The 288,358-nt window shown below is 43.1% G+C and overlaps 1 protein-coding gene across 1 annotated transcript; it reads right to left on the bottom strand.

Annotated features, from left to right (window-relative positions):
- Positions 1-68,736: 68,736 nt before the first annotated feature.
- Positions 68,737-209,174, bottom strand: LOC122555464 (fibroblast growth factor 10). Its single transcript, XM_043701493.2, has 4 exons — positions 209,130-209,174; positions 195,202-196,382; positions 79,475-79,578; positions 68,737-75,085 (listed from the first exon to the last, which is right to left on the bottom strand). The coding sequence occupies exons 2-4, from the start codon at positions 195,488-195,490 to the stop codon at positions 74,867-74,869; spliced, it is 612 nt and encodes a 203-aa protein (XP_043557428.1). The 5' UTR covers positions 195,491-196,382; positions 209,130-209,174; the 3' UTR covers positions 68,737-74,866.
- Positions 209,175-288,358: the final 79,184 nt, after the last annotated feature.

The following is a 288,358-nucleotide window of genomic DNA, read 5'->3' as shown; positions in this document are numbered from 1 at the left end:
AGACCCAGACAAAGACTGTGAGGAGATAAGAGCTGAAGGCAGCCAGTGGTATTTATCATCTATTAATGAATTAACTTGGTATTTAGTATTGGAACCGTGAAATTATCATCAATTGTTACAAGAACCTCTTTGGTTTAGTAATGCTCTTTAGGGAAGGGAATCGCCCATTCACACCTGGTGTGGCCGACAGTAACTCCAGACCCATGTTAATGTGGTTGACTCTTACTATTCCTTTGAAATGATTTAGCAAACCACCCAGTTCAAGGGACGGCAGCAAATGTTGGAATTGAGAATTGTGAAAGAATAAAGAAAAGTAATATGTTGTTCTCCAATTGCTTGGATTGTACAGCTCCAATAGCACTCAAGATTTTTTGACACAATTCTGAACAATGCAGCCAGCATGATTGACTACCTTTCTATTAACTTGGGCATTTACTACCTCCACCACTGGTGAACATTGTGTGCAAGATACACTGCAGAACTTACCAAAGCTCCTTTGATATACTTTCCAAATCCATGATCTTGAACACTTAGAAGGACCAGGGTAGATGATTCATGGTGACTCCATCACCTGCAAATCCCCTTCCAAACAGCACATATCCTGACTTGGAAATGTACTGCTGTTCCTCCACTGCCACTTGGTCAAAATCCTGGAACGTCCTTCCTAACAGTAGTGGGGGCTGCATCTATACCACATGGACTGCAGCAGTTCAAGAAGGCGGATCACCACTACTTTTTGTAGAGTAATTGAAGATGGACAATTAATGCCAGCCCAGCTAGTGGTTTTCATATCCCATGAAAGAATTTTGAAAAACTCTCTGTGACCACATCAAGAGAAAGGATAAAGCGATGCATTTGAAATCCGTCAATGCAGATGGTCTGCTATGAAAATGGTTGTAAGATCTTCAATATAAAACATAACCATGTATTAAGTGAAACTTATGCCGTTTAAGAGGTTTTTTTCAATGTAGCATTATTAATCTTTGTGCTTTCACTTTGTAATAAACAGAAGGCGAATGACTGGAGCCTGTTGATTTGTAACTTTTTTGTTTTTTAAGTTTTATTAGTGGCAGTGCAAATGGCTTTGTGGTAACTGGCGTGGTAAGCAACCATTCTCTATGCTGAAGATTTACTTGGCATGATACTTTCTGTAATTTCATTTTACAGGTAAGCCTTTTGTCTTGTAATTGTGCATCGGTTTATGTCTAGCCTGTGGTTATGTTACTAGCACTATGTTCCTGGTAACAATGAGTCATGTTTATTGCTGCTGTTGTCACTCATTTGTCTCACACACTAGATTATGTTTAAATTTGAAACACTACACATGATACGCAAAAGTTTAATTTGTATCCAGACAAGCAGCAAAATTTGGCACAAACATATCGTAATTGAAAACAGCAACAAACTGCCTGTGAAAGAACAAGGCAGAAACTTGGGATGATTTTTTTTCCCTTCCTGGAGGTGGCGAGAGAGGAGTAAGAAGTGGAAGCAATCAGGTGAGCTTACGCTCAAGTGAAACTTGCTCCCTTCTTGTCACATGTACAATTAAGTACTGGGCACGATGATCATTGTTCTGTTGCATTTGGACACAGTGTACTTCTGTATCTGAGGAACCATGAGTTGTAATGAACACCGTGAACATCCCCAATTCTAACTGCGTGTTGGAGGGAAACTTATTAATGAAGATGATTGTGTCTAGAACATTACCCTGAAGAACCCTGCAGAGATATCCTAGGAAAACTCTATGACTGACCTCCCACATCTACAATAATTTTCCTTTGTGTGTGATATGACAAATGAAGTGTTTTCCCCTAATTCCCATTGGCTCCAGTTTTGCTAGGGCTCCTTGATGCCACACAGTTAAATGCATTCTTGATGTCAAAGACAGTCACATTTATCTCACTTCTGGAATTCAGCTCTTTTGCTCATGATTAGACCGATGGTATAATGAGGTCAGGAGTCAAGTGGCCTTTGATGGAAACCAAACTGGATTTGTCCTGCCTTTTGTACACAGGAGATGCCTGGGCAATTTTCATCTTGACAATTCCAGTGTTGTCAGTATACTGAAACAGCTGGGCTAGGGTCTCAGCTAATGCTGGGTCACAAGTCTTCAATACTAAAACAGGAATGTTGCCATGGCCCATAATCTTTGCAGGTTCCAGCATTAGCGATTTTTGAGAAGTTGTATGTAAGTTAGCTTGCTGAGCTTGAAGGTTCGTTTTCAGATGTTTCATCACCATACTAGATAACATCATCAGTGAGAGTCACTGGTGAAGCGCTGGTGGTATGTCTCACCTCTCTATTTATAGGTCTTGGTTTCAAGGGAAGGTAGATAGGGTCTAAATTGATGTATTTATTGATGGAGTTCTGGTTAGAATGCCACGCCTCTAAGAATTCTCGTGTGTGTCTTTGTTTCGCCTGTCCAAGGATGTGTGTGTTGTCCCAGTCAAAGTGGCGTCCTTCTTTGTCTTTGTATAGAAACTTGTGATAGTGGGTCGTGCCTTCTGATGGCCAATTGGTGTTCATGTATCCTGGTGGCAAGCTTCCTGCTAGTTTGACAGATGTAATGTTTTTTACAGTTCTTGCATGGTATCTTGTAAATGACTCTAGTTTTGCTGGTGTTATCGATTAGATCCTTTAGGTTCATTAGTCGCTGTTTAAGTGTGTTTGTAGGTTGTGGGCTACCATGATGCCGAGGGGTCTGAGTAGTCTGGAAGTCATTTCTGATGTGTCTTTGATGTAAGGTAATGTGGCTATAGTTTTTGGTTGCATTGTGTCTGGTTATTTGGGTTTGTTTCTGAGGAATCGGCGGATTGTGTTTATCGAGTCCCTGTTTTTCTTGAAAACGTTATATAGATATTTTTCTTATGCTGTTTATAGTTCTCGGGTACTGCAGTGTGATGTAACTCATTGAAATAATGTTTTGATGCAGCTCCCTTTGTGGGTGCTGGGATGATTGCTTCTGAAGTGAAGAAAGTTGAGCATTAAGTGTGTTTCCTTCCTTTTCTCGGCCGATTGCAGGTGTAATAGCTTGTCTTGTGGTCTGCTGTGTTTCTTCTGAAAGACTGGTATTTTTTAAAGTGGATTCAAATGCTGCAAGGAAATTCTTTTTACTCGTGTCTTTGTAATTGTAGTTTAACCCTCTGACTAACACTGCTTTTTCTGTATTGGTGGGTGGACGGTCTGAAAGATTTTTTTATCCAAGCATGTGTTGTGTGAAATGTATTTTTGTGTGAGTTTATGTAACTTACCTTGAATGCTGAGTTTTTTTTTCTTTCTCTGTGTTTGCTGTTGTTTAAAGCTGATGGTTCGTTCTAATGCATTTGTCCATTCAAGGTCCGTCATGGTAATGAACAAAGATTTCCGGCGCAAAATCTCCTGATTGTATTTATGGAGTCGGTTGTGAGCATCATTTATAATTTCTTAAGCATTCTGTTTTTTCTTGGCTAGTGAGGTGTTGAGGGGCATTTGTGTTTTAGGTATTTAGGAAGTACTTGATTCCTGAGGCATTCGTGCAAGAAGAAAAGTTGTTTGTGGGTGGCGAAGGTCTCACCTGTGTCCATCAGCAAACACATTGATTTAGACCCTATCTACCTTCCCTTGAAAAAATGAACCGGCAATGACATCACCCACCTTAGGAAACCAAGACCTATAAATAGAGAGGTGGGACATACCACCAGCGCTTCACCAGAGACTCTCAGTGATGATGTTATTTAGTATGGTGACAAAACATTTGAAAAGAAACCTTCAAGCTCAGCGAGCTAACTTACATACTTAGGCTCCAGTATCTTCAACTGTCTTTAATATCGCATGGAGTAAATTTAATTGGTTGAGAATGAGCATCTGTGCTGTTGGGGACCTCAAAAGGAGGCTGAGAAGAATCAATGATTAGTCACTTCAGGCTAAAGATGGATGCAAATACTTCATCCTTGACTTATAGAGTCATAGAGATGTACAGCATGGAAACAGACCCTTCAGTCCAACCCGTCCATGCCGACCAGATATCCCAACCCAATCTAGTCTCACCTGCCAGCACCCAACCCATATCCCTCCAAACCCTTCCTATTCATATACCCATCCAAATGCCTCTTAAATGTTGCAATTGTGCCAGCCTCCACCACATCCTCTGGCAGCTCATTCCATACACATATTATAAATGATGCTCACAACCGACTCCATAAATACAATCAGGAGATTTTGCGCCGGAAATCTTTGTTCATTACCATGACGGACCACCCTCTGCGTGAAAATTCTTCATGTGTTCTGGATCCCCTCACCACTGAGGATTGAATTCATGTGGATGCTCCATTTCCTGTCAGTTGTTTCATTGTCCACCACTGTTCATGACTGGACATGGAAGGATTGAGGAGCTTAGACCTAATTTGTTAGTGCTGGGATCACTGAGTCCTGTCTATTACATGCTTCTTCCACTGTTTGCAATGCATGTTGCCTTGTGTTATAATCTAACCAAACTGAAACCTCAGTCTTCAGTATATTTGGTGCTATTCCAGGGCATGCCTCCCTGCAAGCTTGAAGGATTTGGTTTTCATATTTATTCTGCTCTTTATGCTCTTTAAAAAAAGTCTGTATAAAAATCTATATTACAGCCTAGTACTTTCTCTGAATTTTTAAAAACTTATTGTTGTTTCTGCCTTCTTGTTTCTTTCCTTGTTGCTGTTTTGAAATTCACAGGCTTATGCCTGGTAGGTGGCTTCATGCCAAAAAGGAGAGTAATAATGTCATATACACATGTTCTTGTTTTGCCTGTTTTCCAAGCAATGAGATGGTATCAGTATCTGATGCCTGGACACAAGTAAGACCTTTTTGATATAGAAAATAGTTTTCTCAATGCTGTACCTATATTTTGCTCCAGGATCATGTTCTTAAATTGAAGCTGAGCTTCATCATGTTTTAAACTGCTGCTTTTTAAAATCAGGTCAGCAGTGGTCTCCTTTGTTCTAGTGAAGGGAGCAAGAATATTCTCAAATCTTTCTGTACAGATTGTACCACTTTATGCTTGTTTGTTAACTTTAGCACTAAATTCTGGTAAATGACGAAGAATACATGACGAAAAGAACTATTCATAATTGCCACCAGTGCTATCATTGTTTCAACTATCAGTACTAACTCGCTTCCATGAACTAGCTGTACTGAATTATCTGTCAGTGGCCATGAAATTAATGTGCTTTCTAGGGTCAAAAATCACTGCCTGTATGATCTGGTCTAAGGGCTGCTCTCTCTGTTAGCTCACATAACATCACTCCAATTATGAGGATAATTGAAGAAGCTGGGATTGCTCTCCTTGGAGAGAGGAGGCTGAGAGGAAACTTGATAGAGGTTTACAAAATCACGAGCAGACTGGATAGCATAGAAAGTGAGAAACCGTTCCTATTCATTAAAGAATAAAGAATGAAAGGGCATGGATTTAAAGTGAAGTGCAAGGGTGATGTTAAAAAAAAAAATTCCCACAGTGAGTCGTTATGTTATGGAATGCACTGGCTGGAAATGTAGTGGAGGCAGGTTTAACAGAGACAGTAAAGAGAGCTTTGGGCAAAAATTTGTGTCAAAATAGTGTGCAGGAAAATGGGGAAAAGACAGGAGATTGACACTAGATTGGTACTCTCCTACTGTCAGTGCTGGCATAGTGGGCCAAAGGCCTTCTTCTGCACCCTAACTATTCTGTGTTTCTGTGGCATACCATAAAGATCAGGATCTAGTTGAAACCATGCCTTGAAAGACTACTAAAAACACTAACTACTTACAGTGCTATAATATCAGACTTATGCATAATCTGTATTCTATGTGTGTACTGATGTTACTGTTAGTTTAGATACTGTTAGATTGACTGATGATTACACTACAATAATTTTTACAGATTGCGAATGATGACAGGCACAGTGGATATCTTTAATGGAATGTCTTATGTGGAGGTGAACTGGTTTTGGGCACAACACAACATTCATCATAGTTTCCCAGTTATGAGACTAGTCACATTTTTTGCAGGCTGAGGAGGCAGATAATCAGAGAGAGGGCAAGTTGGAGGCCCTTAAGTGGCTATTAGTTGACAACTTAAGGGCTTGAATTGCTGGCAAAACCTGATAAGTGGCAGCTATACCACTGTTCCTTCATAGTTGCTTGGTCAAAACCATGAAAGTCCCTTCTTAGAAGAACTATATGTGTCCCTACACTGTAAGGATGACAACAGTTCAAGAAGGCAACTCACCACCATCTTTCTCCGAGAAATTTAGGGATGGGATACTAATGCTGGCCCCAGCAGGCACTGCACGCATTCTCCCCAAAAACTGTAAAAAACATATTGGGAATGACATCTTGAAGCTTAATCCTTTGTTGACAATGTAGAAAGACTTCAAGTCTTTGTGTATTGAGGCAGTAGATCATGTTGCAACAATTATATTTCCATAATTCGGTACATTTACCCAATATGCTTTAATCATCTAACTAGGTTTATTTTTATGGGTTTTTCAGACAACTACCATTGTTGAAGCAGAAGGGGCAACACATCCAGACATGGTCCATCAGCTATTTAAACCTTTTCTAGCCATGATATGGAGGTCAGCAGCCTGCATGGTAAAGCTGTCCTTGTCCCAGAGAGCTGTGGGGCAAAGTCCTTGCATATATTTAAGGCTGAGACAGATAAATCTTTGATCATTAGGGAAAATGCAGGAAAGTGGACGTGAGGAATGTCAGATAGCCTTAATCTTTTTGAATAATGGGACAGGTTTGAGGGGCAGAATGGCCCACTCCTGTTCCTATTTCTTAAGGTCTTAGGCAGTGGAATAGGAGAGTATTCTTTTGGTGATTCCAGTAACAAGTGAGAGGAAAATGCTAGTGGGAAGGGTGGTACATGAAATAGCTCCTAGAGCATGCTTACACACCCAGTCAGAGATTGTGGAGAATTGTCCCATCGACTTGAAGAGGGTCTGGAAATGAGGCATCAGCAGTCTTCCGGAATCTACATGTCATTTCACTGATGATAAAGCTGGATGTAGCTATATGTGGTGACCCCTCTCTCAGGGATGCTCAGATAGGCCATTCAGATGTTTGACCATATCCACCTACTTGGGCCAGCTGAATGTTAAAATGAACAGTGTCTTAAATCAGACATGGTTATCCCAGAATCTGGTCCCCCCAGTTGCCACTCTACTTACAAATGTAAATACAGCAGTAACTAAATTAAATTCAGCCTTGAGATGAAATAAATTGTTGAATCAAATGGTCCTTTAAAAAGTATTATTAAAATAATGGATCTAGATTACCTACATGATTATTTTCAAAATAACAACCATGATATTTAATATTTGAAAAGTGCACAAATGGTATTTTTCAGCATTTGAGCAAGTCTTTATGATGGTGAAGCAGTTATAATTGGTACTTCATTATTGAATAACTACTGTGCAATGGGTACAAGTAATAACCAACAGATGTGGAGGCAGTTGTTCAAAACCAAAGAGCTAGAATGAAGCAATGTTGTAGATCAAAACATCTTTTGTTGTCAATGTTGTTTTGTTCCTCTGACTTGTTTTGTTGGATGTTTATTTAATACAATGTGTGGAGGAGGGAGGGTGCAAGTCTTTCGTACTTTTTCTTTGGATTTTAAGAAGAAGTTGAAACTAAGTCTTTGAAGTAATTAGTCTTCTAGACATAAGTTTATTTGGTAAGACAGCAATCAAAATATCTAGGCTGGGATTTTCCCTTTTTTTTTTGACTAAGTGCCTGGGTGAGTGTAGTAGGTAGAAACTAACATATTGGCCATCACCAGTGAGATAACCAGTGAGTATGAAATGTGCGAGTTTCTAGCCTGGCCAGGTACCTTAACACTGGCATGTCAGATCATCAGAAGCTGCCAACTAATCAGAGGCTGCCATTCACCTGTGGCTTCACCTGATGAAGGAGCAGCGCTCCGAAAGCTTGCAATTTCAAATAAACGTTTTGGACTATAACCTGGTGGTTTGTGACTTCTGACTTAATCAGAGGCTCTCTTTGCTTGAGTCCTAAGGATTCTTGGTCATGGTCTATTTCGATGGGGATCCTGTTGTAATCTCTTCTTCTTGCAGGGTGGATGTGGAGGGACAGGGTATCAAGAATTTCTGAGGTAAGCCAATCCTCTTTCCCACCATGTTTGTCTCCTACTGCATCTAGATCGAGGCAATTGAATGCTGCCTACCTCCCTCTGCAGATCAGCAGGCAAGTCAGCGATGTGCTCCCTTAGGTTAAACAGCACGGCCAGTATGATGTGGTCAATTACTTCTATGTGTGTTATCTGAAGCAATTTATATCACAAAGCTCAGATTCTTGTTGAGACAGATGTCTTGAAGTTTATTAACAACACTCATGGTGGCTCAGTGATTAGCACTTCTGCCTCACAGTGCCAGGGACCTGGGTTCAAGTCTAGCCTCGGGCGACTGTCTGTGTGGAGTTTGCACATTCTCCCCGTGTCTGTGTGGGTTTCCTTCGGTTAGTCCGGTTTCCTCCCACTCTACTTACAAATGTAAATACAGCAGTAACTAAATTAAATTTCATGGCTCCTTGAAAGTGGAGCTGCAGGTAAATAGGATAGTGAAGAAGATGTTTGTATGCTTACATTTGTTGGTCAGTGCATTGAGTATAGGAGTTGGGAAGTCATGTTGTGGCTGTACAGGAAATTGGTTAGGCCACTTTTGGAATGCTGTGTACAATTCTGGTTTCCCTCCTATAGGAAGGATGTTGTGAAACTTGAAAGGGTTCAGAAAAGACTTTTGAGCTATAGGGAGAGGCTGAATAAACTGGGGCTATTTTTCCTGGAACTTTGGACACTGAGGGGTGATGTTATAGGGGTTTATAAAATCTCTATAAATAGGGTAAATAGCCAAGCTCTTTTTCTTAGGGTGTGGGAGTCCAGAATTCAGGGCATAGGTTTTGGGTGAAAGCAGAAAGATTTAAAATGGACCTGAGGGGCAACTTCTTCACACAGAGGGTGGTGAGTGTATGAAATGAGTTGCCAGAGGAATTGGTGGAAGCTGGTACAATTACAACATTTAAAAGGGGATGGGGATATGAACAGGAAGTGATTAGAGGGATATGGGCCAAATGCTGGCAAATGGGACTAGATTAATTTAGGGTAACTGGTTGGCATGGACAAGTTGGACTGAAGAGTTTGTTTCTGTGCTGTACATCTCTATGACTCTGTGACTCGAAGTGCCAACATACTCAGAGGTAAGGCATGGCACAGCACGACATAGCAAGGCCAGACAAGGGAAGGATGCAATGGGCTTGCCGGTAGATGCTCAGTGAGTGAGCAGCCTTGAGATGGTGCTTGGTCCAAGCTTTGAGATCGGAGCCAAAGGGTCCTGTGTGCAAAGGGTCCTTTCAGCAGCCTTACAATTCTGCTGGCTGGGGTGTGCTGTAATATAGCCCTATACTTCCTAAACATCGCACACGTGGATTGGAGTGGAGCCATGAGGATCAAGATAGGTTGTTAAACATAATATCCTTTGACCGGGGTGTATGCTACGATAGATCATGCCCTAAGATACTGTTTGGTGCTCAGCAACACTGACACTGTTCAAAGCCAGGGGTGAGCTGAAGTCACCAGGTAGCCACTCTTGTGCATTTTGTAGGAAACTGAATATTAATGGGGTGAATTGAGGCATTAATAAGGCATTTAACAGGCCATGACCCTGCTAATTGACAATGCACTGCTGCCTACTGACGAACTCACTCTACTACTCAGTGAATATACAAAGATGTAGTGAAATGCTCCTGAAGTCGAGGTAGGTCTCAGAGGACGTTTTGTGTGAGCCCACGTTAAATCTCACCATAGCCCCGCCAATCAGGCCTACAGGATTCTGCACAATGGTATATTTTGGGTAAGTGTCAGTCTCATTAAAATTGCTTTGAGTATTTCTCTGTGACACTTGGTATGTTTGCTTTTGCTATGGTACCAAACATCACAGTAAACTGCCTACTCTGTAGAGGCACCCCTCTTGTCTGATGTTAACTGGATTCTGGCGCACACTGTAACCAGAAGAATCTGCCACTGCTGTGATAGTCTGGCATAGACCAGCATCCCTGGCACTACCGCCATCTTTAGAAGGCATCTGGCAAACACTGCCAATCAGCGCCGCTACACGGGTAGTCCATTGTCTCAGTGGTTAGCACAGCTGCCTCACAGCTCCAGGGAATCGGGTTCGATTCCAGCTTCGGGCAACTGTCTGTGTGGATTTGCACATTCTCCCCGTGTCTGTGTGGGTTGTCTCCGGGTGATCGGGTTTCCTGCCACAATCCAAAGATATGCAGGTTAGGTGAAATGGCCATGCTAAACTGCCCATAGTGTTCAAGGATGTTTAGGTTAGGCGCATTAGTCAGGGCTAAAATATAGGATAATAGGGTAAGGGAATGGGTCTGGGTAGGTTGCTCTTTAGAGGGTCGGTGTGGACTTGTCGGGCTGAAGGGCCTGTTTCCACACTGTGGGGATTCCATGATTCTATGAAGAATCAGAGCTGTCCTACACGGTTAATGATATTTGCCTGGGATGTGGCAAGATAGAGTGAAGTTAGTGCCCTACTTTGTGGACAGGGAACTGGAGGTCCTGATGTTGCAGAGCAAGGAAGTCCTGGACTCCTAGGAGTGACGGTGGATACCATGCCAACAAACCCTGCCAACCATGCCCAATATTGTCACCCGGTTGTTGAGTCCTCATCTTCGGTCAATCACCTCTCTGTAGAGCCAGGGAAAGAGTCACCAACTGCTCTCTGCTGTCTCACACTCACTCCATCTCTGCACCTACCAGTGCTCTACCCTTCTCACTATTACATACAACATCTTCCCTCAATCACTCTCACCCCCTCCAGCTCCCTCTCCTAATCCTGCATGGTCTCTGTTCTACCTACTCACTGACTATCATGCCAAGAAATGTCAGTGTCCAGACTCCTCATTCCCACTGGTCGAATAGGAAGCTGGATATTAATGAGGTGTATTTTGCAGCTCATGCAGCTAACAAAAGCAATATCCCCATCAATAGGCATCTTACTGCTCCCGAGTACTTGTTTCACTCAGAATTCTGATTGAAAATGTGGCAAGTTTCCCCTGACATCAAGAAAGGTCTTGCCTGACTTCTCATGCGATTTTTCCAGGTTTCTCGCCATAACCCATTTTGTTCAGGGTCGCATCAAATTATACAGCACAATACCTTCCGTATCTAAGCTGGCAGCCTCTGTGATGAGTGATTGATTAAACATATGACACAGTATATAAGGGCTTAGCTGGCTGGAGAATTGGTTTGTGATGTCGAATAAATAATAAAGTAAGCTTTGCACGGTCATCCAGAGAGTGACACAATCCGAGTCAATGTATAGATTAGATTACTTACAGTGTGGAAACAGGCCCTTTGGCCCAACAAGTCCACAGCGACCCGCCAAAGCACACCCCACCTACATTTACCCCTTCACCTAACACTACAGGCAATTTAGCATGGCCAATTCACCTAATCTGTACATTTTTGGATTGTGGGAGAAAACCAGAGCATCCAGAGGAAACCCATGGGGAGAATGTGCAAACTCCAAACCGAGAGTCGCCTGAGGCAGGAATTGAACCTGGGTCTACTGGCATTGTGAGGCAGCAGTGCTAACTGCTGTGCCACTGTGCCGCCCAAATAGTTTAGCAAATTTGGATGCAGTGTGAAAATTTAGTGCAGAGGGGAAGAAGTAATTATTGCTTCCTTTTCTGGGCTCATACTTTGTAAGGTTTGATAAATTAAAGCCCAGGAACAAGGATTCATTGCCACAAATAGCTGTAGAGACCAGGTCATTGAGTATATTTAATTCAGATAAATAGGTTCTTGAGTATCAAAGGGATCAAGGGTTATGGGGAAAAAGTGTGAGAATGGGGTGGAGAAACTTATCAGCCATGATTGATTGGGAGAGCAGACTCGATGGGCTGAATGGCCTAATTTCTGCTCCTATGTCAAATGGTCTTATGGCCTTAAGGAGGTGGGGGGGAATGGAGTGTATGGATCGGTGGAGACGGAGCCCAGAAAGACAGACAAAGATAATTAGGCAGACAATGCGGTGACTAATAAAAAGGAATGCAGAAAAGCTAATAATGGGGATAATGAGTAGGTGAAAATGGGTTAGCTGTGCTGAAAGCAGTCCATTTCATGACAGGGTTTCAGTGTGGGCTTGGGTAAAGGCCATGGGAAGAGGTGTTTAGGCCCTACAATTATTGAACTCTATATTTAATCCAACACCTGCAGGATTGTCAAGCAGAAAATGAGATCCCATTCTTCCAACTTGAGCTAAGATTTGCTGGAGCATTGCAGTAGGCTTGAGACAGAGATGTTAGCCAGGAAACCCGATGGTGTATTGAAGTGATAGGCCACAGGAAGCTCAGGGTATTTTTTGTGACCAGGACGTAAGTCTTCTGCGAAGTGTTTACCCAGCCTGCATTTCATTTCCCCAATGTAGAGGAAAATACACCTAGTAGGTTAGTTTGCGTGAAGTGCAGGTATATTGTTGATTCACCTGGAAGGTGCAACTGGAGCCTTTGATTGTGAGGAATGGGAAGGTAAACAGGCAAGTGTTACACCTTCTGCGATTGCATGGGAAGGTGCCTTTGGCATATGGAGAAGTATTGGGAGTGGAGGAGATGTGGACCACTGTGTCCCAGTGGGAATGGTCTCTGCAGAAGGCTCAGGTGGGGGGTAAATATGTGTCTGATAGTGGCAGCCTGTTGGAGGTGACAGAAATAATGGCTAATGATTCTGCCAACAGCCAGCCCATTTTCACCTAATTATGGTGGCTATTCTCAGTTTTTTTCCTTCCCCAGCTTTCCATCAGCCATCCCTTTGTTCCTCTCACTCTGGCTCTGTCTTTACCTATCTGCTCACTCTTTACCCCCACAACCCCTGTCATCAACACAAATACCATGTTTTTCTATCTTGTATCAGTTCTGAAGAAGGTTCACTGTACTCTGTTATGGACCAGACCCGGCTCCCTCAAAATATTTTAAGGTAGACTGGACTCTAGCATGTATTTTAAAGGTAGATGTGAAGTGATGTGCTCCAGAAATGAAATGACTGGTCAAACTACCCGATTGGTCAAACTAAACAAAACATAATTTATTTAACCATTATAGTTAAAATAGAAACAAAAGAAAGAAGAATCTAGAATAACTTAACTATTGGAGTTAAAAATCACACAACACCATGTTATAGTCCAACAGGTTTAATTGGAAGTACTAGTTTTTGGAGTGCTGCTCCTTCATCAATTGGTTGAAGGGGCAGTGCTCCGAAAGCTAGTGCTTCCAATTAAACCTGTTGGACTATAACATGGTGCTGTGTGATTTTTAACTTTGTACACCCCAGTCCAACACCAGCATTTTCAAATCTTAACTATTGGAAAACTTAACCAAATAATAGATACTGCACCTATTACTAATTAATTGTTCCAATATAGTAACATCCCACAAACACACCCCTTGGCAAAAAGAAAAATTCAAATACAGTTTCAGAACATGCAGTTCTCCAGTCCAGGAGGAAACAACATCAAGAGAGATTTCAGAGAAAGTAGCCATAGGAATCATTCTCTGAAGCTCCGACCCTTCTGTGACCCCAAACAGCCCCTGAATGTTACAGCTAAAAAAAACCCTACAAAACCTGGTCTGTGAGAGCTGGCCACTCCCCTTCCATTGTTCCAATTGTTTTAAAAAGACCTAAAGGCCTCTTAAATTGTTTACTTACGTTATTTCAGTAGCCAGTTCAGCACCTCTGCCTTTACAGTGTCTCTTCAAAAAAATCCAGGACAAAATAGTCTTTTTAAAGTGATCGCATGATCACAACTCAAAACTGTAACTCTGTTTTCTCTCCAAAGGTCCAGCCAGATGATAAGAGTTTCACCAGCACTTTATGTTTTTATTTCAGATCTTCAGCATCCACAGTTCTTTGTTTAGTTTTGTTGTTTTTGTTGTTTGGTGTTTTACAGAAATGCCGTGCAGCTAAACCAATCTGGACAACAAATCCCGCACAAATTGCCACATGATTCTCAAACTTCACATATTTCTTCTCTGAGGAAAAGGGCAAGACCAAAGTGGTGGGAATTTATTGTTGGTGCACTGGAGATGCTGTCACACCATACCACCACAAACTTTCTTAAACAACTCTCCTCAATAACTTTTAATGAGAAGCAGAACCAATTTATGAGTTATATTTATGAACAATTCTGACCACTGAAATTGCTTTGGAAAGTCTTATTCTGGGATGATTATGCTCAATAACTTTTAACAAACTGCAACCACATTAAAAAAAAGTACTTTTGAACTATTCTCTTAAAGTAAAGGAACTTGAAATGGTGGATTACAAAAAAAAGACTTTTGATAGCAAACACCTCCCTCTCAATTGGAAGCATTTTATTCAATTGAGGAACCCATATAATGTGTTCATCCCCACTATCTTCATCCTGGCACTTATCTTTGACCAGAAACTCAAGTGGGCATGCTACATAGACACAGTGGCGACAAGAGCAGCTCAGAGGTTACAATACTGCGGTGAGTAACTTACCTCCTGACTCTCCAGGGCCCGTCCACCATCTTCAAGGCACAAGTCAGGAGTGTGATGGAATACTGCCCACTTGCCTGGATGGGTGAAACTCCAACAACACTCAAGACGCTTGACACCATCCAGGACAAAGCAGCCCACTTGATTGCCACTACGTCCACAAGCATCCAATGTCTCCACCATCAATGCTCAGTAGCAGCAGTATGTACTCGCTACAAGATGCACTGCAGAAATTCACCAAAACTCCTAAGACTGCACCTTCCAAAATCATGACTATTACATTCTAGAAAGACAAGGGTAGCAGATACACGTGAACACTACCTTCCCAGCCACTCATCATCCTGTACATGAAACTATGTCACCATTCCTTCCATGTTGCAGGGCCAAAATCCTGGAACTCCTCCCTTAGTAGCATTGTGGGTGTGTCTATACCAAGTGGACTGAAGTGGTTTCTTCTCAAAAGCAAGTAGGGATGGGTAATAAACACTGGCCCAGCCTGTGATGCCCATGTCCCGATGATGAATTCTTAAAAAACCCCATGCTCACTCCCTTTCCACTTTGGGCTGGCACACAGGCTGCAGCCGGGCAGATTCCATCTATAGGTTTCATAGTTTTCATTGCATCACAAGTGGCAGCATAGTGTTGAATCTTGCAGCATTTACATTGTGGAACATAAGGCGATGTGAGTGTCATAGAGTCATACAGATGTACAGCATGGAAACAGGCCCTTCGGTCCACCTTGCCCATGCTGACTAGATATCCCAACCCAATCTAGTCCCATCTGCCAGCACCCGGCCCATATCCCTCCAAACCCTTCCTATTCATTTTAATGTTGCAATTGTACCAGCCTCCACCACTTCCTCTGGCAGCTCATTCCATACACATACCACCCTGTGTATGAGAAAGTTGCCCCTTAGGTCTCTTTTATATCTTTCCCCTCTCACCCTAAACCTATGCCCTCTAGTTCTGGACTCCTCAACCCCAGGGAAAAGACTTTGCCTATTTACCCTCTCCATGTCCCTCATAATTTTGTAAACCTCTATAAGGTCACCCCTCAGCCTCAGATGCTCCAGGGAAGACAGCCCCAGCCTGTTCAGCCTCTCCCTGTAGCTCAAATCCTCCAACCCTGGCAATGTCTTTGTAAATCTTTTCTGAAGCCTTTCAAGTTTCACAACATCTTTCTGATAGGAAGAAGACTAGAATTGCATGCAATATTCTAACAGTGGCCTAACCAATGTCCTGTACAGCCACAACATGACCTCCCAACTCCTGTACTCAATACTCTGACCAATTAAAGAAAGCATACCAAGTGCCTTCTTCACTATCCTATCTACCTGCGACTCCACTTTCAAGGAGCTATGAACCTGCACTCCAAGGTCTCTTTGTTCAGCAACACTCCCTAGGACATTACCATTAAGCGTATAAGTCCTGCTAAGATTTGCTTTCCCAAAATGCAGCACCTCACACTTATCTGAATTAAACTCCATCTGTCATTTCTCGGCCCATTGGCCCATCTGATCAAGATTCCATTGTAATCTGAGGTAACGTTCTTCACTGTCCAATACACCTCCAATTTTGGTGTCATCTGCAAATTTACTAACTGTACTTCTTATGCTCACATCCAAATCATTTATGTAAATGACAAAAAGTAGGGGGCCAGCACCGATCCTTGTTGCACTCCACTGGTCACAGGCCTTCAGTCTGAAAAATAACCCTCCACAACCACCCTCTGTCTTCTAACTTTGAGCCAGTTCTGTATCCAAATGGCTAGTTCTCCCTGTATTCCATGAGATCTAACCTTGCTAATCAGTCTCCCATGGGGAACCTTATTGAATGCCTTACTGAAGTCCATATAGATTACATCTACCACTCTGCCCTCATCAATCCTCTTTGTTACTTTCTCAAAAACCTCAATCAAGTTTGTGAGACATAATTTCCCACACACAAAGCCATGTTGACTATCCCTAATCAGTCCTTGCCTTTCCAAATACATGCAGGATTCCCTCCAACAACTTGCCCACCACTGATGTCAGGCTCACTGGTCTATAGTTCCCTGGCTTGACCTTACCACATTTCTTAAACAGTGGCACCACGTTTGCCAACCTCCAGTCTTCTGGCACCTCACCTGTGACTATCGATGATGCAAATATCTCAGCAAGAGGCCCAGCAATCACTTCTCTAGCTCCCCACAGAGTTCTCGGGTACACCGGATCAGGTCCTGCGTTTCAAGATATCCAGCTGTACCCGTCTCAGATCGATCTCCTTCCTCACTATCTCCCTGGGTCCCACCCCCCCACCTTACTAGTTTAAATCCTCCCAAGCAGTTCTCGCAAATCTCCCTGCCAGTGTATTAGTCCCCTTCCAATTTAGGTGCAATCCATCCTTCTTGTACAGGTCACTTCTACCCCAAAAGAGATTCCAATGATCCAAAAATGTGAATCCTTCTCCCATACACCAGCTCCTCAGCCATGCATTCATCTGCTCTATCCTCCTATTCCTGCCCTCACTAGCTCGTAGCACTGGGAGTAATCCAATATTACTACATGAATGACTCATAAGTTATGTGAAGACCTTGAGCGAGACACTGTTAGCACCATACTGAGTGACATGTCTTTGAAATGTTAGAAATTCCTGTAAGTTTTAACATATTGTCCTGATTGTTTTCGAGATTTTCTACTCACTCCAATAACTTAGGTTGACAACAACGTTAAGTGTGACATTACTCACTAGCCCCTGAAGAAGGAGCATGTCTCTGAAAGCTTGTGTTCAAATAAACCTGTTGGATTATAACCTGGTGTCATGTGATTTTTTTACCACTACTCACAGCAACCAAAGTGGTCAGTGGAACCTTTACCTCCAGCAATACTGAGTGAGTTAATGTTTAGTAACACAGATGGCAGCTTGATCTCACCCCCATCTTCCTGCTGCTCAGTTCCAAATTGGAGGTGGAATACGTAGAGACTACAGCATCTCCCAGCAGAGAGCTAGCAAAATTAGAGGAGTCAGTGGATGGTTCCTCGCACAGTGAATTTAGAAAAAAGTATCTTAGTAGGCAATACAGCCCTTATCAGACCAGACCCAGTAAGTGAAACCAAACCAGGTGAGGCAAAGAAAGCAACAAAGACAGAAAATGCTGGAGAAACTCAGCAGGCCTGTCAGCAACCGTGGAGAGAGAGCAGAATTAATGTTTCATGTCCCCCGGGGTTCCCCTTGTCCTCACCGACCACCCCAACAGTCTCCGCATCAAATGTATTATCCTTAAACACTTCCGCCAACTCCAACTGGAACCCACCACCAAGAACATCTTCCCCTCCCCACCCCTCTCCACCTTCTGCAAGGATCATTCCCTTTGCCAATCCTTGGTTCGCGCCATGTTCCCCACCAAGACCTCCGAACCCCCAGGTACCTTCCCCTACAACTGGAAAAAATTCAAAAACAGCACACCACCCCCTTCACCTTCATCCAGGGCCCCAAACAGTCCTTTCAGGTGAGACTGAGATTCACCTGCATCTCCTTCAACCTAGTTTACTGAATCCAGTGCTCCCAATGTGGTCTTCTGAAGGGTCACTGGACTGGGAAGACCAAACATAAACTTAGGGAATGGTTCACTGAGCGTCTCAGCCAGGCCCGCTGAGCCATCATCACTTCCCAGTCACCGCCCATTTCAATTCCCCCAACGACTCCCTTTCTGACATGACCGTCCTTGGCCTCCTCCATTGCCGCAGTGAATCAGACCACAAATTGGAGCAACAACATCTCATCTTTTGCCTGGGCAGCCTACAGCCTAGAGGATCCAACACTGAGTTCTCCAATTTCAAGTAACCTCCCTTCCCATTACCCGACTCCCTTTCCAGCCCCTCCCTCTCCCTTCCATTCCTCTCATCGACCCTTCCTTCCAGCTCCCAACCAAATTCATTCCTTCCATTGAGCAACCAGGCCGTAACCTCTAACTGTGTTCATCTATCCCCAACTTAACACCCTTCCCCTGCTCCCCCCCACCTTTATCTGCAGTTCCATGCACACCCACCCCCAGTCCTGAAGAAGGGTTACACCTGAAACGTTGACTTCTCCACCTCCTGATGCTACCTGGCTTGCTGTGTTCTTCCAACCTCCTGCTTTTCTCCAATTGATTCTCCAGGCCTTCCTATACCCATTCCTTTGTCTGTCCAACTTTTGTTTCTCTCTCTGGGCTCTGTTTTCATCTATTCCCACTAACCCCCCTTTCTCTATCCCTTCAGCAAATATATCAACCGTTCCCTCACTATAATCAGTTATGAAGAAGGGTCACTGGACCAGAACCATGAACGCTGCTTTCTCTTCGCAAATGTTGCCAGACTTTTTCCAGCAATTCCTGTTTTTCTTTCTGATTTCCAGCATCCACAGTTCTTTTATTTTAAGACGAAGAAAAAGATGAACATAAATGGGAAAAACTAACTTTTCACAAAATTCCTGAAAAGAAAGGTAAAAAAAGTTATCAAAATGTAGAAACCAACATGTACAGTATATATTGGCCCTGTAGGGGAGACTGCCCTTTGTTCCCACAGAAAGTGAGCCTGGGGAATTAACAATGGAAGGATGGCAGATGAATTGAAAAGGTATTTTGCATTAGAGATGCAAACGCATTCTCCAGTACAAGTAACATCCTAAAAATAACTGTAAATCAGGAATTGGAAGGGTTGGGAGAACTCAAGAAAATTAGACCAGGGAAGTGGCATTGAACAAAATGTTGGAGCTGTGTGTTGACCAGGCCCATGTGCTGATCAATTTCATCAATAGCATTCATCATGGTGAGAGACAGTTGTAATGCTTTTAATATTCCAAAATTCCCTAGATTTTGGAAAGGTTCCCTTCGATTGAAACATAGCAAATGTAACTTCTGCATTCAAAGAGGGAGGGAGACTGAAAGCAGAATAACAGGATTACCTCAACTATAGCTGTTTCGGCTGACTTTTCATGTGATTTAATAAGAGGACAACATTTGCATTGCAAAATAGTTTTGACCACAAGTCCATCAGGCAGTGGTCAGGATTATAATAATGAAGGGCTTTTGCTCGAAACGTCGATTTTACTGCTCCTCAGATGCTGCCTGAACTGCTGTGCTCTTCCAGCACCAATAATCCAGAATTATAATGTTTTCAACTCTGTGTGGGAAAAGGAGATGGTGGATCCTGGCTGGTTGTTTCCTGTCAAATTCATTTGGCAGAAAGCGTCCATTGTCAGAACATTCCAACAAGTACCAAGGGTGAGTTTGGTTAGTGCCTGTCAGATCCTTTACATACACCCAGTCTCTGTGTGCTAACGCACGCTGCCATTGAAGAGATGCTGCTGGAGAAGAGACTGTCACTTCTGGAATGTGCCTTTGCAAACAACTTCTGGAGAGAGAGATGCAATGGTTCCGGTCGAAATTCATCCCAAGCAACTCCTCAGGCTGCACACAGAGTCAAATACCGGTGTGCCTGGAGGATTACCAATTCAGTGAAAGATGCTGTTTGGTCTGTGCAAAACCTGTTGGTCTTCCAGTGTATAGTGTTGATCTTGACTGCTTGCTGCAGACTGGCACATTCCAATGTCCAGCACGCACTAAAGCTTGGGGCAGCTGTTGCCAAGGTGCAGTGGGGAAAGACCACAATCAGGGGTTTTTCTGTCAAAGTATAAGAAGGGTCTGTTCAGTTATTAGACCCTCTCAGAGCCTCAAAATGAACATCAATAGTTTCCTTGTAAGTAGGAACTATCTTTGTTATTTTGCAACTGTAGAGAAATTCTGAGAAGTGTCAAAATTCCAAATGTTTTACTTGTTTTTTTCTGTCTGCAAAAACTGTTCAGAACTGATTCCAAACCTTTGCATGTACTAATAGGTGAATTTTTTTTAATGAATAAAGGAACGTATACTTCTGAGATAAACACAGGAAAACAAAATTTGAATGCATTCCAAAAGGAGGATAGGTTTCAGGCTCTGTTCAGACTGAAGCACTAAGATTCTGATCGGGACTCAACTAAATCTCAAGTTTGGACCCTGGAGCAAGACTTGCAACAGCTTTAATGGAGTGAGCCCTAAAGCATTTCTTTCTGTAACCAATATTTGGTCCAAATCTCCCATACCACCAGCAGCACTTGGAAAAGGGACACTTCATACAGCTCAAAAAGAGGAATTGGGATTCTACTGAAAAAAAACACATTTACAAATTCCATCAAAAACAAAGCAAATAGACCCCCGGAAACTTATGTATTTTTACAGCATTGATCTACTTCTTAATGAAATCACTGAGATCGATCTGAGACTGGTATACTTGAGAACAAAAGCGAGTCAAGCAGTCAAGATAGGACTGATAAATTAAACTGCATTTATTTCAATGCAAGGGGCCGAACAGGGAAGGCAGATGAACTCAGGGCATGGTTAGGAACATGGGAATGGGATCACAGCAATTACAGAAACATGGCTCAGGGATGGACAGGACTTGCAGCTTAATGTTCCAAGATACAAATGCTACAGGAAGGATAGAAAGAGAGACAAGAGAGGAAGGGGATTGGTGTTTTTATAGCATTACAGCTGTACTGAGGGAGGATATTCCCGGAAATACATCCAGGGAAGTTATTTGGGTGGAACTGAGAAATAAGAAAGGGATGATCACCTTATTGGGATTGTATTATAGACCCCCCAATAGTCAGAGGGAAATTGAGAAACAAACTTGTAAGGAGATCTCAGCTATCTGTAAGAATAATAGGGTAGTTAGGGTAGGGGATTTTAACTTTCCAGACATAGACTAGGACTGCCATAGTGTTAAGGGTTTAGATGGAGAGGTATTTGTTAAGTGTGTACAAGATCATTTTCTGATTCAGTATGTGGATGTACCTACTAGAGAAGGTGCAAAACTTGACCTACTCTTGGGAAATAAGGCAGGGCAGGTGACTGAGGTGTCAGTGGGGAAGCACTTTGGGGCCAGCAATCATAATTCTATTATATTCAAAATAATGATGGAAAAGGATAGACCAGATCTAAAAGTTGAAGTTCTAAATTGGATAAAGGTCAATTTTGATGGTATTAGGCAAGAACTTTCGAAAACTGATTGGAGGCAGATGTTCACAGGTAAAGGGACGGCTGGAAAATGGGAAGCCTTCAGAAATGAGATAATGAGAGTCCAGAGAAAGTATATTCCTGTCAGGCTGAAAGGAACGGCTGGTAGGTATAGGGAATGCTGAATGACTAAAGAAATTGAGGGTTTGGTTAAGAAAAATAAGGAAGCATATGTCAGGTATGGACAGGATAGATTGAGGAATTAGGAGTATACTTAAGAGGGAAATCAGGAGGGCAAAACGGGGACATGCGATAGCTTTGGAAAATAGAATTAAGGAGAATCCAAAGGGATTTTACAAATATATTAAGGACAAAAGGGTAACTAGTGTGATTATAGGGTCCCTCAAAGATTAGCAAGGTGGCCTTTGTGTGGAGCCACAGAAAATGGGGAGATACTAAACAAGTACTTTGCATCAGTATTTACTGTGGAAAAGGATACGGAAGATATAGACTGTAAGGAAATAGATGGTGACATCTTGAAAAATGTCCACATCATAGAGGAGGAAGTGCTGGATGTCTTGAAATGGTTAAAAGTGGATAAATCCCCAAGATCTGATCAGGTATACCCAAGAACTCTGTGGGAAGCTAGAAAAGTGATTGCTGGGCCTCTTGCTGAGATATTTGTATCATCGATAATCACAGGTGAGGTGCCGGAAGACTGGAGGTTGGCAAACGTGGTGCCACTGTTTAAGAAGGGCGGTAAAGATAAGCCAGGGAACTATAGACCGGTGAGCCTGACCTTGGTGGTGGGCAAGTTGTTGGAGGGAATCCTGAGGGACAGAATGTACTTGGAAAGGCAAGGATTGATTCGGGCTAGTCAACATGGCTTTGTGTGTGGGAATTCATGTCTCACAAACTTGATTGAGTTTTTTGAAGAAGTAACAAAGAAGATTGATGAAGGCAGAGCAGTAGATGTGATCTATATAGACTTCAGTAAGGCGTCCGACAGGGTTCTCCATGAGAGACTGATTAGCAAGGTTGGATCTCCTGGAATACAGGGAGAACTAGCCATTTGGATACAGAACTGGCTCAAAGTTAGAAGACAGAGGGTGGTGGTGGAGGGTTGTTTTTCAGACTGGAGGCCTGTGACCAGTGGAGTGCCACAAGGATCGGTGCTGGGCCCTCTACTTTTTTGTCATTTACATAAATGATTTGGATGTGAGCATAAGAGGTACAGTTAGTAAGTTTGCAGATGACACCAAAATTGGAGGTGTAGTGGACAGCGAAGAGGGTTACCTTAGGTTACAACAGGACCGTGACCAGATGGGCCAATGGGCTGAGAAGTGGCAGATGGAGTTTAATTCAGATAAATGCGAGGTGCTGCATTTTCGGAAAGGAAATCTTAGCAGGACTTATACACTTAATGGTAAGGTCCGAAGGAATGTTGCTGAACAAAGAGACCTTGGAGTGCAGGTTCATAGCTCCTTGAAAGTAGAATCGCAGGTAGACAGGATAGTGAAGAAAGCGTTTGGTATGCTTTCCGTTATTGGTCAGAGTATTGAGTACAGGAGTTGGGAGGTCATGTTGCGGCTGTACAGGACATTGGTTAGGCCACTATTGGAATATTACGTGCAGTTCTGTTCTCCTTCCTATTGGAAAGATGTGTGAAACTTGAAAGGGTTCAGAAAAGATTTACAAGGATGTTGCCAGTGTTGGAGGATTTGAGCTATAGGGAGAGGCTGAACAGGTTGGGGCTGTTTTCCCTGGAGCGTCGGAGGCTGAGGGGTGACCTTATAGAGGTTTACAAAATTATGAGGGACATGGATAGAGTAAATAGGCAAAGTCTTTTCCCTGGGGTCGGGGAGTCCAGAACTAGAGGGCATAGGTTTTAGGGTGAGAGGGGAAAGATATAAAAGAGACCTAAGGGGCAACTTTTTCACGCAGAGAGTGGTACGTGTATGGAATGAGCTGCCAGAGAATGTGGTGGAGGCTTGTACTATTACAACATTTAAAAGGCATCTGGATGGGTATATGAATAGGAAGGGTTTAGAGGGATATGGGGCAGGTGCTGGCAGGTGAGACTAGATTGGGTTGGGATATCTGTTCGGCATCGACTGGTTGGACCAAAGGGTCTGTTTCCATGCTGTACATCTCTATGACTCTATGACTCTAATTTTGTAAATATTGTATGATGGTTGACTATTAGCCTCCATTTTCTGGAATTTAAAAAGCAAAACATGATCATAAGTTGTGTAACAATATTATTGTTGCACTTCTAATGTTTAGGTAGAGTGACAAGTTCTAAAAAGAAATCTGTAAATTTGCAGCATCGTGGCAGGTTTTCTGTCTAATTTTTCACATGGCTGTACATTCCAACACAACACAAAGTTTTTATTTGCAGACATTGGTTTCTAATCCATTTTATGAAAGAAAATGGCACTGGAACATGTAGAGAATTTGAAGTATTTGATTGTTGTTACACTACAAATAGTCCATGCAAGAAATGACTGAAACCGTGCAAAGGTTTTCTGGAATCTTCTTTTTCAAAACTTGACGGGCCACAAATTGCAAAGAGATGCCCCATCTTGGTCAACCACTGGCAGAAGGTTTTTGCAACCCTGTATTAAAAATTTTATTTAAAATTGCAATCAGGTATAAATCTCTGTTTTCGACCTTTCAGTTGAAGGCAACAGTCTTTAGAATCTGGTTTGAGAATAAATAAGAGTTCAGGAGTGTGGCACTGGAAAAGCGCAGCAGGTCAGGCAGCATCTGAAGAACAGGAGACTTGGTGTTTCATTCTTAAGCCCAGAATAAATAAACCTGAAATCCGAGCATCTGTGAAGAGAAACCAAAGTTAATGTTCTGGGTCCGGTGACCCTTCCTCAGAACTGAGTAACGATATCTTGGGCATCATTTGAGATATTTTCCCTCAACTTCGATTATACTGCCAGCAGTGGCTGGCTATTCTCACATATGAACAATGATCCACTCTAGCCACATAAAACAGATAGAGATGTGAAATATTCTCAGCTTCAGAAACTGGCCACTTTATCAAAGATAACATGGTTACCCATAACGAATAACTATTTTATATCTTAAAAATATGGCCACATAAAACAGGTAGACATGTCACATATTCTCAGCTTCAGAAACTGACTGCTTTATCAAAGACAAAACTTCCAATCAAGATCTACAAAACAACAGCTCCCAGGCAGCTGCAGGCTCCTGTATCCAGTTGGAGAGGGGGTTGGTGGGGTCGGGGGGATTGGGGGGTGATGGTGGGAGAGTTGTGTGGAGCCTGCAGCTGCCTGATTTTGGGATGGGAGGTGTTGTTTTGTGGATCTTGATTGGGAGTTTTGTCGGACTAGTGTTGTGGAGGGGAGGGTGGGGGTTGGGTAGGAGGGGGAAATTGTGAATCGGTGGTTGGTTGGTTATTCTCTGTTGTGCTTTGAGAAATGGGGTTGTTGATTTTTACTTTGTATAGTTCTTGACGATTCAAATTTTTTACAGATTACTACAAGGCATAAATCTTTTCTGTGTTGCTGGTTTTAAATTAGGCAGGAGGGTTTACCCCATGTCGTAACAGTTGGAGCTCAAGCAGCCAAGAACTATGTAAAGTGGGGATTAGCGACTTTGTTTTTTGGAGTATAGCAGAGAATGATTGACTGGCCACTATTTGCAGTTTCTTTCTCTGGCCTATCTTTTGCCTTCCTTCTGTAGTGCTAGTCCGATGGAACTTCCAATTGAGATTTGCGGGACAGTTCTTCTTGTCTCGGAACCGGGCGGCTGTGGGGTCTTGTCTTTGGGTCTTCCTGTGTCTTCTTTTCTCCTTGTTGGGAATTTCTGTGTCATGGGTTGTTGGTTGAAAAGGGAGGGATGTTTTTCGGGCGGCCTGTTGCATGCTGGGATTTGGCGGTTCTCCTCTCAGCTGTTCAGTTTTCCCCCAAGTCTTGTACTCCAGAGCATCGGATTGTGTCATTGGCTTTTGAGATTGTCGATGTGCTTGGTTTGAGCTGGATTGGAGTTTGATATTTTTCAGGGTATAGTTGGACTGATTGCCCGAGTTTGACCAGCGGCGGGCTGGTCAGGTTGTCTGACTGAGTGTTACATTGTTGCCTTGTTGAGAGCACTTGGTGCTGTGTCTGGTGATTCTGCTGCTTTTGACTCTCTTAGAGGTACACCCACATTTTCATAACAGAGAGGGACCAGCAGAAGCTCATTGTACACATTGGAACCAATGCCAAAGGAAGGAAAAAGGATGAGAATCTGAAGGGAGAGTGTAGAAAGTCAGGCAGGAATTTAAAAAGGAGGTTCTTGGGGGTAGTAATGTCTGGATTACTCCCGGTGCCAAGAGCTAGTGAGGGTAGGAATAGGAGGATAGAACAGATGAATGCATGGCTGAGGAGCTGGTGCATGGGAGAAGGGTTCATATTTTGGGATCATTGGAATCCCTTCTGGGGTAGAAGTGACCTGTACAAGAAGGACGGATTGCACCTAAATTGGAAGGGGACTAATTTACTGGCAGGAAGGTTTGCTATAGCTGTTCAGGAGAATTTAAACTAGTAAGCAGTGGGGGCGGGGACACCCAGGGAAATAGAGAGGAAAGATATCAATCTGAGACTGGTACAGTTGGGAAAGGGAGCAAGTCAAACAGTCAGGGCAGGCAGGAACAAAGCAGAGAACAAGGTAAGACTGATGAATTAAAGAGCATTTGTTTCGATGCAAGAGGCCTAACAGGGAAGGCAGATGAACTCAGGGCATGGTTAGGAACTGGGACTGGGATATCACAGCAATTACAGAAACATGGCTCAGAGATGGGCAGGACTGGCAGCTTATGTGGATGTACCGACTAGAGAAGGTGTAAATCTTGACCTACTCTTGGGAAATAAGGCAGGGCAGGTGACTGAGGTGTCAGTGAGGGAGCACTTTGGGACCAATGACCATAATTCTATTTGTTTTAAAATAGTGATGGAAAAGGATAGACCAGATCTAAAAATTGAAGTTCTAAATTGGAGGAAGGCCAATTTTGACGGTATTAGACAAGAACTTTCAAAAGCTGATTGGAGGCAGATGTTCACAGGTAAAGGGATGGCTGGAAAATGGGGAGCCTTCAGAAATGAGATAACGAGAATCCAGAGAAAGTATATTCCTGTTAGGGTGAAAGGGAAGGCTGGTAGGGATAGGGAATGCTAGATGACTAAAGAAATTGAGGGTTTGGTTAAGAGAAAGAAGGAAGCATATGTCAGAGATAGACAGGAGAGATTGAGATAATCCTTAGAGCATAAAGTCAGCAGGAATATTCTTAAGAGGGAGGTCAGGAGGACACAAAGGGGATATGAAATAGCTTTGCCAAATAGAGTTAAGGAGAATCCAAAGGGCTTTTATAAATGCATTAAGGACAAAAGGATAACTGGGGAGAGAATGGAACCCTTCAAAGATCAGCAAGTCAGCCTGCATGTGGAGCCGCAGAAAATGGCCAGGTATTAAACAAATACTTTGCATCAGTGTTTACCGTGGGGAAGAACATGGAAGATATAGAATGTGGGGAAATAGGTGGTGACATCTTGAAAAATGTCCATTTTACAGGGAAGGAGCTTCTGGATGTCTTGAAATGCATATAAGTGGATAAATCCCCAGGACCTGATCAGGTGTATCCTAAAACTCTATGGGAAGCTAGAGAAGTGATTGCTGGGCTTCTTGCTGAGATATTTGTATCATCAATAGTCACAGTGAGGTACTGGAAGACTGGAGGTTGGCAAACGTGGTGCCACTGTTTAAGAAAGGTGGTAAGACAAAGCCAATGAACTACAGACCAGTGAGCCTGACATCAGTGGGCAGTGGTGGGGGGGGGGTGCAAATTGTTGGAGGGAATTTCCTGAGGGACAGGATGTACATGTATTTGAAAAGGCAAGGACTGACTAGGGATAGTCAACATGGCTTTGTGCGTGGGAAATCATGTCTCACAAATATGATTGAGTTTTTTGAGTAACAAAGAGGATTGAGAGCAGAGAGGTGGACATGATCTATATGGACTTCAGTAAGGCGTTCGATAAGGTTCCTCATGGGAGACTGGCTAGCAAGGTTAGATCTCATGGAATACAGGAAAAACTAGCCATTTGGATACAGAACTGGCTCAAAGGTAGAAGACAGAGGGTGGTGGTGGAACGTTGTTTTTCAGACTGGAGGCCTGTGACCAGTGGAGTGCCACAAGGATTGGTGCTGGGTCCACTACTTTTCATCATTTATATAAATGATTTGGATGTGAGCATAAGAGGTCCAGTTAGTAAGTTTGCAGATGGCACCAAAATTGGAAGTGTGTGTGGATAGCGAAGAGGGTTACCTCAGCTTACAACAGGATCTTGATCAGATGGACCAATGGGCTGAGAAGTCGCAGATGGAGTTTAATTTAGATAAATGTGAGGTGCTGCATTTTGGGAAAGCAAATCTTAGCAGGATTTATACACTTAACGGTAAGGTCCGAGGGAGTGTTGCTGAAAAAAGAGACCTTCGAGTGCAGGTTCATTGTTCCTTGAAAGTAGAGTCGCAGCTAGATAGGATAATGAAGAAGGTATTATTGGTCAGAGCATTGAGAAGAGAAGTTGAGAGGTCATGTTGCAGCTGTACAGGACATTGGTTCGGCCACTGTTGGAATATTGCGTGCAATTCTGGTCTCCTTCCTATTGGAAAGATGTTGTGAAACATGAAAGGGTTCAGAAAAGATTTCCAAGGATGTTGCCAAGGATGGAGGATTTGAACTATAGGGAAAGGCTGCATAGGCTGGGGCCGTTTTACCTGGAGTGTTGGAGGTTGAGGAGTGACCTTATAGAGGTTTATAAAATCATATATAGAGGCTTATAAGAACACAAGGTCTTTTCCCTGGGTTGGAGGAGTCCAGAACTCTAGGACATTGGTTCAGGGTGAGAGGGGAATGCCTGCCAGAGGAAGTGGTGGAGGCTGGTACAAATACAGCATTTAAAAGGCATTTGGATGGGTATGTGAATAGGAAGGGTTTGGAGGGATATGGGCCAAGTACTAACAAATGGGACTAGATTAGGTTAGGATATGTTGTTGGCATGGAGGCGTTGGGCTGAAGGGTCTGTTTCTGTGCTGTACATCTCTATGACTCTACAACAACAGGGTTACCCACAATCAATAACTATTTTATATCTTAAAAATAAAAACTTTTTAAAAATTGCTTGTAGTGCATGTTTATTAAAAATCATAAAATTTGACTCCAGTTAAATGTTATGGCATTACGCATGAGTAATATTATTTTTAATGAGGTCTATGTCCCCTTGTTTAAATGTCATGTTGTGAAATGGAACATGATGCTCCCCACTCTGATCCAAATGACATAAATGGCTTAATTCCCCAAAAACGGGACAAACCAACTGACAGTTGAGATCTGTTAACTGAATGCAGTGAAGCCTACATTCCCACTTGGAGCAGTATGAATGATACCTTCAGTAATTTTCCACAAAATAACATGCTTATTGGGATTTCCCTTCTTGCTAACAGTATAAAAATGGGATTGTATTACATCCTGTGAGATCTTGATTTTTTTGCACCTTTGCAATAAGGAACACTGAGTTGGAAGCTGTTGGGATGCTTGATAATAATTTAGAATAATGATTCCAGGAAATAGAACTATGCAATCAAGGTGCAGTAGATTCCAAGTCTACAGATGCATAGAAGTGAATTATTTTCATGATTTGCTTCTCTTTCAAATATTTTCATTATCACAGCGATTGTAACCAAAGAACAAAAAACAAGATAACGCAGGAACCAGCCCTTCAGCTTTCCAAGACTGTGGGATATCTTTCGAAACTAAAAACCTTCTGCCTCTACATGATCTGTCTCACTCTGTTCAATGTCAAGGCATCTCTTAAAAGTTGCTATTCTATCTTCCTCCACCATTTTCTCTGGCAGCATGTTCCAGACTCTCACCACCCTTCTCGTTTAAACCTTATATCCTATGTCCCCGAGTAATTGACATTCCTACCCTTGGAAAAAAGACTCTGACTCTCCAGTCTATCCACGCCCACATAGTTTTGCAAACTGCCAACAACGTGCCCCTCAGCCTCTGATGTTCAGGAGAAAAGAACAAGCACATTTGTCTAATCTCTTGTCAAAGCTAACATCCTCCTAACCAGGCAACATCCTGGTAAACCATTTCTATACTCACCAAAGCTTCCATGAGCTCCCGGTAGTGAGGTGACTAGAACTGTTCACAATATTCCAAATGTGACTGAACTGAAGTTCTGTACAGTTGCAATGTGATTGATCAATTTTTACACTCTGTGCCTCAACCAATGAGGGCAAGTGTTCTTGACCACCATATACACTTGTGTTGCCACTTTCAGGGAAATGTAGACCAGTATGCCTAGATCCCTCTGTAAGGGTTCTGCCATTTGCTGTAGACTTCCCTCCTGCAATAGTCCTTCAAAAATGCAGCACCTTGCATTTGTCTGGATGAAATTCCATCTGCCTTTCTCTGCCCAAGTCTCTCGCTGAATTATACTCTGCTGTATCCTGTGGCAATTCTCCTTACATACCGCAACACCCCCAATCTATGTGTTATCTGGAAGATTACTAATCAGGTCACCTACATTCTCCAAATTATTTATATATATTACAAATACATCCAGATATCTGGTCAGATGGCAGTGGAGTGGAACGGAACACTCCAGTTGGTGCTCATCTGCTTTGCCATGTTTATTTTCTTTCTCCTTTGCCTCCCTTCACTTGGACATTGACACCCAGACACGGCTTCCGCTCCATGACACTAAACTGGGAACGTCAATATTCAGCAGCCTAGTGTGGAACATGGTGGCAGAGTCCAGTAGCCTAGTGTGGAACATGACGGCAGTGACCAGCAGCCTCGTGTGGAACATGATGCAGTGACCAGCAGCCTAGTGTGGAACATGGTGGCAGAGTCCAGCACCCTCGTGTGGAACATGACGCAGTGACCAGCAGCCTAGTGTGGAACATGACGGCAGAGACCAGCAGACTAGTGTGGAACGTGACGGCAGAGACCAGCAGCCTCATGTGGAACATGATGGCAGTGACCAGCAGCCTCGTGTGGATCATCATGGCAGTGACCAGCAGCCTCATGTGGAACATGATGCAGTGACCAGCAGACTAGTGTGGAAACGATGCAGTGACCAGCAGACTAGTGTGGAACATAACGCAGTGACCAGCAGCCTCGTGTGGAACATGATGCAGCTACCAGCAGCCTAGTGTGGAACATGACGCAGTGACGAGCAGCCTAGCGTGGAACATGACAGCAGTGACCAGCAGCCTCATGTGGAACATCATGACAGTGACAAGCAGCCTAGTGCGGAACATGACACAGTGACCAGCAGACTAGATGGAAAACGATGCAGTGACCAGCAGATAGTGTGGAACATGGCAGCAGAGACCAGCAGCCTAGTGTGGAACATGATGCAGTGACCAGCAGACTAGTGTGGAACATAACGCAGTGACCAGCAGCCTAGTGTGGAACATGACGCAGTGACCAGCGGCATAGTGTGGAAAATGACGCGGTGACCAGCAGACTAGTGTGGAACATGGCAGCAGAGACCAGCAGCCTCATGTGGAACATGACGGCAGAGACCAGCAGCCTCATGTGGAACATGACGGCAGAGACCAGCAGCCTAGTGTGGAACATGATGCAGTAACCAGCAGCCTCGTGTGGAACATAACGCAGTGACCAGCAGCCTCGTGTGGAACATGACGGCAGAGACCAGCAGCCTCGTTTGGCACATGATGTAGTGACCAGCAGCCTAGCGTGCTACATGATGCAGTGACCAGCAGCCTATTTGTGGAGAATGATGCAGTGACCAGCAGCCTATTTGTGGAGCATGACAGCAGTGACCAGCAGCCTGGTGTGGAACATAACGCAGTGACCAGCAGCCTAGTGTGAAACATGACGCAGTGACCAGCAAGCCTAGTGAGGAACATGATGCAGTGACCAGCAGCCTAGAGTGGAACATGACGGCAGTGACCAGCAGCCCAGTGGGGAACATGACGGCAGTGACCAGCATCTCATGTGGAACATGATGCAGTGACCAGCAGCCTAGTGTGGAACATGACGGCAGTGACCAGCAGCCCAGTGGGGAACATGACGGCAGTGACCAGCATCTCATGTGGAACATGATGCAGTGACCAGCAGCCTAGTGTGGAACATGAGGACAGTGACCAGCAGCCTAGTGTGGAACATGACGGCAGTGACCAGCAGCCTAGTGTGGAACATAACGCAGTGACCAGCAGACGAGAGTGGAACATGATGCAGCTACCAGCAGCCTAGTGTGGAACATGACGAAGTGACCAGCAGCCTAGTATGGAAAACGATGCAGTGACCAGCAGGCTAGTGTGGAACATGGTGGCAGAGACCAGCAGGCTAGTGTGGAACATGATGCAGCTACCAGCAGCCTCGTGTGGAACATGACGCAGTGACCAGCAGCCTAGTGTGGAACATGACGACAGAGACCAGCAGCCTAGTGTGGAACATGATGAAGTGACCAGCAGCCTCATGTGGAACATGGTGGCAGAGTCCAGCAGCCTCGTGTGGAACATGGTGGCAGTGTCCAGCAGCCTAGTGTGGAACATGACGCAGGGACCAGCAGCCTAGTGTGGAACACGAAGGCATAGGCCAGCAGACTAGTGTGGAACATGATGAAGTGACCAGCAGCCTCATGTGGAACATGACGGCAGAGACCAGCAGCCTAGTGTGGAACATGACGCAGTGACCAGCAGCCTAGAGTGGAACATGATGCAGCTACCAGCAGCCTAGTGTGGAACATGACGCAGTGACCAGCAGCCTAGCGTGGAACATGACAGCAGTGACCAGCAGCCTCGTGTAGAACATCATGGCAGTGACCAGCAGCCTAGTGCGGAACATGACGCAGTGACCAGCGGCCTATTGCGGAACATGATGCAGTGACCAGCAGACTAGTGTGCAACATGGCAGCAGAGACCAGCAGCCTGGTGTGGAACATGATGCAGTGACCAGCAGACTAGTGTGGAAATCGATGCAGTGACCAGCAGACTAGTGTGGAACATGGCAGCAGAGACCAGCAACGTAACATGGAACATGATGCAGTGACCAGCAGCCTCGTGTGGAACATAACGCAGTGACCAGCAGCCTCATGTGGAACATGATGGCAGAGACCAGCAGCCTCGTTTGGAACATGATGCAGTGACCAGCAGCCTAGCATGGAACATGATGCAGTGACCAGCAGCGTAGCATGGAACATGATGCAGTGACCAGCAGCCTATTTGTGGAGAATGATATAGTGACCAGCAGCCTATTTGTGGACCATGACAGCAGTGACCAGCAGCCTGGTGTGGAACATAACGCAGAGACCAGCAGCCTAGTGTGGAGCATGACGGCAGTGACCAGCAGCCTAGTGTGGAGCATGACGCAGTGACCAGCAGCCTCGTGTGGAACATGACAGCGGTGACCAGCAGCCTCGTGTGGGACATGACGACAGTGACCAGCAGCCTCGTTTGGAACATGATGCAGTGACCAGCAGCCTAGCATGGAACATGATGCAGTGACCAGCAGCGTAGCATGGAACATGATGCAGTGACCAGCAGCCTATTTGTGGAGAATGATACAGTGACCAGCAGCCTATTTGTGGACCATGACAGCAGTGACCAGCAGCCTGGTGTGGAACATAACGCAGAGACCAGCAGCCTAGTGTGGAGCATGACGGCAGTGACCAGCAGCCTAGTGTGGAGCATGACGCAGTGACCAGCAGCCTCGTGTGGAACATGACAGCGGTGACCAGCAGCCTCGTGTGGGACATGACGACAGTGACCAGCAGCTTCGTGTGGAACATGACGCAGTGACCAGCAGCCTAGTGTGGGACATGACGGCAGTGACCAGCAGCCTCGTGTGGAACATGATGCAGTGACCAGCAGTCTAGTGTGGAACATGACGCAGTGACCAGCAGCCCAGTGTGGAACATGACGGCAGTGACCAGCAGCCTCATGTGGTACATGATGGCAGTGACCAGCAGCCTCGTGTGGAACATGGCGCAGTGACCAGCAGCCTAGTGTGGAACATGACAGCAGTGACCAACAGCCTCGTGTGGATCATGACGGCAGTGACCAACAGCCTAGTGTGGAACATGACGCAGGGACTAGCAGCCTAGTGTGGAACATGATGGCAGTGACCAGCAGCCTAGTGTGGAACATAACGCAGTGACCAGCAGCCTCGTGTGGAACATGACGCAGGGACTAGCAGCCTAGTGTGGAACATGATGGCAGTGACCAGCAGCCTAGTGTGGAACATAACGCAGTGACCAGCAGCCTCGTGTGGAACATGACGGAAGTGACCAGCAGCCTCGTGTGGAACATGACGGCAGTGACCAGCAGCCCAATGTGGGACATGACGCAGTGAACGACAGCCCAGTGTGGGACATGACGCAGTGACCGACAGCCCAATCTAGAACATGATGGCAGTGACCAGCAGCCTAGTGTGGAACACAACGGCAGTGACCAGCAGCCTAGTGTGGAGCATAATGCAGTGACCAGCAGCCTAGTGTGGAACATAACGCAGTGACCAGCAGCCCAGTGTGGAACATGACGGCAGTGACCAGCAGCCTCGTGTGGAGCATGACGGCAGTGACCAGCAGCCTCGTGTGGAACATGACGGCAGTGACCAACAGCCTCGTGTGGAACATGACGGCAGTGACCAGCAGCCTCGTGTGGAACATGACGGCAGTGACCAACAGCCTCGTGTGGAACATGACGGCAGTGACCAGCAGCCCAATGTGGGACATGACGGCAGTGACCAACAGCCTCGTGTGGAACATGATGGCAGTGACCAGCAGCCTAGTGTGGAACATGACGGCAGTGACCAGCAGCCTCGTGTGGAGCATGACGCAGTGACCAGCAGCCTCGTGTGGAACATGACGGCAGTGACCAGCAGCCTAGTGTGGAACATGACGGCAGTGACCAGCAGCCTCGTGTGGAGCATGACGCAGTGACCAGCAGCCTCGTGTGGAACATGACGACAGTGACCAACAGCCTCGTGTGGAACATGATGGCAGTGACCAGCAGCCTAGTGTGGAACATGACGGCAGTGACCAGCAGCCTCGTGTGGAGCATGACGCAGTGACCAGCAGCCTCGTGTGGAACATGACGGCAGTGACCAACAGCCTCGTGTGGAACATGATGGCAGTGACCAGCAGCCTAGTGTGGAACATGACAGCAGTGACCAGCAGCCTCGTGTGGAACATGACGCCAGTGACCAGCAGCCTAGTGTGGAACATGACGGCAGTGACCAGCAGCCTAGTGTGGAACATGACGGCAGTGACCAACAGCCTCGTGTGGAACATGACGGCAGTGACCAGCAGCCTCGTGTGGAACATGACGGCAGTGACCAGCAGCCTAGCGTGGAGAATAACGGCAGTGACCAACAAGGTAAAAACAATGACTGCAGATGCTGGAAACCAGATTCTGGATTAGTGGTGCTGGAAGAGCACAGCAGTTCAGGCAGCATCCGAGGAGCTTCGATATCGACGTTTCGGGCAAAAGGCCTTCATCAGGAATAAAGGCAGTGAGCCTGAAGCGTGGAGAGATAAGCTAGAGGAGGGTGGGGATGGGGAGAGAGTAGCATAGAGTACAATGGGTGAGTGGGGGAGAGGATGAAGGTGATAGGTCAGGGAGGAGAGGGTGGAGTGGATAGGTGGAAAAGAAGATAGGCAGGTAGGACAAGTCCGGACACGTCATGGGGACAATGCTGAGCTGGAAGGTTGAAACTAGGATGAGGTGGGGGAAGGGGAAATGAGGAAACTGTTGAAGTCCACATTGATGCCCTGGGGTTGAAGTGTTCCGAGGCGGAAGATGAGGCGTTCTTCCTCCAGGCGTCTGACGGTGAGGGAACGGCGGTGAAGGAAGTCCAGGACCTCCATGTCCTCGGCAGAGTGGGAGGGGGAGTTGAAATATTGGGCCACGGGGCGGTTTGGTTGATTGGTGCGGGTGTCTCGGAGATGTTCCCTAAAGCGCTCTGCTAGGAGGCGTCCAGTCTCCCCAATGTAGAGGAGACCGCATCAGGAGCAACGGATACAATAAATGATATTAGTGGATGTGCAAGTAAAACTTTAATGGATGTGGAAGGCTCCTTTAGGGCCTTGGATGGAGGTGAGGGAGGAGGTGTGGGCACAGGTTTTACTGTTCCTGCGGTGGCAGGGGAAAGTGCCAGGATGTGAGGGTGGGTCGTAGGGGGGCGTGGACCTGACCAGGTAGTCACGGAGGGAACGGTCTTTGCGGAAGGCGGAGAGGGGTGGGGAGGGAAATATATCCCTGGTGGTGGGGTCTGTTTGGAGGTGGCGGAAATGTCGGTGGATGATTTGGTTTATGCGAAGGTTGGTAGGGTGGAAGGTGAGCACCAGGGGCGTTCTGTCCTTGTTACGGTTGGAGGGGTGGGGTCTGAGGGCGGAGGTGCGGGATGTGGAGGAGATGCGTTGGAGGGCAAATTTAACCATGTGGGAAGGGAAATTGCGGTCTCTAAAGAAGGAGGCCATCTGGTGTGTTCTGTGGTGGAACTGGTCCTCCTGGGAGCAGATCCGGCGGAGGCGAAAGAATTGGGAATACGGGATGGCATTTTTGCAAGAGGTAGGGTGGGAAGAGGTGTAATTCAGGTAGCTGTGGGAGTCGGTGGGTTTGTAAAAAATGTCAGTGTCAAGTTGGTCATCATTAATGGAGATGGAGAGGTCCAGGAAGGGGAGGGAGGTGTCAGAGATGGTCCAGGTAAATTTAAGGTCAGGGTGGAATGTGTTGGTGAAGTTGATGAATTGCTCAACCTCCTCGCGGGAGCACGAGGTGGCGCCAATGCAGTCATCAATGTAGCGGAGGAGGAGGTGGGGAGTGGTGCCGGTGTAATTACGGAAGATCAACTGCTCTACGTAGCCAACAAAGAGACAGGCATAGCTGGGGCCCATACGTGTGCCCATGGCTACCCCTTTGGTCTGGAGGAAGTGGGAGGATTCAAAGGAGAAATTGTTAAGGGTGAGGACCAGTTCGGCCAAACGAATGAGAGTGTCGGTGGAAGGGTACTGTTGGGGACGTTTGGAGAGGAAAAAACGGAGGGCTTGGAGGCCCTGGTCATGGTGGATGGAGTGACCAACGGCCTAGTGTGGAACATGATGGCAGTGACCAACAGCCTAGCGTGGAACATGATGGCAGTGACCAGCAGTCTCGTGTGGAACATGACGGCAGGGACCAGCAGCCTGGAGTGGAGCATGACAGTAGTGACCAGTAGCCTAGTGTGGAGCATGACGCAGTGACCAGCAGCCTGGAGTGGACCATGACGGCAGTGGCCAGCAGCCTAGTGTGGAGCATGACGGCTGTGACCAGTAGCCTAGTGTGGAGCATGACGCAGTGACCAGCAGCCTCGTGTGGAACATGACAGCGGTGACCAGCAGCCTAGAGTGGAGCATGACGCAGTGACCAGCAGCCTCGTGTGGAGCATGATGCAGTGACCAGCAGCCTCGTGTGGAACATGACAGCGGTGACCAGCAGCCTCATGTGGAGCATGACGACAGTGACCAGCAGCCTAGTGTGGAGCATGACGCAGTGACCAGCAGCCTCGTGTGGAGCATGACGGTAGTGACCAGCAGCCTCGTGTGGAACATGTTGGCAGTGACCAGCAGCCTAGTGTGGAGCATGACGCAGTGACCAGCAGCCTCGTGTGGAGCATGACGGTAGTGACTAACAGCCTAGTATGGAACATGGTGGCAGAGTCCAGCAGACTAGTGTGGAGCATGACGACAGTGACCAGCAGTCTAGTATGGAGCATGACGCAGTGACCAGCAGCCTCGTGTGGAGCATGACGGTAGTGACTAACAGCCTAGTATGGAACATGGTGGCAGAGTCCAGCAGACTAGTGTGGAGCATGACGACAGTGACCAGCAGTCTAGTATGGAGCATGACGCAGTGACCAGCAGCCTCGTGTGGAGCATGATGACAGTGACCAGCAGCCTAGTGTGGAACATGATGGCAGTGACCAGCAGCCTTGTGTGGAACATGATGCAGTGACCAGCAGACTAGTGTGGAACATGATGGCAGTGACCAGCAGCCTAGTGTGGAGCATGACAGCAGTGACCAGCAGACTAGTGTGGAACATGACGCAGTGAATCGCAACCCAGTGTGGAACGTGATGGCAGTGACCAGCAGCCTAGTATGGAACATGACGCAGTGACCAGCAGCCTAGAGTGGAACATGATGCAGTAACCAGCAGCCTTGTGTGGAACATGATGCAGTGACCAGCAGCCTCATGTGGAACATGATGGCAGGGACCAGCAGACTAGTGTGGAACATGATGGCAGTGACCAGCACTCTAGTGTGGAGCATGACAACAGTGACCAGCAGCCTAATGTGGAATAGGACAGCGGTGCCCAGCAGCCTAGTGTGGGACATGTTGGCAGTGGCCGGCAGCCTCGTGTGGAACATGACACAGTGACCAGCAGCCTAGTGTGGAACATGATACAGTGGCCAGCAACTCATGTGGAACATGATGGCAGTGACCAGCAGCCCAGTTTGCAGCATGACGCAGTGACCAGCAACTCGTGTGGAGCATGACGCAGTGACCAGCAGCCAAGTGTGGAACATGACACAGTGACTAGCGGCCTCGTGTGGAGCATGACGCATTCACCAGCAACTCGTGTGTACCATGACGCAGTGACCAGCAGCCTAGTGTGGAACATGAAGACAGTGACCAGCAGCCTCGTGTGGAGCATGATGCAGTGACCATCAGCCAACTGTGGAACATGACGGCAGTGACCAGCAGCCTCATGTGGAGCATGATGGCAGTGACCAGCAGCCGAGAGTGGAGCATGACGGCAGTGATCAGTAGTCTAGTGTGGTGCATGACGCAGTGACCAGCAGCCTAGTGTGGAACATGATGGCAGTGACCAGCAGCCTCGTGTGGAACATGACAGCGGTGACCAGCAGCCTCATGTGGAGCATGACGACAGTGACCAGCAGCCTAGTGTGGAGCATGACGCAGTGACCAGCAGCCTCGTGTGGAGCATGACGGTAGTGACCAGCAGCCTCGTGTGGAACATGTTGGCAGTGACCAGCAGCCTAGTGTGGAGCATGACGCAGTGACCAGCAGCCTCGTGTGGAGCATGACGGTAGTGACTAACAGCCTAGTATGGAACATGGTGGCAGAGTCCAGCAGACTAGTGTGGAGCATGACGACAGTGACCAGCAGTCTAGTATGGAGCATGACGCAGTGACCAGCAGCCTCGTGTGGAGCATGATGACAGTGACCAGCAGCCTAGTGTGGAACATGATGGCAGTGACCAGCAGCCTTGTGTGGAACATGATGCAGTGACCAGCAGACTAGTGTGGAACATGATGGCAGTGACCAGCAGCCTAGTGTGGAGCATGACAGCAGTGACCAGCAGACTAGTGTGGAACATGACGCAGTGAATCGCAACCCAGTGTGGAACGTGATGGCAGTGACCAGCAGCCTAGTATGGAACATGACGCAGTGACCAGCAGCCTAGAGTGGAACATGATGCAGTAACCAGCAGCCTTGTGTGGAACATGATGCAGTGACCAGCAGCCTCATGTGGAACATGATGGCAGGGACCAGCAGACTAGTGTGGAACATGATGGCAGTGACCAGCACTCTAGTGTGGAGCATGACAACAGTGACCAGCAGCCTAATGTGGAATAGGACAGCGGTGCCCAGCAGCCTAGTGTGGGACATGTTGGCAGTGGCCGGCAGCCTCGTGTGGAACATGATGGCAGTGACCAGCAGCCCAGTTTGCAGCATGACGCAGTGACCAGCAACTCATGTGGAGCATGACGCAGTGACCAGCAGCCAAGTGTGGAACATGACACAGTGACTAGCGGCCTCGTGTGGAGCATGACGCATTCACCAGCAACTCGTGTGTACCATGACGCAGTGACCAGCAGCCTAGTGTGGAACATGAAGACAGTGACCAGCAGCCTCGTGTGGAGCATGACGCAGTGACCATCAGCCAACTGTGGAACATGACGGCAGTGACCAGCAGCCTCATGTGGAGCATGATGGCAGTGACCAGCAGCCGAGAGTGGAGCATGACGGCAGTGATCAGTAGTCTAGTGTGGTGCATGACGCAGTGACCAGCAGCCTAGTGTGGAACATGATGGCAGTGACCAGCAGCCTGGAGTGGAGCATGACGGCAGTGACCAGCAGCCTCATGTGGAGCATGACGCAGTGACCCGCAGCCCAGTGTGAAACATTACGGCAGTGACCAACAGCCCAGTGTGGAACATGACGCAGTGACCAGCAGCCCAGTGTGGAACATGACAGCAATGACCAGCAGCCTAGTGTGGAACATGACGCAGTGACCAGCAGCCCAGTGTGGAACATGACGCAGTGACCAGCAGCCTCATGTGGAGCATGATGGCAGTGGCCAGCAGCCTCGAGTGGAACATGACGCAGTGACCAGCACACTAGTGTGGAACATGATGGCAGGGACCAGCAGACTAGTGTGGAACATGATGGCAGTGACCAGCAGACTAGTGTGGAGCATGACAGCAGTGACCAGCAGCCTAATGTGGAATAGGACAGTGGTGACCAGCAGACTAGTGTGGGACATGGTGGCAGTCACCAGCAACCTGGTGCAGTATATGATGGCAGTGACCAGCAGACTAGTGTGGAACTTGATGCAGTGACCAGCAGCCTAGTGGGGAACATGACGGCAGTGACCAGCAGCCTTGTGTGGAACATGATGCAGTAACCAGCTGCCTGGTGCAGAATATGATGGCAGTGACCAGCAGCCTAGTGGGAACATGATGGCAGTGACCAGCAGCCTAGTGTGGAGCATGATGACAGTGACCAGCAGCCTAGTGAGGAGCATGACGCAGTGACTAGCAACTCGTGTGGAGCATGACGGTAGTGACCAGCAGCCTAGTGTGGAGCAGGATGCAGTGACCAGCAGCCTCATGTGGAACATGATTACAGGGACCAGCACACTAGTGTGGAGCATGACAGCAGTGACCAGCAGCCTCGTGTGGAACATGACAGCGGCAGTCAGCAGCGTAGCGTGGAGCATGACAGCGGTGACCAGCAGCCTAATGTGGAGCATGACGCAGTGACCAGCAGCCTCATGTGGAGCATGATGGCAGTGGCCAGCAGCCTCGAGTGGAACATGACGCAGTGACCAGCAGCCTAGTGTGGAACTTGACACAGTGACCAGCAGCCTCGTGTGTAACATGACGCAGTGAGTAGCAGCCTCGTGTGGAGCATGACGCAGTGACAAGCAGCCAAGTGTGGAGCATGACGCAGTGACCAGCAGCCAAGTGTGGAACATGATGGCAGTGACCAGCAGCCTAGAATGGAGCATGACGGCAGTGACCAGCAGCCCAGTGTGGAGCATGGCGCAGTGACCAGCAGCCTCGTGTGGAACATGACGGCAGTGACCAGCAACTCGTGTGGAGCATGACGCAGTGACCAGCAACTCATGTGGAGCATGACGCAGTTACCAGCAGCCAAGTGTGGAACATGATGCAGTGACCAGCAGCCTAGTGTGGAACATGACAGCAGTGACCAGCAGCCTCGTGTGGAACATGATGCAGTAACCAGCAGCCTGGTGTGGAACATGATGGTAGTGACCAGCAGCCTAGAGTGGAGCATGACAACAGTGATCAGCAACTCGTGTGGAAAATGATGTCAGTGACCAGCAGCCTGGAGTGGTGCATGATGCAGTGACCAGCCACTCGTGTGGATATGACACAGTGGTCAACAGCCTCATGTGAAAATGATGGCAGTGGCCAGCAGCCTAGAGTGGAGCATGACGGCAGTGACCAGCAGCCTAGAGTGGAACATGACGCAGTGCCCAGCAGCCTCGTGTGGAACATTACGCAGTGACCAGCAGCCTAGAGTGGAGCATGACGGCAGTGACCAGCAGCATAGAGTGGAACATGACGGCAGTGACCAGCAGCATAGAGTGGAGCATGACGGCAGTGAAAAGCAGCCCAGTGTGGAACATGATGCAGTGACCAGCAGCCCAGAGGGAAACATGACGGCAGTGCCCAGCAGCCTCGTGTGGAACATGACGAAGTGACTAGCAACCCAGTGTGGAACATGATGGCAGTGACCAGCAGCCTAGTGTGGAGCATGACGACAGTGACCAGCAGCCTCGTGTGGAACATGAGGCAGTGATTAGCAACCCAGTGTGGAACGTGATGGCAGTGACCAGCAGCCTAGTGTGGAACATGACGCAGTGACCAGCAGCCTAGAGTGGAACATGACGCAGTGCCCAGCAGCCTCGTGTGGAACATTACGCAGTGACCAGCAGCCTAGAGTGGAATATGATGGCAGTAACCAGCAGCCTTGTGAGGAACATGATTGCAGTGACCAGCAGACTAGTGTGGAACATGATGGCAGTGACCAGCAGCCAAGTGTGGAGCATGACGACAGTGACCAGCAGCCTCGTGTGGAACATGACGCAGTGACTAGCAACCCAGTGTGGAACGTGATGGCAGTGACCAGCAGCCTAGTGTGGAACATGACGCAGTGACCAGCAGCCTAGAGTGGAACATGATGCAGCTTTGTGTGGAACATAATGCAGTGACCAGCAGCCTCATGTGGAACATGATGGCAGGGACCAGCAGGCTAGTGTGGAACATGATTGCAGTGATCAGCACACTAGTGTGGAGCATGACAGCAGTGACCAGCAGCCTAATGTGGAATAGGACAGTGGTGACCAGCAGCCTAGTGTGCAACATGATGGCAGTGACTAGCAACCCAGTGTGGAACATGACAATGGTCACGAGCAGACTAGTGTGGGACATGATGGTAGTGACCAGCAGCCTCGTGTGGAACATGTTGCAGTGACCAGCAGCCTAGTGTGGGACATGGTGGCAGTCACCAGCAGCCTGGTGCAGTATATGATGGCAGTGACCAGCAGACTAGTGTGGAACTTGATGCAGTGACCAGCAGCCTAGTGGGGAACATGACGGCAGTGACCAGCAGCCTTGTGTGGAACATGATGCAGTAACCAGCAGCCTGGTGCAGAATATGATGGCAGTAACCAGCAGCCTAGTGTGGAACATGATGGCAGTGGCCAGCAGCCTAGTGTGGAGCATGACGACAGTAACCAGCAGCCTAGTGAGGAGCATGACGCACAGACCAGCAGCCTCGTGTGGAGCATGACGGTAGTGACCAGCAGCCTAGTGTGGAGCATGACGCAGTGGCCAACAGCCTCGAGTGGAACATGACGCAGTGACCAGCAGCCTAGTGTGGAACATGACACAGTGACCAGGAGACTAGTGTGGAACATGATACAGTGACCAGGAGCCTCGTGTGGAGCATGACGCAGTGACCAGCAGCCAAGTGTGGAACGTGATGGCAGTGACCAGCAGCCTCGTGTGGAACATGACGCAGTGACCAGCAACTCGTGTGGAGCATGACGCAGTGACCAGCAGCCAAGTGTGGAAAGTGATGGCAGTGACCAGCAGCCTAGAATGGAGCATGACGGCAGTGACCAGCAGCCTAGTGTGGAGCATGGCGCAGTGACCAGCAGCTCGTGTGGAGCATGACGCAGTGACCAGCAGCCAAGTGTGGAACATGATGGAAGTGACCAGCAGCCTCGTGTGGAGCATGACGCAGTGACCAGAAGCCTTGTGTGGAACATGACGGCAGTGACCAGCAGCCTAGTGTGGAACATGACGCAGTGACCAACAGCCTAGTGTGGAGCATGACGCAGTGACCAGCAGCCTCGTTTGGAACATGACGGCAATGACCAGCAGCCTGGAGTGGAGCATGACAGCAGTGACCAGCAGCCTAGTGTGGAACATGACAGCGGTGACCAGCAGCCTAGTGTGGAGCATGATGGCAGTGACCAGCAGACTAGTGTGGAACATGATGGCAGTGACCAGCAAACTATTGTGGAACATGATGGCAGTGACCAGCAGCCCAGTGTGGAACATGACAGTGGTGACCAGCAGACTAGCGTGGGACATGATGGTAGTGACCAGCACACTAGTGTGGAGCATGACAGCAGTGACCAGCAGCCTTGTGTGGAACATGATGGCAGTGACTAGCAACCCAGTGTGGAACATGACAGTGGTGACCAGCAGACTGGTGTGGGACATGATGGTAGTGATCAGCAGCCTCGTGTGGAATTTGATGCAGTGACCAGCAGCCTAGTGTGGGACATGATACAGTGACCAGGAGCCTCGTGTGGAGCATGACGCAGTGACCAGCAGCCTCGTGTGGTACATGATGCAGTGACCAGCAGCCTAGTGTGGAACATGACACAGTGACCAGCAGCCTCGTGTGTAACATGACGCAGTGAGCAGCAGCCTCGTGTGGAGCATGACGCAGTGACCAGCAGCCAAGTGTGGAACATGACGCAGTGACCAGCAACTCGTGTGGAGCATGACGCAGTGACCAGCAGACTAGTGTGGAACATGATACAGTGACCAGGAGCCTCGTGTGGAGCATGACGCAGTGACCAGCAGCCTAGAGTGCAGCATGACACAGTGACCAGCAGCCTCGTGTGGAACATCACGGCAGTGACCAGCAACTCGTGTGGAGTATGACGCAGTGACCAGCAACCCGTGTGGAGCATGACGCAGTTACCAGCAGCCAAGTGTGGAACATGATGGCAGTGACCAGCAGCCTAGTGTGGAACAAGACGCAGTGACCAGAAGCCTCGTATGGAGCATGACGGCAGTTACCAGCTGCCTAGTGTGGAACATGGCGCAGTGACCAACAGCCTGATGTGGAACATGACGGAGTGACCAGCAGCTTAGTGTGGAGCATGACGCAGTACCAGCAGCCTCGTTTGGAACATGATGGCAGTGACCAGCAGCCTGGAGCGGAGCATGACAGCAGTGACCAGCAGCCTAGTGTGGAACATGACAGCGGTGACCAGCAGCCTAGTGTGGAGCATGATGGCAGTGACCAGCAGACTCGTGTGGAACATGATGGCAGTGACCAGCAAACTATTGTGGAACATGATGGCAGTGACCAGCAGCCCAGTGTGGAACATGACAGTTCCACACTGTCAAAACAGTGTGGAACATGACAGTGGTGACCAGCAGACTGGTGTGGGACATGATGGTAGTGACCAGCAGCCTCGTGTGGAATTTGATGCAGTGACCAGCAGCCTAGTGTGGGACATGGTGGCAGTCACCAGCAGCCTGGTGCAGTATATGATGGCAGTGACCAGCAGACTAGTGTGGAACATGATACAGTGACCAGGAGCCTCGTGTGGAGCATGACGCAGTGACCAGCAGCCTAGTGGGGAACATGACGGCAGTGACCAGCAGCCTCGTGTGGAACATGATGCAGTAACCAGCAGCCTGGTGCAGAATATGATGGCAGTGACCAGAAGTCTAGTGTGGTACATGATGTAGTGACCAGCAGCCTAGTGTGGAACATGATGGCAGTGACCAGCAGCCTGGTGCAGAATATGATGGCAGTGACCAGCAGACTATTGTGGAACATGATGCAGTGACCAGCAGCTGATCGGACCATGACGGCAGTAACCAGCAGCCTAGTATAGAACATGATGGCAGTGACCAGTAGCCTCGTGTGGAACATGATGGCAGTGACCAGCAGCCTAGTGTGGAACATGACGCAGTGACCAGCAGCCTAGAGTGGAACATGATGCAGTGACCAGCAGCCTAGAGTGGAAAATGATGCAGTAACCTGCAGCCTCATATGGAACATGATGTCAGGGACCAGCAGACTAGTGTGGAACATGATGGCAGTGACCAGCAGACTAGTGTGGAGCATGACAGTAGTGACCAGCAGCCTAATGTGGAATAGGACAGTGGTGACCAGCAGCCTAGTGTGGAACATGATGGCAGTGACTAGCAACCCAGTGTGGAACATGACAATGGTGACCAGCAGACTAGTGTGGGACATGATGATAGTGAACAGCAGCCTCGTGTGGATCATGTTGCAGTGACCAGCAGCCTAGTGTGGGACATGCTGGCTGTCACCAGCAACCTGGTGCAGTATATGATGGCAGTGACCAGCAGACTAGTGTGGAACTTGATGCAGTGACCAGCAGCCTAGTGGGGAACGTGACGGCAATGACCAGCAGCCTAGTGTGGAACATGACACAGTGACCAGCAGCCTCGTGTGTAACATGGCGCAGTGAGCAGCAGCCTCGTGTGGAGCATGACGCAGTGACCAGCAGCCAAGTGTGGAACATGACGCAGTGACCAGCAGCCAAGTGTGGAACATGACGCAGTGACCAGCAGCCAAGTGTGGAACATGATGGCAGTGACCAGCAGCCAAGTGTGAAACATGACGCAGTGACCAGCAGCCTCGTGTGGAGCATGACGCAGTTACCAGCAGCCAAGTGTGGAACATGATGGCAGTGACCAGCAGCCTAGTGTGGAACAAGACGCAGTGACCAGAAGCCTCGTATGGAGCATGACGGCAGTTACCAGCTGCCTAGTGTGGAACATGGCGCAGTGACCAACAGCCTGATGTGGAACATGACGGAGTGACCAGCAGCTTAGTGTGGAGCATGACGCAGTGACCAGCAGCCTCGTATGGAACATGATGGCAGTGCCCAGCAGCCTGGAGCGGAGCATGACAGCAGTGACCAGCAGCCGAGTGTGGAACATGACAGCGGTGACCAGCAGCCTAGTGTGGAGCATGATGGCAGTGACCAGCAGACTAGTGTGGAACATGATGGCAGTGACCAGCAAACTATTGTGGAACATGATGGCAGTGACCAGCAGCCCAGTGTGGAACATGACAGTGGTGACCAGCAGACTAGCGTGGGACATGATGGTAGTAACCAGCACACTAGTGTGGAGCATGACAGCAGTGACCAGCAGCCTCGTGTGGAACATGATGGCAGTGACTAGCAACCCAGTGTGGAACATGACAGTGGTGACCAGCAGACTGGTGTGGGACATGATGGTAGTGATCAGCAGCCTCGTGTGGAATTTGATGCAGTGACCAGCAGCCTAGTGTGGGACATGGTGGCAGTCACCAGCAGCCTGGTGCAGTATATGATGGCAGTGACCAGCAGACTAGTGTGAAACATGATACAGTGACCAGGAGCCTCGTATGGAGCATGACGCAGTGACCAGCAGCCAAGTGTGGAACATGACGCAGTGACCAGCAGCCAAGTGTGGAACATGACGCAGTGACCAGCAGCCTCGTGTGGAGCATGACGCAGTGACCAGCAGCCTGGTGCAGAATATGATGGCAGTGACCAGAAGTCTAGTGTGGTACATGATGTAGTGACCAGCAGCCTAGTGTGGAACATGATGGCAGTGACCAGCAGCCTGGTGCAGAATATGATGGCAGTGACCAGCAGACTATTGTGGAACATGATGCAGTGACCAGCAGCTGATCGGACCATGACGGCAGTAACCAGCAGCCTAGTATAGAACATGATGGCAGTGACCAGTAGCCTCGTGTGGAACATGATGGCAGTGACCAGCAGCCTAGTGTGGAACATGACGCAGTGACCAGCAGCCTAGAGTGGAACATGATGCAGTGACCAGCAGCCTAGAGTGGAAAATGATGCAGTAACCTGCAGCCTCATATGGAACATGATGTCAGGGACCAGCAGACTAGTGTGGAACATGATGGCAGTGACCAGCAGACTAGTGTGGAGCATGACAGTAGTGACCAGCAGCCTAATGTGGAATAGGACAGTGGTGACCAGCAGCTTAGTGTGGAACATGATGCAGTGACCAGCAGCCTAGAGTGGAAAATGATGCAGTAACCTGCAGCCTCATATGGAACATGATGTCAGGGACCAGCAGACTAGTGTGGAACATGATGGCAGTGACCAGCAGACTAGTGTGGAGCAGGACAGTAGTGACCAGCAGCCTAATGTGGAATAGGACAGTGGTGACCAGCAGCCTAGTGTGGAACATGATGGCAGTGACTAGCAACCCAGTGTGGAACATGACAATGGTGACCAGCAGACTAGTGAGGAGCATGACGCAGTGACCAGCAGCCTCGTGTGGAGCATGACGGTAGTGACCAGCAGCCTAGTGTGGAGCATGACGCAGTGACGAGCAGCCTCGTGTGGAACATGATGTAGTGACCAGCAGCCTCACGTGGAACATGATGACAGGGACCAGCACACTAGTGTGGAGCATGACAGCAGTGACCAGCAGCCTCGTGTGGAACATGACAGCGGCAGCCAGCAGCGTAGCGTAGAGCATGACAGCGGTGACCAGCAGCCTAGAATGAAGCATGACGGCAATGACCAGCAGCCTAATGTGGAGCATGACGCAGTGACCAGCAGCCTCATGTGGAGCATAACGGCAGTGGCCAGCAGCCTCGAGTGGAACATGATGCAGTGACCAGCAACTCGTGTGGAGCATGACGCAGTTACCAGCAGCCAAGTGTGGAACATGACGACAGTGAACAGCAGCCTGGAGCGGAGCATGATAGCAGTGACCAGCAGCCTAGTGTGGAATAGGACAGCGGTGACCAGCAGCCTAGTGTGGAACATGATGCAGTAACCAGCAACCTGGTGCAGAATATGATGGCAGTGACCAACAGCCTAGTGTGGAACAAGATGGCAGTGACCAGCAGCCTAGTGTGGAGCATGACGCAGTGACCAGCAGCCTAGTGTGGAATAGGACAGCGGTGACCAGCAGCCTAGTGTGGAACATGATGGCCCTGACTAGCAACCCAGTGTGAAACATGACAATGGTGACCAGCAGACCAGTGTGGGACATGATGGTAGTGACCAGCAGCCTAGTGTGGGTCATGATGGCAGTCACCAGCAACCTGGTGCAGTATATGATGGCAGTGACCAGCAGACTAGTGTGGAACTTGATGCAGTGACCAGCAGCCTAGTGGGGAACATGACGGCAGTGACCAGCAGCCTTGTGTGGAACATGATGCAGTAACCAGCAACCTGGTGCAGAATATGATGGCAGTGACCAACAGCCTAGTGTGGAACAAGATGGCAGTGACCAGCAGCCTAGTGTGGAGCATGACGCAGTGACGAGCAGCCTCGTGTGGAACATGGTGGCAGTGACCAGCAGTCTAGTGTGGAACATGATGCAGTGACCAGCAGCCTCATGTGGAACATGATGACAGTGACCAGCACACTAGTGTGGAGCATGACAGCAGTGACCAGCAGCCTCGTGTGGAACATGACAGCAGCAGCCAGCAGCGTAGCGTAGAGCATGACAGCGGTGACCAGCAGCCTAGAATGAAGCATGACGGCAATGACCAGCAGCCTAATGTGGAGCATGACGCAGTGACCAGCAGCCTCATGTGGAGCATGATGGCAGTGGCCAGCAGCCTCGAGTGGAACATGACGCAGTGACCAGCAGCCTCGTGTGTAACATGACGCAGTGAGCAGCAGCCTCGTGTGGAGCATGACGCAGTGGCCAGCAGCCTAGTGTGTAACATGACGCAGTGACCAGCAGCCTCGTGTGGAGCATGACGCAGTGACCAGCAGCCAAGTGTGGAACATGACGCAGTGACCAGCAGCCAAGTGTGGAACATGACGCAGTGACCAGCAGCCTCATGTGGAGCATGACGCAGTGACCAGCAGCCTCGTGTGGAACATGATGCAGTAACCAGCAGCCTGGTGCAGAATATGATGGCAGTGACCAGAAGTCTAGTGTGGTACATGATGTAGTGACCAGCAGCCTAGTGTGGAACATGATGGCAGTGACCAGCAGCCTGGTGCAGAATATGATGGCAGTGACCAGCAGACTATTGTGGAACATGATGCAGTGACCAGCAGCTGATCGGACCATGACGGCAGTAACCAGCAGCCTAGTATAGAACATGATGGCAGTGACCAGTAGCCTCGTGTGGAACAGGATGGCAGTGACCAGCAGCCTAGTGTGGAACATGACGCAGTGACCAGCAGCCTAGAGTGGAACATGATGCAGTGACCAGCAGCCTAGAGTGGAAAATGATGCAGTAACCTGCCGCCTCATATGGAACATGATGTCAGGGACCAGCAGACTAGTGTGGAACATGATGGCAGTGACCAGCAGACTAGTGTGGAGCATGACAGTAGTGACCAGCAGCCTAATGTGGAATAGGACAGTGGTGACCAGCAGCCTAGTGTGGAACATGATGGCAGTGACTAGCAACCCAGTGTGGAACATGACAATGGTGACCAGCAGACTAGTGTGGGACATGATGATAGTGACCAGCAGCCGCGTGTGGATCATGTTGCAGTGACCAGCAGCCTAGTGTGGGACATGGTGGCTGTCACCAGCAACCTGGTGCAGTATATGATGGCAGTGACCAGCAGACTAGTGTGGAACTTGATGCAGTGACCAGCAGCCTAGTGGGGAACATGACGGCAGTGACGAGCAGCCTTGTATGGAACATGATGCAGTAACCAGCAGCCTTGTGCAGAATATGATGGCAGTGACCAGCAGCCTAGTGTGGAACATAATGTCAGTGACCAGCAGCCAATGTGGAGCATGACGACAGTGACCAGCAGCCTAGTGAGGAGCATGACGCAGTGACCAGCAGCCTCGTGTGGAGCATGACGGTAGTGACCAGCAGCCTAGTGTGGAGCATGACGCAGTGACGAGCAGCCTCGTGTGGAACATGATGCAGTGACCAGCAGCCTCACGTGGAACATGATGACAGGGACCAGCACACTAGTGTGGAGCATGACAGCAGTGACCAGCAGCCTCGTGTGGAACATGACAGCGGCAGCCAGCAGCGTAGCGTGGAGCATGACAGCGGTGACCAGCAGCCTAGAATGAAGCATGACGGCAATGACCAGCAGCCTAATGTGGAGCATGACGCAGTGACCAGCAGCCTCATGTGGAACATAATGGCAGTGGCCAGCAGCCTCGAGTGGAACATGACGCAGTGACCAGCAACTCGTGTGGAGCATGACGCAGTTACCAGCAGCCAAGTGTGGAACATGACGGCAGTGACCAGCAGCCTGGAGCGGAGCATGACAGCAGTGACCAGCAGCCTAGTGTGGAATAGGACAGCGGTGACCAGCAGCCTAGTGTGGAACATGATGGCCCTGACTAGCAACCCAGTGTGAAACATGACAATGGTGACCAGCAGACCAGTGTGGGACATGATGGTAGTGACCAGCAGCCTAGTGTGGGTCATGATGGCAGTCACCAGAAACCTGGTGCAGTATATGATGGCAGTGACCAGCAGACTAGTGTGGAACTTGATGCAGTGACCAGCAGCCTAGTGGGGAACATGACGGCAGTGACCAGCAGCCTTGTGTGGAACATGATGCAGTAACCAGCAACCTGGTGCAGAATATGATGGCAGTGACCAACAGCCTAGTGTGGAACAAGATGGCAGTGACCAGCAGCCTAGTGTGGAGCATGACGCAGTGACGAGCAGCCTCATGTGGAACATGGTGGCAGTGACCAGCAGTCTAGTGTGGAACATGATGCAGTGACCAGCAGCCTCATGTGGAACATGATGACAGTGACCAGCACACTAGTGTGGAGCATGACAGCAGTGACCAGCAGCCTCGTGTGGAACATGACAGCAGCAGCCAGCAGCGTAGCGTAGAGCATGACAGCGGTGACCAGCAGCCTAGAATGAAGCATGACGGCAATGACCAGCAGCCTAATATGGAGCATGACGCAGTGACCAGCAGCCTCATGTGGAGCATGATGGCAGTGGCCAGCAGCCTCGAGTGGAACATGACGCAGTGACCAGCAGCCTAGTGTGGAACATGACACAGTGACCAGCAGCCTCGTGTGTAACATGACGCAGTGAGCAGCAGCCTCGTGTGGAGCATGACGCAGTGACCAGCAGCCAAGTGTGGAACATGACGCAGTGACCAGCAGCCAAGTGTGGAACATAACGCAGTGACCAGCAGCCTCGTGTGGAGCATGACGCAGTGACCAGCAGCCTCGTGTGGAACATGATGCAGTAACCAGCAGCCTGGTGCAGAATATGATGGCTGTGACCAGAAGTCTAGTGTGGTACATGATGTAGTGACCAGCAGCCTAGTGTGGAACATGATTGCAGTGACCAGCAGCCTGGTGCAGAATATGATGGCAGTGACCAGCAGACTAGTGTGGAGCATGACAGTAGTGACCAGCAGCCTAATGTGGAATAGGACAGTGGTGACCAGCAGCCTAGTGTGGAACATGATGGCAGTGACTAGCAACCCAGTGTGGAACATGACAATGGTGACCAGCAGACTAGTGTGGGTCATGATGATAGTGAACAGCAGCCTCGTGTGGATCATGTTGCAGTGACCAGCAGCCTAGTGTGGGACATGGTGGCTGTCACCAGCAACCTGGTGCAGTATATGATGGCAGTGACCAGCAGACTAGTGTGGAACTTGATGCAGTGACCAGCAGCCTTGTATGGAACATGATGCAGTAACCAGCAGCCTTGTGCAGAATATGATGGCAGTGACCAGCAGCCTAGCGTGGAACATAATGTCAGTGACCAGCAGCCAATGTGGAGCATGACGACAGTGACCAGCAGCCTAGTGAGGAGCATGACGCCGTGACCAGCAGCCTCGTGTGGAGCATGACGGTAGTGACCAGCAGCCTAGTGTGGAGCATGACGCAGTGACGAGCAGCCTCGTGTAGAACATGATGCAGTGACCAGCAGCCTCACGTGGAACATGATGACAGGGACCAGCACACTAGTGTGGAGCATGACAGCAGTGACCAGCAGCCTCGTGTGGAACATGACAGCGGCAGCCAGCAGCGTAGCGTGGAGCATGACAGCGGTGACCAGCAGCCTAGAATGAAGCATGACGGCAATGACCAGCAGCCTAATGTGGAGCATCACGCAGTGACCAGCAGCCTCATGTGGAGCATGACGGCAGTGGCCAGCAGCCTCGAGTGGAACATGACGCAGTGACCAGCAACTCGTGTGGAACATGACGCAGTTACCAGCAGCCAAGTGTGGAACATGACGGCAGTGACCAGCAGTCTGGAGCGGAGCATGACAGCAGTGACCAGCAGCCTAGTGTGGAATAGGACAGCGGTGACCAGCAGCCTAGTGTGGAACATGATGGCCCTGACTAGCAACCCAGTGTGAAACTTGACAATGGTGACCAGCAGACCAGTGTGGGACATGATGGTAGTGACCAGCAGCCTAGTGTGGGTCATGATGGCAGTCACCAGCAACCTGGTGCAGTATATGATGCCAGTGACCAGCAGACTAGTGTGGAACTTGATGCAGTGACCAGCAGCCTAGTGGGGAACATGACGGCAGTGACCAGCAGCCTAGTGTGGAGCATGACTCAGTGGCCAACAGCCTCGAGTGGAACATGACGCAGTGACCAGCAGCCTAGTGTGGAACATGACACAGTGACCAGGAGACTAGTGTGGAACATGATACAGTGACCAGGAGCCTCATGTGGAGCATGACGCAGTGACCAGCAGCCAAGTGTGGAACGTGATGGCAGTGACAAGCAGCCTCGTGTGGAACATGACGCAGTGACCAGCAACTCGTGTGGAGCATGACGCAGTGACCAGCAGCCAAGTGTGGAACGTGATGGCAGTGACCAGCAGCCTAGAATGGAGCATGACGGCAGTGACCAGCAGCCTAGTGTGGAGCATGGCGCAGTGACCAGCAGCTCGTGTGGAGCATGATGCAGTGACCAGCAGCCAAGTGTGGAACATGATGGAAGTGACCAGCAGCCTCGTGTGGAGCATGACGCAGTGACCAGAAGCCTCGTGTGGTACATGACGGCAGTGACCAGCAGCCTAGTGTGGAACATGACGCAGTGACCAACAGCCTAGTGTGGAGCATGACGCAGTGACCAGCAGCCTCGTTTGGAACATGACGGCAATGACCAGCAGACTGGAGTGGAGCATGACAGCAGTGACCAGCAGCCTAGTGTGGAACATGACAGCGGTGACCAGCAGCCTAGTGTGGAGCATGATGGCAGTGACCAGCAGACTAGTGTGGAACATGATGGCAGTGACCAGCAAACTATTGTGGAACATGATGGCAGTGACCAGCAGCCCAGTGTGGAACATGACAGTGGTGACCAGCAGACTAGCGTGGGACATGATGGTAGTGACCAGCACACTAGTGTGGAGCATGACAGCAGTGACCAGCAGCCTTGTGTGGAACATGATGGCAGTGACTAGCAACCCAGTGTGGAACATGACAGTGGTGACCAGCAGACTGGTGTGGGACATGATGGTAGTGATCAGCAGCCTCGTGTGGAATTTGATGCAGTGACCAGCAGCCTATGTGGGACATGATACAGTGACCAGGAGCCTCGTGTGGAGCATGACGCAGTGACCAGGAACCCAGAGTGCAGCATGACACAGTGACCAGCAGCCTCGTGTGGTACATGATGCAGTGACCAGCAGCCTAGTGGGGAACATGACGGCAGTGACCGGCAGCCTCGTGTGGAACATGATGCAGTAACCAGCAGCCTGGTGCAGAATATGATGGCAGTGACCAGAAGTCTAGTGTGGTACATGATGTAGTGACCAGCAGCCTAGTGTGGAACATGATGGCAGTGACCAGCAGCCTGGTGCAGAATATGATGGCAGTGACCAGCAGACTATTGTGGAACATGATGCAGTGACCAGCAGCTGATCGGACCATGACGGCAGTAACCAGCAGCCTAGTATAGAACATGATGGCAGTGACCAGTAGCCTCGTGTGGAACATGATGGCAGTGACCAGCAGCCTAGTGTGGAACATGACGCAGTGACCAGCAGCCTAGAGTGGAACATGATGCAGTGACCAGCAGCCTAGAGTGGAAAATGATGCAGTAACCTGCAGCCTCATATGGAACATGATGTCAGGGACCAGCAGACTAGTGTGGAACATGATGGCAGTGACCAGCAGACTAGTGTGGAGCATGACAGTAGTGACCAGCAGCCTAATGTGGAATAGGACAGTGGTGACCAGCAGCCTAGTGTGGAACATGATGGCAGTGACTAGCAACCCAGTGTGGAACATGACAATGGTGACCAGCAGACTAGTGTGGGACATGATGATAATGAACAGCAGCCTCGTGTGGATCATGTTGCAGTGACCAGCAGCCTAGTGTGGGACATGGTGGCTGTCACCAGCAACCTGGTGCAGTATATGATGGCAGTGACCAGCAGACTAGTGTGGAACTTGATGCAGTGACCAGCAGCCTAGTGGGGAACATGACGGCAGTGACCAGCAGCCTTGTATGGAACATGATGCAGTAACCAGCAGCCTTGTGCAGAATATGATGGCAGTGACCAGCAGCCTAGTGTGGAACATAATGTCAGTGACCAGCAGCCAATGTGGAGCATGACGACAGTGACCAGCAGCCTAGTGAGGAGCATGACGCCGTGACCAGCAGCCTCGAGTGGAGCATGACGGTAGTGACCAGCAGCCTAGTGTGGAGCATGACGCAGTGACGAGCAGCCTCGTGTGGAACATGATGCAGTGACCAGCAGCCTCACGTGGAACATGATGACAGGGACCAGCACACTAGTGTGGAGCATGACAGCAGTGACCAGCAGCCTCGTGTGGAACATGACAGCAGCAGCCAGCAGCGTAGCGTGGAGCATGACAGCGGTGACCAGCAGCCTAGAATGAAGCATGACGGCAATGACCAGCAGCCTAATGTGGAACATGACGCAGTGGCCAGCAGCCTCATGTGGAGCATGACGGCAGTGGCCAGCAGCCTCGAGTGGAACATGACGCAGTGACCAGCAACTCGTGTGGAGCATGACGCAGTTACCAGCAGCCAAGTGTGGAACATGACGGCAGTGACCAGCAGCCTGGAGCGGAGCATGACAGCAGTGACCAGCAGCCTAGTGTGGAATAGGACAGCGGTGACCAGCAGCCTAGTGTGGAACATGATGGCCCTGACTAGCAACCCAGTGTGAAACATGACAATGGTGACCAGCAGACCAGTGTGGGACATGATGGCAGTCACCAGCAACCTGGTGCAGTATATGATGGCAGTGACCAGCAGACTAGTGTGGAACTTGATGCAGTGACCAGCAGCCTAGTGGGGAACATGACGGCAGTGACCAACAGCCTCGTGTGGAACATGATGCAGTAACCAGCAGCCTGGTGCAGAATATGATGGCAGTGACCAGCAGCCTAGTGTGGAACATGATGGTAGTGACCAGCAGCCTAGAGTGGAGCATGACAACAGTGATCAGCAACTCGTGTGGAAAATGATGTCAGTGACCAGCAGCCTGGAGTGGTGCATGATGCAGTGACCAGCCACTCGTGTGGATATGACACAGTGGTCAACAGCCTCATGTGAAAATGATGGCAGTGGCCAGCAGCCTAGAGTGGAGCATGACGGCAGTGACCAGCAGCCTAGAGTGGAACATGACGCAGTGCCCAGCAGCCTCGTGTGGAACATTACGCAGTGACCAGCAGCCTAGAGTGGAATATGATGGCAGTAACCAGCAGCCTTGTGAGGAACATGATTGCAGTGACCAGCAGCCTAGTGTGCAACATGATGGCAGTGACTAGCAACCCAGTGTGGAACATGACAATGGTCACGAGCAGACTAGTGTGGGACATGATGGTAGTGACCAGCAGCCTCGTGTGGAACATGTTGCAGTGACCAGCAGCCTAGTGTGGGACATGGTGGCAGTCACCAGCAGCCTGGTGCAGTATATGATGGCAGTGACCAGCAGACTAGTGTGGAACTTGATGCAGTGACCAGCAGCCTAGTGGGGAACATGACGGCAGTGACCAGCAGCCTTGTGTGGAACATGATGCAGTAACCAGCAGCCTGGTGCAGAATATGATGGCAGTAACCAGCAGCCTAGTGTGGAACATGATGGCAGTGGCCAGCAGCCTAGTGTGGAGCATGACGACAGTAACCAGCAGCCTAGTGAGGAGCATGACGCACAGACCAGCAGCCTCGTGTGGAGCATGACGGTAATGACCAGCAGCCTAGTGTGGAGCATGACGCAGTGGCCAACAGCCTCGAGTGGAACATGACGCAGTGACCAGCAGCCTAGTGTGGAACATGACACAGTGACCAGGAGACTAGTGTGGAACATGATACAGTGACCAGGAGCCTCGTGTGGAGCATGACGCAGTGACCAGCAGCCAAGTGTGGAACGTGATGGCAGTGACCAGCAGCCTCGTGTGGAACATGACGCAGTGACCAGCAACTCGTGTGGAGCATGACGCAGTGACCAGCAGCCAAGTGTGGAACGTGATGGCAGTGACCAGCAGCCTAGAATGGAGCATGACGGCAGTGACCAGCAGCCTAGTGTGGAGCATGGCGCAGTGACCAGCAGCTCGTGTGAAGCATGACGCAGTGACCAGCAGCCAAGTGTGGAACATGATGGAAGTGACCAGCAGCCTCGTGTGGAGCATGACGCAGTGACCAGAAGCCTCGTGTGGAACATGACGGCAGTGACCAGCAGCCTCGTGTGGAACATGATGCAGTAACCAGCAGCCTGGTGCAGAATATGATGGCAGTGACCAGAAGTCTAGTGTGGTACATGATGTAGTGACCAGCAGCCTAGTGTGGAACATGATGGCAGTGACCAGCAGCCTGGTGCAGAATATGATGGCAGTGACCAGCAGACTATTGTGGAACATGATGCAGTGACCAGCAGCTGATCGGACCATGACGGCAGTAACCAGCAGCCTAGTCTAGAACATGATGGCAGTGACCAGTAGCCTCGTGTGGAACATGATGGCAGTGACCAGCAGCCTAGTGTGGAACATGACGCAGTGACCAGCAGCCTAGAGTGGAACATGATGCAGTGACCAGCAGCCTAGAGTGGAAAATGATGCAGTAACCTGCAGCCTCATATGGAACATGATGTCAGGGACCAGCAGACTAGTGTGGAACATGATGGCAGTGACCAGCAGACTAGTGTGGAGCATGACAGTAGTGACCAGCAGCCTAATGTGGAATAGGACAGTGGTGACCAGCAGCCTAGTGTGGAACATGATGGCAGTGACTAGCAACCCAGTGTGGAACATGACAATGGTGACCAGCAGACTAGTGTGGGACATGATGATAGTGAACAGCAGCCACGTGTGGATCATGTTGCAGTGACCAGCAGCCTAGTGTGGGACATGGTGGCTGTCACCAGCAACCTGGTGCAGTATATGATGGCAGTGACCAGCAGACTAGTGTGGAACTTGATGCAGTGACCAGCAGCCTAGTGGGGAACATGACGGCAGTGACCAGCAGCCTTGTATGGAACATGATGGCAGTGACCAGCAGCCTAGTGTGGAACATAATGTCAGTGACCAGCAGCCAATGTGGAGCATGACGACAGTGACCAGCAGCCTAGTGAGGAGCATGACGCAGTGACCAGCAGCCTCGTGTGGAGCATGACGGTAGTGACCAGCAGCCTCGTGTGGAGCATGACGCAGTGACGAGCAGCCTCGTGTGGAACATGATGCAGTGACCAGCAGCCTCACGTGGAACATGATGACAGGGACCAGCACACTAGTGTGGAGCATGACAGCAGTGACCAGCAGCCTCGTGTGGAACATGACAGCGGCAGCCAGCAGCGTAGCGTGGAGCATGACAGCGGTGACCAGCAGCCTAGAATGAAGCATGACAGCAATGACCAGCAGCCTAATGTGGAGCATGACGCAGTGACCAGCAGCCTCATGTGGAGCATAACGGCAGTGGCCAGCAGCCTCGAGTGGAACATGACGCAGTGACCAGCAACTCGTGTGGAGCATGACGCAGTTACCAGCAGCCAAGTGTGGAACATGACGGCAGTGACCAGCAGCCTGGAGCGGAGCATGACAGCAGTGACCAGCAGCCTAGTGTGGAATAGGACAGCGGTGACCAGCAGCCTAGTGTGGAACATGATGGCCCTGACTAGCAACCCAGTGTGAAACATGACAATGGTGACCAGCAGACCAGTGTGGGACATGATGGTAGTGACCAGCAGCCTAGTGTGGGTCATGATGGCAGTCACCAGCAACCTGGTGCAGTATATGATGGCAGTGACCAGCAGACTAGTGTGGAACTTGATGCAGTGACCAGCAGCCTAGTGGGGAACATGACGGCAGTGACCAGCAGCCTCGTGTGGAACATAATGCAGTAACCAGCAGCCTGGTGCCGAATATGATGGCAGTGGCCAACAGCCTAGTGTGGAACAAGATGGCAGTGACCAGCAGCCGAGTGAGGAGCATGACGCAGTGACGAGCAGCCTCGTGTGGAACATGGTGGCAGTGACCAGCAGTCTAGTGTGGAACATGATGCAGTGACCAGCAGCCTCATGTGGAACATGATGACAGTGACCAGCACACTAGTGTGGAGCATGACAGCAGTGACCAGCAGCCTCGTGTGGAACATGACAGCAGCAGCCAGCAGCGTAGCGTAGAGCATGACAGCGGTGACCAGCAGCCTAATGTGGAGCATGACGCAGTGACCAGCAGCCTCATGTGGAGCATGATGGCAGTGGCCAGCAGCCTCGAGTGGAACATGACGCAGTGACCAGCAGCCTAGTGTGGAACATGACACAGTGACCAGCAGCCTCGTGTGTAACATGACGCAGTGAGCAGCAGCCTCGTGTGGAGCATGACGCAGTAACCAGCAGCCAAGTGTGGAACATGACGCAGTGACCAGCAGCCAAGTGTGGAACATGACGCAGTGACCAGCAGCCTCGTGTGGAGCATGACGCAGTGACCAGAAGCCTCGTGTGGAACATGATGGCAGTGACCAGCAGCCAAGTGTGAAACATGACGCAGTGACCAGCAGCCTCGTGTGGAGCATGACGCAGTGACCAGAAGCCTCGTGTGGAACATGATGGCAGTGTCCAGTAGCCTAGAATGGAGCATGACGGCAGTGACCAGCAGCCTAGTGTGGAGCATGGCACAGTGACCAGCAGCCTCGTGTGGAACATGACGGCAGTGACCAGCTGCCTAGTGTGGAACATGGCGCAGTGACCAACAACCTGATGTGGAACATGACGGAGTGACCAGCAGCTTAGTGTGGAGCATGACGCAGTACCAGCAGCCTCGTTTGGAACATGATGGCAGTGACTAGCAAACTATTGCGGAACATGATGGCAGTGACCAGCAGCCCAGTGTGGAACATGACAGTGGTGACCAGCAGACTAGCGTGGGACATGATAGTAGTGACCAGCACACTAGTGTGGAGCATGACAGCAGTGACCAGCAGCTTAGTGTGGAACATGATGGCAGTGACTAGCAACCCAGTGTGGAACATGACAGTGGTGACCAGCAGACTGGTGTGGGACATGATGGTAGTGATCAGCAGCCTCGTGTGGAATTTGATGCAGTGACCAGCAGCCTATGTGGGACATGGTGGCAGTCACCAGCAGCCTGGTGCAGTATATGATGGCAGTGACCAGCAGACTAGTGTGGAACAGGATATAGTGATCAGCAGCCTAGAGTGGAGCATGACGCAGTGACCAGCAGCCTAGAGTGCAGCATGACACAGTGACCAGCAGCCTCGTGCGGTACATGATGCAGTGACCAGCAGCCTAGTGGGGAACATGACGGCAGTGACCAGCAGCCTTGTGTGGAACATGATGCAGTGACCAGCAGCCTAGTGTGGAACATGACACAGTGACCAGCAGCCTCGTGTGTAACATGACGCAGTGAGCAGCAGCCTCGTGTGGAGCATGACGCAGTGACCAGCAGCCAAGTGTGGAACATGACGCAGTGACCAGCAACTCGTGTGGAGCATGACGCAGTGACCAGCAGCCTAGAGTGCAGCATGACACAGTGACCAGCAGCCTCGTGCGGTACATGATGCAGTGACCAGCAACCTAGTGGGGAACATGACGGCAGTGACCAGCTGCCTCGTGTGGAGCATGACGCAGTGACCAGAAGCCTCGTGTGGAACATGACGGCAGTGACCAGCAGCCTCGTGTGGAACATGATGCAGTAACCAGCAGCCTGGTGCAGAATATGATGGCAGTGACCAGAAGTCTAGTGTGGTACATGATGTAGTGACCAGCAGCCTAGTGTGGAACATGATGGCAGTGACCAGCAGCCTGGTGCAGAATATGATGGCAGTGACCAGCAGACTATTGTGGAACATGATGCAGTGACCAGCAGCTGATCGGACCATGACGGCAGTAACCAGCAGCCTAGTATAGAACATGATGGCAGTGACCAGTAGCCTCGTGTGGAACATGATGGCAGTGACCAGCAGCCTAGAGTGGAACCTGACGCAGGAGATTCCTGATGAAGGGCTCTGCCTCGAAACGGTGATGTTCCTGCCCATCGGATGCTGCCTGATCTGCAGACCTCACCGTCTCCCAGGACATTTCATGGCCCCTTCTAATTTCTTATTTGAGTTCTTTCCGACACTCTTTGTATTCTTCAAGGGCTGTTTTTGTCTTCAGTTTTCTGAATCTTTCATAGGCCTCCTGCTTGACAAAGCTCTCAATTTCTCTTGTCATCCAGGCTTCCCAAATCTTACCATCCTTAATCCTTCATTTCACAGGCTGGTCCTCAACTCTAATCAACAGGCCTTTAAAAGATTCTAACCTGCCGCATGTGGACTTACCCACAAACAGCCATCCCGAATGTATATTCTCCAATTCCTACCTAATATTGTGGCCATGATTTGGAGATGCCGGTGTTGGACTGGGGTGTACAAAGTTAAAAATCACACAACACCAGGTTATAGTCCAACAGGTTTAATTGTGACAATCACCTGATGAAGGATCGTCGCTCCGAAAGCTAGTGTGCTTCCAATTAAACCTGTTGGACTAAAACCTGGTGTTGTGTGATTTTTAACTTAATATTGTGGCAGTTAGCCTGCCCTACTTTAGTACTTTCACACGAGGATTACTCTTATCCTTATCCATAAGCAACTTAAAACTTACAGAATTATTGTCCCTGTTCTCAAGATGGTCCCCCACTGGAAAGTCCAACTCCTCGTCGGGCTCATTCCTCGCCAGGTCCAGTATGGTTCCTTCCTTGGTTGGACGATTTCCATATTGTTTCAACAAACTTTTCAAACTGCCCCACTTCACCCATCCCCCACACTTACCAAACTCCTGCTCCCATCCTGCACCTCCAAGCCCCTGATACCAAGAGAGTCCCATTCAATATAGGGCAATGCCATGGGTGACACTGCGGCTCAGTGCTTAGCATTGCAGACTCACAATGCCAGGAATCTGGGTTCAATTCCAGCTTGGGTTACTATCTGTGTGGAATTTGCTTGCTTTTCCCATGTCTGTGGATTGCTGCTGGGTGCTCTGGTTTCCTCCCATGGTCAAAAGAGCACAGAAAACTGGCTCATAAGGTTGGATCAGCTGGAATCTGGGGGAGTTAGCTAATTAGATGCAAAATTGGCTTGAAGGTAGGAGACAGAAGGTTGTGGTAGTGGATGTTTTCTTTGGACTAGAGGCCTTTGACCAGTGGTGCGCCCCAAGGATCGGTGCTGGGACCACTGCATTTCATCATTAATATAAATGGTTAGGATGTGGATATAGGAGATATGGTTAGTAAATTTACAGGTGACACCAAAATAAGTGGTGAAGTGGACAGCGAAGAAGGTTACCTCAGATTACAACTAGACCTTGATCAGATGGGCCAGTGGGCTGAGGTGTGGCAGATGGATCTTGATTTAGATAAATGTGAGCTGCTGCATTTTGGTAAAGCAAATCGGAGTAAGACTTATACAGTTAATGGTAGGACCTTGGGCAATGTTACCAAATAAAGAGACCTGGGGTGCAAATACCTAGTTCCTTTAAAGTGGAGTCATAGTATACGGGGTGGTAAAGAAGGCGTTTAGCGCAGTTACCTTCTTTGGAGTACTATAGGAGTTGGGACATTATGTTGCAGTTGTAGAAGGGATTGGTGGATTCATTCCTCCCACTGATCAACCTTCTATCTGGCTTTGCCTATCCCCACTTTGCCATCCTGCCCCTACACCCCTTTTATCTGCAGCTGCCCCAACACCCACCTCCAGTCCTGAAGAAGGGTCACACTCGAAACGTCTAGTATTGTGTCTTGCAGTTGGTGGGCAGGCTTTGGGGAGTCAGAAAGTGAGCTACTCAATTCAGTATGTCTATCCTCTGACCTGCATTTATAGCCATTGTATTTATATAGAGTCATAGGTTAGTTGTGAAATTCACTGTTTCTTAATTTTCCCAGACGCACTCCGATGTCCAGCAATACATGAATTCAAAAACGTATGGTTAGTTCATTTGAATTTCTAGACAATGGTATCACTCAGTGTATTGATAGTGGTGGATTCAGTAATGGTAATGCCATTGATTGTCTCTTATTGGAGATGGGGTTTGCTTGGTATTTTTGTGGTGCAAATGTTAATTGCCATGTTAGCCCAAGCCTGAATATTGTCCAGAGTTTGCTGCATTTGTATATGGACTACTTCAGTATTTGAGGAATCGTGAATGGTACTGAAAACAGTACACTACCGGAGGAATTCCAGGAAATATGTCCTGGAGCTGAGATGACTGACTTCCTACAACCACAACCATCTTCCTTTGTGTCAGGTATGACTTCAGCCAGTGGAGAGTTCCTTTTTTCCCTGATTCTCAATTCATGCCCAAAATATTTCAGGAAGTCATGGGTGACCTGATTGTGACCGAGGTGAAGTTTTCAGTTTATTACAGCCATCACAGGGATTAGAATGATACCACCAGACCCAGACCCCAGTGATCAGGGCACTGCAATGAGTGCACCCATGACGGGATAAGGGATTAGTCTTCTGTTCGTCATCAGGGACTCACCCAGTGGGACAACAGGATTTACTCCATTTTAATTCATTCATGGGTATCAAGTACAAGGACATCTGAAACGCATCGAGGAGAGGCTTTTTAGAACTGAAGGAGGAAGTCACCCTGTTAGACAATGCAGCAGACTGCCGACAGCGATGATCAGATTCATTGTGCTATTTTTAAAGATATTTTGTCTTGCAGCTCCATTTAATTGATGGAGCCTGTGAAGTGGTCCAAGAAAACCTGAACATCTCCCATGCAGTGATGAAACAACAGGCACATGAACATCCCAAGCCTCGGAAACCTTTCAGCCAGGAGACCACATGCTAGTGCTCTTCCCCAGATTAGATGAATGCTTAAGAGTTCAGTTAAATCATCTGTTTGGAGTCAAGAAGCTCAAGAAAGTAAGTTATCTCACTGAGACCCCAAATTTGGAAAAAAAGCAGAAAGACTGTGTCTTGTCAACCTGATAAACCAACAGTACCCCTGAGAAACGGACAAACAGATCAGTCTGTCCTGCCACTGAACTAGAGGACAAGTTGGCATTGGCGATAAATTAGAATGAGTCATGGGTAAGGTTCACATTTAACTTGTTCCTTTTGGGCTAATCAATGCAGAAATACTCACAACTATAGACTATTTATACATTCACCTAGATGCAGAATAGCAAATGGTCTTGACAAGTCCACTCAATATGTTTAAAGGGAGTTTAGGCAGAGACAAATCAGGCTGTGCAGGAAGTGAATGTGTGAGGCTGTTCCCACAATGCAACATACCTATTGGCTAGGTCCAGAAAAGCTGACCCCAGGTTTGTAAGGAGATTAACTACATGCTGGAGCACTAAATAATAGAGGCAGAAGCATCCCAGTTGTGCTTCTGCCTGAGCCATATGCCTGTACAAGGCTCCAAACTGACAACTGAAATAAAGATGTGGCTTCACAATTGCATAACCATTTCAATGAATAACAGAATATATGGCTTGGACTACGGTATTCAGAGTTGAAAATGTGTTGCTGGAAAAGCGCAGCAGGTAAGGCAGCATCCAGGGAAGAGGAGAATCGACGTTTCGGGCATAAGCCCTTCTTCTGCCCGAAACATCGATTCTCCTGTTCCCTGGATGCTGCCTGACCTGCTGCGCTTTTCCAGCAACACATTTTCAGCTCTGATCTCCAGCATCTGCAGACCTCACTTTCTCCTATGGTATTCAGTACAGTAAATAGCTTTAAAGGTAAAAACTTAATGTAAAAATTATTAGAATAGGAAGCATATTATCAGATTAATTCAAGACACTACAACTTAAGCAGCAGACTTATTGGCTGTTAGTATTCATTTATTTAAGACTACTTACAGTGGCCAGAGCCAACCCCTATCTGACACCCAGGCCACCAAGATAGATTCACTCAAGGAATACTCGAAGCTATCCTGCCTGCACATGTGAAGGATTTCTCTGCCTTTGTAATTCCAGGTGGGTGATACCAATGCCAAGTCAAGCAATTTCAACTCCAAAATGCTCCAGTCACCTTTCAAAGGTTGATGACCCAAGTAGTGACGAGTTTATCTCATTACATAGTGTACCTCGATGACCTCCTAGTACACAGCAATACCTGAGAAATACATTTTGAGAAATCAAAAGCCTTCGTTCAGAAAAGAAGTCAGCTGATCTAATGTTCCATTTCTCAAAGAATGAATTCGTTGTAGTCTAAGTGACTCTTCTAAGACTCTTCTAAGTGACTCTGCAAAGCTATAAGCAGAACATGGTACCCCCACCCAAACCCACCGCTTCCACAACAAAACAGGAAATAAAATATGATTGCAAGCAGCCTGCCAGGAACTTAAAGAGACCAGGTTAAAACTGAAAAGATGATATTGATTGAGACCAAGTGAATGATAGCGAGTTTTAAAAAGATTTGTAGCTCAGGTTAAGGTTCTGAACGTAGGTTTGCTCGTTGAGCTGGAAGGTTTGTTTTCAGACGTTCCATCACCATACTAGATAACATCTTCAGATGAAGCATGGTGGTATGGCCCGCTTTCTATTAATGCATTTGGGTTCACAGTCACCAAGATAGAAGAGGATGAAATATTGGTCTCCTTTGATGTAATATCCCTGTTTACTTCAATCAACATTAACCTGGCCAAGGAAACACTGATTACACTATTAGAAGACCCAAAGACACATACACCAAACACCACCAACTTCATCATCAAAGACAACATCGTCAAGCTAGTGGACCTATGCCTTACCACTCACTTTACCTTCAATAACAAAACCAATGGAACACCCATGCGATCTCCGATATCAGGGTTCTTACAGAGGCAATAATGCAGAAACTCGAGCAATCAGCTCTGCCAACCATCCAACCCAAACTTTGGTTCCGCTACATGGATGACACCTTTGTAATCACTAAATGAAACAAATTAAAGGAAACCTTCAAGACCATCAATAATACCCTAACTGGCATAACATTCACTAAAGAGGAGGAAAACAACAACAAATTGCCATTCCTAGATGTCGCAGTAGAGTGAACAGCCAATGGGGATCTTCAAACCAGCGTCTACAGGAAAACAACACATATGGATCATATATCGAATTACAGAAGCAATCATCCCAAAATCCACAAACGAAGCTGCATTAGAACATTATTCCAATGAGCCACCACACACTGCAGCACAAACGAACTGTGAAGAGCAGAGGAAAATCACCGATACAGTGTATTCAAAATGAATGGGTACCCAATGAACACAGTCCGCCGATTTCTCAGCAACAAACCCAAACGAGCAGACAAAACATGTCCAGAAACCGTAGCCACTCTCCCCTACATCAAAGACATCTCGGAAATGACTGCCAGACTACTCAGACTTCTTGGCATCATGGTAGCCCACAAACCCACCAACACACTATAACAGCAGCTAATGAACTTGAAAGACCCTATACAGATAACAAGCAAAACTGATGTCATTTACAAAATACCGTGCAAGAGCTGTAACAAACGCTACATTTGACAAACAGGCAGAAAACTAGCCACCAGGATACATGAACATCAACTAGCCACAAAAAGACATGACCCATTCTCACTAGTATCCTTACACACAGATGAGATAGGACACCACTTCGACTGGGAGAACACATCCATCCTGAGACAAGCCAAACATAGACATACATGAGAATTCCTGGAAGCATGGCATTCCAACCGAACCCTATCAACAAACATATTGACTTGAATCCCATGTAACACTCCCTGAGAAATAGAACAGAAAATAACATCACCAGGAGAAATGACATTACCACAGGAAATTACATCACCAACCCAAGGAAACCCAAACACATAAATAGAAAGCGGGCTATACCACCAGTACTTCATCTGGAGGCTCACTGAAGACATTACCTAGTATGGTGACGACATGTCTGAAAATGAACCTTACAGCTCAGTGAGCAAACCTACATCCAGAGCCAAGTGAATGAATGTGAGCCTGAATACTTGTCTTTTGTCCTGTGGTGAATGTGTCATGACAATAGATCAGAACCCCAAAGTACTTATGAACATGTTGTACTTTTAATTTTAATGTGTTTTCATTTTAAAAGTGAACTACTACAGCCAGGAAATGATAGCAGACCTAAATTCAGTGACAGTGGGATATTACACTTCTAATGAATCAGGGATACTTTAATCAGAAGGACCAAAAAGGAAAAGATAATTAAAGGCTGACTGCTCATCACCCCCTCTTGCCAGGAACCCATCTCCTGAAGATTATTTTAACTCTTCCAGAAATGCACAAGAAACAGGGATAAAAACTAACTCCACTCCCTGGTCATGACATCCTAATGTGAGAAAGCCCTTCCTGATGAAGGGCTTTTGCCTGAAACGTCGATTTTTCTGCTCCTCGGATGCTGCCTGACCTGCTGTGCTTTTCCAGCACCATTCTAATCTTGACTCTTTTTTTTTAAACTTGTCTCTCTTTTATTGACTAACTTCTTATTTCTAATCTGAAAGTGTGATGTGTTTTTATTTATTATGTTTAGCAACTAATCATCTCACTCATTTGTTGTCTTAAGAAAGTGGTTGAATTAAAACATAAAATCATTTGGTTTGGGAGAAAGAGATCCTTTTCACAATCCATCTCATTGTGACTAATCCAGGGGCTGGGTGAATAAAGTGGAGCCAGTCAAAACGTCTCTACCTGAGCGCTTAATGATTTGGGAAATCTCATCTGGAAGTGTAACAAACTGGGAAACATCACCTGGGCACTGGTCATCACAAAAGTAAAGTACTTCTTTGTTAAAATCATCCCCTGGGTAAATACTAATTTATTAAAAAATTTAGAGATCATCATTTGAGGCATTTCAGCTGCAACCTGGAAAGGTGAAATGAATAACAACTTGTAGATTTGATAGCTAAAAATGATTACTTTATTCTGTGGATAGCATTCTGTTATAGAGTCATAGAGATGTACAGCATGGAAACAGACCCTTCGGTCCAACTCGTCCATGCTGACCAGATATCCCAACCCAAACTAGTCCCACCTGCCAGCAGCTGGCCCATATCCCTCCAAATCCTTCCTATTCATATACCCATCCAAATGCCTCTTAAATGTTGCAATTTACCAACCTCCACCACTTCCTCTGGCAACTCATTCCATACATGTACCAACCTCTGTGTGAAAAGGTTGCCTCTTAGGTCTCTTTTATATCTTTCCCCTCTCACCCTAAAACCTATGCCCTCTAGTTCTGGACTCCCCAACCCCATGAAAAAGAATTTGTCTATTTATCCTATCCATGCTCCTCATAATTTTGTAAACACGGTGGCACAGTGGTTAGCACTGCTGCCTCACAGCGCCAGAGATCCGGGTTCAATTCCCGCCTCAGGCGACTGACTGTGTGGAGTTTGCACATTCTCCCCGTGTCTGCGTGGGTTTCCTCCGGGTGCTCCGGTTTCCTCCCACACTCCAAAAATGTGCAGGTTAGGTGAATTGGCCATGCTAAATTGCCTGTAGTGTTAGGTGCAGGGGTAAATGTAGGGGAATGGGTCTGGGTGGGTGCGCTTTGGCGGGTCGGTGTGGACTTGTTGGGCCGAAGGGCCTGTTTCCACACTGTAAGTAATCTAATCTAATCTAATCTAATCTAATCTATAAGGTCACCTTTCAACCTCCGACGCTCCAGGGAAAACAGCCCCAGCCTGTTCAGCCTCTCCCTATAGCTCAAATCCTCCAACCCTGGCAACATCCTTGTAAATCTTTTCTGAACCCTTTCAAGTTTCACAACATCTTTCCAATAAGAAAGAGACCAGAATTGCACGTAATATTCCAACAGTGGCCTCAGACAAAGTAACAGCTTCAAAATCTTCCCATAGGGCTCCATTAGACATCAGTGTATAAATTAATTGAGGGGAACCCAGGTCTGATTATGGTTGTGTTTGCTGTCACATAAAATGTACATTTTCCTGGTACCACCACAATTATGTTGAACATAAGTTGCATGCCAACAACTTCCTAGTCATGTAATCTGGCAATAGCTGTGAATGCAGCACCAATTGACTAGCCTCTGTTATAAAATCTTCAATAGTACAAATTTCAACAAGGAAACCAGTGACAGGAATGCTCAGCATATAATATTGTCTTTATTTTCATTATTTTATCAAAAAACAAAATAACTCCATGACTATTAAAACTGATTTCAGCCTTTCATCTGACTAAATAATTAAATAAATAAATAATGCTCCACTGTAGCCAATTGTTTATGGTAACCTTCTGCCTACGATTAGCTTAAAGGATTCTACTGCAATAATGAAAAGGCATGATGACAATTAAAGGGGAAGAAAGATAGAAATGAATCTTAAAAGTATATAGTAGAAGTGTTGTGATCTGGTAGTGTGGTGGTTTAGACTCTCCCTCTGTGCTGGAGTGGTTGCTGGCTCAGTTTCCAATTGTGGTTAACACACAAATCTGTGAGCCACATGTATCGCGTGTTTTCAGAATTCTTAGAAAGACCACTAGATACCTTATGCTTACTCACGAGCTGCCTTTCCCCCTTTTCTTTTAAATGCAGTTCTAGAAGACATTCATACCTCAACTGTGTCTTCATTTGCCAAAAAAAGCAGTGTATGCCAGCAAATATTTTACATTTGTCAACTGGAATGCAACATAGTCTGCTTCCTTAACATTATACCATTACATTGCCATCAGAAATGAAAACGTGTCACTCTTTAAATGGTAATAAACACATTAGAAAATGTAAAAACTTAATATCAAAATGTTTGGCTTCTGAACTGAAGTTTGATGTAGTTCATTCATAGTAGCTCTTCCATCTTGGAGGATAATCTTTTTTTTAATGAATGTTATAACTGCACTATTGCGAACATTTAAAGATAGTTATTAAGAAGAAGCTGTTCTATTATTTGTCTTCAACAAAATAAAATCACATAATTCTGAATGTGCTTTTCTCCAAGTAGAGTCCAATAGGTTCTGCTATTGAAAATATGGTCATAAATGTTGAGTGTCAGAACAATCCAGATACAACATATACAAAACCAATCCAGGCTCGCTTAAAGAAAAAACATTATATTAAAAATTGTGGGTAGCATGATGGCACAGTGGTTAGCACTGCTGCCTCACAGCGCCAGAGACCCGGATTCAATTCCCGCCTCAGGCGACTGACTGTGTGAAGTTTGCACATTCTCCCTGCGTCTGCATGGGTTTCCTCTAGGTGTCCTGGTTTCCTCCCACAGTCCAAAAATGTGCAGGTTAGGTGAATTGGTCATGCTAAATTGCCCGTAGTGTTAGATGTACGGGAATGGGTCTGGGTTGGTGGTGGGTCAGTGTGGACTTGTTGGCCAAAGGGCCTGTATCCACACTGTAAAGTAATCTAATCTGAGTATAATGGTTTATTATGGGTTTATCTGGGAACCATTCACTCAATCATCACAAGGAAGCCTGAATTCCCAATTCTTTTGGGTCTATTTTCATTGCAAAAATTCAAAACTATCATTTCCAAAAGCTGTCCACTTTCTAATAACAAAATATAAATGGCTGCTGTATTAATCTGAACAGAAATATCTTCACCTACACAACCAAATTCATTCTGGTGGAGCATTTAGTAAGAAATCACTTACTAGATAGAGAAGACCTTAGATTAGCTTCTTTTTAACAGCTTGTTTAAATATATGGTTACAACCAATAAAAATCACCATGACTCAATAATGGAAAGGCGATTATGTGGTTTTGAAGGGTGCCTTTATTTTCCAGCGGCCTAATACCCTACCAAGGTTTTATTTTGTAATTTTTGTCTGAGATTTTGCAAGGAATTTCCACAATAAGAAGTAAAACAATATTTCTATGTGAAAGATACATTTATCTGATAATGCTTCTGGCAAGGAGGTTTGCCACAGGGACTGTATATTAGGAATTCAACCCACAGTGCCCTGTTTTCCCCTTCTCTGAAATGAATAGGTGGACAATTTGGAGAAATAATTGCCCAAATTCCCAAAATGTGGTTCAAACTAGATGCTGGGCAATCGATGTTGTAAAAATGACATTTGATTTGAGCTAATCCCAAGAATTCTTTCATTTGGCTCCTCCAAAAAGGAATTCCATCGCAACACACAAAATGGGAATGCCAGACGTCAGAGGCATGGTGACACTGTGGTTAGTACTGCTACCTCACAACACTGGGGTCCCGGGTTCAATTCCACCCTCAGGTGACTGTGTGGAGTTTGTACATTCTCCCTGTGACTGCATAGGCTTTCTCCGGGTGCTCTGATTTTCTCCCACAGTCCAAAGACGTGCAGGTTAGGTGGATTGGCCATGCTAAATTGCCCATAGTGTCCAGGGATATGTCAGATTGGTGGGTTAGGCATGGGAAATGCAGATTTATAGGGTAGGGAGGTGGGTTTGGGTGAAATGCTCTTTGGAGGATCAGTGTGGACTTGATGGACCAAATGGCCTGCTTCTACACTGTAAGGATTCTATGATTATGTTATTCTTAATATTTAATAGGATATTATTGTAAGAAAATTAGTAAAATAAAGGTTGCATGAGAAAGCATTGGTGAGTAACATAAACAAAAACCTAGAATACTTTCTTTGTAAATATACGGAGCAAGAGAATGACTGGGAAAGAACAGGGCCCATCAAAGACCATAGAGGTAACAGAAGATGTGGGCAAGGTCATCAATGAATCCTTTATGTTGGTCTTCACAATGGAAATGGACAACATATATATCGACAAGAGGTTGGAGAAATGTGAAATATCATAAGAAATTAACAAAGAGAGAGAGGGGAGTTACTGGCAGGTGTACAGCAATTTTAAAAGTGGATAAATCTGAGGGCCCAGATGCGATGTATGAGATGTTGATGGAGACAAGGGAGGAGATATAATGTGCCCTGGCAGTAATTTCTAAATCTTCTCTGGCCATAGGTGTGGTGCTAGAGGACTGGAGAACTACTAACATTGCCCCATTATTTAAAAAAAAAGGGAAGTAAGGATAGACAGAAAACTTCAGGCTAGTCAATCCAATTGCAATGGTGGGAAAATGTTTATAAAGAATTCTCGGAGATAAAATAGCTTTGCTATTGGAAAGAAAGAGTTTATTCAGGGATAGTCAGCATGGATTTGTTCAGGGAGGGTTGTGTTTAACAAATTTGCTTGAATGTTTTGAGGAGCTAGCCATGACTGTTGATGAAAGTGATGTATTCGATGTGGTCTCCATGGAATTTGGCAACATTTTAACAAAGTCCCTTCTGGCAGACTGGTCAGGAAACCAAGAGATATGGGATCCAAAGCAGAGTAGAACATTGGATTGGCTAAGAGGCAGGAAGCAGAGGGTGATGGTAGAGAGATGCTTCCTTGACTGGATGCAAGTTTACAGTGGGGTCCTGCAGGGATTGATGTTGGGCCCCTTGATGGTTGCCATGTAAATTAATTATTTGGATATGAATGAATGGTATATAATGAAGAAGCATGCAAATGACCAAAATAATTGTGAGAAGGATAGACATAAATAAACTATAAGAAGTTATCAATGAACTGGCCAGATGGGCAGAGTAGGGACAAATGGAATTCAATCCAGAAATATGTAACATAATGCACTTCAGGAGTGCGAACAAAACAAAGTTTCACTCTGAATGGTGGAATCCTGGATAGTACTGAAGACCAGAGAGATAGTGGGAAGCATATCATAGATCACTGAGGATGGCAGGATAGATAGATAACGTAGTTAAGAAAGCTTCTGGAATACTTGCCCTTATTAGCTAAGGGGAGAATATAAGTACAGTGGAGTTATGTTGGAATGTTATGAGATGGTGGTTCTACCACAACTGGTCTATTGCATTCAGTTCCGATGGTCACATTATGGGAAGGATGTGATTTCACCAGGGAGAGGGCAGAGGAGAATTACCAGAATGCTGCCTGGTCTGGAGGATCTGAGCTATGAGGAAAGGTTGGGTTGTTTCCTTGGAAAAGGAATGATTGAGCAAGCACCACATCATAGAATCCCCTCAATGCAGAAAGAGGCTATTTGGGTCCCTTGGTCCAAGGGTACCCGGAGCTATGTGACAGCACTGCTAATGAGTCACTGTGCCACCTCTAACAGGTGTATGGAATAATGAGGGGCATTGATAGGCTGATTGAAAGGAATGTTTTCTCCATTAGTAGAGGCATGAATATCCAGGAGGCATAGACTTAAGCTAAAAGGTAGAAAACTAAGAGTAGAGTTGAGGGGATTGTTATTATTCAGAGGATGGGGTGTGGCTAGAACTTCCTGCCTGAAAGGGTGGTTGAGTCAAAAACTCTCATTACGTTTGAACAGTATTTAGTATTTGGCAGTATTCATTTGAGTTTCATAGCTCCCAGGATAATGGGCCAAAATCTGGGAAATGCAATTTGTGTAGTCAGACCTTTGTTGACTGGTGCAGACACAATGGGCTGAATGCCCTCCTTTTGTTTATGAGCTCTCCTAAGGACCTAGTCAGCCAGTGCACGAGTGTGATTTGATAGTGAGGCAAGACAAGCGAAGGGGTGTCCATGTTTAACTACCTCATATATCCTGAATTAGGATATCTTAGCTGGAAACAATAAAGGTTATCAAAGTGGCTTGTACATTCCTGGAATGCAGAGGACAAAATTTGATCAGTTTTGTCAATGGCAATCCAGTGATACAATCAGAAAATATGTGAGTGCATTTGTTGGTCAAAAGCAAATCATATTTGGCTGCGACGATTACTGCATATTGAATAACCCAAGAACCAAGGATCCAGACTCAGATATAAACAAGTTACTCAGGGAATGTGTTGAAGCATTGTTAGTTCCTGAAGAATCATATCCTTTGAGTAATCTGCAAGGGAAAGGAGAAAACTAGGAAGAAAATAAAAACAGTTCTTGTTTGGAAGGTGAAAAATTGGGGAACAATTCTGATCAAGTTTTAATTCTTTGAACAGAAATACAAAATCTAGCTAAGATATATTGTCTTATGTTTAAGAGACAATCAACTTTATTAAAGAAACCAGGAAGGTGATCAAATGATTGTTTTCCACTATGCAATATAGAAAACATATTTTGTTGAGCTATTCAAGAAAAAAAACAGATTAACATCTGACACACTGGCTAGAATTGCCTGGGAAGACACAAATTAAATAATCATGGGGCACCAGCAACAAAAGGGTTAAATTCTAGAAAAGATCTACTGTCTGTCAAAAACTCTCCTTTGTACCAAAAATACTATTCCCGAACAACAAAAATAAACAAACCACTTTACAATTATAAAGTATGAAGGGAATGCAGCATCAATATTCATCTTAATAGAAATATCTTTAAAAGTATTTAGAACAAAATACATTTTGATGACTACTTGTACTTTTCTACTCACTCTGCCAAAGAGGCTTAATGCAACTTACATACTGTGTGTTACAATGAAAAAGGGATGTATACTGCTGCTACTTTTCACTTGCTCTACCAAAATGAATCTATTTTTCAGCAAAATGGTTGGGGCCATTTTCAGAAAGTTAAAAGGTTGTGCTGTAATATTATTACTATTTTAATGACAAACATAAGCATTTATTTTTGAGATAATTTTCAATTAAGAATCAATACCAAGCTAACTTTAACAATAATTTACTTTGTGGAGTCTTGCTGGTTCTGTAATATAAGCATGCTTTAAAAATTATATTTAGAATTAATCATTTGAAGAGCAACTAAAGACTCATTTTGTTAGAGCAGCTTTACATTTCGTGCATTTATATATACTTTTCAAGCCTGTCTATTGTTGTGAAGTGTAGTTATAGAAAATACTTGCTTCGTGTCTGACCCAAAGTGCTTCCAGATAAACGTTTGTGTGTTTAACCACTCGTTTGATAATCAGGCTTGAATGAACAAAAGGTCTTTGATATGGGTTAGTACTCCATAAATAACATCTTCTCACAAAGATCATACAACATTGTACAACTGCATTGCCTCTTGTGCTTAAGGATACATCACAAGATATTTTGCCATTGCCCGCTATGTTCTCTCTAATTGCTTCAATCTTTACTGGCACCAGAACTCCTTATGCCAGTAACAATGATTTGATTATCAAAGGTTTGTTCGAAGTTTTACAAGTCGATGTCTGTGAGTTTACTGCATGAGCGCTGATAATGTTCATCATTAAGACTTCCACATTTTAATAGAGTGTTGCCATGCTTGAAATGAAACGCCGTGTTGAATTAATACCAGCACTCATTACTGCGAAAGTGTTGTCTTCGCTGATTCTAGTCTGATATTAGAGAGATATCCTGCCTCACCACTATTGGTAGAAAATGGGCTGAAGGATGTTTCCGTCTTGTTTTGTGCCCTCTCCGTGGAGACCCTTTTCCATTTAAAGCCACAAACATTTGTCGTTCATTGTGCTTCCACTTCATGGAAGCGTAGGTATTGTAACCATTCTCTTCTATTCTTTCTTTAAGTTTGCAGTCATTATTAAAATCTTTCTGCAAAACAAAATTAAAACAATGTTGCAAATATTAAACTTCCAGAGTTTCACATTCATCCTTAATTAGCTGCCAATTGCAATCACCAAAATTTTCAGCTGCTGTGAAAATTAATAAATGTCTTTATTGCGAATTGAATGATTACATGTCAGCACGTTCATGACATTTCTCTGATTAAAAGAACATTAACTACTTATTTGCTCAAGCACAAGCAGTCCTCTACTGCTACTGTGGGTCAGAAATTCATGAGCAATGTCGAAGGTAGGCAATGGGCTATGGACCCAGAGTTTGACAGAATTCTGAAGTTGGTATGAATGTGTGGTCAGTTAGGAGATGTGACATGCGCTGTCTGACCAATTAGGTATCTGTGATGGGCTTTTATGCAGCTCATGCCTCTTTATAATGATGCTTCTGAAGCCAGTGGCTGCCACCCTCAGTATTGGCACTCTACCACTCATGCCTTCAACAATGGTGTATGGTGTAACTAACCCTGCCACTGGCTGCTCACCCTGACCTTCATACTATCCAATCCTTATCTATTTAACTCATTGACTCACCATCTGCTGTGCGATGCTATTGCACCTCTTACTATGAATCCTGCTTTGACAGGCTTCATTACACTCCATTGTCCATGTGTCTAGACTGTGTCAGTATTATACTTGTTGCAGGTTTGTCAGTTCAGTTGTTAATCACTGTGTTTTGTGGAGGTGAGGTATTCTATCGTAGACCAGGGTTGGGGTGAAACTATTGGAAGCCAGAATGTCTTGTTTGAATTTCTCCTGTTCCCCCTCTGACTATCCATATTCAGGTGGTCTTCTCAAGCTCTTTCAAAATTTGAGTTATGAATGTATTGAAATCAAGATTTAGGGCTCCATATCCTACCCTATCACATGCATACCTGGGATTCCAACTGAATATCTCAGCTCACTCCATTCTTAAAACTTCAGGCTTAATACTAAGTAAGCATTACGAATTTATTTCACTTCACCCTCCCATTCCACAGTCTCCTGTGATGAAATTAAGCCTATTAAGTAAGTGATAAACATTTAGTGATAGACATTGCTGAGTGAATGTCTTTAGATTTTAGATTAGATTACAGCGTGGAAACAGGCCCTTCGGCCCAACAAGTCCACACCAACCCGCCGAAGCGCAACCCACCCATACCCCTACATTTACCCCTTACCTAACACTACAGGCAATTTAGCATGGCCAATTCACCTGACCTGCACATCTTTGGTGCTGTGGGAGGAAACCGGAGCACCCGGAGGAAACCCACGCAGACACGGGGAGAACGTGCAAACTCCACACAGTCAGTTGCCTGAGGCGGGAATTGAACCCGGGTCTCAGGTGCTGTGAGGCAGCAGTGCTAACCACTGTGCCACCGTGCTGCCCACCGTGCCATCTTGGTACAATGTAACATTTAAATGGCTCATAAAGCTATTTTTGACCTTAGATTGTCTTGACAATTTTGAGGAGGCTTTTTCAAAAATGTGCATTGAAAGCTTTCATTTATCCTGATTCCCTAAATTTGCTTGCTTAAGACAATAAATTTAATAATTTATTCATAAATTAAGATATATGACTAAATGAAAACAAAGTAAAATAAAATTCAATTTGTGTTAGAGATTGTGCTTCATGTTATTTTTATTCAATTTGGCCCTGTGAATAAATTATTTTCAGATTGCTTATTCATTGCTGAAAGTTATCTTTGTAACTCTGTTCCCCAGAGAGAGTTATTCATGTGCAATAGAGTGTAACTGTTCTCAACATACAGCAATATCATTTTATGAGGACAGGAATCAGAGAAACTGTCATGGGCAGAACATTCCAGCCAACTCACATCAATCATTGAACAACAGGGAGTTCCTGGATGGTGAAAACAAATCTGTTGCATGTTTTACAGATTTGCAAGCAATAATTAGAATACATATACTACTATTTGTTACCATGTCATGACTATCCCATGAACCTGTTGAATTGCATTTTGCTGGAACAGATTTTAATTTTTGCATTAATTGTAGTCTGATCTTATTTAAAAATACCTGCATATTCATCATATATTTAAATAATTTATTATGACAAACATTACCCATGGATTTTATGGAAGGATTTTGCATTTTGGGTATTGGATCCAGAGTTTGGCAGCAAGTCCTTTTGCTTGGATCTCCATCCCATCTATCCCATCAAGCTCATTGCCTCAGAACTGAATACACAGACTCTGATTTCACACTCCCCCTTTGAAATATTTTCAGGTTCAATTCCATTTCCTCTTGCAGTCTACCCGAGAATCATCTGCACCCATACATCCTTACCAGCTTTCTTCACTCCTGTAGTGATGATTGCTGATTTCATGACTCCTCTTCTCCACTATTTAAGACTTTCATTTCAATTTCTAGGCTATAAAATGGACTTTGTTACACACGAAGTCACATTTCTGAGGACCAAAGTCATGTGATTCAAAGACTGAATTATATCCAATCACAATTTGGGTAGAACCACTATCCAGATGTCCCTGGCAGCATCCTATAACAGGCATTAGATCCCTAATGTCCATCACCCAGGGGTCTAACATCCTTGCATGCTCTGCTCACATAAACAGGTGATGATGATGAATTGGTCAGGGCCTGCCCTGCTCAGGTTTCTTCATTTTCTGCCAACTGAAGGCAAACTTTAAGAGAATAATCTAATCAGAAAACTCTCATGGAGCCAAAAGGTGACTGGAAGGCTCCTTTGACTCGATTGTCGTTGTGATGATCTTCCCCCATTTTGTTACCTGTTCTAACTTCTCTTCTAAATAAAATGGAAGCTGACAGTGAAGGCAAAAAGTCTTGATGCCTCTCACAGAAAATGATAACGAGTCCAATTTTGGGTGTACCTGAGCTTCTTGGTTGGTTTTCAAGCTGTTTATACACTCCCAATATTTCAGTTTGTATATGTTTCCAAAACCATTCCTTAGATTTCTCCAAATTTCTACCTTTATTGTTTTTAATCAGTTCCTTGCCTTCAAAAATATTCCAAGAAGTTCCTTTACATCAGTAACTTTAAGTAAATTCTAAAGTAAAAAGCAGAAAATGCTGCAAACACTCAGCATGAGGCGGCATCTTTGGAAACAGAAGCAGCTTAAGTGTTTCCGTTTGATGATCTTCATTGATGTAAAAGGACATCGCTGTTTTCACAGCTGCTGTCAGAGTTACCGAACATTTCCAATATTTATTGATTTTACTCCAGATTTTCAGCATTCTCAACATTTTCCCTTTAGTTTGTGTGCACTTGTGAATTTAATTGAAGTTTCTTTTGAGCAAACAGTGCAAACAGAGCAAAAGATATTTTGAATATACCTACCACACGCAATAGTTTAAGGCCAACTTTGGGTAGTAGCATATCTGTGATCCTTGTTTTAATTATTTTTAACCAACCTGTTCAGACATCTCTGGAGCACATTGAACTTGAACCTGGAACTTCTGGCTGAGAGGCAGGGATGCTTCCACTGTGCCACAAAAGACCCCTATGATCCTTGTTCTATACTGAATTAGCTGCATGGCATTTCAAGTGCCATAATTAGCCTTAGTCCCTTTAGATGAGATGGAAGGGTGAATCAGCTGGGGTTTGTGTACTTCATTGTGGAATTGAATGAAAGCATATGAACTTTAGGTCAGCATGGTGGCTCAGGGATTAGCACTGCTATCTCACAGCGCTAGGGACCCGGGTTTGAGTCCCGCCTTGGGTGACTGTCTATGTGGAGTTTGCATGTTCTCCCCGTGGGTTTCCTCTGGGTGTTCTGGGTTCCTCCCACAATCCAAAGATGTGCAGCTTAGGTGAATTGGCCATGCTAAATGGCCCATAATGTTAGCTGCGTTAGTCAGGGGTAAATATAGGGTAGAGGAGTGGGTCTGGGTGAGTTACTCTTCGGAGGGTTGGTGTGGACTTGTTGGGCTGAAAGGGCTTGTTTCCACACTGTAGCAAATGGAATCTAAAAAAAATGAACACTGTCTCTATTGAAAAGCCTTATAGGAAAAATGTGTCTTGAGACGAGTATGATTTACCAGGTGGGGCCAAACAGTATTTGTGGATTTGTACCCTGATGTAAGATGGTATCTTAAGAATAGCTGAGGAGATGAATTGAACGAGAAGAAAAGTACCACAGAATTCGTAAGAGGAATAAAGTTAATGCAGTAATTCCTGAATAATTAGTTCAGTTAAATCTAATCTAATCAACTCAAGCAACACAGCAGTAATCTGACAGTTGATATGTTCTGTGACTTAAGCTTTGGCCTATTAGTAACTAATTCAATTGCTGACCACATTATAATCTGCAGATAATTAAGCCATAAATCATTATAATCTCTTTTTAACGACACTATAATTGAAATGCTTTTAAAGAGTACTTACTGAGCCATAGATCTTTCCTCTCTTGTTCATGGCCAAATAATAATTGCTGTTAATTGCTTTAATAGCCACAACGCCAACTTCCACAGACGTAATTTTCAGTATACCTGGAACAAAACAAAATAATATTATTACTTTCAAGACCACAGCAAGAGTATTTCAGAGAATATAGATTAATTGACACCAATTGCAAGTAGAAAATTATTTAAATAGATGCTGTAAAAAATGTCATTTCTGAAACTGCACATGCATTATTGAGGAAAGAATAGTAATTCAGAGTGCTATGGAAATGAAGTTTGGGTAACATTACTGTTCCACAGTAAACTCAATTTCTTACAGTTACACTTAAGTTCCTCACAATATATTATGAACATCTCTGTCTCACTGTCAGAGTATAGTAAAAGGGAATGGTGTAGAAGAGGGTGTCACAATCGCAGTGATTGGCCTGCAACAATGAATCAACAATGAACAAATGTTTTGTTACATTTGATTTGAGTTGTGTTTTAACAGATATTAAAGCCCCATCATTGAGTATGAAGGGAGGAAAAAGACTGAGGGATCTATACACATAGAAAATGGAGCAGAAGTAGACCACCCACCCCCTCAAGATTGCTTCACTATTCAATAAGATCATGGTCAATCCTTTTGAATGTTACACTCTCACCCACATCTGATAACTTTTGATTCACTTGGAAACAAGAATCTATTTACCTCTGTCTTAAAAATGTGACTGCTTTGAGATATTTTGCTGTCAACCTACTACCCAGTTTTTCTTCAGAATCAGAATGATGTTGGGATTAAAGTTGCAATGAGAAACCAATGAGATCTCACTGAATGATGAAGCAGACGGGATGGGCTGAATGGCCTACTTCAGATCCTAGGTTGCATGGTCTTCTAGTCAACAATTTGCCTCTTAACAGATGAAGCAGGGCTTCTGCTGGAAATATGTGGATTAAAAAGTTAAAGAGATCACCATTGGAAATTCAGAAAAGCTAGAAATTCAGGTTTGGAGAGGCTGGGTGAGAATGACACCTCTTACTGTGACTCCATTGAAGACATCCAGACTAATGCTTAACTTTCTACTGTACCCTATCCTCATCATTCCTGCCTCATCCCGTCAAAGACACTCTGCCACTTGGAAACCATGGTGAAGTAGTTGAATTTCCGATGGTCATGTCCCCTTCCCACTGCCAATCTGTGCATTGCCGACATGTTATGTTATGATCTTATACTCCACAACCACCTGATGAAGGAGCGGCGCTCCAAAAGCTACAGCTTCCAAATAAACCTGTTGCACTATAACTCGGTGTTGTGTGATTTTTAACTTTGTACGCCCCAGTCCAACACCAGCACCTCCAAATCTTGCCGACATGAGCAGCCTGTCAGTTCTATGCAAATGAGACTCATCTGTACAAATGTTTGGTGACATCAGCAGTAGCCAATCCATAATGAGAGTCATCATCAAAAGTCAAGCAACTGTTATGCAAAGTAGTTCATAAATGGAAAATCATGAATAATCATTTTAACTGATCACGTTTTTAAAAAATCTAACGGGGAACTGAAGTGAAACTGTTCAAATAGTGACACAGATATGGAGTGACTTCATGAATATGTGAACCAAGAGATAGCTGAAGCAAGCAAAAGACACAATGGTATGTGTTTGTACAGAATTATGAGACCATCTTGACCATTGAACTCCTGTGAACAAACTGTATTTAGCATTTACAAACAAATGTCTGTGGTTCCATTATGTCTGGATTGATATCCATACGTCTTGGAGAGTCTAATCTCAAAATGGCTTCAGAGGATAAAACCCATTCATCAATCATGTTATGCTTATAAACCCAAAATATTTTCTTTTGAGACATCTTTATGTATTAATGTTCTATCCATGAACCCAAGATGTGATATTGACTGAAAGTTTAAGATTGGTGGCCAATTATTTCCACGGCTATAATGTTTACACTGTAAGAGGAAATATTTGGGGACAGATTAAGATTTGCTAGGTTAAGGCAGGGATGATCTTCATAGGTGAGAACATACTTCCATGGTAATTGTTTGGTGAGGGTTGTTCAACTGTTGTTGAGAATAAAAAGGAACAAAATTTATTAATGTTGATTAAAATTGAAGTTATCATTGGTATAATAGTCAAGTAAAATGTACTGAGTAATGATCTTTGATCAACTTACCCCAGCAGGAAGGATCCAGGCCAGACTCTGGAATTACAGTATTAGAAGAGAGATGCGGTTTTTACTTCCCGAGGAAAGTGCTCCAATCCCATAAACCACTGACAATATCAGCTGAATATAAAAGAACCCCCACCATTTCTTCAGTCCAACATTGATTCCCTGTGCATCAGGACAATGTCACTCTAGCATCTTACACTTTAACGAGAATTCCCATCCACCTTAGTAGAATTAATGCAATTTCAGTAACTGAGACTGCCCAATCAAGTAGAACTCAACGTTAAAATTTGATGTTCTAATGTCAGAGCTGTGTAGCAAAACAAAGATCATGCAGCATATGGATGTATGAAAATATGATGTATTCTTTAAGTTTGTATTGATTATTACTGTCACGAACATCAACACTGATAGGCATAATTTATCAATACCCTTCGTAAGGTTTCACTTTTTAATAAATTTCATAACTGTTCAGCAAAGTTTCACATCAAATTGAATGATATAATAGCAATGTTTAAGAAGCATTTACACGGACATCTGAACAAGCAGAGAACAGCGGGATATGGACCATGTGCAAACAGATGGGGTTAGGATAGAATGGTCAGCACAGACATAGGCCCTTCAGCCCACGCTGTTGTGCCCAGCATTTATCTTAATCTAAGATCAGCCTAACCTACACACCCCTCAATTTACTGCCATCTATGTGCTTGTCCAGCAGTCACTTAAATATCCCTAATGTCTCTGACTCTACCATTGACTTTACACAGAGGGTGGTAGGTGCATGGAACACGTTGCCAGCAAAGGTAGTAGAGGCAGGCATGGTAGATTCATTTAAGATGCGTCTGGACAGATGCATGAGTAAGTGGAGAGCAGAGGGATACAGATGCTTTGGAACTGGGCGAAAGGTTTAGACAGTAGATTTGGATTGGCTCAAAGGGCCTGTTCCTGGGCTGTAAATTTTCTTTGTTCTTTGTTCTTTCTTCTGCTCTGACATCTCCCCGATACCTTTCTCCAATCACCATAAAATTATGACCCCTCGTGACAGTCATTTCTGCCTGGGGAAATGTCTCTATGTACTCTATCCATGCCTCTCATTACCTTGCACACCATAATCAAGCCACCTCTCTTCCATCTTCTCTCCTGTGTGAAAAACCCTAGCTCACTCAACCTCTCTTTATAAGACATGCCCTCCAATCCAGGCAGCATCCTGGTAAATCCACTTTGCACCCTCTCTAAAGCACCTACATCTTTCCAATAATGTGGTGATCAGAACTGGATACAATATTCCAAGTGTGGTTTAACCAGGGTTTTATAGAGCTGCAACCTCAGGGCTCTTCAACTCAGTCCCCCTGTTAACAAAAGCCAAAACACCATACACCTTCTTAACAATCCTATCAACTTGGGGAGCAACTTTGAGGGATCTATTTTCATGGACCTGCTGTTCCTTCACACTGCCAAGAATCCTGTCTTTAACCCTGCATTGAATGCATTCATATCCAAATTCAAATTCGACCTTCCACAATGAAACACTTTGCATTTATCCAGGTTGAACTCTATCTGCTACTTCTCAGCCCAGCTCTGCATCCTTGTCTTGTTGTAGCTTGCAGCACCCCTCAACACTATCTACAACACCTCTGACCTTGGTGTCATCAGCAAACTTACTAATCCACCCTTCCACTTCTTCATCCAAGTCATTTATAAAATCTACAAAGTGCAAAGACCAAGAATAGATCCCTGTGGGACACCAATGGTCACTGACCTCCAGAAAGAATACTTTCCATCACTACTCGCTGCCTTCTTTCAGTCAGCCAATTCTATATCCAGCCAGCCAAATTTCTCTGTATCCCATACCTCCTAACTTTCTGAATGAGCCTACAGTGGGGAACCTTATCGAATGCCTTCCTGATATCCGTATACACCACATCCACTGCTCGACCTTCGTCAACTTGTCTCAAGTTGATATTTACAAATCCTATCTCTCAGAATCCTTTCCAGTACCTTGCGTACCACAGATGTAAGACTGACTGGTCTGTTATTCCCAGAGATTTCCCTATTCCCTTCTTGAACAGAGGAACAACATTCGCCTCCTTCCAATCAGCCGGTACTACTCCCGTGGAAAGTGAGGATGCAAAGATCATCTCCAGAGGCTCAGCAATCTCATTCCTCGCTTCCCAGAGTAACCTTGGATATATCTGGTCTGGCGCTGGGGATTTATCTATCTTGATGTTTCCCAGAATTTCCAGCACATCTACCTTCTTAATATCAATCTGTTCAAGCCTATTAACCTGGTCCATCGTGTTCTCACTATCAATAAGGTCCCTTTCTCTAGTGAACGCTGAAGCAAAAAACAACTTTAGGGCCTCCCCTATCTCTTCAGTCTCCAGACACAAGTTCCCTCCACTATCTCAGATCAGCCCTACCCTCTGTCTGATCATTCTCTTATTCCTCATGGAAGTGTAGAAAGCATTTGGGCTTTCCCTCATCCTTCCCGCCAAGATTTCTTTGTGCCCCCTCCTAGCTTTCCTCAGTCCATTTTTCAATTCTTTCCTAACTACCCTGTAATCATCTAAAGCTGGGCCAGATCTTTGCTTCCTCAACCTTAAGTAAGATCCTTCTTCCTTTTGATGAGAAGTCCTCTTCTCTTGTCATCCATGGCTCCTTCATCTTACCATTCCTTGCCTGTCTCAGTGGGACAAGTTGTCTAACACTCGCACAAGTGCTCCTTAAACAGCCTCCACATTTCTGTTGTGCATTTCCCTTGGAAAAAATGTTCCCAATTTATATACCACATCACCTTTCTAATAGCAGTGTAATTTCCCCTCTCCAATTAAATACCTTTCCGTACTGTCTGTTCCTATCCCTCTCTATGGCCATGGGAAAGGTGACACAGTTGTGGTCACTGCCAGCGAAATGCTCTCCCACTGAGAGATCTGATACCTGGCCTGACTAGATGCCTAGCACCAAATCCAATATGGCCTCCTCCCTTGTTGGCCTTACCACATATTGAGTCAGGAATCCTTCCTGGACACACTTGACAAAATCAGCTCCATCCAGACCATCTGCTACAAAGGAAGTTCCAATTAATATTGGCGAAGTTGAAGTCATTCACATCAACAAGCCTGCTACATCTGCACCTTTCCAAGATCTGCTGTCCAATCTGTGCTGCTAATGGAAGGTCTACAGAAAATACCCAATAAAGTGACTGCTCCTTTCCTGTTAATGACTTCCCCCCATACTGACTCAGTAGACAAACTCTCCTCAACAACCTCCATTTCTGCACCTGTGATGCACTCTCTAATTAATAATGTTACTCCCCCTCCTCTTTTACACCCCTCCCTGTTCTTTTTAAAATATCTAAACTCTGCAACATCCAGCAACCATTCCTGTCCCTGTGAAATCCATGTCTCTGTTATGGCCACAACATCTTAGTTCCAAATACTGATCCATGCTCTAAGTTCATTACTCTTATTCCCGACACTTCTTGCATTGAAACAGACACACATTAGCCCATCCCTTTGCCCTATCAACTATGTATCCTTCCTGATAGACTCTCTGCATTCTATTTCTGTCCGTTCAACAACCACCCTCTCCTTTGATCTTTAGATCTGGTTTTCATCCCCTTGCCAAACTAGTTTAAACCCTCTGAAGTGCTCCAGCAAATCTCCCGCTCAGAATGTTGGTCCAGTTTAAGTGCAACCCTTCCATCATGTACAGGTCTCACCTTCCCCAGAAGATACCCCAATGATCAACATAAGGCCGCCCTCCTGCACCAGCCCTGTAGCCACATGCTTAGCTTCACTCACTCCCTGTTCCTCACCTTATTAGCACGTGGCACTGGTAGTAATCCTGAGATTACTACTCTGTTTATCCTGCATTTTAGCTTCCAAGATAACTCCCTGAGATCACTTTTTAGATCCTCCTCCCTTTTCCTACTATGTCATTGGTGCCAGTGTGCACCACGGCTTCTGGCTGCTCACTCTACCCCTTCAGAATCTTGTAGACTCAATCACAGATACCCTGGACCCTGGCACCAGGGAGGCAAAATACCTTCTGGGAGTCCCCTTCGAGACCACAGAATCTGCTGTCCTTTCCTCTAACTACAGTATTGAGTCTCCTACCTCTGGCTGTTTTCTAATCACCCACCTTCCCTTTTGATCCACAGAGCCAGGATCAGTGCCAGAGAGCTGGCCACTACAGCTTTCCCCTGGTAGGTAACCCCCCCCCCCCCCCCCCCCCCCCCCCCCACCACCACCACCTCCCAAACAGTGTCCAAAATGGTATACTTATTGAGGGAAATGGCCACACAGGGGATTCCTGCATTGCCTGTTCCCTTTTTGCCCCCGACCGTAACACATCTACCTTTTTCCTGTACCTGAGATGAGAGTACCTCCCTGTAACTCCTCTCTATTACCCCATCCACCTCCCGAACGTTCTGAAGTTCATCCAGCGCCAGCTCCAGTTGCCTAATGCAGTTTCTGAGGAGCTGGAGTTGGGAGCACTTTCTGCAGATGAAGTCAGTGGGGACACATGATGGGCCGAAGGGCTTGTTCCTTTGCTGTACTTTTCTGTGTTGTATACAGGCAACCATCAATTACAACATTACAGTGTGCAACAGAAGGTTATGTTGAATCTGATAATCAAGCATTTTGATCAAATTTTAAGCCAATATGGTAAGGCATATTTAGTGCATAATTAACTAATTATTAACTAGTAGCAATAAAGGAGTTAAATGTTTATTGCCCACAGCCTTCGTCATTTAAGGTTATACTATAGTGGCTGGATTAGTGGTGCTGGAAGAGCACAGCAGTTCAGGCAGCATCCAAGGAGCTTCGAAATTGACGTTTCGGGCAAAAGCCCTTCATCAGGAATAAAGGCAGTGAGCCTGAAGCGTGGAGAGATAAGCTAGAGGAGGGTGGGGGTGGGGAGAAAGTAGCATAGAGTACAATGGGTGAGTGGTGGAGGGGATGAAGGTGATAGGTCAGGGAGGAGAGGGTTGAGTGGATAGGTGGAAAAGGAGATAGGCAGGTAGAACAAGTCCGGACAAGTCATGGGGACAGTGCTGAGCTGGAAGTTTGGAACTAGGGTGAGGTGGGGGAAGGGGAAATGAGGAAACTGTTGAAGTCCACATTGATGCCCTGGGGTTGAAGTGTTCCGAGGCGGAAGATGAGGCGTTCTTCCTCCAGGCGTCTGGTGGTGAGGGAGTTGCGGTGAAGGAGGCCCAGGACCTCCATATAGCGTACTGAGGCTATGAGATTTTGGACTGTTTCATTAACAGGCAGACCTGACCACTACAACTTTCCCCTGGTACATCGCTCAGCTTCCCCCCCCCAACAGGATCCAAAACGGCATACTTATTATTGAGGGGAACGGCCACAGGGGATCCCTGCACTTCCTGTTGCCTTTTGAGGTTGTGCTATAGAGTACTGAGATTATGAGATTTTGGGCTGTTCCATTAACAGGCAGATCTGAGTTACTTGTTTATTGTTGGAGTATTGTTGCTTTTCTTCTGAATCATTGTGACAAGATATGGGTAAGGCAAGGACAGAGAGGCAGACTATTGCAGCCCTCCTGTGATTCAGTTGCATGGCCTCAAGATTGGTATGTACACTTCCTGCTCACACTGCTGCGCTACTGAGTAAACAAGGACCTAGGTGACTGCTGTCCGCAGGGTGTGAACATCTGCTGCCCAGCTGGTCCCAGCTAAATTGTGGATTAAATTGATTAAATTGAGTCTGGTCTTTATCTTGGCTTGAGTTTTCTTCAGATGTTGACGGTTTGATAAACTACAATCCAGAACCACTCCAAGGTAATTTGGAAAATTGCGTGTTCAGTTGTGTAGTAGGGAGCACACAAGGAGTTCTTTGCTTGTTGGGAGTTCAAATGCAATGCAGAGACAAGTGTTTTCTAAAGATTTGGACAAAGCTGCCACGGTTTATATTTGACCAAAAGTCTTCTGAAAGCATATGTTCTGCTAGGGGAAAAGTTCTCGCTTAGATGGCTATCACAAGGTCATCTGCGCAATCTAAATTTCTTTGACTGAGTCGGCGAGATGAATATGAACAAAATGATAGTGCCAAGTCTGAACCACGCAAGGGAGGAAGATATCAGTCTTCACCTTTTTTTTTCTGCTAAGCACAACAGCTTGAGTACTGACATTATCCAAGCGATCAAATGGCCATCGATGGCAATCAGGAGAGAAGCACTCACTCCTTTTTGCTACGAATATTGTAGTTAATGGGCTCCTAGTTTCTAATGGCCAGGCTGTTAGTGTTATACAGCGGGACCCTGTGGAATCCCCAGTTATACAGACTCCTTGGGACTGCCCTGGTAATTAAAAATAATGCTGGGCAATTCTCCTTTGCTTGGAACCCTCCCACAGTATCCACTTGAATCTGGGAATTCAGAATGTGCAGCTACAGTTAACTACATTGGTACCAAGGAAATGTTAGACTTTTTAAAAATCAAACTTCTGGATAACTATTAGACTGACACTCATCCAAAGTATCACACATACCCTCAACTACACCTTCCGTAGACTCCTTCCATCCCCTTGACACTGCTGCAGGAAGGCAGTCGAGAGTGTGGTGCTGGAAAAGCACAGCAGATCAAGGCAGCATCTGAGGAGCGGGAGAATCGATGTTTCAGGCAAAGGCTATCATCAAGAATCAGGTTTATGCTCAAAACGTCGATTCTCCTGGTCCTTGGATGCTGCCTGACCTGCTGTGCTTTTCCAGCATCACACTCTTGACTCTGATCTCTAGCATCTACAGTCCTCAATTTCTCCTCAGGAAGGCAGTGGGCTGTATAATGAGACCTGAAAGTGTAATATACCTGGAGACATTGGGGCCTGTTTGTGGGGAACTCTGCAATCTGTACAAAGCAATCTGTCAAGCTTGCTTCTTCGGATTGTGGAATGGGAGAGAAGTGCTTGCTTTAAGAATGATTTGGAGATGCCGGTATTGGACTGGGGTGTACAAAGTTAAAAATCACACAACACCAGGTTATAGCCCAACAGGTTTAATTGGAAGCATTAGCTTTCGGAGCGCTGCTCCTTCATCAGGTGGTTGTGGAGGACACAATTGCAAGACACAGAATTTACAGCAAAAAAGCTTTAAGAAAGTTTTAAGAAGTATGACCTCAGTCACCTGCTTAATACAAACATGTACTGCAGATTGGCTGGAGTTACTGATATTCACTGTGACAACCTGAAAGGAGCCTGAGGCAAGGGAGTTCAGGCTGCAGTGACCTCGGCTGCTATGATTGGTCATGCCAGAAGGATTCTATTAAGAAAAAAGTGCAAGACCAGTTGCCCCTTGAGATTTCACAATGCTATTTATCAGTAGAGCAGCAAAACAAAAGTACGCAATTCAAACTAAATATCTCCCAAGGCCTTTCAGCATTTTACCAGGGAATAACTGAGGTGCTGGCTGAACATGTACCATCTTGTGGATACAGACTAGGAGCTAGCAATGTGAGAATGGTTTAAGGGGTGCCAATTAAAAGCAAATGATGATATTGGCATATCTTTATCATGGCTCCGCTGAGAAACTTTGGGCACCAACACCGAGGGCTGCCTGAAAACCGAAACATCATGTGTCCCATGTGCTTTTTTTTCTGCTACTATCCTGTTTTTGTTAGATGTAAATGGTTTGATAACAAGGTAAAAATGACCCCTGTTTATTCCTTGGCATAATAGACAATAACAAATTTACAAAAATCCAAATCTGCATTCTAGTTCAACACATCTGGCCACTTCAGTATTTACAGACACCAAGAGATGGATGTAATTTGAGGCCCCATTCCCACCCTGGTGCAAACCAGAATAAAGTGAAAGTCTCCTGCTCTGCTTTCCCATGCTGAGCTGGTTGTCTGCGGATTACACTACTTGCAAATTTGGTTGAATTTCAATGTTTCATTTTTAAAGAATTTGCTTTGTGCTAGGAAGAATAGAAGCACTCCACGTATCGGATTTCTGATAATGAATTGGGGGACATATTCAGATAATGGTACTATGTAACTTGCATCATAAAACAATCATTTAAAACAGATTTTCATTAAAGACAAAATGAAACTAAAAAAAGATTCATCCTCAGGTTCCACAAATCGACATGTTCATTGGTTACCTGATGGATTGATTTGCTGTGTTTTCGATAAATATTCAGTGAACCATTTGCAGTACTTAACCTGCTGATTTGCTTGTCTGCTGATAAATTAGATGCAGATAGCACATAAACTAAATTATACACTGACAATGTGATTTTCTTTATTCATGTATTTATAGTTTCCAGGAATTCCAATCAACTGCAAGCAAGTAATAAACTTCAGTTGAATTCATGAGAAAAGACATTGAGTGGGTAATAACAATTTTAGCTAACGGTCTTTCAAATTATCTTTGCTCTCCTTAAGGCGCATATTCCACAGGGACAAGTACCGAGTGCATGCTATTTGCTTTACCATAGGAACTTACTGGTTCTAACTTATTATTTGAGCGCTGTTAATTTCAGTTTGTTTTACATGTATGACAGTTGCAGTTTTTTTTCAAACAAAAACATTTTCTATTTATTATCATAATTAAAGCCATCTAGTTTGACCATGTGTGTATTTTGTAAGGGAGGTTTGCCATCATTTTTGATGAGGTTCAGTTGACAAATACTTACAATCAGCAATAAATTCTACCCTCTCTTGTCAGGTAGAAGATATAAAAGTTTAATGTATCCTCGATTATGCATTGACCACTGCGGAAATGTATTGATCACTGTGGGAATGTACTGATCACTGCGGGAATGTCCTGATCACTGGTGGAATGTCCTGAATCTTGTACATGTACAAGATTCCAGAACAATGGACCTCGTTAATGTTGAAGCTGAATTCTCTCTGCATCTTCTCAGCAGCTGTAACAATGATCCTGCCCTCTGTTCTGTTACCCTGATATATCTGTACAGTATGATCTGTTGTAAAGCACATAATACAACACTTTTCACTGTGTCTTGTTACACATGATGGTAATAAATCAAATCAACTCAAAAGGAATATTTAAAGTAACTCAATATATTCCGGTCAGTAAAATTACACTAACTAAAAAAAAGGTGTAGCTCTTAAAAAAAAAATCAAACCTTCAAGAAAGAACTATCACACACACTGCAAAAATTCTTCCAATGTGAATAGAAAGTTGCTGTAGCTGCATTGCAGCAGTTTCTGTTACAAATAATTTTTTTTTGGTGGCAACTCAAACATTTTCAATCTCAAATTTGCATGCAAGAAAGTAACATGCTTGCAGGGATGGCGAGCTTGCAATATGAGGAGTAATTATGCAATGGACATGTCCGGACTGGAAAGGACTGAGAGACTGCATCATTGCGGCTGTTAGGAGTTCACAAAAGAGACTAGGTAATATCAACCATAAGTTGTGGTTTAATCTTCAGAATAGCAAATCCAGAGAACATGTCTGCAGATGCATCATTTCTCCTTGTGTCTATGTGGGTTTTCTCTGGGTCCTCTGATTTCCTCCCACAGTCCAAAGATGTCAGGTGAGGTGGATTGGCCATGCTAAATTGTCCACAGTGCCTAGAAATTTTAGATTACATTACAGTGTGGAAACAGGCCCTTCGGCCCAACAAGTCCACACTGACCTGCCGAAGCGCAACCCACCCATACCCCTACATTTACCCCTTACCTAACACTACGGGTAACTTAGCATGGCCAACTCACCTGACCTGCACAGCTTTGGACTGTGGGAGGAAACCGGAGCACCCGGAGGAAACCCACGCAGACACGGGGAGAACGCGCAAACTCCACACAGTGGGTCGCCTGAGGCGGGAATTGAACCCGGGTCTCAGGTGCTGTGAGGCAGCAGTGCTAACCACTGTGCTACCGTGCCGCCCACAGATGTGCAGACTAGGTGGATTAGCCATAGGAGATGCAGGGTACAGGGATAGGTTGGGGTGAGGGGAGGTTTGGGTGGGATGCTCTTCGGAGAATTGGTGTGGACCCGATGGGTTGAATGGCCTTCTTCCATGCTTCAGGGATTCTTAGATTCTTAAATTCTGAAGCAAGAGGTCAGAAATGGCAGTGAAGCTTTACTCTGTAAAAGAGCTTTGGAGAGAGAGGGAATAGGGGCCATATCCTGATTGTATTCATACCAGATCCCCTCCCCCACCCTGCCATCCACATCCAAGTCTGGTCTCAAGGAATTTTCATTTTTATTCATTCATAAGATATGGGCTGGATCGGCAGTTATTGTCCATTCCTAGTTGCCCAGAGGGCTGTTAAGAATCAACCCACATTGCTGTGGGTCTGGAGTCACATGTAGGTCAGACCAGGTAAGGATAGAAGTTTTCCTCCCTAAAGGACAATAGTGAACCAGATGGGTTTTCTCATTGGTTTCATGGTCATTGTTAGATTCTTCATTCCAGATTTTTATTAATTTAAACTCCCTCATCTACTATGATCTGAACCTGGATCTCCATAACTGGTTGGATACCTGGATTAATAGTCTAATGGTAATACCATCCCTTGGATTAACTTAGCTACTTTCAGGTTTATTGTTGGTTGATTCCTACTGAATTAGTAGAAATGCTTAGAGGTTTCTACAGCTGGATTAAAGTTGGTGAAATCCACATGAAGTCACATGGCATGAAGTCCTCACTTTGAAGTTTTTGTTCAGACTACTTGCTCTCAAGCATACGTTTTGCAAATTTTGTTCACCTTGGTCTGCAGCATAACAGAAAGAATTACGAAACCTGCCCCTGACCTTGCCTTCACAAAGTTTCCACTTGCAGACTTATCTGTCCATGACAGTATCAAAGAGCCCGTGACTACTGCACAGTGTTTGTGATGAAGCTCGATCTTCAAATCGAGGATACATTTATTTGTATTGTGTGGCACAATCACTGTGCTTAATGGGATAGATTTCAGATCTAGAAGCTCAAAGCTGGGCATCCAAGAGGTGCTACTGGACATTAGAAGCAGCAGCTGCAGCATTGTATTCGACCATAACCTATAACCTCATGTTTGGCATAAACCCTCACTGATGTACTGGGCTTGCCCAATGTTGATGATAGGGATATTTGTGGAGCTTATGCCTCCTATTCATTGTTTATTTGTTCATCACCATTCCTAATGTCCACTCTACCATCACCATCAAGTCAGGGGATGAACACTGGTTCAATGAAGAGTGCAAGAAGATATACCAGGAGAAGCTCAAGATATACTTAAAATGTGGTGTCAACCTGGTGAAGCTTCATCAGATGTGTTAGACAGAAGCAGCAGCATGCAATAGACAGAGATAAGCAATCACATGAACAATGGATCAGATCTAAACCGAAGTTCTCTCACATCCAATTATGAACAGTTATAGAATAAAGTTCTGCAAATATCTCCATCATCAACACTGGGGAAGCCCAGCATGCTAATTCGAGGTATAAAGATGAAGAGTTACAACATTTTTCAGTCAGAAGTGCCGAGTGAATGATTCATTTTAGTCTGCTCTGGTGTCTCCAGAATCAAAGATGTCATTTTTCAGCCAATTTGATTAATTCCATATGATATCAAGAAATGGCTGAAGGCCCTGGATACTGCACAGTATAGGGGACCTGACAACATTCCAGCAACAGTAGTGTAGACCTGTCCTACAGAATTTGCTGCAGAGCAGATATTTCTACCTGGCAACAAGTAGGCCATAACATTTCCAACCAGAGATTACCTAGCCATCTCCATCAATGGTAATACTATCATTGAATCTCCAGTAGCAACATGCCGGGGTTTACCACTGGACCAGTCATAAAAATATGTTGTGTATAAGTGAAGAGGCTAAGATTTCTACAGTGAGACCTCCTGTCTCTGCAATGCTTGTCCACAATCTCCAAGACACAATTCAACACACAATAGAATACATCCCACTTGATTGGGTGAATACAGCTCCAACGTAATTTAAGGGGCAGTATGGTGGCTCATTGGTTAACAATGCTACCTTAGTGTTATGGACCAGACCAGACCCCCTCAAAACATTTCAAAAAAGTAGCCCAGAACCTAACTTTGCTAGCTGTTTTAAGTAGGTGTACAGTGGATATTCCAGGAGAGATGCAGCTGATCAACCTGCTTTATTTAAAAAAAAAACAGCATTTATTTACAAGATTACTGAATGAAACAGATAAAAAAGAACAGAATACTGAAAAGCCAATAGATTGTCCTAACTTAATGGTGCTGTTCCCAATACTTGCAACAATCCCCATAAACACTCCTTAGGACAAAAAGTAAAATCAAACACAGGGTCTTTCTGGAGAGAAGTCAGAAAGAGATCAGCATGGACCTGCTCCTTTGGGTGCAGCAGCTTTTTCAACACCCTGCTAAAAACCAGAGAAATGCCGAGCTGGGAGAACTGGCAACTCCTCTTTCATTGCACAAGATTTGTTTTTTCAAAACTTAAAAGCCTTTTGCCTGAGACAGTATCTGTTAGCTGTAAACAGTTTGGCCCTAAAACCCTTCAATTTAGACTTTTCAGAGTCTGTGTCTTTTACAACCTCTCTGAAAAGAAACCCAAGAACAACAGCATCATCACAACAGCGCCAGGAACCTGGGTTTGATTCCACCCTTGGGTGACTGACTGCATGGAGTTTGCACATTCTTACTGTGTCTGCTTGGGTTTCCTTCAGGTGCTCCAGTTCCCCCCACAGTCCAAAGATGTGTAAGTTAGGTGAATTGGCCATGCCAAATTTCCCATAGTGTCCAGGGATGTGTGGGCTAGGTGGACTAACCATGGGGAACGCAGGGTTATAGGGATAGGGTGGGGGTTGGGTTCTGGGTGAGATGCTGTTCAGAGGGTCAGCATGAATTTGATGGGCTGAATGACCTGCTTCCATACTATAAGATTCTATGAAGAAGCTTCACACTATACAGGACAAGGCAATGCACTATCCACCAGTTATACATTCTCTCTTTCTACCAACTGTGCACAGTGGTCATTGTGAGTGCTGTTTACAAGATACACTGCTGCGACTCAACAAAGCCTCATCAACAGCACCTTCCCTATTCAGGCCCTCCACTTCCTGTGCTATTGGTCTATGACTTGATGCAACATGTTTACTGTTGACTAAACCAACAAACTAGCTGATGGAACTGGAAATCTGCAGAAGGTCTTATATGGTGTTTTTATGGTTTGACATCATGGTACAGTGGGTACTTTACACCCCTGTTGAGTTTCTGTAGGAAATGATGAAGTGAACGTGAAATATGGGTATATATATGCATGGATGGTGTAAAATATGGAGAGTTTCCACATGCCTCTCCTTGCATAATCTATTCCCCTTCAACATTTGGGCGGCACGGTGGCACAGTGGTTAGCACTGCTGCCTCACAGCGCCTGAGACCCGGGTTCAATTCCCGCCTCAGGCGACTGACTGTGTGGAGTTTGCACGTTCTCCCCGTGTCTGCGTGGGTTTCCTCCGGGTGCTCCGGTTTCCTCCCACAGTCCAAAGATGTGCAGGGTCAGGTGAATTGGCCATGCTAAATTGCCCGTCGTGTTAGGTAAGGGGTAAATGTAGGGGTATGGGTGGGTTTCGCTTCGGCGGGTCGGTGTGGACTTGTTGGGCCGAAGGGCCTGTTTCCACACTGTAATGTAATCTAAAAATCTAATTCAACAGATTAATAGTTATATTTCATTTCATACTTCTGAGTATCAAAATAGCTTTAGGGTTCATAAATCAAAACTGATCTTACTTAATTCCCAATACTGTGCTCCCCGTGAGGTGCCATATTTATAGGGATTGTAGGCTGAATATCTGGCCATATTGAAACATAGAAATGGTTCCATATTGTCTCCCTTACGATATATTTTTGGTATTTTAAATCCCTGACTTTTCTATTCCACAGGAATCCTCTGTTACTTTTATGTAGCAACAAGGGGTCATGTGGAAATCTATAGAGTAAGCTGGTTAACCGCATGAAGTGTAAAGGTCAAGTCCAAAACCTTACTGGAACCAAATGTTCAGCAAATGGATCACACAGAGAATATGTACAGCTCCAGAAAAAGAGAAAAGTAAAATTGATTTAGTTAGACTAATTAACTTTGTGCATGAGCGGAGAATCAGGTGCCTGAAGATTGAAATTGCACCTGGGAACAAAAAACCTATTTTTTTCCATTGCGGACAATGTACTTCAATTTTGAATTGTAAAATAATGCAAGGCTGGAAGGCAAGGCTGAGGCATTAGCCTCAGGCGAACTGATTATCTCCATTGTCTAAAAAAGGTAATTAAAGATTATTCTGGGAAAGTATTTTTTAAAAATTCTCAGTTTACAACTCAACATTTATGTTCCTGAGGTATTGGGACACCTGTTCTTTGGATCTCAGAGCTCATTTTCAACTCTGTATCCAGTTACAAAATCAGGGCAAAACTGTCTTTGTGTTGTCTGTGGAATAACTGTGATGTGTCTATGAAAACCATTGGTGTTTTTATGTTTCGTGAACATGATCAAAACAAGCCCTAAACCAACAATAATAAGCAATACTTGAAAAGCAGCTGCACACAAATTACAGGTATGTTGTGAAAAATATCAGGTTAATAGTTTTGTGACATTCAGTAACATGTTAAACATATTATTGAGTTGTATGTTTGACAAAATGACTTGGTAATAGGATAACTTCATAATCTTTAGTTGTTACCCATAGAATGCATTCATTGGGTCACATACCTTTTGAGGGTATTTGAGTGAGTATCCTCTCACCATAATTTAAATTGACAGAGAAAATTTTGATCAATTCAGTGAGCTGAAAAGCCTGATTACAACATGTTTTTAGATTTCTCATATTCCGGTTCAATCCAGCAGGCACCTTCTGAACTGGCACCTCTACAGCGACAGTTAGTTATTGAACTTTCTGACAAGGTGTTTTACAACTCCTTGTAAAGCTCACATAGGGCAAGCAGCTACAACTGGGACAGCTGCTTCCTGTCACAACATGTGCATTGTGTTATTCTCCACTAGTCGTTTACCTTAAACTGAAGTGGGAGATGGGGGTCAAGACTTTGCACTCTATATTATAATTAAACTTGACTTTACACTCACTGAGTTCAGACAGCAAGCTAGTTATCATAAGCAGTTATTCCTTTCACTTCACCATACATAAGCAATAAGCTTAGCATGTTAAAGACATGCGCTGTCTAAATGAAGGGCAGATGAAGGTAATGTTTGGTAGGAGCAGGTTTTGGTACATTAATGGAAAGAAAGCACTAAAATAGACTGTGCTGCCCCTTCCTTAATTACCACCATATATTAGTACTTAGTTACATTTGTATCCTCCTTTACACACTTACATGGAAAAATAATGCAATAAAACTTAACTAAGCAGATGGTAAGGTCAAGAGTAGCAATAATTCATGAGACTTTTACAAAAGGCTGAAGATGAGTATGCTACTATCTTACTTCTGTACTTTGTACTTCGTATACTTTGAGACTTTACAGAACAATTTACTGCCTTATTAGAATATTTAATTTGTTTTTTTCTTTGTTTTGAACTCTTTTCTTGTGTATTTTACTTTGTGCAATGACCAGATCTTCACATCATGAAACAAGGGCTTCAGCAGCACAGAGCTGTCACTGCTACAATTCTAATTAAAACCACAGGATGAAATAATGGGTATAACAGGTCATTGGGCTTGGCTATATAATTTCTTCACCCACTCTCGCTTTAAAATTTCCAAAAAAAAACATGGGTTTAGACATGCCATATGGCTCCCCCATTAATTTTTCATTTCCTGTCCGATGTGCATTTAATCTGTTTAACTTAGTTCGCCCGGGAGAAACGGGATGGTGGCAGCTCTAAACTTTAAATGCTGCATTTTTATCCTGTTTCAGTCCTGCTCTGAGTCTGCCCTCTTCAAGTTTTCCCACAGCATTTCTGAATCAAAAATGAACTTCAGTAGATTTCTAGTTAAATCAGAATTGGGGAGGTGATGGCCGAGTGATATTCCATCATTTGGGAGCCTGATTTGAATATCCCATATGATGGAATATAAATTGAATAAAAATTGGGAATTAAGAATCTAATGATGATTATTAAAACATTTGGTTTACGAATACAAATTAGGGAAGGAAACTACTATCCTTACCTGGTCTGACCTACATGTGACTCCAGACCCACAACAATATAGTTGACTCTCAAATGCCCTCTCAAATAGTCTAGCAAGCTACTAGTTGTATTAATCATGAGAGAGTCTCAAAAAGGAATTAAATTGAATGGACCACTTGGCATTTACCTAGGCCCTTCCTAATGGCATTGTGGATCGCAGCGGTTCAAGAAAGCAGCTCACCAGCATTTCTCAAGGGTAACCAGGGCTGGGCAATAAATGCTGATTTAGCCAGTGATGGCCACACCACAGTGAATAAAAAGAAGTTAGACTCCTGTGATAGCACACTCAAAGTAGAAATGGACAGAGCATGCACCATGGCCTAATTGTATTGAGTGGTTAGCTCCCTAAACCACAGTTATGATAGAATAAAATTCTTTAAGGAGATGTCGAAGGCTGCACAGAAAATGGCCCAGGGCATGTCCAAACCTTTATATTGACGTGTCTATCAGGAGTAGGAGTGTTCCTTCTAAGCTTACAAAAAAAATCCTAGCCCGCAGTGGGCCCACTTTGGTCGTAATTCTAGTACGATCTTCATCTCCCGCAATCCCAACTATTGGTCCGCTCAGTGTGTTAGATGTCTGGATAACAGATGTCAATGGGTTTCCAACTTGAAACTATGCTGATGAGTTGTTTACTCACCTACCTGTTGGAGGCTGAGCCACTGCTGATTGTAATGTTTGAGTCTCATTCAAATCAAAATTTTTAACTTTCTGCCCAAAGTAAGTGTTGTGGGTATCCTCATGACCCATTCAAGAGAATTATCTGGAATTACAAATGGCTGAATAGAGCTGGCTACAGTAAGATAATTGATGAGTTAGATTGAAATCACTCCCAATCATTTTAGTAAGGTGTGCGGTGTATGTTTTTTATATCCAATTAATATTAGTAAATGGATCCATGGGGACTTTTTTTACTGAAGTAATGTTAGATCAAAATTATTAACCTGTATGCTTTTGCTTATTTACATATCATATGCTACATTTCAGTGTTCAGATGTCAATTAGTCTTCAAGATTAGGTATTATTCAAAATACACATGGGATAAATATCGAAGATTTGTGCTTTAGGAAACATTGCACAAATTGTATATTAACTAAGTTATGATAATCGTCTGAGGAAGCAACAAGATGGATAAAGAGAAATGTATTGACATAGCACCCTTAGATTTCCAAAAGGCATTTGGTTAGGATATCATATCAAAATTCAGGATTCAAGTAAATGCTCATCATGCTGGAGAATGTATTACCATGGAGAACAGCCTGAAGCAGAGAGTTAGGATATTGTCGGTGTTTATTGTGCTGGCAAGCTGTACCAGTGGAAGTTTACTGGGATCAGTGCTGTGACCTCAACCACTTACAAACTGTCTCAATAAATTGGATGAAGGGATTAAAGGTGTAGTGGCTACACTTTCAAATGGTACAAAGATAGGTAAATAAATAGGTTATCAAAAGGTAGTAAGAATGGAATGTAGATAGGTTGTGTGAGTTGTCAAAAATATAGCAGATGTGGATTTAGCATAATGAAGGAAAAATTCACCTTGTCCACTTTGCAAGAATAAAAACCTGAATAAAATTTAAATGGAGAAAAAAATGCAGAAATCTGGACCTTTTCTACCTGTCTACTCCACCATGATATTCAAGCAGTAATCCTCAACACTGAAATCACCATAGACCCTATCTCTTCCAACTTCCTCAGTTCAGTGCTGTAAATCGCCTCCAGCAAATTGCCTCAAGAGGGGCTTTCTATTCAACCTACACTGCGCTCAATTAAAAATCAAAGACTCTCCAACCTCAGTTGTTGAGACACCTCATGCAAATGCAAACTTCTGGTGCACACACTCAGAAACTGAGCTCCAGCTGACCTCTTTCTTGATGCATATAAGAAAACCAACCTTTCAAGGAATGCTCAAAATCTAAGGTTTCCTTCCAACCAGCTTCCATAGGTCCAAATTTGCCTGTCTCTTACAAAATGCTTATGAAAACCGCACTTAGATTTTCACCATGAAACACATCCCCTCCATTATTGCAAAAGTGTAGAAAATCCCCAAGGATCATAAGTTCCATTTAAATGGTCAGCTAGTTGGCTCAACTTAAATCAGATCTTGATAACATTTCTGGCTGGAACATGAGCATAGAGTAGACCAAGTTACAGAGGGTCTGATTCAATGAATTTATTTTGGACAGCCCTTTAGAGAGATGAGATACCCTTGTTTGTATAGTTGTGAGACACATTAGGGGTAAATTTCTCTCTAAGCTGTGTGATCATGGCTGGGAAGCTCTGTGTACACTGATCATCATGATACTGCATGACCCCAATTCCATAAGCCATCAGCTCACACAGATTTCAGAGGACAGTGCAAGAGGAAGAAAGATTAGAGGGAACATTGTTGAGAGTGCCACTGGAGTGGTGGTGCGGGAGATGATTAGGTGGACTTGGTGTGGGATCATGTACTCCTTGGGATCATGAAAAGTAGACACAAACATATCTAATAAGTGTATAAATTGGAATTGTCAAAACTGTCAAAGAGCTGTAAAAGACCGGCCAGACCTGTAAAACAATTTAGGATATAAATGTTTGTTTTCATAAGAGATTAGCTGAAAGATTTTCAATGTATTTTTTTCTCACCAAGTGTTTTTGTTAAAATAATGATATTTCGTTAGAAACAATATTTCACGTCAGCATGTTTGCCCGTGGTGAATACTAGGTAGGTTGGTTTGGAGAATTGGGTAAAAGGTGATGAATGTGGATAAGTGTTGGCATGAGTTGGCATGAACTTAGCATAGGAGCTATAAAGGACTGAGGTGATGGCATCAGAGCCATCGATTGACAGAAGAGGTATGCTGGGACATAGGATTGGGTAAACCTAAAAACCGAGAAGAGAGGAGCAGGACTAGGACATTCAACTGCTGGAGCCTGCTCCAATATTCATGATGATCATGGCTGATCATTGAGTTCAATACTCTAATCTCAACCTCCCACATATCCCAAGATCTGTTATCCTCAAAAACTATATCGCTCTCCTTCTTCAAAACAATAGTGTTTTGGTCTCAACCACTTTCCATGGTAGTAAATCCCACATGCTCACCATTCTCTGGGTACAGAAATTTCTCCTCATCTCAGTCCTAAAAGGTTTACCTATTGTTCTTAAACTATGGTCCTTGATTTTGGACTCCCTCACCATCAGGAACATATTTCCTGTATCTAACCTGTCTAGGCCTAATGGAATTTTACTCTATAAGACTTCCCCCTTATTCTTCTAATCTTCAATGAACACAATCCTTACTGACTCGATCCCTCCTCATACAGGTCAGGGTCGAGAGTGCAGTGCTGGAACAGCACAGCAGGCCTGGCAGCATCCGAGGAACAGGAGAGTCAATGTTTCGGGCATAAGCCCTTCATCAGGAAATTTTCCTGAAACATCGATCCTCCTGCTCTTCGGATGCTGCCTGACCCGCTGTGCTGTTCCAGCACACACTCTCAACTCTGAACTCCAGCATCTGCAGTCCTCATTTTCTCCTTTCCAGGAATCAGTTGGGTAAACCTTCGCTGCACTCCCTCCTTCCTCAGATAAGGAGATCAAATTAGCATACCATATTCAGGAGTGGCCTCACCAGTGTCCCGTGTCATTGCAACAAGACAGTCTTGTTCCCGTCGAGGGGCATAGAATACTTCAGGGGGTGTGAGGCACATGGGGGCTGGGTATAAGAAGGGAGGATATGATGTGGCATGGATTTGGTGTGGATGTGCGCAGAGATTATGTGCCAATCCACAGCAGGTGGGCTTCAGTGGTTCAAGAAGGCAGCTCACCACCACCTTCTCAAGAGCAACTAGGGACAGGCAATAAATACTGTCCAGCCAGTCACACCCACATCCCACAAATGAATACATAAAGAAAAACAAGTGTTATTACCATTGGAGGCAATACATATTTCTGAATCACATTGTCCAATTAAACATTCAGCAGTTTGGCTATTCAGATTACTGGTCAAAGTTTCTTAAACACTATCCAAATGTACTTATTGATGACTGGTTGACTGGTTATGCAGATTACATTTTTTTTGCTTTAGAAACACTAAATTTAGGAAGTACAAAGAAAACATCAGGAGATTATCTGTGAGAAATGCAAGCTTTGGAAAGATCTTTAGGAATTATACAAAATGAAAGACACATTACTGAACATCATTTTAGTGTCATTAAGGCATGAGTACAACAGTAGAGCTAGATCATAAAATCACATAACAATTATAAGGAAAAATCCAGGATTAATGACACGGTTCCTCTATTCTATAAGATTGCAGTTGATCTAATTGTGGTCTTGAGTCCACTTTACTGACTGTAACTCATAACTTGTAACTCCCTTGTACATCAAAAGGATTTCTGAAACAGTTTTCAATTTATAACAGTCACGTCATACAACTGCCAGAAAATGACCATCTGCAAAAAGATTGAATTTAACTATAGGTCCTTGAGATTCAATGGTAGCACCAACAATGAATTCCCCTATCAACATCCTGGGTGTTACAATTGACCAGATACTGTTCTGGATTATCTATATAAATACAGCAACAACAAGAGCAGGTCAGAGGCTAGGAATTCTGCAGCAAGTACCTCCTGTCTCCCCAAAGCCACCCACCATCTACAAGGGTTAAGTCAGGAGGTTGATAGAATACTCCTCACTTGATTGGATGAATGCAGTTCTAAAAACATCCAAGAAACTTGACTATCCAGGACAAAGCAACTCACTTAATTGGCACAGCATCCACAAATATTCATTCCCTCCACCACTAACAGCATAGTAGCAGCAATGTTTACTATCTATAAAATGCACTGCAGAAATTTACCAAGGTTCCTTACTCAGCACCTCCCAAACACATGACTACATCTGTTGAGAAGGTCAAAGGCAACAGATACATATGAATGCCACCACCTGCAAATTCCCCTCCAAGCTACTAACCATCCTGACTTGGAAATACATTGTTGTTCCTTTAGAGTTACTGGATCAAAATCCAGAAACTCCTTCCCTAATGCCTACATGAAATGGATTTCAATGCCTCAAGAGATGACCTCACACCCACCTTCTCAAGGACACTGAGCCATGGGCAATAAATGCTGATTCAGCCAGTGAAGCCCACATTCCTGAATGAAAAAAAAACTATGGTCCAGCTCCATTGCTCTGCAAAAAAGAAATATGACCTTGAAGAAAATAAATTCCTTCTGATTTCTATGTTATTGGGAGACCCCAATGAGAGTTTTAAACTATGTCTCTTACTTCCAGATTCTCCTCCCAGTATCAATATTGTGAATACTTCTCAGATTCTTCCCTGCTTCAATGAGATTACCTCACTTCTAAACTGCACTAATCCGAGGCCCAACTTGCTCAAGTTTTCCTTATAAGAAAATCCCTTTGTTTCATGTTACATGTTTTAACATCTACTGCTTTATTAATTGAAAGTAGACAGGCAGGACACTGGAAGAACACAGCAGGCCAGGTAACATCACAGGGTGTAGAAGTTGATGTTTTGGGTATATTCCTTCTTCAGGACTGGGCGTGGGTGTACGGGGAGCTGCAGATAAAGGGGTGGCAGGGGTAGAGTGGTGAGGTAGGGATAAGTGAAAACAGATAGAGGGTATGATCTGGTCGGTCAGTGGGAGGAATGAATCCATTTGGTGACAGGGAGGAGTAGATGGGAGGGGATGGAGCTGGGAAGGGGGGTTAGTGGACGGGAAGAGAGGTTATTTGAAATTGGAGAACTCAATGGGAAGTCCTGCGGGCTGTAGACTGCCTAGGTGGAAGATGAGGTTTTGCTCTTTCAATTTGTGGTTTGGTTCATTGTGGCAACAGAGGAGTCCAAGGATGGTCATGTCAGAAAGGGAATGGGAAGGGGAATTAAAATGGGTGGTGACTGGAGGTCCAGTCAGCACCTGCAGGCCCGGCTGAGATGTTCGATGAACCGTTCCCTGAATTTACATTCGGTCTTCCCGATATAGGGAAAACCAAGTTCTTGCGGAAAGCAGAGAGGGTGGGGTTGGGAAAATGTTCTTGATGCTGGGGTCTAGTTGGAGTTAGCAGAAGCGTTTAAGGATGATGCATTAGGTGCGAAGCCTGAAGGCAAGTTACTGCAGAAGATACATGGTTATGGCAAGTCAAAGTATCCAGCATAAAATTACATTTCTTCAAACTTTCCTCTATTCATAACAAAATTACATTCACCATCATTTGCAAGAACAAGTTACAAAATATAGGAACATAGGCACATCGGAGCAGGATTAGCCTTTTAGCTTGCCAAGTCTGCTGCCTCCACCATTCAATACTATCATGGTAGATCATCTACTTCAATGTCTTTTCCCAACATTACCCTCATACCATTTTACATCATTGGTATTTAGAAATCTGTCATTATCACCAAGGGAAGGATTTTGAAAGATTTTGCTTTAAACGTTTCTCCATATCATGGTCCTAAATGGCTTCTGTCTTATTTTAAAATTGTGCTAGACTCCCCAAACATTGCAAACATCTTAATTGCATCAACCATGTCTATCAATTTTCAATGAGATCACCTCTAATTGTTTAAAATTCTAAATGCATAGGCCCATTTTCCCAAAGGGTCTTCATAGGACATTCCCATCAGCCTGGGAACAAGTCTAATGAATTTTCGATGCGTCCCCTTTATGTTAATGGTAGCCTTCCTGAGATAAGGAAAACAAACCTGCACACAGTGCGTTTTAACCAAAATTCTATCCAATTTAAGCAAGACTTCACTATTCCTGTACCTAAATCATCTTGAGATAAAGGCGAACATACTAATTGCCTTTCCGAATTGCCTATTGCACCTGCATGTTTGAGTTCACTGAATTATTGATATGGACACTCAGGTCTTTTTGTATATCTACACTTCCTAATCTCTTATCATATATGAAATTTTCTGCCCTTCAGTTCCTCCTACCAAAATAGATAACCTCATATTTTACTACATTGTGTTCTTAATGGCGTGTTTTTGCCTACCTACTAAGTCTGTCCAAATCTTCTTGAAGCCATTATGCACTTTTCTCAAAACTTACATTTCCACCTAGCTATGTGTCATCTGTAAACCTGTAAAAATTATTTTTGCTCCCCACATCCAAATCATTCATATAAAATGAACAACTAGGACCCGAGAACTGATCTTATGGTAGCCCACTAATCACACCTGCCAGTTTGAGAATAACCTATTTATTTATACTCTCCATTTTCTATTTTCCAATCCTTAATCTATACTCTCATTATCTCTCATACCATGTGCATTCATTTTACTCTCTAACCTCCTGAGGGGACTTTTGCAAAAGCCTACTGAGGATCTAAGTACAGTATACCACATTCGCCAATTCTCCTTTATCAATTCTATTTGTAACATCCTCAAAGAATTCTGACAGGCTTGTAAAACATGAATTATCATTCACAAATTCATGCTGTTGTTGGTGGGGGTGGGGTAGGGGGCGTGTTTCCCTGGAAATTCTCAACATTGACTACGGATACCATAAAGTTTCATGGTCAAACATGGCCAAGGAAACCTCCTGCTGGTTACTTTGTAATAATCTTCCCTTGCCTGATGAATCATTGCTCCTCTATTGTAATAAATAAACCAAAGAATTCAGTACCATTGCAAACTGATCAATATTCCCCCTTTTCTCCTGAACACTGATGTTGAACACATTCCAGTCATGAGTAACATTAATAGAGTTGTCTTGAACATCTTTATAATTTCTCCAGTGTGACTTTCCTGCTCATTAGTGAGACCTGGGTGAAATACAGCTTGTGCTCTCTTTCCCAAGCACCATTAACAGAGTTGTTGATATTATTTGTTGAGATTTCTTGTTCAGTTCCACTGCCATATTATCACTTTGCCAATGATACTGGAAGAAATTCCAATCCATTCTATATTTGAGTTGTCATTGATGTATGACCTCTTCAATACCACAGTGCTCAGGACTGGAAAATTCACAACCATCCTGACTTGTGCAGTAATTTAAAGTTGTGGACTGATGTTATGTTCTTCCTTGCTGCTTCTTACAGTAACTGACACTTCAGTCCTGAAAATCCACATGATTTCAGCTTCACACTTCTGACCTCAAGTTTCATAGTTGCTACTTCTAATGCGGAAGCAAATTACACCAGAGGTCACATGACAACAGGAAGTCAAAGTATATAAATGCATTTCTCCAAACACACTTCATCTCTAGAACCAACCAAGCAAATTCCTCTGAACTGTTCCAATGCAAGTACCTTCTTTGTTCAGAATGCAGACCACAAATTACATAGTCCTCCAGGTGCGGTCACATCACAGCATTAGTGTTGTGTACAGCTGGAGCAAGATTTCTCTATGCTTATATTCCATTCTCCTTACAAACAAAGGCTAATATTCCATTTGTCTTCGTAATTACTTGCTGTATCTGCATATTCTTCTATTTATTTCAAAAATATACTTGACTCATAAAATCATCTTTAAGTACATGCAAGAGTCTAAATTATATCTACAGAGAGAGAAAAAAATACATTGGAATTTTGACATTTCTCAGAGCTTCTCTACAGTTGCAAAAACACAAGGATATTTTCTACTTTTGGAGGTAACTATTTATGTTCAGTTTGAGGCAATGCAAAGGTCTGGCAACTGAACAGACCCTTGTTATACTTTAGAAGAATGACCCTAGACAATGGTCTTTCCTCACTCCGCCATGGTGATAGCTTCCCCAAGCTTTGGTACATTCATCGGTACATAATCCTAGATCTTGGAATGTGCCAGACTGCAACAGTCAGCAGAGGCCAACTCTTTACACTGGAAAACCAACAAGTTTTGGGCAGACCAAAGAGCGTCTTTCGCTGAGTTCATGGTCCTTGAGGTGCAGTCAATGTTTGTCTCAGAAAGCATCCTGGGAACAGCCCGTGGATCACAAGAGTTGCTTGGGATGAACCTTGGCAAAGGCCATTGCACCTCCCTGCAGACCTTCTTCACAGAGGCATGTTCCAGAGGGAGATGTGTGACAGTCTCGTCACCAGCACAGCCGTTTCGAGGGCAGCATGTGGTGGCACACAGAGACCATGTACGCATCAAGGTTGGGGAGGGGGTGGTGCATTGCCCCTATCCGGTGTCAATGAAGCACAGATGAAACCAGCAAGCTCTGACTTGATGTTGCGCACTGAATGGAGTGCAACTGTTGTTCCCACTGTAGCTGCTGTAGGTTACCCAGTACACCAGAGCTGTGGGTGTACTTGCCGTACCTGCAGAGTCATTTTTTAATGACAGAAATATACTTCATTTATAAGAAATCTTTTTGTGCATACATATTCACTAGAGCTGTTTGGTTCTGTACAGTTCATAGAATATTTAAGGCCTGTGGAATCACTTTATGTATTTTTACACAAAGACACTGAGATTTCCACCTCCCCTATCTGATGATGACTTGCACTTTTGAGGTTAAGTGAGTTCGTATTTACACATCAGATACCCATGTTAGCTAGCAGCAATTTCTTTCATTACAATATTTATTAAAATGGAAACCTAAGTATATTTACAAAATATATTTACAAACTACAAGCGGTAGCTGTTTAAAAATGTATTCATTCCTTTTGCTGTAGCAGCATTAGAGATGCTAAGGGAGACAGAGATGAGTTATTTTGCAGAGTTTCTGCATTTCAAAGCATATCAGGTTTCCCACTATCTTTCGAGATGTAAATTAATAGCTTCCCTCTCCCAACCCTCAGGTTCAAGAACATAAGTATAGAAGAGAAGGAAGGTGAAATTAGATGACAGGAACACGCTGGGAGATTTTTAAATCCTTTGCGATCAAAGGTATGCAGCCCTTGTGAAACAAAGGGATAGCATGAGAAGTTCACAGTGCCTCGTGATTTCACACAAAACTCATCTCTGACTGTCCTGACCTCTTTTAGCTTGGAAATGGTACATCATTTTTGATGTTGCAGATTGGAAAATCAGATACACTTCACAACTTAAAAAAAACATTATTCCTGGCTTCTTAGTACTAAAGCTTTGATGTGGTTTTTAAACTATCAACAAGTGTTTTTTTTTTCCCTTTCTTTTTATCTTGTCTGACTGCACTAGGAGCTGAAAAGCACATAATACAACTGTATCGTAAGAAAGCTCCATATACCTTTCAAGTCAAACACAAAGCTTGGCTGCTTACCTCGATCATCTTATTTAAAGGGGAAGTTTCAAAGCTGTCCAGAAACAGTTTATTAATTATTATCAATGGTTCAGCAATTACATTGTTCTCCTCTTTAAAAAAAAACTGGCTGCTGCTTTGTTGGTACAAAATTCTTTGAAGAACAGATGAAGGTGAAGTATGAAAGACCTTCAAGAGCCACCTGTTTGTGGTTATGTGGTAAAGAATAAAGAGAGCATTTCCTAAATGCAAAGTGATGGTTGGTTCAAAAATCACACAACACCAGGTTATAGTCCAACAGGTTTAATTAGAAGCACACTAGCTTTCGGAGCGCTGGTCCTTCATCAGGTGGTTGTGGAGTAGAAGATTGTAAGACACAGAATTTATAGCAAAAGTTTACAGTGTGATGTACCTGAAATTATACATTGAAAAATACCTTGATTGTTTGTTAAGTCTCTCATCTGTTAGAATGACCATGTTAGTTTTACTTCTTTCATATGCAAATCGCAAAACTTTTTTAAAAAGTTACATTCTCAAGTGAACTTTAACGATTGGTGTCAGCCAAGACAATGTATTAGGTATTAACACCCCTGTGTGCTGCTGTCTGTGCCATAATGTTTAGACTGATTCTAATCTAAAAAATGAATTAACTGAATCTTACATGATTCATGCAGTTTTTGAATAAAGTACAATGTAACTGTACAAGTACAAATTCACCCCAAAAAATTGTATGTGTCTGTGTGCGTGTGCAATTGTGTGTAGGAGTGTCTGTGTATGTATATAGTGCAATGGAGTCACCTGTAAAGTGACATGAACCCAAGGTCCCGGTTGAGGCCCTCCCTATGGGTACTGAACTTAGCTATCAGCCTCTGCTCACCCACTTTTCACTGCTGCCTGTCCCAAAGTCTGCCTTGGAGGATGGTCACCCAAAGGTCCAAGGTCAAATGTCCTGGACCACTGAAGTGTTCTCAAAATGGGAGGGAACACTCCTGTCTGTTGATTGTTGTGCAGTGCCATTTATCTATTGCCATCGTCTCTGCTCGGTTTCCCCAATGTACCATGCCTCAGGGCATCCTTGCCTGCAGCATATGAGACAGACAACATTGGCTGAGTTGCATACCTGCCACGTACATGATGGGAGGTGTCCCCACGTGTAATGGTGGTATTCATGTCCACACTCTGACACGTCTTGCAGCGCCTACCATGACAGGGTTGTATAGAATTGTCCTGAGAGCCGGGCAGCTTGCTACGAACAATGATCTGTTTGAGGTTTGGTGGTTGCTTAAAGGCAAGTGGTGGAGGTGTGGGGAAGGTCTTGGCGAGATGCTCATCCTCATTGATAATGTGTTGCAGGCCGCAAGGAACATGGCGCAGTTTTCCGGCTCCTGGGAAGTACTGGACAACAAAAGGTATCCTGTCATTTGCAGCACGTGTCTGTCTCCTGAGGAGGTCATTGTGGTTCCTTGCTGTGGCACATCAGAACTGGCGGTTGATGAGTTGCACATTGTACCTATTCTTGACCTCCTCAGGAGACAGACATGTGTTTTTTGGGTTCTGGCAGGGTCATTCAGCTCTTGACCCCATTACCAACTTGATGCAAACATGGACAAAAGATCAGAATTCCAGAGGGAAAGTGAGGGCAACTGCCCTTGGACATCACTACCCAGTGTAGCATCAATGAGCTGGAGAAACATAAAGTCAATGGCAATCAAAGGGTAAACTGTTTGTTAGACAACATCCAGGCTTGACATGATAAGGAGCAAGCAACATTCACACCAAACAGGTGCCAGCAATAACCATCTCCAATAAGAGGGAATCTAACCACTCACTCTTAACATCCAATACTATTATCATCACTGAATCCCCCATTATCAGAAAGCTGAGACATTGACCAGAAACTGAATGGGATCAGCCACATTAAAATCTGTGGCGACAAGAACAAGTGAGAGGCTAGGAATTCTGCAGCGAGTTGCTCACTTCCTGAATGCCCAGAGCTTGTCCACCTGCAAGGCACAGGTCAGGATTGTGATGGAACACTGCCCATTTACTGAATGGGTGCAGCTCCAACAACACTCAAGATGTTTGACACCATCCAGGAAAAAAACAACCTGCTCAAGTGACACCCATAAACCTTCAACATTCAATCTCTTCAGCACACTGCACAGTGGCAGAAATATGCCCTATTCACCAAGATGTTTGTAGCAATTCACCCATGTTCTCGTCAACAATAACTTCCATCCCCATGACCTGGTCAATGAAGGGCAAGGATTGCAGATATATGAGAACACCACCGCAGACATATTTCTCTCCATGCAACACAACATCCTGACTCAGAACTATAGCAACATTCCTTCACTGTCTTGGTGTCAAAATCCCTCCCTAACAGCACTGCTAGATGCTGAAGAAGCATTTTCCTCACTTTGCAAAGCAATATTTAGCCAGCGAGCCTGGTAGTCTGTCCTCTTTCTCCTTAGCTCCTTGAGGCCAAGGTATATATCTGAGGTGCCACACAGATTTGTCATTCCTTTTTCACAACCCACTCGCTTGAAGCCTGTGGCCAATCTCTGAAGTGGGCCTTCTTGCGGCCAAAATGCAACCACAAAGAGCTCTGCACAAGGGAAACCCTACTTCTTGGAGGCCTTCAGAAGTGCTTCACTCCACCATAAATTTGTGACTGTTCTGCCAGATTAACTCTCTGAAGGCAGTTATCCTTTAATTGTATTCAGGAGTATGTTGCAGCAAAGCAGCATGTATTCCTCATTAATGATACCAACAGGAGTAAAACAATCACTGAGTAAAGATTGGGCCAGAGATTTATTTTACCACAGTCAGCCTCAATCTTTCAAATTTGGCACTACTATCAATTGTGTTGTTTTAAGCTAATCTACATGAATTTGATTGAAATTGTTCATATTTTATTGCTTCTATTTTAAACTGTCCCTACATCTTTGGAAAAATGTAGTACAGTTCATATATCAAAATATGGTTACTGGTACAGGCAGTGTTTTAAGGGGATAATTGTTTCCAGCAGCTAAAACAAGTTTCTGAACACAGTTGTGAGAGGTGCATCTGTGAATTTTCCAGCCACTGTTCCAAATTTCCATTTATTTTTAAAATGCCATGGAGATAAGGATAATTTGCGGTTAGCCTTAACTCCTCACCCACAATTAAAAGAAAATCGGTTGTAAAGAAATTTCAATTGTTTATTCTCTTTAGTTCTTTAATCAGGAGTTTAATAACCATTCTGTAGACCACCAGTGACTACACACGTGTGCACTGCCAATCAGTAACTTCCAGTGCAGGACAGTGCGGTCATGTGACACTGTTTATCAAGGAGCAGCAACAGTCAGTTTTGATTGTTGCATTCACTTTAGTCATCATTATCAACCAGGATATTGCCAACAGTCTGTTCTATATCTCTTAATGGGCAACTGAACAGAAGCACTTCAATGAGGAAAGCAAAGTGGCAATACTGTTACAGCAAACACAGGAACATCAACGTGTAGTTACAAAGAAGTGTGCTCTAGTCTGTTAGCCACTGTCCCTAATATAAAACAGATGATGCTGGAAACACACAGCAGGTCAGGCAACATCCACGGAGATAAAAAAAAATCTTAGTTAATAGCCAGATTTTAGTCAGTATGATAGGGGACCCCAACGACAGGCCTGAATTATGAGGGCAATGCTAACCTGGCGGTTTTTAAGACCTACACATTTTCAGTTGGAGGCAAAAAAACTGAAGATGCTGGAATCCAAAGTGGACAGGCAGGAGGCTGGAAGAACACAGCAAGCCAGGCAGCATCGCGAGGTGGAGAAGTCGATGTGTCGGTTGTAACCCTTCTTCAGGACCCTGAAATGTTGACTTCTCCACCTCCTGATGCTGCATGGCTTGTTGGGTTCTTCCAGCTTCCTGCCTGTCTACTTTGCACATTTTTCACAACCGGGCAAGTTATTAATCATCACCAGGGGGCACCCACCCCTTTTAAAGGATGGGTGCCCAACTCCTTGTTTGAAGGGAGCTCCTTGACCCACTCAATAGCAGGGCCAGCAGCTCAGCAGCATCACTGGGAACAATGGCACCTAGCAAAGAGGACATCATGGGAAACTCTTTCAAAACTGTTGGGTGACCCATGAGGCATGTCCTGGCATTGATGACGTAAACTTAGGGAACAGTTCACTGAGCATCGCAACCGGGTGGGCAGGGGCTGACCGAACCTCCCAGTCACTGCTCATTTCAATTCCCCCAACTACTCCCTTTCTGATATGACCATCCTTGGCCTCCTCCAATGCCAAAGCAAACCAAAGCACAAATTGGAGGAACAATATTTCATCTTCACCCGGCAGCCTACAGCCTGGGAGACTCAACATTGAGTTTTCCAATTTCAAATAACCTCCCTCCCCACTCCCCGACTCCCTTCCCAGCCCCTCCCTGTCCCTTCCACTGCACACAGCCACCAATCGAATTAATTCCTCCCACTGACCAACCAGGTTGTACCCTCTACCTGTCTTCACCTATCCCCACTTCACCACCCTGCCCCCATCATCCCCTTTATCTGCAGCGCCCCTTACCCCCACCCCCAGTTATGAAGGAGGGTTATACCCGAAACGTCAACTTCTCCACCTCCTGATGCTGCCTGGCCCGCAGTGTTCTTCCAGCCTCCTGCCTGTCTATTCTGGTGATGATGAGAGCAGGATGTGAGGGTTACTCTGGGTGTAGGCATTGTGCACCCTCCCCCTCCACGATATTCCCCCTCTCTCACCTTTAAGAGGGTAGCCATGGATCTGTAGGGAGGGGCTCCACACAGTCGAGGGCTCTGATCAAATATAGGCAGCGACATGAAGAAGCTGTCATTGGCTGTTGAGTGGCTCAGTTGACCTCTGGGTAGGAGGGCACTTCTCCACCTTTTCCTCCCCTGGTAAAGTGTGGCAGGGTGGTGCCTTTGTGTCTTGCCTCACCATTTTCCAAGTCTCTCAAACCACTAAGCCTGTGCCTGGAGCACTGGTAGAATTCAGTCCGTGGTTTCAGCTCGATGACTTTTGAACATTGACCTAAAACATTAACTCTTTCTGTCTGAGAGCAATTTGCAGTAATGATACAAGATTTTGATAATCTATTTTGGCAATCCAGTGCCCAAGTCTTAAATTAATTGAGATTGCATTCAAACTTCTCTGCAGAATTATGATTATGTATGAATCATTTCAAAATAGGCACATTATCCACATGTGATTTACACTGATGCCTTACTTTGACCTGAACAATTCCTGTAAAAATAATGAGTAATGAAGAAGAGGTCCATTTCTGTAGTCTATCAATTCTCCCACATTATTGTGTTATCTTGTGTGACACAATCTTTACACCCTTCACTCCTTTTGAAACCATGAGGTCAGCATAGAAAGGCAAAAATAAAAGTGAGGTCACTTTGTGGGGAAATATCTGAAAAATGCATCCAGGTGATCAAAACTAGTTGAGGGGATAAACCTATTCGATTAATTTATACAATGCCCTTCTTGCATTTTAACAGTTGGTGAGTCAGACCTGTGCAGGAATAAAAGAAATACTTGGGAAAGTAGTCGACTAAATGTTGAGGAAATTGTCTTTAAAGATATTTTTATGATGGGCAGAGGTCAGTTCAAGGAGAAAATTCCAGAGTTTTGAGCTTCTGACATAACAATTGGCAACATTTTGCTGGGGTGACCATTGGTTTTATTGGGACCAGGATTTCCCTGAATCACCGAGATGCTGCTAAAATCCTTGTGTGAAAGGGAATCCTTGACTACCCACAAATAAGGTGAAGTCCATGATAGAAACACAGCTTTAGATTTTAGATTTAGATTTAGATTAAAGTGTGGAAACAGGCCCTTCGGCCCAACAAGTCCACACCGACCCGCCGAAGCGAAACCCACCCATACCCCAACGTTTACCCCTTACCTAACACTACAGGCAATTTAGTATGGCCAATTCACCTGACCCTACACATCTTTGGATGGTGGGAGGAAACCGGAGCACCCGGAGGAAACCCACGCAGACACGGGGAGAACGTGCAAACTCCACACAGTCAGTCGCCTGAGGCGGGAATTGAACCCGGGTCTCTGGCGCTGTGAGGCAGCTAATGATGGGGATTCCCTCTGTTGCAAATTTCCACTTCCGTGTCCTCAATGGAATCCAAAAATCAATTGGAGGCAAGTCTGTCTGATAACACAGGGCATACCAGCATTCTGAAGGATGCATACTAACTCCAGAAAGGGGTTATTATTCCTGAAGATTAGGGGCAAACTTTTATTGTTCAAGCTGTTAATATCACACCTTGTGCATTGGTGGAGTTGGCAGTTCTTCAACTCTGTGCATCTTTGGAACCCTTTTTTTTTGCGTGGGATAATCTTTAAATAAGCAATGGTAAAGGATCAGAGATGCAGTCTTAAGGAAGACAAGATATGCCAGTGCTGGAGAAGATGACATTGCTAACTGTATCGGGACAGGATTAAATGCCATGTAAGCTCATTGATAGTGCTGACATGGAACGTATTGAATAATTTTGTCATTTGTGTTTTTATTGAGACAAAGTCTGAGATCCCTCATGCCAGAACAGGAAAGTGGTGTGTTTTTTCAAAATACATATAGGGCAATGTGATTGAATGCTGAATACTTAAAATGCTTCTTTTTGCCTTTGTATGTCGGCCAATGCAAGTGATATCCACTCATTTTGAGAGCTATGTTGATATGCTTGAGAATCAACATAGGAACTTAGAAAGAATGTGCAACACAGAACAGGGCCTTTGGCCCATTGTCTCCTTATGATCAAATGTGACTTATTCACATTTATTTAAGTATTCTGTTTAAAGGAACCATAGTGGTGGCAATGGGTAGTATCCTGCCTCTGACTCAGAAGGTTGAGATTTTAGTGTCACTTCAAGACTTGATGGCCAAGGAAGGTGTGTTCATAATGTGACCAAACAGGTTCACTATAAATTTGGAAATCATTCCATCATGTGTTTATGGCAGGCAATAGAGCAGAAAGATTTTCTGGACAGCCATTTGATGGAGCTTCTACCATTATGATTCTTAACTGCAGGCTATAAGTGTACTTGTGGCCCTAGCAACTTGGACTCCTTGATTGGGCAGCCAATGTGGATCAGTCTAGTGCTAACAGTTTGGGGTTCTTTATGTCCTGGAGTGCATTTGGGACCTGCCATTTTAATGTATCCATTATGGCACTGTGGGTCAGACCCACCTTCGGGCAAGGAATTGAAATAATTGAGATAAAACCTGTCCTTTTGAAACTCAGAGTTTGCTTGTTAAATGTAGCGAGGAGCCCTTTGTGAACATCTATTTAATACACTCAAGAAATCACTTCAAATTGTTTGGGGTGCCATTATTTTAGGAATAATTTAAGCTGTAGCCATATATTTTATTATGAGATGTATGCTGGACAAGGGAGGCAAGGACGTCAGAAAGCCAGTGGTAGCTGTATTTATTACTCCTTCTTGTAAAGTATTTTTTCAAATAATTCGAAGATATAAGATTTGCTGGCAAGATCATCCTGTGATGTCCTGGAGAAGGTGATAGTGGGCCTAGCTTTTTGAATCACTGCCATGGGATGTGCAAGAGGTGACTATAACCCTCTCAATACCAATAGGGAATGGCAAGACTTTGAGCCAAGGGTAATCAAAAAGCAGTGACATATGGGCCCAGTAAGGACGGGGTATGACTAGAAGGTGGATGTCTTTCTGGATGATGGAGTATATAACTTTCAAAAGCTGACTGCGGGCAGATGTTCACAGGTAAAGGGATGGCTGGAAAATGGGAAGCCTTCAGGAATGAGATAACGAGAGTCCAAAGACAGTGTATTCCCGTTAGGGTGAAAGCAAAGGCTGGTATGTGTAGGGAATGTTGGAAGACTAGAGAAATTGAGGGTTTGGTTAAGAGAAGCATATGTCACGTATAGACAGGATAGATCAAGTGAATCCTTCAAAGAGTATAAAGGCAGTAGGAGTATACTTAAGAGGGAAATCAGGAGGGCAAAAGGGGACATGAGATAGCTTTGGCAAATAGGGTTAAGGAGAATCCAAGGGTTTTTACAAATACATTAAAGACAAAAGGGTAACCAGGGAGAGAATAGGGCCTCTCAAAGTCAGCATGGCGGCCTTTGTGTGGGGCAGCAGGAGATGGGGGAGATACTAAACGAGTATTTTGCATCATTGTTTACTGTGGAAAAGGATATGGAAGATATAGAATATAGGGAATTAGATGGTATCGTCTTGAAAAATGTCCATATTGCAGAGGAGGAAGTGCTGGATGTCTTGAAACACATAAAAATGAATAAATTCTCAGGATCTGATCGGGTGCACCCTAGAACTTTGTGAGAAGCTAGGGAAGTGATCGCTGGGTCCCTTGCTGAGATATTTGTATCATTGATAGTCACAAGTAAGGTGCCGGAAGACTGGAAGTTGGTTAACTTGGTGCCACTATTATAGAAAGGTGGTAAGGACAAGCCAGGGAACTATAGACTGGTTTGTCTGATGTCGGTGGTGGGCAAGTTGTTGGAGAGAATCCTGAGGGATAGGATGTACGTGTATTTGGAAAGGCAAGGACTGATTAGGTATAGTCAACGTGGCTTTGTGTGTGGGAAATCATGTCTCACGAACTTGACTGAGTTTTTTGAAGAAGTAGCAAGGAGGATTGATGGAGACAGAGCGATAGACGTGATCTATGTGGACTTCAGTAAGGTGTTCGACAAGGTATCCCATGGGAGACTGGTTAGCAAGGTTAGATCTCATGGAATACAGGGAGAACTATCCATTTAGATACAGAACTAGTTTGAAGGTAGAGGACAGAGGGTGGTGGTGGAGGGTTGTTTTTCAGACTGGAGGCCTGTGACCAGTGGAGTGCCACAAGGATCGGTGCTGGGTCCACTACGTTTTGTCATTTATATAAATGATTTGGATGTGAGCATAAGAGATATGATTAGTAAGTTTGCAGATGACACCAAAATTGGAGGTGTAGATGACAGGGAAGAAGTTTACTTCAGATTACAATGGGATCTTGATCAGATGAATCAATGGGCTGAGGAGTAGCAGATGGAGTTTAATTTAGATAAATATGATGTGGTGCATTTTGGAAAAGCAAATCTTAGCAGGGCATAATGCTTAATGATAAGGTCCTAAGGAGTGTTGCTGAACATAGAGACCTTGGAGTGCAGGTTCATAGTTCCTTGAAAGTGGAGTCACAAGTAGATAGGATAGTGAAGAAGGTGTTTGGCATGCTTTCCTTTCTTGGTCAGAGTATTGAGTACAGGAGTTGGGAGGTCATGCTGCGGCTTTACAGGACATTGGTAAAGTCTTTTCCCTGCTGCCTCACAACACTAGGGTCCCAGGTTCCATTCCAGCCTTGGGCAACTATCTGTGTGGAGTCTGCACATTCTCCCTGTGTCTGTGTGGGTTTCCTCCCACAGTTGTAAAATGTGCAGGTTAGGTGAATTGGCCATGCTAAATTGCCCAGAGTGTTGGGTGCATTAGTTGGAGGGAAAGGGTCTGAGTGGGTTACTCTTCAGAGGGTTGATGTGGACTTGTTGGGCTAAAGGGCCTGTTTCCACACTGTAGGGAATCTAATCTAATCTAAAAGAAAAGTTGCTGGAAAAGCTCAGCAGGCCTGGCAGACATTCTGAGGAAGGATCACCAGACATGAAACATTAACTTTGATTTCTCTGCACAGATGCTGCCAGTCCAGCTGAGCTTTTTCAGCAACTTCTGTTTTTGCTTCTGAACTTGATATTGAGTTCAACACTTTTAAATTGTTAACCAACGCCCATTTCTTCCCTTTATTTTAACTTGTTATAACGTCCTCCCCACTTCCCAATCCATTTATTGTCCTTTCAGGTGTGGCAGGAGACACGCCATTGTTCTGTTAATCTCACATTCTGCTCACTTAATCTGAACTATCAACATCTTTTCTGATGATTCAATCCTGATGAAGGACTCATGCTGATACGTCGACTCTCCTGCTCCTCGGATGCTGCCTGACCTGCTGTGCTTTTCCAGCACCACACTCTTTACTCTGATTTCCAGCATCGGTAGTCCTCACTTTCTTCTATCAATGTCTTTTCTCCATCAACCACTACTCCCAACCCCCTATCCCAAACTATAGCGTAAATGCTGACCCTCCACACTTCATGTCAGCACTGATGAAGAGCCATCTAGACTCGAAGCGTTAACTTGCTTTCTCTCCATGGATGCTGCCTGACCCACTGTGATCTCCAACGTTTGTTGTTTTAAATGCACAACCAGTTTTAGGTAAAGCAAGATGCCATAAATGGCAGCAAGATGTTTAAAAATGAAATATATATGCACATGATTTCAGGCCTTTATCTGATACAACAGTTATCAATTGAAAGTAAATCCAACAATTTTCCACAACTCCCTCCATACCACTCTTTAAAGCTGTGTTCAGGTGGCTGGGAACTAAGTAATAGCCCCAGTTTGGTTCTCAGATCTAAACTTCTGATTGACATGCTTTTTCAATTACTTCACAGTTTGTTCTGTAATAAATTGAGGAGGTTCACTTTAAAGACAGCATTTTATGTTGACTTTGCATTTACTGGTAATGGCAGTGACTAGCACCTTTGATCTATTCTCTGCTGGTCTTTGCACTCGCTTTTGATACGGAGGGGGAGGGGAACTGACTTCTATTCAATGAGCTCTACCCTGTAGTGGCTGCTCTCATTATTAAGGCGTCACACTCTTATGTGTCAACAAGAGACTTAATTAACTCTGTTGGCTCACCTACAACCCTATACTTTTCTAATTTCTTTGTCTTCCTTTGCAATCATCTTGTGGAATTTGGACTATTGTTATACTTGGACATGCACATTTCCGAAGTTAATTTTAATCTAATGCTCTTCCTTGGTCAGAAAATGTACAATAATAGGAAAGGCATTAAGCTGAAACAACCTGGCTGGTATATTCTATTTACTGCCCTTCCCCTCTTGAAGGTTGATTGGTAGGGCATAATTCCATCAGCACTTTAACCCATCAGAACCCTGTCAAAATGGCAATTCTTAAAGTGCAAACCTATAGTCAGCATGTGCTAATTCAGTATTTCACTACAACTGTGATAACCGAGTCTAGTCCTATTTTCATTTCATATCAACGCGTGCTATTTCCAGCAGTGTGTTACGAATGGAATAGAAGAAATAAGTTATATGCTGCTAGTTTTAAAAAGAAAATATATTAATACTTATACTGTGATTTATTAGCTGAAAGACTTTCACTGTTATCAGTTTTATTTGGTTTCATTTCTGCCATTAAACTTTTACTATAACAACATTTATTGAAAACAAATACACTAATATTGATATTATAAAAGGATGCAAAACTGGAACGATGGGAATGTGAAAAGAATATAAAAGAAATTTAGGTTCTATCAAAGCTTGTACTTGAATTCTAACTGGCCATTCTTACATCCAACTACAATTTGAACATCCTATATTTTAATCTGACATGTTGTCTTTTGTTTTAACTGTTGTCCTTGGGATATGGACACTAGGGAAATATTAATGCCCATTTCTACTTACGCCAAGGGTGGTGTGGGACTGGATGAGTCAGATATGACCTCAGCTTCGCAATGCTGACACATGCTGACATTCTTGAATCAGCTTATACTTGTCCATTTCTCAGTCACCCTGTCTCTGATTATAAGTTCCAGTAGCTTCCCCAAAACTGACGGTAAATTGACTCATATCATTGAAACATTTGAGGAGTCACTAGCATGATGGACAGGGGAATACTTACTTCAATTTAATTCAATTCAAATCAATTTAAATTTTATTGTATATTATGGAATTAATTGTGGCTACATTACCCGTTCATTGAAAATCACATATAGGAGAATTATTAAAATCAAAAAGGTAAAATGAATCTCAGTAACATAAAGAGAAGATTTCCAGTTACATCTGGAGAAGATGCAGTCATTTTCTCATGAACAACTCCCATTGTTTCCTCCAGTTTGACATTCAGTGGAATATTTCTCAGATTATTGCACAGTTGATTGAATTCATGAGGCAGGTGGAAGTTTAAAAGAACCATATGCAATAGTTCAACATTAGTATGATATATATATTCCCTAATCTGTAAATAGTAGCACCATTATTTATTGCTGGAAAAGCGCAGCAGATCAGGCAGCATCCAAGGAGCAGGAGAATTGACGTTTCGGGCATGAGCCCTTCTTCAGGAATGAGGAAAGTGTGTCCAGCAGGCTAAGATAAAAGGTAGGAAGGAGGGACTTGGGGGTTGGGACTGAGACAAGGTGGGGGGAGGGGAAATGAGGAAACTGGAGAAATCTGAGTTTATCCCTTGTGGTTGGAGGGTTCCTAGGCGGAAGATGAGGCGCTCTTCCTCCAGCCGTTGTGTTGCTATGGTCTGGTGATGGAGGAGTCCTTGTCTCAGTCCCAACCCTTGATCTCAGCACCGCCTTCCTAACCTGCAATCTTCTTGCTGACCTCTCCGTCCCCACCCCGACTCCGGCCTATCACCCTCACCTTGACCTCCTTCCACCTATCGCATTTCCAACGCCCCTCCCCCAAGTCCCTCCTCCTTACCTTTTATCTTAGCCTGCTGGACACAATTTCCTCATTCCTGAAGAAGGGCTCATGCCCGAAACGTCGATTCTCCTGCTCCTTGGATGCTGCCTGATCTGCTGCGCTTTTCAGCTCTGATCTCCAGCATCTGCAGTCCTCACTTTCTCCACCATTATTTATTCACATACATATATATATAAGCCTTATTGAGATTTATTGGTAGCAGCAGTGGATTTATCTTTATGTCACTGAGAGTAACATTGAACAGTGTGTGACTCTGAAGTTCCAAAATGCAGATGGCACTGCACAACAGCAGGGATATGAGCAGCCTGTCACTAATTATGTGGAAGCCACATTATAGCAGTGAAAGAAGAAAGGGTTGCAATTATGAAGGGTATGCACGTGTGTTGAGGAGATTGTTTGATATTGAAACTTCTGCCCTGTTTTGTTGCACAATTGTTGGTACCACTTCCTGGATTGTCCATTTTTGCCTGCTGCAAGTAGTTTTCTCACATATGGAGAAAAGATATGACAAGAATTCAAAACAAATGAACAGTGTCTGTGACAGAAATGTTTTGCTGACTGTAGGACTGTTTTATATGGGGACAAAGGAGTCAAGTAAGTTCAGAATTTGACTGCTAACTAGGTGCACTGATTTAATCTAACCGAAGAAGCAAGAATGAGAATGTCTGGTGTGCAGGGGCTCGCAGCCTGGTCACTTTATTCCCTTTCGTCCTCATGTTGCTTTTCCTTTGAAGAGTTTCAATCTTGTTTCTGTGCAGTTTTGAACATAGTACTGTTGCATCCTGATGGTAACTTTAATCTCTTTTGGTATCCTGACCACATCTTCAACAACACTATTTTTTGGTTAATGGCAGCTCTTGTGGTCAGGTAGATTTGATTATATTTCTCCTGCACATCAGGAGCTGGATTCCCAAGAGAGTGTCTGCAGCCAGATGGCCACTGGGGAAGTTCTTGTGTCCATACACCAGCCACTCAGAGCTCTTGTGGTGCCGTGCTGGTGCCCCTACCTCTGAGCCAGGAAGCCTGTGTTCAAGTCCCATCTATTCTAGAGGTGTGTGCATTGATGGAGAGGAGAATCTTACAGTTCATAAAGAGTCCAGAGTAATCTGGGAGAGTTTACATCACTTCAAGTGTGTAAAAGATGACTTATGAGACCTGTGGGAATCCATGAGAGCTATAAAAGATGAACATTTGCACATTGTAGTCTGGCTGACCTCAGGCCTGGCTGGTTGACAGCAAGATTGCACATTTAGTGGCAGGAAGCCACACTCAGAATTGATGTGGAAATGAGCCCCAGCAGTCAATGAAAGATGGGCCTTGCAGACTGTTGGAGATTTTGGCTTTCAGTGTGATTGAGGGGGAATGGGACTGGGGAGACCCAAGAGACCCTGGGGACAGCACTCATGCTTCTCTTGGTACGTTATGAGCTCGAAAATGAAGTGCTGCCAATTATCTGACAGTGTATGACTCTCCCTAATGGTGTGTAGTATACTGGCATATACCTGGCAAAAAAAAATCACTTTATTATTGTCAATGGGTATTTAAGCTGACGATAGATTTTTATTGAGATTTTACTTTGGTTTCATACCTATAGGTCCAATCAAACAAGAACCTGAATATTGAACACTTTAGCTCCTATACCTCATTAATGTCTTTTGTAGCCACACTAGATTTTCCCACATAGGGAGTCAAATAGCAAACATGTGTTCAAGCACTCACACAGGAAGCATTTCATTTTCTGCAAATCATGACCACAAGCCACTTTTAATGAGTTTGAAAAGGATTTAACTTTGCTTTGTAGCAGTTTTACCAAACTGTAATTCACAAACAATAGATCTTTAGAATCAGACCATTTAAAATCAGATTTCTGAAGTATACTGCCAGAGGAGATTGTGGAAGCAGGAATGTTAGCAATGTGTAAGGGGTATCTTGATAGACACATAAACGGGAGGCGAACAGAGAAATAGAAACTGCTTATGGACAATAAGTAGCCAAGTGCTGTTTCTGTGCTGTATTGTATTGTATATTAATAAAAATTAATCTCCTATTTTATTCCCTTTCTGTTTAGATTTATGAATGTTTTCAGGGTTTACTTTTATATAGAAACTGACCAGTTGCAACAAAATTGATAAAACTACAGGATAATTTATTCCAGAAATTAAAATCTAAAATTAATCTTAGGATTTTCAGTGACTATACTTTTGTCCTGAGAATGAGAAGTTTTAAATTGGAGAAAGGCCAATTTTGACGGTATTAGGCAAGAACTTTCGAAAGCTGATTGGAGGCAGATGTTCACAGGTAAAGGGACGGGTGTAAAATGGGAAGCCTTCAGAAATGAGATATCAAGAATCCAGAGAAAGTATATTCCTGTCAGGATGAAAGGGAAGGCTGGTAGATATAGGGAATGCTGGGTGACTAAAGAAATTGAGGGTTTGGTTAAGAAAAAGAAGGAAGCATATGTCAGGTATAGACAGGATAGATCGAGTGAATCCTTAGAAGAGTATAAAGAAAGTAGGAGTATACTTAAGAGGGAAATCAGGAGGGCAAAACGGGGAAATAGAATTAAGGAGAATCCAAAGGGTTTTTACAAATATATTAAGGACAAAAGTGTAACTAGGGAGAGAATAGAGCCCCTCAAAGATCAGCAAGGCAGCCTTTATGTGGAGCCACAGAAAATGGGGGAGATACTAAATGAATATTTTGCATCAGTATTTACCGTGGAAAAGGATATGGAAGATATAGACTGTAGGGAAATAGATGGTGACATCTTGCAAAATGTCCATATTACAGAGGAGGAAGTGCTGGATGCTTCGAAACGGTTAAAGGTGGATAAATCCTCAGGACCTGATCAGGTGTACCCGAGAACTCTGTGGGAAGCTAGAGAAGTGATTACTGGGCCTCTTGCTGAGATATTTGTATCATTGATAGTCACAGGTGAGGTGCCGGAAGACTGGAGGTTGGCTAACATGGTGCAACTCTTTAAGAAGGGAGGTAAGGACAAGCCAGGGAACTATAGACCAGTGAGCTTGACCTCGGTGGTGGGCAAGTTGTTGGAGGGAATCCTGACGGACAGGGTGTACATGTATTTGGAAAGGCAAGGACTGTTTCGGGATAGACAACATGGCTTTGTGCGTGGGAAATCATGTTTCACAAACGTGATTGAGTTTTTTGAAGAAGTAACAAAGACGATTGATGAGGGCAGAGCAGTAGATGTGATCTATATGGACTTCAGTAAGGCGTTCGACAAGGTTCCCCATGGGAGACTGATTAGCAAGGTTAGGTCTCATGGAATACAGGGAGAACTAGCCATTTGATTACAGAACTGGCTCAAAGGTAGAAGACAGAGGGTGGTGGTGGAGGGTTGTTTTTCAGTCTGGAGGCCTGTGAACAGTGGAGTGCCACAAGGATCGGTGCTGGGCCCTCTACTTTTTGTCATTTACATAAATGATTTGGATGCGAGCAGAAGAGGTACAGTTAGTAGGTTTTCAGATGACACCAAAATTGGAGGTGTAGTGGACAGCGAAGAGGGTTACCTCAGATTACAACGGGATCTGGACCATGTAGGCCAATGGGCTGAGAAGTGGCAGATGGAGTTTAATTCAGATAAATGTGAGGTGCTGCATTTTGGGAAAGCAAATCTTAGTCAGGACTTATACACTTAATGGTAAGGTCCTAGGGAGTGTTGCTGAACAATGAGACCTTGGAGTGCAGGTTCATAGCTCCTTGAAATTGGAGTCGCAGGTAGATAGGATAGTGAAGAAGGCGTTTGGTATGCTTTCCTTTATTGGTCAGAGTATTGCGTGGAGGAGTTGGAAGGTCATGTTGCGGCTGTACAGGACATTGGTTAGGCCACTGTTGGAATATTTCGGGCAAAAGCCCTTTAATAATGCCTGATGAAGGGCTTTTGCCCGAAACATCGATTTCGAAGCTCCTTGGATGCTGCCTGAACTGCTGTGCTCTTCCAGCACCACTAATCCATATCTGGTTTCCAGCATCTGCAGTCATTGTTTTCACCTCACTGCTGGAATATTGCATACAATTCTGGTCTCCTTCCTATCGGAAAGTTGTTGTGAAACTTGAAAAGGTTCAGAAAAGATTTACAAGGATGTTGCCAGGGTTGGAGGATCTGAGCTACAGGGAGAGGCTGAACAGGCTGGGGCTGTTTTCACTGGAGCGTCAGAGGCTGAGGGGAGACCTTATAGAGGTTTACAAAATTATGAGGGGCATGGATAGGGTAAATAGACAAAGTCTTTTCCCTGGGGTCGGGGAGTCCAGAACTAGAGGGCATAGGTTTAGCGTGAGAGGGGAAAGATATAAAAGAGACCTAAGGGGCAACTTTTTCACACAGAAGGTGGTACATGTATGCCAGAGGATGTGGTGGAGACTGGTACAATTGCAACAATTAAGAGGCATTTGGATGGGTATATGGAAGAAAAAGGTAATAGGAAGGGTTTGGAGGGATATGGCCCGGGTACTGGCAGGTGGGACTAGATTGGGTTGGGATATTTGGTCAGCATGGACGGGTTGGACCGATCTTTCCATGCTGTACATCTCTATGACTCTATGACTCTAATGCACATTAGAGAATCCTTTTTATTTTGTAGGTCACACAACTCGCATCTTTAATTTTTCAACATTGTTGAGGCCATAATTTTATTTCCGATACCATTTAGCTCAATGTGTTTTACTTTCTAGCATTAATTTTAAAATAGGAATTCAAATACTTGTGGGTTTTGTACATTTAGTTCAATTCATTCATACAATGTTTTAATTCTTTTATGAATTTCGACATTGCTTTTTTGTAATAATTCAAGAACATTTTGAGCTAGAGGGAGAGGTTGAATAGGCTTGGTCTTTTTTCCCTTGAGCATCGGAGGCTGAGGGGTGACCTTATAGAGGTTTATAAAATCATGAGAGGCATGGATTCAATAAATAGTCAAGGTCTTTTTCCTGTGGTGGGGGAGTCTGGAACTAGAGGACATAGGTTTAGGGTGAGAGGGGAAAGATATAAAAGAGACCTAAGGGGCAACGTTTTCATACAGAGTGTGGTACGTGTCTGGAATGAGCTGCCAGAGGAAATGGTGGAGGCTGGTACAATTGCAATAGTTAAAAGGCATCTGGATGGGTATATGAATAGGGAGGGTTTGGAGGGAAATGGGCCGGGTGCTGGCAAGTGGGACTAGATTGGGTTGGGATATCTGGTTGGCATGGACAAGTTGGACCGAAGGCTCTGTTTTCATGCTGTACATCTCTGTGAATCTATGATTCTATGACTTGACAGTTTTCATGATATATGTTACTTTCTTTCTGAATCATTGTAAGTTTGGAATCCAGAATGCTTTATCCTTCTGTGTTACCGGGTGAAACCAGCTATTCAAAAAAACAAAAGAACTGTGGATGCTGGAACTCTAAAATACTCATTGAAATTGCTGGAAAATCTCAGCAGGTCTGGCAGCATCTGTGGAGAGAAATGAGAGTTAATGTTTCAAGTCCAGTGACCTTTCTTGAGAACTGATGGTAGTTAGGAAAAGCTAGGTTTTTATGCAGAAAATAGGATGGGGATGAGGAGTAAATGATCGGTGGAGAAAAAAAACCTAAAGAGAGAGAAAAAAACTCGCAACATATATCCACAGTGCCATGGCACTTTGCCCTGCAATTGCAGAAGGTGTAATACTTCCTCACTCCTCAGTATCCCAAGGCCCCAAACACACCTCCCAGGTGAAGCAGCACTTTACCTGCACTTCACTCAATAGTGCTGCTCACAATGCAGTCTCCTGTACACTGGGGAAATGAAGCACAGACTGGCTGACTGCTTTGCACAACACCGATGTTCTGCCTGAAAAAATGACCTTGAACTTCCAGTTGCTTGCCACTTCAACACACCACTGTGTTCCCTGCTCAATATCTCTGTCTCAGGCTTGCTGCAGTGCTCCAGCGAAACTTAGCGCAAGCTGGAACAATAACATCGCATTTTCCATTTGGGAACACTGCAGCGTTCTGACTTAATATCGAGTTCAACAATTTTAAGACTTGGGCACCTTTCCCAGGCTTTTTCCCCTACTACCACACAAGAGGCCTTGTCATCATATGGGCGGCTGCCACACAATAATACTGTAGTCCCCATTAGCAGCTGTTCATTCCCCCAGACTGACCTTTAGTCACTCCTTTGTCTGTCCAATTGTGTTATTCTCTCTTTGGGTTCTATCACCACAAATCGTTTACTCTCCCCATCGCCTCCCCACACCACCTTCTGTATAAACACCATGCTTCCCTAGATACCATTGGTTCTGAAGAAGGGTCACAGGACCCAAAAAAATAATTTTGATTTCACTCCACAGATGCTGCCAGGCCTGCTGAGATTTTCCAGCAATTTTTGTTTGTTGAACCAGCTATTGATGTTTCACTATCATATTTATATATGTAATTAATAGATGGATCTCATGCAGAAATTCTTAATCAGTGCATCTTGTTTCCAAATTTTAAATTGTTTTAAGGATAAACAATTCAATTCTGGTCTCCTTCCTATAGGAAGGATGTTGTGAAACTTGAAAGGGTTCAGAAAAGATTGACAAGGATGTTGCTAGGGCTGGAGGATTTGAGCTATGGGGAGATGCTTAATAGGATGGAACTGTTTTCCCTGGAGTGTCAGAGGCTGAGGGGTGACCCTATAGAGATTTTTAAAATCATGAGGAGCATTGGTAGAGTAAATAGACAACATCTTTTCTCTGGGGTGGGGGAATCCAGAACTAGAGGGCATGGGCTTAGGGTGTGAGGGGCAAGATTTAAAAGGAACCTAAGGGGCAACATTTTCACACAGAGGATGGTGCGTGTATGGAATGAGCTACCAGAGGAAGTGATGGAGGCTGGTACAAAAATAACATTTAAAAAGCATCTGAATGGGTGCATGAAGAGGATGGGTTGAGAGGGATATGGGCCAAGTGCTGGCAAATGGTACTAGATTGAGTTGTGATATCTGGTCAACATGGATGAGTTGGATTGAATGGTCTGTTTCTGTGCTGTACATCTCTATGTCTCTATGACTCTATGACAATTATTTGTCTGAAATATGTTTTATGCTCTGAAATTTGCACTTTGTTTTATCTGTTATTTATGGATGTAAGAGTCTGAAAGGGCGAATGCTGAGGATTGCCTTAAGCACCACCCACTATGATGATGTCATATGGACTCAGGCAGGGCAACATCTTCGGATCTTGAAGGAGTAAGGCCTACCATCTGGGTCTTCCTCATAGTCCCTGTAACAATGCCTGTCACATTTATGAAACTTGTCCATTGTTGCTATCATGTAACAAACTAGTTTTGAGCGGCTTTGAAGAGGAGCCAAACTGGATTTAAAACATTCAATCCTCTTTCTCTCTCCACAGATGCTGTCAGCCCTGCTGAGTTTCTCCAGCATCCTCTGTGTTTGATTCAGATTTCCAGCATCCATAAACTACACCTTGTTTAAGCTGAGAGCCTTTTGTCTTAAGACTAGCAAATGCTTATCCTCGATCTGGTCTGTGCTGATCGCTACCCTGAGAAAAGGATGATGGCAGTAAACAATGTTATGGTGAGCATATAAAATGATGATCGATGGTATGGACTGTTCATGCATCATTACAGACACAAATAAATACACTCTAGGGTATTCTTAAACCAGTAGACACTTACCATTCTTTTTATACTGACTAAAAGCAATGGAAATTATACAGGACCACATTGGGTCTGAAGTGGTGGAAAAGATGCTCCACAAGCCTTACTGACATGATGTTATAGCTACCTCTTTACAAAGTCTTGACATATTTGCAATTTAGTATACGACTTGGTTTTTGGTATCAACATCACTGCCAGTATGATATGGTCTGAGTGATTCAGTGTATGTCAGGTCATGTAACATACATCACAAAAACTGGATTCATGTTGGGACAGACATCTTGAAGTTTGTTAACAATGTAAACTATTTACACTGTCATGGTATCCCAGACTTTTACTTTGTCTGGCTTCTTATTGAGACAGATGCATTGAAGGTATTTTTATTGAATTAATTCACAGGATGAGGGCGTCACTGGCTACATTGTATTTATTGCCCATCCCTAATTGCCCAGAGGGCAGTTAAGAGTCAACCACATTGCTATGGATCTAGAGTTACATGTAGGCCAGACAGGATGACAGTTTCCTTCCCTAATGGACATTAGTGAACCAGATAGGTTTTTCCAACAATTGGCAATGATTTGATGGTCATCACTAGATTCTTAATTCCAGATATTTACTGAATTCAAATTCCACCACATGCCATTATCTGAGTCTCTGGATTAACAGTCCAGCGATAATACCAGCAGGCCATTGCCTCCCTGAGTAAGTTTAGGATTCACTATTTACACTGTTATGATCCTATACACTTACACTTTGCCTGGTTTCTGTGCTTACAGATAATTACTGTTTCATTACCCAGAGATAACTGACTGACTGAACACACCACACTGAGTCCAGTACAATAAGGTGGGAATGACTAAAAGCAATGATGTTTACACAGGAATGTTACATTTCATAATTAATTTGACATATAACTGTTTTAAAGGCATACAGCCTGTCTAGTCTGGAATCAATGCAATTCCACAATGGTATAATTCAGCAAGTTTAGATTCAAGTAGCAAAATAATCAACTCTTTGTATATTTTGTAAGGTATGTAGTAGATTGTAATTTTTCTTTCAGATGGTTCCAGTTCTGGTAGTGAATAAAAATAAAACTTTGCATGGATTTGAAGAAAAAAGCATTATGATATATAAATGTTACCTTGAGCTCACATATCCAAGTACTGTACCATGTTGAATGAACTATGCAATAATGTTCGCTTCTTTAATTTTAACTGACACAGAAAATATGAACAAAATGATAAATTTTTAAATGAAGTAGACGAATATGTGACTTTAAAAAGAAGTTGGTGTCAAAAACTTTACAAGTCACCTGACAAGATAAAGCAGTCATCACGTACACCTTCCTAGGATTTATAGTTATGAGCAGTGGCCAGAGCAAATGGACCTCCTTTCAGAAGACTAAAAAAAGATTAATAGATAATTATGAAGGATTTTAAGAAGTAATGTTGGAAAAATATTATTTCCATGAATTAATAAATCAGTAACTGTACACATATTCTTAAAATATAAGAAGAATGATTAAGAGTGATTGTTTGAATTTCTTATATGACAGATTGTTAGGTTGCCGAATGCCTGACCAGAAATGGTGACAAATGAAATATCTATTAGCTTTCAAAGTGGAAATGGAAAATAAACTGAAACGTTGGGAGGTATGGAAATAGAGCAATGGAATTGAGCTATTTCAGAGAGTTGGCATTGATGTGATGAAAAAAAATCATTTTTAATGCTATAAATTCAATGATTCCTTTTTCTAAAGGGTATGTGGAGCAAATAGTAGAATGGGATCAGACTATATGACTTTTGCAGAGAACAACAATGGCATATACCATGAAGGACCAGATAGGCTGTTTCTGTACTGTCGAGAGTGTGTTACTGGAAAAGCACAGCAGGTCAGGCAGCACTCGAGGAGCAGGAGAATCGACAGTTTTGAGCATAAGCCCTTCATCAGGAAGGGCTTATGCCCGAAATGCCGATTTTCCTGCTCCTCGGATGCTGCCTAACCTGCTGTGCTTTTTCAGCAACACGCTCTCGACTCTGATCTCCAGCATCTGCTGTCCACACTTTCTCCATGTTTCTGTACTGTGTCAATTTGATTCTATGCTCCAATAGTTTTGAATCCACAGAGGCTGCTCTCTCGGTTAAAGTTGTTAATTATAAATATTTTAAGTTGCAATGACAATAATGATTTTACTGTTCAAGCATTATCTCACCGATACCAGGATGTGTTTGCTGGATCACATCCCTTGACCAGATGATTGTTAATTTTGCACAAACAAAATTGGCTTAACAGTAGGAGACAGAGGTTGGTGGTTTCTGAACTGGAGGTCTGTGACCAGCGGTGTTCCATAGGGATGGGTACTGGGTCCAATTTTGTTGTCATTTATATAAATGATTTGGATGAGAGTAAAGGAGACATGGTGAGCAGGTTTGCAGATGACATCAAAATTGGTAGTATCGTGGACAGTGAAGAAGGTTATCTTCACTTTATTACAAAGAGATCTTGATCAATTGGGTCAATAGACTGAGGAGTGGCAGATGGAGTTTAATTTGGATAAATGTGAGGTATTTGGTAAAACAAACAAGAGCAGGATTAACATAATTAAAGATAATGCCCTGGGTAATGTTGTACAGCAGAGAGACCTAGGGGTTCAGGGGCATAATTCTTTGAAATTTGCATCACCTGTAGACAGAGTGATTAAGAAGCCTGTGTACTGCCTGTGCACTCATGACTGTGTGGCTAAATTTCATTCAAACACCTTCTACAAGATCGCTGATGACACCATTGATGTAGACCAAATTAACAAAGACGAGACAGAATACAGGAAAGAGATAGAGTCCTCAGTGACATGGTGCAAAGATAAACAATCTCTTCCTCAATGTCAGCAAAACTAAACAGCTGATCATCGACTCCAGGAAAAAGGAGGAGGGCATGCCCCTATCTACATCAATGGAGCTGAGGTGGAAAGGGTCGAGAGTGTCAAGTTCCTTGAAGCGACAATTATCAATAATCTGTCCCGGACCAGATGTAAATGTGACAGTCAATACGGCACAACAACACCTCTCCTTCCTCAGAAGGCTAAGGACATTTGGTATATCCATAAGAACCCTCACCAATTTTTATAGATGCACCATTGAAAGCATTTTGTATGGATGCATCACAGCCTGGAACATCAACTGTTCTGCCCAGGACTGTAAGAAATTACAGAAAGTTGTGAGTACAGCCCAGTCCATCATATAAACCAACCTTTCATCTACTGACTGCATTTACATTTCTCGATGCCTCAGATAGGCATCCAACATCATCAAAGACCCCTCCCCCTCTGGTTATAATCTATTCCAACCTCTTCTCTCAGGCAGAAGATACAAAACCTTAACACAACATATCAACAGGTTCAAGGACAGCTTCTTCATGTTGATATTAGATTACTGAATGGATCTCTCATGTTGATCTAATGTTGATCTTGCTTTTTCTGTACCTTGTTTGCAACTGTAACTTTGTATTCTTCAGTCTGTTCAAAAATCTTATGATCTTTGTCAGTTTCGATCTACCTGTACTGCACACAAAACAAAACTTTCAACTGTACTTAGGTGCATGTAACAATAATAAATCAAATCAGTTTTAGTACGTTTGCTTTCATTACTCAAATCATTGAGTATAGGAATTGGGATGCCATGCTGAAGTTGTACAGAACGTTGGTGAGGCCACTTATGGAGTACTGTATACAGTTCTGGTCATCCTGCTATAAGAAGGAGGTGGCACAATGGTTAGCACTGCTGCCTCACAGTGCCAGGGACCCGAGTTCAATTTGCACGTTTTCCCCATGTCTGCGTGGATTTTGTCCGGCTTCTCCTGTTTCCTCCCACAGTCCAAAGATGTGCAGGTTAGGTGAATTGGCTGGGCTAAACTGCCCATAGTATTCAGGAATGTGTAGATTAGGTGCATTAGTCAGGGAAATGTCAAGTAATAGGGTAGGGAAATGAAGGGTCATTATGGACTTGTTGGGCCAAATGACCTGTTTTCACACTGTGAAAATCTATGATACCATTAAATTGGAGAGGGTTCAGGGAAGGTTTGAGCTATAAAGATAGGTGGATAGGCTGGGACTTTGTTCATTGGACTATAGGAACTTGAAGGGTAATATTATAAAGGTTTATAAAATCATGAAAGGCATATATTAAGTGAATAGCAAGGGGCTTTCCGCGAGAGTGGGGGAGTTCAAAGCTGGGGGGTAAAGGTGAAAGAAAGAAGATTTAAAAAGGACTTGAGGAGCAACATTTTTACACAGAAAGTGATTCGTATATAGATTGAACTGTCAGAGGAAGTGGTGGATGCAGGTGCAGTTACAACATTTAAAAGACATTTGGATAAGTACATGAATATGTAAGGTTTGGAGGGAAATGGGCTAAATGCAGGCAGGTGAGACTAGTTTGGTTTGGAAATATAGTCGGCATGGACAAGTTGGACCGAAGGTTTGTTTCTGTGCTGTATGTCACTGACTCTATAAATACTTGTCAGACAAACCCATCTAATCATGGTCACAAATGCGATAAGGAGCATTCATTTATGGTAGGTATGTTGCTTCAGTTAAGGTACCAAAATTGGGAAAATCCTTTCATTAGATTTCATTTATAGTGTCAAATGTTAACTTTGACTATGGGAAATTAGCCATGTGTTGCAAACTGCTGAGGAACTAAACTGTGACTTTGACACAGCAAGCTATGGGCAAAGTGTATCCATTTTTTTCTGAAATGTTGGTGCAACTATGTTAAGTGAAGAGTAACGTGCCCCCCCTTCCCCCTCACTGAGAAAACTTGTACAGTTGCACAATGAATGGACTGGAGAACCAGAAATCTTTGGGTCCTAAACTCTGCTGACCCAGGCTAACTCTTTGGGAGATCCAGTGATTAAAAGTGAAGTATTTTTTATCCATTTCTGGCAGGATTGGAGTTGGAGAGAGAGAGGTGGCAAGTGATTTAGAGGGTATTTTTCAGAGGTTACACCATTGTCTCCTTCCATGCCTCTGTTGCTTCCGATGGGGCAATTGGAAACAATTACCCCATCCCAGCAGGTAGACCAGCAGTGTTACCCAGTTGGCAAACTAGTCCCTTTTCTTACCTACTGCAGAGGCAGGTGATCGAGGAGGTGACTGATTGAAGCCCTTAGGTCGCCATGACATGACCAATTTCAACCCTTAATCAGTGGTGGTTGAGAATGTTGGCCCATGGACTTCCTTATCCAGAATTTAGTTAATGAGGTGGCAAGAGCAAGTGAGCTTCTTTTTATTTATGCCAACTTGCCCAATTATTTCACCATCTCTCACTTTCTCTCAGGTAAGGAAATCAGTACCCATGATTTGTAAACAACACCAGAGATTTGAATACATCATCTCAGTTTACAACACTTCAAAGCAGTGCTGACGGAATGCTGCTTGGTCACCTATGCCTTTTGGCAGAGATGTTATTATGAGACCCTGATGGTTAGCTCATCTGAAGATACCCAGTTTAATATTTAACAAGAGTTGGTATGAGGTTGTTTTTTATATTAAATTACAACTTGGCCTTTGCAACTGCCTAAATGACAATGATGACTGCATTTTTTGAAAATTAACTATTTGTTGTAAATTGCTGAGGAGCTTATAAGGTGCAATGTAAATTTCTAACTTTTCTTACTTCTTAATGAGATTAAAATGACTGAAAACCCTGTGTGAAATATCCTCAAATAAATAGACTCAAGACAAAGACTGGCATAAATTATAATGTAGCATGCACTGGTAGTGCAAGCCTTGAGTATAAAATAATGTATAAAACTGGGAAGGAAGGTTACCACCTGGGACTCGGTTTCAGATTACAATACTTTGATCTGGTTTGTACAGACACTAAGCTGGCGTGACATTGGCATTGTTACCCACCAGAATTTATAATGCCACTAGAAAACAAGACATTGAAATGATGTAGGCATAGCCTAATGCGATTGCTGTTGGCATTATCCCTGGACTCAGAGAGCACGCAATCCAACATAATCACAGCAATACACTTCACTGAATACAGTGCAACTGTGACTGGATCACAGTTAATGCCCAGACAGGAAAAACAACAGGATCTAAAGAGATTAGTAATATAACAAAGATTGGTATAATAATAGACATAATCTACCGACTCCAAACGCAGAAATTGCTGGAAAAACTCAGCAGGTTTGGCAGCATCTGTGGAGAGAAATCAGATGTAATGTTTTGGGTCTGTGACCCTTTTTCAGAACTTCTTCAGAGCTATCGGTTCTGATTTCTCTGATTTCTCTCCACAGATGCTGCCAGACCTGTGAAGCTTTCCAGCAACTTCAGCTTTTGTTTCTGATTTCCAGGATCCGCAGTTCTTTTAGATTTTTGTAACCTATTGGCTGTCTAACTTTCCAAGTTTTAGTAAACAAGGCACTGTATGCAACACTTATAAGATGGTATGTGGTAAAGTGCTCTTCATATTTCTGAGATCAGGAATCTTAGGAACAGTGAGACATTGGGCTGGAACACAGCTTTAAAGAATGTTTTGTTTGAAATTGAAATTGTTCATGTGCACTGTGCTGATCATTAATACAGACTATCCATTAAGAAAGCCAGTGATTTTATTACATTAAACAAGCACTCGACTGTTTGAGAATAAACGTGATGCAGTAAAAATCAAGAAATAAAATACAAACTGTTTAGAGACCTCTATTTTATGTCACCACCTCTCCCCCCCCCACACACAAGGAAAGGATTGCCAGCAAAGACAAGGGAAAGGAAACTGATGGACAAGATTTCACTTTTAAAAACATTTACTGCATTTTAAAATCAACATCATTAAAACTATTTCAAGTAAAAAGGTAAATTTCACTTCAAGTAGTTGACACAATCCCTCACATCATTACAACCACTTGCATTACTTCCAGCACAAACATGGGACTATTTCCAATTTCATAACCGACCTCCACTACAATGGGTCTCTCACCTTCCACTCAATATTGTTTCGTCTCTTGAATCACAACAGCATTATTTCATCCAGCATGTCCAGATACTGTTACCACTGAAATGACACACATCTTCTTAGGTTTGTCGCTCAGGTCATGATAGTCATGAGACTTCTTTCCCTGATCCCTTTAATCAATCTGGTGGGATCTGGCACCACTGTGAAAGGAGTAATGGGTCTTGGATGTAGCCTTGTGGTGCAGTGTTGGCATTCTTACCCTTGGGCCAGAAATACCAGTTTCAAATTGATGTCAATAGAAAATGTGTCATAGAGTGATGAAACAGATTGGTTAAATTCTTTTGGCACAGCTATGGTAGATGATAAGAACAGGAGAATCTCGTGGTCACCCATAACCATGAGACAATTGCACCACAACAACCTCCCCAGATGAATTTACTTCACATTATCACACAATAGATCTTGTCCAATCCACAACTCCTTGCCCTGATGTTTGCTCGCTGATCTTTCCAGGTGGTTAATGCACAATACTATCTCTACTCCATTCTCAGAGTCCTGCTTTGACATCAGTTTGAAGACATTAAAAAACCCCATTCATAAAAAAACATTCAGGGAGGTTCCCTCTGTGCATAAATTCTAATTGTGCATAAACAGCTAGCATGTGATGATGCAACCCCACTCCAATGGCCTTTCTAATGCCATGGTAACTTCAGGTCACATGGGCATTTTGCTGGAACTTAACAATGTCATATTCATGAACAAATGAGTCTTCTTCCAGAATATTCCTCATCACATTTTGATTTTAAAGGAATACAGAGGAACCTCGATTATCTGATCGAGATGGGCGGGCTCTATTTTGTTCGGATCATTGATTATTTGGTTAATTGATTCAATGCCTCTCCTCTGGGGCTCGAGGTTTTCTGAAGTTTCCTTTTTCCTCACTCTGCCTGCCTTGCTCCCTCTCTCTGTCTCAGGGTTTGTTTATGAGCAGACACACACTTGTATGTAAGGGACCTGCAGCATTGCTGACGTCCCCTGCCACACCTCCAAATCAGTTCAATGGGATTGACACAGTGAGCACTTGCTGAGTCCTCTCCCCATTCAGGAGACTAGGCAGCAGCACACTGCGCATGGGCCCCAGACCCCGTTCGCACCCCAACCCCTTTCAAACCTGCCCCACCACCTGGCTCCCAAATCACACCCCCAAACCCTTTCAAACCTGCCCCAAGTCTGCCCCAGCCCACACCCCCACCCACACCCCCAACCCCATCCAAACCTACCCTCCGTCTGCTCCCCAATTCTGTCCAACCAGACCCCCTGCCTGCCCTCCAACTACATCCAAACCTGCACCCCCGTTCACCCCCTCCCACCTTTCGCCCCTCCCCTGTCCCAGCCGTGCCCCCCCCCCCCCCCCCCCACCCCTCCCGTCCCCTCTCAGGGGCAGCAGGACTGGACACCAACAGTAAGACTGCTGGTGCCTTTGGGGATGAATCTCAAAATAGCGAGCGTGCACACGCACACACACACACATGCATGCACACACAAACACATGCACAGCCAACACATGCTCAGCCCCACACACATACACACACACACGCACGCGCAGCCCCCCCACACACACACATGCACAATCCACACACACACACACAGCCACACACACACACAGCCCCACATACACGCACGCACACACACACACAGCCCCCCCCACCGCACGGACAGACGCACACACACGCAGCCCAACACCCACACACGCGGAGCCCCCACACACACATGCACTGCCCCACACACACACAGACAGCCCTACACACACACACAGCCCAACACCCACACAAACGCAGCCCCCCCCCACACAAATGCACAGCCCCACACACACACACACACACACACACATGCGAAGCCCTCCACAAACACATATACACACACAACGTTTTACTGCAACAGTTTGACAAGTTCCTCCTTTACCCTGTACAGGACAATGTTGGGGAGATTGTCTGGGGAAGGGGGGCATTTAGGGTACACCCCCGTGTAGAACTCCAGGGAAAGTGTGGGGAGAGAGAGTGCACTGGCAGTCAGTCATTTGGAGATGGTGCCTGGGTTCCCATTGATGACCAGGGCTGTTCTCAGCAGCACTGCCGTAAGCTGAGTTCATTTTTAATCAATGTAAACAAAAGACGTGATCAGTGTTGGAAACACCTCTTTGATGTAATGTTCCTATCGGGACGTTGAGACTCTCTTTGGCTAATCCGAAATTTGGATAATTGATATTTGGATAATCTGTATTGTGTACAGTAAAATGCAGGTTTTTTCCAGGAGGTATGTTATTGCACTTCTGTCATCTTTGAGAAGAAATTAATCCTGTACTTTGAATAAGTCATTTTCAGAAATATCTCTTCTTCTCAGTTTGTGGATGTTACAAATGTGTAGAGCCTTGATCATAGTAAAGGGTTATGGTTTTTAACTACTCACTGTATAAAACTTCAGTTTGACCACATTTGCAGGATTGTGAGCAGTTTTGGTCACCACACTACAGGAAGGATGTGGAGGCTTTGAAGAAAGTGCAAAAGAGGTTTACCAGGATGTTGTCTGAGTTGGAGTGTATTAGCTATAAGGAGAGGTTGGACAAACTTGGATTGTTTTTGGCGAAAGTGAAGACTGCAGATGCTGGAGATCAGAGTCAAGATTAGAGTGGTGCTGGAAAAGCACAGCAGGTCGGGCAGGATCCAAGGAGCAGGAAAATCGACGTTTCGAAACGTCAATTTTCCTGCTCCTTGGATGCTGGCTGACCTGCTGTGCTTTTCCGGCACCACTCTAATCTTGACTTGCATTATTTTTGTCAGAACATCGGAGGCTTGAGCATGGGCGGCTTGATGGAAGTATATTAAATTATGAAAGGCTGGAGCATCAGAATCATTTTACCAGAGTGCAAATGTCAGATACTAGCGGCCATGGGTTTAAGTTGAGAAGGCAAAAGTTTAAAAGAGATGTCTGAGGCATGTTTTTTTTACACAAAGCATGGTCAGTTCCTAGAATGCACGGCCACAGGGAGGTGGTAGAAGCAGAGTTTAAGAGGCTTTCAGAGACACACATGAACAGACAGGGAATGGAGGGATACTGATCACATGCAGGCAGATGAGATTAGTTTAGAATGGCATCATGGTCAGCACAGATGCCGAAGGGCCTGTTCCTGTGCTGTACTTTAAAACCATTCTATATCCATACAATGCAATTAATGGGAGTGCACTTAGACAAGAATATTCAGAAGTATATTTTTATTAGGTTAATTAGCAGGTGTATGCAGCTATTTAACTGAACAGGATATACAGTAAAAAACATTTACTGCCTCAACAGAGTGCACGGTTATACGGTCACACACCCTAACGGGTATTGCATGGCACAACACCCTGTTAGAAAGCTGTAAAGCAGCTGGAGATTTAATACTGAACTTGTAATGGATGAAATCCAGTGCTATTGGCTTAGCTACTGTCTGCTCTCAATAACACAATCTCCTCTCACTACAACACATAATACATTAACAATATGAACCATTAGTATGCATTCCTGCCTGCTACATAAAAGTTTAACTCCAGATGGTTTAACCCTATCGTTATTACCTTTGATAAATCACTGCCCACTATTACATTGACCTGTTTCTGTTTATTACACAGTTACAAATCATGATTTTGCCAGTGATTTCCACCTCCCACTTTATCTAGTCACATTCATTTACTCCAGGACTGCTTGCATGGATCAGTGCCTGTTTTTAGTGCCAATCAAGGAAAAAGCCCAACCTGCCTAAAATCTGGAAAATGAAGTTGTGTGAATAACTACAGGTACTGGCAACATTTGGGAAGTGGTACACGTGGCATAGAAACTGAGAATATGAGAGAAAGATGAAGGTGTTAGATTGGAACAAAATATTAATGTTGAACAAGGCAAAAGGGGATCTGGCTAGCATTAATGGGGGTAAAATGTAGGTCAGCTGAAGAAATTTGAGACCAATAGAAACCAAGTGCATTCTTTTTGGGGTAAAAGGCGTGCATCAATCACCATGGATAAGGTGACTGATTAAAACCAAACTAAACCTGAAGGAAACGCTTAAAATAACAGTGAAGTGTTATAAATAGTGTAGTGGAGGAATGTGAAGAGGAAGGTTAAAGGAGCTAAGAAGAATTTTAGAATAATTATCGATTAAATTACAGGAAATATTAAAGGCCCTTAGAGATATGTGAGAGGTAAAATTATTATTGAAGAGAGGGTATGTCTTATTGTGACAAGTGAGAGAAGGTACAGTGGACATATCAAACAAACACTTGGCCTCAGACTTTACAAATGATGGTGAAAGTGAGAATGCAGCTGTATTGAAGAACAATTGATAAAAATGATAAAGAGGAAAGAAATTGATCAAAATAAAAATTACTGGGCCAGAATTAATTCATTTTAGGAGAACAAAACACTTGGTTTATGAAATGACTTTTGTAAGTGTAGGATGATCGAGCAAAATTCCAAACTTCAAACCCTGGAGTTGTATAATTGGAAATGCATCAAACAATTTGCAGATAGCAAGGTTCCCCGAACAGCGATGTGATAATCACCAGGCTATCTGTTTAAATGGCATCAATTTAAAATATCTATTAATGAGGAACCATGGAGACTTCCTAACTGTTCACCTGCGTAAGATATACAGGATATTTAAAAGCTGTTTAAAAGGGAAGATAGGTTCTCAGTTTAACATCTTATCTAACAGGTGGCACCTTTGACAGTGCAACACTCTCTTCTAAGAAGGTTAGCCTAGATCTTGTGCTCAAGTCTCTGGAGAGGTACTTGAAACCATGACCATCAAACATAGAGGTGAGAGCATTACTTCGGAAACACAGTTAGTTTTTATAATAGGAGAAAGTGAGGTCTGCAGATGCTGGAGATTTATCAGAGCTGAAAATGGGTTGCTGGAAAAGCGCAGCAGGTCAGGCAGCATCCAGGGAACAGGAGAATCGACGTTTCGGACGTTTCATGTACTTATCCCCACACTCCGGATTCCTCAACCGTTCCAGAATCTTCCATCGGCCTCCGAAATCAGTCTGGCGCCATTACACACGCGCCCGCTAAATCGCCCGTGGCAATAGCCGCCGCGGCGGACGATGACGTCACTTCCGCCCCCACTGACCTCGCAACCTCCGCGATCGTCGCCCAGACAACCGCCTCCGTGATCGCCGCTCAGACAACCGCCTCCACGATCACCATGAAGACAATCGCCGACAGATTCGCGACCTCCGCGGCTATGGGGAATAACTCTGTCTCTGTGGTCACCGCAGCCACTTCCGACCCCAGTGACGTTACTAACTTACACGACCACAACGCCGCATGTATCTCCGCCCCTATGCCGATCTCCACGCCTAACCCCGTGCCCCCGCCGAGTTCTGTCACCACGCCTAACCCCGCCCCCACGACGATCTCCGACACCACGCCTAACCCCGCCCCTTCGCCGATCTCCGACTGCATGCCTAACCCCGCCCCCACGCCTATATCCATCACCATGTCTAACCCCGCCCCTTCGCCGATCTCCATCACCATGCCCAACCCCGCCCCCACGCCGATCTCCGTCTCCGCCCCCAGGCCTAACCCCGCCTCCACACCCAGCTCCAGCCCCACACCAGGTCCTAGCTCCCAGCCCTGCCGTGTTTTCACCATCCCTCCAGACCTACCCCTCTCTGAGGATGAAAGATCAGTCCTCAGCAGAGGCCTCACCTTCATTCCCCTATGCTCTCGGATTAATGAGTTCGAGCCTGCTGGACAAACTTTCCTCATTCCTGAAGAAGGGCTTATGCCCGAAACATCGATTCTCCTGTTCCCTGGATGCTGACTGACCTGCTGCGCTTTTCCAGCAACACATTTTCAGCTCTAGTTTTTATAATACGCAATGTGGGCTGTTTGTGCATTGGGGACTATATTAACATTTTGCTGACTCGCTTCTTTACTAGGATGTATGTATGAAGCATCTGACTAGCAACTGAAACCAAGCATGTTGAAGGCCTCCAGCTAAAGCAAAGGCAACTGTAGTAAGAAGGTTCGAACCAATCTGAAGTGGTGCTGTTTGGAAGGGGAAGCCTGCACTTCCCTATTGAGAGTGGAGAAGACTTCATCTGGACATTAACAGAAATAAATGCGTTTATCTGGAGGAGCTACTGCTTTTGTAAATGTTAAGACAAACTAAATTCATTGGAACATGATTTAAAGGTGAAGTCTTCTGGTTATGGACAAGCCTCCTCAGTGCCTGAAAGTCAAACTTATAATTGACAAGACTGACAAGATTGCAGAGACCATTAGCAAAATCTCACCCTTCTCACCCACCCAGCTTTTTGCTGCTTGAGGTGGGAGTCAGATTGTGGGAACTTCCCCACTGCTGATATCTAATCACCCTGACCTGGCATTACTTGTTAACAAAATTAACAAAATGGGAGAGAAGGGAAAAGAAATTATTTCAAACATAATCATTAACAAAATTTTTTTTTTAACGTCAAGCTTAACTCTTTAAGTTATGTGGTTGAAGAAAGATTAGCTTCGAAGAACTGCGTAGCACTCCTGAAACCTGTCTGTGAATGCAGAGGAGACTTCAGTTTTTCAGTTTTCTTGTACATGTTTACTCATGATTCATTTAGTTGAATGAAGTTTTGGAAGAAAATAAACGACTGAACAAGTTTCAGATGGATTGTACTTAGTTTTGTTTCTTACTTTGGGAATTGAAATTAAGCCATTTGCCCTTCAGACATATCACCATTTTTTTTAAACTGAAAATCCAAATGGTTCTGCAGAACATTAGCTTTAATATTTAACATGTGTAAGTTGGATAGTACTGAAAGACACCCATCTTTAAAATCTTTGATAACATTCATTAAAACTGATTCTCTTGTCTGTTTGATCAATGTTGTTCAGGCTTCATCTTCCCCAACTATTACATCCCACAATATATTAATCCTTCCTCACAACTTATTCCAACATGAGAATGAAACCATATCATTGTGGGATAATTATAATATTAAAGCAAATTTCTTTCCACAGCCTTTAAAGCACTGACACATATGATTCAATATAAAGACACTGTCATTTAATTTAAAGTGCAACAGAATGTAATCATTTACATGACGGAAGTAGAAATGGTCAATCTAATAATAATATGGGTAAAATAGATTTTGAATACATATTTGGTTGGTAGTTCTGATGCTAAATGAAAGTTAGTCACTTAAATCAACCTTTATGTTATTTTTAATTACAGTTAAACTTACGAGATATTTTTCATGTGGCAATTTTATATTTTAAAATACTATAAGGCCTTAGCAAGTATGACCCGATATTGCAGCATTTTTCTGCTCCTACCATGAACAACATTTCTGTTTCAAAACAGCTTTCACAAGGAAAAGATCATGACCACAAATCTCCACTCTTTTGTGTGCCCAGTTTCTTTTCACTACTTTGAGAGCTGTTTTAGCTCCAAATTGCATTTTCCAGGAAGTGCATTCATTTCCTTGTATGTACGTCTAAAACTAGGGGACATGCATTTAAGGTGAGAGGGGGAAAATTCAAAGGAAATGTGAGGGGCAAATGTTTTACACAGAGAGTGGTAGGAGTCTGGGACGTGGTGCTAGAGGTGGTTATGGAAGCAGGTAAAATAGGGGTGTTTAAGAGACTTTTAGATAAGCACGTGAACATGCAAGGAATGGTGGGATATGGACCAAGGGTCGGCAGAAGGGATTAGTTTCATTTGGTGTCATTTTCATGTGCTGGCTGAAGGGCCCATTCTTGTGCTGTACAGTTCTATGTTCATTTCCTGGTACATTCATTCATTTCTGATCCAAGCCATTCAGTGAGAGCAGGTACAGCTAATGATTGCTGAAAGGTATGTAGAAAGTGAGATATTGTCATGTTGATCAGTGTGTTACACTGTTTTGATGCCACTGCTCTGAATTTGGATCTTAACTTTCCACTTCATAAGCTATAAGGAGAGGCTAAATAACCTGGGACTATTTGCCCTGGAGCACTGGGGGCTGAGAGGTGACCTTATAGAGGTTTATAAAATCATAAGGGGCATGGATAGGGTAAATAATCAACGTCTTTTTCCTGGGGTGGGGGAGTCCAGAACGAGAAGGCATGGGTTTACGGTGTGAGGGGAAAGATATAAAAGGGACTTAAGGGGCAACCTTTTCATACAGAGGGTGATGCATGTATGGAATGAGCTGCCTGAGGAAGTGGTGGAGGCTGGTACAACTACAGCGTTTAAAAGGCATCTGGATGGGTATTGAATAGGAAGGGTTTCGAGGGCCACGTGCTGACAAATGGGACTAGATGAGGTTGGGATATCTGGTCAGCATGGATGAGTTGGATGGAAGGGTCTGTTTCCATGCTGTAAATTGCTATGAATCTATGACTATAAGATATAGGAGCCGAAGTAGGCAATTTAATCCATTTTGGCCGTTCAATGAGAGCATGTCTGGTCTGATAATCCTCAACTCTAATTTCCTGCTTTTTTGCCTTACTCTTGATTCCTTTACTGATGAGAAATCTGTCTATCTCAGCCTTGAATGTGTTTAACTACCTGAGCTTCAACAGTGTTCTATGTTAAAGAATTCAGTTGTTTCACCACCTTCTGAGAGAAAAGACATCCTCCTCATCTCTGTCTTAATTCCTTATTCTGGGATCATTCTGAGACTTGATCTGAGCATCTTCCACAGTGGGAACAACTTCTCTGTAGCTATAGTAGTAAGCCTACTAAGAATCTTGAACTGTACGCTTCAATAAATTCTCCTCACATTCTTCAAAACTGAAATATATATAGGCCCAACCCAGTCAACTTCTCCTCATAAAGAAATCTCACCATAACTGGGAATAACCTAGTGCCTTCTCTGGACTGCCTCCAATTACAATATATCTTTCCTTGATAAGAGGTCCAATACTGTATACAGTATTCCAGCTGTTGTCTTACTAGTGCCTTGTATATTTCTAGCAGGACCTACCTATTTTGGTACACTGTTCCCTTTGATAAAAAGGCCACCATTCTATTTGTCTTCCCTACTACCACTCGCTACACTTGGATGCTAGCTTTTTTTATGATTATGTGAAAGGACTCTCATACCCCTCTGTGCTGTAGTTTTCTATAATCTTCCCCAATTAAATAATATTCAACTCTTCTGTTCTTACTGTCAAAGTGCATATCCTCATACTTTGCCACCTTATATTCTATCTGCCAGGTTTTTGCCCACTTGCTTAATGTGTCTACAAATTCCTCTGCAGACTCTTTGTGCCATCCTCATCACTTGCCTTCCCAGCTATTTTTGTGCCATCCACAAACTTGGCAATAGTACATTCACTATCAATTGATGTAAAGTGCTTTGGGGGCATTTTCAGTTCACAAAAGGGGCAGTATAAATGTGAATTATTTCTTCAGACAATAAGGGTAACTTAGGGCTGAATTTTACCAGAAATTGGCTAAGTGTTAATTTTGGCAAGCGTCACTTTTTCTCTATGATTTCTAATGAGATTTCTCATGCTGTTCTCTGCAGCTCAGCTCAATAACTCTACATCAGGCCTTTATGGTGTCCCATTGGTTCTATCTTTCCTGTTTGCCAAGGTGGAGGTCTCTGTCATGGGCACAATGCCCAGGATTCTCCCAGGGTTCCTGGTGCCTGTTGTACATCAGACACTGAGTTTCCTGATGAAGGTCTCCTGCCCGAAACATACATTTTCTTGCTCCTCGGATGCTGCCTGACCTGCTGTGCTTTTCCAGCACCACTCTAACCTTAACTCTAATCTCCAGCATCTGCAGTCCTCACTTTCACCTAGTATATCAGACACTGTCAGTCAAGAGCTACCCTGCAAGGTTCCTGGAGATGGCTGGTAACTGGCAGCGCAGTTTGGTGACAGGGACCTGGAGGTCCTTGTCAATAGGATGCTGCAGAGGAGGCCTGAACTCTTCTTTCAGGACTAGCAAACGAGAATCTAGTACTATACTCTACCAGCCTGGTCCAAGGTTGCCATCAAGCTCAGTGCGGTGTTGATGATCTGGATGAACGTACGATAATGCTGTAAGACGGTCAATGATCTTTTCTGCCCCATGACTGTAACTGCCACCATCTTCTCTCAGTTATCTTACCCTTACTCTATCACTGCTACTGCACCCACCTTGCACCAACCCTCATGGTCTGTCATGCTAACTATTGCATACAACATCTCTCCTCGCTTCCTCCCACGGGTACTGCTAACTCTACATGGCCTCTGCGCTGCCGACTCACTCATTCAGCTTTTCCTCAAAACTAACAGCCATCCACTTTTATCTCACTGAACCCCAACCTTTCTTTCACTCTTGGAGAAAATGGCCTGCAATAGGGGCAGAGAGAGCCACAATGTGTGGAGAGTGCTTAGGGTACATATTCCCTCAGGCCCTTGATGAAAGGATCCTGGCCCTTGCTGGTGAAGACCATGAGTGTTCATGTTGTGATACCAAACTCTCATGACCTAACAACCAAGTGGTTTAGCATTGTCCATAGAACATAGAACATAGAACATAGAACAATACAGCACAGAACAGGCCCTTCGGCCCACGATGTTGTGCTGAACATTTGTCCTAGCTTAAGCACCCATCCATGTATCTATCCGATTGCCGCTTAAAGGTCGCCAATGATTCTGACTCTGCCACTCCCACAGGCAGCGTATTCCATGCCCCCACCACTCTCTGGGTAAAAATGCTGTGCTGTCTCCCATTATTGCCACTGTGAACGTATTTTAATATGGCATAAATTCTACCCCTTTTTCGTCACTTATTCCCCACTTTATCTCCTGCAGGCCCCAGTGGAATCTGCATAAGGTGTGATCAAGAGGTTTGGGGCCAGGATTTGTGTTGACACAGTAGGTCAATGTGTAAGGGCATTTTATCATTCCAAAGTGACTTTCACCTGTACTGTGTAGGTGTCTGTTTAATGCTATTCTCCTTTGAAGGGCCTCACATCGCACAGAAGTGATGTCATCTACCTCACGGAATGAGGTTATTATGCCCACTCCTGGTGTGGTGACCACCATTTTCATCTCCATTGCACGCTTGGTATTTGTGAGGGTGGAAGGACACAGTGATCATGCTTCACAGAGTGAGTCTCAGGCTCAGTCTCTTAGTTTACCTGATCCCCCAATCTTCATAGTCTCTTTGTGGTTACCTTTTCTGTCAACCCTCTTGTTCCCAACTAACTCATTTATTTAACTATTCATCTCGACACTTTACATGCTGAATCCCAAGTATATTAAGCTAGCATGTCTGACAATAATAGTGCATTATAATCGAAGCTAGGGTGATGCAGGTAAATCAATGAAACCACACCCCCTCGCATGAACTCTTTAACCTCCAGTGTTTTATCATCTCCCTCTTTATATGTTCCATTGCTCCTTTTAAAACTGATACACCCTCTACACTCCAGCATGCTGACTCCAATCCCCATATTAAAATCCTTAGTTTCCTTATTATTGCAGTGGTACCTGATAATCTCCCTTTGCTTTTTCATGGACAGAGGCACAGGACTGACTGTAGCCCACTCCCCTGATTGTAGTGACAGGGACTCTTTGAAGCAGCCTGAATTTCCTCTGCTTTGGCTCTGGAGACTCAATTTTGGCTTGGTGGGAATAATACTCCCTCACAGCATGGACTCCAGGCCCATTTTGCAGGGCCAGAGACATTCTGGGGTCAATGCATATGCCATTTACAGTAGTGGTGGGTGGTCGTCTCAGGTTGGAGCAAGGTTTCTGCGGCTGTGTACAATCCTGACATAAGCAGTCCCTGTGGTTCAGGCTCAGCAAGCTCAATTAATGCTAAAACTCCACTGATGTGCTCCGTGGAAGTGTTCCAACAAGCAATCCATCACTTGAACCTTTTAAAATTTAAATGCTCCTCTGTGGCCCTCAGCAAATCTAAATGCAAATGGTAACTTTGAGTTCAGTGTTACTGGAATGCCAAAGATGTGCTGTATGGCACACATCCCACAAATACATAATGAGACCATGATTACTTTCCTCTTGCACTAGCTGCAGAGCTTTGATGGTTCTGAAAATAGATGATGTTCGAAGGAAACATGTTTTCAGTTCCACCTCACGGACGGAAGGATAGCATATAGAGGTGAATGTTCAGCCCATTGTGGCCCTACCATCATTTTATAAAGTTATCCAATTAGGCCCATTCCTATGCTCTTTTCTCACAGCCCAGTAAATTGTTTATGAAATTCACTTATGAATATTAATATCGGGTCTGCTACCACCACTCTTTCAGGGAACATTTCTAGAACTGTTAAAGCTGATGTGGCTCTTTGTTCCATGTATGAATGTAAGTGCATTTACCTGAAACAAATGGCTGCAGTTGCTGACACACCGTGCACTGCTTTTCATCATGTGTGCGCATATCGTTTCTGTGGGGGTGGGGAACACTGCCTGAGAGAGGGAGATCAGGACCAAGGGGGAGATTGGGATCTGGGAGGAGAGGGGAGGGTGAAATCGGGACCATGGGGTACTGCATCGTGACCTGGGAGAGAACCAGCGGGGGCTGGGGAAGAGAACTCGAGAGGGGGGAAGAGAACTGAAGGGGGTCAGGAAAGAGAACTAGGGGGGGTGGGGAAGAGAACTGAAGGGGGTGGGGAAGAGAACTGGGGGGGTGGGGAAAGAGAGCTGGAGGGGGTCAGGAAAGAGAACTAGGGTGCTTGGGGAAGACAACTGGGGGGTGGGGAAAGAGTGCTGGAGGGATTGGGGAAAGAGAATGGGAGGGAATGGGGAAAGAGAGCTGGAGGGGGTGGGGAAAGAGAGCTGGAGGGGGTGGGGAAAGAGAACGGGAGGGGGTGGGGAAAGAGAGCTGGAGGGGGTGGGGAAAGAGAACTGGAGGGGGTGGGAAAAGAGAACTGGGTGGGGGTGGGGAAGAGAGCTGGAGGGATTGGGGAAAGAGAACTGGAGGGGGTGTGGAAAGAGAGCTGGAGGGGGTGGGGAAAGAGAACTGGGGGGGTGGGGAAAGAGAGCTGGAGGGATTGGGGAAAGAGAACTAGGGGGAGTACAGAAGAAGGGATGCAAAGGGGAGAAGGCGTTCTGACCATACATATCTTCCTCCAGTTTCTGGTTTCTGGCCTCACTTGTCTCCTTATTCCTAGTGGACATCCCACCTCTCCCGTCTAGTGATGCCCTCCTCCAAACTGGTGAGCCCCATTTCAAAATCACGTACTCATCCCTGTTCATGTTCAGTGCTGCATCTGCACAAGATGTTATGCGTAAATTCTCCACGATTATGTATTGTGTTTGGAACTTTACACATGAACATTCCTGAATGAACACACATGGGATGTTGCCCACAGCTGGTGAGAGCAAATACTGTCAAACATATTAGGTTTATTGTAACCTATAAGACAGGGGATATGTACAGGACTGGGGTGGGGTCAGGATAATAGCCCACTGTTACAGTATCTTTATTTGAATGGAGGATAGATCCGAGCGGGGTGCAATATCAGCAATGTACCCCATCCTTTTAGACCTCCATGTTTAGGCTCAACTTTTCCCTGTTAACATGTACCCTCTCTCCACAGAAATTGAGAGTTTCCAGCATTTTCTGTTTTTAATTCTGAGTTTCAGTATCTCTGTTAGTTTTGTTTTGCTTGAAGGCAAACATGATGCTTGGCTCCCATCCCTCGTTCCCAAAATGTTTGACTACTACTTTTTCATGAGTGAGTAAGTGAGTGTCTCAATTTTAAATGGACAGAAAAAAAAATTATGGCTGCTTAAAAATCTGACAAGAATGATGGAAATTCAATTGCACTCAGAAAGAATGCTTAATTTAGTCTGCTGAGTGAAATATCCAAACAAGCTATTTAACCCTTTGTCCCCCTACTTGAGTGAGGACTTTCTTTGATGAATTAGTACTACACTGTAGAACTGAAAGTAAACAAATAAATCAAAATTCTTTGTGTCTGTTATTCAACGTATTGCATTCCTCCTCATGTTTATTTTCTTTGAGATCAAAAAGTTGAGCCAAAAACAGATGAGCTTAAATTTCTATTTCATAAGGGGCCCACCAGAAACAGCAATTTAGTCAAGTAAAGCCCTGGCTAGGGACTAGCCTCTGTGTAGAAAGCCCCCACTGTACAGGGAGACCTCCAGGGTCTCCCTGTAACCACCAATGGGGAACAATCGAAGCATGAGTCTCCAAAGGTCAGTGTGGGGAGCTGACAGTGGCAATGGCTACCCACTGGGGACTCACTGCTACCAGCAGATGGTGCTGCTCAGGATTCTGAGCCACTAGCCCTCTTGACAGTACTGAAACAAGCCTGCCATTCAGAATTGGTGAGTGGTCTGGAAATGGCCAAACAAGTGACCACCTCCAGGAATTGTGGTCTTCAACCCCACATTTGTTCCCCAGCTGAGGACATAGCTACTTCTGAGAATATGGAGAAAGTGAGGACTGCAGATGCTGGAGATCAGAGTCGAACGTGTGGTGTTGGAAAAGCACAGCTGGTCAGGCTCCTGATGAAGCGCTTATGCACGAAACATCGACTCTCTTGCTCCTTGGATGCTGCCTGACCGGCTTTTCCAGCACCATTCTTTTCGACTGTTGAGAGTATCCCAGCCGAGATTAATTGCCTGAATAATTGTGCTAAACGTGGCTGCACTGAACAGAATAACTATGGAAGCTGATAAACAAGGAGGATTTTGGCTGTTGGCCTCACACGTGTGGTATGTGTCACTGTCTATGCTATATATCTACTTGTAGAAAAATGCTGGCTTGTCAGTGCCAAATATTTGTGTTGGTGAGTTACACAACAGCTAAAGTCTCGGATTTGTACTTGGAGGAAGAATAATTAATAAAGTGCTAAAACATTTTGGATAATGTCAAGAAAACTCCAAGGTGAATGTTTACAAGGTGAACAACATCCTGTACATATGACATCATATTTTGCTCAACCAGTAAGTGTACAAGAATCTCGTAGCTATACATAAAAGCTGACAAAAAAGTCATGCCTTTAGGGAAAAGAAGTCAGCCAAGCTGTCATCTTTAGGAATTTCACATAAAGAGACCAATGTATCATTTGCGAATGAATTAATTATCAAGCCATCAGATTCTTCACCCTGAAACAATACTGAAATCGATCTAAATACAGGAAGACCATATAAAATTTGAGAACACCAACTAAAACTTTTAATTTCTCTGTGCAATTACAACGAACAAAATTAATAATATGACTAACTGCAGGACACTTGGGTCAAGCTGCATGCATTTATCTATACTTTGTACATCCCAAAACAAACTTGGAAACTTCATTGCACTCAGAATCTTCTCTGGTCCTTGTTATATAAACTGATGGTTCTGAAGGGATTAATGTTCATGTTACATTGGCTCCACCCATGCTACTGATGTCACAAACTGATAAAGTATTTGAACTAGCTTTCAGAGGTTCCTCTGTACCAGTTCCTTCATGCCCAACTAAATCTGCTGACCAAGTGACTGTTGATAACCATTGCACAGATACACCAGGTTTCTCCTGCATACCCAAAAGAATGGTATCTGCAACTTTGCATTGTCAGTCTATGTTACTGATAGAGCACTGTGTTGCTGAACAAAGAGACCTAGGGTGCACAGTTTCTTGAAAGTAGATTCGCAGGTAGACAGGGCGGTGAAGAAGACTACGTAAGGCTTCTACTTACCGATTACGGATCCACATTCAGCACTATAAGTCCAACCAAACTAATCTCCAAAATCCAAGACCTCGGTCTCAGCTCCATCCTCTGCAAGGTGATCCTCAGCTTCCTGACCCACAGATTCCAATCAGTGAAGATAGACAACAACATCTCCTCCATTCTAATCCTCACCACTGGTGCCCCACAAGGATATGTATTCACCCCCTGCTATACAGACTGTACACTCATGACTTCAGGAAGAAAGGAGGAGGACAGGCCCCTATCAACATCAATGGAGCTGAGGAGGAGGGGGTCGAGAACATCATGTTCCTAGGATGACAATCACCAATAATCTGTCCTAGACCACCCACGTAGAAGTGCCAGTCAAGGAGGCACAACAGCACCTCTTCTTCCTCATGAGCTAAAGAAAGTTGACATGTCCATAAAGGCCCTCAACAACTTTTACAGATGTACCAACCCCCATAATGGGTTGGTATGGCAGCTCCCCTGCCTTGGACTATAAGAAACTATAGGAAGTTGTGAACACTGTTGAGACCATCATGCAAGCCCATTCTTCCATCCATTGACTCTATCTACACTTCTTGTTGCCATGAAAAAGTAGCTAACATCATCAAAGACCCCTTCCACCCCGGTTATTATCTCTTGCAAACTCTTCCGTCAAGCAGAAGATACAAAAGCTTAAACACACGTACTGACAGGTTCAAGAACAGCTTCTTCCCTGCTGTTATTAGACTTCTGAAAGGACCTCTCAAAATTCAAACCTAATGTTGACCTTGCTGTTGTATACCTTTTGTGCAGGTGTAACTTTATATGTCTCACTCTGTTCAATCTCCCTATGATGTGTATGTCCTTGAATGTTATGATCTGCAGCAAAACAAAACTTTACACTGTATTTAGGTATTTGTGACAATAATAAATCAAATAAAATAAAGAAGGCATTTGGCATGCTTGCTTTCATTGATCAGGACATTGAGTATAGGAATTGGGATGTCATGCTGCAGCTGTTCAGGACATTGCTGTGGCCACCTTCAGAACACTGCATACAGTACTCGTCGCCCTTCTATAGGAAGGATGTTGTTAAACTGGAGGAGGTTCAGGTAAGAGTTACAATGGTCCTGTCAGGACGAGGGTGTATTGGAAGAGACTGACTAAACTGGGGCTTTTTTCTTTGAAGCATTGGAGGCTGAGGGGTGACGATGCTATGGATTCAAGAGGTGTATTTTGTTTTGGTCTTTTTCTTTATAAAAAGAGGTTAACACAAAGGTACTGAGCAGTCTGCTTCAAAGCCAACAGGGTAAACAGCTTGTGAGACCTAGGTTTATATAAAAAGTTGGAACAATAGAAGTAGTCTGAATGGATGGAGGCAAGTTCCCATAAAACCAGGACTTTTTTGTACTTTTAGTCTTCAGTGGCAGTTGCTGGGGTCTTGAAGCTGGATGTGAACGCTCTTATTTTCTCTTTCTGTTACTGCTAAAAGCCGGAGGTCTCTTCCTGCTGTTATATAGTATGTGAGACAACCTATTTTCCTGAAATGCCTTTGCCAAAGGTGTGTTTATAGGATGTTACTATATCAGAACAGTTAATTAGTAGTAGTTAATATATATATAAGCATTTTGACAGAGTTACAGTCAATACCCAGAAACTGAAGCCGGACTGTTAGTGTCACTCTGCATCTTAAACCAGCTCAACATACAACCAGCTGACCCAATTGAATTTGAACACAAGGGTAAAAACTTTTAAAATCAAAGAGATTCTTGACTATTACACAAATATAGATCAGCGAACACAAGGTCATAGGTAGTAGGACTTGTGTGCAAGGTAAAATATAGGCAGCAGTTTTTCAGATTTATGGTTTAAGGAGGGAAGTGAATGAGAGTCCAATCACAGTGTGAAATTAAAGGTGGATCGAGAGCTAACAAAGGCATAGATTGGGATTTCAGTATCTGATGAGCTAAGATGGGGGATGTGTCAGGGGATGTTATGGAACTGGAAGTAAGCACTCTTAGTGCCAGTACAAATATGAAGTCTGAAACCCATTGCTGGTTCAAATATGACACCAAGGCTGTGAATTGACAAGGTTGTGATTTCAGACTGTTGACAGGGGTATAAATGGGACAGATGGATTACTTAGGGAAATGAGTTTGTAGCAGCAATTGAAAACAATGCTTAAGTTTTCCCAATATTTAATTGGAGGAAATTTATGCTCCTCCAGTCCGTATCAGAGACACAATCTGATAAATTAGCAACAGTGAAGAATTGAAGTGAGGTGGTGGTGAGGAAGATCTGGGTGTTTTGAGCATATTCATAAAGCCCTCAGTTAATGTTGTCACATAGCAGCATGCAGATGAGTAATAGGAGAGTGCTAAGGATCAGCCCTTGGGGAATACCTGAGTTGAAGGAGCAGGAAGACAAGACAGACAAGCAACTCTCTGGCTGGAATTGAATAAATAAGAAATGCAATACACTCGCTGGTTCAACGTTCAAATGTGGATGAGCGAGCCTGTGGATAAGAGTCGCTGCCAATGTTAATCCATCTTTCACAAACATCCTTGGAGGCAGGAATGTGATGGGCAGCTAACCCAATGCAAATATCTGAATTTGCCCTCATGTCCATATTACAAAAGCAAAATAATGCAGATGCAGGTCATCTGAGGTAGAAACAGAGAAATGCTGGGAGTTCTCAGCAGTACTTGGGAAGCATCTGAATGGGAAAACAAACATTGATCACTTCAGCTCTGTGACCTTGCCTGTTAATGTGGGACCAGGAAGGTTCTATCTGTAATATTAATTTGTACTTAGCTGTTTTGAGTTTAGCATTGCCAGCCACTACAGTAGCTTCATAGCTGGGAAACCATTATTATATTAGGGAATAAATTTACATTGTACAGGTAAACCATGCTGGCCAGATTGATTTTATTTCAAATCTTTGAACTTACAGAGAGGCTCGAAAAAGAGCACTCGAGGAAAACGGATAACTCCTAAGAATTAGGACTTCTACTTTAATGAATTCTTCTCGTAAAGCATTCATTTTCTCCTATCTGATTATCATTTTAATCTTTGAATGTACTTTTAAAGAGAAAGGAGCTTGGCAAGATTACAAACATAGATAGCTAAATTGATAAGTTGAATGCAGCTCCTGCGGAATGAAGGATGTTTATTGTCATTATAGATAATTACTTTGGTAGAATGATAGCCTGGAAGTGATCTTATTAGGGTGCTTAATAGAGTCATAGAGTCATACTGAATGGAAAGAGACCCTTCGGTCCCACCTGTCCATGCCAAACATAATCCCAAACCAAACTAGTGCAACCTTCCTGCTCCTGGACTATGTACCTCCAAACATTTAGGATTCATGTACCTTTCCAAATGTCTTTTAAACGTTATAAATAAACGTTCATTCCACACATGAACCATCCTCTGTACAAAAGATTTGCCTCTTATGTCTTTTTTAAATCTCTCTCCACTCCCCTTAAACATATGTCCCCTAGTCTTGAAATCCCCCAACCTAGCGAAAAGACAACTACCATTAACTCTATCTATACCACTCATTATTTTATAAAATTCTATCAGATCGCCTCTCAACCTTCTACGCTCCCATGAAAAAAGTCCCAGCCTATCCAGCCTTTCTTTATAAGTCAAACCTCCTATACCTGGCAAATCCTGGTAAATCTCTTCTGAAACCTCTCCAGCTTGATAATTTCCTTCTATAACTGGAATATCAGAGCTGGACACAGTATTCCAGTAGAGGCCTCAACTAAGTCCCGTACAACCTCAACATAACATCCCAACTCCTATACTCAAAAGACTGAGCAATGAAGGCAAGCGTGTCAAATGCCTTTTTAACCATCTTGTCTATATGTGATGCAAACTTCAAGGAAATATGTGCCTGCATTCTGAGGGGCCTCTGTTCCACAATGCTACCCAAGGCGGAAGTGGGTTCTGCAGATGCTGGAGATTAGAGACAAGATTAGAGCACAAGAAAAGCACAGCAGATCAGGCAGCATCCGAGGATCTGGAAAATCAACATTTCGGTCGATTTTCCTGCTCCTCGGATTTTACCTGGCCTGCCGTGCTTTTCCAGTACCACTCTAATCTTAACACTACCCAAGGCCCTACCATTAATTGTCTTAGCCCCACCCTTGTTTGTTGCACCAAAATGCAATACCTTAGATTTATCCAGATTGAACTCTGTTTGCCATTTTTCAGCCCATTGGCCCATTTGATCAAGATCTACTTTGTAACATTAGAAACTCTTCTTCACAATCCACAGTGCCACCAATTTTGGTGTTGTTTGCAAACTTACTGGCCATGCTTTCTATATTCTCATCCAAATCATTTATATAAATGACAAACAAAGGAGATTCTAAAGGAGATGAATGGAATTAGATGGATATGCAAGGTAAAGCTTGGAGCACTGATAAAACTCTGAAAACAAACTACTTGTTTACTAACATTGAGAAAAAAATGAAATTACCTGTGAGAGTAAAGATTTGCCTTGAGTATGTTTGACACTGCCTGCTCTGCATGTTGTTGCAAGTACAGCTGCCAACATTATGTGGGTTGCTTCACACACAAAAAAAACTACTTATTTATCTTGGACTGCTGCACTAATGATCCCTTCATGGTGTAATGACTTGTCTAATTCTGGTAACCTTTGACACGTAACACAGCAGCCACCTAGTAAGTTGTCCATTGCTACAGGTCCTCTGGAGAATTTCCACAATCCCACAGCTTCCTTTCATAACTTGTGGTTGAACTGAATCCAATTATTTTTAATAACTTACAACTAATAGTTCCCTTTTGTTTAGCATTTTCGAAATGCCTGGGTTTTGCAGTTACTGGGCTCGGTGAAGTGGCCTTTGACTCCACGATGAATTCATTTTCAAATGTTTAATATTTGATTTACAAGCATGATAAATCTAAATTTACATTTAGGGTGAAATCCTTTTATGTTTTCTCTTTTTTCTCTCGTCTGAGCCATGCATTATTTGAACAGATGACCCAGGAATCCCTTCTAATGGCATTCAGAATTAACTGGCAGGAAACAGGTAGGACTGACCTGAGAAGGACTGTTACTAGGTTGTTTCCAATGTCCATCTTGGAGGGGCAGTTAACTTTACTCAAGGTCAGTTCACATTGACACAAATGAAATTATTTTTCCCTTATCCTATATTGATGGGACACATATATTTTCAGGAACAAAAGAGAAAAAAAAATCTTTGCATGGAAATCAACCCAAAATCCCAAATACATGGAACTAACTGCATATTTGTACCACAACATGTTAAGTTATTGGGCTGTTCCTCCCTTCTTTTTCTGATTAATCTGGATTTAATTGTCGTTTTTTTTTCAAATGATGAAAACACATTAAACACGATTGTTTGGTTTAATGAAAGGTTAAAAAAACGCCAGGCTGTGGAGTTCAAAATATTTATCAAAGTCAAAACATTTGAATAATTTCCCAACATTCCTGAAGTTTCAATTCTGTTTAAGGCAGATGAAATTGATGCCATTCGACCATAATTAAACTTGGTCTTATTCGCGTGAGTTTGTCAACAAGCCATGTTTTCCATACAACATAAGAGACCCATTACCAACACAGTCAAAAACAAGATTAAACCATTTAATTAAGTAGTTGTTGATGAAAACCAGATGAAGGTAGCGTTATCTGGTAAAGTAAAGGTCATAAATTGGCCTTTTTTTCTTTTGGATTGTTTGCACTTTCAATGACAATTGAGCAAATGCAGAATCAAGCATTTTGAATTTTTTTAACTGAAAGAAATTTTCAAAAAACTCCAATTCCAGAAGCATATTAGAAGTTGGAATTCTGTCCTCCAAATGGAAGTTACTGCTGGTTTTGTTGTTAATTTTATACCTGAGATTGATAAATCTTTGTTAACCATTAAGGGATAGCTTAATTTAAGTATTGTAATTAGTTGCTGATACTGCTTATGGCAAGGATTTTCCATCATTTATTGAGAACAGCTGTTAGAATGTAGCTTACCTTCAATGGTGTTTATTTAATTTAACCAATATTTACCATTAAACACATATTATTCTCACAACTTTATGGAACTCAATCTTTATTTCAACATTTTCACAGAGAACCTATAATGTTAGAGCTCAAACATTGAAGAAGTATGTTCCAAATGCATTAAGAAAAGGGAGAATGAACATAAGAGAGTACAGGCGGAGGCTATTCAGTCCATTACACCCACTTCACTAAGATTATGGATGATCTGATTATGGTCTCAGCTCAACTGCTCTGTCTGCCCTCTATAACGTCTGGCTCTGTGAGAGTCATAGAGGTATACAGCATGGAAACAGACTCTTTGGTCCAACTCATCCTTGCCAACAAGATATCTAAACTAATCTAGTCCATTTGATAGCATTTGGCTCATATCTCTCTAAACCCTTCCTATTCATCTACCCATCCAGCTGCCATTTCCCTGTTTTCCATATCAATTCTCTAATTTCACCCACAAAGGGAGACATTAGCTACCTCTATCGTGTTATATACTTGTAAAAACACTCATGATCATCACACCAATCCTGCAGGATTGTGACACATCTAGCCTAACACAAATAATAGGAATACCACAATATCAGACAAGGAAGGAAGTAAAACATTATTTATTAAATTCTGAACCACTGAACAGAAAAGAAATGATCCATCATTGCCAAGAAACAATTTGATAATTAATGAATCGATAGAAAACACAACATTCTGATTGACCCAAGACAGTTACATTCAAAAGTTGTAAACCAAACTTGTATATCCCAAAGTTGTAACTTTTGAGGAAAGGTGAAATAACAAAAGGCAATAGGCTCTTATTCATGTTTCAAACAGAGACTCACATGTTGCTAGCTACATTCATAACATAACTCCTATGCCAGTTTGGTGCCAACACATATCAATCCAAGCCCCCCACTCAGCATCTATTGCCCTTATACCTTTCATGTCAACTCATTCCATATCAACTAGAAGAAAGTGAGGACTGCAGATGCTGGAGATCTGAGTCGAGAGTGTAGTGCTGGAAAAGCACAGTCAGTCATGCAGCATCCTAGGAGCAGGAGAATCGATATTTAGAATATAAGCTCTTCATCGGGAATGAAATGATGAAGAGCTTATGCTCGAAATGTCAACTTTTCAACTGATCCTGTAACACCATGGATAGACAACATGATACATGCAGGAATAAGGTAAAATAATATTCTGTTAAGTCAGGTTCTAATATCTATTGCATTCTCTACCAAATTCAAATAAACCTAATTCATAAAACCTCATTTACTGAATTTACATTTCTTCAGCGACAAAGAACAAAGAACAACACAGCACAGGAACAGGCCCTTCGACCCTCCAAACCTGCGCTGACACATTTTGCCCTTCCATACAAAAACTGTCTTCACTTACAGGAACTATATACCTCTATTCCTTTCCTATTTATGTATTCATCCAGGTGCTTCTTGAATGCTGCTGTTGTGTTTGCTTCCAGCACCCCCTCTGGCAGCACGTTCCAGGTACTCACCCCCTTTGTGTGAAAAACCTGCCTCACACATGTGTTTTAAACTCCCCCCTGCCACACCTTGAATCTGTGACCCTGGTAATTGACTTCTCCATCCTGGGAAAAAAGCTCATCTTATCCACTCTATCCACACCATTCACAATCTTATAAACTTTTACATATTGTCTTAAAACAGTAAACATTTAATTCAAGTTCACAATGCCTTCTAACTTGAAATATTGTAATTTATTTATAGTCCCACTTCAAAGAGGTCATAGCCATGTAGTTATAAATCACGTTGTGAAATGGCAGGCACCCTACTGTGATAATGGATTTTTGTGAAATCAAACATGCAGTGTTAATTCAGTCATGGAAGCCCTCAGACTAATGTCTTTAGGGAGTAAAATAGCAAGCAATGACCTTTTTTTAAACAGTCCTGGTCTTTATTTCAAAAATGTAAAAGGTCTCCAGTTTTAAAAGCCTTGCTAGCTCTCTTCGCTAACCGTTTCTGACATGTACTCTGACCAGGTCTGCTTGACACTTTGACAGGTCCTCTTGACTGTTGTTTTGGACAGTTTTGACAATTGACTGTAATAGGTTTGACAGTTCCAATGAGGTTGACAGCTAATGAGTTTGTTGATTTTTATATACATCTACCTGTCACATATGATCATATAAAATAGGAGCAGAAGTAAACCCTTTCAAGCCTTGAGTCCGCTCCACCATTCAATAAAATCAAATTGATCAGCTTGTGTTTCAAATTCCACATTTCTATCTAGACCTGACAACCCTTTATTCCCTTGTCTAACAATAATCTATCCACCTGTGGCTTAAAAATATTTAAGGCCTGACCCCCCACCACCTTCTGAGGCAAATAGTTTTCAAGTTGCACAGCACTCTGAGATAAAAGGAATTACTGTCATCACTGTCCTCAAAGACAACCACTAATTTTTAAACAAAGCCCCATAGTTCTGGACTCACCCATTGTGGAAACATCCTCTCCGAATCAAGACCATTCAGACCTTACATACTTCAATCAAGTCATTCCTCACTCTTCTAAACTTCAGTCAAACAAGCCGAGTCTGTACAACCTTTCCTCATTGGACAACCTGATAATTCCAGATATAAATCTGAAAAATGTTCTCTGTACTGCCTTCAATTTATTTATATGCTTCAAAAAGGAGACCAAAACTACACTCAATATTCTGCTGTAGTCTCACCAATGCTCTGTATAACTGAAGCATAAAGTCCTTACTTTCATCAAAATAAAGGATTGTATTCCATTAGCTTTCTTGATTACGTGCCAATCTTCCATACTAATTTCTAATAATTCAGACAGTAAAGCACCTAGATCTCACTGCATCTCAGAATTCTGCACTCACTCAACATTTAAGAAATACCCTGCTTTTTAGTTTCCCTGCCCAAGTGACCAATTTTACATTCCCCCCCCATCATATTCCATCTACCAGATGTTTGCCAACCTACTTATATCCACCTGGAACCTTCACATCATAATCTCCCACTTTCCTTTTGTGTCATCTGCATATCTAGATAACACATGAAGAGAGGATACCCCAGCACAGACCTCTCAAAAACTCTACTTATTGTATCCTGCCAATCAAAAAAATCCCCTTTATGCATACTCTCTGATTTCTATAGCCAACTAATTTTAAATTCATGCTAATATTTTTCTTCTTACATTGTGACCTCCTTGGATATGGGCGGATATGGCATTTATTGCTGACACTGATTGCTCTTGAGAAGGTGGTTTCTATGATCTTAAAGCTGAGCCATTCACATTGGAGTATCCTCAAGATATGAAAGCTTCCATATAAATGCTGCTTGAACTGCCCCTCAAGTTCATTGCAGATGGAAGAACTAGCCCTCAATACAGCAAAGTATGGCCGATTGAACACTGAAATTGTCCTGAAGGTAATATTAATGTTAAAGCTGAAAGGTTCCTTAAGAGGCTTGGGTAATGATGGGCTGAATGGTGTTACAATCCATCAGATGTAGCATTCTGAGAATCCATATTGACACCTTGATGTTGACCTCCTCATTGTTTGTACTGAGTTAGATCTGGTTCATTGAAAGCCTGAACTGTATTCATGATTCACTTAAATATTGTCTGGCTTCACTTCAGGTCATATAACTATTTTACCATTTAAATACTTGAATAAGCTAACTGTCCTGCACAATAGAAACAATTCTGTCAATGTTTAAAAAGTAGGATTCATTAGTAATGGGATCAAGACTTATGGGAGAAGGCAGGAGAATGGGGTTGAGAAACATATCAGCCATGATTGAATGGCAGGTAGAGACAAAATAAAACTGCAGATGTTGGAATCTAAAGTAGAGAAGCAGGAGGCTGGAAGAATACAGCAAGCCAAGCAGCATCTAAAGGTGGACCTCCTGATGCTACCTGGCTTGCTATGTTCTTCCAGCATCCATGATCAAATGGCAGAGCAGACCTGATGGGCCAAATGGCCTAATTCTGTTGTAATATCTTATGATATTATGGATTGAATACAAAATTTATTGACAAAGTGAAATGAATAGGAGTAAGTGAGGACTGCAGATGCTGAAGATCAGAGTCGAAAAGTGTAGCACCGGAAAAGTGCAGCAGTTCAGGCAGCGTCCAAGGAGCAGGAAAGTCGACATTTCGGACACAGTCCTGATGAAGGGCGTATGTCCAAAACGTCGAATCTCCTGCTCCTTTGATGCTGCCTGACCTGCTGTGCTTTTCCAGTATCATACTTTTCGATGTGCAATGAATAGGAAGGGTTTAGAGGGATATGTGCTAAATGCTGGCAAGTGGTCACATTGGGATGTCTGGTTGGCGCGAATGAGTTGGACTGCTTCCATACTGTTTGATTCTATGACTCTAATCTATATTTATATTCTGGAGTAAAAGTTCTATTTTATATTTTCTGACTTTATTTTGTCAAAGTAAACTACTTACTTTCACATTAGCTATACTGCCACTACTTGATGCAAAATTGATCATTTTAAAGGTTAGTGGTTGCCAAATTCAGTGTTGCAGTCCTTCTGCATACTGTGGATTCAGATTCATGTAATAAGTCTCTACATTTCTCAAGTAATTAAATTCATGTTCACACATTGCGATAAATCAATGTGATAAAGCATTGAATCAATGTAAATAGTAGCAGACATAATTAATGTTAATTTTTGCACAACACAATTGCACATTTTGCATTTTCCAAAGGCTAGGAATATTTTATTGCTAAATTTTGAATGTACTTGACATTTTTTTTGTCTGATTGTTCTGAAATAATATGTTGGTTGCACAACACTTTTCAAAACAATACCAATTTTTAATGATATGCGATTAACTGTATAATTATATTGTATAAGTATGTGAGATGGTTAAAGAATTATAACATGGAAAATATCAATACAATTATTCATTTAACTACATTTTCTGTCATCAATAGCTTGCAATCGGGTGCAATATTTGGGCAGCATGGTGGCTCAGTGGTTGGCACTGCTGCCTCACAGCACCAGATCCCAGGTTCGATCCCAGCCTTGGGTGACTGTCTGTGTGGAGTTTACACATTCTCCCCGTGTCTGTGTGGGTTTCCTCTGGATACTCCAGTTTCCTTCCACAGTCCAATGAATTGGACTGCTAAATTGTCCATAGTGTTAGGTGCATTAGTCAGAGGGAAATGGGTCTGGGTGGGATACTCTTCGGAGCGTTGGTGTGGACGCGTTGGGCCAAAGGGCCTGTTTCCACACTGTAGAGAATCTAAACTAATTATGTTCATAATCTTCACAACTGCATGCAAGCTGCATTTGGAACTGCCTACTGAGATATGACATAGATAAATGGGTTTACCACTGAATGACAGAAGTTCTACTTGGCTTGATAATTCATAAATCTTATGCAACCCTTAGTTCAATCTATCAGTAAATATTTACCGTGATTTCCCATAAAAGTCAGATCCAAATTCTTGATCTCTGTGCTAATCATTCATCTACAAATGCAAAATCGTTTCTTTAACATCCACAAAATTTACACTTTGCTGCTTTGCAATTGAAATAAAGGTTGGTACATAAGCTTTGAAAAATAGTTTATCTACTTATGTAAATAGAAACGTGAATTCAAAATGATTTAATTTGCTAACTCTTTTTAAGCCAAATGCAAACTCACATAGAAACATAGTGACATGAAAAATAGGAACAGGCCATTCAGTTCTTTGAGTCTGCTCTACTATTCAGTGGCTCAGCATCCAACTCAGTACACTATTCCCACTTTTAGCCTTTAAAAACACTACCTCTTACTCCTTCCTGTGAATATTCAATGTTTTGGCCTCAATTCCTCTCTGTGGCAGAGAATTCCACAGACTCACTACTCTCTGGGCAAAACAAAATCTTTATCACAGTCCTAAATGCTTACCCCATAACCTTAAACTCTGACCCCTGGCTCTGGACTCTCCAGTCATCAGGGATATCCTTCCTGCATTTACCCTGTCTACATCTTCTTGCACCTAAGTGAACAGAAAATCTTAAATAATAAATCTCTCCACAACTACTGTCAGTATCAGCCCACAACTAGTTCAAGGGATAAATCATTCAAAGCTAGTATGCTGATTTGTCTTTCATCCATAAACTGAACACCTTTAGTGCAACATTCATAAGTACATCGATGTGAATTTGCCAAATACCCATGTTTGACTGGCCAAATTTCAGTCATAAAACTATCAATGGCAGTTTAAACATTTGATGTGGCTGATGTATTTCAGTATTTGTGTCATTAGCCAGTGCATGCAATTTGAATTTTGAGAACATAACTATGCCTCCCCACCAAAAGAAAATGCTATTTTAAGGGTCAGCTCTGTCTCAGTACTGGTATTGGCCATGTCTGGCACTCATCAGATTTTCGTGGGTCAGCCAGTTTCCTTAATGAACAGAGGAAGGGAACAAGCTACGCCAAGTCTGCTGTGGGATCCTGACCCTTTTAGTGCCTTGTGACATATGATCTGTGAAAACTGGGCCTTCTTCAAAAGGAAAATGCCAGGTTAATATGTGGGATGTCAAAAGCTATGAGGGGCTACAATTTCACACATTGACCTGACAATGTTAACCTCCATTTGCAATGAATAAAGCAGAGCGAAAAGAGCAGGTAATGCAGGTAAACAGGAGAAGGCATTTAAACTAATTACTTTTGAAGAATGTGCTTTGGAATCCGCATTTTACAGAAAATATTTTAATTCTGATGAAACGTAAAAACATCTGCAGAAGATAAAACAGCAGGAATAAGCAGGCTATTAGTGATCACTACAAGCTTCGCAGTTCTACAGTCACAGCAACCGGGGAGACTGACTTGAGTTTGGCACTATCTTTCTCAAATGGCAGTTAATGCTAGAGTCATAGAGTCATACAGATATACAGAATGGAAACATACCTTTGGTCCATCTTGTCCATGCTGACAAGATATCTTAATCTAGCCCCATTTGCCAGCGCGTGGCCCATATTCCTCTAACCCCCTCCTACTCATATACCTATTAAATATTGTAATTGTACCAGCATCCACCACTTCCTCTCGCAGTTTATTCCATACACGCACCACCCTCTGCATGAACAAGTTGCCCCTTAGATCCCTTTTAAATCTTTCCCCTCTCACCTGAAACCTAAGTCCTCTAGTTCCAGACTCCCCCTGGCCCCAGGGAAAAGACCTTGTCATGATCTTATAAACCTCTATAATGTCACCTGTCAGCCTCTGACACTCCAGCGAAAACAGACCCAGCCTATTTAGCCTCTCTCTATAGCTAATTCAATTGTTAAATTTAAATCTGAGATTGACAACTTTTTATCAAGCAAGAGTATAAAGGGATATGAGTCCAAGGGAGGTAAATGGAGTTAGATCACAAATCAGCCATGAGCTTTTTGAGTGATGGACCAGGCTCAAGGGGCTGAATGGCCTACGCCTGTTCCTATGGCTTTTGTTCCTCTGAAAGTACTGAACATAAAGAAAATGAACTGTCTCCCAGACTCCGTCAGAATATTCAATATCAGTTCATTGAATTAATTAATTTCATCTGAAGGAATCTCTTCTGTGGCATTACAAACTTATGCTCTTGAAAATAGATGCCTGCAACATGACAGATGGGTTTAAAATAAAGTGATCTTTCCCTTCTGAAACAGATTTCCAATGGCTTGTAATTTATGAACAACAATGTTTGCCTTTCAGCCATTTACGCCAAAAGAAAATGCCAAGATTTCTCAGAAATTATACTAGTTAGTTATAACACACAACATGGTTACAAATACAGTTTCCAAATTCCCATGCTGTCTAAAAAGATTATTTCACTCAATGAGGGCATCACTAGCTAGACCAGCATTTATTACCCATCCCTAATTATCCTCAGAGGCTATTGGTGAGCCACCTTTGTGAGCTGCTTCAGGTTATTGCTGGATAGATTTCTGAAAGGGTTAACACCTTAGTGTGCCACAAGCAGCACACACTATGAGTGTGTTGTGTAGTCTTGTGGCAGAACAGCTTAGCATCTCAAAGGGAGGAGATCTGATGTGGGACTCGCAGCCTAGGGCTGCATTAATTGTCCAGCCCTATTTATCCTGCTGTGTGTGGTGGTGAGCTGCCTTCTCGAACTGTTGCAGTCCTTGGCATGTAGGAAAACTCAGAGTGTTTGTTAAGAAGTGAGCTCCAGGATTTAATCAGTGACATTGATAGAATGGTGGTACATTTTTGAATTAGGACAATTTGAGACTTGAAGGGAAAACGTTCAGGTGGTGATGCCCCCATCCATCTGCTTCCCTTGTTCTACTAGATAGTAATGGTTATGCCTTTGGAAGGTATTGTCCAATAAGTATTGGTGGGTCAAAGGTGTATTTTGTGGATAGTACACACTTCTGCCATTGGTGGTGAAGCACACTAATGCTAAAGGTTATGGTTGGGGCCTTGAGTGCTGTTGGAGCAGCACCCATCCATCTCAAATGGATGGATCCCTTCCATTCCTGTTTTGTGCCTTGTAGATGGTGGACAGACTTTGGGGAGATGAGTTATTTATGCTGCTGATCTAATTCAATTTTCGGTCTTGTGTAACCCCATGGATGTTGATAGTGAAGGATTCAGCTATGGTGAATTGATTGACTATCAAGTCAGAAGGGGTAGACTCTGTCTTATTGGAGATGGTTATTCCTGAACCTTAAGTAGCACAAGTTTTACTTGCCACTTATCAATCCAAGTCTGGACTTCATTGACACCTTATTGCATACCATCATAGAGTGCTTCAGTATTTGAAGAATGGTGCTGGACGGTGTACAATCCTCAGGGAATCTGAGACTCACATAATCAGACCAGGAAGTGGTTTCCTTGACCTCACTACACCAAGCTGGCCCTGAAGTTTCCTGCTCTTGAGGATGGGACAGCAAACATAATTCTGAGCAGCAATTGCTGAGGGTGAATGGAAGAGTCCAACCCAATTAATTAAAATAAAGGAGTTATATAATTCAATACTAAATCTGCAGCTGGTTGAGAGTTTGAGAATAAAAAAATCAGCCAGCACAGATTGAAGGTGTGCTGCATCCAACTCCACAGAAACCACCATTGAGAAGGGACGACCAATTCACAACGATTCACGTTACTGTAAAAGAAGAAACTGTTCAGCAGGGAAGATATCCTCTTCAAGGCAAATCCTACAGATTAAAAATTCTCCAGTTAAAAGGGACCTACAGACTCATACTGTCAGAAAGAGAATAGAAGTCTTCTACCCAGCAGACTACTTGTCTTCCAATTCTGAAGTGATTATGTTCTGGAAGGAAAGTGAAACCCTCAAATGTTCTGAATCTATCAAGTCAGAGGCTTGGAGTAAGATGTACTGGTTAATGTAATTATGGACATAGATAAGTACAGCATAAAAACAGAGCCTTCGTTCCAATTCGTTCATGCTGACCAGATACCCCTACCCAATCTCGTCCCACCTGCCAGCACCCGCCCCATATCCCTTCAAACCTTTCTATTCATATATCCATCCAGATGCCTTTTAAATGTTGCTATTGTACCAGCCTCCACCACTTCCTCTGGCAGCTCATTCCATACACATACCACACTCTGCGTGAAAATTTGCCCCTTAGGTCTCTTTTATATCTTTCCCCTCTCACCCTAAACCTAAGCCCTCTAGTTCTGGACTCCCTCACCCCAGGGAAAAGATTTTGGCTATTTATCCTATCCATGCCCTTCATAATTTTGTAAATCTCTGTAAGGTCACCCTTCAGCCTCCGACGGTCCAGGGAAAATAACCCCAGTGTATTCAACCTCTCCCTGTAGCTCAAATCCTCCAACCCTGGCAACATTGTTGTAAATCTTTTCTGCACCCTTTCAGGTTTCACAATATCTTTCCGATAGGAAGGAGACCTAATACACATAAATATATATTAGTTGTAATGGGAAAGAAAAAGCTTCTGTCAAATGTTTTACATGGTTTGAAAGGGTCTGAAAGGCTAACGCTGTGGAGTGCCATAAGTATATCCACTATGATGATGTCATATGGACATCAACAGAATGGCTTTGGATCTTGAAGAAAATCAAAAATCCCTATACCAATGTATATCATGTATATAAGTGAGTGTTTTCTAAACCCGACACCCTACCCTTGTAGGACCTCCCACCCATCCACCTCCCTCTAACCTAAAACACCTGGGAAACATCAGGTAAGCTTCTCTGCTTTTTTTTTACTACCTGATAAGGGAACGGGCATGGATAGCAGTGCAGGGAGAGGAACATTCCTCCTGCATGATGTTTGAGGTGAGGGAGGCCATTAGTGTCCCTTTCAAGTACATCTGCAGGAAGTGCACCCAACTCTTGCTCCTCCAAGACTGCGTTAGGGAACTGGAGTGGGAGCTGGATGAACTTCTGATCATTCGGGAGGCAGAGGCTATGATAGGTAAGAGTTGCAGGGAAGCAGTTACTCCTCAGCACAAAGAAAGCTGGGTAACTGTTAGAAGGGGGAAAAACACAGTCAGTGCAGGGATCCCCTGTGGTTGTTCCCCTGAAAAACAAGTATACCATTTTGAATTCTGTGGGGGGACGATTTATCAGGGGCATGCACTGGGGTGCAGGTCTCTGGCACAGAGTCCGTCTCTGTTGCACAGAAGGGAAAGGGGGAAAGGAGGAGAATGTTAGTCATTGGGGACTCAATAGTGAGAGAGTTAGAAAGAGGATTTGTTGGTGTGTTGCCTGCCAGGTGCCAGGGTCCGTGATGACTCGGATCGTGTCTTTGGGGTTCTGAAGGGAGAGGGTGACCATATCTAAGTCGTGGTCCACATAGGTAGCAATGACATAGGTAGAAAGAGGGATAGGGATGTAAGGCAGGATTTCAGGGAGCTAGGGTGGAAGCTGAGAGCTAGAACAAACAGAGTCATTATCTCTGGATTGTCACCCGTGCCACGTGACAGCGAGGCAAAGAAGAGGGAGGGATATCAGCTGAATACTTGGCTGCAGGGATGGTGCAGGAGGGAGGGTTTCAGGTTTATGGATAATTAGAGCTCATTCTGGGGAAGGTGGGACCTCTACAAACAGGACAGTCTTCACTTGAACCAGAGGGGTATTAATATCCTGGGTGGGAAATTTGCTAGTGCTATTCGGGTGGGTTTAAACTAGTTCAGCAGGGGGGTGGGAACCTGCGATGTAGCTCCAGTACACAGATGGATGAGAGTTGGAAGGACATGGACAGTATTTCATGGTCATGGGAGTGCACTGGCAGACAGCAAGCTGGTTTGATGTGTGTCTACCTCAACGTCAGGAGTATTCGAAATATGTTAGGTAAGCTTGCAGCATGGATAAGTACTTGGGACTTCGATGTTATGGCCATTACTGAGACATGGATACAGCAAGGTCAGGAATGGATGTTCCAGGGTTTAGATCTTTCATTAAGATCTGGGAAGGCGGTAAAAGAGGGGGAGGTGTGGCTTTGTTCGTCAAGGAGCGTATAATGGTGGATGAAAGAACATTTGATGAGGACTCGTCTACTGAGGTAGTGTGGGCTGGGGTTAGAAACAGGAGAGGAGAGGTCATACTGCAGGGAGTTTTTTATAGGCTTCCGCAAAGTTCCGGGGATGTGGAGGAAAGGATTGGCAAACTGATTCTGAGTAGGAGTGAAAGGAACAGGGTGGTCATTATGGGGGACTTTAACTTCCTCAACATTGACTGGAAATGCTATAACTCTAGTACGTCAGATGGATCAGTTTTTGTCCAATGTGTGCAGGCGGGTTTCCTGACACAGTATGTCGAAGGGCTGATAAGAGGGGATGCCACACTGGATCTGTGCTTAGTAATGAATCAGGCCAGATGTTTGATTTAGTGATAGGTGAGCACTTTGGAGAGAGTGACCATAATTCGATTGTATTTAGTTTAGTGATAGAAAGGGATAGGTATACGCCACAGGGCAAGAGTTATAGAGAGGGAAGGGCAATTATAATGTGATTAGGCAAGACTTAGGATGCATAGGATGAGGCAGCAAAATGCAGGGGATGGGGACAATCGAAATGTGGAGCTGGATTAAGGAACAGAAATTGTCCATTGATAGGTATGTCCCTGTTGGGAAGTGATAAGGTAAGGGAATCGTGGGTTACCTCTTGTCAAGTGGAAGAGGAAGGCTTATGTGACGTTGAGGTGACATGGTTCAGATGAGGTGATGGAGAGTTACAGAGTAGCTAGGAAAGATTTAAAGAATGAGTTAAGAAGGGCAAAGAGGGGACATGAGGACTGGAGGATTGCAAACGTTGTGCCCTTGTTCAAGAGGGCAATAGAGATGACCCAGGTAATTATAGACCATGGGGCCTTATGTCTTAGAACATAGAACATAGAACATAGAACAATACAGCACAGTACAGGCCCTTCAGCCCACGATGTTGTGCCGAACATTTGTCCTAGCTTAAGCACCCATCCATGTACCTATCCAATTGCCGCTTAAAGGTCGCCAATGATTCTGATTCTGCCACTCCCACAGGCAGCGCATTACTCTCTGGGTAAAGAACTACTCTCTGGGTAAAGAACCTACCCCTGACATCCCCCCTATACCTTCCACCCTTCACCGTAAATTTATGTCCCCTTGTAACACTCTGTTGTACCCGAGGAAAAAGTCTCTGACTGTCTACTCTATCTATTCCTCTGATCATCTTATAAACCTCTATCAAGTCACCCCTCATCCTTCGCCGTTCCAATGAGAAAAGGCCTAGCACTCTCAACCTATCCTCGTACGACCTGTTCTCCATTCCAGGCAACATCCTGGTAAATCTTCTCTGCACCCTCTCCAAAGCTTCCACATCTTTCCTAAAGTGAGGCGACCAGAACTGCACACAGTACTCCAAATGTGGCCTAACCAAGGTCCTGTACAGCTGCAACATCACTTCATGACTCTTGAATTCAATCCCTCTGCTAATGAACGCTAATACACCATAGGCCTTCTTACAAGCTCTATCCACCTGAGTGGCAACTTTCAAAGATCTGTGAACATAGACCCCAAGATCCCTCTGCTCCTCCACCTTACTAAGAACCCTACCATTAACCCTGTATTTCGCATTCTTATTTGTTCTTCCAAAGTGGACAACCTCACACTTGACAGGGTTGAACTTCATCTGCCACTCCTCAGCCCAGCTCTGCATCATATCTAAGTCTCTTTGCAGCCCTCCTCACTATTCACAACTCCACCAATCTTCGTATCATCTGCAAATTTACTGACCCACCCTTCGACTCCCTCTTCCAAGTCATTAATAAAAATTACAAACAGCAGAGGACCCAGAACTGATCCCTGCGGAACTCCACTTGTAACTGGGCTCCAGGCTGAATATTTACCATCTACCACCACTCTCTGACTTCGACCGGTTAGCCAGTTTTCTATCCAACTGGCCAAATTTCCCTCTATCCCATGCCTCCTGACTTTCCGCATAAGCCACCATGGGGAACCTTATCAAATGCCTTACTAAAATCCATGTACATGATATCCACTGCTCTACCCTCATCCACATGCTTGGTCACCTCCTCAAAGAATTCAATAAGACTTGTAAGGCAAGACCTACCCCTCACAAATCCGTGCTGGCTGTCCCTAATCAAGCAGTGTCTTTCCAGATACTCATAAATCCTATCCCTCAGTACCCTTTCCATTACTTTGCCTACCACCGAAGTAAGACTAACTGGCCTGTAATTCCCGGGGTTATCCCTATTCCCTTTTTTGAACAGGGGCACAACATTCGCCACTCTCCAGTCCCCTGGTACCACCCCCGTTGACAGTGAAGACGAAAAGATCATTGCCAACGGCTCTGCAATTTCCTCTCTTGCTTCCCACATAATCCTAGGATATATCCCGGGGGACTTGTCTATCCTCAAGTTGTTCAAAATGTCCAACACATCTTCCTTCCTAACAAGTATCTCTTCTAGCTTACCAGTCTTTTCACACTCTCCTCTTCAACAATACGGTCCCTCTCATTTGTAAATACAAACGTAGTGTAGTAAAATGTTTGGAAAGGCTTATAGGAGATAGGATTTATAATCATCTGACAAGCAACAATTTAATTGGAAATAGTCAACATGGATTCATCAAGGGCAGGTTGTGTCTCACAAACCTCATTGAGTTTTTTGTGAAGGTGACCAAGCATGTGGATGTGGATAGGGCAGTTGACGTGGTGTACATGGACACCAGTAAAGCCTTTGATAAGGTTCCACATGGTAGGCTACTGGAAAACATGTGGATACATTGGATTGAAGGTGATTTAGCAATTTGCATTAGGAACTAGTTTTCTGTAAGAAGGCAACGAGTGGTGGTTGATCGAAAATATTCAGCCTGGAGTCCGATTACTAGTGGTGTGCCACAAGGATCTGTTTTGGAACCATTGCTGTTGTCATTTTTATAAACGACTTGGACACAGGCATAAGTGGATGGGTTAATAAGTTTGCAGCTGTGAAGGCTAATGCGAGGGGACATAGCTTTAAATTGATGGATGATAGATTTAGGACAGATATCAGGGATAGTTTCCTCACTCAGAGAATAGTGGGGATGTGGAATGGCCTGCCTGCAAGAGTATAGATTAGAGTAGTGCTGGAAAAGCACAGCAGGCAGCATCCGAGGAGCAGGAAAATTGACGTTTCGGGCAAAAATCTTTCATCAGGAACTGTGGACTTGCCAAAATTAAGGGCATTTAAATGGGGCATTGGACATACATATGGATAATTAACTTCACAGGTCGGTGCAACATTGAGGGCCAAAGGGCCTGTCTGCGCTGTAACATTCTATCTTCTATGTTCCTTGGTAGTAAAGTCGGAGGAGTGGTGGACAGTATGGAAGTATGTTGCAGGTTGGGGGACTTGGATAAACTGAAGAACTGGAGGTCAATGCAGATAAATGTGACGTGATTCGCTTTGGGAAGAATAACAGGAAGGCAGAGTACTGGGTCAATGGAAAGATTCTTGGTCATGTGGATGTACAGAGGGATCTTGGTGTCCATGTACATAGATCCCTGAAAGTTGCCACCCAGGTTGATAGTGCTGTTAAGAAGGCATATAGTGTGTTAGGTTTTATTGGTAGAGGGATGGAGTTCCGGAGCCGTGATGTCATGTTGCAACTGTACAAAACACTAGTGTGGCCACACTTGGGATATTGTGTACAGTTCTGGTCGCCCCATTACAGGAAGGATGTGGAAGCATTGAAAAAGGTACAGAGGAGATTTACCAGGATGTTGCCTGGTCTGGAGGGAAGCTCTTATGAGGAAAGGCTGAGGGACTTGGGTCTGTTCTCATTGGAAAGAAGAACACTAAAAGGTGATTTAATAGAGACATATAAGATGATTAGAGGGTTAGATAGGGTGGACAGTGAGAGTCTTTTTCCTAGGATGATGACAACTGTTTGTATGTGGGAGCATAGCTGCAAATTGAAGGGTGATAGATTTTAAGACAGACGTTAGAGGCAGATTCTTCACTCAGAGAGTGGTAAGGGCATGGAATGCATTGCCTGCCAATGTAGTTAACTCAGCCACATTAGGGAGATTTAAGCAGTCCTTGGATAAGCATATGGATGATGATGGGATAGCGTAGGGTGATGGGCTTAGATTAGTTCACAGGTCAGCACAACATTGAGGGCTGATGGGCCTGTTCTGTGCTGTATTGTTCGAAGTTCTATGTTCTATATCCTGAAATGAGTTGCTAATATGCCACAAACTATACCTTGTTAACTACAAGAGACTGTTGGTTAGAATGCCAAGTGATTTCTGTCTACCATACTGGACCAAGAATGCTTTGGTCTCTACACTTACACAGTATAAAGTCAGTAATATTCATTATGAGCAGTAGCTTATTCAACATCCATCTGGTGTAAGTGAAATAAGGAACAGAGTTGCAGTATTTTGAATCAGCACAATGTAGGAATGGCATTCTAATATCATGTCAGGATGATGTGTAGCTCAGAAATTAAAGGTGGTGGCATTTGTTGATCTTGTCCTTGGGGGTGGTAGAGGCTTCTTTGGAAGGTGCTGTGTAAGGGAATTTGATGAGTGTATAACACACACTGCAGCTACTGTGCATGAGCGATGGAGGGAGTGAAAGTTGAAGCTAACGGATGGGATGCCAGGCTGGCTTGTCCTGGATGGCATCAAGCACCTCGAATGTTTTGGAGTTGCACTCATCCAGACACAACTGCAGGTAATATGGCAGTTTAGGGCATCATACGGCAAGATTGGGGGAAATGCAGCAGCATGGGGATTAAAACAGTAAAACAGTAGGTTAATGTGGCAGATTTCAGTTTTTAGTAACAGATTTTCAGGGCTAGTGTCAAAATTTTCCATTGTGGAATGAGCATCATCATTTACATGTTTTTCACTAATAGTGCATGCAGACTGCACATTTTGTGTTGTTGCAAAGTAATTGTCACACTAAGGTGAAATGACCTAAAACTGAACTGAAATTGATCGGGTTTTTTTCCAGGATGTCTGTATTAGAACTGCAACAGCTGTAAAGTCAACATTTTCTTCTTTTACAAAAGTGCCTTTCATGTCCAATGTTAGAAAAGATTCTCTTGTCAGTTCTGTTCTAATATTAGATATCTGACAAGTAGTTATAGGTTCACGAGCAAAGCCTTGCTTTGCCTGATCAGAAATTGCAATTCGAGAATGATTGTGCTTACCTTATAAGTGTAAAGTTATTTTATCTCACAAGGTTGGATAAATTAGGAATCTAAAGAAAAGTACATATTCACTGAGCTATGAATGTAAATGGCAGTAGGGATGAAGGTTTAATGCTGGGATAAATGTTAGCATTGAGCCATGAATTTAGACTTCTGTTTATTTTGGTCTTCACTGACACATAATATTCACTTGGACATTAATTTACATATTAGGAAATTACGGATCTATTAAAATTCAACCCATTCTTTGTGAAAATGAGGTACAATTGTTTTATTTTAATTTATTTTTGGAATGAAACAGGCTGGTAAGCCGTGACTTAAGGAATACGTTAGATCTGGCAAAATTAACTAACTCAATTTTCAAAATAGTCAAGTTATGCACCAATTGGTTTTAATTCAGAATAAAAAATATTTTCAAGATAACCTTGTCAAGCATTCACGCTTTTAAAATCACCTCCAATTCTTGGTTTGTTCTGAAAATTGCATTAAGATGTTTTGGTACACTCCACTTAATAAATTACTTTCGTAGCTTAGTGACTACTGTATATCTTAATATTGTGTGAGCTAATCCCAAAGCAAAACTTAGAATCAATTGACACCCAGTTCAGTCTGAGGGGCAGTTATACACTGACCGTAGGTAGAGATTATGATGGAAAAAAATGCTTAGAAATTGCCAAAAATACTAGGAATGCACAAGGGAGTGTTGCATGGATCAACATAATGACATTTGATTGTGAATATTTCTGTTCAAAGATTAACCAGTGAGAAAACAGTAATCACTTTTGGTGAATCTTAGCTAACATACAATGCACAAGTTAGGAGCCGAATTGGGTCATTTTGCATCTACAGTCTGTTTCTACATTCATTAAGATCATGGATGACCTGTTTACATTTCAAAAATCAATCTTTCCAACCAACACAATTAGCTTTGGTTTCTTTACAAGAATGTATCCACCAGTTCATTTAATCTATCTACATCAGTCTGTAAACTCTTTATGAACTCTTCACAACATACTTTCCTACCTATCTTGTGTCATTTGCAAATGCTACCATGCCTTCACTCCTCTCATCTAAGTCATTGATGTAAATTGTAAAAAGTTGAGGGGCCCTTTGCAGACCGTTATGCTATACTGTCATTTGTGACAGCAGTACACAACAATATTACATATAAACAATATAAATCATATGAAGTGATTGAGAAAGAGAATCATTTATATTTTGATAAAACTATTACAGTAGTATTGAAGGAAATGTCCTTGTGGATCAATCTTCCTGTAGATCACTCTGCAGTTTTCTTTACAATGTTTATTTTACCTCTTTTACTGCCACTTGATGTAAAGTTACAATATGACGTACACAATGATAAAATGGCTTTCTACCTTGAAACAGCCTGGCTTTAGATTATATAAAATAGCTGAAGGTTGGGAATCAATTGAAATGTTACAGCAAAACTTTCTGGTGCTGAACCCATTAACAAGACTTATATTTCCAGAGCCCTTTGATTTCATTACAGCTTAGCTATCATTACTGTAAATATACAATAAATTAAAACAATGTTAATCACAATGACATTAAAATTATGAAAGGAAGGAGCATGGGAAGGCTGGAGAGGTGATGAGGTGAAAGTTCAAAACTAAACAGCTTAGACAGGCAGTAAAATATACAGTTCCCCACATGTTCATAAATCTGGTATATATGTTTGTTTACGTAGCTGGAATAGAAAATGTGATGCTAATATTGGAAGGAAACTTGTAATTTAAAATAACATTAAAGCAATCGATTGCTAATATGACATTGACTAGGCAAGGCTTTGCAAAAAATGGCATTAATCACAGATGATTTCTTGAACTAAGATAGGTATTTATTCTCTGGTATTGGAACAAAACATCTAAATATTGCTGAAGAATTTGAATAACATTATATGTTTCCAATCTGGGATCAGTACAAATTTTACAACAAAATTTTAGACCATAAAATCATCTCTCTTAAGTTAATAATGTTACAATGTGTGAAAGAGTACTGTTTTGATGTATTGCTACTACTGCACTTATGGAAAATTTATGCTGTGCAATTCAATCTGTAGTGACAATCTTTTCGTGCTACAGTTGTATGGGGAATGTTCAGTAGAAGTATGGGGAATAGTCAGATCTGTACACAACACTGTACACTGATTTGATGTCAGTGCTTTGGACCTTAAGGCTTCAGCTAGTTCTGGCTGGAAAATTTGCAAAACTGACTATACATTGAACAGGATTCTCAGCAGATAGCCATTACCTCCAGTGTTTAAGGTCATTACAGAATCATAGAGGTTTACAGCCTGGAAACAGGCTGTTTGGCCCAACTTGCCCCTGCCGCTCACCTTTCACAATTAAACTGTGTTTGGTCCATAGCCCTCCATACCTGTCTCCTCCATGTACCAGTCCAAATGTTTCTTAAATGACAAAAACGTATTCGCCTCCATCATGGCCTCTCAGGCAGCCCGTCCAGACACTCACCATCTTCTATGTGAAAAAAAATTAATCCTCTGGATCCTTTTGCATGTCTCCCCTCCTACCTTAAACCTATGCCCTCTAGTTTGAGACTCCTCTACCATGGGAAAAAGCTGCTGGCTCTCTACCTTATCTGTGCTGTCATACAGAGCTCTGTAAGGTCACCCTCAATCTTCTACACTCCAGAGAAAAAATCCCCCTGCCTATCCAGCCTCTCCTTATAACTCAAACCTTTCAGTCCAGGTAGCATCCTTCTCTTCACTCTTTCTAGTTTTCCTCCCTGAACCACACTGAGAAACAATGTTTTTTTTCTGAGAACCCAAGGGAAACATGGAGTGTGGTCTGACTTGATGAGGTGAAGGCACGATGGGTCAAATGGTCTCCTTCTGAGTAGTAACTATTCGGTGATGCTGTGAATGAAGTGGGATATGAAATTTTGATTTTGCAAAGGCGAGTTGAGACACAGCGGTGTGTCAAGCCATAAACATATCTGTGGCAGGTTCCTTGTTTAAAACTATTTACAGTATGCTGCAAATACTAATTAGTGTGAAACAGGTTTTAGTAAGATCCTAGCCTAGGATGAAGTTAGCTGTGCACAAGAATATCCTAACATCTGCTTTTGGTTTTTTAAGATTTTGTGCACTGGTTGGTCTTGTGCAGTTATGTTTTAAGGTGAGCAGTTGCCTCTCTACGTTATATGTGAGGGGAGGGGTGGGTTATGGAAAGGTGAAGCAAGATGTGGAGGAGGGAAGGGAAAAAGGACAGAGGGTGATATTAATGTGCCTGCAGTTATGGAAGTAAGTTTGGCCTCGCATCTTGGATGCTGTAATTCTGTAATGGATATGGGATAGAGATAGTTCCAGGCAAGATAGTTAAGGTGGGCTAAAGGGCAGAGTTGGTGCTGTTAATGTCCACGTCCTGTGTGTCAAATTGAGGAATAGTCACACTCAGCGGGATGGCAACCCAATATCAGGGCCTGGTATTGAAAGATCTCATGGAGTGAGTCAATAGAGAGGAGGAAAATGTTGAGGATAGTAATGGTTCAGGTTCAGAGAGGGTACCTAGGAGGTTCGGAGTGGTGGGAGGGTGGGGAGGGGAAAATTAAATGTCAAGGTAAATCGCAGTGCATTCAGGGTACAGCAGGGGAGGTTCAGGGTCACAGAGAGAAAGTGAAAGTTTATGAAGCATGGGCCAAGAATGTTAGGGGAATGTCTGAAGATGACAAGAGGAGAAAGGAAGTTTCAGGAATGGGTTTCAAAAGTCACAAACATCATATTGAAGGCCTCAATCAAAACATTGTTGCACATGCAACTAATTGAGATTGGATTGGGAGCAAGGTCGTTTTGAGTGGGTATGTTAATTAGCCACTTATTGGCACTCCCCAGTCAATGGTTCAGTGGGCAAGAACCATGGACAACTCTTAATACATTGTAATTACTGTAATAGCCAGGTGTCTCATTCACCCGACCTTCCTGCAGCCTCAAGAGCAGGGGGAGAGAATGCACAATATGAGAGGTCTTGTTTTCCACAGATTCAAAAGCAGGCAGAACCAGTCAGGGAAGCTCATCTAGATTTGTAAATTGGCAAAGATAGGCACCAGTGCACCATAGAACAAAATACCTTCTAATACCAGCAGGAGCTGAGGAATTCTTGGAAAACAGTAATACGTCAGATTGTTCATCAAGACTTGCAGCCACATTAATTTATGACAGCTTCATTCCAGTTGCCCTCAATATTTCTGTGGAATTCAACGTCTTGGCCAATGAGATTGGAAGGTCAGCCCATGTTCTGGGCCACCGCTTAATTTTTTTGAGAGAAAGGTTTCAATGATTGGACTTGTAGTCATTAAAGCCACTACCTTTGAAATTTGTTTAAACAAGTTAGCAGGTTGGCGAGGATAGTGACATCTCTCCATCTCCATCAGTCCTTCCAGTGTAATGTCAGAAAATCTTGGAATCTCCTCTCTGTCATTTAAATCTGTCACTGCTCTCTTTCTTAGATCAAACTCACTTTAAAGGAGTCTTCTCACACCTGATCCATTCAAGTAACAGGATCCTTTTATGAGCTGTAAACTTGATTTACGTATTGCACACCATTGAAGTATACAGCCAGTCAACAGCGCAAGCTGCACACTGTGGCCATTTTCTTGAACAGAGTTATCATAGAATAAAATCCTCACAGCGTGGAAACAGGCCATTCAGCCCAACAAGACCACGCCAACCCTCCGAAGAGCATCACACCCAGACCCAATCCCCACCCTATACTTGTAAGTCTGGATTTCCCATGGCTAATGCACATAACCTACAAATCCCTGACACTAGGAGCAACTTAACATCGTTGGACTATTGGAGTAAACCAGAGTACCTGGTGGAAACCCAGGCAGAGACAGGGACAACATGTAAACTGCACACAGACAGTCACCCTGAGGGTGGTACCCGGGTCCCTGGCTCTGTGAGGCAGCAGTGCTGCCCTTCAAAGGTGATTGTCCAATTTTGTAGCCTTATTCTTTTATTCTGGTTATGTCTGAATATAGCCAGAGGCATTGATAGCATTTTAGTTCCACAAGAAGATGGGATTTAAGAGTGTAAGCCATAAATATTTCATTTTTATACCCGTTGTGAGGAGGTGCCGGTGTTGAACTGGGGTGGATAAAGTTCAAAATCACACAACACCAGGGTTTAGTTGAACAGAGTTAATCTTAAGTACTAGCTTTCGGAGCACTGGTCCTTCATCAGGTAGCTAGTGGGCAGGATCATAGGACACAGAGGGAGAGAGATAGACTGAGTGACAGTGACAGAATGAATGATTGTGAATGAATGAGTGAAGGAGTGAATGAATGAGTTAAAGACTTAACACAATCTAGGTTTGTTCAATATATCGTATTGTTGCATGACACTATGATTTTGTGCTATGCCCTATGATCCTGCCCCACTAGCTACCTGATGAAGGTGCTCTAAAAGCTTGTATTTCCAAATAAACCTGTTGGACTATAACCTGGTGTTGTGTCTTTTATATTTTTATACCTTATCATTTTTTATTCATATTGCTGATTTTTTCTAATGCAGTGAGTAGTTATAGGAGAAAATAAGGACTGCAGATGCTGGATATCAGAGGTGAGAGTGTGGTGCTGGAAAAGCACAGCAGGTCATGCAGCATCCGAGGAGCAGGAGAATCAACGTTTCCGGCATAAGCCCTTCATTAGGAATTATAATTAGTTATAACCTAGTACACACTGCCTGAGAATGAACCAGAGCCAAAATCGATTATGGCTTTCAAAATGGAGTCGAATATGTACCTTGAATTTAAACAAAAAGGCTTTTGCAGAACGGGTAAGGTTATAAAACTAGGTAAATAGTTCTTGCATAGAGGAAGATTGGGCTTGACAGACTGAAGGGCTTTCTTCTGTCCTGTTATCATACTATGATTCTTATAAACCCTGAAGAAGGTCTTATGCCCGAAACGTCGATTTTCCTGCTCCTCGGATGCTGCCTGGCCTGCTGTGTTTTTCCAGCACCACATTTTTCAACTATGATTCTTATACAGCATATGATTACAATCTGTTCATTAGCTATATTGGGGCATTTCAAGTAACTGGGAAACAGCCTTTTCAAGGGACTGGAATGATATTAAAACTTTACAGATAGATGTTTGATCAGTTTGCTGCCTGGAAATCACTCCAGTTTATCTGTCCTTTATGATAATACATGCTCAGCTGAAGCAGAAGGTATTTATTTCATTTTCACTTCAGTTGCCTGAGGCTTCCTGGGACTGGAATGCCAAGGCACTCTCTATAGCTGATGTGTTTTGACATTTGTATTGAAAACAAAATGATCATAACATAAGCACTGTATGTTTATTACTCACCTGGAGCTGATTACTAATCAATGTTACAATTCCAGAGCAGACTGTCAAAGTTACACTACAAACTGGCTCGGGGCCAGAACCTTATTTGACCAAGTGTGAGATCTGGGGGGGGGAGTTACTTAGCGAATAAGGTCCCAGGATTCCACAATTTTGAACAAACAGCAATAAAGGTTACTATTCAATGTCAGAACAGCAATACAAATTACAAGCCATGAAACAACTTATTTCTAACACCAAGAAGTAATATGCGGTAAATAGCTGTAATAGACTGGGATTGAATACCTGACAGTGCACATCAAATCACAAACACAATCGCGACAGGTTCTGTGATTTCCCAGCAACTTCCCCCTAAATGTTATTGATATGGTAGGTCATCAAATTTCATTAAAAGTTCTGTCTCAGGTTTGGAGATTTCCAGAGGAGAAGGTGGAGTGGATAGGTGGAAAAGGAGCTAGGCAGGTCGGACAAGTCCAGACAAGTCAAGGGGACAGTGCGGTGCTGGAAGTTTGAAACTAGGAAGAGGTGGGGGAAGGGGAAATGAGGAAGCTGTTGAAGTCCACATTGATGCCCTGGGGTTGAAGTGTTCCGAGGCGGAAGATGAGGCGTTCTTCCTCCAGGCGTCTTCCGAGGCGGAAGATGAGGCGTTCTTCCTCCAGGCGTCTAGGAAGAACGCCTCATCTTCCGCCTCGGAACACTTCAACCCCAGGGCATCAATGTGGACTTCAACAGCTTCCACATTTCCCCTTCCCCACCTCTTCCTAGTTTCAAACTTCCAGCTCAGCACTGTCCCCATGACGTGTCCGACCTGCCTATCTTCTTTTCCACCTATCCACTCCACCTTCTCCTCCCTGACCTATCATCTTCATCCCCTCCCCCACTCACCTATTGTACTCTATGCTACTTTCTCCCCACCCCCACCCTCCTCTAGCTTATCTCTCCACACTTCAGGCTCTCTGCCTTTATTCCTGATGAAGGGCTTTTGCCCGAAACGTCGATTTTGCTGCTTGTTGGATGCTGCCTGAATTGCTGTGCTCTTCCAGCACCACTAATCCAGAATATGATTGGTAAAAGTATTGCCCTGAGAAAGGAACCAGGGAATGGCTGTCACAGATACAAAAATAGAATGTGTGCATAAACAGAAACTGCTGGTGAAATGCAGAAGATCTGGCAGCATCTGTAGAGAGAAAGTAGAGTTAATGTTTTGAGTCCAGTGACCCTTCCTCAGAACTGAGTTCACTGGACTCACTGGACATAAGGAATCATGAACCAGATGTAGAGGTTTTGAAGAGGAGCTACACTGGACTTGAAATGTTCACTTTGTTTCTCCCTCCACAGCTGTTGATGTTCCCACTGTGTTTTTCCAGCATTCCCTGTTTGTTTCAGATTTCCAGTGTCTGCAATATTTTGCCTTAAAGTGGATAACTCTTGTCACCCAGCAGTTACACCTCTGGTTGGACATAGTGGTTGAAAAATTGTAGAAACAGTGGCTTAATGAAGAATAGCGACACCAGAAGACTGGGCATTCGGCAGCATAATGTACTCGGTATGTTCATGCAATCACTGAGTGGTAACCTTTCCAGTTGCAGCACATTTGAATATCCAGATCTCGGGTACGCAAAGCCAAGCTTGTGCGATTGATAGCACACTGCACACTATTCAAGCAAAGTATTGTGCCTGCTCTGCCTGTCTCTGTTGTATATTAAACCGCCCTCTTGGAGCAATCAAAACATTTGCTGGAGAGGTTAAACATGTTCCTTGGTCCAGCCAGAAAGGATCCTGATGCAAAGACATTTATGCCCACTCACAGCCATTGACAGAACTGTGCTCTCTGTGTTCTATGACTGCAGTTCTGTCCAGAGGAGATTTCAAAGACTATGAGTCTCAGATGAAGCATACACTGCTCTTGGCTTAAGCAGACCCTACTTGTCTTCTTATTTGTGGCCTCTGCACCATCACCCTTTCACACTGCAGTCCAAAGGCTGCTATGGCTAACAGTAAGTGATCTGAGCAGAGCCCTTGCAAGTCACAACCAATGCATTCCCCAAGTGCAGCATCATTCACTATAGACCTCACCAACAGTAGCCAACTCATTGAAGCACTTACTGAAGATCAAACAGAGCTGTAGAAATGAATCAGCAACAAACCATTAAATTGCTTATGATCGCTTGAAATACTACAGTTATGAATGGCTTCCTGCTGGTGTGTGCTTTTAAGATTGCAAATTAATATGAGTGGCAAGTTAAAAAATGGCAACTTTTTGCCTCAACTTTGTGTTAGACACTGATTGGTGTCATAATCTGCCCATTGTGTACACTTATGGTACATACCTGTAGTATGTGCCAAACCATTTTCAGCACGATAACATTTTGGCACGGGCAGCACCAGGAGTGAGTACAAGTGGTTGAGCCACCATTATGGGACTAACACAGTACAGCACAGTCACATTTTGAGGCCACTGCATTTTTGGAAGAGATATTGCAGTTTTAAGTTTTCTTATATTAATTGAGGTCTTGAAGTCCAGTGGTAGTGTACCAGCCTTCGAACCAAAAGTTTTGATTCAAATTTCATTTTAGGACTTGATGGCCCAGGAAGGTACATTGTTAATATAATTTAAACAGATCGATTAACAATGGCAGACAGTAAGAGTTGAGAGAGATTTTTGGTTAATCATTTGATGGAAGAAAGTTGAAGCTTTGACCACTATGAGCCATAGCTCCAGACTGCAACGTGCACAAGAAAGTGTATGTTGTCATAGGAACTAAAACTTTTCCTAGTTGTTACATTTCTTAGAATTCTAATTAATTAAATTAGAAGTATTTTTCACTCCTATTGCTTAAGACAGTTATACTGAAAAAGCACTAATGTTTGCTCATTTCTGAACAAAAGTAGCCCCAAGTCTATAATTCAGATTTGAAAAATGATAGCAAGGTCTTAGATTAGAAATTTTAGTATGACATCACTTTGGAGAGATTCCATAGGACAACAAGACTTTCCTTTTTATAACTACTCAGTTTGAAGACAATGTCTTAATGACACTAAATTTGTATTAAAATAGTTCTGTAGCCATTGTTTATGTCACAAAATCACACATAGGCTATTATTTTTGTTAATTTGCTCTACATGGTTGCTACAGATTGTAAAGTCCACAGCTTTGACTTTAATTTGGACTGTGAACCAACATGGGCGAAGGACTGCTTTACATCAAGACCTGTCAAAGGAATTGCTGGGCTTTTAGTAACTTGTTACTGGAACTCATTGTGAGTTGTGTTTACTCTGTTGCTTTGAAACAGGTATTTAAGATGTCATAACACCAGGGATACTGCCGAGACGGTTTGCTGATTTGGTTGTGCAGTCTGGATCACTTGTGGAGGCTGAGAGTCATCAGCATGAAACAATTCCCTGATTGTCTTCTGGTTAAAAAGTGTGTGCACAATACAGAGGCAGAAGCCTCCAAGTTGCATAATATAAAGGGCTTCTCTTCCTCCCTCTTTGTCTCTTTCTCTCTCTCATTCTCTCCACAAAGAAGCAACCAACATCTTAAAGATAGCTAAAATAAAACAAAGAAATACAGATGTTGATATTGTCTCCCATCATTTTCTGTAATTTCAAACCAGTGTCTGAAGGACTGAACAACTAGCATGCCAAGTGTCTGCAGTAATGAAAGCAACTGGAAAACATAAACAATTCAGAGATCAGAAGGACTTGGGAAGAAAAAGGGATAACTTGTTGTGTCCTATTGACTACTGCAATTGAACTATGTTTGCCCAGCATTTTTCTTCACCCATTCATAACATCTATGTTTATTTGTTTGTCTGTGCCATTTGGTATGTGCTTAAGAAGGGAATGAGAATTTCAGTTAGTAGACTGATGTGTAATTTACAGTTTTGTTTTGCCTATATTTAGATTTGGTTGCTTTGTAATAAAGAATAGATTATTCTCAAATGCAGGATGTTGGATCTGTGCTCATCAGGCAGGGAACTTGGGGGAACTTTGAGTGCATTGAACAAGTCTTAACTTGTGTGAGTTATTGGATTTGAGTATCAATGGGTCATGACAAGAGATTAGGGGCACTTGGCTGCTATTATTTTGAAACAGAGACAACAAGAATTTAGTTGTGGTACTGGGTATGTGGGCTGTTTTCCCTGGAGCGCGGAGGCTAAGGGATGACCTTACAAAATTATGAGGGGCATGGAGAGGATAAATAGACAAAGTCTTTTCCCTGGGGTTGGGGAGTCCAGAACTAGAGGGCATAGGTTTAGGGTGAGATAGGAAAGATATAAAAGAGACCTATGGGGGAACATTTTCACACAGAGGATGGTACGGGCATGGAATGAGCTACCAGAGGAAGTGGTGGAGGCTGGTACAATTGCAACATTTAAGAGGCATTTGGATGGGTATATGAATAGGAAGGGTTTGGAGGATATGGGCCATGTGCTGGCAGGTGGGACTAGATTGGGTTGGGATATCTGGTCGACATGGACGGGTTGGACCGAAGAGTCTGTTTCCATGCTGTACATCTCTATGACTCTATGACTCTAAGATATCATGTTCTCTACTCTTGAAAAGAAATGGCAGTGGAAACTATGAAGGACTTCCTGCAGATGGCAGATCAAACCCTGATGAAACTCAATGTAATTACAGAAGCCAGGTTATTTGAATTGGCAAGTAAATTGGGAGAAGGAATTGCATGCAAAAGCTAAAAATACAGATTTAATTGAAGGGTGAGCGCAACATTTGGGTTGAATAGCAATATGGGAGAGACCAGCTACTCCAAGTGTGAAACATTGAAATCAGGTAATACTGACTTCCAGTTGAAAGAGTTTGAGCGTGAGGAGAATTAAAGTGACTTGAGCTGGAGATGGAATTCTGTTGGGAAGAGAGAAATAATTCAAGAGTTTAGGAAACTAGATTTAGTATTGTAAAGGAATATGAGAAGAGAGGTCAGGAATTTAAGCTTGTAATGCAGCAGTTTGCAAAACAGCCATCAGAAATTGGTGTAGAATCTAATAGGGATTACTCTTGCCAGAAAGGAAATGTTTAAGTTGTACAGGACCTACAAAAATTTGAGGAAAAGAAAGTAGAGACATTCTTCATGTCTTTTGAGAAAATAGCAAGACAAATGAACTAGATGAAGGGAAACTGGATATTGATTCTGCAGAGTAAGTTGACAGGTAAAGCACAGGAAATGTCTGCTTCACTGTCAGTAGAGGTTTCAAGGGATTATGATACTGTAAACATAACTACACTTGGTTTATATGAGTTAGTGCCTGAGGCATAAAGGCAAAGGTTTTGGAATTTAACGTTACCCTGCATTGAAAGGGTTAGGCAATGTAATTGTGACAGAGGGATATGAGCATGAGAAGCTGAAGCCATGTGTGAAGACCTTAGACAGATCATTCTCTTAGAACAATTTAAAAGTGCATTAACTTCTTTAATAAGAATACATGTTGAAGATCGCAGGGTTGTAAACTGCTAGAAATAAAGTAGTAATTGTTAATGTTTATGGGCTAATACATAAAACTTTTTTTTGTCACCCTCATAAATTGAAAAGGAAAGAGAGAGGCAAGATGAAAGGCAAGCAAGTAGCTAGGGTAAACCCATAACACCATAAGAAATAGAAACATTTGGTTGCTCGAGCCTACTCCACCATTCAATACGAACATGACTGATCCATCACACCCACTCTCCTGTTGTTTCCCCATAACTCTTGATTCCCTTACTCATCAAGCATCTATCTATCTATCTCAGCCTTCAATAGACACAAGGACTCTGCTCCCAAAACGTTCAGAGAGAATAAATTCCTCCTCATCTCAGTCTTAAACTGGCACCCTGTTATTCTGAGACTATGCCCTCTGGTCCTATTCTCTCCCATGAGGGGAAACATTGTCTCAGCATTCATCCTGTCAAGCCCCTTAAAAATCCTACATGTTTCAGTAAGATCACATCTCATTCTTCTAAACTCCAGTGAGTAGAGCCCCAACCTGTTTAACATATGCTCAAAGTCAATCCTTCCATAACAGGGAACATCCATGTGAACTTCTCTGAACTGCCACCAATGAAATGATAGCTTTTCTTTTAAGTAAGGGAGCCAAAATGGTTCACAATCCTCCAAATGTGGTCACATTAGCACCTTGTGCAATTGCAGTAAGACTTTCCTACTTTTATAATCCAACTCCCTTGAAATAAGGCCCAACATCCATTAGCCTTCCTGGTTACCTGCTGCATCTGCATGCTACCTTTCTGTGTTTTGTGCACAAGTATCCCACAAGTGTATTGCAGCTCTCCTCAGTTTTTTTCCATTTAAATAATATTCTATTCTTTTGTTCTCCTTTCCAAAATGAACAATGTTGCATTTTCCCACATTATAGATGGTTCTGTGGTTGAAAACAAGACTCCCAAATGGTATGTTACTTCTCAGGTGCACGGGTCAGGGATGTCTCAGCTCAGCTGCAGAACATTCTCAAGGGTGAGGGCGAACAGTCAGTTGTCGTGGTGCATATCAGTACTAATGATATAGATAAAAAACAGGACGAGGTCGTGCAAGCAGAATTTGGGGAGTTAGGAGCCACATTGAAAAGTAGGACCTCAGAGGTAGTAATCTCAGGATAGCTACCAGTGCCAGGCACTAGTCAGAGTAAAATAAAAGAATAGGCAGGATGAATGCGTGGCTTAAGAGATGGGCGGGGAGGAGGGTTCAGATGTTTGGGACATCGGGACTGGTTCTGGGAGCAGTGGGACTATTTCAAATTAGACTGTTTACACCTGCGCTGGACGGGAACCAACATCCTTGGGGGTGCTTTTGCTAACACTGCTGGGGAGGAGGTGTTGCACGAAGTTGGAGGCGGGGCTGGGGCGGGGGAAGTGTTGCACGGGGCTGGGGCCAGGGAGAGGAGTTGCATGGGGCTGGGGGCGGGGCTGGGGCTGGGGGAAGTGTTGCATGGGGCTGGGGGTGGGGGGGGAGATGTTGCATGGGGCTGGGGGCAGGGGAGGTGTTGCACGGGGCTGGGTTGGGGCGGGGGAGGTGTTGCACAGGGCTGGGGGTGGGGCTGGCGCCAGGGGAGGTGTTGCACGGGGCTGGGGGCGGGGCTGGGGCAGGGGAGGTGTTGCATGGGGCTGGCGCCAGGGGAGGTGTTGCACGGGGTTGGGGTGGGGGAGGTGTTGCACGGAGCTGGGGTGGGGGGAGGTGTTGTACGGGGCTGGGGCGGGGGGAGGTGTTGCACGGGGCTGGGGCGGGGGGAGGTGTTGCACGGGGCTGGGGGTGGGGGGAGGTGTTGTACGGGGCTGGGGGTGGGGGGAGGTGTTGTACGGGGCTGGGGCGGGGGGAGGTGTTGTACGGGGCTGGGGCGGGGGGAGGTGTTGCACGGAGCTGGGGTGGGGGGAGGTGTTGCACGGAGCTGGGGCGGGGGGAGGTGTTGCACGGAGCTGGGGTGGGGGGAGGTGTTGCACGGAGCTGGGGCGGGGGGAGGTGTTGTACGGGGCTGGGGCGGGGGGAGGTGTTGCACGGGGCTGGGGGTGGGGGGAGGTGTTGTACGGGGCTGGGGCGGGGGGAGGTGTTGCACGGGGCTGGGGCGGGGGGAGGTGTTGTACGGGGCTGGGGGTGGGGGGAGGTGTTGTACGGGGCTGGGGGTGGGGGGAGGTGTTGTACGGGGCTGGGGCGGGGGGAGGTGTTGTACGGGGCTGGGGCGGGGGGAGGTGTTGCACGGAGCTGGGGTGGGGGGAGGTGTTGCACGGGGCTGGGGTGGGGGAGGTGTTACACGGGGCTGGGGCGGGGGGAGGTGTTGCACGGGGCTGGGGTGGGGGGAGGTGTTGCACGGAGCTGGGGTGGGGGAGGTGTTGCATGGAGCTGGGGTGGGGGGAGGTGTTGCACGGGGCTGGGGTGGGGGAGGTGTTACACGGGGCTGGGGCGGGGGGAGGTGTTGTACGGGGCTGGGGCGGGGGGAGGTGTTGTACGGGGCTGGGGTGGGGGGAGGTGTTGCACGGGGCTGGGGTGGGGGGAGGTGTTGCATTGGGCTGGGGTGGGGGGAGGTGTTGCACGGGGCTGGGGTGGGGGAGGTGTTGCACGGAGCTGGGGTGGGGGGAGGTGTTGCACGGGGCTGGGGTGGGGGAGGTGTTACACGGGGCTGGGGCGGGGGGAGGTGTTGTACGGGGCTGGGGCGGGGGGAGGTGTTGTACGGGGCTGGGGTGGGGGGAGGTGTTGCACGGGGCTGGGGTGGGGGGAGGTGTTGCATTGGGCTGGGGTGGGGGGAGGTGTTGCACGGAGCTGGGGCGGGGGGAGGTGTTGCATTGGGCTGGGGTGGGGGGAGGTGTTGTACGGGGCTGGGGCGGGGGGAGGTGTTGTACGGGGCTGGGGTGGGGGGAGGTGTTGCACGGAGCTGGGGCGGGGGGAGGTGTTGCATGGAGCTGGGGTGGGGGGAGGTGTTGCACGGAGCTGGGGTGGGGGGAGGTGTTGCACGGGGCTGGGGTGGGGGAGGTGTTGCACGGAGCTGGGGTGGGGGAGGTGTTGCACGGGGCTGGGGCGGGGGGAGGTGATGCATGGGGCTGGGGCGGGGGGAGGTGTTGTACGGGGCTGGTGGTGGGGGGAGGTGATGCATGGGGCTGGGGCGGGGGGAGGTGTTGTACAGGGCTGGGGCGGGGGGAGGTGTTGCACGGGGCTGGGGTGGGGGGAGGTGTTGTACGGGGCTGGGGCGGGGGGAGGTGTTGCACGGGGCTGGTGGTGGGGGGAGGTGTTGCACGGGGCTGGGGCGGGGGAGGTGTTGCACGGGGCTGGGGCGGGGGGAGGTGATGCATGGGGCTGGGGCGGGGGGAGGTGTTACACGGGGCTGGTGGTGGGGGGAGGTGATGCATGGGGCTGGGGTGGGGGGAGGTGTTGCATGGGGCTGGGGTGGGGGAGGTGTTGTACGGGGCTGGTGGTGGGGGGAGGTGATGCATGGGGCTGGGGCGGGGGAGGTGTTACACGGGGCTGGTGGTGGGGGGAGGTGATGCATGGGGCTGGGGTGGGGGGAGGTGTTGCATGGTGCTGGGGTGGGGGAGGTGTTGCACGGGGCTGGTGGTGGGGGGAGGTGATGCATGGGGCTGGGGTGGGGGGAGGTGTTGCATGGGGCTGGGGTGGGGGAGGTGTTGCACGGGGCTGGGGTGGGGGGAGGTGTTGCACGGGGCTGGCGTGGGGGGAGGTGTTGCACGGGGCTGGGGCGGGGGAGGTGTTGCACGGGGCTGGGGTGGGGGGAGGTGTTGCACGGGGCTGGGGTGGGGGGAGGTGTTGCACGGGGCTGGGGCGGGGGGAGGTGTTGCACGGGGCTGGGGCGGGGGAGGTGTTGCACGGGGCTGGGGCGGGGGGAGGTGTTGCACGGGGCTGGGGCGGGGGAGGTGTTGTACGGGGCTGGGGTGGGGGGAGGTGTTGCACGGGGCTGGGGCGGGGGAGGTGTTGCATGGGGCTGGGGCGGGGGAGGTGTTGCACGGGGCTGGGGCGGGGGAGGTGTTGCGCGGGGCTGGGGCGGGGGAGATGTTGTACGGGGCTGGGGTGGGGGGAGGTGTTGTACGGGGCTGGGGCGGGGGGAGGTGTTGTACGGGGCTGGGGTGGGGGGAGGTGTTTTACGGGGCTGGGGTGGGGGGAGGTGTTGTACGGGGCTGGGGTGGGGGAGGTGTTGTACGGGGCTGGGGTGGGGGGAGGTGTTTTACGGGGCTGGGGTGGGGGGAGGTGTTGTACGGGGCTGGGGTGGGGGAGGTGTTGTACGGGGCTGGGGTGGGGGAGGTGTTGCACGGGGCTGGGGCGGGGGGAGGTGTTGCACGGGGCTGGGGCGGGGGAGATGTTGCACGAAGTTCCTGTTGGGGGGCCGTTGTTGGGGGTGGGGGTAGGTATCTGATGACATCGGGGGCAGGGGTTTGGGGGGCAGGGCACGGGCGGTATGGTGTTGCCTCGTCTCATGAACGAGGAGCAGACTTTAAAATTTCGGAGCCCCTGTCGAAATGCATTTAATTGATTAACCGAATGGTCGATTATCTGAACGAAATATTGCCCGCCCATCACGTTCGGATAATCGAGGTTCCCCTATATATTGTAAATAATTGTGATCCCAACACAAATCCTTGTGGAATCCCAATGGTTATACAGGTCACCAACTTGAAAAAGAATCCCTTATCCCCACTTGCTGTCTCCTGCCCATTAGCCAATTCTTTATCCATGTCTCCCATAGCATTGGTTGTTATTTTGTGGAATATGTTTTTGTGAGGTATCTTGTCGAACGCCTTCTGGAAGTCCAAATACAACACATCTACTGGCTCCCCTCCATCCACTCTGGTTGAGACTTCCTTGAAAAAATCTAATAAATTAGTCAGACATGCTTTTCCTTTCACAAAGCCATATTGGTTCTGCTTGATTAGATTATGATTTTCCAAATGTTCTGCCATTACTTCTTTGATAATTGATACCAATACTTTTCTAACAATAGATGTTTTGCAAACTGGCCTGTAGTTTCCCACTTATTGCCTTCCTCCCTTTTTGAATTAGGGATGCCACATGTACAGTTTTCCAATCCTTCGATAACTTCTCCAGAATCAGTACTTTTTGAAAAAATTACAATCAATGCATTCACTATCTTGTCTTCCTTTAGCCCATGAGGTTGTTGAATACGACTTCTTAAGAGGGGAGATAGCTGAGAATGCCTCAAAATTTCCTCAGTCAATCAGAAAGGAAGGTATTGAGGGTGGAGGTGAAAATCTAAGACTAAAGTATTTTCATTGTAACAAAGTGAGACTCATTCATTCAGAATGCTGAAAGTTCTGAGTGAAGTTCTGTATGGCACTTCTTGGTATTCATGTGAATGGAGTCCATATAGGGAGCTCAAAAGGGAAATGCCACAGATCAAATTGCAGTTGAAACTGCAGCAAGAGATCAGAAATAAACACTGTTCTGAGTTCAGGAGAAGCAGATAGGATAAATATATAAATGGTTTTTGTCTAAAGGGATGATAACTCTTTCTTCTTCAAATGCTGCAGCCAAAACTACAAACTAAATTGAGGGATTTAGGTGCTGCTCAGACTTTGTACTGGAGAAGGGATGGAAACTGGTGAAGTCCACATTGATGCCCTAGGGTTGAAGGGTTCCGAGGCGAAAAATGAGGTGTTCTTCCTCCAGGTGTCGGGTGGTGAGGGAGTGGCGGTGGAGGAGGCCCAGGACCTGCATGTCCTCGGCTAAGTGGGAGGGGGAGTTCCCTTCAACCCCAGGGCTTCAATGTGGACTACACCAGTTTCCTAATTTCCCCTCCCTCCACCTTACCCCAGTTCCAAACTTCCAGCTTAGCACCATCCTCATGACCTGTCCCACCTGTCAATCTTCCTTCCCACCTAACTGCTTCACCCTCCTCTCTGACCTATCACCTTTACCCCTTCCTCCATCCACCTATTGCAACCCCGGCTACCTTCTCTCCAGCCCCACCCCCTCCCATTTATTCCTTCACCCCTTGAGGCTTCCAGCCTCATTCCTGAAGAAGGGCTCCTGCCTGAAATGTTGATTTTCCTGCTCTTTGGATGCTGCCTGCCCTGCTGTGCTTTTCCAGCACACTCTAATCTTGAAGCTATTCGGAATGCTAACCTTTGTTGCAAGAGGATTTGAGAAGTGTTGCTTCAATTGTATGCAGGTTTGGTTACACCACACCTGAAGTAGTATGTTCAGTTTTGATCTCTCTTATCTTAGGATAGATTGCCGTAAGAGTAGAATTAAAACTTCACCAGACTTGTTCCCAGTATGGTGGAATGGTCCTATGAAGAACGAATGGGCAAACAAGGTCTATATTCTCTAGAGTTTTGAAGAATGAGAGGTGATCACATTGTAATTGTCTTCAAGGGATAGACAAAGTCGATGCAGATAAGGTATTTCCCCTGGTTGGGGAGTCTGGAACCAGAGGGGCATAGTTTAAAAATATTAAAGGAGATTTCAATAAATGTTTGATTATAAATGATGTAAAGAGTTACAGAGACACTTATGGTAAAAGGCATTAAAGTGTTCAACTAGCGATGATCCTATAAAATAAAGGAAGTGCTTGAAGGGGCTAAATGGCATACTCCTGTTCCTATATTTCTAACCAATGCTGATTCAATAACCAGGTATTTTACATGGCTAAGACTTCATAAGAACACAATGCATATGTGTTAAATGTGTTAAACCAGCATTTTTGATACACATGCCAGTTTTTGAAAAAAAAACAATCATCACGTGTTAGTAGAATGTGTTGGACCATTAACAAAAATGAAAGCAGGGACATAATATATCTTCACAATTATGGATGTGGAATCCTGAGTTCCAGAAGCTGTTTCTTTAAAGACAATCACAATTAGGGTGGAAGCAGAAAAGTTAAGTCAGTTTCGTGCTCATTATGGCCTACCAATTGAAATACAATTCAATCAATATTCTAAACTCATGTCTAAAGTTTCCCAGGACATCAGCAATGAATCGCAGATGCTGGAAATCTGAAACAAAAACAGAAATTGCTGGAGAAGCTCAGCAAGTCTGACAGCATCTGTGGAGACAAAGCAGAGTCAACCTTTTTGGTCCATTGACCTTTCTTCAGAACTTGTTCTCGGGCATCTGCATAGGAGTTGGATCCAATATTGTCCATGATCTAATCTTCTTCTGCTTCATCAATAACCTCCCCTCTATCATAAGCCCAGAAATGGGCATGTTTGCTCATTATGTGATACTCAGTACCATTCTTGACTCCTCAGATACTGAAGCAGTACATGTCCAAATGCAGCAAGATCTGGACAACTTCTGGGCAAACAAGTTTGGTTGACAAATAGCAAGTAACATTAGCAACACACAACTGCCTGACGATGACCATCTATAAAAAGAGATGATCTAACAATCATCCCTTGACATTCAATGGCGTTACTATCACAGAATCTCCACGAGCAATATCCTGAGTGGGTTATCACAAACCAGAAACTGAACTGGGCTAGCATATAAATACAATGGCTGTAAGAGCAAGTCAGAGGCTAGACAATCTGCAATGAATAACTCACCTCCTGACTCCCCAAAGCCTGTCCACCATCAATAAGGCACAAGTCAGGAGTGTGATGGAATACTCCTCATTTGTTTGGATGAGTGCTGCTTCAAAAACACTCAAGAAGCTTGACACCATCCACTTGATAGGCTCACAACATTGACTGCCTTCATCATTGAGGCTTGGTCGAAGCAATTTATACCAACGACAAGATGCACTGCAGAAATTCAACAAGGCTCCTTCAACAGAACTTTCCAAACCCACAATCACTTCCATCTCGAAAGACAAGGGCAACAGATACATGGGAATACCATTGCCTATAAGTTCCCCTTCAAGCCACCGACGGTTCTGACTTGGAAATTTGTCACAGTTCCTTTAGTGTCAGTGGGTCAAACTCCTGAAACTCCCTCCCTGAGTGTACCTCCACTTCATAGACTGCAGCAGTTTGAGAAAGTAGTTCACCCTCATCTTCTCACTGCTACCTTCTATGGATGGGCAATATTTGCTGGCCCAGCCATCTATGCACAAATGCCAATGAGTTAAAAGAAGATACATTTTCTAAACACCTCATTGTAGCTTTAGAAAAAATCTTCCACCCTTGTAAAATGAACAATCCTTGAAGTACAGCGTATTCAAATTGAATTCAACAACTTTAATCACAAATACATCTATTTTCCATTCTAACATTCTTGTTTAATTTACAATGAAAGAGATGCCCATCAACTGAAAACTGATATTAATTTTAATTCCGCTATCTTTTATATACCCCAGGGGCCACTGATTATAAGTGTACGATTACAAGCTTAGGAAACCACAAACTAAATATGATTGAAGAGGTAGCTTATTCAGACTCAAGAGTCATAAATTAATGGAGCAAATTGCCATCAGTGTGACGAATGTTGGGTCTGCTGAATCACTGACAAAAGAAATAGACACGTTTTTGATTAGGGAGTGGAAGGAGACTTACCGCTGTACAAAAAACAAATAAAATGGCCCATCAGGGCATATTCACAGAATTTTGGCAAACTCTGAAATGGGCTGGATGGCCTTCTCACATATTCCAGTCTTAATATATTCCTGTTATTCGCAAAACAGGGACAGAAAAAGATACTTAATAACCTTGAAAGATGCTTAAATCAGATTAACTCTGTTTATTGCCTAGAAGTGATTCCTAGTTTAAAGATAAGTATTACGTCATCTATTTTTTGTATTTATTTCTGATAAGGTAAGGTCCAATTCATTTATCAGTGAAAGTGATCTATTCCTTTCAGATCCCATTTCAATTTTAACTGTTTTCCAGAATTTTGTTTTCTATATTCTGTACGAACTGAAAATAGTTTGCAGATTCAGTTTCATGAATAAGTCATAGGACATTTTTTTCTACTCCTTTATCTATTATGCAATGATGACTGTGTACTTAGAGATTCCAGAACACAGAAACAAGACTCGTGCATTTTGGATGCTATGAAACAATAAATATGGGCAGATGGGGCCAAAGAGACCACAATTAATCTAATCTATGGTAAATGTCACTCTTGCGAAGCAGCGGCAAGTTGCCAAAGCATTGACACTGATAATGTCAGATGTAATGTTGAAATAAAAATAAACGTCCTATTTAACTAACTGAATAACATTTTCCTTCATGTTTTTAAGGCATTTGAGACTGTAAACAAAATCTTCATTGTTTAATATAAAGCCATGCAGAAAGAATGCTTGACAATTTTGAAACGATTTATTCTCCAAATAAAATCAAATGTGCTGCATTTGTTTTGGGATATGTTTTGCTAAACAAAGTATGTAGAAGCTTAAAATTCCAGAAGAATATGACGAGAATTTATAAATTTAGAAAATATCAGAAAGAACCACAATGTGCCATATATGTTACTGACAACACAGACATGGAATAGTATTGAGTTACCAGAAAGAAGGCATCAGGGAAGACAAATAGCTGTGGTGGTGCCTTAACTTTGCCTCTTAAACTGCCACCACTTAAAGCAACATGCGGGAAAAGAAATCAAAAACAGAACCAGACACTTCTTACAAACTTGTAGAAGACTCGGTGTTCTTAACTTTATGTAACACAGCTTCATTGACATCCAGTAACTGGTTGGAGGCTATGATAGCAATTTCGAGATTACTTGGATAATATTAACTGCTATCAAAGAAAATCATTCCAGCAAATATATGAGAATGCTAACAGCAGGCAACCTATCATGCTTTAAATCTCCCTCTCGAAGCATGCAAATGGTCTGCCTTAATGAAACAATGTGTTATTGCTGAAAAAAAAATCAGCTGTTCTAATTTTTAAAACAAAACTACAGTAAATGTTTTATTTCCTAACATCTGGAGAAAACTGAACGAGGATTCCATACTCACTGAAAGGGCAGTTTTCCTTCTTTGTTCCACCGACCTTGCCATTCCTGTCGATCTTGAGAAAGTATTTGGTGAAAGAGAACAATTTCCTCCACCGCACGTCTCCTTCCAGGTATTTGTAGCTGCGCACATGCCTTCCCAGGCTGGATGAAGACCTTGTAATATTTGGAGACAACATATCTCTGCTGATGTCATTGCAAGCAACAGACGAAGAACAGATGAGGAAGAGGAGAAGGACATAAGCCAGGTATGTAAAGGCTGAGGCACCCTTTGTCAGTATCCATTTCCACATTGTACTGAAGCTCTTGGCACTAGAAATAATCTCATAAGAAGAAACATACTGGAATGCCAAGGACACTTATGTGGTAGGTCGAGACTGTGTGGCTGGTCTTCTCTGTCTGACCTCTGTTATCCTTTGAATGAAGTTCATCAATATCCATAGCTCAGGTGATGAATCATCTCCTGTGTAGGATCTCTTTTGCCACCTTCCACGTTTGCACAATTACTGAGCTCTTCAAATATCTCTTCAGTATATATTTTTTGTTAGGTCACATAAAGAGTTTTTTTGTTAATGTCCTTTTTCGAAAACCATTTGATAACATAACTCCACAAAGGTGTACGATGTACTACAGTGATCCCACTTTCTCTTGGCTCCGACACACAAAGGGTTTGAATCTGTTGAAGACAACCGACAGCTCAAAGAAGCTGGTGGCTTGAAGAGACAGAAGTTATTCAGCTTGCAGTAAACAGGTCAAAACCTGGTGAAAAATGTCAGTGATTACCACACTGAGGTGGGATGTGCTTACCGCTGTGGACAGCCTGTTATGGATCAGGCAGCAGTGGACATCTGAAACCATGTCCTGGAAGAAATTTCCTTCTGAGGGAACTATGCAGATCACTGATTGTAAGCCTTCTGGAGCTTTCAGTCTTGCTAATTGCCGTTACTGTTCCTCTTTCCTCTGAAAGCCGGCCACCAGCATGGGTTGTATAGTCATGCTTTACTAATCTCACTCTCTTCCGGGCTAAACCCAACTCCCTCTAGGGAGCCCCTTTGGACTTGCTTTCCAGCGTGGGCTTTTTTGGCAGCGAAGTACTTGAGAGCCACCTGGAGCTTTCTGCTTTCTGACTGATCCTGCACATGTGAAGGAGACCAATCTGCAGAGTCCTGCAAACCAGATTATATACTGGTCAGGAAGAGCAGAAAGACACAATTAGTTTCTTTTTTAACCTATGCCAGCTTAAAGGAGGTCCTAATTTAATGAATCATCTGCTCTTTGCTTCTGTAGAAGAAACAAAGTGTTCACACTTCTAGTCACAGATTTTATTTTTTTTAACCATGTGAGGTTTCAGACAATTTAAGAGCTTCTTATACTCACAGGATTAAAGAAGCCTCTATAAACAGTTTGTAATTACTAACTTGAGTCACTCTGAGTTACATTTCTCCGCAAAGCTCATGTATTTTATATCATTCCAATTTTTTTTTATCATAATACAATATTATCTCTTTTCCAATTTGCAAAACATGTAGAAAAAACATTCTAAGGCACTTTGTGATGTTATCTGTATAATAGGTTACCAGACAAATTTATGACTCATTTAAAAATGATAGACTTTTTTCTCCTTTGTCTTTCAACCTCAGCCAGTATAGCACTATTGCAGGGTAGTGTCTGTCATTGTCCTACGGCATTGTATTATTGGGTCACCTACTGGATTAACTTGAGAAAGCCTGAGAAAAGTTGCAGAGTAAGGATGCACTATGTAACGGAATTCAATCTCTCCCAATAGATTCAAGTCACTAACATAAATGTATGAATGTAGATTATATCTCTGTAATGAGGCCTGATTCATACTTCAAAGGACTGAAATTCTACCTCCCTCTTAGCTTCAACAATCAGACATTAATAGGCTCCATTATTAATTGTTTCTTCGTCCTATTTGAGAAAAGGATTGTCCTTAATACAAAGTTTCAAATTAAAAGTTAAGTTTGAATTTATCATTTTTAAAAATAGGACTACAACTTTATATTTGAGCATTTCTCGATAACCATTATAATGACCATTCAGTTTATTTGATATTTAAAAATTCAGTTATAATTCTATCCTTCAGCCTCTGCAATTTTGTTTGGAAATATGAACAAAATAGCTGTCTATGATCTGGTAAGACTCAGATCTGTGATTGTTTTGTGCTGAGATTGAATAGGAAAGGTGGTTTCAATTCAGGGCAGAGGTGCCCACAGTCCCTCCGGTGAGAAAGACAGGCATAAGTGACAGAGGAGGGAACTGAAAACTCCAGCAGGGAGGCCTCTGAATCTGTCACTCTGCTATCAGAGCTGAGACAACAACACTAAACCGCACCGATTGAAATTAACTCCCTGTGAACTTCCAAACATTTTCCACCTTGAACACTCAGTAAGGTCAGTCAGCCACGGCTAAGTGATTGAGTAATCAAGAATCATTTCCTAGTGTGGCCGTTTCAAAGATCCCCATGGCCTTAGACAAAGTCGCATAGTTCAGACCTGACTAAGTTCAGTTGCCATCAGAGTCAAACTGATGCAATGCAAACAGCAAACCAACGATAGATGTGATTTTTAAAAAAAGTCTCTTTATGTTACTCCAATGTCACTGAAAATCAGGCAATTGCTTTATTGGCATTAAAGACTGATTAAGTTACATCAAATTTATGTCTTGTTGATCCTATGTATTCCTCACAAAAGTAGGATTCACTAAAGCTCCAATTATACTGTGAGCAATGCTCTGCAGTGCAGCTTAATGAATTCAACTTGTGGTATGAACTCTTTGCATCAACAATGGTGCAACAACTCTCCCTTCTGGTCATGAGTTCCACTCCAATGGGACATTCACTGCTATTGCTGTGGCATATTTTTTCAGCTTAGTCATACCACAGAGTTTAAGTTTTGATCCTCATCACATCTCCAGGTACCTTGATGCCTGCACAGCTGTAAGTACAGTACTACAATAATATAATTATAGTAACTGTCAAAGCTTTTCAGTCACACTTACCTGAAGCAACATTGGCAGCTACTCTGGTTATAAGTAATAGTATGATTTGCATGTCCTGAATGTAAATATTTCCACTTTATAGGATGCATACTACAAAAAACTAAACACTACATGCTATTACAGGACATTACAGAAGCTTGTTTGAAAAACTCAGCAAGTTATAAAAATGTTGCTCAGTGATTGTGAAATGTACTCGAGTAACCTAAAAAAGCCTTTCTGATTCTTCCTTATAAGACAAATGCTTTTAGTTTAATGAACTTGTAAGATAGATATCTTCAATTTTATGCTGAAACAATGGCTTGTGAGCTCAAGAACTACAATATTCTTTACAGTGGGGTTAATGACTTTAGATTGGAAGTTAGAAAATAGCACATACTTTTTCTAAGCTGGCAATTTAAATGCTTTAATATTTACCTTCTGAGTATGAACATGTAATTTTATTTTAACTTCGCCAGCTGCAATGAAATGTATCGGGCTCTCTTTTATGTTAGTGGTGGTGGTGTAAAAACTTCTACCCCAGTCACTGCTACAAACAAAAACTTATTTGTGGGATAAATTTAGACATCATTGAATTCATTTATGGCAGCTGCGTTTGGATGAAAATATTGGTATTTTAGAGTTAAGGAAATGGTCTTTATTTTTCCAAGCTATTGTTGTCATCTCTTCACAAGAAAGGTAGTATACAGTAGTGCGAGGATTCACAAGCTGACTACCCGTCTTCAATTATTATACTTCTGAGCTCTCTACAGCCATGAGAATGGATGAAGGCACCCATAATCCACTGGAATGTTGATGTATCCCATTGGATGCTAATTCAGAATTCAGAGTCCACTCTAGTTTCACTGTTCACTCATCAGGTTTGTCAGCAGCAATGGTCAAACATTGCACCTTCTGAAACAAGGACAGAAATGTTGCCACTTTGCTAAAGGTTCTTAAAACTGTGGGTGCTGTACATCAAAAACCTGTCCTGAGGAAAGGTCACTCAGCCCAAAACATTAACTCTGATTTCTCTCCAAAGATGCTGCCAGATCTGTTGAGCTTTTCCAGCAATTTATCTTTTTGTTACTGAAGTTTCACTTCAGTTCTAAGCTGTTAGCAGTTTAGACCTGGTGTCACTGTCAAAATATAGCCTCCGCCCCTAAAATTACAAGATGGTGGATAGATGCCATACTCAAACCCAGATATTTTCAAACATAGTGGGGAAAGGTATCTGCTTGTCCCTCGACTGGATGGCAAACATAAAATAATATTTTCCAATCCACAAATTGTGAATAATGGATTTTCTACAGAGCTGAAAATTGTTTGTTCTTTAACTCCAAAATGTAGCAAAATGCCAATATTAAATCTTTGTGCACTTGCTCAGCCATAAAACTTTCATAAAACTGATAATGAATCCATGGAGTACAAAGCATCAAGCTAATTCATTGGATTGAAGTTTTGCAAGTACTATCCATATCAGGTCCAGATGCTCTGAGTAGTATACAATACAAATAATTAAAGTTAACAATTGAAAACACTTATGTTTCAATTATCACTTTTTGTTTCTTTACATATCACATATTGGGGAACATATACTTCATCCAAACAAAATGGATCCAACTATAGAATCTAAATATTCCACTCCAAATCATTTCACTTAGACAGCAACCCAACAAATTACTTATTAATTTAGTAGAATCTAATTCTACTGTAAAATCTTGACATTTCTAAATAAAAGCTATTTCTAAATAAACAATGGAGAGTCCCCACATTGTTGTCTTTTGGAATCAGCATGCGGTTGCTAAAGGTCATCCTTGAAAGAAGGGGTTTGATTTGAAATTCTCCATATCAGCATTAAATGGGCTTTAGGTCACATTCAGTGGCCCAAACATTTACTAGAGGTAGGTAAATATTTTTTTAATCTTTAGCTTCCCCTATAATTTCAATTAATTTTTATTTCTTGCTTTTGATCTCTTTTGCTTCACCCCATGCCTCAAGTTAGAGAAGGAAGAGCCTGTTGCCACTATTCAACGAGTGTTTCCAGTAATTGACTGCACCATTCCAATCACAGACTTTGCCTCCTTTCCCTGAGGAACAATTTAAAAACACATATTTAAACCTATTTTTGCATGTCCCTCCCTTATAAGTTCAGACAACTCCAAATGTTTAAATGGAATTGTGATTTGTCAAGACTTGTTGACAGCTGTGCTAAATAAACTCATTGAGATGCGGTGCTCAGTTTCTGTGCACGTAAATGTATATGTTATAATTATGGATGTAATGCTTTATGCTTTATAATGCCTTATCCTTCAAAGTTAATCCACTTAGGTTATTTTTTAGTAAGTAGAAGTACTTTGAGTAGAAGAATAACTGTAGAGGAAAATTCTTTACTCTCTCTTGTCCCATTTTTGCTCTCTTCTTTGGTCACAAACTCTCCTCACAATGAAAATACAACTTCTGCCAAGTCTAATAGACTGGGGATCACTAAGACTATAAGACAGAGGAGCAGAAGTAGACCATTCAGCCCATTGCCCTGCACCAACATTCAATGAGATTATGGCTGATCTAACAATCCTCAACTTTGCTGAACTGTCCCCATAACCCTTGATTCACTGACTGATTAGAAATCTCACTGTCTCAGCCTTGAATATACTGAAGGACTGAGTCTCAACAGCTCTCTGTGGTAAGGAATTCTGTAGATTGACAAATCTCTGAGAGAAGAAATTCCTCCTCATTCCTGTCTTAAATGTGCAACCCCTTTATTCTGGCATAATGAAATCAAAATGGTGACAGAGGAGGGCTCCTGAACTAGAGCTCCTTTGCTCTGGCTGCTTTTCTTTCTTCTTTTCTTGCTTTTTACTTTACTTTTTTAAATAGTTTTTTTGTTTTTCTTTTCTCTCCTTGCCTTCTGGAGGCAGTGGCAGTGATGGCAGCAGCTGGAGGCTTTGGGGTCAGCCACAAGGTGGCTGGTGTCCCTGGGCAGAACTCTGGAGGTTGGTGACATCTCAGATTTGTCCAGATCCAGAGCCTGGAAGTGGCAGGGGGCCCTGAGCCATACCAGAGCAGGAGGACGGGAGCAGGCAGCAGTGCCGGTGGTGGTGGTGGGGGGGGGAGGCTTGCTGAGAGAGAGAGAGAGAGAGGGAGAGAGCAGGCACCATGGGGTTGCTGGTTGAGAGAGAGGAGCAGGCAGCACTGGGGGGGGGGGGGGGAGAGAGCTGGTGGAGTGAGGGGGAGACAGTGTTGGGGGGAACCGGTGGTGAGAGAGGGAGCAGGCAGTGTTGGGGGGGTGGTGCTGGTGGAGATAGAGAAGGAGCAGGAATCTTGGGGTGCTGGCGGAGACAGAGAGGGAGGGAGCAGGCAGCGTGGAGTGATCAGTGATGGGAGCAGGAGAAAGACCAAGCTGCAAGGTGACAAGAGTAGACAAGAGGTGGGGGATGAGGTTGACCCCGGAGCAGGGGAGGTCGAGTTCTTGTGAAGAGAGTGGACCCAGCATGGCCATGTGCTTCTGGACTGTGGTGTTGGATTGTTAACTGTTTTCCTTTGTTTTTCCAGTTTTTACTAAAAAGGACTGAAACGTTTAACTTTTTAACTTTGTTTTCCTCATTTTTCTGCTTTGTACCTAAGATTCTGTACCTGGGTACCTTTGTACCTAAGATGGTGCCGTAAGTGGGGACCTGTAAACGTGAGCACATGTGACACTAAACCTGATTCAGTTCAATGGCTATCTGGTCACAAACTCTCCCAGCGGGGGGAATAACGTCTTCACATTTATCTTATGAAGTCCCTTAAAATCATTCTCTAACATTTCCTAATCATATTAAGCCTCCATTTCATGACTTGTGGATCTGATGTTAGACTGCTGCAGTGGATGTGAGGAAATGTAAAATGCTTTTCTAGATGGAGAAGGATCAGAATGTTTTCAAATTGCCAACAGTTTGAACAGCTTCCTACATAAAGAGTTGGTATCATAATGTCACTTGTTAAATTCATTGTCGTGTTTCACAATATATTTGAAGTAGAGTGGGTGATAGATACAACAGAAGAAAATACATTTGGAAAGGACAACAGTAGTTAACTGTTACTTGTCAGGTACCCCTTTCCACTTGCTGTAGCTAAATTGTACAACACTTTGGATGCAATCTAAGCCTGTGAATGACAACTGCTCCCTTTTAACTAGCAAATCAGTTTACAATATAAATGGTTAAGAATGAGATAAGTAAGAAGAGGCACATTTTGAGGACAGTTTTTTTAAGAAGAAGGCAGAGCGAGATTAAGGGACAGAATTACAGAGCATATTCCCTGAAGGTTTGGACAGCAACAGTGAGTGAGGGTGAGGGATATGCAGTGGATGAGAGATGGGACATGGCCTGGTGGTGAAAGCACAAATATTACAAAATTAGGGCATAAACATTTGACACGAGCATTTGCAAATCAACACACATGCAAATAAGGACCAATAGAACACAGTAAGAGGTCACGAATGTGTGTGACCTTGGGCAGAACATAGGTCCCACAAAGGGGGTTGAATGGAGATGGTATAGGATAGAGCTAGGACGGGTGGGCTTGAGGTGTTAAAGGCATTGAGGAGGGTTTCAGCAGTTGAGAAGGAGAGACAGGGGACTAGACGGCCAATGTTCTATGTCAGGCAGCCTTTTGAGCAAGAACAAGATCTTGGCAATTATCTAGATGTGGAACGAAAGCTAGGTTTAGGATTGAACAGGACACAGAGAGTGTTCACCTGAGTTCAGCCTGACTGAGTATAATAACATGCAATTATATTGGTGCTTTAAGAAAATTAAACATTGCTAAACACCTCAAAGGAAAATGATGCTGAACAGGGGTTGGTTGAAGGGTTTGGGGAGGTGACTGAAACATGATTAAAGAGGTCAGTTGCAATGATACTTTTGACGGGTGGGTGGGGGGAAGATTTTAAATTTTCTTTTAACTTTTCTTGCGAGGCCAGGAAAAATAGACTAGAAATTTGGGTAGACAGCATTACAGTTCTGTATTCCGTTTCAGTGGATTTTCCTGTCAGACTCTCAAAACAGCTGATATTTTATGTTCATGTCCAAAAAAAGGAAAATCTGCTTGAATATTATTTTACACCTTTTTTGTGGTAAATGTTCAGGCTCAGTTTTGATGAAACAGAGATTCCATTTGTATTACCACATAGACAGTAAAAACACAAATGTCCCTTTTTATAATCAAACATTTATCCTAAGGTCTGCAGTTCATAGGTAAAGTTATTCATAGCACGCTTACAAAAGAGTACATAAAAATCACAAAAGGTCTGACTTGCAATTTGTCATTGTGTTTTGAATTTTCAATATTTCTTTCAATTTTAAATTTGGCAGAGGCTCATGACATCATACATCTGGACAACTTAGTTCTTTGAAAGAACTGCTTTCACCTTCTCACTCACTTTTCTTTCATAAACATATATTGCTGAAAATGTCAGAGATATCAGCAGCTATTGGAATAGTTATTCTTGAGGCATTTTCCAGTACATATTGAATAATAAATGTCAAGAGATTGCTGATGTCTTAAATTACCTTGATTAATGGCTACAACACAGAAACAGGCCATACCAATGCAGTATTTATGCTCCATTTAAGCATCCTCCCACAATATATCATCTCAATCTGTCAACATAACCTCTCTTCCATACTCCCTCATGTTTATCTAGTTTTCCTTTAAATAGATTTGTGTTAATTGACTCAACTCCTTCTTGTTTTGTGAATAGTTGAGTAAGGAAACTTCTCTTGAATATTTTGTTGGATTTTTTAGCAGCTGTCTTCAGTTTAAGGGCACTAGTTCTGCTTCTATACTGTGGCTGTTGCAGAAGGAAGAATAAGGATTATTGTCAGCCAGGATAGTTTGATGAAGATAATGGAAGTGTTAACAACAAGAAAACTCAAGTTTGTGATGAGGTAAAAGCTCACATTCTATCGTCTTCCCTGTAACCTCAGACCTGGACACTAAGTATTGACTTATGGAAACAAATGGAGACCCAAGAAATGTGGATGCAAAGACAGGTATAAAAAATTCCAATCACAGGCCAGTAGAAAAATGAAGAGGTACTTAAAATTGTGATAACAGAACATAAAATCCAGGAAAATAAATTAGTATTTTGACCATTAGTTCAGAGCTGAAAAGCTAAAAGGATCTCTTGCAGAGGATAATGTGAAGGGAAGTAGACAGTGTGGTTGACTTAAAAGTGTAGTTGAGTGACAGATACCCAACGTAGACAAGCTACAGAGGATAGAGCAAAACTGGTGACAATGATAAACCCTGACAGGAAATCTCCTGGCAGGAATATGAACATTAAATGCTGCATGGATATTAACAATGGCCACATTGATACAGCTGGAGCTGAACTTGCAACAAATTCAAAAGACAGTTGGCATCTGTTTTAAGAAAATATTTTTGGCTGCAATGCATCTCATTCTAACATGACACACTGGGTATATGGCTCTAATGTGTTGACTTGGGAAATGGAAGCCCACAGCATGCCTTTCAAGGTCATTGAAATAAGGGAGGGTAAATCCAGGTTTGAGGACTCTGTAAATCCAACGTTTCTGTTCCCAAACCCCAGCCTGGATCTCTTGCAATTAAGGCACCAAGCATACCTGGCTGATGGGGGTTGAAGATCTTGGGGTGGTAGTGGGGTGTTTTGGGTAATAGTCTGATTGCAGTCTTCAGTTTTTTTATAGGAAATGGGTGTTGTTGGCTGATCGACATTTGCTGCCCTATCATAATTGCCCTTGATTTGAGAATCTTTCTAAGCCATTTCACAGGGCATATCGGTCATTTTGCTGCGAGTCTGGAGTCACATGTAGTCAAGATAGGAGGAGGATGTCAAATTTCTTGCCCTCGGGGACAAGAGTGAACCAGATTTTTTTTTAAGAACAACTAATCGTTCCATTATTGAGACTAGCTTTATATCCCAAATTTTTTTAATTGACTATGTATTCCACCAATTGCTGTGGAGGGATTTAAACTGATGTTCCTGGAGCTTTAACCAGGGCTGCTGGATTACATAAGAACTAGGAGCAGGAGTAGACAATTCAGCCTCTTGTGCCTGGATAACTAATGTCCTGGGCTGGCCAACATGTGACCCCAGCCCTCTGTAATGGCCTAGCAAGCCACACAGTTGTATTTATCATTACAAAGTCACTAAGAAATGAAACCAAATTGGGAGGTTCAACAGTGTGACATAGTCACACTCATGGAATCATATCTGACAGACAATGTCCAATACACCACCATCACCATCCTTGAATATGTCATGTCCCACCAGCTGAACAGACCCAGTGGAGGTGACAGCACAGTCAGGAGGGAGTTGCCCTGGGAGACTTCATGTAGCCATGTTCATGACTCATGTAGTCTCATGACATCAGGTTAAGCATGGATAAGGAAATCTCCTGCTGATTACCACGTACTGTCCTCCCTTGGCCGCTGACTTAGTACTTCTCCGTTAATTTAGGATATCTGGTCAGTGCAGATGAGGTGGATCGAATGTTTATTTCATTGCTGTACAACTCTATTACTCTCTAGCTCTATCTCCACAGGCGTTTATCAGGGTAGTGTCTTAGGCCCAACCATCTTCAGCTGCTTCATCTCCATTATAATGTCAAAAGTGTGAATGTTTGATGATTGCACAATGTTCAGCACCATTTGCCACTTCTCAGACATTGATGCAGTCCATATTCAAATGCACTAAGATCTGGACAATATCCAGGCTTGGGCTGACAATTAAAATTTGTGCCAAATAAATGCCAGGCAATGACCATCTCCAATAAGAGATGATCTAACCACTATCCTTGGCATTAAATGGTGTTACCATCACTATCAACATAACTGTGGCTACCACTGACCAGAAACTCAACTGGACTTCGATATAAACACATTGTCTACAATAGCAGGTCAGTGGCTCAGAATCCTGAAACAAGAAACTCCCCTCTTGACTTCCCAAACCCTGTCCATCATCTACAAGGCACAAGTCAGGAGTGTGATACTCCCCACTTGTCTGTATTAGCGCTGTTCCAACAACACTCAAGAAGCTTGACACCATTCAGGCCAAAACAGCCTGCTTCATTGGCACCACATCTACAAATTGTGGGCGGCACGGTGGCACAGTGGTTAGCACTGCTGCCTCGCAGCGCCAGAGACCCGGGTTCACTTCCCGACTCAGGCGACTGACTGTGTGGAGTTTGCACGTTCTCCCCGTGTCTGCGTGGGTTTCCTCCGGGAGCTCCGGTTTCCTCCCACAGTCCAAAGATCTGCAAGTCAGGTGAATTGGCCATGCTAAATTGCCCGTAGTGTTAGGTAAAGGGGTAAATGTAGGGGTATGGGTGGGTTATGCTTCGGCGGGTCGGTGTGGACTTGTTGGGCCGAAGGGCCTGTTTCCACACTGTAAGTAATCTAATCTAATCTAATCATCTAATCTAATCTAATCTAATCTAAATATCCACTCCCTCCACTACCAACCCTCAGTAGTAGCAGTACCTGTGTACTATCTACAAGATGCATTGCAGAGATTCACCAACAATTCTCAGGCAACATCTTCCATACATGGGAACACCATCACCTTCAAGTTCCCCTCCAAGTCACTGACCATCCTGACTTGGAAATATGTCACTGAGGCTGGGTCAAAATCCTGAAATTCCCTCTCTTAAGGACATTGTAGATCTACCTAGAGAATGTGGTCTGCAGTGATTCAAGAAGGCAGCTCACCACCACCTTCTAAAGTTAATTGGGAATGGTCAATAAATGCTGGCCCAGTCAGCGATGCCCACATCCAATGTGTGAATAAAAAAAATGAGGCAGAGGGACTGTGAAATGTGAGGCCCAATGATTGGGCTCATAGAACAGGATGGCTGCCAATTCTATTGGCTGAGGTAGGAGTTGCTGGAAATGGGAAATAAGCATCAGAGAAGCACTGCATGGTGAGAAGAGGACCTCCACAGGAATGGTTGTCTCTGTTGCTGGATATTTGAGTTTTATTAATAATAACATAAGTCTAAAAGGAATGTTTACCCTGGTCATACTTTAAGCGCAATTATGGAAGTGTACGTGCTGCATAGGGACATGTTCTATACTGTCAATAGTCACTCTGCATAAAGTTAATAAAAAATATTTTACTCGGTTGTAATCATACACCAATGACAGCAACAGTAGAATATTTTGGACCTTAGATTCCCTGTTCCCAAGGAGAGTGGAGACTAGCCACTGGCGATGGTAATTGGAGGTGGGGAGAAGGAGGAGGCTAGAATACAGGATGGAACCAAATGTGAAATCCAACTATCCCAGGAATTGTGCCCATTCTAAACTTATTAGCCCTAACGTAAGTCTCGTTAGCTGAGAGCTGGTGTGAGTTTCTTTGAGGTTCTCATAAAGTCTCAAAAATGTTCAGAGAAGAGATAATTAATACCAGAGGATTTTAATGACTTTTTTTTAGCTTCATTTGCAGCATTAGTAGAATGACCTTAGTTTGTTCTTCAGGCATTTAAAAGCCTAGCTGAGCAGATATGTGCTGCTCTACTTTCATTGGCAGAACAGGCCTAAAACCTTTTTTCAGGCGTGGGCTTTCTGGCCTGATTATTTAAGAATCAATCCATATACCATGGGGCGGGCTCTATGGCAGACAGGCCTTAGTTCCTGCTGTACATAAGATGCTGAAGTAAGACGAGTGAAATCTGGAACCACTTTCTATAATTTACATTGAGAAGAAAATGCTCCATTACTTCTTTCTCACTTGGAGCTACAATAAGTTGGTGAGGCTTGAATGTTGTATCAGTCTCTCAAAAACCACTCACACAGCTCCCTTTTATTTAGCTTACACCAGATGTAATTTCTTCATAAACAATATTTATTAAGATGTGTTATTTTAGTGAAATATCTGAACTGGCTTCTGTTGTTAAAGCAAACTCTTTCATATTTAAATCATAAATAAAATGCTTATGATATTATTCCAATATAATGTATCTGTTATATTAAGGTTTTTTTTGCACACTAGACAATTTCAGATCATTGAGCCTTGAAGCATTGAGTTAGAGTCCAACATTGTCTTCAAACAAGGTTTTCCTGTTAGCTTCCTGTGGTCAACTTGCTTCCATTGGGCATATCTTATTCCACCCTAAATGTAACTCCATTAGAATCATTGTCCTTACCAATCCATTGTTGGTTCCCTATCCCTCAAGCATATTAATATCCTATTTCTTGTCTATAAGTTCCTGCACAGTGTGATTGCACCCCCACCTTTGCAAATCCCCTCATCCTTATGTTGCAATATGTACTTGTCTATTCTTTGAACTCTGGCCTTCACTTTTGTCCTAAGAACCTTTAGCTCTCTTATGCTTACATTCTGTAATACTCTAAACCCATTTCCCTTGGAAATTCTATTCCTTTATTCAAAAGTCTCAAATTCACTCCTTTGTTATCATCTTCAATTACCACCCTTAACGCATCTTGCTGTCTGGCTATTTTTGAGCCTTCTATTATATCAACAATGTTTTTGGAGCCGTTAAATTGTGAGAACCTTTTTACTATTTCTACGTATCAGTTTCACTGAACCTTAGCAAAATTAATCTGCAACATACTTCTGAGAATTATTATAAAGAAATATTAGCAAACTGCACAACACTAAAATATTTCTTAATTCAGCATGTTCTTGAAATGAACAAATAAAGTTTTATTTATTTAGATTTTAATGCAGAATTAGTACTGTTTGAAATTGCAAAATAGCTATTTTGACCACTTCACAAAGCTCGAATTAAATGGTTCACCCACACACAACATACACTGGACATGTAGCTTTGTGAGAAAGAAAATCATTGCAGTTTTCAGAAGTAATGCAAGCAAATCAAATTTCCTAATGCATTGCTGAAGCTTATAACTTTGGTCTGCACCCCACCTCCCCAGGGAACTTACCAAATTGACGAGCTGAATTGAAGGCACAAGTACTCTTGAGTAAAGAAAAGGATATAGCTGCAGTCTCAGTAACTCAGAGACTGTCTAAGAATGTCTGTTTTATAATATTTCACCAAAGGAATCTCTCTCTATAATGCATGATGTGTCCTGTGATTCATGCTTTCAAAAGGCTTTGTACTCTTACTGACTGCACATTCTCTTTCTTTACTATTGTGCACCTTTTTCTCTTTTTTTAAGAAGTCTTTGTTCATTGTGCTGAGCATCCACAAAAGAAACAGCAAATCTACTCTTTTGTGCTGACTGTTGGATACCATGTCAAAGTGTTCAGTTTAGCCAAATGGAACTTGCATCACTTTGGCCATTGGCTGAGTCTCCGGTTGTGGTTTGAGACTCACCAGAGTAACTTGAGAGTTCTGTTCAATTTCCCTTCACTTGGCTTTCATAGACCAGTACTTTATATTTCACCTCATCTGTCTGCTATCATGTTAACAAGCTGAAGTGAATCTCTGCAGTGTATTGACAACATAATAAACCTGGATTTGGATTTCACCCTGTGAAGAATGACTCACTTCTTGGTTTAAAAATTCTAGCTAGGTGCTTTCATCTGCTTCAGTGATCAAAACAGCTGACTTTGCAGATGACCAAATGAGATACAAAAACTAACTTAGCAAAAGTCTTGTCGTCACTGAATCTGTCTGTTCACAGGTACCTACTGTAAAGAGAATGACATGAACAAATTATTAAAAGTGCAAAGGTTGGGAGAAGGAAGGGGTAATGCAAGAAAGGATCGACAACATTTTAAGGTAACAATCAACCTTCCCGATCAGAAGAGTCTGTAAAGCCGACAACTGAATTGTAAAACACACAATATACAAGGCAAAAATTATGGTCATTACCACAAGAGTGACAAGGTTTTCTTCATCTAAATCAAGATGAACACCAATAGAAATTTTAGTTATGCTGTCGTTGCATTAAATTTCAATGAAAACCTGATGAAATTGCATCATTAGGAATGGCCTTGGAATGTATTCTATGCCCCTCTCTCTATCAGTTTGAAGGTTGTAGATGGGGAATTATGAAATGCAGACTGCGGCCTGCCAAGTGACTTCCTGTGAAACCCCAAACTTTATCCAATTTAATGGTAAGAGGCAGCCCATAGAGTCTTTGGGCTCAAGGCCCTTAAGTGGCCAATAAAATGCCTCATTTTGTCCATGTGCTATTTTATCAGTGACATGGGAACCCCATGCCAATTGGGTAACCTAGAAGGTTTTTGTGGGAAAGCTGGTGTTCGGCAAATGTTGTATCCAGACCTCAGGTGAATTTCCTCAAGTTGCTACAGTTCCAGATGGAAGAGGAGAAAGTGAGAATTACAGATGCTGGAGATCAGAGTGGAGAGTGTGGTGCTGGAAAAGTGCAGCAGGTCAGGCAGCATCCGAGGAACAGGAAAATTGGCATTTCGGACCAGAGCCCTTCATCAGGAATCAGATTCCTGATGAAGGGCTTATGTCCGAAACATCAATTCTCCTGCTCCTCAGATGCTGCATGACCTGCTGTGCTTTTTCAGCACCACACTCTCGACTTTCAGATGGAAGACCCAGCATTGTCAAGCTTTCAGATGATGGTTGATGAACTAGTTCTCCTTCTTTTTTCACCTGCTCCTTGGTTGGTTGAAACCAGGTTAAGGATCCCAACCATTGGCAAAACTTTGTCCCAGGCTAAATGAATTTATATTTAAATAGGAGTCGATTGAATCGGCTTTTTTGAGTTAATAAGGAGTGAGTTTGTAGTTTACTAAACATGAGAAGAAATAATAATGCAACACATATATGCACAAATCAAAGGTAAGATCTCCACCATCCACAGCACTTTGCTTTTATTCTAAATTATTGCCTTACCTGATGGCTGCATAGTTCATAGAGTCATAGAGCATATAAACAGGTCCTTCAGCCCACCATGTCTATACTAAACAACAAACCACACTAATCCCATTTACCCTTTTATGCTCTGGCATTTTAAGTACTCTCCCTGCAGATGCTTCTTAAATATTGCCTCTACCCCCTTTCAGGCAGCACAGTCCATATTTCTACTGCCCTCTGGGTGAAAAAAATGTTTCCTCAGATCTCCCCTAAACCACTTACTCCTCACCCTAAACTTATGTTCTCGGGTCTTAAACATGTCTGCTATGGGGTAATCTCATCATTAATTTTTCTATGGACAATGTTCAGCACCATTCATGATATGTTAGGTACTCATAGAACAAAGAAGAGCACAGCACTGGAACAGGCCCTTCAGCCCACTAAGCCTGGCATCTTTCTGAAGTAATTTTGTATACCTCAATCAGACCCTAAATCAGCCTCCTCTGCTCCAAGGAAAGCAAACCCAGTCTTTCCGGTCTCTCTCATAACTGAGACTTTTCATCCCATGCAACATCCAGGTGAATCTCCATTACACTGTCTCCAGTACAATCATATCCTTCCTATAGTGTAGTGATCAGAATAGCACACAGTACTCCATCTGTAGCCTAACCAATGTTTTATAAAGTTGCCTTCAAATCCAGTGAAACCATGATGTCTGAGTGGACCAAATTTTACTTTATAAAGATTTAGCTACATGCGGCACGGTGGCTCAGTGGCTAGCACTGCTGCCTCACAGTGGCAGGGACCCAGATTCAATTCCAGCCTTTGGTGACTGTCTGTGTGGAGTTTGCACATTCTCCCCGTGTCCGCATGGGTTTCCTCCGGGTGCTCCGGTTTCCTCCCACAGTCCAAAGATGTGCAGGTTATGTGAATTGGCCATGCTAAATTGCCTATAGTGTCTAAGGATGTGCAGATTAGGCACATTAGTAGAGGGTAAATGTAGAGCAATGGGGAATAGGTTGGGTGGGATACTCTTCGGCGGGTCGGTGTGGATTTGTTGGGTTGAAGGGCATGTTGCCATGCTGTAGGGACTCTATGACTCTTCTATGTACCCAAACGTGGTTACCCTTCTTGTGAAAATTTCCTGAAATATTCTTATCCAAAGCTAGAACTCCAATCTGATTTGTTTTGTGCATAGTGAGCATGTGCAATGTGATTATCTCCCAAGATGTAGCAGGAATACTTAGCCAGCTTTACTGAAGGGATTCATTTTATCTTCTGATGGATAATAACTTGGAGTCATTTTGTAAAATAAGAGGTCAAATTTGAAGACCCTTGAGGTAAAGTTGCTTTTTTTTTTAAGTGAAGAGGTCATGTTTGAGAAAAGATTGATCGTTAGTTCTGATCACTCACGTCTTGAAGCTATTGATTTTAATTCTTTACATTTTAGAACATGAATCAATAAAATCAAGGAAGAAAAGCTGATGGTAGAAAGGAAATGAGAGACAGAATGAAAAACAGAAAGAGACAATTCATGTCATGCTAAATTAATTTTAATATGATATCAATTAGTGATTGGCTTGGCTTAAATTAAGTCAGAAGAAAATGAGAACAGCAGATGATGGAGATCAGGTTCGAAAAGTAATGCTGTTTCAAGGAATGTATAAGAAAGACACAAGGCAAGAAAAATAGGAAGTTCTGGCAGTATCTTGTCTCTTTTCACCCATCTTTGGGTGGGAATAAGGGAGAGTAGAGGGTCTTGAACAAAGTTTATGGATAAGCTGAGTGGCATGGAAAAGTGAGGATATAGGATTGAGGAATTGAGTGGAGTCGAAAAGAGGAGTAAGGCTCGTGACTGAATTGAACAAGTAGATGACTAGAGAGAAGGGCCAATGAGGACATAAAGGATTCTCAAATGCATGGTGGAAACAAGTGAAAAGCATATTTGATTGAGGAAGGGAGCGAAAAGGAGACACAATGACCCTGCAATCCCAACATCAAATGTAACCTGTAACTGGCTTTATATCTTTTCTGCACTAGTGCATGCCATACGTAACACCTCTGAGGCACAAGAGAGAAAAGATAGAGTTAGAAACCCTCTCACAATCTGTAAAGGGAAGTTTGCACTTCATCTGAAGTCATTATGAGCAATTTCAAGATACTGGCTAGACTAACACAGAAACAGACTAAAACAATCTATAAATGATTTGATCTAACAATTTATCTTGTCTTTCGGTGCTTTTCCTTTGCTCCTTAGGCTTCCCTGTGTCGCAGTTCGAAGGTCAAGTGTTTCCATGCTTCTGCCAACAGAACTTTATAACTGGCTGTAGGAAGTATACAGGCAAGAGAGACAAGATGACTCCCCTCTGATTGTCCTTGTATTTCTGAATTACACCTCTAATAGTTCTTCACAATATTGTGACACAGAGTTAAGTTAAAGAGCTGAATTTTGTGGTCAGTGGCGGAACAATGCTCCTCACTTCAAAGTCAGAGAAGGTCCGGTGCAGTCTCTAATTTGAATTTCACTTGCTATTTGACTCTGACACTAAATCAAAGTGCCAGCACAGTGATCCAACTTATCAGGTTAATGAACTAATCATACTGAAGTACTGTCACAGACAGTAAACCACGAAAGAGGATTCACTAATATTCTTCACTTTGAATTAAATTTTACAGTGAGTGATGTAATTGATTGTAGCATTCAAAAGGAATTATGATAGAAACTGAAATGCAAGTAACATTTGAAAAATGCTAAAAATGTTTTAAATTTATAATGGAGAAATTTGACATTCCACAAAATTAAATTTAGGTTTCAAGTCTGGAAAGACTTTACATTAGTAATCGTAAAATTAGTATTATGCTAAAATCTCAGTAAGAGTTCAATCAAAAAATGTAAATTATTCAAGGGTTGTTATTGTGAGATTTAGAGCATAAAATTTTCCGTCAATTTGATTACTTTTAGTTGATTGTTGGCTGAAGGAACATCAAACAGTGAAATCAATGGGTTGCATTTAAACATTGGCCACAGCTCTTGTGTTTTAATTTAACTGCACATGTGCAGACCTGAAAAGTTACTGCCATTTTCACAGCAATGATAGCAAATGCTGACACTTCCACCAGTTTCATTAGTGCAAACACAAAGTCAAAGTAAGTGGACCTCTATTTACCTCCTATCAACATTGCTACACAATCAACGAACTGGGAATGACTCTGGTGTGAAGGGAAGTTGCCAATCTCCCTTTTTCATAGCATCTATTTTCTGAGAAAATTTACTTCTAATATAATTACTGTGAACCAATTCTGAACAGGTCATTAGAACCTCTGTGAAAATTAGGTGTATTTAACTCTGAATGTAAGAGAGAGTAACTTACTAAAAGCAGGAGGATAATTTAGCAGACCAACTACAGACCAATAAAAGTAATGTGCAGAGCTGCTTGCAGTAACAGAGAAAAGGACAGACAAATAATCCTTGTATTCAAACCTTACAAGCATCCGGTTGTAAAGCGTGTACTTCAATGACTGAACTGAGGGTGTTGACCTTTCTAAGTCATTGTATTCATGTGGTTTAGTGTACAAGGTGTCTCATGGTGTCTGGCAGGCAGCCGGAGGTACAACTGCTTTTGATTAACTTTAAGTGATAATGAAAACCAAGACATCGCCTTTAGTAGGACATTAGTTCTTTCTGATGTCTCATATAAAACAACGGAAGTTTGACTGTACTTTACACTTTCTGATCCTTTGTTCAAATTAAATATGGCATCTGTCAGAATGATTTCACTAGGTGCCATTAATTTTCTCAGACCTTCTCGAAGTCAAAGCCTCAGCATTGCTATGAGAGACGAACATGCTAATGAGAAGGCAGATCCTATTAGTTCTCCACCTATACTGGATGTATGGAAGTTATTAGGTGTAAGGTGCAAATATAAAATGGTTGGCGATGCCTACAGATGTCGGGATAATGTGTAAGGAGGTCCATGTATGTAAATAATCATAGGTTAAAAAAAGAAACCTTGCAGGATCACACTAAAGTTCATTCTGGTTCTGTGACAGTGTGACATTGTAGAAGAAAAAATAATTGAATTTCATGAAAGATTATCATTTTATGCACTGTCCTGCGTCTTATTTATTGTAATCAATTGGGAGGTTTCCATTATACAACAGAATTGTGGGGCTCAGCAGAGCTCATTTGCATTCCATAGTAGTACATGTTATTCAATAATAAATAACCAGTCCAATGGAAAGGAATTCATGCTTATAGAGTATAAGGGATTCTTGCTGTTAAAAAAAAAGTTTATAAAATAGAGTCATTTAAAAACAGTCTACAACTTGTTACAATTAATATTGATTGTTATCTGATTGTCTGTTACTGGCTTCATTCTTACTTCGGAGATGCCGGTGTTGGACTGGGGTGTACAAAGTTAAAAATCAGGTGATAGTCACCTGATGAAGGAGCGTCGCTCCGAAAGCTAGTGTGCTTCCAATTAAACCTGTTGGACTATAACCTGGTGTTGTGTGATTTTTAACTTCATTCTTACTGGTTTGTTAAGAGCACAAAAGATAAGAGCTGCTGCCTCTAACGTCTTGTGGAGGTCTATCATGGAAGACTTCCTCTGGTTAATATCGTTAGTAACACATTAAGTGGTAGTAAGATCTCACTAAATCTAATCAAATTGAGATGCACATTTTAAAAGCAGATTAAAATTTCATGAGCAAAAGTGACCATAGGAAATCTCTCCACAATGCTAACAACGTACAAACTTACAGAAAGCAAAGGCAATCTTCCTGAAAAGCGATTTGCTGGTGGGAGCATCCATAGGTGAAATTTTGACACACAATTCATCAGTATAAAACTGTTTGACCAGGTGGGCAATTGCAACTTAACTGGCTGGCCTTTGTACTGGTATCAAATACACAGGCATCAGCAGTGAGCTGGATCTCATGGTAGGAAGACACTCCAAAGTCTATAATGCCAGCATGAAGGCTTAACTTCGAGTTCCACTTTATAGCTACTAAAGTGAATACGATTGAAAGACAGATGAGTGACAGAATTGTTTAAAGAAGCTGGTATCCAGTTCTCTGAGAATAAAATCCTAAAGAACTGAGGATGTTATAAATCAGAAACAAAAACAGAAATTGCTGGAAAAGCTCAGCAGGTCTGGCAGCATCTGTGAAGAGAAATCAGAGCTAATGTTTCAAGTCGAGTGACCCTTCCTCAGAACTGGAGTTCTATTTTTGTTTCCAGTTCCCTCTCATGCTTCAATGAGGCAAAAGCATCTTCAGAATTTGATGTCATAAACGTCTCTTCATTCAATATGGGACAGAGGACTAGCTTTCAAACTTGCTCCAAAAGGATTAGCCTTATGCTCCGTACAAAAAAAGCAGGACACTTGACAATGGTTTGGCATTCACTTAGTGTCCACAGCCACAACCCCATACAGCCGGAAATGATTCACAAGTTGGGAAATATGTATTTCATCAATGTTGGGAAATGTTGTAACTTTAAAGATTAAATGACCAGGCAGAAACCTCTGGAAAATAAGCAATGCATGAATGAAAATAATACTTCACTGCCTTGTGAGGCCTTACTCATGTCTAGTAAAAGTAAGTAAAAAAAAATCATCCCATGGGGTTTCAAAAAAGCATGATAAAGCAACATTTAACACTAATCTGCGTTAGGGTAGACAAGCAAAGCCTTGGTCAAAGTTTAAGGGAAATCTTAAGGAAGGCAGAGGAAATTCCCTTTATACCCTTCAGGGAAGCAATTCTGCCATCCTTGCCTGGTCTGGCCTACAGGGTGACTTCAAACTCACAGCAATATGGCTGATGCTTTATAGTGCCAGCCCCTCCCCGGCAATAAATGCAGTCTTAGCCAGTGATGCCAAGAACACATAACAATCCCAAGCAGAGGGACTTGACAACTGGACAACATCAATGATGGAGAGAGTTAAAGTCCAGAATGTTCAAGAAGCCACTATTAGAAGAGAGCAGGGATTTCAATGGTTGTGCAGGTGAAGAAGATTGCAGCCGAAGAGCCATCTAAATTTGAAACGTTAGCCTGCTCTCTCTCCATGGATGCTGCCTGACCTGCTGTGATCTCTAGCATTTGTTGTTTTCAGTACAGATTCCAGCATCTGCAGTAATCTGCTCCGGAGAAGACCACATCCAAGTAAAGGTTTGAAAACAGACATGAAAATTTGAAAATTGAACTTTTGCTTAATTGTGATCTAATGTAGATCAATGAGCACAGGGGTGAAGGGTGAATGGAACTTTATGGGGGGAAAGACACATATAGGTTTAGATGGTTAAAGGTACAATGTAGAAGGTTGATTAGGAATACATTGAAATAATTGATTGTTGAGGTGACAAAGTTATTGGTGAGTGTTTAGTAGCAGGTGAACTGAGGCAAGACAGATTCAGATGATTTTATGGAAACAGGTGTAGATTTTCACACCTTACTGGACAAAGACCTTTGATGCTATTCCTGAAAATCATCAAGGTACAAACTTTTTGGATTCTTCAAACAAGTTTTTTTTGTGTGATATAGTCTTGTGTTAACGTGTATCGCTGTCAATACATGTAACTGATTCAGTCTTTGTATTGGGTGAAGTAGTTCTTGAGTTCTTGGGGCTTCCCTCCTTACCTTGCCCCATATTGATATCATGGCAGAATCCACAGCCTCAGTCAGTCAGAGAGAATGTGAGAGACAGCAGGAATGGTATGGGGAAGGGGCGTGGCTTACTTCATACTCCACATTCAATCTGCCAAAACCTCTACCACGAAGGAAAAAGGAAAGGCTTGGGCAGGACAGAATCTTCCAGTAGAAATTGGGCAGCGGGAGTGCAAGTGAGCGACCCTTACTCTTGGGGTGGGGTTGGGGGCTCAGGGGAGGACCCGGGCTGCTGAAGGGGTGGGTCTTCGGCCTGTTTTGTTGTCAGCTTGTCAGGGCTAAAGAGGAAATCATTGTCTTTGCATTAATGTCATGGTGTTGTTACTTCAAAGGCACCAGGGCACATTGACTGCAACCCAGGAGAGGACTCTGGCTCTCTGTTAGAAGATCTGCAGTGCTATATTGTGGCTCTTCCAAACTCTGAAGAAGAGTCATACAGCGCTTGAAATATTAGTTCTATTTCTCTCTCCACAGATGCTGCCAGGCTTGCTGAGTTTCTCTGTGTTTATTTCCAGCATTCACAGTATATTGCTTTTATTCAAGGATAACATTTGCACTCTGCCAGGGTAAGAGGCAGAGTCTATTCCAGCTATTCCCAAATTGTGGTCTGTGATCCAAGGTGTCAGGGCTGGGGTCAGGACTCTGAAGCAGCTAAAAAATTTAATTCTGACAGTTGTTTTACAGGTGGATAAGGCCTAACTGATTAATCTTTGAGTAAAACAGAAAGAACTGTGGGTACTGTGAATCAGACACAAAAACAAGCATAGCTGGAAAAGCTCAGCAGGTCTGGCAGCACCTGTGAAGAGAAGTCAAAGTTCCAACTTCAGATCCAACCGCCCTTATACAGAATCCTTCCAGGGGTCATGAAATGTTAACTTTTGATTTCTCTTCAAAGATGCTGCCAGACCTACTGAGCTTTTCCAGCAACTTCTGTTTTTGTTTGTGATCAGTCTTTGAGGCCTGATTCTGCTTCAAAAAAAGATGGTGGAAAACTTGCGTTTTTTAAAATCCCTTCAAATGGCACAGCAGTCTTGATGGGCTGAATGGCATTCTTCTGCTTCTATGTCTTACAGTCTAATGGTGATCGAAGACTAGATTCAGGGGTCAGAGCATTCACGTCATGGTGTTCACTTGCTCCTACAGCAGCACAGAGACATTCACCTGAGCGAGTGGATGGTCCCCATTAGGTTCAGGGCCCTAGTTAGATTCAGGTCCCTGCCCAATCTCATTGTAGATGGTGAGCCTCAGGATTCAGTTATAAGAGGCCTAATGTAGAAGCAGATACAAACAGGAGAAAAGTGAAGCCAGAGGCCATAAATAGAATAGCATGCAGCCTAGAGGAGTTCTTCCATGCTCTGTCTATTCTTGTTGCTCTGGTACATAAACACTTGACTGCTTCCATGGAAAGGGTAGTGACTGCCAAGCCCAGTAGAACACTTAGATATGTGAGATACAGCTGCCAGATATGTGCTCAGACATTCGCTCCATCACTGAAGGCTTGGGTGCACTGTAAGAATGGTGGGGTGAGAGGACGGTTTGGCACTTCAATCTCCCATCAGGGTCCCTTCTCCTCTAAGAGTCAAAAATGGGCCAATGAACACAGACAGAGGGGAGCAGCACTGGACAGGTAACCCAGAGGGTTCACTCCTGGACAATCCAAGGCTACCTTGCCACTGCACCCCCCTCTCCCAGTGACACCATCACTTCCAGCAAGTCAGGGCTGAGTATGGTATGTGAGAGACCCTCAGCATGCTGGTCCCAGATCACCAGCAGACACGTACCAAAGTCATCGAAAACTACAACACAAAACAGTTGAAGGGCTATCTCCCCCTCAGCTATGAATGTTTTTTAAATATTTATTCATGTGATAGTCAGTATTTATTGCCCATCCCTAATTGCCCAAAGGGCAGTTAAGAGTCAACCACATTGCTGTGGGTCTGGAGTCATACATGTAAGCCAGACCAGGTAAGGATGGCAGTTTCCTTCCCTAAAGGACATTAGTGAACCAGATGGGTTTTTTTCCCAACAACTGACAATGGATTCATGGGCATCATTTAGACTCGTTAATTCCAGATTTTTATTGAATTCAAATTCCACCATCTGCTATGGCAAGATTTGAGTCTGGGTCCCCAGAACATTACCCGGGTCACTGGATTAACAGTCCAGTGATAATACCATTGGCCATTGCCTCCCCATTGGATGGATATTCAGTTGTCTTGGGAAAGAGTGAAAAGCAAAGACATTTTGTACTTTATATCACATGTATATGCAACTATGTTTTAAGCTCACTCATGTAGGTTGCCTTTCATTATGTTGCTAGATGCTACTGATAATGGTGTCCATGTCAACACATTGCACTTCACTCCCTCTCAGTCTCCTGGATGTTGGCTCATGGATAAATGATCTTGTCGCATCCTCAGTCGTGGCATCATGAGTGTTATGCCACATGTAGGATTGAAAGCTGGGCTTTACATTTTGAATTTGAGGCCAGGGAATAGATCTGTCAACCCTTCAGATACTGTCCACCCTGTCATCAATTTTATGAGATTGCTTCCATGTCAGTTTGACAAACTCTCACCTGAGACTGGTTCAATCCATAGGTTTGTTTATTTAAAACAGTACACCACATTATAAGTAATGAAGCAGATTATAATAAATCAACTAATTTGTGTGTGAGCAGCTTACACACCTCAAACACACTAACTGCATTGCAGAGTTATCACAACATTGTGCACAACATGCACACAACACACGATGGGCCCTTAAAGGTGACTCTCTTACAGATAGGATGAACATACATACACAACAGCTACTGGCCATGGCTGTGACTGTTCTTGGGCCACCCTCTGTCAGTCCTCTTTAGAAGCACCACTGATAGTCGATCTGGAAGATTCACTTGAATCAGCCTCACATATGCATGGGATGATTGAGGTGGATGTTTTTGGGATTGATCTGTTCAGCATTCTCCCTCCATCCCTGAATCAGCCAACCACAAATGTCCTTCAGCTCAAATTTGACTGCAACCCTTGACAGTGCTAAGACCTCAATGATTTGAGAGACCCCCCCCCCACCCCCGACCACCCCCCACCTGCCGAGTACTGGAAGATGACCACCGCACCTGGTACATGCTACTTCTGCACAATCATGAATCTGAAGGCATGCATTTCTTGCTTACATAGAACGTAACTGGAAAAGACAACATAATTCCGACAGTATAATGAGTGTGCATGACATACCAATGTTGCCAAAGGGTTTTCTGACAACTGCTGCTGGGATGATTGAACCAACTTTAAGGTTCTAGGAACTTTACTGCAAACTTTCATCCCAATGTTGGGAATCTGATTGAATGACGGGCCAAAATAATTAACTTTCCCAATCACCATTCTTCCCGCTTCCTGCTGCAACATAGTCTTTTGCCTATTATACATAGTACATGATGTGGCGGGGTAGGTAGAAATATAAACAGAAGTCCCATTGTCTTTCTTAAATGAGAACTGCTTTCTTACCACAAAATGAATGAATCAGTGAGTTATCATGTTGCTTGCTTTATTTAAAACATGCATTCCAATGGCTGCATTTCGGCATCAGCATGTTCACCAAAATTAAACCCAAAATAAAGAGCAGTATTCTTATGTGGTTGCTGTCATAGCACTGTTTCATTACACTGCAATTATTAGTGTGGTACAGACACATGGATTGTATGTTTGCAGACATACCTTTATTACATTATTTGTGCCTCAGGTAATTTATGCTGATTAAAGACCTAATATACATATTGCAATTCAGATTTTGGCTGGTGCTGATAAGTAGACTTTGAAGGCAGATTAAAAGCTTGGTGGATAACACTTAACATTAATGCTGGATTGTCGAGTGAAGTAAACAGAACATGATCAATTGATGATGACTGTTGAAAAAGAGCAATACACTATTATTTAAAATGTTTCAATTTTCATTGATTGGATAATTAGAGATGTCCTTAAGTCTTACACAGGTGGAGAATAGAAGGTAAGACTTAGAAAGAAAATAAACAAGTACTGAAATAAAAAGCAAAACATCCTATAAATGTACAACATTAAGTCTGTGCTTGCAAGAAGAAAATAATGTTTTACAGCACAAATTTCCTTCAGCTTAGAAGGGGGCAAGTAAACAGTTTCGATATTTCACATATAGATTGGTGAAAATCTGTGAAGATGATGACAAGGCAGCTAGGTTGCTTGTGGAAAAGGTAATTTAGGTTTATAAAAAGAGCTCGGTTAATACTTTTTATGGATTTGAATGAGACTACTGGAATATGGATTGAACTTCCTTTGTTTGTCAGTTTATAATATCCCCACTGAACCCAATTTTAAGATCTAGACGAAAACAGCAAAGCTGTTGCATCAAAGAATAACTTAACGATACTACAATTTTTTTCCTAATAAAATTACAGTCCAGAAGGGAATTATGACAGCAGATGCAATGCTTTGATCATGGGCTTAGAATGATGAATTTTACCAAGAATTATAATATGATTTTCATGTTAGAATGCATAAAGTAAAAGATAGAAAGGACATTTTGTTAGTTCACAAACAATTTTCTTGGTGGAGTAACATTATGATCTTATTTGGTGTTGCTTGCATTTCTCCACAGTTCACTCTCAAACCTGGTGAATAAAATAATCAGGAAGACCAGTTATCTGCAATGTTAGTACGTCTTAAGATCAGCACGAAAAATAGAATTCTGCATTTGTTGCAGTTAGGATATAGTAATGATTGAATTTGTGCTTTACTTCATCAACTGATGAAGACATCGATTTTACATAAAGATGGCACCTAAGCCTCTCTCAATCGCAACTGCAGTCTGCACACATATTTCATCAGGAGCATTTGGCCAGCCCAATGACTATGGTGTCAACAAACTCAGCACAGAATGGGAACTGAATTTGAGACTGTTGTGGTCCATGACTCATTACCATACTCAGATAGAACCACAGGAACAGAAGTAGGCCATTCAGCCTGTCCAGCCTGTTTCATCATTTAATTTCGTTGTTGTTGGTGATCAGCCTCAAATCCATTTTTCTCCATAATCTTTGATCCTATTAATGTCCTAAAATCTATCAATTTCTGTCTTGAGCCTGTTTCAATGATTAAGATTGCACACTCCTTTAGGATAGAGGATTTGCAAAGATTCATCATCTTTGAAATGAAGAACTCACTCTTTTTCTCAGTCTTAAATGACCTACCTGCAACTGATTACTATGTTCCCTGATTTTAGACTCACCAGCCAGGGGAAATACCTTATCCACATCTGCCCTGTGCTGCCCTGGAATGCGTCTGTAAGTTTCAAAAGATATCATTCCTTATACATCGATTTCTAAGGAATGAAGATTCAGTTTCCTCTATCTCTCTTCATAAAACAATTTGGCCATCCCAAGGATGAATCTAGTGAACATCAAAGCACTCCCTCTCTGGTCAGTATATCATTCCTTAAATAAATGGACAAAAAGAAATTAAAAAACACCCCCAAAAAAAACCTACACCATACTCCAGATGCTGTCTCACTAAGGCTCTATACAAATATAACAAGACACATATACTCCTGTACTCAAATCCCTTTGTGATGAAGACGACCGTATCATTGTCTTCCTAATTACTTGCTGAACCTGCATGTTAACTTAAAAGAGTCATAGAGTTATAGAGATGTACAGCATGGAAACATACCCTTCAGTCCAATCCGTCCATGCTGACCAGATATCCCAACCCAATCTAGTCCCACCTGCCAGCACCCAGCCCATATTCCTCCAAACCCTTCCTATTCTTATACCCATCCAAATGCCTCTTAAATGTTGCAATTGTACCAGCCTCCACCACATCCTCTGGCAGCTCATTCCATGCCCGTACCACCCTCTGTGTGAAAATGTTGCCCCTTAGGTCTTTTTTATATCTTTCCCTCTCACCCTAAACCTATGCCCTCTAGTCTGGACTCCCTGACCCCAGGGAAAAGACTTTGCCTATTTACCCTATCCATGCCCCTCATAATTTTGTAAACCTCTATATGGTCACCCCTCAGCCTCTGACGCTCCAGGGAAAACAACCACAGCCTGTTCAGCCTCTCCCTGTAGCTCAAATCCTCCAAGCCTGGCAACATTCTTGTAAATATTTTCTGAAACCTTTCAAGTTTCAAAACATATTTCTGATAGGGAGGAGACCAGAATTGCACACAATATTCCAACAGTGGCTGAACCAATGTCCTGTACAGCTGCAACATGACCTCCAAACTCCTGTACTCAATACTCTGACCAACAAAGGAAAGCATACCAAATACCTTCTTCACTATCTTATCTACCTGTAACTCCACTTTCAAGGAACTATGAACCTGTACTCCAAGGTGTCTTTGTTCAGCAACACTCCTTAGGACCTTACCATTAAATGTATAAGTCATACTAAGATTTGCTTTCCCAAAATGCAGCACCTCGCATTTATCTGAATTAAACTCCATCTGCCACTTCTCAGCTCATTGGCCCATCTGGTCCAGATCCTGTTGTAATCTGAGGTAACCTTCTTTGCAGTCCACTACACCTCCAATTTTGGTGTCATCTGCAAACTTACTAACTGTACCTCTTATGCTCACATCCAAATCATTTATGTAATTGACAAAAAATTAGAGGACCCAGCACCGATCCTTGTGGCACTCCACCACCACCTCTGTCTTCTACCTTTGAGCCAGTTCTGTATCCAAATGGCTAGTTCTCCCTGTATTCCATGAGATCTAACCTTGCTAATCAGTCTTCCATGGGGAACCTTATCGAACGCCTTACTGAAGTTCATATAGATCACATCTACTGCTCTGCCCTCATCAATCCTCTTTGTTACTTCCTCAAAAAACTCAATCAAGTTTGGGAGACATGATTTTCCACACACAAAGCTATGTTGTCTATCCCTAATCAGTCCTTGCCTTTCCAAAATACATGTACATCCTGTCTCTCAGGAATCTCTCCAACAACTTGCCCACCACCAACATCAGGCTCAGTGGTCTATAGTTCCCTGGCTTGTCCTTACCACCCTTCTTAAACTGTGGCACCACATTAGCCAACCTCCAGTCTTCCGGCACCTCACCTGTGACTATCGATGACACAAATATCTCAGCAAGAGCCCCAGCAATAACTTCTATAGCATCCCACAGAGTTCTAGGATACACCTAATTATGTCCTGGGGATTTTTCCACCTTTACCCATTTCAAGACATACAGCACTTCCTCCATTGTTCTATGGACATTTTGCAAGATGTCACCATCTATTTCCCTACAGTCTATATCTTCCATATCCTTTTCCACAGTAAATACTGTTGCAAAATACTCATTTAGTATCTCCCCCATTTTCTGCGGCTCCGCACAAAGGCCACCCTGCTGATCTTTGAGGGGTCCTATTCTCTCCCTAGTTACCCTTTTGTCCTCAATGTATTTGTAAAAACTCTTTGGATTCTCCTTAATTCTATTCATCAAAGCTATCTCATGTCCCCTTTTTGCCCTCCTGATTTCCCTCTTAAGTATACACCTACTTCCTTTATACTCTTCTAAGGATTCACTCGATCTATCCTGCCTATACCTTAAACATGCTTCCTTCTTTTTCTTAACCAAACCCTCAATTTCTTTAGTCATCCAGCATTTCCTGCACCTACCAGCCTTTCCTTTCACTCTAACAGGAATATACTTTCTCTGGATTTTTGTTATCTCATTTCTGAAGACTTCCCATTTTCCAGCTATCCCTTTACCTGCGAACATCTGCCCCCAATCAGCTTTCAAATGTTCTTGCCTAATACTGTCAAAATTGGCCTTTCTCCAATTTAGAGCTTCAACTTTTAGATCTGGTCTATCCTTTTCCATCATTATTTTAAATCTAATAGAATTATGGTCGCTGGCCCCAAAGTGCTCTCCCATGGACACCTCAGTCACCTGCCCTGCCTTATTTCCCAAGAATAGGTCACGTTTTGCACCTTCTCTCGTAGGTACATCCGCATACTGAATCAGAAAATTGTCTTTTACACATTTAACAAATTCCTCTCCATTTAAGCTTTTAACACAATGGCAGTCCCAGTCTATGTTTGGAAAGTTAAAATCCCCTATCATAACCACCCTATTCTTCTTACAGATAGCTGAGATCTCCTTACAAGTTTGTTTCTCAATTTCCCTCTGACTTTTCAGGGTCTATAATACAATCCCAATAAGGTTATCATCACTTTCTTATTTCTCAGTTCCACCCAAATAACTTCCCTGGATGTATTTCCGGAAATATCCTCCCTCAGTACAGCTGTAATGCTATCCCTTATCAAAAATGCCACTCCCCCGCTCTGCTCTTATCTCCCTTTCTATCCTTCTTGTAGCATTTGTGTCCTGGAACATTAAGCTGCCGTGAACTAGGCCAGACACATTCACATTCACTTCCCAAGCTCAGGTTTATCTGGTGAACTATTGCAAAAACACATCAATTTTATTTTCTGATTCAGCATTAGGTTTTACTTATAAGTCCATTTGCTCAAAACAACATTTCTAATATGCTCAATAACTTGCATGCATCTTTGAGAAAGACTTCATCAAAGTGATATTGACCTGTGTGTAACCCCCATTCATCTATTGTACTCTACGTTACTTTCTCTTCACCCCCACCCCCCTCTCATTTATCTCTCCACTCTGCAGGCACCCTGCCTCTATTCCTGTTGAAGGGCTTTTGCCCAAAACATCAACTTTCCTGCTCCTTGGATGCTACCTGATCTGGTGTGCTCTTCCAGCACCACTCTAATCTAGGCCAGTATTTATTGCCCATTCCTAATTGCCCCGAGAGCTGTTGAGAGTCAACCACATATCTGTGAGTCTGGAGTCACAGATGGGTCAAATGGGGTAAGGGTGGCAGATTTCCTTATCTGAAGGACATTAGTGCTTTTTCAACAATCGACAACAGTTTAATAGTCATCATTAGACTCTTAATCTCAGGTATTTTTGATCTCCAAAGGGATTACTGAGCTAGGTTGAACTTCTGATGGACAACACCCCTACTCTCTATGAACATTGCAAAAGTATCCAATTCTGAGTTAGGGCCAGTAGCCTTGGACTATTCCAATATACTTATTTGGGTGTTTACTTTAGGAATATTAGATGGAATATTACTAGTCCAACCCCTGGATCACTACAGAAATAACCTTCCAATCACTTACACTGAATTACTCCTGAATTATTTCTTGACTCTCAGTTACCCTCCCAATTAATGTTTCCACTCTAAACTGTGTGCCTGCTGAGAGATTCCATGCACAATGGTTGGTGTGTCCATGCATTGACTTCTAATTCTGGAAGCCACTCCCATATAACCTTGGAGGCCTGTGCAGTGGGACAAAAAGTGCATGGATCATAGGCATGACCTTGACTATGTCCCAACCATCTAACTACCTTGTAAAATCCAAGTATCACCCAGTAATCTGGATGACAGCATTTTCATTAGTAGCTATATTGTAAAACAGAACCTCAAAGTTAATCATCTCTGGATTATTGCCTGAGTCACAGGCAAATTGGCATTGATTGAATATGATTAGAGAGATGAAAGTGTGCACGTGGGAGAAAAGGGTTTTGATTCAATGCGAACTGACATTAGCATTGGGGAAAATTGGAATTGTCTTGTTGGGATAGTCTATATCTGACCATCCACGGTTCTGGTGAATTATAGAAGTTAGTGATGGAATGTGCCTTTAAGTAGTGGCAAGATGAAATAAAATGAGGCGAGATATGATAAAGTAAGGAAAATCACAAAATAATAGAACAGCCAGCAATGGGAGATTGCCAGAGTATGACAAGAAGAGACAGAATATGTAATTGTATAAGTGCATCAGTAGACAGAGCCAGAGATTGTAGAAATTGTGGAAAATGTTTAAGGCCTTGTATCTGAATGCACACAGCATTTGTAACAAAAGAATAAATTGTGAGTTCAGATAGAAATGAACATGTATGACCTGACAGGAATTACAGAGAAATGGTGGAAAGGTGACCAAGGGTAGGATGTGAATGGTGAATGATTCTTGACAGATTGAAATTATAGGAAGCATGGAAAAGATAGGATTACAATGTTAATTAAACATGCCATTAGTTCAGTATTGAGGGATTACCTTAAATTAGGAGTTCAAGATATAAAATCACTTTGGATATTGAAAAGAAATATTAAAGTTAAGAAGTCCTTTGTGAGAAAATTTATAGGCCTTCTAATAAAACTTACACTGTAGGACAGTGTATACAGAAAGAACAAAATTGGGCACCTGCTGTGTGTAGATTGGAGGAACTAGATTGGTGAAGGTAGCCTAGAAAGTGAGTTAATGGTGTTTTCAGGTCAATTTCTTATGGCAGCATTCATCAAAACCATCCTGGTAAAGAAGCTTGAGGTGACAGTGATTACTTTGTGATAGGATTTTGTGTCTAGTTTGAAAGGAAGAAGAGTGGAACTATGATTTGTGCTTTGAATCGAAATATTGGTGACTATAAGGGAATGAAGATACAGTTGACAAAGATGATCTGCGAAACTGGGATAAGAGCTGCAGTGGCAGACCTTTCAGACCATATTCATTAACTCTGAGCAAAAAAAGGCTTTTTGAAAAGGATGCAATGGATATAGGCTCGTGAATTAAGTGGACAAAAACGTAGTCGATATGTAATATGGATAAACGTGAATTCTTCTATTTTGGCAGGAAGAATGAAACAACTGTTTTTAAAGGGAGAGAGGTTTCAGAACACAGTAGAACAGAGACAGATTGAGGCCCTGGTAAATGAATTAAAAAGAAAAGTGAGTTTGCAGATCCAGTAAGTGATAAGGAGGAGACATGAAATGTTAATGTTTTTTGCAAAGGGAATGGAATATAACATCAGGAGGTTTTAATGCAGCAGTACAGGGTATTGCTGCACCCCAGACTACATCTGGAGCACTGTCTACGATGTGATGGGGAAAAAGGATTGAATTGTTTGAGGAACATTTCAGAGAATCTTCAGTTGACCTATTCCTGGTATAAAGGGCTTTTCTTGTGAAGAAGTGTTGAGCAGTTTAGGCTGAAATCCATTAGAGTTGAGAAGAATGGGAAAATGGTATTATTGGAACATGTATAATCTTGAGGAGTCCATGAAAGATGATTTCTCTTATAGTCATAGAGATGCACAGCATGGAAACAGACTCTTTGGTCCAACTCATCCATACCAACAGATATCCTAACCTAATCTAGTCCCATTTGCCAGCACTTTGCCCATATCCCTCTCAACACTTCCTATTCATATACCATCCAGATGCCTTTTAAACTTTGTAATTGTACTAGCCTCTACTACTTCCTCTGGCAGCTCAGTCCATGCACACACTACGCTCTGTGTGAAATAATTGCCCCTTTGATCCCTTTTATATCTTTCCCCTCTTACCCTAACCTTATGCCATCTAGTTCTGGACTCCCCCACCTCAGGGAAAATACTTATTTACCTTATCCATGCCCCACATGATTTTATAAACCTCTATGAGGTCATCCCTCAGCCTCTTGTAGAACATAGATCAATACAGCGCTGAACAGACTCTTCAGCCCTCGATGTTGCACCGACCTGTGAACTAATCTAAGCCCATCACCCTACACTATCCCATCATCATCCATGTCCTTATCCAAGGACTGTTTAAATGCCCCAAATGTAGCTAAGTTAACTACATTGACAGGCAGGACCTTCCTTACCACTCTGAGTGAAGAACCTGCCTCTAACATCTGTCATAAATCTATCGCCCCTCAATTTGCAGCTATATACCATTGTACAAGCAGATGTCATCATCCTAGGAAAAAGACTCTCACTTTCCACCCTACCTAATCCTCTGATCATCTTCTATGTCTCCATTAAATTACCTCTTAGCCTTCTTCTCACTAATGAGAACAGGACCAAGCCCATCAGCCTATCCTCGTAAGACCTTTGCTTCAGACCAGCAGCATCCTGGTATATCTCCTCTGCATCTTTTCCGATGCTTCCACATCCTTCTTGTAATGGGGGGACCAGAACTGCACACAAAACTTCAAGTGAGGCCGCACAAGCGTTTTGTACAGTTGTAGCATGACATCACGGCCCCGGAACTCAATCCCTCTACCAATAAAACCTGAAAACTAGAGGTTGGTTAATGTGGTGTCACAGTTTAAGAAGGGTGGTAAGGACAAGCCAGGGAACTATAGACCAGTGAGCCTGATGTTGGTGGTGGGCAAGTTGTTGGAGGGAATCCTGAGGGACAGGATGTGCATGTATTTGGAAAGGCAAGGACTGATTAGGGATAGACAACATGGCTTTGTGTGTGGAAAATCATGTCTCCCAAACTTGATTGAGTTTTTTGAGGAAGTAACAAAGAGGATTGATGAGGGCAGAGCAGTAGATGTGATCTGTATGGACTTCAGTAAGGCGTTCAACAAGGTTCCCCATGGGAGACTGATTAGCAAGGTTAGATCTCATGGAATACAGGGAGAACTAGCCATTTGGATACAGAACTGGCTCAAAGGTAGAAGACAGAGGGTGGTGGTGGAGGGTTGTTTTTCAGACTGGAGGCCTGTGACCAGTGGAGTGCCACAAGGATCGGTGCTGGGTCCTCTACTTTTTGTCAATTACATAAATGATTTGATTGCGAGCTTAAGATGTACAGTTAGTAAGTTTGCAAGTTTGCAGATGACACCAAAATTGGAGGTATAGTAGACTGCAAAGAAGGTTACCTCAGATTACAACAGGATCTGGACCAGATGGGCCAATGAGCTGAGAAGTGGCAGATGGAGTTTAATTCAGATAAATGCGAGGTGTTGCATTTTGGGAAAGCAAATCTTAGCAGGACTTATACACTTAATGGTAAGGTCCTAGGGAGTGTTGCTGAACAAAGAGACCTTGGAGTGCAGGTTCATAGTTCCTTGAAAGTGGAGTCGCTGCTAGATAGGATAGTGAAGAAGACGTTTGGTATGCTTTCCTTTATTGGTCAGAGTATTGAGTATAGGAGTTGGGAGGTCATGTTGCGGCTGTACAGGACTGCACACAATACTCCAGATGTGGCCGCACCAGAGTCTTATACAACTACAACATGACCTCAGGACTCCGGAACTCAATTCCTCTACCAATAAAAGCCAGGAATTCAGCTATTATAATGCTATTAAACATCATGGAGCATTGGTTTGATTTTCTATTATTGGAAATAGTCATTGCCTGGCATTTATGTGGAACAGATGTTATTTCCCACTTGATAGCCTAATCCTTAATATTGTCCATATCTTGTTGCATTTGGCACAGACTGCTTCAATATGTAAGGAGTGGCAAATGATGCTGAACATTGTGCATTTGTCCCCACTTCTGACCTTATGATGGAGGAAGATCATTGATGAAGCAGTGAAGATAGTTGGGACTAGGAGACTATGTTGAACACCTGCAGAGATGTCTTGTAGCTCAGATGACTGACCTCCCTCAACTACAACCATTTTCCGATGTGCCATGTTTGACTCCAGCCCGTGGAGAGTTGCCCCCAGATATCCATTGTTTCAAGTTTTGCCAGGGTTCCTTGATGTCATGCTTGGTCGAATGCAGATGTTCCTTAATGTTAAAGGCTGTCACTCTCAACTCACCTCTGGAATTCAGTTCTTTTGTCTATGTTTGAACCAAGGCTGTAATGAGGTCAGGAGCTGAGTGGTCCTGGCGGACCTCAAACTGAGCATCACTGAGCAGGTGCTGCTCGATAGCATTGTTGATGACACCTTCTATCACTTTACTGATGATCGGGAGTAGATTGACAGGATGATAATTGGCCAGGTTGGATTTGTCCTGCTTTTTGTGTACAGGACAAAACTAGGTCATTTTCTACATTGGTGGGTAGGTACTAATGTTGTAACTGTATTAGAACTACTTGACTAGGGGTGCAGCAAGTTCTGGAGCACAAGTCTTCAGTACAGTTGCTGGAATGTTGTCAGGACCCATGCCTATGAAGTATACAGTGCCTCCAATTGTTTCTAGATATCACCTCGAGGGAATTGAATTGGCTGAAGACTGGTATCTAATGCTGGGGACCACTTGAGGAGGATCATCCTCTTGGCACTTCTGGTTGAAGATTGTTGTGAAAGCTTTAGCCTTGTCTTTTGCACTGATGTGTTTGGTTCTCCCATCATTGAGACGTGGGGTTATTTGTGCAGTCTTGTTTTCCAATGAATTATTTAATTGTCTACTACCATTCAGGACTGGAGGCAACAGAAATGAAAAGCTTAGATCGAATCCATTGGTTGTGGGATTGTTAGCTCTATCTATCACTTGCTGCTTATACTGCTTGGCATGCAAATAGTCCTGTCTGGTAACTTCACCAAATTGACACCTCTTTTGTAGGTACGTCAATTGCTGCTCCTGGTATGCCCTTCTGGTCTCTTTATTGAACCTAACTGGATGGGGTAATGGTAGAGTGGGGACATGCCAGGACTTGCAGTTACAGATTGTGGATGAATAGTTTTGTTGTTGCTAACAGTCTGTGGTACCTCATAGGTGCCCAGTTTTGTGTTGGTATTTTGATTTGAAGTCTGTCCCATTTAGCGTAGTGATAACGCCAGTCAAAACTATGGAGTGCATGATCAATTTGAAGTCAGAATTTCATCTCCATTCCTCCTAATACTGTCATGGACAGTTGCATCTGCTACAGATAGATTGGTGAGGATGATGTCAGTAGGTTTATCCTTCTTGTTGGTTCTCCCACCTCCTGCAATGGGCCCAGTCTAGCACCTCTGTCCTTAAGGACCTGACTGGCTCGATCAGTAGTGCCAGTTTCGGGCTTATGCCCGAAACGTTGATTCTCCTGTTCCCTGGATGCTGCCTGACCTGCTGCGCTTTTCCAGCAACACATTTTCAGCTCTGATCTCCAGCATCTGCAGACCTCACTTTCTCCTCAAAGATTTCAACCTACTGCAAATCCTCTTACAAGGATGCCTTCCTTAAAGAAGCTCTCTTCCTCCCTCTACAAAGATTTCAGGGAGTCCCTCTCTCACTGCACCCCCCAGGTCATCTCCTCTGCACAGAAGACCTCTTTCCACCTATCACATTTCCGACGCCCCTCCCCCAAGTCCCTCCTACCTACCTTTTATCTTAGCCTGCTGGACAAACTTTCCTCATTCCTGAAGAAGGGCTTATGCCCGAAACGTCGATTCTCCTGTTCCCTGGATGCTGCCTGACCTGCTGCGCTTTTCCAGCAACACATTTTCAGCTCTGATCTCCAGCATCTGCAGACCTCACTTTCTCCTCGATCAGTAGTGGTACAGGTAAACAGCCCTTTATCCGAAATCCTGAAATTTGAAAAGCTCCAAAATCTGAAGGTTTCTCGTAAGGTTTTATCTCATTTAAAAGGTCGTTTGGTGTGCAAACAATTAACCCAACTCCACACCCACTCGATGCATGTCACTCAGATGCAACGTGGGGGTGTGTGGCCCAGCACTGACAGGCCTCAATTCTGTCTCAGGGCCCATTACTCACAGTGAATGTACTGTTTGGCAAGATTATTAAATATTTCACCCTTAAACTGTGACTTATTCCAAAATTCAAAAAATTCCAAATTCCGAAAACCAGTCCTGAGTGTTTCAGATAAAGGATTGTGTACCTGTACTACTAAACCACACGTTGAATTTCCTTACCTAGAATATATTGTCTGCCTGCCATCCTCAGTACTTCTCCCCGAGTGTTGTTCAACAGGGAGGAGTACTTATTCATCAGTTGAGGAGGGGTGGAGTGGAAAGCATTATCAGTAAGAGGTTTCCTTGCCCATGTTAGACCTGATAATATGAGATTTCATGTGGTCCAGAGTTAATGTTGAAGACTGCCTTCATAACTCCCTCCCAACTTTATTACACAGTGCTATTGCTTCTGATAGGTCTTTCTTGCCAATGGCACAAGGGATGATGATGGTGACCTTTTGTAAAGGATGATTTCATGATTATGACTGTAAGGCTGTTGTTTGATTCATCTATGAGATAGCACTCCTAATTCTGATACAAATAAGCCCCAGATGTTGGTAAGGAGGACTTTGCAGGGTCACCATAACTGTTTGCGTACTAGTTATTTCTCGTGATTTAGTTCATGCCAGGTGTTCCATTCAGATTCATTCCTTTTATCAGATATTGTAGCAGTTTGTTACAACAGAAACCCCTGAAACCTACCTACAATCTATCCACTGATCACCTTACCAACCTGTCACCTATCGACAAACCACTTTAACAACTTATAACTCGACCCATCTATCTTGCCCACCTACCACCTACCAAACTACCTATTTATTCATTCACACATTCACCTATGCACTAACATCCACACTGACATTTAATAACTTACAAAATGTCAATTCATGCCATAAAATTGGAGCTTACCCGATCTTCCTCTGACTCTACAGTTTTATGGTCTGTAAGACTATAGGATGGAGATATAGAGACATATTCTTCGGTCCATCAACTCTGCTCTGCCATTCAGAGATCATGGCTGATCTGGTAAGGCTCACCTCCACTTTCCTGCCTTTTTGCCATAACCCTTGATTCCTTGACTGATTAAACATCTTTTTCAGCCTAGAATATACTGCATAATGCAGCCTGAAATTGTAAAGAATTCAACACTACTCTGAAAGAAAAAAATCCTCCTCATCTCAGTCTCAGATGGGTGACCCCCTGCTCAGAGATCCTCTGGTCCTAGACTCTCCCTCGAAGGGAAACAACTTGTCTGCATTGACTCTGCTAAGACCCCTAAGGGGGATTTTGTGAGACTGTACAGTTCACATTTCTGGAAAAACGCGACTCAAGCATCCCAACCAAAATACAGAACTGTGTCCAACTGCAGAAACACACAGTTAAAGCAGCAATCCATCGTGTTATGGGTGTTGGATAAAATATAATTCATTAAATACATGAACTCTAATTTGAGCTGGATAAGATTACTAAAGATTACTAAATACATGCATCTTGTTTCAAACTACCAAATCTATTTTTAACAGATCACTTAGCTCCTTTTTGAAAATTCAGTCTGAAAGGATTAAAAATTTGAACTAAAATCAGAAGTTTAATATCCTGCACAATATTACTTAATGGTGCAAGGATGCAGAAGTGAAGTATGAAAAAGGCAAACGTGCTTAAAATCCTTATAACCTGAGCAATATAAATTTAATTAAAAATGATTCATATTCAAACGCCAGTTCTAAAATTCTATTATTTCATCTAAATGAGTGACTCATGCTTTAAGATTCCTGGAAACAATGATTAGGGTGCAAATAAATTCATCAATTAAGTCAATTTCACGGGGAATACATCAAACGTGGTCTAACGCTGGCTGATGTGAAGGCATTTAGTGCATGACTACCTTTTATGTGGGCTGCACCAAGTGACCATTTAACAGCTGAAGGAACTCTTAAAAACTAAATGCTCCTAGTGGGATCTCTGAAATTGTTCAGCCTAAAAGCTGTGAAATTAAATAAACTGCTGCCACCCGGAAGAAGCGATGGCATGAGTGATTAGTCACACGCACATGAAAAAAACTACTCCCTTACTTGTTTCTCTTGTATAATAGTAGTAGAGATGCTAAATTACAAGCATCAATGTAACCAGATATGGTTTGAAATGCATTATCCTGAATTAATTCATGCTTCAAATTGGCATAACTTTAAACAAATTCACATCAATGTCCATATACCAAAGAAGCACTTTCAATTATTAATCAGTCACTTGAACAGATTATTTGACAAATGATACTAGTCCAGATCTTTTGAAAAAAGCTAACCATGAGCTAATCCATTGTTTTATTTCGAGTAAATACTTTAAAATATACATTGCAAAGTTCCCATGCTTCACAGATCTAAAACAAATTGTAAATTTCGATCTTAGTTAGCTCCACAACATAAATTAATGTTGATGGTGATTACCTTTAATTCATGCAGTAATTTGTTTTCCATAACATTGAAGTGTAAAACATTATGCTCAATGTCTTGAATATATTCAGCAATATTCATATGCTAATTATGTGGTGACAAAGATGAATGGTCAGGGATATGCTGACTATATTGCAGATCTTAATCTAATCCATTTACATAGAAAATAGGAGGTCGAATAAGATCATCCAATCAAAACTCTACCCTTTTGCCAAAACTGCTTCCCTATTAACAGGCCAGTTAACCTTTCAATAACAATTTACACATGAGCATTAATTGTGGTGTTGGCAAAATTGGATTTTTTTTTGTGTCAAATAGAAAAAGTTATAAAGCCATTAGATTTTTCGTCCATTGAAAATCTTCACCTGTTTGAACAATTTTTTGGATGGAACATTAAATCAGATGAAAGCTATGCCTTGTGACAATAATGAATGAAATTCCAAAGGGCTTTGCTATGTCTCATGCGGTTTGTATGCCCATGGAGTGATTTAAAGAATAAATACAATTGAGAATAATGTTTGAAGCGATATGGATTGAGAATTCCTTTAATGTCATTTCTGTCAGGTGTGCAAATGAACCTTACAGCCCATTAATCTACTGCATTTTGTGGGAAACAGCACCTGGAAAAAATCCTCAGCAAATTCTTCTAGTCATATCTTCAGAAGCAAAGTAGAGATTCATTCAGGAAATAGCAATGTGTATATGCAGCAAATGGTTCAAAACAATTTCACAGCATTCTTTAACACTTGCCTCTTTCAAATTTATCTTTGGGAGAAATGACAGCCTCTTGCTTAACACGTTCAACTCACCTTCTTTGAAGACACTTTCAGGCTCAGCAAAAGTACAGATCTCTCATGCAATTAACTAATCGGGATTGAGTGCTATACTTTTTTGTCAGTAGCATTCAATGTTATCATAGTCTTTCATTCATTATATCCTTTAACTTTATTCAGTTATAATTCAGCAATATAACTATTACTGAAGGCTATACAGAAAAATCTGGAGTCTGTCCAAGCTTAGTTTACAGATCTACCACATGATTCAATAACCTTGGTTCTGTATAGAAATTCCTGGCCGTTTTAAAATGCTTTTCTTTTCTCCCTCTTCTTAGGAAAAAAGCAGAAACAAACTCACCCTGCAGTGCAGTAGTTGAGGGAGGTCACAGCAGCCTAGCTTCTCAATCTGGATTCCATTAATATCACAGCACAGCAGATCCTACTTGGCAGCAGGTTGGTGTCTCTGCAGTTAATAGCCTCAATAAACTGCACCTCACCAGCTTGCTACAGTTAAGTAAACTCACCGTAACTCAAGAGTTTGTTCCAGTGCACAAATTGCAACAAAAGGATTGGTGTTAACACAACAGCCAGTGTGTAACTGTTTGAAGTTTTTAAATTGACTCTAGTATTACAGTATTTCATGGGGGGGTGGTGGTGTGGTGGAGTTTGTAGGGGGGTGGGATTTGTGCTCCTCCTCCAAGACTCTCTAACCCGCCCTCTTAAATGAAGCGTAAGATATGTCAACTTGTTAGCTTTGTATGAGATGAGACACTCTGCTGGTGTTTCTGAAGTTTAGCTTCTGTCTTTTATTCTCTCCTGCTATTTGAACCATATATTTGCTTTTGCAACTACACTTCTGCACCCATTGCACTGCTAGTCAAGTGAACAGTAGAGGTTCTAAGATGAGAATTAAATGCAATTGCTTTAGGGCAAAATGTAGTCCTTTGAACTGTTGTGTGATGTTATTTTACAGGTAGGCTAAAAAAAAAGAAACAAATCTTTAAATAAATTATCACAGTGCTAGATGGTATAAAGTCCATACCTTTATTCCTGAGTAAGCAAATTCTTATTATTCAGCCCAGAGCTTTGAAAACCTCAGGGTTTTTTTGCAGAGAATCTTTAAAGGATTTGCACCATCTGACATTACAATTCCAGTTATTTGGGCATGATTTTCTGTCAAAGTAGCGATGAGGCTAATTTGCTGATAGTGTGGTCTGTCCTTGTTCCTTGTGCTGTAAGTGCAAAAGTGCCCACAACAGGGCATATCTCTGCCTTAAGGCACACTTTGAAGAGGAGGTGACGAAGCTGGCAGGAGAGCAAGGAGATTGTGTCAGTGGAACAGGGGAGGTCAGAGATTATGCATATTGGGAAATAAATCTTCCACTTTGCTATCCAATTAATAACAAAACATTTTGGGTAATGGTGGTGACTTGTGACTCTGAGAAATCTTTATGTTTTTCGATGCAGCTTCTGGATTCCATTTCCACTCCCAATCCAGGAGTAAAAAAGGAACAGCCACATCCCCAGGTCCATCTGTACCATCGTTTGGGCATCCCTTCTGAGGGTCACATTCTGGTGAGCATAGCACTGACTCAAGCACACAGCCAGTGGGGGATGTTATAGCCAAGGTCTCTGACTCTCAGAGCCTCCTGGACAACAGGGGGCTGCTAAGCCCATTCAATTTCATGGGCCTCTGGTCACAGCCATTAATGAGCTGACAGAGGAATGGCTGACAGAGGGACCCACAACTCATGCGCATACTGGAGCGAAGGTCGTGGATTCTGCCTGCATTCTGTCTCATTCTGTGATATTGAAGTGGATGCCTTCTGGTAGCTGCTGTGGAAAGCCAATCCTGCAGAACAGTCAGTGTATGCTGGATGTATGCAGGGGCCCTCACTTCATCACTGAGACAGTGGGTACATTCATTCGCAGGCTTAGATGGATCTGAGGCATCCTGTCCCCCTCTCTCCTTTCTCTCAAAGGGTAATATAGGTGCCATTGCACACTGACAGGGTGAAGCAGCAATACCAAGCCACTAAGGATTCTCATCTCAGGATAATGCGGAGGTGCCCTGTGTGTCTAGCACTCCTCTGCCAGGAATCCAATCACCTCCAGCAGATCAGAGCAAGGAGGCTACACCTCAATCTGTGCAGGAAACCCCCAGCAGCCCAGATCACTTAGAGAAAAAAACTGTTTTGGAAACTAATGATTTCCTAAAGAACAACCAGACAATGGAAACACATCTCCAGTTGACCAATGTTCAGTGCTGGCCCTGGTGGACAAGTCTGGAGGCAGATGCACAGTTGCAGGAATCGCTGTAGCTTCTGAGCAATGGTGGCCAGTGCATCCATTGGCCTATCTTCCTGATGTGCCTTGTATTTGTGAAGGATTTCTCTCAGTGCCAAGACCACAAGGTCCTCTCTGCCAGGGGTTCAGCAGGTCGCTGGTGTCTGGCAGTTCTCAAAGTGCCAGTGGTCTGGGGTATTTCTCCCTCACCCATCACTTGTGATGCCTTCGCATCCACACTCTGTGCTGGTATTGAACCAATGAAGTGTCAGTGTCTTAGCTGGTGAAGGTGTCTGAGACAGACTTGTTAGTGCTTTCTCCAGGGACCCAGCATCATCATCTTCTGAGCTTGTGGGTGTGGGTTGAGGGGGGGAGATGGGTGGGTCCCTGTTGATTTGACCTGGGTGGCTCAGTAGTCCTGTATCACAGAGGAGGCTGAAGGTGTTGTGATCAATGGTTAGACATAGTGTTCACTGCAAGGCATTAACTGTGTGGTTAGTATCGGTATTGCCGTGGAACGAAGAGCGATACTGACTTAGTTACTGGAACATGGATGCTTTTGTTTCCTGTAGGATTGATCCCAGTTCTCTCCTGTGAAAGCAATGACTCACTCCTTGTAGGATGTGAGAACACAGACGTCTGGAAATTCCCCCAATCCACCTACCTGGCATCACTCTATCCGTTTGTAGGAATTCTTCTTCTGCAATGACACAAGGGGGTGAATGGATTGGGTGGCACAGCTATTAGTGCTGGAGCATGTGGGGAAAGGTGTTGAGATGTTCAGAGGAACAGCGCAGAGGGGGAGTAGGATTGGGGTGTGCGAGGATGATAGGGTAAGGAGAGGCAATGGGGGAGGGAGTTGTTTGCAACAGCAGGTGGTAGAGCATGAGCCTCGGGAGTGGGTGGATGCAGCAAGTGTGAGGTGGCAGAGAGCAGAGTCTGGCCCTTATCCTGACTGAGTGGAGGACTTTCTTTCGGCATTGCACTCTGGAGACAACATTGACCTGGATGGGGATCCCTGACCAGGCTGGTGTCGTCTGCTGGCATATTCTCCTCTGACAGTTCTCTGGGAAGTGTCAGCAGAACTTCTGGGTCCATCTCAGAGAAATGTAATGACAGCTTACTTTTCTCCGCTATCTCTACTCACTCTCTGCCAAGTCAAGCCAAGCAGGGCGACTTCCACATGCCAAAGTTCCTCCAAGTGAACACCAGGAATTCACAGATGGCATAGACATCGGGTCCGAGGACAGAGATTCACTCAGCAGGAATGGGGCATGGTGAGATGAGATGGCATGAAGGATCCAAAGAGGATGGATCAGCAATTAATATAGTGATATTGGTAAGATACAGCAAGTGAATCTGCTGGGTCCCATGGTGAGAATCATTCCAAAAAAACCTGACATGACTCGCACTTAGCCAAAAAACATAAGATTCAGCCTGTAGTTACAGAATAAGGGAAAATTCATTTTAAACTCAGGTGCAATGGAATTCGTTCACTTTGATTTGAATTGAATTGCATTAGCTTTCTTGTCACATGTTCTCACATGTCATATTGTCACATGTACTACAAAAGGTTTACAAGTCATCACTTACAGCGTGATTTTAGGTCTTAAGTTAGTCAATGTCTCGAATCCTGTATTCCAGAAATTTGTGGACACTAAATCATTGAAAATATTTAAAGAGGAGGAAGATATATTTTTGAAACAGCAAGGGATTGTGGGCTAGGAGGAGCTGGCATGAAAGAGCAGATGTTACCCTGGACAGGGTAGCTATGATCCTCCATAATGTTGGGGCAGGCTTGAGGGATTGAATGACTTATTCCTGCTGCGTTTTCTGTTGCAGCCTCCCAGCGGGAATGATTACAGATGGGTTTTATGATGGACGACTCAACTGAAACCTCTGATGCACTCACCTATAGACAAAAATCTGAGAACTCCCACAGAAGTGCTTGGTGCATTGGGGAGCCTGCTACAGAGTTTGCCGACACTGCCAGGTGTCATGGGGAGATTAGATTAGATTAGATTAGATTACAGTGTGGAAACAGGCCCTTCGGCCCAACATGTCCACACCGACCCGCCGAAGCGAAACCCACCCATACCCCTGCATTTTCCCCTTACCTAACACTACGGGCAATTTAGTATGGCCAATTCACCTGACCCTGCATAACTTTGGACTGTGGGAGGAAACCGGAGCACCCGGAGGAAACCCACGCAGACACGGGGAGAACGTGCAAACTCCACACAGTCAGTTGCCTGAGGCGGGAATTGAACCCGGGTCTCTGGCGCTGTGAGGCAGCAGTGCTAACCACTGTGCCACCGTGCCGCCCACTAGTTGGGTCTGGCTCTAACCTGGTAAAAGGTTTTCCAAAGAACATGAAGCCCATCATTTCCAGTATGTTGGTGGTGAGTCACTCTAACACCAGGCCTTCCAGATCCAGCTATAAAACAGTGTCTGTCTGCCTCCGACACAGGAGCCACCTAACGTCTGGATGGATACTCAGGCTGTATTCATGAGATTTCTGGATGTTTCTATGCAGGCTCAGACTACTGCCTGTGGAGAGGAAGGCTCTCGAAGGAGCTTTTACCGTACTGGAGGTGTTTACTCAGATTTCTGAAACACATCCCTATGAGACTGACAGGGTCCTCTGATGATGGCATTCAGACTCTCACCATTGCTATTCTGCCAGTGCTGCTGCTCAGACAATCAGTCAGACTATCACCATGGAAATGGTTCAGTCTGAAACCAGGCCTTCTCAGCGCAGAGCTGCTGAAGGCCATTTCTGACAGTCAGCAGTCTACCACCATCCGTGTTACAGCCACTGGGGCAGCACCATTGTCAGAAAATCAAGAATTGGAAAGGTACGGAGAGATGGAAAAAGGTGGATAGTTTTGTATATATTATAGGAAGTATTGATTCATGTTGTTTTGGAATAGCTCTCTTCATTTTAAGACAACTTTGGGGTGGTCCATTGCAGATGATCTAAAAGGTCAGGAAGAGTAAAGCAATGCTGATGTGGTAATGTTTGCAGGATATTCTCAATGTGATGCATCATTCATGAACAGCCTGTTGGAAGAAAAGAAAAGAAAATGATGTCTTGATATTTTCCATTCTTTCCTCTTCCTCCTCCCTTCCAGGTGACTGCTAAATGCCTGCTGGTAAAGAGAATACCTACATGATTTTGGAGCGATGATCTATGGAGCATTTCCTCCACTCTGTCGTTCCACCAACCCATCCAGCAATAGATCCATTGTTTGCAAACATCAATGGTTTATTTCACAGCATTCTTTGTTGCAACAAGGCTCTTTCGATACAGTTACTGTACACGTGTCAGACGGCAGAAGTGAGTTATAAGCCATATGTATAGTTGGTAGCCTTTGTTGCCAAGTGCCACCCTCTGGTTTATCAGGATGGTTTGAAGGTATCTGATAGCTGCCTGGCGCAAGATAGAAGCATTGTGATGTTCTGTGTATGGGTGTGCACCAATTGTAAATAAGGAATTGGAACTCTTTGTGGCTTCAGTGCAATAGCAGAGCCTAATGAGGGCACCCACTGGTTCTCTGCACTGTTGAGAAGATGATGAAGTCCCTCCTCATGCTGTACCAGACCCCATACATTTACATGTCGGTGATTCCTTTCTGGAATGATCTTGAGACATAGACTTTGACGATTAGGAATGACACAGAATTTACTGTCCTTGATGTGCTTTACCATTGCAGGCCCTAGTTGGAGGAAGATCAATAGTTTTGTGACCCCTTCTTGTTGAAGTGGACCCAACTACACAGAAACATAGAAGATAAGAATGAGTCATTTGGCCGATTAAGCCTGTTGCACCATTTGTTCTGATCATTGGATGGCTGATCATCTAAATCAATTCCCTGTTACAGCTTTTCACCCATATCCTTTGATCACTTTAGCCCCTAACGGCTTCACCCAACTCCTTCTTGATCTCATACAATGTTTTTGCTTTCTGCAGTAATGAATTCCATGGGCTCACCACTCTCTATGTGAAGAAATTTCTCTTCATCTAAGTCCTAAATAGCTTTTAGGATACTGCTCCTGTCTGAGCGAGAACCTGGAGAAGTGGTTTCTGAAGGGTAGGATCTTTTGTGTGAGACTCTGTGCCGACTGTATTCCATGTAGCTTAAGAGGAACAGCAATAAAAGCCTCCATGAGTGAAGTGAGCTTTCAGTTCAGATGTCTTTCAACTCCAGTTAATTCTGGTGTCACTCTTTTTTGACTCCAACAACTTGTGTGGGCTCCTCCTAGAATGCAGGACACAGTATTGCAGTGGGGCGAAAGTGAGGACTGCAGATGCTGGAGATCAGAGTCAAGATTAGAGTGGTGCTGGGAAAGCACAGCAGGTTAAGCAGCAGCCGAGGAGCAGGACATTTCCAGCACCGTTCTAACCTTGACAGTTTTGCAGCAGTTAAAGTCTAAAAGCAGCTTCACTGGAAAGACTCCTGTTGATGCTTTTACATTGCATTGCAGGGGAGTCCCTCACACACCTGAGTACATAAACATATGGTCAGCTCACCATGTTTCTAAAAGGGTTAAACTGGACCAGCAAGGCTCAAAATCTGGCATTGACTAGTATTAGATATTGTCTGATGTCACAGCCGTCCCAGTTGCTCTGCTTTCGGAACCCACTATTACATTAGATTAAATTCTCTAAAATGTGGAAATAGGCCATTTGCCCCCCCCGACCCTCTGAAGAGTAACCCATCCAGACCTATTTCCCTCTGACTAATGAACCTGATACTATGGGCAATTTAGCATGGCCAATTCACCTGACTGGCTTATCTTTGGATTGGGAGAAAGTAAGGACTGCAGATGCTGGGGATCAGAGCTTAAAAATGTGTTGCTGGAAAAGGGCTTATGCCCGAAACGTCGATTCTCCTTCTCCTTTGATGCTGCCTGACCTGCTGCGCTTTTCCAGCAACATTCACACACACGCAGATGACAAGCAACATGAATTCGACTGGGACAACACTACCATTATAGGGCAAGCGAAACAAAGAACAGCCAGGGAATTCCTAGAAGCATGGCACTCATCCACAAACTCCATCAACAAACACATTGACCTGGACCCAAAATACCGGCCACTACAGCGGACAGCTGAAACTGACAACCGGAAGCGGCAGGGACAGGCCACTATAAATGCCGGAGGAAACACCACAGAAGCGCTTCACAGGAGGCTCCCAAGCACTGAGGATGTCACCTAGACAGGGGACGAAACGTTTGCAACAAAAACTTCCAGCTCGGCGAACAGAACCACATCAATGTATATTATATGCCAGGCAGTACCATTTGTAAAGCAGGACACCAACCCTATAATTTTCTTTCCAAGACATTTACTTTATGATCCATAAGCTGTTTTTCTACATGTACATCAAATGAACTTTTCTGAAAAAGAATGGAGCTCACCTTTCGTGAAGTGGTTCAAATTTGCTGTCTAGAGTTTGAAAAGCATGTATTATCATTGGAGTAAAATCGAATTTTTGCCCTGTTTTGGTGGAGTATAAATTATGTAGTTTAGGATCTTGCACTCACACTTTTAAATTAGGTGGTCGGGAAGCATTTGTGGAGAAAGAAACATAGTTAGCGTTTTGAGTCTGGTATGACTCTTACTCAAACTTCTGAAGAAAAATCATAATTATAATGTCAGCTCTGTTTCTCTCTTCTACACATACCTGCCAGACCTGCTGAGTTTCTCCAGCATTCTCTGTGTATGTTTCCGATTTCCAGCATCTGTCGTATTTTGTTTTATTTAAATTAGGTGGGTTTACCTAGCTATGTGTGACTATAGTGATACCAGGGCAAAAAGTTATACAATTTGGTATAACATGACAGATAAGTGTCTGACCAAATGGCTAAACTTTGACCCCAAAACTACAATACTGACGGGAAATACATTTTCTCAGTTCAACAGCTTGGATATTTAAGTGGAAATTGAAGCTTCTAATTACTATAATGGAAACTAAATATCCTCAAATTACCCGATATTGGAACATTCCACTACAGGACTCTGATCTGGGTTTGGTGGGAAAAGGTAATGGAAGTATAACAGGTATATCTTGGTACAATTTCATCAATTATGAAGCTAGAAAGCTCCTGATGTTTGAATTTATATCATGTATTTTTAGTTCTCTTTCTTCTTCTTTTGTGTAGGTTATACATATACTTGACAATTCCTTATGTCTGGCTTATTCTATTCTTTGTAATTTTTTAAATACTTTAGTGAGGCCATTCATTGTCCATCCTAATTTAAACCTCTTGTTGCTGACATATTTCACTAACACATCAGCTCCTAGTGAAGCAATTTTGAATTTAACATTCTTATCTTGTTTTCAAACCCATCCAAGAACTGACCATCTTTCCATCTCTGCAGCCTCCTCCGGCCCCATAAATATCTGTACTCTCCTAATTCTGGCCATTAAACATTCCTAAAAGTAATTGCTCCACCATTTAGATTCAACGTTTCACTGCTCTAAAATCCACCTGCCACATCACTAACTATTCAATTCACTTATACAATACAGTACAATATAATACAGCACAGGACCAGGCCATTCGGCCCATCAAGACTGTGCCAATTCCTAATCCTTATTTAGACCCATTATATGTTGCCCATGTATGGTATCTATCCCTCTGTTCGCCTCTTGTTCACATGTCTATCACTATATGTCTTAAACATTGCTAATGTGCCTGCCTCCACCACCTCCACTGGCAGTGCATTCCAGGCACACATCATCCATAATTTTCTCCATATTTTCCTACTCTCACCTTGAATCTGTGCCCTCTTATGGTTAACCTTCCCACCCTGGGGGAGAAAAAAACCTGACTATCCACTCTATCTGTGCCTCATAATTTTGTAGACCTATGTTAGGCCTCACCCACATCCATCTTTCCATTGAAAACAATCCGAGTTTATCTAAGCTCTCCTCATAACTTAAACCCTCCAGACCAATGATAATCCTGGTCAATCTGCTCTACACTTGACTGTTTCTTCTGTTGCTGAGGCTGTAAACTATGGAATATTTAGAGTCATACAGATGTTCAGCCCGGAAACAGATTCTTTGGTCCAACTTGTGCATGCCGACAGATATCCTTACCCAATCTAGCCCCACTTGCCAGCACCCGGCACATTTCCCTCCAAACCCTTACTAATCATTTACCCATTCAGATGCCTTTTAAATGCTGCAATTGTATCAGCCTCCACCACTTCCTCAGGCAGCTCATTCCATGCACACACCACCCTCTGTGTGAAAATGTTGCCTATTAGGTCTCTTTTATATCTTTCCCCTCTCACCCTAAACCTATGCTGTCTAGTTCTGGACACCCCCACCCCAGGGAAAAGACCTTTTTTATTCATCCCTCTCATGATTTTATCAACCTCTATAAGGTCTCCTCTCAGCCTCTAATGCTCCAGGGAAAACCACCTAAGCCTATTTAACCTCTCCCTATAGCTCAAATCCTCCAACGCTGGCAACATCCTTGTAAATCTTTTCTGAACCCTTTCAAGTTTCACAACATCTTTCCGATAGGAAGGAAACCAGAATTGCACGCAATATTCCAACAGTGGTTTAACCAATATCCTGTACAGCTGCAACATGACCTCCCAACTCCTGTACTCAATAGTCTGACCAATAAAGGAAAGCATACCAAATGCCTTCTTCACTATCCTATCTACCTGCGACTCCACTTTCAATGAGCTATGAACCTGCACTCCAAGGTCTCTTTTTTCTTCATATCTTTGCCTCTCTTTCCTCCTTGAAGACACTCAGTCAAACTTACTTTGTCCAAACCCTTATTCTTCTGCCTTACTATTTCCTTATGTAGCTTAGTGACGTTTAAACAAAAATGCTCTCCTATCTTGATCTGTTTTACCATGTGACGGTGTCAACAGTTTCCTTTATTCTTTCATGCAATGTTGGCTTTGCTGGAAGGGTTGCATTTGTTGTACATCCCTATGTGCCATTGAATTGAATAGTTGCTGGGGCATTTCAGGAGCCAGTTTAGAGTTAATCACATTGCTGTGAGTCTGAGTCACTTTGTGGCCAGAGATAATAAGGATGGCTGATTTTCCTTTGCTAAAGGACATCAGTGAACCAGATAGGTTTTATGAAAATTATGATAGCTTCATGATCACCAGCGGTGAGACTAGATTTAAAATCCCAGTTTCAATTATATTTAAATTTCACCAAATGCCATGGTAAGATTTGAACCTATATATAAAATACACAAATTATTATCATGATCTTAGCCCCTTTTAAACATTCAGTAAGATCACAGAAGATCTGATTATTCCACATTCCCACCTACCCTAGATAACCTTTCACTTCCCCCCCACTTTGTTTATCAAGAATCTGAGACAAGGTTGTAATTGAACCCCTTTATCAGTCCTCAATCTTGGATAGTCAATAGCAATTGTCTCTAGTGGGCATTCCCCTCATCCTGATTATTTTGCATTATCTGAAGGAAGAGTAGAAGGAGCAATTGTATTGCATGAAGCATAATGGCAAGAAACTGAACCAATTTCAATATTAATTCTCTCCCAGCTGCAGAGAAAAGAAGCCATTTAATGCATTATCATAGGGGCCTTATTTGTGCAAACAATGGCTCCCAAGAAATCATTTGCCTTTCTATGTGACATGCTCTATAAGGATCTAAAGCTCCAACATCCACTGGCTGTGCAATGACAATAAAAGTGGTGCCAATGATGCCAACCCTCAAGTGCTTCTGGTCAGACACTGGAGACTAAGTAGCTGTTCTTGCTTTATGGGAGGCAGGCATCGTTGGCTGGGCCAGCATGTATTGTTGATCCCTAATTGTCCAGAAGGCAGTTGAGTGTCAACCACATTGATGTGAGTCTGCAGTCACATGTATGCCAGACTGAGGAAGGATGGCAGATTTCCTTCCCTGAAGGGTATGAGAGAACCAGATAGGTTTTTCTGACAATCAACAATGGTTTCATGGTGATCAGTAGGTTCTTAATTACAGATTCTTTTTAGTGATATCAGCATCTGCTATGAGGAATTTGAACCCACAACCCCAGAACATTAACTGAGTTGTTGGATCAATAGTTTGGCAATAATACCACAAGGTCATTGCCTCCCCATGCTGTGAGCACTTGTATTCCTCAAGAGCATCCAGCTTCATTAAGTACGTCTCCCCCGCATTGGAACCTCTCCACATCTGTTTAAACAGAGAGCTGTATATGATACGTTTGAAAATCTAGTCTTGTACATCAATAGAAATTGTTGACAACCACTAATTCTTCTGCAATGTTCGATTGAGAATTCTGCATGTAAGCTGAGTGCATTAAGGAAGTGTTCATGGTGGACATATGAAGACACAAAAGAGTACTTTTCACTATCGTTTAAAAATATTTTTCAACTACAATTAACTTTTTCGAAGGTTGTTCCAGATGCTGAAGTTCACCTATTCTCAGTGCCATGTACAACCTGAGTTCTGCCATCTGATCTCAGTTGTTTTATGAGGTTGTCTGTAATTCACTAGTTGCACTATTTACAAAGCCTCTGGTTTATTGCTCATCTTATTCTGCAATAAATGAACTATCATCCCAGTAAATGACATTGTGTATATGAATCAATATGAATGAGGAGTTAAAAAGCCAAAATACTAATGTGTGCTGTTGAGCAGGTGTCTCCAACAGATGTGATTCTGTTCTTCCATTATGACATTAAGACATGTTTTCCAGCTCAACTTAGGTGCCATTCGCAGTATTACAGATATTTCACAGCACTAATGAAATACTAAATCTTTTCATACATAATTTTGTATTTCACATTTCTTTCATTCTCAGTTCTCATACTAAAATGATGGCTAAGTCTGAATGGTTTGTCAACCTGGGATGGAGATAGGGGATGAGTAATTATTAAAGGTATGACCTGATGGACTGTTGCAATGTGTTTTACAACAAGAAACAACAGAAAGCACTATAAGCTGTGATTGATTGACAACAATCTGAGAGCAACTTCAAGTCATTTCAATATCTTCATAATTAACCATTTGGTTCCCTTTTATTTTGCAATTGTATTGACTGTTATATGATCAAGATGTAGTCAACTGCCAAACAATATACCATAAAAACTGTCACGTCTGAAAAAGAGTCTGAAAGATATTGTGCCTGGGATCCTACTTGATCCTGTTTTTACTGTGAGATGAGGGTGTGGATTTTCTGACCTGGAGAAGGAATTTAATCATGTTCAGAGGTAATAAAGTAAAGGCGCTTATTCCATGTCATCAGATACACTACTAAGAATAATTTATGTTCAAAGCATAAGGAGTTTGAATCGTCGAGTAAGTTACTCTTGCCAACTCAATTAGTAATACTATACGGTAAAACAAAGCTCACTGTCACAAGGTATCAGAGCCTTATATAACATCTTGAGGATAAAATATAGTTTGTGCAGCAGCTCAAAGTGGTAAGAGTGAAACCAGCTTTATATTCCATGAAATGTTAACTAAATTACCATTTTGTAAATCGTTAATCAGCTTTATATCCTAACAATTGATGAGAATATTTACAATCAATGAATTGGTCCAAGAATCATTAAACAGCTTCACATTCTCTGAATCGTTCACCATTAACCGTATCATTTGTGCTATATAAGGGCCAGGCAATAACCATCTACAATGAGAGTATCTAACCATCTCCCTTTGACATTCATATGAACATACAAATTAGTTGTAGAAGTAGCTCACTTAAGCCCTTGAGTCTGTCTTGTCATTCAACAAGATCATGGCTGGTCTGATTTTAATTTCTATTCCATTTTCTTATCAGTCTCAATAATTTTTCACCCTTTTGCTTATTAAGAAGCTATCCACCTCTGTCTAAAACGTATTTGGAGACTCAGTTTTGATCATCTTCTGAGCAAGGAGTCCAAGGACTCATAAACCTAAGAGAAAGAATATTTCAGAGTCAGAATCCTTATCTCTGAGTTAATTGGCATCCGCTTATTTTTAAACAGCAACCCGTAGTTCTAGATTCACCCATTAAAGGAAACATCTTTCTACATAAACTGTGTCTAGACCCCGTAGAAGCTTATATTTTTCCATCAAGTCAACTCTTACACTTTTAAACTCAAGTGAATACAAACCTAGCCTGTCTAACCTCTCCTTACAAGACAATCCACCCATTCCAAATACTAGTCTTGTAAATATTCCCTGAACTATTTCTAATGCATTTACATCCTTTTGTAAATAATGTAATCAATATTATACACAGTACTGAAGATGTAGTCTCACAGTGTCCTGTATAACTGAAACATAAGCTGCCTAATTTTTGTGTTTAATTCCATTTCCAATAAACGATAACATTCTATTCGCTTTCTTAATTAATTGCTGTATCTGCATACTAACTTTTTGTGATTTATATACGGAGACATCTAGATGCCTCACATCTCAGAGTTCTACAATTTCTCACCATTTAGCTAATATGTTTCCCTTTAATTCTTCCAGCCAAATTGGGTAATTTCCCACTTTCCCATGTCATACTCCTTTACTCAGGTCTTTGCTCACTGTCTTAACAATATTCTTTTGCAAACTCTTTATGTCCCCTTCACAATTTACTTTCTGACTTAGTTTTGTGCCATCAGAAAATTTAGCAACCATGCCTTTGGTTCCATCCAAGCTGTTTAGATAAATTGTAAACAATTTAAGCCCAGAACAAATTCCTGTGTAACTCATTACATCCTGTCCATTTGCAAGTGACCCATTTGTGCCTACTATGTCATTCCTGTTAACCAGACAATCTTCTACTGATGCAAATATGTTACCCATTACACTATGCGTTTTTACTTCCTGCTATACATTTAACGTGGTATTTAACTAAATGCCTTCCAGAAACCTAAGTACAGCACATCTATTATTCTGTCCATAGCACATGATATTTCCTCAAGGAACTCTGATAAATTAATCAAACATGAGTTCCCTTCACCTTTCACATGCAAAAATACTCCCAAACACAATCATTCAACTCATACAATCTTTGTTAAAGTGAATCATTACTTCTCTTCCTATGATGCAAATAATTTAGTTACTTAAAATTCAACCAAATCATTCAAGAGTGATGTTAGAAAGCACATTTCACACAATGTGGAGTTGAAATCTGGAACATTGTCCCCCAGAAAAGCGATTGAGTTTGGAAATGGGAAAGAGGTGCCAATTGGAAATTTAAAACTGAAATTGAGATATATTTGTTCAGCAAAGACATTAAGTGTTAAGGAACCAAGGCAGGCAAAAATAATCAGCCATGATCTAACTGAATGGTGGAATGGACTGGAGGGGCTGAATGTCTGCTGTTGGTCCTGTTACTGTGGTTGATATAAATTAACTTAATGCAGGCCAGTGATGGAAGTTGGGAGAATCTCATGTCTTCTGCAACTTACTTTCCTTTAACCAGATGAGTTATCAGGCGAACATTACAATTACTGACTTGTAATTCAGCCTGTTGACACTCCACTCACACCATTTTATTTACCTTTTGATATTCTTCATTACCTGGAATCAACTTACCATTATCTCTCTGTATAAAAGATGGTGTGCCTGTCTGCTTCCCTCCACTTCATCTGATGAAGAACCAGTGCTCCAAATGCTTGTGATTTCAAATAAACCTGGTGTCATGGGACTTTTGACTTTGTGGAGAGAGAAACAGAGATAACCTTTCGACTCCAGTGACTGAGTCAGAACTGTCCAGAAGCAGAGTCCCTGCTCCTGAAACATTAACTCTGTTACTTTCTCCACAGCTGCTGCCAGACCTTTTGCATTTTGTCAGTAATTTCTGTTTTTGTTTGTTTCAGATCTCCAGCATTCACATTTCTTCGTTTTTTTTTCCAGTGATACAAACAACCTGCAAGAAAACAAAAAATAATGACATTTTGTGTATCAATAAAGCTTTACATTCTGAGTTGTTGAGCAGCTTTGCATTCCACAATTTGGTAACCACATTAACATTTTGCTTGTTTTTATTTCTACTGCAATCAAAGAACCACAGAATTTAAAGTTGCCCATTAACTCATTACTATCTGTACAGTGCTAATGCCCAATGGCCTATAATCTGTCATGCTAATTTGCTAAACCCAACATGTTATTAAAAACATACCTTAAAGGTGTAAGTCATCAAAATTTAAATTAAGCAATGCTCGCAATTCGTCTGACATCAATCAAGGCAATAGGAAATAAGACTCTTAGGTTGAACAGTAGGAAGTGCAAAGGGCATGGTGTCATGGGAAGAGAGGATGACTGGCAACAGTTATTGATGGAATTAGTGCCAAAGGTGCTAAAGCAGTGAAGACAAAAGTTAAATGATTCATCCAGTGTCCACTAATCCAGTCAAGTTGATGTTGACATGAAAATGGCCAATCAGTTGTCCTATTAAGAAATGTATTTTACTTTGACATCTTATATAATTAAGCTCCTACTTCAATGTTAGCAATCTTACAAATGATATCATACCAAGTAATATTTAAGTGCCTAAATTTGGGAATTTAAGATTTGGGGATGGAACAGTGGCTCAGTGGTTAGCACTGTTACCTCAAAGCGCCCGGGACTCAGGTTCGATCCTAGCCTGCGGCAACTGTCTGTGTGCAGTTTGCACATTCTCCCCGTGTCTGCGTGGGTTTCCTCTGGGTGTTCTGGTTTCCTCCCACAGTCCAAAGATATGGAGGTTAGGTGAATTGGCCATGCTAAATTGTCCAGTGTTCAGGGATGTGTAGGCTAGGTGTATTAGTCAGGGGAAATGCAGATAGGGAAATGTGTCTGGGTGGGATACTCTTTGGAGGATCAGTGTGAACTTGTTGGGTAAAATGGCCTGTTTCCACACTGTAGGGAATCTATATAAAAAAGATAAGAAAATCACAATGACAACTTATTCTTTCTTCAGACAAAGAAATTGTCCATAGATGTCTATAAGGTTAAATGGTAATTAATTTAAAGCTTAATCATCCTGATATAGTGAATAATTTTTAAAAATGTATTGAAAGGAAAGCTAGCTAAGTAGATGAGAGTCAAAGGAATGAAAAGATATCCTTATGTGACTAGAAGACATAAGATGGTGGCAAACTTGTGTGGCGTATAAGTACTGGCATAAATCCATTGAGCCAATTGGCCTGCTTATAATTCTAACCTTATGACCACTGGAGGCCTGTTCCAAATAAAATGCCTCATTCTCTGGTCAGCAGGACATAGAGTCATAGAGATGTACAGGATGGAAACAGAACCTTTGGTCAAACTCGTCCATGTCAACCAGATGCTGTAAATTAATACAATTGCATTTGTCAGTATTTGACCCTTTAAACCCTTCCTATTCCTATATCCATCCAGATGCCTTTTAAATGTTAGAATTGTATCAGCCTCTACCACTTCCTCTGGCAGCTCATTCCATCACACCACCCTCTACATGAAAAAGTTGCCCCTTAGGTCCCTTTTATATCTTTCCCCTCTCATCTTAAACCTATGCCCACTAGTTTTGGACTCACCTACCCCAGGGAAAAAAAAACCTTGTCTATTTACCCTATCCATCCCTCTTATGATTTTATAAGACCATAAGACATAGGAGCGGAAGTAAGGCCATTCGGCCCATCGAGTCCACTCCGCCATTCAATCATGGCTGATGGGCATTTCAACTCCACTTACCCGCATTCTCCCCGTAGCCCTTAATTCCTTGTGACATCAAGAATTTATCAATTTCTTCCTTGAAGACATTTAGCGTCCCAGCCTCCACTGCACTCTGTGGCAATGAATTCCACAGGCCCACCACTCTCTGGCTGAAGAAATGTCTCCGCATTTCTGTTCTGAATTTACCCTCTCTAATTCTAAGGCTGTGTCCACGGGTCCTAGTCTCCTCGCCTAACAGAAACAATTTCCTAGCGTCCACCCTCTCCAAGCCATAAAGTGGTGACCTTATGAACCTCTATGAGGTCACCACTCAGCCCCCGCCGCTCCAGGGAAAATAGCCCCAACTTATTCAGCCTCTCCCTATAGCTCAAACCCTCCAATCCTGGCAACATTATTGTAAATCTTCTCTGAACCTTTTCAAGTTTCACAGTGTCTTTCCTATAGTAGGGAGACTAGAATTGATTGCATTATTCCAACAGTGGCCTAACTAATATTGTGTACAGCTGCAACATGACCTCCCAACTCCTTTACTTAATGTGCTGACCAATAAAGGCAAGCATACCAATACCTTCTTCACTGTCCTGACTATCTGCGACTCCACTCTCAAGGAACTATGAACCCGTACTCCAAGGTATCAGTGTTAAAAGTTAATTGTTCAATTTACAGACACTACAAAGAACATTATTCTTCCGGTTACTACACCTCTTACTGCAAAGACTTTTTTTTAAAAATTGCCTTGTTATACTTAACAACAGTTGTTTCTGTACACTTGTTGTTTGTCTGCAGCTTAACTGTCCTGAATAGCCAAGGATGTTGGTAAAGTGTGTCAAGGCCTCTTTGGTGAGGTTATGGAATGTTGCAAAATAAATGACTGGAGAAATGCAGTCATTTCTACATATAGAAACAAATAGTCTCACGCACAAATGGCATTTCCCTAATTCTAGTGAATTAACTGCAGTCCATCTGACTCTCCGTATGACCACGATGGGGACTGTTGATTCCCTCCACCACAGCGACTGCCGACCGCAATAAAGCCATTTCTAACAATGAAGATATGTTCCTTTCACTGAAAAAAATGCAATGGCCAACTTAGTCTCCCACAAAAACAACTCAAAACAAGAATAAAATGTACTGCTACATAAACAGATATGAATTCTTGTTTTATCCTTTTAAAGAAGAATTAAGAATGATGAAGTAGGTCCTCACCACATCATCGGTTAACCAGAAATCTTTAAAATTAGACTATCTCTGAAACCAGTACCAATGAGTGAGACAGTCGAAATTCAAACAGTCAGTACTGAATGGACTCAGTGCAATAGCTTTAGAAATTCTGGACATCTGTCAAACAAATACTTTATATTGATTTTCAAATCAGTTGCTTTTGGAATGTAGACCAATAAGGTGCTGAGGAATCCAGTTTGTTGGAGAAGTCAGACAATAGCATTGTTATCAAAGTCTATTGGACAATTAATTGGAAAATATTTCTGTTTATCTGATACCAGATGTTGGACAATTATTGGACAAATCGTACATAGTAGAGGAGTCTAGAGAAGTCAAAAGAAGTGATAGTTATCTTTACAAAACTGAAACAAGTCTTTACGTCCATGTGAGTGTTTATGCTCCACATGATTCTCCTTCCATCTTCTTAATCCTTTTTGCAATATGAAGACCAGCATACCACATTGCACTCTCAATGTGAAGAATCCAGCGTCGATGTAAGTAAATGCTTGGCGTTATAGAACGTTAATGTTGCTAGAAGGAGAATAGAAGTTGAAGCTTTTCATCTTGCATTTATCAGAGTTGGGATGCAAGAAACACATTTTAAAAGGGAACACTGATGTGTACAGAATGAGAAAAGGATGCTAATTGGTGTGATTATAATTAACTTGGTAATGTAGCAAGAACAGTTAATTGCCAATCTTAATTCTCAGAACAGGCAAATAGATTCTGATTGCCATGAAGTTGTGGCAGGGTTTTTTGGGTCTATGACCACACTATTGAAAATGATTTGGGTCTATGACAACATTATTGAAAAAGATGCAATGTGTGTAGAAATTCCTTTGTCTATATTAAACAGGATCCTAAGTATTTATGTGTGTCACTTCTAGAACATGCAAAGGCATCTCAGTGCCGGCCCAGTTGATGATCTTAAACCATACAACACTTTTCACTGTAGCTTGGAACAAGATATATGGGGCAATAAATAAATAAATCAACAAAAAATTTCTAAATCTAATTGGCTTCCAGTGTAACTCTTAGCACAGCCCAGATTATTTAATAAATGATTTCCAGAAATCATTTCTGACAATCTTGTCGATCCTAGAGTAGGTACTGACATAATCAGTCTCACTTCAACAGAAAAACATATTGACATCACGGAAATATAACAAAGCAACTACCACTTTAGTTCTGTTATAGGACTTTAAACTTCTACTTCATCTTTGCATTGTTGGTATAACTTAACAGGGTGTCATTGAGGTCTTTAATTGTGTAGAATTCATTTAAAAAAAACACTTGTTGAATCAATTATGGTGCAATGACATCCCAAATCCAGCAGAAATTGTTTCGATGGTGAAACTCAGTATTTGCTGCTGATCTGGTGTATGTACACTGAAATAATCAATCTTCAAAGCTTATGTATTAGAAGTCCTCTCTTACTATTATGTGGTGGGTGTATTAAATATGCAACTTAGAGAAAGGCCAATAAAAAGTAAAAAAGATGTAGGATATGAGGTTACATGGCATCATAATGCATGTAAAGTATCAAACAATAGAGGCACTGTTTGTAAACTTTGGGTCTCCAGTAAATACACGCTGTAAAGATATATCACAAAGCTTTCCTTGTTGGAGAATTTTGATTTTAAAAATGTATCCTTGAAGCCTGCTGCAAAATTGTATTTATGGCTGTACATTTTCCACAAAGTTATTCAGAAGCGGATCCAGTATGGATCAGCCTTCTCTATACTCCAGATGTCAATCAGCGCCATTTAACTGTTGAATATTTAATATCGACAATTTTCCACATTCAGTTTTGATTAGGAACAAGGATAAAAAAAAAACGTCTGTATTTGATAGACACCTATTCTGGAATTTCACCAAGATCCCAGGGTTTCCATCATATTCTGAGTTAGATGAGATTACAATATAAAAAAGGAGCTTCTGTCACAAAGAGATTTCATTAGCTGGTTCACAAACACAGTTCCAAGTTACATTGCAAATCATCCACTTTCAATACATTTTAGGAAGCTGTATAAAACGCATCTAGTATAAGTTGTGGTTTAAGAAACAAAATTTTAATTTGAATACTTGTGTTTGAGATCATCCTGGATTGTTCCCAACAGAATCAGGGCCTGGAGAAGGACATTGAAGTGATAAAGGAGTAAGGCTGGAGCTGAAATGTGATGTGAAGAAATGAATGTGCTTCCATTATAAAAAGACTGGACATATTAAAGCAAATTGCTGAAAACTGCGAGATTGCGAGATTGATCACAGTAAACAGAAAAATCTAAGGAGTCTTAGGGAGGGGGTAACAGGAAAGGAAATAGATGCTAAAATGATAGCAGTGGTGCAAAAATACAATGTTTTTATGGAATGTATTACAAAGGGAGAAATGGCTCAGGACAGTCATGAAAATTCTTTTTTCAAGATTGACATGGAAAATCAGAATGCTGGTGGTTCTGAGTATTTTAATCACAAAAATGGAAAACATTTCTTTATGCTTCGAATCAAGAAGAGAAACTAATCGGGATATCGAGAGATACTTGAGCAAGTCAGTCACATCATGCTGGCTTATGATGCTATTTGTATTCCAGAGGTTAGATTAGATTAAATTACTTACAGTGTGGAAACAGGCCCTTCAGCTCAACAAGTCTACACTGACCTGCCGAAGCACAACCCACCCAGATCCATTCCCCTACATTTACCCCTTCACTTAACACTATGGGTAATTTAGCATGGCCAATCCACCTAACCTGCACATTTTTGGATTGTGGGAGGAAACCGGATCACCCGGAGGAAACCAAGCAGTGTTGATGAAAGACAAAATATTAATTGAAAGTATGATTACAAAATGGTCTCATTATATGGAGTTGGATTAAAGAGTCACTTTATTTTGGAAAATGACCCAGCAGCTTCAAGAATACTGGCTTCACCAAGAATGGTAGAACAATCAGTGAAGGTAGAGGAACTGAAATGTTACAAAAGGAATATTCTGGATTATTTCCTGACTGTGATGTAACTAGATCTCAGGTCCACAAAATTATACAAGATGAAAAGTAGTCCATGAAACAGGGGTCTGAAACTGAAAACTGTATTGGTATTGCTTGAAAAACCAAGTCTTAATGAGGGCATGGAGACCACCAGAAGACCATGGAGACCAACCAATGATTGATGGATATCATTCCATTAGATGGTGTATCCACCTGAACATCGTAACTAAATTTTATCAGTGACTCACAAAATCTCAATGCCAGTCACTTAAGTTATTAGAACAACATGACCTAAAATATTAAGATATTGTTATTAGTCAGGATTATATAAACATGTAGTCATTTTTTGCCAGACACATGCTATATACGTGAGGTAAACTCAAAGCCTCAATTAAATATACAACTTTAATTCCACTACCAGCTTTTGAAGAATTGTTGATCAAGGGCTTAATAGATCGTGTAGGATATTTATCTAAGACCAGGATTGAGAACCAGTGTATTCTCACAATGATCAACGTTTCCCCTAAATTTCCTGATACACTGCCTCTGTAAAAGTTATGAAAAAGAGAGAGTGGGAAAGTTTTTTTTACAAGATATGTATTTCCCGAACAAAACCAATCAAATCATGGATCAACATTCATCTAACAGATACTACAGAAATGATGACTTTATTTAGAATTAAACAATTTGCATATTCTGCAGATAAACCACAATGTCAAGGTGCATTGAGAAGATGACATCAAGCTTTGAAGACTATAATTCGACTTTATTGTTAAGAATGTTCTAATAGAGTCATAGAATCATACAGCATGGAAACAGACACTTCAGTCCAATTAGTTCATGCTAAACATAATCCAAAATTAAACTAGTCCCACCTACCTGACCCATAATCACTCCAAACTTTTTCCATTCATGTACTTATTGAAATATCTTTTAAATGTTATAATTATATTCACATTCATCACTTCCTCAGGAAGCTCATTCCGCAAACCACTCTCCGTAAAAAAAATTTAAATCTCTCTCCTCTCACCTTAAAAGTGTACCCCCTAGTCTTGAAATTCCCCGTCCTAATCATAAAATCATAGAATCCCTACAGTGTGGAAAAAAAGCCTTTCGGCCCAACAAGTCCATACTGACCCACTGAAGAGTAACCCACCCATTAACTGCTACCGTCCACCAGTTAATGGTAGATACCATTAACTCTATCCATACCCCTTATTATTTTATGAACTTCTCTAAGGTCGCTTCTCAATCTCCTAAATTCCAGTGAAAATAGTCTGAGCCTATCCAAGCTTTCTTAATAACTCAAACCTTCCATAACTGGCAACATCTTGGTAAATCTCTTCTGAACCCTCTCCAGCTTAATAATGATGATTAGGATAAGGGAATTCTTTGTTACTGTTTGATAGTAGGGTGCTCTGAATGAATCCACAGGATTTAGTTCTTTTGGATTAATATTTGGACATGAGGTAAGAGGGCCACTTTAATAACTTAAATAGTGATGAAAAGTTAATTATGAAAGACAACTTCATTAAAATATTAAAACTAAAACTGAACAAAATATGATCTATCAAGGCAGGCTTCATTTCCAGTGATAACATCATTGGCAGTTAAAAAAAAAATCCTACTTATCCACATAATTTACTCAGTCGTATGGTGTGTGTGCATGATTACTGCAGCACTGGTGCCTTTCAAGTTCCAAAAAAAACCTCTAGTGTTTGTGTTAGATGGCTCCTTCCTTGAAACACTGCTCTCACTGTGGATTCTCTCTTACTGTCATACTTGTTTCAATTCTAGATGGTGTCTTTTCTCAGTGCTCAACCCTGGAAGCACTGCTAGCTGAAACGTTTGATGGCCAAATATTGAGGAAAAAAAGGTTGGCTGTATTTTAATTTAATAAGTCACCTGGACCACATCAGATGCATAAGATGATAAACATAAAGGAAGAAGTTGAGAGATACAAGCTATAATCTCCCAGTCCTCCATAGATATGGATGTTGACAGATTGCAGACTTGCAAATGCGACACCCTATTGTAAAATAGGTGCAAGGATAAATCCTAAAACTACAGGTTAGTCTGATTAACTTTAGTGGTAGGAAAGGTTTTTACAAACAATAATCCCAGCTAAATTAACAGTCACTTTAACTGTATAGATAAATTGCAAATTTGTTAAAGGTAAGTTGTGTTATATCTATTCATTTGAATTTTTTATGGGACAATAGATTTGCTTGATCAGAGAAATATGGTTGATATGGTGTATACAGACTACTTGAAGGTGGCTGACAAAATACCACATGATAAGTTTGGAAGCAAAGATGAAATCCAAGAAGCAAAAGGATGGTACAACTAGTAAAAAGTTGGCTAAGCAATAGGAAACAGCCAGCAGTGGCAAAATTTTATTTTTGTTTGGCAAGCAGCATGTACTGAGGTTCCCTAGGGTTTACTTGAGCTATGTTAATGATATGAGCATAATGTCAAAATTTGCAGATGACATAAAACTTCAAAACTATATTAACTATGAGGAAGTTATTGAAAAATTTCAAGCCAATATAAATTAATGATATGGATATGAAATTGGTTGAGTAACAGGAAACAGACAGTTAGAATAATGGGCAAGTACTCAAACTGGCAGGATGTGACGAGTAGTGTCCCACAGGGATTTGTGTTGGGACCTCAATTCTTCACAATGTTCATTAACGATTTGGATAATGGCACAAAAAGTCAAATATTCAAATTTTATGATGACATAAAATTAGGCAGCTTTGTAGACAGTGTTGATGAAAGCATAAAATTACAACAGGAAATTGATAGATTTGGAGATTGTGTCAAGCTGTAGCAGATGGATTGTAATATAAGCAAGTGTGACCTTATCCATTTTATACAGAAAAAGACTAGAAGGCACAAGTTAAATACAGTGGATGACCAATGAAATTTCGGGTTCAGGTGCATAGTTCTTTAAAATGCCATGAAAGGGTGCAGAAAATAGTCAAGAATTAGTGGAAAGCTGGCTTTCATACCAAAAGGGCTGGAGTATAGGGATGCAGACATTATGCTGGAGTTATACAAAACCTTAGTTAGACCTCACTTATAGTACTGTGAACAGATCTGGGAAAAGCATTTTAGGAAGGATGTTTTGGCCCTGGTGCAAATTCACTGCAGGTTATAAGGAAGATACCTGGAACTTCAGATGTTAAATTATGAGGAGAGGTTAGACAAATTAAACCTTTATTCTTTAGAATGTTGAAAGTAAAGAGTGATCTAAGTAAGGTCTTATTCCTGCAGCAATAGTTCTAAACCTTTTCTGCACCCTCTGATTGCTGTGATGACCTGAAAGATTTGACCATACAGACCCTGCATGCTTGTTGCTAGTTGCACAAATATAGTATCCAGCAGCTGACATCCCATAAGTGCATAGAGACCCCAAACACTACTTTGGATATCTAAGGACACTTGTATGTACAGGAATTTATATAAATTAGTAGACAGGCCCACTGTTCTTTACCAACCATGAGAACATGTAGACGCATTGTGCTGTTCCAATATATCAAAATAGGTGACAACCATTTTGGACAAACTTTGTCTAATCAGAGAAAAACTATCCGAGTTAAAATTCAAATAAAGCTTGACAGTTAACTGTCAATCATTATTAGCTGATGCTTTGACCACAGCTTATACTTGTAAAGTAAGTGGCATTCTCCTCTCACACTTTGGTATTCCAATTAAACCTGTTGGACTATAACCTGGTGTTGTGTGATTTTTAACTTGGTATTTCATGGGTATTGTTCTGATGAGTGCAAGTCAAAAAGCTTTGACGAAACCTATCAGTAATACCACAGTTTTGTTACACCAAATGATAATTGGGGAAGATTTTCTCAAACTCTACCCTTTCAAGTCCCTTTAGAATCTTATGTTTTAATTAGGTCATCCTTCTCTCACTCTTCTAAACTCCAGGAAATGTAGATCCAGTCTACTCAATCTTTCTTCAAGATTTTCAGTCCAGAAACCAGTTTCCCCAGAAACCCCCTCGAGAGCAAAAGTTTCTTTCCTTGATAAGGAGATCAAAATTGTACACAATATACCAAACATAGCCTCGTTTGTGTCCTGAATAGTCAGATTGCATTAGTCTCATTTTCTTTTCCTTTGTGACAAAACCTAACATTCCATTTGCTGTCCTCATTGATTGTTATACTTGCATGCTAACATTTTTGTAATTATGGAGTCATAGAGTCATAGAGATGTACAGCATGGAAACAGACCCTTCAGTCCAACCTGTCCATGCTGACCAGATATCCCAACCCAATCTAGTCCTACATGTCAGCATCTGGCCCATATCCCTCCAAACCCTTCCTATTCATATACTCATCCAAATGCCTCTTAAATGTTGCAATTGTACCAGCCTCCACTATATTCTCTGGCAGCTCATTCCATACACGTACCACCCTCTGCGTGAAAAAGTTGCCTTTTAGGTCTCTTTTATATCTTTCCCTCTCACCCTAAACCTATGCCCTCTAGTTCTGGACTCCCCGACCCCAGGGAAAAGACTTTGTCTATTTATCTGATCCATGCCCCTCATAATTTTGTAAACCTCTATAAGGTCACCCCTCAGCCTCCAACGCTCCAGGGAAAACCGCCCCAGCCTGTTCAGCCTCTCCCTGTAGCTCAAATCCTCCAACCTTGGCAACATCCTTGTAAATCTTTTCTGAACCCTTTCAGGTTTCACAACATCTTTCCGATAGGAAGGAGACCAGAATTGCATGCAATATTCCAACAGTGGCCTAACCAATGTCCTGTACAGCCGCAACATGACCTCCCAACTCCTGTACTCAATACTCTGACCAATAAATGAAAGCATACCAAATGCCTTCTTCACTATCCTATCTACCTGTGACTCCACTTTCAAGGAGCTATGAACCTGCACTCCAAGGTCTCTTTGTTCAGCAACACTCCCTCGGACCTTACCATTAAGTGTATAAGTCCTGCTAAGGTTTGCTTTCCCAAAATGCAGCACCTTGCATTTATCTGAATTAAACTCCATCTGCCACTTCTCAGCCCATTGACCCATCTGATCCAGATACCGTTGTAATCTGAGGTAACCCTCTTCGTTGTCCACTACATCTCCAATTTTGGTGTCATCTGCAAACTTACTAACTGTCCCTCTTATGCTCACATTCAAATCATTTATGTAAATGACAAAAAGTAGGGGGCCAGCACCGATCCTTGCAGCACTCCACTGCTCACAGGCCTCCAGTCTGAAAAACAACCCTCCACCACAACCCGCTGTCTTCTACCTTTGAGCCAGTTCTGTATCCAAATGGCTAGTTCTCCCTGTATTCCATGAGATCTAACCTTGCTAATCAGTCTCCCATGGGGAACCTTGTCGAACGCCTTACTGTAGTCCATATGGATCACATCTACTGCTCTGCCCTCATCAATCTTCTTTGTTACTTCTTCAAAAAACTCAATCAAGTTTGTGAGACATGATTTCCCACACACAAAGCCATGTTGACTATCCCTAATCAGTCCTTGCCTTTCCAAATACATGTACATCCTGTCCCTCAGGATTCCCTCCAACAACGTGACCACCACTGAGGTCAGGCTCACCAGTCTATAGTTCCCTGGCTAGTCTTTACCGTCCTTCTTAAACAGTGGCACCACATTAGCCAACCTCCAGTCTTCCGGCAGCTCACCTGTGACTATCGATGATACAAATATCTCAGCAAGAGCCCCAGCAAACACTTCTCCAGCTTCCCACAGAGTTCTCGGGTACACCTGATCATGTCCTGGGGATTTATCCACCTTTAACCGTTTCAAGACATCCAGCACTTCCTCCTCTGTAATATGGACATTTTGCAAGATGTCACCATCTATTTCCCTACAGTCTATATCTTCCATGTCCTTTTCCACAGTAAATACTGATGCAAAATATGCATTTAGTATCTCCCCCATTTTCTGTGGCTCCACACAAAGGCCACTTTGCTGATCTTTGAGGGGAAAGTGAGGACCGCAGATGCTGGAGATCAGAGCTAAAAAATGTGTTGCTGGAAAAGCGCAGCAGGTCAGGTAGCATCCAAGGAGCAGGAAAATCGACGTTTCGGGCATAAGCCTGAAGAAGGGCTGATGCCCGAAACGTCGATTCTCCTGCTCCTTGGATGCTGCCTGACCTGCTGCGCTTTTCCAGCAACACATTTTTCGGTTCTGATCTTTGAGGGGCCCTATTCTCTCCCTAGTTACCTTTTTGTCCTTAATATATTTGTAAAAACCCTTTGGATTCTCCTTAATTCTATTTGCCAAAGCTATCTCATGTCCCCTTTTTGCCCTCCTGATTTCCCTCTTAAGTATACTCCTACTTCCTTTGTACTCTTCTAAGGATTCACTCGATCTATCCTGTCTATACCTGATATATACTTCCTTCTTTTTCTTAACCAAACCCTCAATTTCTTTAGTCATCCAGCATTCCCTATACCTACCAGCCTTCCCTTTCACCCTGACAGGAATATACCTTCCCTGGATTCATGTTCTCTCATTTCTGAAGGCTTCCCATTTTCCAGCCGTCCCTTTACCTGTGAACATCTGCCTCCAATCAGCTTTCGAAAGTTCTTCCCTAGTACCGTCAAAATTGGCCTTTCTCCAATTTAGAACATCAACTTTTAGATCTGGTCTATCCTTTTCCATCACTATTTTAAAACGAATAGAATTATGGTCGCTGGCCCCTCATTTATAGGAACAACCAAGTCCCTCTGAATACATACATTTCTCAGTCTCTCACTGTTGAATTCTTTAAAAAAGATTTCCTCCCAGCATGGACAACTTCATACCTTGCCACATTATATTCAAACTATAATTTTTTTGTCCAATCATATAACCTTTCTCTATCTTGCTGCTGCATTTTCACTTCCTGTTGCTACTTATTTCCAACCCAGTTTGTACTAAGAATAAATCTGGAGGATTGCACTAAGTTCCATGTGTAAGTCACTTAAACAGGTTGTAAATAGCTTAGACTCGATTATTGATCCTGTTGAGTATCCTACTATTTATAGTCTGCCAATCCAGGAATGTTCCAGGATCTGGAGTGCAAAGGGAAGATATTGCAAACCTGACAGAAGCAAATTCTTTTAAGGTTGTAAGTTTTTTTTCCTCAGTGATCCAAGTTGATTTGGGTGACTCTGGACTGAAAGCAGAGGATGCTGGGTGGAGAGTTGGATTAAGTGGACAACCTGCCTCACAGATGTTCAAGCACCCTTATACAGAGGGGTAGCTTAGCTCTTCAAAAGGGAAAGTGAGGTCTGCAGATGCTGGAGATCAGAGCTGGAAATGTGTTGCTGGAAAAGCGCAGCAGGTCAGGCAGCATCCAGGGAACAGGAGAATCGACGTTTCGGGCATAAGCCCTTCTTCAAAAGGGAACCCTAGTTATCCAATGAATTCACAAAGTTCAAGTCTGCTCCTATCAGGTCTAATCTGTGCAATTTATGCCTCAGAAGTTCACATCACCAATCTCACACAGAAGTGGAGGCAACTCCCTCTGTATATGTACCCTTTACCATTCCAGCCCCAAGCAAAATGGTAGCTGACATGACTGGAGGAAGAACTTGAGATTTTTAGCTTCAACTGCCATTTTTGCAATGTCAGAGATATTTCTTGCAAAACATCTAAATCCTCTCTTTCCTTCCATTAGCCAATCTTCAGTCTTGTTAAGATAGTGCCTGGTGAGTTGTTGAGAAGATTTGTAGTTCAGATTGAGGTTCTGGATATAAGTTTGCCCGCTGAGCTGGAAGGTGCCTTTTCAGATGTTTCGTCACCATACTAGGTAACAACATCAGTGAGCCTCTGCTGAAGCACTGCTGGTATGGCCCTCTTTTTATTTAAGTGTTTAGGTTTCCTTGGGTTGGTGATGTCATTTCCTATGGTGATGGCATTTCCTGTTCTTTTTCTCAGGGGGTGGGAAATTCTCAGGGATCCAAGTCAATGTGTTTGTTGATAGAGTTCCGGTTGGAGTGCAATGCTTCGAGGAATTCTCACGCGTGTCTCTGTTTGGCTTGTCCTAGGATGGATGTGTTGTCCCAGTCGAAGTGGTGCCCTTGCTCATCTGGATGTAAACATGCTAGTGAGAGAGGGCCATGTCTTTTTGTGGGTAGCTGCTGTTCTTGTATCCTGGTGGCTAGTTTTCTGCTTGTTTGTCCAATGTAGTGTTTGTTACAGTTCTTGCATGGAATTTTGTAAATGACATTAGTTTTGCTTGATGTCTATATCGGGTCTTTCAAGTTCATTAGCTGCTGTTTTAGTGTGTTGGTGGGTTTGTGGACTTAGTGGGCGGCATAGTGGCACAGTGGTCAGCACTGCTGCCTCACACCCCCAGAGACCCGGGTTCAATTCCCACCTCAGGCAACTGTCTGTGTGGAGTTTGCACATTCTCCCTGTGTCTGCGTGTGTTTCCTCCGGGTGCTCTGGTTTCCTCCTACAGTTCAAAAATGTGCAGGTCAGGTTAACTGGCCATGCTAAATTGCCTGTAATGTTAGGTGTAGGGGAATGGGTCTGGGTGGATTGCTCTTCGGAGGGTCGGTGTGGACTTGTTGAGCCGAAGGGCCTGTTTCCACACTGTAAGTAATCTAAGGATGATGCCAAGGGGTCTGAGTAGTCTGGCAGTCATTTCTGAGGTGTCATTGATGTAGGGAAGAGTGGCTATGGTTTCTGGATGTGTTTTGTCTGCTTGTTTGGGTTTGTTGCTGAGAAATCGACAGACTGTGTTCATTGGGCACCCGTCTGTTTTGAATACACTGTATAGGTGATTTTCCTCTGCTCTTCGTAGTTCCTCTGTGCTGCAGTGTGTAGTGATTCATTGAAATAATGTTCTAATACAGCTTTGTTTGTGGGTGTTAGGATGATTAATTCTGCAGTTCAGTATTTGGTCAGTATGTGTCGTTTTCCAGTAGACACTTGTTTGAAGTTCCCCATTGGTTGTTCGCTCTACCCCAACATCTAGAAATGGCAGTTTGTTGTGGTTTTCCTCCTGTTCAGTGAGTTTTATGCCAGTAAGAGTATCACTGATGGTCTTGAGGTTTCCTCTAATGTATTTTGTTTAGTGATGACAAAGATGTCATCCACGGAGCTGTATTAGAACATTATTTCAATGAGCCACCACACACTGCAGCACAGAGGAACTACGCAGAGCAGAGGAAAATCACTTTTACAGTATATTCAAAATGAATGGGTACCTAATGAACATAGTCCACCGATTTCTCAGCAACAAACCCAAACAAGCAGACAAAACATGTCCAGAAACCGTAGCCACTCTCCCCTACATCAAAGACATCTCAGAAATGACTGCCAGACTACTCAGACCTCTTGGCATCATGGTAGCCCACAAACCCATCAACACACTATAACAGCAGCTATGAACTTGAAAGACCCTATACAGAAAACAAGCAAAACTGACGTCATTTACAAAATACCTCACAAGAAATGCAAAAAACACGACATTGGATAAGCTCATTCCAAGTTCACTCGGAATCCCATGTGACCTCACTTTATTAATTAGTCCACCATGCGGAAGTGTGTCAAAGGCTTTACTAAAATTGTAGTTTTGATGGTACTTCTGAAAGTTAGGGTCACATAGTTTCTAATCTTGTGGAATTTGTATTGAATTTACGAAAAATGTCCAAAAATGGCCTTGCAAATATTGAGTCAATTCGTTTAGAACCATTGGCAGAAGGTGGCTAAGCGACAGAAGTATCACTTACCTAGGGTCATTATCCTCTCCAAATTTTGTGATTTTAGTTTCATCAGTCTTCATGTACTTTTAAACTTGTCACCCCAACTCTGACATTCTGGCAGAGTTGGAAGATGGCGGCGGAGTAGGATGCTCCAGCCAGAGCTCATTTGTTCCGCCCAGTCTTCTTTCTCTTTTCCTCTTTCTCTTCTCTTTTTCTTCCTCTTAGTGTTTCTTTCTTCCTCTTCTCCTTCCTCTTCTTTTCTTCCCTTTGACTTCACACTTTCAACAATGACACCTGGCCTCTCCCTGCCTCCGGCAAGTAACGAACCCTGGCCTCTCATGATGAATCCTGGCCTCCTGGGAGTGATGATTCCCGGTCTCCGGTGATGACCCCTGGCCTGGTGCAGCAGCCTCCCACAGCGGCAGCCTTGCATGGTGTAGCACCTTCCCGGCATCCCACAGTGGCCTCCTGGCATGGTGTAGCACCTTCCCGGCATCCCACAGCGGCAGCCTTGCATGGTGTAGCACCTTCCCGGCATCCCACAGTGGCCTCCTGGCATGGTGTAGCACCCTCCCGGCATCCCACAGTGGTTCCTGGCATGATGTGGCTCCCGGCATGGTGTGGCACCCTTCCAGCATCCCATAGTGGCCTCCCTGCATCATGTGGCATCCTCCCAGCACCTACATTGGCCTCCTGGCATGGTATAGCATCCTCCTGGAACCCCACAGTGGCTCCCGGCATCATGTAGCACCCTCCCAGCATCCCCTAATGGCCTCTTGGCATGGTGTGGTGTCTCCCCAGCATTCCACAGTGGCCTCCCGGTGTGGTGTGGTGTGGTGTCTTCATGGCGCAGTGTGACAAGCTTCTGGCTCCTGCAATGACCTCCTCCTGTGGGGACCTCCCAGCCTGGTGCAGTGGACCCCTAACGTGGTGTGTCGCTGGTGCGGTGTGAAGTCAGGGCCAGGTGTGGATTGGAAGCTAAGTGCCAGCATAGTCTGCTGTACTGAACACGTTTCTGCAATGCTGGACATTTTATTTCTGTAATAAATCTTGTAACAAAAAAAAAACTGTGCCTAGGTATCTAAGTCAGCACTGTAACTGGCGACATATAAACTTTTCACCATACACATTGAGTATATGTGACAAGAAAGGCTACTCTATTCTAATCTATTCTCTTCTACATCTTCTGACCCCACCCTACCCCTAATTCCTTTATTAAGACTGTTAAATAAACTGGCTAAGGGGTGTTCAGAACAGACGGATTTGGGTGTTCATGTGCGTCGATCTTTGAAGGTGACAGGGTATATTGAGTGAGTGATTGGCAAAGCATTTCAGGTCTTTGGTTTCGTGAATAGAGGCAGTGAGTACACATGTAGGGAGGTTCGGCTGAACTTGCATGAAGCTCTGATTAGATCACAATCACCTTCTGTTGAGGTCACCACACTTTATAAAGGATGTTGGGTCCTTGAAAGGGTGGAGAGAAGAATTGCCAGAATGGTTCAGTCTTTGGGGGATTATAGCTACAAGGTTAAATTGGAGAAGGTGAAGCTGCTCTCTTGAAGCAAAGGACCTTGAGGAGAGAGATGACAGAATGTGTAAGAATGTGACAGATTCAGATAAATTAGGGAAAGGCTATTCCATTTGCTGATGCAATAAGGGAGGCGATGGCCTTGTGGCATTATCACTAGACTGTTAATCTAGAAAACCAGATAATGTTTTAGGGACCTGGGTTTGAATCCTGCCACAGCAGATGGTGGAAATTGAATTCAATAAGGAAAAAAATCTGGAATTAGCACTCTAATGATAATCATGAATCTGTTGTTGATTGTTGGAAAAACCCATCTGGTTTATTAATGCCCTTCAGAAAAGGAAGCTGCTATCCTCACCTGGTCTGGCCTATATATGACTCCAGACCCACAGAAATGTGGTTGACTCTTAAACTGCTTGATGGGCAATAAATGCTGCCTCATCCCATGAATGTATAAAGGGACACAAGTAAAAGACTTTGGACAAGAGATGTAGAAATGGGAACAGGAGTTCTTTTTTTACATAGCAAGTAAGAATAACCCAGAACTTGCTGCCCAGATATACCAGTGGAAGTTGAAACAACCAATGATTTCACAAGGAAATTGGATGGATATGAACATTACAGAAAACGTATGAGGTAGGAGCCAAAGTAGGCCTTGGACTTTCTCCACCATGCAATAAGATCTTGGCTGATCTAGTTGTGGCCTCAACATCACATTGCAAGCTGTCCTCAGTAACAGCTGACCCTCTTGAACTTGAAGGAATTAAGCTTGCAGGACGAAATGAGACTGAGTGGATTGCTCTGAAGGGAGCTGGCATGGGCCTGATGGCCCAAATGACTTACGTCTGTGCTGTAAATGACTCAATGACGTTACTTGAGCAATTCTTGATATATGGACACTTCCCCATTGGCAGCTTTGAAGTGGACGCATCCTTATTTTCATATTTTGTTTATTCCAGATAAAGAAAACTTCACTGTTCCCATCTATGTTCCCAGCTATGTTTTCTCATGGTACTGTTTTTATGGCTTTTATTAGCATCTTGGCATTCCTCATTCTCTTTCTTTATTTCATTGTCCTGTTCTTTTTCTGAAGACTTAAATAGATTTTAAGTTTTCCTCCTTCTCCCTAAAGCTGCTTACAAATTGTTAGTAATCCAAACTGATCTGAATCCTTCAATTTTCTTCTGACCTATTTCCAGGAAAAATACAATTTGAATCCTAAAGACCAAGGGGCTAGATTTCATAGTCTGTAAAATAATTGTGAACATTGTGAAATAATTTCCTGCCATTTTCATGATTGTTACATGTAGCCAATACTAAATACATTCTTGATTGGCTGCAAACTTATCAGGGGACATATGTTGATGTGAGATGAATAGTTCCAGATATCTAAAAGGGAGAGCCTTCTACCTGAAACTAGTATTGTGCAAAATAATTTGAGGAGGAAGAAAACCAAATCACAGCACAACAGGGACAAAAGATATTCTCCAATGCTCTTGGGTTGATGGAAAAGTAGGGAGTGCTGGAATACTCAACAGGTCTGACAGCATCTATTGCAAGACAAACAGAGTTTGCTTCTGTCTTCATTTTAGGTTGCAAAAACAAATTCCAGTAATAGCTATAAATCAAGAAGTGCAAGGAATAGAGAACTTAGTGGAATGACAATAGCTAGGAATACAGCATTGAGAAAACTGTTGGACTCTGGGTTGACAAGTCTCTGAATCAGAAGGACTTGGTCCAATTGGCAGGCAATTATTCACAATGTTCACATTCAGGCTAAGCTCCACCAGACTGAGAAGTAGAAAATGTAAAATCTTCTATTCAAGAAGGGAAGAAGGCAGGAAACAGGAATCTGAGTCCAGTTAGTTTGTATAGGTCATGGAGAAGGTGTTAGAATTGATCATGAAAGAGATCATAGCTGTACATTATAAAAATCTCAAGGATTTTGGGAAGAGTCAACATGGTTTTTTTTCCAAAGGGGAAGTCCTGTTTAACCAATTTTTAAACATATTTGGAGGAGGACCATGCACTGTAAATAATGTGGAGCTGATTAACATATGTATTTGGATTTCAAGAAGCATTTAATAAGCAACTACATCAAAGTGTTTTTGTGTGAAATAAAAGTTCATGTTGTGAAAGGCCAGATATTAGCATGGATAGAAGATTGGCTCAGTGGGGAAAAATAGAGACTATGCAGAAATACACCCTTTCTAATATGTGTTGAGTGGGGTCTACTGGAGTTTAAGTTGGGGCTTTGACTTCCAACAACTAAATTAATGACTTAAATGTAGGCAGTGAAGCTGTAGCAGCTAAATACACAGATGACTCCATGATAGGCAGGAAAGTATGTTGTGAAGAAGACCTCAGGAGTTTTCAGAATAATATAGATATATTGAGCAAGTGGAAAAATAATTCGCAGATGGAACATGATGTGGGAAAATATCAAGTGAGCACTTTGGCAGGAAGAATGAAAAACACAAGGTATCACTTGAATGGAGAATGGCTGTGGATCTTTGAGGTATAGAAGCATTTAATTGTCTAGTGTCTCAGTCACAATAAGTTAGTATACAGGTGTAGCAAATAATCAATAGGACCATCGGATACTGTCCTTTGTTATGAGAGGAGTTGAAGATGAAAGTAAGGATATTATCCTGCACTTGTAGACAGCATTGGTAAGATCTGTATGCAGTTTTGGTTTCACTATTTAAGAAAGGATATGAATGCCTTTGAGGTGGTTCAGAAGAGGTTTACTACACTGATACCTGGAGCTGTTTTATGAGGATAGATTGGACAGGTTGGCCTTGTTTACACGAGAATTTGAAAGAATGAGGGTTGACTTGATTGTAGCGTATACGATCCTGATGGTTTTGACAAGTTGGATATGGAAAGGATGTTTTCTCTTGTAGGAAAGTCTAGAACTGAAGCATATCCATGCTGATATCTGGCCTTTCACATCATGAACTTTTATTTCATACAAAAAAACTTTGATGTAGTTGCTTATTAAATGCCTCTGGAAATCCAAATACATATGTTAATCAGCTCCACATTATTTACAGTGCATGGTCCTCTTCCAAATATGTTTAATAATTGGTTAAAAATTTGTTTTAAAAGTAAAGGTAATCCCTGTTGGAGGATGTACAACTTTGTAACTCCCTGCATCGGAAGGCAATGGAAGCGAGGACATTGTCTAAGAATATTCAGAGTTGGATAGATTCTTGTTAGACAAGGGAAATCAAAATTTATTGGGGTTGATAGGAACATGGAATTGGAAGAACAAACAGATCAGTCATGAATGGCTGAATGGGCTATTTCTGCTCATGTTGCTTTTATTCATCTGCAGTTCTATTTATCTCTCCACAGATGCTGCCTGACCTGCTGATCATTTCCAACATCTTCCTGTTTTATTTCCTGCATTCCTAGCATCCACTATTAAGGATAAACTCCATGCTTTCTGAACGTTTCATCTGTCGTCAAACTGGCTTCAATATCTTAGAAAGTTGAAACATTCCCACTTGCACTATATCTCAAGATTAATACGTCTCAAAATTAGTTAGGGTAATGCACAAGAAGCATTCATAATGAAATTAAAAACTAATAATGCATATTGAAGTATATAAATATGATTCACAGCCATTCCAGAGATATGGCTATCGGATGGCAAGGAAGGACTCCTAAATATTGAGGAGTATATGACATTCAATGAAAATAAGAGGCTTGTTAAAGGTAGAGGGGTGGCTCCTCTGATCAAGAATGGCATTCGTGCAGTAGTTAAGATGTCCTTGGTTCAGGCAACCAGGATATAGAATCAGTTTGAGTTGAGGAATAGTAGGGGAAAGACGTTACTAGTGAAGATAGTCTACATATCACCTTCCAGTCACAGTAACGTAGGATAATATATACAAGATATATTGGGTACTTGTGATAAAAGGGTAACAATAATCTTGGATGATTTTAATCCACATATAAACTGAAAAAAAAACAATGGCAGCAGTGTTAGCCTGAAACAGAGTTCACAGAAAGCTTTTCAAATACTTTCTTAGAGCAGCACCTATTAGAACAGAACAGAGAGAAATTTCTACTAAACTACATTACATTAGAATTATCTGAGTATAAAAGATGAGCTAGTTGATGTACACTGGTACACTAGGTTAGGGAATGGAGTGATAGAAATACAAAGTTGACATTTAAACAAACATTTCAGAATAAGTATATTCCAAACACATAAGAATTCTAAAGGGAGGACCCACCATCCAGGTTTAAGTAAAGAATTTAGGAAAAGCATCAAGCTTAAAGAAGCGCCTAATTGTGAAAAGATACTCAAGTGGCAGATGAGATGATTGGTCAGAATGTAAAGATCAGCAGAGAATGAATGAGATATTAATCAGGAGGAAGATATTGGAGGAAATTATCTTCGAAATAAAAAAATACCAACGTTTCTATGCAGTTAAAGAGGAAAAGAGCAAAAAAGAAAAAGAGTGAATAAAGTGAGTGAGTGAGTGAGTTTGAGAGTGAGTGAGTGAGTTTGAGAGTGAGTGAGTGAGTTTGAGAGTGAGTGAGTGAGTTTGAGAGTGAGTGAGTGAGTGAGTGAGTGAGTGAGTGAGTGAGTGAGTGAGTGAGTGAGTGAGTGAGTGAGTGAGTGAGTGAGTGAGTGAGTGAGTGAGAGAGAATGGAACATCATTTGTGGATAATAAGGAAATGGTGGATGAAATGAACAATTATTTTGTTTTTGTCTTCACTTAGAGGTTACAAAAACTTCAAATCAGTAAAAACTTCAAATCAGAGATGGAAGGAAGACACACACATACATACGTATACAACTCCTTTATTCAAGAAGGGGATAAAGGTATCTATAACCCAGTTGGCTTGATGTCTGCCATGGGGAAGGTGTTAGAACTAATCATTAAAGAGATTATAGATACGCATATAGAAAAGCTCAAGGTAATGGGGGAGAGTTATTATCAGAGGAGTTGAACACAAAAAAAGCAAAGATGGTGTGTGTCAGTTATACAGGGCATTGAGTAGATTACAACTTGAAGACTGTGCACAGTTTTGTATCTTTCTTTAAGGAAGAATGTAAATGAATAGGAGGTAGTTCAGAGAAGGTTTACTACAGTGATACCTTGTCTGAATAGGTTGTCTCATGAGAATAGATTTAAAAATCACACAACACCAGGTTATAGTCCAACAGGTTTATTTGCTAGTATAACTTTTCGGAGCGCTGCTCCTTCATCAGGAAGCTGACAGACCACCAGCAATTCACCGGTGACGCTCACTGATGATGTTACCTAGTATGGTGATGAAACGTCTGAAAACAAACCTTCCAGCTCAGCGAGCTAACTTACATGCATATCGATTCATTTTAGGCAGCGAATCAAGAATTATCAGCTGTAGATGGGAATATGGAATTTGAAACACAAACAAATCAGCTATGAAGTGGGGGGAGGGGGGGGGGGTGGGAACTGCGCTTAAGGGTCGAACGGTCAACCTCTTCTCTGTTTTCATATGTTCGTAAACACAGATGTCACCCCTGAAGCTAAAGTTCTGGCAGTGCCAGCAAAGGCTGACACTGGTGGCAAAGGCTAGGAGCAGTAACAAATACTTGAAGTTGGGGGGAAACTACATTAGACGAGGATGCTAAGGCCAGGAACTAAGAAAAAAAGCTGAGAATGAGGGAAATGCTGGGAGTAGGGGAAATATTGGATGCAGTGGCAAAGGTTAGGTGTGCTGGCAAAGGCTGGAAAGAGTAAAAGACCAGAAGCAGGGGGCAAAGGCTGGGAGCAGGGGGGCAAAGGCTGAGAGTGGGGGGCAAAGCTCACAAAGTGGCATTGGCTAGTCAGCTGAGCAGGTTCTCTTGGTGGGCTCTGGGTTGAATTTGGACTTGGGAAAGGCTGATAGTTCTTGGTGGAAATGGGTGGGTTTACCCCACTTCACTAAATACCTGAGGGCTGTCTTGATGAGCTATTGCTCTGCTTGGAGGGTATCTGTGTCCATCGCTTGGCAGTGATGTAACCCAGTGTGCTCCTTGTGCTACCTCGAGGCAGCGTTCCTACAAATCACATCTTTGAGAAAAGCCATGAGGATGGCTGATGGACATTTTAATTTGTTTGTTCAGAACATCACAGAATATCTTGACAGTCCAACTTCTTTTAATGGACACAAGTACACAGTATTTTCTCTTCAGTCTCTCAATTGTCAGAGTTATTGACAAAGTATTAATCCTTAAAGAGACAACCAGTTGTTAAAAAATTACCATCCATCAAATGATGACTCTTTTGTTGCATTTAACATTGGAGTACAAGGTGGAATAAATGTTGTCAGAAAGAATGCAGTTGTCTCTGTAACCTTGGTAAAGATAATGCCCAAAAAGGTAGACAACAGAAAATGTAAAGAGCGTATTTCTAAATGTGTTCTCATTGAATCACCATTCCGAATGTGTTAGAACCTACTTGCATTCTTGAATCTAATGTACTTGATCTGCATTAGTAAAAGCTGAACAGGTAATCAAACACAGCATCAAAGAGCACCACAATATTTGACCGGGTTCACCTGCGTGTTTCCTTTCAAGGTTTATCATCTCAATAGGATTAGTTATCGTACTTTTTTGGCAAGTTAATATCGGCTTTCTGATAAATTCTTTGTAGCAAAGCTTTTCGTTTCCCCCTACATTTGGAGAGTCAACGTGTGAAAGGAAGTCTCCCATGACAGCTTATACTTTTTCTTCTTTCTTAGAGGATTTGATAGCACTGCCCATTTCCCGTACTAATGTCTAATTTTGCAAGTGGACAGCAGAGTGGGAGTTAATTGTTTATTATGTGTTTTATTGTAACTGAATTCTGCTCCTAACAGAATCTTAACATTTTAGTTACAGATGTTTCCAGTTGGATAGTCCAGCTACTTGGCTATCACCATTTATTTTCCTACTTTGAAATAGCCTGGATTGTTTCATAATGACTTTCCTCAACTGATAGAGAAATGCACTAACTGTGGATTTATATTCACAAATTGCTGTTTCTGGGAATGTCATATCAACCCCTGTGTCTCCCTGTCATTCACAGCAAGGTACATCTGTAGTTGGGACCATTAGAATGGAATAACAGCTGCGCACACCCCAAGTTAAAACGTATACAATTAAATTTTGTGTCATTGGTGGAAACATCTGAGTTCCACCAAGAAGTCTACTTCAGGTTCCTATAATCTACCATATGAGGAAATGAAATAACTACACAGAGGCCAGTATCCCACCACCAAGTCACCCTTTATTTACATGTACACAGTACACTGGCTATGACCAGCCAGCTTGGAGTCACTCCCTGCAATGAGGAGATTTTGAATTCCTTTTTTAAAATGTGTCAACCACACAGGCCCAGGTTAACAACCCAATTAGGGATCTCATAGTCAATAAGATCCACCTGGTTCCAACCACTACAGAGAAGGAACAGAAAACGAAACATTGCAACATACTGTTTGCAACTTCAAAAATAGCATTATTTTTACATAGCTTTAGTGATGCTATAACTATCTTCATTTCAGGCTTGGCTTGGTCTACAAATGGCAATCGCACTAACACTCAGAAGTGTCATTTTGAAATATTAGAATTATATCTTAATGTCTCATGTTAAAAGCTTAACTTGGTTTAGAGATATCACAAATTAAATTGATTGTGTTAGTGCAGAGTGAACCTTTCTGGGCTAACTTAACGATGTGTCATCTTAATGCCGTTGTTTCAGTTGTGAATATGATTAGTAGGAATGAGTGGTCTATCAAATTTGAGTTAAATTCCTTTTGTAGTTTCAGACACAGCTGAACATTCTGTGTGTTTGCAAAGTTATGTGCTTGACTTCAGTTCACATCAGCAATCTCTGCAATGCTTCTCAACTCCTCCAATGGGTTGCCAGGTTAATGGCACAATACCAGCTCAAAGTCATGAGCACTCATGAAAGTAAGTGATGTGGAATCTCAGGATCATGTTTTTGTAAATATGTAATGTAGTGATATCAGTAATGTCAGGAATGTACTTTGTAATCTCATTGCTTACATTGCTGTCAATTTGGTGAATCAATTATAAATATCCTTTCGACTATTTTTATCCCCAGTGACAATGCTGCTCTTTTGAATATGTTGATTCCTTGAACCTAATTGCTCATATCCATTGCTCCCATGTGGCGTCCTCTGCATTGGGGAGAAGGAAGGCAAACTCACAGAATGGTTCAGGGAACATTAATGGCCTGTATGGTCCAATCAACCCTACTTTCCGGTCGTCATCCATTTCAACTCCGCCTCCCACATCCCCAACGACATGTCTACCCTGGGCCTCCTCCACAAGGCCACATGCAAACTGGAGGAAGAATACTTCATCTTCTGCCTTGGGAGCTTATAACTATATGGTCTAAATATAGAATTCACCAATTTCCAAATCTCCCCACTCCCCACCTCATCCCAGGCCCAACCCTCCCTCTCCCCTTATCTAGTACCTACCTGTCCATCTTCGTTCCTACCTAGTCGTTCCAACCCTCCCACTGACCGATCACAGCCACCCGCAACCTGCATCCATCTATCACCACCCCACCCACCTTTCCCCTAGCCCTACCATCTTCCTGTATTTATTATTTCGCTACCCCTTCCCCTCCCCCAGTTTTGATGAAAGGTTCCGACTTGAAATGTCAACTCCCCTTCTCCTTTGATGCTGCTTGAACTGCTGTGCTTTTTCCAGCTCAACTCTCTATCCACATTGATAAAATCACCAGTAGCTTACTGAAAGAAATTGTGTGCGTGCTTATATTACAAGATTTCATTAGGAATCCATTATAAACCTCAATAAATCTAAAAATAAGTCTAAATTTCAAGACCAGAAACTAAAATGGCCATGTCATCTCCCTTTGCAGAGAGTTCCCACACCCTCGTCTGCAACATGATATAACCTGAAGATTTGCATACAAAATGTAATGGTGTATCTTTGCTTCCAGAAGTGGAGATCTGAGCTCTGTCTGCAGAAGCAAAGCACATCTTTGAAATCAAGAAGAAAGAATGAATTGGTTCCCTCTCATACTGAGAGAAGTATAGGCTGCAATGAGAAAAGCAACCCCCCCCCTAGATGGCAGCCAGGCACAAGAGTTTCCAACAGCGTGGAGTAGATGGGCACTCTTCAGGACCACCTGCACTCTGCTGCTTCCCATTTAGTTTTGTGGCTTTTAATTGTGTTTTAAATTCTTTCCATTTTTGATACTGGTATGATGTAGTCATGTGCTCCGTGATCCTGTACATAATGGTTCCTTTTTCTATTTACATGCCTTCTCAATGAGATATGAATTCCATCACAAGCACCATATCCTTTAACCATTACACACACAGACAGATGTATCAATGGAGGTGTTTATGATGGAGGAAACAGCATAATTATTTTCAATACTTAAAAACCTATTGGATGATATTGAATCAGCAAAAAAACTCAACTATATTTAGTATGATTCCCATAGAAACTGATAACATTTAAAAAGAGATTTGGATTCTCAGAAACTGACTCAAAGGATCACACAAAGATTTCAAGTCTTAAGAGTTTTATTGTAACAAACAAATGAAAATCACCATGACTAAATACTACTTAGTGGGTGACTAATACACTAAACTGCAGAAAATATATTTCCTCCTTAGCTTTCTAATACATCCAAAATCCAACCGCCACCCCCATCCCCAAGATTTATACACTTGAAATACTGCTATATTCTCAATAAAATTGTAGTTTTACACAAATCAGTCCACAGTTACTGCTAGTTGCCAATGAGTTTATGACTTTGCTGAGTTATAAGGTCCAGTGTCTGTCGAAGGTTGTTTCCCTTAGTCTGCTGAGAAACCCTGCCAGTAAAACTCATTGTCATGACTTCAATTTCTGATGATGTCAGGGCAAGGTTTCCAGTGCCTCAAATCTCTGTAGTATCACCAGAGGACAACATCTCTCCAACACTATGTTAGCTAATGGAGAAGCTTTGTTATCCTTTGCTGTCTACAACAGCAGTTGTGTTTCCTTTTTCCCCTCTGGGACACACTCTCTCTCACACCTCTTCCATTTTGTATCCAGGATTTCTGCGTCAGTAACTCAGAGATTCTGTAGGCCTGCACAAGTTCAAACCAATTGGTTTTGCTTTTCTGTTCACTTGCGTTTCAGTAGAACTTGACCTGAGCCTAGGTCCTCATGGCAGCCTGATCACAGTGGCTTATTAGCAGGTACAACTGTGAAGGACTTATATGTTTCATTTACCTTAAAATTAAAGGATAGATTAAAGCAGAAACATCTTACCTGTGAACTTTTCAATGGATGATGCACACCTATTTTCTCAAAATTGATAATCCTTAGACACTGGTATTTATTACTAAGACTTCACTATCAGGTTCATAACAATTCTACTGATCCCCATTATTCATCTTCAAAATCCCTTCTTCTGGGATGATTAATTTGAATGGAATTTAGTTTATACGTTACAGGATGTTTACAAGGTGCGGCAGATTTCTGAATGTACAGTCCCTGAACGCCACTTAGATAAACTCAACCAATTGCTGCTACAGTGACAGCTTTGCCAGTCCAGGGGAGATGATGGCCTAGTGGTAATATACACTAGACTAGTAAGCCAGAGATGTGTTGCTGGAAAAGCGCAGCAGGTCAGGCAGCATCCAGGGAACAGGAGAATCGACGTATTCCTGAAGAAGGGCTTATGCCCGAAACATCGATTCTCCTGTTCCCTGGATGCTGCCTGACCTGCTGCGCTTTTCCAGCAACACATTTCCAGTTCTGATCTCCAGCATCTGCAGACCTCACTTTCTCCTCCAAGTAAGCCAGAGACCCAGATAATGTCTTGGGCACTCAGGTGCAAATCCAGCTATGGCAGAGTTAGAATTTGAATTCAATAAAAAACCTAGGATTCAGAGCGTAATAATGGCCATGAAACCATTACAAACTGTCAGAGGAGAAGTGCATTTGGTTTCCTGATGCCCTTCAGGGAAGGAAGTCCGTCAGCCTTGCCTGGTTTAGTCTACATGTTACTCCACTGTCACAGCAATGTGGTTGGCTCCCCCTAGACAATTATGCCCAAAACATCGACTCTCCTTCTCCTCAGATTCTGCCTGACCTGTTTTTCCAGCATCAAAAACTTTTCGGCCTTGGGTCCTTCCAACCACATGGTATCAACATCGACTTCACCAGTATCCTTATCTCCCTTCCCTACGCCTCATCCCAGATCCAACCCTCCAATTTGGCACTGTCCTCTTGAACTGTCCTACCTGTCCATCTTCCTTCTCTTTTAACTGTTCCACACCCCTCCAATCTATCATTACCACCTCCCCATCTCCATCTACCTATCACCTTCCTAGCTACCTTCCCCCAGCCCCACCCCCACCCTCCTATTTATCTTTCAGCTCCCTTCCCACTCCCCCACATTCCTGGTGAAGGGCTTATGCCTGATATGTCGATTCTCCGGCTCCTCAGATGCTGCCTGACTTGCTGTGCTTTTCCAGTGCCACACTTTTCGACTCTAATCTCCAGCAACTGCAGTCCTCACTTTCTCCCACATTAAAAAAAAACACTGACCTGGCCAGTGGTGTCCATATCCTGGGAATGAATAAAAAAATTCTCCTTTTCCATTGACTTGTTCAATTATTTAATGGATTCGTGTTTGATTACATTAGTCTGTTGACTGGTCCAAGGTCACTGTGGTTGATGGGTTTAACTTGGGTGTAGCCTCTGAGAACTAAAATAACCAGAAGTTTCCAAAAAGATATGAGAAACCAAAACTCTGAACATGCATGGATTCACCTTATAACCTTGTATTTTAAAGCACTGGAAATAAATCTATTGTACAGTTAAACTGAAGTCATCTTTGCATTGCTCTGAGGTAAATCAGATGTATAAAATATACAAAAATAACTAGCAAATACACAAAACAATTGACAATGACAATGGTTGAGAAAAGTTTACTTTTATCAGCTCCATCATTATTTCTTTCCTCACTGAGAGATCGTCCCATGTCACATTGCCACAACAATTCTGCCAGTTTCACTGTATCAGCCTGTGTGAAAATGTCAAGGGAGCTGAAAAGTCAAGAAGCTCATTGCTTGAATCAGCCCATCATTGCAGATATCAAACATAGCCATTGTTCAATGAGAAAAGGCATGTGTAGACTATGCCTGGCCTACATGATCATTATCACCAAAGCAAGTATCCATTTCTTACAATCCAAGAACTGCCAGCATCATTTCATGAATCCCAAACCTTTTCAAATCTTGATGTTCAATTGAACTGTCTTCAGATGCTTAAGCAGAGCAAATCTGACACCTACAGCTTCTGTTCCTCATTAAGGCATGCTTCAGTAGTGCAGATTGCGCAATGGACTAAGTTCAGTACCTGGAACATTATGTAAGAATTTTTTAAAACTCTTGTCAAATGTTAAAGTGTTGCTCAATCTACTTGATGATATCCATTGAAAGATAAAAGTTGAATGCAATCAGCAGTTATTTCTGATGTTCGCTGAATCAACTAACAATTTGATACTCACCAAAGACAAACGTTCATTTGTAGCAACTAAGATTGACTTTACAGGGTACAGAGTGAGACCAGGTGGAGTAAAGTCTCCAGAATAGAATAACATCACAGTCATCCATACAATTCTGACTTGGTCTAATTTGAAATTATTGCCATCATGACTTAGTACCAAGTTTTACCACAAATTCTTTCCAAAGTATCAGGTATCATGGAGCTTCTTTGGGAGTTCCTACTCAAAGATACACAATAAACAATTGTACAGTGAACACTTAAAGGCAGAAATATCATCTGCTCCTGTACTCACATTTCTACAAGCATGTGGAAACTAGACCACAACAGATACATCAGGAAATATAATTGGAGCTGTACTCTCAGTACAGCAAAACTGACCAATGAATTATCTTTCACACCCGCTGTCATAACCTAAACTTAAATACCCTAATTGAGAGCTGAAAGTACCGGCTGCATCTGCACATGAACATTGACACATGTATCTCAATGGCTGAAAGTTCAGCATCTGCACTGATCACTAAGTACATCATTAGCTACTAGAGGATAAGGTAATCAAACTCTATGCATAATGATTCAAACAGCTTCATCAGAATGACTTTGATGTTGAATATCTTGCAGTTTCACACAACTCAGTCTATGATTTACTGAGTTCTAACTATTGCTGACAGTGTCAGTGAGACTAGACCATACTTTCATAAGCCAACAGGCACAAGGAGCCATGATTTAAGGTTGGGGGTTGGGTACACAAAAATAAAGTCCAACTAGCTGCCCGTGAAAGCATCATTGGAGGAATGTTTCAATGGCAAGACTTAAAATAAAATCTTCAGAAGAATCACTGTAGTACTGAAGGTCTTCGCTGGACCTTGCTCAGCCTGTTCCCCACTTCCTAGTTGTTCACCTCTCTTTCCAACCTTTTGCCACCTTTCTTGATCATCCCTGTACCTCCCAATCCCTATCATATCCTCTCTCTCAAAACCTCCTCAAGGGATGTTGGAAAAATAATTGCAATTTGAAATTGAAACGGTTTCTTTGTTGGTGAGCTTGTGGATGCCCAAGATCTGCCAGCAAGGTAGAAGTGGGTACTGCAGATGCTGCAGATTAGACTCAAGATTAGAGTGGTGCTGGAAAAGCACAGATCAGGCAGCATCCGAGAAGCAGGAAAATTGACGTTTTGGGCAAAAGCCCTTCATCAAGAAAGGCATTCCTGGTGAACGGCTAATGCCCAAAACGTTGATTTTCCTGCTCTTCGGATGCTGCCTTACCTGTTGTGCTCTGCCTGCAAAGTGACAACTTCAAGTTAATGTTATCCAATGTTGCACGGAGGAAAAGTCGTTCTGTTGGCAAGCTGAGCTAGTGTCCATTTTCTACTTCAAATCTTTCATTTCTAAGACCTCAAAGTTATGGAGCCTCTTTCCCTCCTATTATTTCCATTTACCATCAATTTAAAGGCTATTGAAAAGCTTATTTAAGCACTATTCCTCGATTAACTGCACCTTCTAATCTAATTGGTTTTCGTCCTGGTTATGTTCTGTAACATGATCTTGGATTTTCACAAATAATCCTTAATTTAAAAATGATAACTTTTGTTTGATTGTGCTAAAGAGCTTAAATGATTAGGACCAGGACTTAAAATAAAAAAAATTCTCAGAGATAAGCTTTTCTCAGAAATGGTACTTTATGCACTTGTCCTTGTCAGAATTATTAAAATTGTTAATTTTCTGCTTTGAACAGAAAGAGTAAGGCAGATTGCTAAAGAAAGCTATGCTTACTTTTCACAGTGAAAAAAGCTAAAATGATTCACATTATATAACAAAATGATTAAGTTTGACTAACTGGTTGATCTTTAACAGGACTCATCACTGAATTCTGAACCAGGTTTTGTGGCTGAGACTGAGGTGGTAAAAATAAGTTAATGACCCAAAATCTAATGATCTTCTTCAAGAAATGATAGCTTGTTACATTTTGCCAGTCGATTTGCAGCTCTATATTGTGTTTTGTAAATTAGGAGAAAGTGAGGACTGCAGATGCTGGAGACCAGAGTTGAAAAATGTGAGGCTGGAAAAACACAGCAGGCCAGGCAGCATCCGAGGAGCGGGAGAATCGACGTTTCGGGCATACGTCCTTCATCAGGAATCCTGAAGAAGGGCTTATGCCTGGCCTGCTGTGTTTTTCCAGCATCACATTTTTCAATTTTGTAAATTAGGGGCAAGTTTGTTAACTACATTGTATTTATAATTATTGGCTAATGTTTCTTCTTTGGTCCCTTGTTAAGTGTTTTTATTAACATTATTAAGCTTCCATCTTTCTCCATTTTAGTCTTCACGCTGGTGAATTAGTTACTTCCTTTTCGTAAATTATATTGAATTGCTGCATTTCATTTTAAAATGAGTCTAGTAAGTTTCTTCGATCTAAACGAAAAAATATCAAGGTTTAATTTTCGAGCTGTTTCAATAAATTCATCAACAGAGATAAAAATAATTTAATGAGAAAGCAGAAGTGATTCAAAGCCGCTCCTGCAAGGACTGTTTATTCGGGCTCCTTTGACAGCACCTTCCAAACATTGGAACTGCGATCTCCCAGAAATACAAAGACAGCAGATTCATGGCAATACCACGAGCTACAAGTCACACACTGTCCTGACTGTTCACTGTTGCTGGGGCAAAATGCTGGACCTCTCTGAATGCACTAATTCAAATCCTTCAAAGAAGAGGCTCACCACCACGTTTTGCTAACTTTCTAATTCGCTCGGAACCAAGAATTATACGCAACGCAAAACTGAACAGGAACACTTTATTTCAGATGCTAACACTAGACTCAGTCCCGATTCAGAGCCTTCTGAGTCACCTGACCAGCTCTCTTAAAGGGGCGGTACTCCAACTACATACATAACAACCTTCTCATTACCTGGTCACCAAGAAGGGAATGTGTGTGTTTTAGGGTATTCATTAAGGGTAACAGGCTGAGCCTGAGCCTCTCTGTATGAAGCATGACTGCTATTTCCTTCTGTTTTGCTGCAAATAACAAGTGTGCAAGGGAGCTGGAATGACTGCCACCACACCCATCATGGGTGAGGTAACTGTTTCATTCTGTGTGGTAGGGGACTTCACTTTTACAAAACAAAAGAGAAAAGCAATAGCATTACACGGATACAAGTAGAGTACAGGTGAAAGTCATCTGTGAGCACCACATGCTGTGTTTGAACTTAAGCATTAACTTACCATGTGAACTTGGAGAAAGTGAGGACTGCAGATGCTGGAGATCAAGTTGAAAAGTTTGGCACTAGAAAAGCACAACCAGTCAGGCAGCATTCGAGGAGCAGGAGAATCCATGTTGTAGGCATAAGCCCTTAAATGGGAGTGGGGAGGTAGCTGGGAAGGCGATAGGTAGATGAAAGTGGGGGGGTGATGCTGATAGGTTGGAGGGGAGGGTGGAGTGGATAGGTGGGAAGGAAGATGGACAAGTATGACAGCTCAAGAGGACGGTGCTGAGTTAGAAGATTGGATCTGGGATATGGTTAGGGGGAGGGAAGATGAGGGAACTGGTGAAGTTGACATTGATGCTGTGTATTTGGAGGGTCCCAAAGCAGAAGATGAGGCATTCTTTCTCCAGGCGTTGGGTGGCTTGGATTTGGTGGTGGAGGAGGCCCAGGACTTGCATGTCCTTGGTGGAGTGGGAGGGGGAATTGGAGTGATCGGCCACAGGGTAGTGGGGTTGTTTGGTGCATGTATCCCAGAGATGTTCCCTGAAATGTTCCATGAGTTGGTGTCCTGTCTCCCCGATGTAGAGAAGACCACATTGAGACTCCAAATCCGACGTCGAAGCACTCTTGACCATATTGTGCAGCATCAGGAATCATTGCCACTAATGGTTGTGATGCACAAGCAGCATATTGCAGTCTGCAAAGATTCATTCTCATTGCCAAAGTTGCAAGCACCTTCCAAGTTCATGTAACATACTCATCTGGGCTGCAGAGGAACTTGGAGTGGGAGAGGACAGATCCAGTTTTGTGGTCCAAGTGGTTACCAACGATATGGGTAGAAAGAGCAAAGGGAGGGAAATACGAGCAGCTATGAGTTAAATCAGAAAGCAGAACCAGAAATGTAATAATCTCTGGCTTATTAGTGGGGGAGGGCTCAGCAAAGGTTCCTTATGTTTTCAGAACAAGTAATAGAACAGAGAATATGAAAAGGGTCTGCCATCTAACTTCAGGCACAGCAGATAAGGGGACAGAAGGGAGAGCAGTCAATGTGGGGCTGAGGGTGTTTTACTTAAATGCACGCAGTATACAAAACAGTAAATGAGCTTGAATTGCTGATTGAAATTGGCAAGTACAATGTTGTGGGTGTCACAGGGATGTGGCTGCAAGGGGATCAGGGCTGGGAAATAAATATCCTTTTAAAAGGACAGACAAATAGGTTAGGTGAATTGGCCATGCTAAATTGCCCGTAGTGTTAGGTAAGGGGTAAATGTAGGGGTATGGGTGGGTTACGCTTCGGCGGGTCGGTGTGGACTTGTTGGGCCGAAGGGCCTGTTTCCACACTGTAATGTAATCTAATCTAAAAAATCTAAAAAAATAGGCAGAGGGGGCAGGATTGCCTTGTTAATAAGAAATGAAACAGAGTCGATAGCAAGAAGTGATATAAATTCAGAAGACGTAGAATCTGTGAGAGTAGAGTTCAGAAATCACAAAGGAGAGAGGGATCCTGATGGGAGTTGTATACCGGCCTCTTAGCAATAGTCAGGATGTGGAGAAGCAGTAACTGGGAGATAGAAAAGGCATGTATGAAAGACAGTATTGTATAATCATGGGGATTTCAATGTGCATGTGGATTGGGAAAATCACTTTAGGAGCAGACCTCAACAAAAGGAATTTGTGGAATGCCTGCGAGATTTTTTTTTGGAGCAGCTTGTGGTAAAGGCCACTAGGGAAAAGGCTGTTCTGGAATTGTAATAAAGCAGACTTGATTCGGAAGCTTAATTACCTTGGAGGCAGTGACCATAATATGATAGAATTTACCCTGTAGTTTGAGAAGGAGAAGCTGGAATCAGATGTAATGTAAGAGTGAAGAGAACTACAGAGACATGAGGGAGTAGCTGGCCAGAGTTGGTTGGAAGGAGAGCCTAACAGGGAAGACGGGGAAGCAAAAATGGCAGGAGTTTCTGGGGGCAATTCAGGAGGCACAGTAAGGAAGAAGGAATATACTAATGGCTGACAAGAAAAATCACGAACATCATAAAACCAAAAGAAAACGCATACAACAAGGTGAAGATTCATGGGAAGCCAGAGGATTTGGAATCATTTAAAAACCAGAGGAGACCGAAAAAACAATAGAGGGGAAAGAAGATGAAGTGGAGCATAAACTAATTAATATTATGGTAGAACGTTGCAAAAGTTTTATAAGATATCTAAAAGATAAAAGAGAAGCAAAAGTGGACTTTGGCCCACTGAAAAATAGAACTGGAGATGTAGTTACGGGGAACAAAGAAATGTCAAAGGGACTGTACAAGTGCTTTGCATTAATTTTCACAGTGGAAGACAGCAGCAGAGTACCAGCACTTCAAAAGAGTGAGGGAGCAGAGGTGAGTGTAGTGGCCATGGATCAGGTGAAGGTGTTCGGGAAGCTGAAAGGCCTGAAGGTGGATAAATCACCGGACCAGTTGGATTACATCCCAGAGTTCTGAGAAGATAGCTGAGAAGGTTGTAGAGGCATTGCTGGTGATCTTTCAGGAATTACTGCTAAATAAGAGCCCATGGTGTTAGAGACAAGGTATTGAATACAATAGAATAGAATAGAAATTCATTGTCACTTGTATTTTTACAGAAAATAAAATGAAAAGTGTTTCAGTCCCATACTCTGGCACCTACATTAATAGCAGAAATCATATATTAAATAAAATGAACACAAAGTCCATTTTTGTTCAATTCACAGTTCCTGGGCTCCCTAGGCTGAGGAAAAGACCTCATCGCTGGAGCTGGCCCTGAAGCTGAGTTGAATGCTGAGTTGTTGGAATCCTGGGCCGCACCCACCACACCGCCAAAGACATCAGAGCCGATGAAGCAGACCACCACTGTGCAGGATACACCAGGACGCGGCTGCAATGGCCACATGGAATGGTCACACCACCTTCATCACTGCAGGAGTGTACCAAAACATCCTTCCTCCACTGAAGCTGTAAAAAGAGATAAGATAAATTTTGATGTTAAACGTTAATAAATAATAATATCTAAAAAAAGAATTTGGCAGGTCTGGTAATCAGAAGCAGGCAGGCTCAGGTACTGGCATGGATAGAGGTTTGGGTGACTGGCAGAAGGCAGAGAGGGTATTATTCAGGATGGCATCTTGTCAGTGTTAGTACCCCAACTATTCATGTCACACAGTAATGATTTGGACAATGGAGCTGAGGTATTGTTGCGAGGTTTACAGATGACACAAAGATAGGTGAAGAGGCAACCAGTGTTGAGGAAGCAGGGGGGTCTGTAGAAGGACTTGGACAGGCGCAGAGAATAGGCAGAGAAGGGGCAGATGGAATACAATATGGGAAAGTGTGAGGTTTATGCACTTTGTTAGGAAGAATAGAGGTGTAGACTATTTTGTAAATGGAAAAAGATTCTCAATGCAGCTTCAGTTGGCAGTTAGGCAGGCAAATGCAATTCATTTCAAGAGGGCAAAAATACAAGAGCAGTGATATACTGCTGAGGCTATATAAGTCATAGAGTCATAGAGATGTATAGGTTGACACCCAGGTTGATAGTGCTATTAAGAAGGCATACAGTGTGTTATAGAGTCACAGAGTCATAGAGATGTACAGCATGGAAACAGACCCTTCAGTCCAACCTGTCCATGCCGACCAGATATCCCAACCCAATCTAGTCCCACCTGCCAGCACCCGGCCCAAATCCCTCCCAACCCTTCCTATTCATATACCCATCCAAATGCCTTCTAAATGTTGCAATTGTACCAGCCTCCACCACATCCTCTGGCAGCTCATTCCATGCACATACCACCCTCTGTGTGAAGAGGTTGCCTCATAGGTCTCTTTTATAACTTTCTCCTCGCACCCTAAACCTATGTCCTCTAGTTCTGGACTCCCCGACCCCAGGGAAAAGA

This window comes from Chiloscyllium plagiosum, unplaced genomic scaffold, assembly GCF_037043375.1.
Source record: "Chiloscyllium plagiosum isolate Xiang-an unplaced genomic scaffold, Cpla_swu_hap1 HiC_scaffold_1, whole genome shotgun sequence".
NCBI classification, from domain to species: Eukaryota; Metazoa; Chordata; class Chondrichthyes; order Orectolobiformes; family Hemiscylliidae; genus Chiloscyllium; species Chiloscyllium plagiosum.
This window is presented reverse-complemented; position numbering and strand designations above follow the sequence as displayed.

Coding starts and splice junctions, on each gene's coding strand:
- LOC122555464 (XM_043701493.2), bottom strand. CDS start 195,490: ATGTGGAAATGGATACTGACAAAGGGTGCCTCAGCCTTTACATACCTG. Junction 79,579..195,201: donor GAAGGAAAACTGCCCTTTCA/GTGAGTATGGAA, acceptor GTTTTGTTCCAG/GTATACTGAAAATTACGTCT. Junction 75,086..79,474: donor GAGGAAAGATCTATGGCTCA/GTAAGTACTCTT, acceptor TTTGTTTTGCAG/AAAGATTTTAATAATGACTG.